At 49.9% G+C, this 279,670-nt stretch overlaps 11 protein-coding genes across 27 annotated transcripts in view; 6 read left to right on the top strand and 5 right to left on the bottom strand.

Moving 5' to 3' along the window:
- EBNA1BP2 (EBNA1 binding protein 2) overlaps positions 1-9,517 on the bottom strand; it is a 9,583-nt gene extending 66 nt beyond the window's left edge. Inside the window, exons 1-9 of the mRNA XM_055342112.1 lie at positions 9,349-9,517; positions 9,183-9,266; positions 8,844-9,013; positions 7,385-7,508; positions 6,238-6,327; positions 4,510-4,585; positions 4,158-4,251; positions 1,451-1,613; positions 1-1,342 (exon numbers count right to left, since the gene is read on the bottom strand). The exon at positions 1-1,342 is cut by the window's left edge and continues 66 nt beyond it. Coding sequence (XP_055198087.1) covers positions 1,292-1,342; positions 1,451-1,613; positions 4,158-4,251; positions 4,510-4,585; positions 6,238-6,327; positions 7,385-7,508; positions 8,844-9,013; positions 9,183-9,266; positions 9,349-9,414 — 918 coding nt within the window. The 5' untranslated portion in view covers positions 9,415-9,517 and the 3' untranslated portion in view covers positions 1-1,291. The remainder of the gene's footprint in view (positions 1,343-1,450; positions 1,614-4,157; positions 4,252-4,509; positions 4,586-6,237; positions 6,328-7,384; positions 7,509-8,843; positions 9,014-9,182; positions 9,267-9,348) is intronic.
- Positions 9,518-9,628: 111 nt separating this feature from the next.
- Positions 9,629-83,486, top strand: CFAP57 (cilia and flagella associated protein 57). The gene is made up of 23 exons (XM_055342111.1): positions 9,629-9,751; positions 9,966-10,140; positions 14,872-15,188; positions 16,527-16,813; positions 18,526-18,733; positions 21,799-21,951; positions 29,573-29,712; positions 30,492-30,657; positions 31,361-31,474; positions 39,569-39,781; positions 41,029-41,202; positions 44,710-44,871; positions 49,280-49,435; positions 50,804-50,897; positions 51,482-51,672; positions 54,813-54,986; positions 55,823-55,981; positions 58,324-58,467; positions 63,542-63,658; positions 65,685-65,819; positions 65,894-66,037; positions 73,167-73,299; positions 83,260-83,486. Exons 2-23 carry the CDS (start codon positions 9,984-9,986, stop codon positions 83,472-83,474), a joined length of 3,753 nt encoding a protein of 1,250 aa, XP_055198086.1. The 5' UTR covers positions 9,629-9,751; positions 9,966-9,983; the 3' UTR covers positions 83,475-83,486.
- A 7,548-nt stretch (positions 83,487-91,034) lies between these two features.
- On the top strand, positions 91,035-94,335 carry TMEM125 (transmembrane protein 125). Of its 3 annotated transcripts, none has more exons than XM_055341499.1 (4): positions 91,091-91,183; positions 91,614-91,728; positions 92,496-92,644; positions 92,868-94,335. In XM_055341499.1, the coding sequence occupies exon 4, from the start codon at positions 93,009-93,011 to the stop codon at positions 93,657-93,659; it is 651 nt and encodes a 216-aa protein (XP_055197474.1). In that variant the 5' UTR covers positions 91,091-91,183; positions 91,614-91,728; positions 92,496-92,644; positions 92,868-93,008; the 3' UTR covers positions 93,660-94,335. The 3 variants fall into 3 exon arrangements, with proteins under 3 accessions (XP_055197473.1, XP_055197474.1, XP_055197475.1); XM_055341500.1 differs by lacking the exon at positions 91,614-91,728 and adding an exon at positions 92,146-92,218 and having other exon boundaries at positions 91,093-91,183; XM_055341498.1 differs by lacking the exon at positions 91,614-91,728 and having other exon boundaries at positions 91,035-91,183.
- A 7,581-nt stretch (positions 94,336-101,916) lies between these two features.
- On the bottom strand, positions 101,917-106,099 carry CUNH1orf210 (chromosome unknown C1orf210 homolog). 5 transcript variants are annotated; one of them, XM_055341876.1, is made up of 5 exons: positions 105,814-106,099; positions 104,470-104,564; positions 103,726-103,794; positions 103,478-103,593; positions 101,917-103,352 (listed from the first exon to the last, which is right to left on the bottom strand). In XM_055341876.1, exons 4-5 carry the CDS (start codon positions 103,494-103,496, stop codon positions 103,045-103,047), a joined length of 327 nt encoding a protein of 108 aa, XP_055197851.1. In that variant the 5' UTR covers positions 103,497-103,593; positions 103,726-103,794; positions 104,470-104,564; positions 105,814-106,099; the 3' UTR covers positions 101,917-103,044. The 5 variants fall into 5 exon arrangements, with proteins under 5 accessions (XP_055197851.1, XP_055197849.1, XP_055197850.1 ...); XM_055341874.1 differs by having other exon boundaries at positions 103,726-103,778; XM_055341875.1 differs by lacking the exon at positions 105,814-106,099 and adding an exon at positions 105,730-105,806 and having other exon boundaries at positions 103,726-103,778.
- Positions 106,100-128,666: 22,567 nt separating this feature from the next.
- On the top strand, positions 128,667-147,421 carry TIE1 (tyrosine kinase with immunoglobulin like and EGF like domains 1). Of its 2 annotated transcripts, XM_055342073.1 has the most exons (23): positions 128,667-128,790; positions 130,734-131,048; positions 131,157-131,267; positions 132,641-132,796; positions 132,941-133,072; positions 133,234-133,374; positions 133,561-133,689; positions 134,373-134,518; positions 134,716-134,860; positions 137,024-137,182; positions 137,321-137,458; positions 137,656-137,952; positions 138,506-138,796; positions 139,086-139,276; positions 141,345-141,555; positions 141,718-141,828; positions 141,982-142,172; positions 143,135-143,248; positions 143,348-143,418; positions 144,465-144,505; positions 144,591-144,687; positions 144,771-144,870; positions 146,948-147,421. In XM_055342073.1, the coding sequence occupies exons 1-23, from the start codon at positions 128,733-128,735 to the stop codon at positions 147,017-147,019; spliced, it is 3,417 nt and encodes a 1,138-aa protein (XP_055198048.1). In that variant the 5' UTR covers positions 128,667-128,732; the 3' UTR covers positions 147,020-147,421. The 2 variants fall into 2 exon arrangements, 1 of the variants encoding a protein (XP_055198048.1); XR_008666691.1 differs by lacking the exons at positions 144,591-144,687; positions 144,771-144,870; positions 146,948-147,421 and having other exon boundaries at positions 143,146-143,248; positions 144,465-144,501.
- Positions 147,422-160,361: 12,940 nt separating this feature from the next.
- Positions 160,362-175,399, top strand: MPL (MPL proto-oncogene, thrombopoietin receptor). Its single transcript, XM_055342019.1, has 12 exons — positions 160,362-160,440; positions 160,588-160,720; positions 161,016-161,194; positions 161,700-161,998; positions 162,391-162,553; positions 162,800-162,926; positions 168,902-169,080; positions 169,235-169,377; positions 171,682-171,841; positions 172,112-172,208; positions 174,265-174,352; positions 174,560-175,399. The coding sequence occupies exons 1-12, from the start codon at positions 160,362-160,364 to the stop codon at positions 174,953-174,955; spliced, it is 2,043 nt and encodes a 680-aa protein (XP_055197994.1). The 3' UTR covers positions 174,956-175,399.
- A 4,630-nt stretch (positions 175,400-180,029) lies between these two features.
- CDC20 (cell division cycle 20) lies at positions 180,030-183,585 on the top strand. Its single transcript, XM_055342081.1, has 11 exons — positions 180,030-180,091; positions 180,167-180,368; positions 180,467-180,615; positions 180,703-180,799; positions 180,966-181,094; positions 181,209-181,405; positions 181,529-181,623; positions 181,768-181,996; positions 182,144-182,269; positions 182,816-182,933; positions 183,331-183,585. The coding sequence occupies exons 2-11, from the start codon at positions 180,188-180,190 to the stop codon at positions 183,507-183,509; spliced, it is 1,500 nt and encodes a 499-aa protein (XP_055198056.1). The 5' UTR covers positions 180,030-180,091; positions 180,167-180,187; the 3' UTR covers positions 183,510-183,585.
- Positions 183,586-183,719: 134 nt separating this feature from the next.
- ELOVL1 (ELOVL fatty acid elongase 1) lies at positions 183,720-188,446 on the bottom strand. Of its 5 annotated transcripts, none has more exons than XM_055342083.1 (8): positions 188,300-188,446; positions 185,841-185,900; positions 185,479-185,669; positions 185,219-185,299; positions 185,012-185,068; positions 184,822-184,927; positions 184,590-184,726; positions 183,720-184,461 (listed from the first exon to the last, which is right to left on the bottom strand). In XM_055342083.1, the coding sequence occupies exons 2-8, from the start codon at positions 185,884-185,886 to the stop codon at positions 184,240-184,242; spliced, it is 840 nt and encodes a 279-aa protein (XP_055198058.1). In that variant the 5' UTR covers positions 185,887-185,900; positions 188,300-188,446; the 3' UTR covers positions 183,720-184,239. The 5 variants fall into 5 exon arrangements, with proteins under 5 accessions (XP_055198058.1, XP_055198059.1, XP_055198060.1 ...); XM_055342084.1 differs by lacking the exon at positions 188,300-188,446 and adding an exon at positions 187,754-188,122; XM_055342085.1 differs by lacking the exon at positions 188,300-188,446 and adding an exon at positions 187,652-187,767.
- A 12,205-nt stretch (positions 188,447-200,651) lies between these two features.
- Positions 200,652-206,109, bottom strand: MED8 (mediator complex subunit 8). The gene is made up of 7 exons (XM_055342153.1): positions 206,080-206,109; positions 204,451-204,569; positions 203,380-203,524; positions 202,719-202,859; positions 202,441-202,522; positions 201,831-202,079; positions 200,652-200,981 (listed from the first exon to the last, which is right to left on the bottom strand). The coding sequence occupies exons 1-7, from the start codon at positions 206,083-206,085 to the stop codon at positions 200,917-200,919; spliced, it is 807 nt and encodes a 268-aa protein (XP_055198128.1). The 5' UTR covers positions 206,086-206,109; the 3' UTR covers positions 200,652-200,916.
- Positions 206,110-206,214: 105 nt separating this feature from the next.
- SZT2 (SZT2 subunit of KICSTOR complex) lies at positions 206,215-257,371 on the top strand. 6 transcript variants are annotated; one of them, XM_055341617.1, is made up of 73 exons: positions 206,249-206,316; positions 206,527-206,686; positions 216,779-216,904; positions 217,207-217,380; positions 217,682-217,852; positions 222,127-222,258; positions 223,007-223,148; positions 223,565-223,671; positions 226,707-226,917; positions 227,115-227,285; positions 227,707-227,941; positions 228,132-228,261; positions 229,022-229,164; positions 229,386-229,538; positions 229,687-229,801; positions 230,017-230,234; positions 230,320-230,535; positions 230,909-230,987; positions 231,231-231,325; positions 231,569-231,737; positions 231,939-232,053; positions 232,155-232,268; positions 232,475-232,645; positions 232,817-232,911; positions 233,149-233,272; positions 233,376-233,540; positions 233,631-233,835; positions 234,120-234,235; positions 234,356-234,602; positions 235,493-235,634; positions 235,800-235,892; positions 236,060-236,138; positions 236,251-236,544; positions 236,721-236,862; positions 237,040-237,147; positions 237,235-237,298; positions 237,522-237,707; positions 238,065-238,232; positions 238,321-238,399; positions 238,534-238,605; positions 238,790-238,991; positions 239,983-240,082; positions 240,975-241,104; positions 242,322-242,474; positions 242,556-242,658; positions 242,752-242,857; positions 242,951-243,062; positions 243,688-243,806; positions 243,917-244,081; positions 244,362-244,446; positions 244,592-244,756; positions 244,849-245,016; positions 245,398-245,543; positions 245,928-246,094; positions 246,218-246,315; positions 246,400-246,532; positions 246,637-246,767; positions 246,871-246,971; positions 247,044-247,220; positions 247,394-247,661; positions 247,765-247,844; positions 247,931-248,056; positions 248,177-248,376; positions 250,313-250,403; positions 250,565-250,645; positions 250,728-250,802; positions 253,210-253,423; positions 253,822-253,975; positions 254,129-254,251; positions 254,361-254,766; positions 254,894-255,010; positions 256,331-256,399; positions 256,533-257,371. In XM_055341617.1, the coding sequence occupies exons 3-73, from the start codon at positions 216,809-216,811 to the stop codon at positions 256,674-256,676; spliced, it is 10,245 nt and encodes a 3,414-aa protein (XP_055197592.1). In that variant the 5' UTR covers positions 206,249-206,316; positions 206,527-206,686; positions 216,779-216,808; the 3' UTR covers positions 256,677-257,371. The 6 variants fall into 6 exon arrangements, with proteins under 6 accessions (XP_055197591.1, XP_055197590.1, XP_055197594.1 ...); XM_055341616.1 differs by lacking the exon at positions 206,527-206,686 and having other exon boundaries at positions 206,215-206,316; positions 247,044-247,205; XM_055341615.1 differs by lacking the exon at positions 206,527-206,686 and having other exon boundaries at positions 206,215-206,316.
- HYI (hydroxypyruvate isomerase (putative)) lies at positions 257,368-259,988 on the bottom strand. Its single transcript, XM_055341621.1, has 8 exons — positions 259,750-259,988; positions 259,541-259,652; positions 258,418-258,532; positions 258,186-258,264; positions 258,045-258,094; positions 257,890-257,959; positions 257,629-257,763; positions 257,368-257,517 (listed from the first exon to the last, which is right to left on the bottom strand). Exons 1-8 carry the CDS (start codon positions 259,946-259,948, stop codon positions 257,444-257,446), a joined length of 834 nt encoding a protein of 277 aa, XP_055197596.1. The 5' UTR covers positions 259,949-259,988; the 3' UTR covers positions 257,368-257,443.
- Between the last annotated feature and the right edge of the window lie 19,682 nt (positions 259,989-279,670).

Here is a 279,670-nt window from a genome sequence, read left to right as displayed (position 1 = left end):
CACGCCCAGGGTCACATAGCGAAGTAGCAGAAACAGGTGTTAAACCCAGCGGTCTGGCCCAGCCAGTGCTCCTGACTTCCATACAGCTCAACATGAAAAACGGGGATCAAAATGCACAGGGAGGGGCTGGAGGAAACCCAAGGAAACAGCATGAAAGGAACAGAATAAAACTCTCAAAAAACCAAAATCATAATTCACATTCTGAGGTGAAAGAATAAGAACTCTTGGGGATAAAATGTAAAATGAAAGCTAAATATTCACTGAATGATTAGAAAAAAAGAATCAAAGAAATCTTTTCCCTAAAGTGGAACTAAAATACAAACCTAGAAGATTATCAGAAGAGGTTCAAAATTTGACTAACAAATTCTAGAATTAGAAAAAAAAAAAAATAGGGAGAAGCTATCAAATAAAATTTGCCAGAACAAAAGATCCAGCATCCTTACAAACACCCTAACCAAAGAAATAAAACAGGCCCACGCCAAGGCAGGTCATCATGGAACTTCAGATCGCTGGGAGAGGAAAAGCTTCCAGAAGAGAGGGAATGGCAGCAACTTTTCAGTGGGGAGGCTATGCCTACAACATTCTCAGGACAACTCCCACCAGCCAAACTAAAGGCAACTGCAGAGATGTGTAGGAGATCCCTTCTAGGAAGATACTAGAAGATGGTACATGGCAAAAGAAGGCATAATCTAAGACAGAAATGGGATCCAGGAAATAGTGAGTTCAATCCAGATGGTCTAGAAGAGGCAGGGTGAGAGCTGTATGACAGACAGGAAACTATAAGGTGGAAAGAATGACATGTGTCTAAGGAAAAATAAGGATATACAAGGAAAACCAGGCACACAGAAAAATATGAGGTGATAATTAACTCAAGGAAAACCCACAGCTGTATCACAAAGGAAATATTATCATAGTACACGTAGCTTGACAGTGATGGGTATTTAAATAATCATAATGATACAATCACTGATTCTTGACTTATCTAGAATCGTGATACAATTACTTAGAAGCATGAGGAAGGTGCAAGTTAAGTCTTCATATATCATAAAAAAAAAAAGACGATTTGGACTCAAAGTCTAAATTATCGTCAATCAATAGCAATCCTACTTAATATATAAAAGTAACTTCTCCATCTTTTAGTCCTGAGTTTTTAACCATGATTGTGTTTCTTTGAAAACTGTTTATTGAAAGAACTTTTTACAAAAAGAAACCAACACAAGAGATCCAACTGTATGCTGAAATCCCAAGTTTGCAATCCTTTTTCTTGGTTCTTTGTATACAAAGATGCTGCTTAGTGTGGTCTGCTCTTCATTTTCTCTCGCATCCGTTTTCCTGGTCTCTTCTACGGAAAAAGAAATAATAGCACATGTGGTCACAAAGCAGCTTGGTCTTCTGCCCCAAGGACAGGAAGATGCGGGTAGGAGTGGGATGGGACCCACGGCTCACTTACATTTGATCCTTTCTTTCCAGCCCTCTTGAGGCCCTTGCCATGAGCTGTCTTGGCCCGGAAGCTGGATACATCATCGTAGCTCTCACGAGTGTTCCACTTGGAGCCTTTCTTCTTTCCACCAAAACCAAACTTCTGGTTTTTATAGCGTCGCTTAGCGCTGGGCCTAAAAAAAGCAGGCTTACAGGTTACCCACAGCACTGCAAATCCTGATGGATCTTATGGCCCATCAGTATCCTTAGTTTCCTGTCTATAAGCAAAAGCTCTTTGCTTAGAGCTAGACGCTACTGCTACCCAGAATCTCGTCCTCAACCCTGCATTCTTAACTCTAAAAACTCCCCAGGCAAGCTCATCCACTTACAGTTTTAACCACTAGTGCAAGAAAACAAAGCAAGAACCAGGAAAGGATCCACATAGATCTTGCGGCTCAATACTTATCTCTAGAAAGCTTCTTCTATTCTAACTAACTCTTGCTAGATCATTCTCAGTCGTTTCTATTCCTTTCGAGGATAGTACAGGCAGTTAACATTCAAATGTAATAAATTTTAAAACTGGTCATTCCGCAGGAATCTCACATTCAGCATATCCAAAATCACATGCCATCTCCCTTTCCCACACTGGTTTCACCTTCCGTATATAAACACCGACTCGAGGTTGGTGGTCCTACCATCTATTCCAGCCTCCCGGGCTAGAAACCTGGGCATCAGCCTTGATTCTTCCTCCTTTCACTCTCTACACCCAACACAATTACTGAGTGCTGCTAATTTATTACTTCTCAAATGTTTCTTTGACCTGTTTTCTCTTCTCTGCCCCCGTTACCACTTTCAGCCTATTATCACTGCTCTCTGGACTTTGCAGTGCCCCTTTATTGAATTCTCTGCCTCCCTCGAGTCCATACTATATACAAGTACCACCGTAATTTTTCAAATACATGACTATGACGTGGTCATTATTTTGAGTGCTTTACTCAATCGATGTCTCTCCCATGGCCTACTGGCTAAAACCCAAGCTTCTTAACAAGGCACACACTGCCTCTGTGACTTGGCCCAGGCCCCCCTCCAGCTACATCTCATCTTTCCTTGCCCCACACTGAACTCCCAGCAGTACCAGATCCTTGCTGTTCCTCATGCACAAATCTGTTCTCATCTCTATGCTTTTGCTCATTTGTGTTCATTTTTGCTGAAACCTGTGTCTCTCCTATTCTCCTGGTTAATTCTTGCTCATCCTTCAGACTAAGCTCAAGTGGGGTTCTCCTCCAGGGAGCCATCCTCACACCCTGATCCCCAGAACGGGTCAGCTATTTCTAAAATGTGCTTCCATGCTACTCTTTACATATCTTTATCATGGCATTAATATATTCTACTGAAATTATCATTTCTCCCAGCCCTGGTGTCTAGGGATACATAAAGGTAAACTAGAAAGAAAGTAATAATATCCGCCATTAGCCCTTTTAAGTCTGCATAATGCTATGCAGGCATACACTTTTCTCATTTTCACAGATGAGGCAACTAATATTTAGAAAGGGCAAGTAACTGCTGGGGATTTACCCCAAAGATACAGATGCAATGAAATGCCGGGACACCTGCACCCTGATGTTTCTAGCAGCAATGTCCACAATAGCCAAACTGTGGAAGGAGCCTCGGTGTCCATCGAAAGATGAATGGATAAAGAAGATGTGGTCTATGTATACAATGGAATATTACTCAGCCATTAGAAACGACAAATACCCACCATTTGCTTCAATGTGGTTGGAACTGGAGGGTATTATGCTGAGTGAAATAAGTCAATTGGAGAAGGACAAACATTATATGGTCTCATTCATTTGGGGAATATAAAAAATAGTGAAAGGGAATAAAGGGGAAAGGAGAGAAAATGAGTGGGAAATATCAGAAAGGGAGACAGAACATGAGAGACTCCTAACTCTGGGAAACGAACTAGGGGTGGTGGAAAGGGAGGTGGGTGGGGGGTGGGGGTGACGGGCACTGAGGGGGGCACTTGATGGGATGAGCACTGGGTGTTATGCTAGATGTTGGCAAACTGAACTCCAAAAAAAAAAAAAAAAAAGGGGCAAGAAACTTGCTCAAAACTACCCAAAATGGTGGACTTTAGACCCTAACCCTAGGTCTATACACTTAACCATTGTGCTGTGAGATGAGGAATCTACTTCTACTAAATATTCACTTAAAATGTGCCAGATGCTTAAATCACCCTACTTTATTTTTTTTAATTTATTTATGATAGTCACAGAGAGAGAGAGAGAGAGAGAGAGAGGCAGAGACATAGGCAGAGGGAGAAGCAGGCTCCATGCACCCAGAGCCCGACGTGGGATTCGATCCCGGGTCTCCAGGATCGCGCCCTGGGCCAAAGGCAGGTGCTAAACCACTGCGCCACCCAGGGATCCCCAAATCACCCTACTTTGTTTTTTTTTTTTTTAAGTAAGCTCTACGTCCAATGTGGGGCTTGAACTCACAGCCTCAAGATCAAGAGTCAAATGTTCTACTGACTGAGCTAGCCAGGCGTTCCCTAGATCACCCTACTTTAATCTTCTAAGACTGATATGGCTAAAAGGATCCATCACATAGGCCTTTAGCCTTGGCTGCAGGTAGCACTGCGCTCTCTCAACCCTGAGGCCACTCCTATGGTCTCCCCAACTTGCCCCTGGACTGCTTGCCCAGTACCCACCACAAAACCAAACCAGAACCCTTCATACCCCTTCTTCATCTGCTGGCTTTTTGCTCCTTCCTTTGTTTTCCGTGCAACGGGTTTCTGATCCCCCTCAAGAAAATCCAGTTTATCAGAAAAGCCTGGGGGTGAAAAGGTACTTTGATCAGCATCAACACATTTTAAGAAAAACTGAAGCTTCAAAAGAAGGTTGTTACTTTAAAAAAAAAAAAAAAGGTGGTTACTTGCTAAATTAATTTTAAGAGGCATATTCTGCTCTCCACACTGTTCCCAAACCTTAGGTCCAATGGTTCCAAATCAATCAAGGCTCTAGAAGCAGGATATGTTAAAATAGCAGCAGCCCCTGCTCCCCTATATCCTTAGAAGGGAGATATACTGACCTTTCTGATATTTCTTAATGGCATTCATCATATGTGTTTTCTCTCGCTGCCTCTTCTGAAGAACCTCTGTTTGCACCTGGGACATGAACATAGGGCTGTCACACCCACTCCAGACCACCATCATTGCAAGTGTCTACATCTGCTTGGTAACACTATGCTAACACCGCGGCCACTGAACATTTACTGTGTGCCAGAACTATGGTAAAGCTCTAAGTGTATTCTTAGTTTATCTTCTCAGCTACCCCATGAAGCAGAAATTCCTAACACTCCCTGAAATTGAAGCACAGAATGCCGAAGTAACTTGCCTGAGTCACACAGCAAGAAAGTGTGCAGCTGAATTCACACCCAGGGGTCTACACTCTTACCTGATTACACAATTCTGCCTACAAAACCATAGCAAGTCACATCTAGATCTACAATCAATTCTCAGGTTCTGTATCTAGCCCCTACTGTTAGTAGGCATGAAAGTATCAACAGAAACAATCTCCCAAAAAAACGAAAAGCAAAACAGTTGTAAGGATAAAAACAGATGCTTCCATTCGAAGGCAGCATTTTCAATCTCAATACTACTGATAGCTTGGACAGGATCACTCTTTATGGAGGGGTGGATGGCCTGTCCTGGGCACTGTAGGATATTTTGCAACCTCCCTGCCCTCTATCCACTAGATCTGAGTAGCTCAGTCCCCATTGAGATGTGACACCAAAATGTCTCCAGGCATTGCTGAATATTCCCTGCTAAGCAAAATTATCCCCAAGTGAGAACCACTGACATGATGTTTCCTCAAATTAGAAGCAGTGAGCTAACAGGCCCAAAGGAAGTTTTTCTTCGCCTTTGATCAATTAGGTTCCGTTACTACCAACCACTTAGGCCCTTGAGTTGACCTCAACCATCAACCACCAGATCAATCCAATAAATGCAGAGCTGCCCTTCTGCAGAGAACAGGATGCTAATCTACTCTTATTCTGCTGAGGACTTGTCAGTGAAATGACTCCAAATGTGGACAGCAGCACAGCACCCCAGATCATGAATGTTTATGTTCAAAAATGTTGACAAAGTCTGAACACTCGTGTTGATCCTCCTTACACTCACTTCTTCCCACTATCCTGACTTTAATTCCTGTCATCGTCTTTCCCAAAGAACCATGAAATAAAGAGGAAAAACCAAGGACACTTTCCCTAGATTTTAAATTAGAACTCAGACATCCACAGCAGTTTAAGCACACAGGTGCCATTTGTCCTCTCACTTGGATGACAATCAATGATAGGTTCCTTCAAAGACTTTACAAACATCTAGGCCAGCAATTCTCCAAAGCAGGATGCCTTTCAGAATCATGTAAAAAGTTTTGCGGGGAAGAGAAGACAATACCCGCAGATTCCCTGACACCCTGAAGCCTAGAAATCTGTTTTGAAAAATTTCCCCAGGTGGTTTTGCTGTAGAGTGGGGTTTGGCCCCACTGATCTGAACCCACCTCTTCACTATACAGATGTGCAAATGAATGACACACTGCAGTTACCAGGCTACCTCCTCCCACCCAGCCCTGCCCCCTTGAGACCCCAGTGTCAAGGAAAGATGGTGTTTACGAATCCAAGCACACATCCCCCCTCTGCAGTGCAATAATCAGCACAAGATGGAACAGACACAGGGCACAGAACCAGATCGGACCCTGGCACCCCGGGCTGACAAATACTCGGCAACATCCTATGCCCACCACACACTTTCCTTCTCACCTTCTTCCCGTATTTCCTAAGTGCTCGCAGTTGCTTCGCCTTTTCAGACTTCTCCATGGCTGCCTGTTTAGCCTGCAGCTTCTGTCGAATCTAAAACACAAAATGTTGTCAGCTTATGTTATTTGAATCTGGGCTGACCACTACTTAGGGCGCACTGGAATGGGAACAGATCTTCCCAGTTCTGCAAACTGGAGCTCAAAGGAAACTTATAAATCGTGTTTTACACATGAGGACAAGAAGCCCAAAGGCTGAGTACTTGGTCCAAGATACCAAGAGTATTAGGGGTAGGACCTGAAAGCCATCTCCCTCCCGGTGTGCTGGCTGTCCTGTTATGCAAATAGGCCTGCTTGCCATTTTACCAGGAGGACAAACTTCTCCCCAACCCTATAACCTTGCTGACTGAGGTCAAACCAGCATGCAGCCTCACTTCCCTTCTCTAACATGCCACATACACGTTAAAAACTCAAGCAGGCATCAGGAACCCAGGCTTCTCCATTAGACACACACACTTTAGTCACACTTGTCAGGGTGAGTGTCCAGAGATGTGCCCCAGCTCATCTCTAAATTAGCTTCCCCGAGTACCACAGAGACAAGAGCTCCCTAAAACCCAGTTTGAGACCTATATTGGAATATAGATCTTGGATTAAATGTTGGCAATTCCCTTCCTCCCATAGTTAAACGAGGACCAAGTTCCACCCAACTTTAAATTATACTGCATCTGCTATTAATTACTCCCTCATCTTAGAGAAGAGAAAACTGAGACCCAGAGAAAAATAATTGTGTACCAGTTGGTTATAGCACCACCCCCGGCAATGGCAGGACAAGAAGTGTATTTTCTCTATACCACATGCCAGGACCACACAACCAGGAAACGCAAAAGGCCATCTTTATCTCAGGAACCACAGTTCTTATAGAATTTCTCCTCTCCTTAAATGTCTAAATTAAGGGGAAAAAAATCATCCTTAAATTTATCAAACTGGTGGTAACTAGCACACGTTTGAGGTAGACGGTTAAGACAATAATTGTCCTCTGAAAACCACTTCCCTAATATTGGGCTTAGTCTTTTTTAAAACATTATTGGAGATAAGCCAGCTGACCACACGAAGTATAAAGCCTCGGCTTTCCAGAGAAAACCTTTGTTTCTTACCTTCTGCATCTGCTGATCAGACTTGGCCATCTCTGCAAAATAGTCAGTGGGCCTCTTGGTAGGAACTTTGAGCTGATGGAGGCGGGGTAATACTGCCAGCACCGCAGCCTGGGCCTGCCGGTAGCTGAGGATGCAGGACAGTGTGATGTAGGACAAGCTGGGAATAAGCTAAGGGAGAGACCTTCTATTCCTTCTCACTTGCCTATCCATCAGGGATAACCTTGGAGTTATCCATGGTCAGAAAAACTCTCAACATCTGACCTCCACCAGCAAGCACACACACACACAAGTGAAAATGTAATAAAACCTCATGAACTTGGTATTTGGAGAAATTTAGTCATGTACACTTTAAAGAAGAAGGGGAGTTCTGCTAAAAATAAATCATTTTAAGAGGATGACCACATTGAAAATAGCCATGAAAATGGGGCACCTAGATGGCTCAGAGATTGAGCATCTGCCTTTAGCTCAGGTCATGATCCTGGGGTCCCACATTGGGTTCCCTGCATGGGGCCTGCTTCTCTCTCTACCGGTGTCTCTGCCTCTCTCTGTGTCTCTTATGAATAAATAAATAAAATCTTAAAAAAAAAAAAAAAGCACCCATGAACTAACAAACTGATACCAATGATACCAATAATGGATTCTTATGCAGTCACTGAGAAAAGTTCATGTAAGAACCTTCCAGAGACAAGTTTTTGTTTAAATATCTGAAAGTCCAAAAAAACCTTTAAAACTGAATACTTCAAAATAAAATTTAAAAATAATCTTTTTTTTATTAAAAAAAATCTTTAAAAAAAAATACACTGGGCTTTCGATTACAACTGGTGGATCAAAGGGCTCTTCCCTCGATTACAACTCTTCCCTCGTTGCAACTAGTGGACCGAGGGGCTCTTCCCTGACTGCAACTGGTGGACCGAGGGGCTCTTCCCTCGTTGCAACTGGTGGACCAAGAGGCTCTTCCCTCAGTTGCAACTGGTGGACCGAGGGGCTCTTCCCTCGATTACAACTGGTGGACCGAGGGGCTCTTCCCTCGCTGCAACTAGTGGACCAAGAGGCTCTTCCCTCGTTGCAACTGGTGGACGGAGGGGCTCCTCCCTCCACCAGGCACAATCTCCTTAGCTCTCCTTTTTTTTTTTTTAATTTTTATTTTATTTTATTTATTTATGATAGGCACACAGTGAGAGAGAGAGAGAGGCAAAGACACAGGCAGAGGGAGAAGCAGGCTCCATGCACCGGGAACCCGACGTGGGATTCGATCCCGGGTCTCCAGGATCGCGCCCTGGGCCAAAGGCAGGCGCTAAACCGCTGCGCCACCCAGGGATCCCCTTAGCTCTCCTGAGTATAAAGAAGCCCTTCCTACCCTCAGGCTGAGGCCAGCTTCCGAGAAGTACAGGCTCACGACCCTCCCCCCCACCACTCCAGTACAGGCACCCGAAACTCCCACCCTTGAAGACAAACCTACAAGCTCATCTCCCGCTTGAAGTCGTCTTCTGGATCAACAGCTTTCTGATCCTTGGTCTGGGGTGTTGACTGAGGTCCACCGACTTCCGGCACGGGACCCAGGGTCACATCGAGCCTTTCAACCCACTCCAGATCCCGCTTGAACTCAGCCAAACACTGCTTCAGGCCACTCTAGGAAATGCAGACACCGAGGCTGCATAAGGACGCGGGAGGGGAACTGGCCCGCCCGGCAGCGCGCAGGCCGAGTCTTCCCGGGGACGAGGCCTCGGCCCGACGAGCCCAACAGCGCCTGGAGAGCATCCCGTGTCCCAGGACCCCCCGACCCGGCGCCCGAGCTCACCACGTCGTTCACAGCCTTCTTCGGCCCCTCTAGCACGACGTTGAGGCCTGGCTTCAGGAGGCCTCGGGAAAACGCATCCTGCAACTGCGGGGCACAATCGGCAGTCGGCACCGGGGAGCGGCGACCGCCGCCCGCGCCCGGCCCCGCGCGCTCGGCCGACACCCACCTCTCGGTCCGTGACCAGAGAATCCTCAGATTCCGAGTCCGAACCCGACAGCGGGGGGGTGTCCATGTCGGAGCGAGGCGGGCGGCCCGAGGTCCGCGCGGCCGGAAACCGGCGCCTCTCGCCGCGGCCCACGTGGGCCCGAGCCGCACCTGCGCCGCCGGCTCGCCGCCGCCGCAGAGACCGGGACTTCCGCTTCCGGCTGCAGAACCACACTTCCGGTTTGCCGTTGCTATAGGAACCGCTCAGGCGTCCGAGACTGCCCGGGAACTGTTGGGGGTTCGGTTCTACCGCTGGATACCCCAGTAGTCTGGTGACCCGGAGGGAAGGAGCGAAAGGGGGCGCCCGTAGCCGGGGGCCGTCCGGAGAAGCGAGCAGCCACGAGGGAGCTGAGGAGAGAGGAGAAGTAGGAGACGCGGCCGCCGCGAGAGGGGCTGAGGACTGCGCTGGGGAGGAGTGGGGGGAAGCGGAGGTGGGCTCCGGGGCGGGGCATCGGGTGTGGGCGGGGCCAGGGGCAGGACGCGATCGGGTGTGGGCGGGGCCGGGGGCGGGGCCGGGGCGGGGCCGGGGCGGGGCGACGCGTACCTCCAGGCTCACCCTCCGCGCTGGACGTTCAGCAGAACCCCGTGCCTGGTACCATGTCGACCGTGGTGGCTCAGTCGCTGCACGTTTTTGGTCTTCGAGCCCACGTGGCCAACAATATCTTCTTCTTCGATGAACAGATCATTATATTTCCTTCAGGAAATTACTGTGTGAAGTACAACATGGATCAGAAGTGGCAAAAACTCATTCCAGGTAAAAACCCTTTCCATCCTGACACGTTAACTGTACGTACCAAATATAACCCCCTATATATAAAATCTCCTAATCCCAACAAGGTTATTGAAAGGAAGATATTTTTCACCAACTTAAATGTGGGTATAGTTTTATGAATGTAGACGGAGTACCTGTCTACCTGCATTGTTTGGCATACAGAGTAATCACACACACATAGTGAAAATCACTGTAAAATAATGTTAATTTAAAAGTAGTTTTTTTCCACTGTGATTTAGTGAAAAAAAATATTTTATTTTTCTAATCTATTTTTTATTGGTGTTCAATTTGCCAACATATAGAATAACACCCAGTGCTCATCCCATCAAGTGCCCCCTTCAGTGCCTGTCATCCAGTCACCCCCACCCCCCACCCACCTCCCTTTCTACCACCCCTAGTTCATTTCCCAGAGTTAGGAGTCTCTCATGTTCTGTCTCCCTTTCTCATATTTCCCACTCATTTGAAAAAAAAATATTTTAGAGTCTCTTTTCATTGTCTTTGTCATCAGCAGGACCACTTTTTGAATTGTCTAAATACAGTTTTTTCCAGAGATCATTAACTTCATTACAGTACCTTTTGAATCCATGTATGATGAAGACCCTGGAGATTTTATCACCAGTCACAAATAACCATCTGTATAGTGTTAACATTTGTTCACACCGATCCTTTTAATGTTATACACAATTTCCACAACTTAATCACTCTTTTTCCAGTCTTTGTTGCATTCAAAATGTTTCATCATGACATATGCATACAAAAGAGCATTCACTAGAAATATGTAATATCTAAAAAACCATAATAAAATGTAGGTCTGTGAACCCACCACACAGGGTAGGAAATAGAACATGGCCAATTCCAGTGTTTCTCCCTGATTTCGTTCTCACACATGCATATTCACACCCCATCCCAGATATTGTAATTACTCCTTTATTCTTTATATAGTTTTACCACACTTATGTGTGGCCTTATATAAGTGATAGTTTTGTCTTTGCTACTTACCAACTTTATATAAATGTAATCATAGTTGTACATATGCCACTTGCCTCTTGTTCAACATCATGCTTTTGAGAGTCATACATCTTAATACATATTAACTGAGTTATTTTATTGCTATATAGTATTCTATCATATGAATCAAACATCTCAAATATATTTATCCATTCTAGTGTGGATGGACATTTGGGAAACAACAGTTTTTTGCTATTACAAAGCATGCCACTATAAAGTTTCTTGCATTGGTATGTGCTCATCCACTTGTGCAGGGCACACCGCCAGGACTAAAATTACTGGGTAATGTGGTAGTGCCAATTTACACTTCTAGGGACTGCATGAGAGTTACCATTCCTTTCCAACCTCTTCAACCCTTAGCATTGTCAAGCTTCTTAATTTTTTGCTAAGCTAATTGTTGAGAAAGAGTATCTCAATGTAGTTTTAGTGTGCATTTTTCCATTACTAGTGAGGATGAATAGGTTTTCACGTTTATAAGCTGTTCCTACTTAGTCTTGTGTGAATGCCTTGTTCCAGTCTTCTATCCATTTTTCTTTTCTTTTTATTTATTTTTTTGTAATTTTATTATTGATTTATGTACACTTTATATATTCTCTATAGAATTCTTTCCAGTTTGGGACTTGTGTTTTCTCCTTCTTTATGGTATCTTGATGAACAGAAATACTTAGTTTTATTGAAGTGAAATTTATCAGCCTTTTCCTTTTTTCCCTAACCCAAGATTATTAATATATTCTCCTTTTATGCTTTATACTTTTGCCTTTGGTGATAGGCTCTGAGTTAGGAAGGTGCTTAGTGTGTGCAAGGAGGTCAGTGTGGCTGGAGTGGAGTGAATGGAAGAGTGGGGAGAGGGAGGCCAGATGGGGCAGTACCAGGGTTTTGTAGGTCAAAGGCTGTGGTAGTCTGATGAAGTGGGAAGCCATGGGGGGCTTCTGAGCAGAGTAACAAGATCTAACTTATGTTTCAACAGGCTCTTTGGCTACTGTATAGAGAATAGATTTAAGGAGGGGCAAGGGAGGAAGTAGGAGACCAGGTAAGAGAAGACGTTGGCTTGGAGTGGGGGTAGTGGCAGGCTGTAGGGATAGTGATAGAAAAGACTGAAGTAGGAGCAGGTTTTGTGGGGAGCATGAGGAGGTTAGTTCTCGGCATAGTAAGATTGGGATGCCCACTAGGTAGGCAATGGAGATCTTAAGTGAGCAGTTTGATTGATTTTGGATCTGGATACAAGGGAGAGAGGTCCAGGCTGGTGATAGAAATTTGAGGGTCATCCACACAGAGATGAAATACAAAGTCATTCAAATGTCAGAGATTCCCTTAGGGAGTGAATGTATTTATAAAACAGAAGAAGCCTAAAGAGTGAACTCTGGAGCACTCCTACGTTTAGTGCTGGGGAACTGAGGAAGAGCCAGCACAAGAGTCTTTGAAGGAGTAACCAAAAAGATTAGAGGAGGTCCACACAAGAGGGAAATATATTTCAAGAAAGAAAGAGTCCATTATCAGTGGAGCAGAACTCGGAAATGAGGAGGACCAATGCTATGCCAGGTACCGCCCTGGCGCGAAAGCACAAAAGGAAGGAGGGAGAAGCTTTCCTTTCCCTCTTGGAGGCAATCTCATTTCTGCTCAGTTTCAACTCCCCAGTGTGACTCTTACCTCAAATCTGTATTTTCAGTCCCAACCTGTCCCCGAGCTTTAGAATCACATAAACTGTCTGCTAGGCCTCTTTGCCTAAATGTCCCGCAGTGTGTAGCTCCCACACAATATATCCAGAATGGAATTTGTGCTTTCCTTTTCGCTCCCTCTCTTCCCTGAAGGCCCTCCCTCGCCAGATTGTGAAATACGTGATAAAACGATGATTACAAAAATAATGTGGTGCTGGTATAAATATCTCAGAAACCCAGGTACCTATATTTGTGTATGTAAGTGAATTTGATATATCATAAAGGGTGGCATTAGGAATCTGTGCTGGGACAACTAGTTAGGTATTTGAGAAATGAGAATCAACTTAAATCTTCGTTTCATACCTTTTACCATCCCGAACCCAAGATGAAGTAAAGACTTTAGGGTTAAAAAAAATGAAGTAGGAAAAAAAAAACTAGCAACCCTAAGAACATGAATAAAAGTAAAATCCTTGGATGAATGGATGGGCTATTTTCAGCAAAAAATCAGTGAACATTATCCTCACCATGACCCCTAACTCCCTCTCTGTGTTCTTTCCCAGCTGTCACCCCTTCTCCTCGTCACCAGATGTCAGTCATAGCACATTTCTCCCTTTCCCTGCCACACCCAGGCCACCAACTGTCTGACTTAAGATTTCTCTAATCTCCCATCCCAGCTGTCATATTGCTTGTCACTACCATCCTGTTTTTGAAATAATCTGCCCCTCCCCCCTCTGGTGTCCCTCCATCCAGAACTGTCTCCCACACAATTGCCAGAGGGTTCTTTCTACAACACACATCCAACCCTTCCAAAAGTTTTTCTGTGACAGTCATTTGTTTTCATGGTAAAATCCAAACTCTCTTGCAAGGCTTCCAGTGACCCCAAACCTGGGTTCTTTGCTGAGGCACACTGACTCTGTGCAGCCCTTCCAGAGAGGTCCTGCTGCTGGCCAGACTTGCTGCAGCTCATTTTGGAGCACAGCACAGAGCCCGTGGCATCACTTGCTAGCACATCCCCCCTGCCTCACTCACCCTCTCTTACCCTGTGCTGAAACCGGGCCAGTTTATTCACAAGACATGGGAAGCATAGAGCCTATGCATAGAGTGATGCATTTAGAGACCCAGGAAAATGAATATAATAATAATAAGTCAAGTTGGCATTATATCCTTCTTTATACCAATGCAGTCATAAAATATAATTTTACTCATTTTTAAAGCATTTTATTAATTTTTACCACTAATGGAAGAAGGGGCCCATGAAAATCATAACATGGGCCTGATTTTATCTCCCCAATAAAGTATTAAAGCTTAATCTCTGCCTCAGCCTCTGCTTTCTAGACCACAGCTTTTATTCTCATGCTTGTTACCTCGTGTTTGCAAGATGACTACTCTGTCACCAGTTATCACCAACATATTCCAGGAGAATTAGGGGTAGCCTGCATCCATCTCTGGTTTTTGAGAAAGCACAAGCTTTACCCTAAGGTCAGTCCAGCAGATGTCTGTGGCTCTCATAACCTGAGTGTCACATAGATGACCTAACTGCGAGAGAGCCTGAGGATGCCAGTAGTTGGCCTCTCGGCCTCAAAAGTAGAGGAGTATTGAGTGCCGGCTGTGCAGAGCATAAAGGCCTCCCTATCCTACCCCTCTAAACCCAGCTTTGGTTTCCCCTGGCTCACATGCGATTCTCCAGCCATACCCCACTGTTTGTGGTTCTCCGCCATCCTGTACCCTTCCTCACATCCACACCTTTGCTCTGCCCACCTGCCCACCCCCACCCCCACCTGCCACCTGCACACCCCCACCCCAATCCACCTTGTCCTCCTAGCATCATTCCCTGACTTCTCCTCCCACCTCAGCCGCAGTGAGGTACCCATTCTCATCATTTTCCAAATACCCCGGACACAGTGGTACCACGGAACTGCCAGGATTGACATTTAACCATTTCTGTGCCTTCCTCTCATGTGTCAAACCTGCCACCACTGTGCCTGGTTCATGTTGAATCATGATGAAAGCATGATCTGCCCTCATTATCCCCCTTTACCTCTGTTCGCAGGCTCAGACAAGAGTCAGGGCATGCTGGCCTTGTCCATCAGTCCCAATCGGCGATACCTTGCTATCTCCGAGATTGTGCAAGAGAAACCCGTCATCACCATTTATGAACTGTCATCCATCCCTTGCCGGAAGCGCAAAGTCCTTAATAATTTTGACTTTCCCGTACAGAGATTTATTAGCATGGCTTTTTCTCCGGACTCCAAATACCTGTTGGCTCAGACATCACCTCCAGAGTCAAACCTTGTTTATTGGCTGTGGGAAAAACAGAAAGTAATGGCTATTGTTAGAACCGACTCTCAGAACAATGCTGTCTACCAGGTACCTCCCAGCATAACAAGTATCGTGCAAGTTATAAAACCTAAGAAGAGCTTTATTGAATGCTTTCCATGTGCCAGGAACAGTGCTGATTTCTTAATGTGCATTTTAAAATTTAGTCTCTCAACAACCATATGTGTTCTGTATAATTATTATCCTACTTTTATAGATGAGAGAACTGAGGCTCCAAGAGATTAAGCCACTCACCCAGGATCACACAGGTAGTGTGAGTGGCAGGGACAGAAGTCCCCGCCTGCAGTGCCTGTCTTCTTTCCTCTGGCCCAGAACTGCTTTCCCAGGTCGGGCCCCGAGATGGATTGAGAACTCACTTCGCCTTGCTGGTCCTGGCCTCTTCCTAGCAGCACTGCTGGGCAGTGGGAAGATTTCAGGAATGTAATGCGAAGTGGTAGGTCTTGAGGAACAGGCCCATGAAATTGCAGTTAAGTGGGGAATGGAACTTTCCATCCTGGGTTGAGAGCAAAATGAAGAGGACCTATGGGAAGGCTGGGTGACTGCTTAGGCAGTGGGTCCCAAAGAGGTTTTATCTTGGTGCAGTCACCCCAGGCTAGGATCTGGCACTCAGCTCTACAAGTTCAAGGACTCAGATGGGCTCATGTTCAAAGATATTAGCCAGTCAGTGTCCCAGGAATGGATTCCCTTATTCTCACCAGAGGCTGGTGAATAACCCAGCAGGTGACAACCAGAACGCTCGTATCATTTATCTGGTTCCCTAGTGATCGAGAACCTGGGAGGTGAAACTAGTAATCAGAGCATACTTGGTGGCCACAGACTCAGATCAAAAGCAGAGAGAACTGGAAGATTATTTCACCTTGGCGAGGTCGGGTCCAGCATCCCTATTCAGAGTAGAGTACATCCTCTCCAATAGATTCAGTAAACACTTACCCGGTGCCTACTATGAATCCAGCCTCAGGAATACAGAAATGAAGAAACTATAGCCTGTCAGTTGCTCACCATCTAGTAGGTTGACTGCCATTACTGTCCATCCCAGTTGATGAGACTGTGTAGCTCTCACTGATGTGGTCCCTTTTCCCCTGGACAGGGCACATAAACCCTCCTTTTGCAGCTGAGCCTTCATTCCATTTTGTCGAGACCTGCTTATCCTCTTTTTGGCCTTTGTAAAATGATTTCTGTAGGTTTCCTAGCTTATGATGCGTGGGTCCTACAAATATAGTGAATCTGTGCTCTTATCAAATATGGTATCAAAATTTATCATGACTTAGTGATGTTTAAAGGATATGCTGAGCTACCTGAAATAAATATTCATTCATAGAATGAGAAGTAATTCCATCAAGATTAGTTTTATCCTTTCATATTTTACAGGTGAGCTTCAATCCCCAGGATAACACTCAGGTTTGTGTCACTGGAAATGGGATGTTTAAGCTGCTCCGTTTTGCCGAGGGAACTCTGAAGCAAACCAATTTTCAGAGGGGAGAACCCCAAAACTATCTAGCCCACACCTGGGTGTCTGAGGACAAGATCATTGTCGGCACTGATACAGGCAGGCTCTTCCTTTTTGAATCTGGAGACCAACGCTGGGAGACAAGTATAATGGTCAAGGAGCCCACCAGCGAGACCAAGAACCTGGAGAAGATCCAGGAATCGGAGAGGTAATGACATCCCTCTGCACTGGTGCTCTTGTGAAAATATGCTCATCATCCCAATAGCATTATACCAGAAACCATATTTTTTTTACAGCCACTCAGAACCCCTTGACCTTAAAATCGACTCTTTTCACCTTCCCTCTGCCTTTCTCATGTTCGTCTATATTTACGCACAAATTTGACACCTATGACCCCAGCCTAGATACATTTCTTTTTATTTATATATGTAATCTCATTTTTTAGGCACTTCAGCTTGACCGGTCTTCAAAACTGCAGATTTTCAAACACACATTTTCTAGTGGCTGCCTAATTTTCAGATTCAATTCAATTACTGGCCACCAAGCTCTTGCAGTGTGCAAGGCACCTTGCTAGATGCTGGGGACATGGGTCCTCAAGGACCTCACAATTTGGAAGGAGCCAGCAGACCCACAAAGAACCACAAAGAAGTGCAGGGAAGTTGTAGGTAAATCTGACAAAAGCCTATGGGGCAAAGTGGGGGCTCAGGTCAAGTTTACCTCTACTATGGTCAATAATAGTCATATCTCACACATATTAAAATGTGCCATCGTATGTCCTAGATACTGCGTTAAGCACTTCATATGTATTCTCATTTGAGTCTTTCCCTATATGGTATATATTATCATCATGCCCATTTTATAGACAGAACAGTGAGGCTCAAATAGGTTAAGTGACTCACCCAAGATCGTAGCCCTGTCTGCCTGGCCTGGAGCCTCAGCCCTCCAGCACATGGCATATGGTAGATCCTTCTTTCTTGGTAACTTCCAGTTCATTTTTCACCGTCCCCCACAGCCATGACCTCTCCATTTCCGCTCATGATTCTATTAGGAGGTTCTTGATGAGTCCCTCTGCCCTCCAGTTTGCTGTGTTCCTAATCCTGAAGCGGGTCCAGTGCTCTAAGAATAAAGCCCAGATTCCTGAACTTGGCCCACATATCCCTGCTGCTTTGACCCATCTTTACATCTGGAGCATTGGCTCCTGCCTCTATCTCCCACACATGTCTCTCAGACTCTTGCTTCTGGGCTTGATCACAGGTAGTTCCTCCTACCCCACTCCTCTGGACACATTCACATACCGACGTACTCATGTTTGTTCATCAGATCAGCTGGGGGCTCTCAGCCTCTGCTCATCTCAGATGGGTATACCTCTTCTGTAACTGTCCTCTGAAACCCTGTTACCACTGACTGGCTGCTCCCATCCCACCCACCTGCTCCCTAACTGTCCTTAGCATTTGTCCCCTAGACTCTAAGCTTCTGAGGGCAGAAACTGTGCCAATCTAACTTCTATTGTTTCACAGAGTTGTTTACACAGTGTAATTCCAATAAATATTTGTTATGTGGGAGGAAGGAGGGAAAGAAGAAAGGGAGGAAGGAAGGAAATGGAACCTTGGATTCAAATCTCAGCCCTCCCACTTACCTGTTGCATATCTCAGAAAACTATCTGAGGCACTTTTTCTTAAACAAAAGGAGGATGACAATGCAAACAACAACCACAGTAATAATAGTGACTGCACAGGGTGGTGAATCTCTCCTTGGAGTTTGTGTACCAGTCCAAGGCCCAAGGGTAGCATTTTGGCTCGGGCTCACAGTGGGCGATTTCTCCCACCCCCAAAGACAGCCAGCCCTTCTTTCTCATCCCTAGCTGGACTCACCTCGTTGGGATTGTCTCCATAAACTTTATATGCTATTTTCTCTTTCCAGCCTGATTGAATTTCCAACCATCAGTTCCCCGGTCCCTTCCTATGAACAGGTCATATTGGCCAGTGGCCACAGCCAGCTGGTCTTACCCCAGGTGTTCGCCATCGCAGCCTATTCAAAGGGATTTGCCTGTTCCGCTGGGCCAGGGAGAGTTTTGCTGTTTGAGAAGATGGAAGAGAAGGATTTTTACCAGGAGAGCAGGGAAATTCGGGTAAGGAGGGGAGGAAGAAGCAGAACTGGGGTCCTCCTGGCACGTGTTCTCCAGCAGCAGAGCACTGTCGGGGAGTTTGCTGGGAGGAGAGAGCTGTTGTGCTGAGTGGAAACGAGGACTTGAGCCATTTGTGCCATGGGGAGTTTTAGGACGGGGTGGCCAGAGTGGGGTTTAAAATTGGGAGGATCTGGATTTGAATTCTGGAAGAGAACTCTGGCAAATTAGATTTTCTCTTTGAGGCTTAGCGCTCCCGTAAAAAATTGTATTATGACATATACTGATATTTAATGTCAAGCATATACTGGCACATAGGAAGCATTCAGCAAATGTTTGTGGAATCAGGGATACAAACTGCTATGAAGAGAGATCGTCTGTGCTTGGGGAAGATCCAGGTGGGCTCTGGGTGTTTGGTGGTTATCTTTAGGGTAGGGCCCTAGAGGAAGGGTAACGATTGACAGGAGGGAACAGGTTAGGAATTGCAGGTGGGAGGAACAGGTAAAGCAGAGGCACCATGGATGAGGAGCAGGTGGTGTATCTGGGAGATACTCTGCTCCCCCCCCGGGGGAGAGGAACTGAAATCACTCGAAAGAGCAAGATGGGAGCTGAGGCCGGTGAAGGATCTCCAATGCCAGCCTGGGGGAGCATGTGTATGATTCAGATGGCCTGTTTTTGAGTGGAGAAGCATTACACTTAGGAAAAGCAATCTGCCTATGGTGTGTAGTGGGGGGGGGGGGGTATTTGGAGGCAATAGATGTGCGGCGGCAACAAACACTGCAAGAGCCAGGCTTGATTCTGCCCTTATTGGCAGAGTGACTCGAGATGCGTTGCTGAATCCAGCACAACCTCTCTTTCTTCACTGAGAAAGTAGCCCATCCCTGGTGGTTATCAAAAGGATGAACCAGACCTGTGTGAATCATGTGTGCTGTGCTTGGTGCTCCACCCGTGACAGCAAGTACTATTGCCATGCTTAGGAATCAGTTAAGCGACTTTGTCACTCAGGCCAAGAAGTGGTGAGGTCTCCTGACGGCAGTGAATGGCAGGGAAGGTGGGAAGGGAAAGAGCTTTGTGGAGATTATGCCTGTAGAACTTGCCCTGAGTAAACATGGACAGCTGGAGATAAGGAGCTCTCAGAGATGATGCCTCAGCTTTGGGACTGGATGCCTGGGGAAAAGATGCCAGGGGTAGGAAAATCGGGGGTAAGAGCAAGGCGAATGGGAACCAAGGGGAATTATTATGAATTTACACTGCCTGCTTTCAAAGCAATTCATTCTTTTGTTTGCTTATTCACTTCGCAAATATACACTGAGGGTTTACCAGGTGCCAGGTTCTATGCTGGGGGCTGGGGATGCGGTAGGGAAGCAGGCACATTAAAAATCCTGTCCAAAGAACACAGTCAACAGGCAAACAAACAAATATTAACTGATTGACCCCCGGGGATCAACGCTGTGAAGAAGAGAAGGCCAGGAAAAGGACAGGGAGTGAGAGGGGTTCTGTTCTAGAGACAGTGGCTCGGGGAGGCCTCCCTGAGGAAGTTGACATTTGGCCAGACACTGGAGTAAAGTGGATCAGCTGGAAATGTGGGTTAGACTTTGGGAGTGAGATCAATACGTACACACAGACACACACACACAGTCCTTAGCTGGTGTCTGGCACAGAGCTGATGCTCTGTTTTTACAATTTTAAGGATTTATCATTGTGATTACATTCACTGCTGTTGCTTTTGTCGAAACCCTCGTATTAGGCAAAATCACTGACAGATAAAACATAGAGACAGAGAAAAAGAGGACTGAGGACAAAATCTCGCGTTTCCTAGTGTAGAGTCTGAGACAGAATGAGGACCCGGCAGAGGCTGAGAAGTGGTGACCATTCACTTCTCATCTAACAAACGGCTGTTGCGTGCCTACCACGGCCCAGGCCCCATGCTGGATGCTGAGATAGCTAAATCAGCCACGGCCACTTCCCCAAGGACCTCACTGTCTCTGAAGAGAAGAGCAAGGCAGTGCTTCCTCTTTGAGCAGTACGCTGCGCTAGGCACTGTGCCAGGCCCTGGGACACTGACAGGGTCCTTGGCCTGTGGCTTCCCCATCCTACTTTACACAGTGTGATGAATGTGGAGCAGAGGGCAGCTCCCTGGCAAGCACATTGGGGCGCTGTGGGGGCCCACCCGGCCCAGGGCAGGGTGAGGCAGGGCGAGGCAGGACGCTTCTCCCTCCCAGAGCCCTCACCGTCCTTGCAGAGCCAGGGGGTTGACAATGGGAAGAAGGAGGAGCAGGTGTACAGGAAGACAGACCTCCAGGCCGAGGGGAGAAACTGAGAGCCTAGTGTCCTGGTCCCTGGGAGGCAGGTACTGCCATCACCACTACAGGATCTAGGAAGGTCAAGAAGGCGAGGATTGAGCAGGAGCCTCTGACTGGTGATAAGGAAATTTCTAAGGTTGGTGAGGACATTTCAATAAGTGATACAGTAGGAGGAATTAAGAACCAAAGGGGTGGAAGAAAGTGGGTGGTATGTGCGGGCCAGCCTTTCAGGAAGTCTGGTTGTCAGCAGACGAAGAGCACTGGGGTGGGGAGGAGGGGATATAACATTATCATGTTGACTTGAGAAGTCCAGGCCCTCCCAGAGATGACAGGCTGGGCTTCTGTATGACCCCTTCTCTTTTCCCTGCCCTGTCACCTCCCCATTTGGAAGAGGGACTGCGACCTTCCCCTCTGCTGGCCCGAAGTGCGCATTGCTGCACTTGATGAGGTGGCTCCCGCACTGGGATTCTGACAGATGGGCAGGAATGGGGTTTAAACCAACACTCATCTTCAGGGGGAACCTCAAACCGAGATGTGGAGAGTGATCATTTTTACACATGCTGCTGTCTCTCGGTCAGCCGCTGATCACTGAAGGGTGACACACAGGGACTCAGGACCCTCCCTTCTCCCCATCCGAGGAGGATCCTTGCAACCATACTGGTCTGGGAGTCTGCAAGCTAAAAGTATCCGCAAGAACTCTGAAAGCCCCGGGACGCACCAACTGACAACATGGGGACATCACTAAGAGCTGCCTTGCCTCTTGGGCAGATTCCTCTGGACCCGCAGAGCAACGAGCCAAGTCAGTCTGACAAACAGGACATCCTCTGCATGTGCTTCAGTCCCTCAGAGGAAATCCTGATTGCCAGCACCAGCAAGAACCAACTCTACAGCATCACCATGTCCCTGACAGAGATCAGCAAGGTAAGTCTTCCCCAGCAACGACTGGCTACCCTGGGGGCCAAGTCTTACTCTAAATTTGCTGAGCATGGCTCATTCAGCCCTTTCATAAGAGCAAATGAAACTCTAATCTTAAGATTTCGCTGTAGAAGCACTCTGCTCTCCTCGGTGGGATGGCGGTTGGCTGCAGCCTCCTTGGGGGACACGCTGCAGTTGTCTGTCAGGTTTAAATGGTACATCTCCTTTAACCCTGCAGTTGCACTTAAGAGACTTCAACCTACCATAGACGTTGCACAAAGACATATGCTCGTGTGCACAAAGACGTATGTAAATCAAGAAGTGTGTTTTTCCTTTTTTGTTCTTAAATAACAAGGAAAGATAGCATGAATACACTGAAGACATTGCAGCAAAAAAAAACAAAAACAAAAAAACCCCACCACTATTAAAAAGAATCACTTTGAACTTCTAAAAGGTTCACTGCATCAAGAAGATATTGCGGTCTTAAAACTGTATGTACCTGATAGCGTGCACTCCAAATATATGAGGCAAAATTTGACAGAACAGCAAGGAAAATAGACCATCTACAATCATAGTAAGAGATGTTAACGTGTCTTTCTCAGTAATGGTGGTTTCTTTTAAATGATAGTTTTTTTAAGTTTAAATTCAGTTAGTCGACATACAGTACATCATTAGTTTCAGATGTAGTTTTCAGTAATTCATCAGTTGCTTGTAACACCCAATGCTCGTCACATCATGAGCTTTCCTTAATGCCCGTCACCCAGTTACCTCATCCCCCACCCACCTCCTCTTCAGCAACCTTCAGTTTGCTTCCCAGAGTTAAGAGTCTCTCATGGTTTGTCTCCCTCTCTAATTTTTTTTATTATAAATTTATTTTTTATTGGTGTTCAATTTGCAAACATATAGAATAACACCCAGTGCTCATCCCATCAAGTGCCCACCTCCTCTCTGATTTTTTTAAGACCCATCTAGTTTCCCCTCTTTCCCTTACGGTCCTCTGCTCTATTTCTTATATTCCACATATGAGTGAAACCATATAATTGTTTTTCTCCAATTGACTTATTTCACTTTGTGTAATACCCTCCAGTTCCATCCATGTTGATGTGAATGCTAGATATTCATCCTTTCTGATGCCTGAATAATATTCCATTGTGTACACAACATCTTCTTCGTCCATCTGTAGAAGGACATCTTGGCTCTTTCCACAGTTTGGCTACTGTGGACATTGCTGCTAGGAAGATTGGGGTGCAGATGCGCCTTCATTTCACTATATCTATATTTTAAAATAAGAATTTTATTGAATATATACTGGTATTTATTCACATGCCATACAATTCACATATTTAAAGTATGCAATTCAGTGGTCTTGAGTGTATTCAGCAAGGTGTGCAACCATTACCACCACAATTTTAGAACATTTTCATTGCTTCTGGTTCTTTTTGTTTGTCCCTGTGGATTTGAATCACTACCTGAAATCACTTCCTTAGGGGATCCCTGAGTGGCTCAGTGGTTGAGGGCCTGCCTTTGGCCCAGGGTGTGATCCTGGAGACCCAGGATTGAGTCCCACATCAGGCTCCCTGCATGGAGCCTGCTTCTCCCTCTGTCTATGTCTCTGCCTCTCTCTGTGTGTCTCTCATGAATAAATAAATAAAATATTTTTTTAAAAAAGAAGTCACTTCCTTAGCCCAATACAATTTGCTTCCTCCTACCATCTTTGTGCTATTATTGGCAAATACATTTCCATGCACCCAACAATGCATAATATACATATTGTTTTATACAGTAGCTTTTTCAGTAAGGTTAAAGAAGAGTGGGGATGAAATATGTGTTTATCTTATTTTTTATAATGACGTGATGCCTTTATTGGTGTTCTTTGTGGGTTTTGGTGAGTTCAAATTGCTCTCTTGGGTCATTTGCTTTCAACTTGATCAATCATTTTGCTCTTGGTGCTTTCAATTTTTTTTGTCTTCAGTTTTTTATATTTTTACCATTATGTATCTGTGGATCTCTTTGTGTTTATCTTTCTTGGAGTTCATTCAGCTTCCTGGATGTGTACAGTATTTTTCAGTACCGTTGGGAAATTTACAGCCATTATTTATTCAAATATTTTTCTGCTCCTTTCTCTCTCTCCTCCCCTCTGGTACTCCCATTGTACATATGTTGGTATGCTTAATGTTGCCCCACATTTATCTGCAGTTCTGTTCATTTTTCTTCTTTCTTTTTTCTTTCTGTTTTTCAAATTGCATAATCCTCTTGTATGTCATTAACTTCTCTAATTCTTTCTTCTGTTAATTCAGATCTACTTTTGAGTCCCTTTAGTGGATTTTTCACTCCTGTTATTGTACTTTTCACCTCCAAAATTTATTTATTTATTTATTTATTTATTTATTTATTTATTTATTTATTTATTTTTGAGAGAGACAGAATGGGAGAGACAGTGTACATGAGCGGAGGTGGGAGGGAAGAAGGGGCAGAGGGAGAGGGAGAGAATCTTAAGCAGGCTCCAGCGTGGAGCCTGACTTGGGGCTTGATCTCACAACTGAGATCATCACCTGAACTAAAACCAAGAGTGAAACGTTTAACTGAGTTGAGTCATCCATGTGCCCCATGAATTTCTATTTTTTTAAGCAATTTTTGTCTCTTTTTGATGTTCCCTATTTGATGGGACATTGTTATCAGAAGTTTCTTTACTTCTCTAATCTGTAATGGCTGCTATGGAGTCTTTGTATGTTAAATCCAATATCTGGTCACTCTCACAAAGAACTTCTGTTACCTGGTGCAGAAAAATGCAAATTAAAACAAGTCTGAGATCTTTCTTTTCTTTTCAGTGACACTTTTCCTTCAATATTTTTTTGTCTTTTTCTGCTTTTGAAATGAGCCTTCAATTACAAAATATCAAACTATACTCCAAAATATCAGCCATTGGCGTATGGAGAAACTCATAAGTAAGGACAATTGAATAGCAGCAGCAGGTGGCAAGAGGTGGGAAGTAATTGAAGCAGAGGTTACAAATGTTCACAGGAAGCTAAAATTATCCAACAGGTTGTGCCCTAATGTTAGCACAGGTTAGACTCGTCACTACCTTGGTGGGCAGCCTCAGTGTGTTTGGGTTCAGATTCTACATAGCAATACAATTTCTTCCAGTTTAGAGTTCTTGGCTTGCACCAATCACAGGGTGGCCGGATGGCACTGGACCAGTCTAGTCTATTAGCTTTTCAAAATGCTGTTGTAGATGTACTGAGACTTCAGGAGCTCTGCACTTCAATGATAGCATGTAACTTTGGTTTCCTGGCTGGATAGCTCAGCTAACATCCAAATGCTATCAGTGAGCTTCAGGGATTGGTACAGCATGTCCTGCCCTTCTACATTCCTCTTGGCAATAATGTAACATTATTGTTTTGCAACTTGCCAGTGTCAGTATTTTAATGACATTCCTTAATCTAAAACTGAGGTTTTCGTTGGGAATATCCTTCCATGTTGCAAGGAAGATCTGGCAACTTTGCTTTGCTCTCTCCTACAAAAAGCACATTGAGTTGGGTGAAGTGGCTGAAGTTGCCTCAGGGTTACACCTCTGGCTCCTCAGACAACAAAGTGACAAGTAAAAGGGCCAACTTTTTTTTTCTTTTTTAGGGCCAACTTTTTCAGTAGGATATTACAGTAGTCAGAGTCCTTGGGTGACAACCCTAGAAACTTCATTAACTGAAAGCACCAATGCTGAACTGGCAGGAGATAGCCAAGGAGTTACATGCCCACAGATGCTCTAACGTGCCAGTCATCTTTAGGGTTGTAATTAGGTAGTCCAAGATGAAAATCTGGCCCCATTCAGTACACTCATCTGGGGTTGTCAGCAGCTTAATGATGTTCTCTTGGTTCAGATCAAGCAGGTTGCTGTTTAGGTAAGATTCGCTGATTTCAGATAATGCTACTATAGCATTAGCCACCACCATTGGGTTTGAATCTGTATGAGATCTCATAGAGAATCCAGATTTCCCTGATCTTCTACCATTTGGGCATTGTGTCATGGAATTTTGCCACACAAACTTGCTGCTGCTGTTTTCCAAACATAGGGATCTTCATCCTTCAAGGACTTGCAGAGAGGTTCACAGGGATATTGAGTAATATTGTCCACCCAGATGTACCCCATGGTTCTGACTGCCAAGGCCCAAATTAGGGGATAGGGATCTTCACAGTCCTTCACGAAGCTGTTGACAGCTTGAAGTAGTTCATCAAATAGAGATACATGAGCTTCTTTAATTCCAGATTGTCTTTGCATATAGTTCACCACACCTGGAAAGAGAAAACTGACACCTTTCCCCACAGTCAGGGCAACAATCACTTTCTTCACAGTCTCCTCCTTCTTTTCTTTCTTTTCCTTATTGAGTGCAGCCTTCAATTCAAAGATTTCTCCTTTTTTTTTAAGATTATTTATTTATTTATTCATGAGAGACACACACACACAGAGAGAGAGGCAGAGACACAGGCAGAGAGAGAAGCAGGCTCCATGCAGGGAGCCTGATGTGGAACTTAATCCCAGGACTCTAGGATTATGCTCTAAACTGCTGAGCCACCCAGGCGTCCCAATTTCTCCTTTTTTATTGATTTAAGTGCTTGGAGTCAGTCATGGTTTGGGATCTTTTTCTAATTATTTAAATTCAATTAGCATATAATGTATTATTAGTTTCAGAGGTAGAGGTCAGTGATTCATCAGTCTTATATAACACCCAGTGCTCATTACAGCACATATACTCTCCTTAATATGCATCACCCAGTTACCCCATCCTCTGACCACCTCCCCTCCAGTAGCCCTCAGTCTGTTTCCTCCGATTAAGAGTCTCTTATGGTTTGTCTCCCTCTCTGATTTCATCTTGTTTTATTTTTCCATCCCTTCCCTTATGATCCTCTGTTTTGTTTCTTAAATTCCACATATGAGTGAGATCATATGACAGTTGTCTTTCTCTGATTGACTTATTTCGCTTTTCGCTTAGCATGGTTTGGGATCTTTAATGTGCTCCAGAGGCAAGGGCAAGGGTGGCCGCAGCAGCCAGAGAGCATGGCTTGAGTGGTGAGGTAATGATTTCCTGCATGTCACAAGAGAGAGGCTTTTTTATAAGAATTATTTTTATCACACTACCAGAAATTAGAAAGTCAGATCCCATGAGAGATTTCTGAGAACAAGGGAAAATGAGAATCCTAATGTGATGATGATGGATGTGTAAACTGGCACAGGTATTCTAGAGAGCAATCTGGTAGTTCCTGGTCAAGTAGAGAATGCATGCATCTTGTTATTCAGTGGTCTGCCCCTGGATTCATACCAGGAACTACATCATGCCAGTCCACCAAAGAACATGCACAAAAGTGTTCACCTTAATGTTCATAGTAATGGAGAGTTAAAGACAACCTGGATGTCCATTCCTGGGAGTGATAGAGAAGTGAAGTAGCTGGATGTATACTACAGAATACCAAATCTAAGTTAGAAGTGATGATTATACATATGACAACACAGATGGTTGAGAGAAAAAGTAAAACTACAGAATGCAATCTGAAGCACAGTGCCCTATATAGAAATATCCAAGGATATAAATGAGACACATTCATTGGTGCCTTTGATAACAAGGGAACAAGAGTGAAAATTAAAGAACAAAGGAATGAACTAAACATAAAATAAAAATTGACTCTACATGAATTGAGTATGACAGTCTACAACTCTGCCCCTGAGATATAAAATAAAGAAAATAAAGATAGAAAATCAAGGAAATATGAGGTAAGTTTGTCAGATGAGCTTTGGGAATGAGAGTCAGAGCAAGAGGGTTTGGAAGACCTGGAAAGAGAATAAATGATATAAAATTGGTATCTCTTAGAGATTTAGAAAGTGAACTTACTGAAAAACATGGTGGAGTTACTGCATCCATTGGAGGTTTATGGTCATGAATTCTAAGTGAAATCGGTAAGCCTGCTTGCCTGATTCTCCATCATTGTACAGCTTCTCAGGCAGAGGTGCAGAAAAAAGACAGAAGAAAGAACTGCTGTTGTTTTTAAGATAAGAGAGCCTTGAGTGTGCTTAAAAGCTGATAGGAATGTACGAGTAGAGACGGGGAGATTGAAGAGATGAAAAAGGATGGAAATAATTGGGCCCATCCCCCGATCTCAGCACAGAGACTTTCCTCCGTGGTAGTAGGGAAGGGTGAGTAGATGCAAATAAGTTGATAAGTGGAAAAGGGCCAGGATTTGAGGGAATCTCCATCCCAGCCTTTGTCTTACTTGTGAATAGACCTAAAATATATGCAACTCGTTGACTTTCTCAGCCATCACTCCTCATTCAGGTGTCCCAGCTCCAATGCCCCTGATTACATGTGGAGCCTACACAACATGTATAACAGGATACATTTTCATTTCAAACCATTCACCCAGCTCTCACTGCTGCTGGTGGCAGAGCAACACCATTTCTCTGAAGAGAAATTTGGTGGTACCTATCAAGGCCTTTAGAATTTAGAATTACCACTTCCCCCAGTATTCCACTTCTAGAAATGTGTCCATTTTGTCAGTCTCAGCCTGTTGATAGTGATTCTATTGGCTGGGAATGCCTGAGGCACTTGCCAAGGCCCATGCTACTTCTAGCAAACCCCCAGACATTTCTCCCACTAGGACCAGTGATATGGCTGGACTGGACCTTTTGCTTCTTATTAGGATTGCAGAAAGCACTTCAGCAAAAAACAACAGGGAACTTTGGGAAGCATAATTTATTACTCAGGCTCTGGAGGGTACACAGCACACGTAGGGTCACAGCGTGAAGTCGTGAGTGGGAGGTTATGGGGTTTTGCCTTTATGAGGCTGTAAGGGTAAGACATCTAGAATTTTTGTAGGTTCACTCTTTGTTGGATAATTTAAAGCCTAAGAGTGGGGGACACCTGGGTGGCTCAGTGGTTGGGCATCTGCCTTCAGCTCGGGGTCGGAGGGGGTGGGTGGGTGATCCCGGAGTCCCGGGTTCAAGTTCCGTATCAGGCTCCCTCCATGGAGCCTCCTTCTCCATCTGCCTATGTGTGTCTCTCATTAATAAACAAAATCTTTTTAAAAAAAAAAAAGCCTAAGAGTGGGATTGAGACCCTAGGAAGGGAGAAGTGGTATCACTCAAGCAGTCAGTATCTAAGTTATCAAGGGCATTCTGAAAAAAGACCTCCAAGGGTAGGGGTGGCCTACTACCTTGGTGGCTTTGCCAGGAGCTGGTAACACCTTTATTAAAGATGGATGTCTTTTGAAATGGATGCCTACACATTCAAAAGCTTAGTCCTGGACACTCACACTGCAGGATCTAAGGAAGTAATCAGAGAGGTACACAGACATACACACAAGGGTATTTAGTCTAGTGTTACTCCTAAATAACAGAAAATGGAATCCACTGAAATGTGCCCACATCTGGTATATGTATAGAATAAAATATTTTATTGCCATCAAGATAATGTTTTAAAATAATAGTGGCATCAGAAAGCATGCATGATGTTCAAGCAGTCTTGCTACAGCCTGATTCCTGTGTACTCGGTCTAACTAATGTTCTTGGGTAGTAGTGAGAGCTGAAGTGCACAGCCTGCCTTCTGCTCACTGTGCCAGAGCTCGCTGTGTGTGATTTCTCCAGGGGGAGCCTGCTCACTTCGAGTATCTGATGTACCCCTTACACTCGGCATCCATCACTGGTCTATCTACGTGCATCCGCAAACCCCTCATTGCCACCTGTTCCCTGGATCGATCCGTTCGCATCTGGAATTATGAATCAAAGTAAGGATGAAAGGCTTTACTACTGTAGTGTGCAAGATTTCAGTTGTTAGATTTGTTCATGTGAATTATTTTAATTAGAGTTTTAAATGTAATTACTTAGAAGCTTTCAGTTGGAAAAGGTTTTTTTAAAAAACCAAGTCAGTCAACTTACCTATTTCTCTGTGCTTGGCCTAGAAAATTGCTTTGTGTTTTATTAAGTGCTTACCACATGTCAGACACCATGCTGGACACTAGGGACATAAAGATAGCACTCCAGTATCTCACCTTTTTATATAACCTCCTATGTTCTTCCAGTTTTCCTATTGCCTCCCTCCCACTAGATGTGCTTTCTGCCGCATGGAACTCTCTGGAAACACTTACTCCATCTCTTTCTCCTTATCACTGCCTCTAGCCGCCCTTAACTCCCTAGTACTTTATCCCCTTGGCATAACCTCCTTAAAAAGCTCCAACCTAGTTTGGCCCACACTGGAATATCTTTGGTCTTTGTGTATAGCTGCTGGGCTGCTGAAAAGAAACCACTATCCTTCTGATTTGGGGAACTCTAACTGGAGCCATTCCTTCAGCATCACTAGACAGCTCATTGATCACTTCCTCAATTTTCCTTACTCACTGCTTGGACACTCTCCTCATATAATCAAAATACAGAAAAAAGAGGAACCAATCATTTTAAGCAATAAAGTATCTCAAATGCTATGATAAAAATATTTGCCAGGTACAGTGGAGGCCTCAAGGGATTTAGCAGGCTAGACTTCTAATTCAGACATCGATCTTCCTCACAGCACATTGGAGCTATTTAAGGAATACCAAGAGGAGGCATATACAATCAGCCTTCATCCATCTGGACACTTCGTTGTAGTAGGGTTTGCTGACAAGCTACGCCTTATGAATCTACTCATTGATGATATACGTTCTTTCAAAGAATATTCTGTTAGAGGATGCAGAGAGGTAAGATGCTAGAAATAAAACCAGAGTTGAAACATCAAGAACTAACACACTTTGGTGAGCTGGGACCAGTCTGCCTTAGAGAACTTCAGTGGCTTTAAAAGAAGAAAACGGAAAAGATCAGTTCTTCTCTCACCAAACTCCTTGAGTGTATGGCTCTATCTCATTTTCCTCATACTCATCAAGATATTTCAGTGATCCCCAAACCTTGTGAGACCCCACCTGTGATTAATCCTCTCCGTGACTGCAGAGGAACAAGAAGCATCAAAGAGGAAATTTATCTTAGACTCAGAGTCCCAGCTGGGAAGGTGAAATTGGAGGTTGAGAGGGGCCAGGGAATATACACATCAACAGGGAGAGACAGTAAGCAGCCAATCACATTTCTCCCTAAGATGACCACAGAAACCAGATAGTTCAGGAATCGCTTCCCCACTCTGAAACTTCTACAGACACAGAATGAGTGCTGTGCTCTACCATCCAAGCAGATTCATGGTCCATGCACGTGGCCGTGACAACATCTTGGCCAGTGAGCTACAGGAATAGCAGAATGTCAGCCAGTGCTTGGTTCTTTCTGTGTCTTCCCCCAATTCCCACTTCTGCACCTGGTTGTAGCCTGAACTCTCTAGGAAAAGGAGCTCTTGACTGTAACCTGCAGACTGCTCATTTCTCTCTTTCATTCTTGCTGTCTTGCTTTGTTTCCTCGTAGTGTTCCTTTAGCAATGGGGGTCACCTATTTGCTGCAGTCAATGGAAATGTGATTCACATTTTTTCCACCACAAGCCTGGAGAACATCTCAAACCTGAAAGGACACACAGGGAAGGTAAGTGAGTAAGCAGTGTCCAGAGAAACGAGGGTCACAGAGTCCAGCACTATACTCACTGAGTGAACAAAAGAGAAACAATTCCTTTCTTCTTGGGAGTTCACTGTCTACTTGGGGAAGGAGACAATAAAACAAAGCACAGACTAATTACTAATCACAGTAAATGCAATGAAAGAAAAACATGGGGTGTCATGAGAGTCGATAATGAAAAAGTTGGCATAATTTAGATTGGGGTGTTCACAAAGGCTGTGTCCTAAAGGAGTAGGGAAGTATTAACCAGACAAAGCTGGCAGAGATCATCATTGGAGATAGGAATCCAAAGACCCTGGGATGAGAGGTTGCATCGCTGTCAGAGGAACTGAAAAGTCTGTGGGGCTGGAACATAGATATCAGGATGAAACCCAGGAGCAAGCTGAGTTTGTTGAGGTTGGCAGGGGTCCACGTGCATGGAACTTTGGAGACCTTTTAAGGACAAAAAAGATAAAGATAGTTTATTCTCCTTGTTCCTTGAAACCACTGAAGACCTTCAGGGCAGAGAATAATATGACCAGATTTTCATTTTAGATTACGTTGGCTGCAGAAAGAAGAATGTATTGAAAGAGACAGGGTGAACATAGTAAAGAGAATATTGTGAATATCTACACTATTTTGGACCACGGTGGAGGTGGGAGATAGGGAGAAGTAGATGGATACAAGAGATATTTATGAATCATGACCAATAGCTTTTAGACCGAGTGGAGGTGAGGCAGCAGGAGAATGGAGGGGCCAAAGGTTGAAAGACTAAGAAGTAGTCAGTGAAAGAATTTGGAGAGAAAAAGCACTTGAAAAAGAAAAGCATTGTAGGCAGGATGGCCTGTTAAAGATGATGGAATGGGAGTATAAAATAGGATAGTGGTTTGGGGTATACATGACTGGAACCAGGGACACATTCCAGAAGTGATGGAAGGGGCTGGAGAGGTGGGCTGCATCAGAGTGTGTGTACCATGCCAAAAATTGGACCTTAGTCTGTAGGCGATGGGAAGCAATTGAAAGGATTTAAGAAAGGAAGTAACCGGATTAGAAAGGTACTTCTCTAGTGGTGCCTGGGTGGCTCTGTTGCCTTTGGCTCAGGTCATGATCCCTGGGTCCTAGGATCAAGCACCACGTCAGGCTCCCTGCTCAGCAGGGAAGCCTACTTCTCCTTCTCTCTCTGCCACTTTCTCACTTACTCTCTCAAATAAATAAATAAAATCTTTTTTAAAAAGAGCGAAAGTGAAAGATGAGTCAGGAAATAAACCATGGCTTAGTAGTACAGATAGAAGGAAGCATGATATTTAGTTCCATTTTGTACATATTATGTCTGATGTACCCAAGATGTATGATACATGAGTGTGGAGATCAGGAAAGAAGTCTAGGCTGAAAATGAAGATTCAGGGGGTTAGGCAGCAGTGGAAATCAGACACATCGATTACATCACCAAGGGCCTGTGTGGAATCTGAGAAGAATCTTGGGCAGGAGGACAGGTGGCCAACATTTAAGGGACTGGATAAGAGAAAGCCTGCAAATGAGGGCAGGCTTTGAACTTGGAATCAAGGAATTGTATCAGAGAAGTTAAGGAACTTATTCCCAAAAGGATAAAGTAGTCAGTGGCTTTAAGGGTCAGAGAGGGGCACCTGGGTGGCTCAGTTGGCTAAGCATCTGACCCTTGGTTTTGGCTCAGGTCACGGTCTCATGGGTCATAAGATCAAGCCCCATGTTGGGCTCTGTGCTCATGGGAGAGTCTGCTTGAGATTCTCTCCCTCTGCTCCCTTTTTTCCCCACTTGCGCACATGCATATGTACACACATGCTCTTTATCTCTCAAAAAAATAATTCAAAAAATTTAAAAATAAAAGTCAGAAGTCCTGTCAAAACTAAAAACTGACGATTGAGTTTAGCAAGTAATAGGTGCATCAGTGCAGGTGCTATGAAAACACTAGCATTATTGAGTTGCTGAGCTTCCTCAGTTTCAACAATGTGACTGGCCTTCAAGTGACTATGGAGATACAGATGAAAACACACCAGGTGATTCTGATGCTCTTTCTAGAAGTATGTGTACCTCCATGGGAGGCCCTCCCTTCACCAGTACAGAAAAGCAACCATCTGTTTCACAACTTTGCAAGTATTTATAACCCTGGTCTCTAACCAGAGATATATGTTAGATTTACATCTGCAATATTTTAAAAAATACAGATGGAGGATACAATAAAGCTATGCCTACAAAGAAATTTATAACCTGAACTATATATATTATAAATATAAAAAAGACAGAATATCAGTGATATAATCATCCATCTCAAGAAATTAGAAAAGTAACAGCAAGTTAAATCCAAAGAAAGTAGGCATGCCTGGGTAGCTCAATGATTGAGCATATGCCTTTGGCTCAGGGGTCCTGGGATTGAGTCCCATATCAGGCTCTCTTGCAGGGGCCTGCTTCTCCCTCTGCCTATGTCTCTGCTTCTCTCTCTGTCTCTCATGAATGAATGAATATTTTTTTTAATTTCAAAGAAAATAAAAGGAAGGAAATAATAAGGATGTGAGCAAAAGTTAACAAAATAGGAAATAAGCACAATAGAAGATGATTAAAGCCAAAACTTGGTGTGTGTGTGTGTGTGTGTGTGTGTGTGTGTTGAAGTAATCTCTACCCTCAATGTGGGGCTTGAACTTACAACACAGAGATCAAGAGTTGCTTGCTCTGCCAACTGAGCCAGCCAGGCACCCCTAAAACTTAGCTTTTTAAAAAACACAAAATAGACAAGCCCCTGACATGACTGATCAAGGAAGGAAAAAAAGAGGAAAGGTAAATAACCAGTACGAGGAATAGAAAGGGAATATTACTACAGCTCCTATATATAATTTAAAAAGATCAAAATAGGATATTATGAACAAATTTACGTAAATTGGATATATAGATGAAACCAACAAATTCCCAGACAAATTGGATCTGTAAAAGAATCTGTAAAGAAAACTCTAGGCCCAGAGCATATCATTGGAGAATTATATCAACTACTTGTAAGGGGAAAAAATGACACTAATCTTGAAGAAACTCTTACAAAGAACAACAACAAAAACGAACAAATACTGCTTCAACGTGGATGGAACTGGAGGGTATTATGCTGAGTGAAATAAGTCAATCGGAGAAGGACAAACATATGTTCTCATTCATTTGGGGAATATAAATAATAGTGAAAGAGAATAGAAGGGAAGGGAGAAGAAATGGGTAGGAAATATCAGAAAGGGAGACAGAACATGGAAGACTCCTAACTCTGGGAAACGAACTAGGGGTGGTGGAAGGGGAAGAGGGCGGGGGGTGGGGGTGACTGAGTGACGGGCACTGAGGGGAGCACTTGACGGGATGAGCACTGGGTGTTATTCTGTATGTTGGCAAATTGAACACCAATAAAAAATAAATTTATTATTAAAAAAAAGAGCAAGTACTTCCCGATATTTTTCTATGAGGCCAGCATAATCATGATACCAAACCTGCCAAAGATATCACAAGAAAGAGAAATGATTACCCATTATTTTTCATGAATATAAAAAAAATCTCAAACAAAATATCATCAAACCAATCCATCAACATATACAAAGAACAATACAGCATGGCCAAGTTGGATTTATTCCAGGAATCAAGGTTGTTTTATAATTTGAAATCAGTTAATATGCTATACCACCTCAACATAAACATATGAATTTTCATCCTTTTTATCTGTGTAAGTGCAGATACAATATAATTGTTAATATTTAATATCCATTCATGATTTTTAAAAACAACAATTTACTAAAAAAAATAATGGAACTTTTCATTTTATTTGTTGAAAATCTTATGCAACATATTTAAGAAAACCTACAGCAAACAGCCTGCTTGATTATGAAATTATGGAAGCCATCTTTCTTTTTTTCACATATACATAAAAATTTTATTTTTTTTATTGGAGTTCAATTTGCCACCATATAGCATAACACCCAGTGCTCATCCCATCAAGTGCCCCCGCTCAGTGCCCATAACCCAGTCACCCCCACCCCCCACCCACCTCCCTTTCCACCAACCCTTGTTCGTTTCCCAGAGTTACAAGTCTCTCATATTCTGCCTCCCTCTCTGATATTTCCCACTCATTTTCTCTCTTTTCCCCTTTATTACCTTTCACTGTTTTTTATATTCACCAAATGAATGAGACCATATAATGTTTGTCCTTCTCCGATTGACTTATTTCACTCAGCATAATACCCTCCAGTTCCATCAACGTCAAAGCAAATGGTGGGTATTTGTCGTTTCTAATGGCTGAGGAATATTCCATCGTATACATAAACCACATCTTCCTTATCCATCATCTTTCGATGGACACCGAGGCTCCTTCCACAGTTTGGCTATTGTGGACATTGCTGCTAGAAACATCAGGGTGCAGGTGTCCCGGCGTTTCATTGCATCTGTATCTTTGGGGTAAATCCCCAACAGTGCAATTGCTGGGTCGTAGGGCAGGTCTATTTTTAACTCTTTGAGGAACCTCCACACAGTTTTCCAGAGTGGCTGTACCAGTTCATATTCCCACCAACAGTGCAGGAGGGTTCCCCTTTCTCCGCATCCTCTCCAACATTTGTGGTTTCCTGTCCTGTTAATTTTCCCCATTCTCACTGGTGTGAGGTGGGATCTCATTGTGATTTTTATTTGTATTTCCCTGATGGCAAGTGATGCGGAACATTTTCTCATGTGCTTCCTGGCCACAAATATGTCTTCTTTGGTGAAATGTCTGTTATGTCTTCAGCCCATTTGATGATTGGATTGTTTGTTTCCTTGCGGTTGAGTTTAATAAGTTCTTTACAGATCTTGGATACCAGCCCTTTATATGATACGTCATTTGCAAATATCTTCTCCCATCTGTAGGTTGTCTTTTAGCTTTGTTGCCTGTATCCTTTGCTGTGCAAAAGCTTCTTATCTTGATGAAGTCCCAATAATTCATTTTTGCTTTTGTTTCTCTTGCCTTCATGGATGTATCTTGCAAGAAATTACTGTGGCCCAGTTCAAAAAGAGTGTTGCCTGTGCTCTCCTCTAGGATTTTGATGGAATCTTGTCTCACATTTAGATCTTTCATCCATTTTGAGTTTATCTTTGTGTATGGTGTAAGAGAATTGTCCGGTTTCATTCTTCTGCATGTGGATGTCCAATTTTCCCAGCACCATTTATGGGAGAGACTGTCTTTTTTTCCAGTGGATAATCTTTCCTGCTTTGTCAAATATTAGTTGACCATAAAGTTCAGGGTCCACTTCTGGGTTCTCTATTCTGTTCCATTGATCTATGTGTCTGTTTTTGTGCCAGTACCACACTGTCTTGATGACCACAGCTTTGCAGTACAACCTGAAATCTGGCATTGTGATGCCCCCAGATATGGTTTTCTTTTTTAATATTTCCCTGACTATTTGGGGTCTTTTCTGATCCCACACAAATCTTAAAATGATTTGTTCCAACTCTCTGAAGAAAGTCCATGGTATTTTCATAGGGATTGCACTGAATGTGTAAGTTGCCCTGGGTAACATTGACATTTTCACAACATTCATTCTTCCAATCCACGAGCACGGAATATTTTTCCACCTCTTTGTGTCTTCCTCAATTTCTTTCATAAACTACAATGTTCTGTGGTTTTTAGGATATAGATCCTTTACCTCTTTGGTTAGGTTTATTCCTAGGTATCTTATGCTTTTGGGTACAATTGTAAATGGGATTGACTCCTTAATTTCTCTTTCTTCAGTCTCATTGTTACTGTATAGAAATGCCACTGACTTCTGGGCATTGATTTTGTATCCTGCCACACTGCCAAATTGCTGTATGAGTTCTATCAATCTTGGGGTGGAGGCTTTTGAGTTTTCTATGTAGAGTATCATGTCATCGGCGAAGAGGAAGAGTTTGACTTCTTCTTTGCCAATTCGAAAGCCTTTAATGTCTTTTTGTTGTCTGATTGCTGAGGCTAGGACTTCCAGTACTATGTTGAATAGCAGTGGTGAGAGTGGACATCCCTGTCTTGTTCCTGATCTTAGGGGAAAGGCTCCCAGTGCCTCCCCATTGAGAATGATATTTGCTGTGGGCTTTTCATAGATGGGTTTTAAGATGCTGAGGAATGTTCCCTCTATCCTTACACTCTCAAGAGTTTTGATCAGGAATGGATGCTGTATTTTGTCAAATGCTTTCTCTGCATCTATTGAGAGGATCATATGGTTCTTGTTTTATCTCTTGCTGATATGATCTATCACATTGATTGGGAAGCATTCTTTCTGAGATACAGAACAAAGCATAATGCCTTCTGTTCGCCTTGTACTGAGTCCTAACCAATGCAATAAGGTAAGAAAAGTCCATGGGGCTCCTATAACAAAATAGCACAGATTGGGTGGCTCATAATCAACAGAAATTTTTCCTCACAGTTTGGAGGGTGGGAAGTTCAAGATCCAGGTGCCAGTATGGGTGGGTGAGGGCCCTCTTCCTTGCTGCAGATTTCTCATATCTTCACAGGGTGGAAGGGGTGACCTAGCTCTCCAGGGCCTCTTTCATAAGGGCACTAATCCCATTCATGAGGGCTCTCCCCTCAATGATCTGATCACTCCCAAAGGCCCCACGCCTCCTAAAGCCATCATCTTCAGGGGTTAGGATTTCAACATATGAACCATGAGGGAAATGGGATGGGAGGTAAGAGACACAAACATTCAGACCATAGCAAAATAAAAGGCATAAAGTTCAAAAATGAATAAATAAATCATCACAGATCACATTATTGACTATGTAGGAAACTCAAAGAATTTTCAGATAAACTATTAAAATGAATGAATCTAGGAAAATTGTTGGAAATAATGTTACTGTATTTTTTCAAGCGTGTTTTTACATAATAGTAACAAACAGAAAATGCCATTTAAGACGTGGAGAGGGAGCAGAGGAGGTGGGTAAGGATGTGCCTGACAGGGTTAGAGTCCTGGAAATCAAAAGAGGTGGCCAGTGGGTCAGGAGGTTGGTTACTTATGAAGAGATTGAGAAAATAGGCAAACACACTGAAGATGATGGGAAGATCTTTCACTACTGGAGAAGGGAATTACAAATATGACAGGGGGGAAAGCTGAGAAAGTTGTTTCTTTGTTTAGTGACCTGGCTGAACTAATTCTGAGAAATCTTTCTTTCCCCTGCTGTGTGCAGCCTTGGTGTCTCTGCTCTTCCCTTTGTTCTTTTTTTTTTTTTCTTAATTTTTTTTTCTCAGTACCTAGGGGCTGCCCCTGGGTTGACCTGAGCCACTTATTAGTCAAGATTGTGCTCAGCCCCCTTAGCCAGTTAGACTTTTACCCTTTACTGTTGGATTTGTGTAGCTGGGAGACTGCTGTCACGGTGCATGGAGTTCACTTTTTTCTTTTTCTCCTGCTCCTCGTTCAGCTGGAGACTAGTAGGTTGGAGCTTCTCTCTCTGATTGTACCCAAGGGAGTGCAGCCTTCATCATGCACACAATCTTCCAGCTGCCAGGAATAAGTGTGTTTTTAGCTCTAAGCCTGGCTTCCTGGGAGATGCCAGTGACCCAGAGGAGATTATTATTCAGTTAGCGTTTGGTCAGATGTAATATTTCAACTCCTTGTGCCATTGAGGCCTCTGCCCTGTGTTAATGGGTCTCTGTGCAGCTTAGGAGATGCTTTCAGGTTTTCCCCATATCCCACTCTGATTGCTCTTGAGCGGGCATGGCTTAGCACATGCACACAGCCCTTCCGACCCCCAGAGTTGTCTCTGTGATTGTGGAAGGGCCCCTCTTGACCGTCTCTCTCCCTTGTTCTATAAAATTCTTATGCTCTGCTATTTTGCTTATATCGTGGACCTGCCAGCCTTCTCTTACTTGCTCTGCACCACTATCTCCATCATTGTAGACAATGCCCAGAGGGTGGATCTCTTCATGCTGTGTTCCAAATAAAGTCAATTCTGTGCTTGCTGAAGGACACGCACCAGCAAAGGACATTCGGCCTCAGTCTAGTGGAACGCATGAGGGGTTCATCCTCCTTTCCCAAATGAGAGGCATGTGTGTGCACATGAGTGCTTTTAACCGGATACGTCTCCATCCTGTAGGTTCGTTCAATTGTGTGGAATGCAGATGACAGCAAACTGATCTCTTGTGGCACAGACAGTGCCGTGTATGAATGGAATCTGTCCTCTGGAAAGAGACAGACCGAATGTGTCCTGAAGTCCTGCAGCTACAACTGTGTCACTGTCTCCCCTGATGCCAAAATTATCTTTGCAGTTGGGTCAGACCAGACCCTCAAGGAGATTGCTGACTCTTCGGTGAGTCTTCCTGGCCCACCGCCCAGCCACTGTACCCATCCGTGGGAGACAGCCTCCATGTGCACAGCAGCAAGTGTGATGGGAAGAGGGCTCAGGAGAAGAGGGCCCCTTCTTCGTGGGATAACATCCGGCCCCCTCATGCCTTTTGAGTCAGCTCAGTCCTTGTTACTCCTGGGATTTCCTGCCCAGGGCCCTACCTGACCAGGTTAAACTGTGGGGCCCCTTTCCACTTCCACTTTGCTGGCTGATGTAAGGTCTCTACCACCTTCCCAGCCCACAAGTCAGCAGCATCCCTAAACTGCGTGCTAACCCCGGGGTAGAAACGCAACCATAGTTCCTGCCATCGCCTCGGCTTGCCACCGTGTTCACTTGAAACCCCCAATCTCTGAAATTTAGGAACTACCCCATTTGGCTCTAAAGACCAAGGACACTTCTCCATACAAATGTGGCTGTGTCCTTCTCCAGGTGCCCAGTGACAGCTGACCTCCATTGGCTCCTCCAGCCTCTCTCTGGTGCTTGTCGCCGTCCTGGTACTGGTGCCTGGGAAAGTGTACAGAAACCATGGCAGCCAACTGGTCTGAGACAGGTTTCCCAGGATTGGAACTCAGCTGAGAGTAGGGGCTCCCTCCACTATGCCCCTGAGTGGCTTAGTCCTAATTCTGTGGTGGCTTTTCCAGTGCTGGACCCGAAGGGAGCTCCATCGGGGCAGGCCCACTGCAGTCCCCACTTCTTGGTATCCCCACTGGCTGGCACAGCCTGCATGACCCATGCAAACACTCAACAACTGTAGGGCCCACATCCCATTCTGAGTTTGAGATGCAAGGTAGCACAGCAGTCAAGAGCAGCGACACTGGGCCCTGACTGCCACTTACAAGGCAGGTTGACTACTTGCTGTCCCTGTGGCTATTTCAACATCTTAAGATAAGGGCGACAGTAACTAGTCAGAGGTGTTCATGAGGACTGAATGAGTTACAACACAAGGAAGCTGTAAAATGGTGCTACTTGAAGGCTTCCTTTTATTAGGGTTGCTCTAACTCCTCGCAGTTTGTCCACTAGTCAGGCAGCCACGATAGACTAATCTGTGCCTTTTCTGTGCTCCACACTATGCCAGGTGCTTTAAGGAATAGAAAAACATCTTTTCAGTACAGAACTTGCCCTTGTGTTGCTCAGAGGAGGGAACGACATGGGGACCCTGAAGGTATGTATGGCTCAGCCCCTCACTCTGAACAGAGCCATCTGTGTTCCAGGTCCTTCGAGAGATATCAGCATTTGACGTCATCTACACGGCCGTCGTCATCTCACATTCCGGGCGCATGATATTTGTGGGCACCTCTGTGGGCACCATCCGTGCCATGAAGTATCCACTACCTTTGCAGAAAGAATTCAACGAGTACCAGGCCCACGCAGGTCCTATCACCAAGGTGAGAAGGGTCGCTCTCCACAGGGATCCAGGCCCAGACCTAGCCCTGCCCTAGATCTATCTGATCCTGCCCTCCATACTCCTTCTTCATCCCTCCAACCCCCTCAGTGGCTTTTCTTTCCTTATTCGTCTCTCCTTCTTAATTCATCCAACCACCCATTCAATGAACATTTATTGGCTACTAATATCCTTTATTTCAACTACTCCCAGGAATATACCCTAGGAGAGATCAGACATACACCTAAACATTCCTGTGTGAGGTTACTCACCATAATATTATGCATAATAATGGACCATTTAAGAGATGCCAGGAGCATCTCACCCAGATCTCCGATCTGCTGAGTGCTGGTTGTGGCACCCAGCTGTCCTCCCCAGAGGAAGTGCACTTGACAGGATGAGCACTGGGTGTTATTCTATATGTTGACAAATTGAACACCAATAAAAAAATAAACTTATTTTAAAAAATAAATAAATAAAAAATAAAAAAAGTCAAAGCCCCAGAGATGAGCCCCTGCCCTTCCCTGGAGGTACAAAAGGCCTCCCCTGGGGAACTACCATGGGTACACATCTGGAAATTGTCCCCCCAACAACATCAAAAGCTAAGATTTTGAATGATGTCCCAAACTCAATACTGGCTTACCTTCAGACAGTATCCTTACTAAAGAAAGGATTTTCCATTATTAACTGGAACATTCCTATGCTGAGCCTGAGTCTCACACTCAAAGCAAATTTATTTATTTTTTTAAAAGATTTTATTTATTTATTCATGAGAGACAGAGAGAGAGAGAGAGAGGCAGAGACACAGACACAGAAAGAGGGAGAAACAGGCTCCACGCAGGGAGCCCAATGCGGGACTTGATCCTGGGTCTCCAGGATCCCTTCACACCCTGGGCCGAAGGGGGCACCAAACTGCTGAGCCACCCGGACTGCCCTCAAAGTAAATTAAAAAAAAAAAAAAATTCCCTCTCTTCTTTTCATAGCGTTTTGTACATAGGGTATTTATTTTTCTGATTATGAAAGCAATGCATAGTTACTTTAGAAATAAAAATCTTCATGAGGCACTGGTGTGGCTCAGGTGGTTGGATGTCTGACTCTTAATTTTGGCTCAGGTCATGGTTTCAGGGTTGTGAGGTGGAGCCCTGCGAGGGGCTCCATGCTACGCGTGGAATCTGCTTAAGATTCTCTCTCCCAGACTCCTAACTCTGGGAAACGAACAAGGGGTGGTGGAAAGGGAGGGGGCGGGGGGTGGGCGTGACTGGGTGACGGGCACTGAGGGGGGCACTTGATAGGATGAACACTGGGTATTATGCTATATGTTGACAAATTGAACTCCAATTAAAAAAAAATATGTAAAAAAAAAAAAAAGATTCTCTCTCCCTCTGCCTCTCCCCACCCACTCTTATATGCTCACACTCTTTCTCTCTAAAACAAAAAAGAAAAAGAAATAAAAATCCTCTTCATAATATCATTAATATTTTGATACATTTTCTCTTTTGTGTAGATTTTGTGTGCATTTTAAATAGAGACCATACTGTATATATTCTTTTGTAGTCTGCTTTTTAAAAGTTAATGCTATTATAAGCATTTTTGTACAATTAAATATTCCTCGAAAACATAATTTTAGTAGCTATACAAATATCCCATCAAGTAATAGACCACAGCTTATTTCTTTTCCTACAACTGGGCATTAAATGATCATATGAGAAGCCCTAACCAGGGCTTCTCTACAGAATTCCATGGGCATCTCTGATTATCCCAAAGGCTAACTTGCTAGACAGAGGAAGAATTCCTGAGTGCAAGAGCAACGCCATTAGTAAGGTTTTCGACACATATTGCTGACTGCGAGAAGGCCTTTTTCATTTTTGATTCTTTCGCCTTTGCTTTTTATTTTGAGATCATTATAGAGTCACAGGAAATTTAAAGAGAGCATAGAGGTCCTGTGTGCCCTCCTCCCAGTTTCCCCCAATAGGTACATCTATCGTAACTGTGCAACGGTAGGTATCACACCAGGAAACTGATGTTGGTGCAAAATGTGTGTGTTTCCATGTCATTTTATCATATATATAGATTCCTGTAGCTAGCATTGCTCTGTGGCCACGAAGGACCCCCTCTTGCTGCCTTGCTGGTGACACCCACCCCCCTCAGCCACCACTGACCCTAGTCCGGAGAAAACACTCATTGGTTCTTTATTTCCATCATTTGTCATTTTGAGAATTTTATATAAATGGGATCATACAGGGGGCACCTGGGTGGCTCAGTGGTTGAACGTCTGCCATTGGCTCAGGGCATGATCCCAGGATCCTGGGATTGAGTCCCACATCGGGCTTCCTGCATGAGCCTGCTTCTCCCTCTGCCTGTGTCTCTGCCTCTCCCACTGTGTCTCCATGAATAAATAAATAAAATCTTTTTAAAACAAAACAACGGGATTGTACAGTGTGTGATCTTTTGACAGTGGCTTTTCTCACCTAGTGCGATACCCCCTTGAGCTCTGAGTTATTTCACATATCAATACTTCATTTTTTCTTACTGCTGAGTAGCTTTCCATGGCATGGATGCACCATAATTTGTTTAACCATCTACCTATTGTAGGATAGCTCATCCCCCCCCCCCTAGTTTTTGGCTATTACAAATAAAACTGGTAGTAGCTCTATTGTATACAGGCTTTTACCAATCATATACAGGCTTTTGTGTGGACCTTCATTTCTCTGGGAATCATTGCTGGATCATAGGATAAGTTTATGTTTAGTCTTTTTTTTAAGATTTTATTTGACAAAGAGAACACAAGCAAGGAGAAAGGCAGGCAGAGGGAGAAGAAGAAGCAGGCTTCCTGCTGAGCAAGGAGCCTGACATGAGACTCCCAGGACCCTAGAATCATGACCTGAGCCAAAGGCAGACGTTTAACCACTGAGCCACTCAGGTGCCTCAATTTATGTTTAGTTCTTAAGGAAACTAAAGTAAACTGCCAAGCTGTTTTCTAGTCCTACCAGCAATGCATGCAAGATCCAATTTCTCCACATCATTGCCAGCATTTGGTATTGTCACTATTTTTTATTTTAGCTGCTCTCTAACATTTGTGCAGTAATATCTCACCATAGTTTTAATATGCATTTCCCCAGTGGCTAATAATGTTGAACATCTTTTCATGTGCTGCTTTGCCATATGTATACCCTCTTTGTCATCTGTATACCCTCCATATGTCTTTACCATCTTCTAGTTGGATTGTTTGGGGTTTTTACTGCTGAGTTCTGAGAGTTCTTTTTATAATCTAGATAATAATTAACTCTCAAGATTCCAAATGCACAGAGAATATAAACACAGTCTTGTTTCCTTTATTCATTAACAGAAGCTTATGAGAGCTCCCTGTCTTATTCTTACCCAGGATCCAGTCTTCCTGCCCCATGAGGCTGCACCCATCGTTGCCTGAACCAGAGACCTTGCACATAGCCAGCTCAGTTCTGGTTATCTGAGGCCTCAAAAAGCCTCCTTGTTGTGCTTTTTTTCTCCTCAGATGTCGCTCACCTTTGATGACCAATTCCTGCTGACCGTTGCTGAGGATGGCTGCCTGTTTACCTGGAAGGTCTTTGATAAGGATGGTCGGGGGATCAAGAGAGAGAGGGAAGTAGGCTTTGCCGAGGAGGTGCTTGTTACTAAAACTGACATGGAAGAGAAGGTAAGAACTAGATCAAAGGAAGGGGGACATGGAAATTCCTTACCAGACTGTCCACACCCCTAGGACCAGCATTCAAGGCCCTATACGCCTGGCTGCACAGTGCCCCACACAGACTCCCGCACTCCCCTGAACATTTCCCACCCACACCACCATGCTGCTCTCCTCTGTGTGGCTGGATCTCTTTCCACCCTCACCCCTGCCCATCATCCTGCCACCTGGTCATCTTCACTTACACTCTGCTCTACTTTTAGCCTGTGAACTAGCTTTCCTCTTCCCACTCTTTGAAGGCAGGAACCATGACATGCAATTCTCTGTGTGACCAGCAGTTTCTAGCCCTTGCTAGACACATGAAAGACAGTCAATAAATATTTACAGAATTGAACTGACAAGCTGAATATGCCAGTTGTATCTGTGAAACTTAACTGCTAGTGGAGCCTTCTTCATTTAAAAAAAGAAAATAAAGTATTTAGAAAACATTCCTGAAACATTCCTTCCTAATAATAAAACAATAAAAGTAATGATAATCAGCATTTTTTTAGATTTTCCCTGAACCAGGTGCTATACTAATTATAAGTATTTTCTTATTTAAATGTCACATCATCTCAGGCAGCCTGTGTGGCTCAGCAGTTTAGCACCACCTTCAGTCCAGGGCGTGATCCCAGAGAGCCGGGTTTGAGTCCCATGTCCGGCTCCCTGCATGGAGCCTGCTTCTCCCTCTGCCTGTGTCTCTGTCTCTCTCTTTCTCTCTCTGTGTCTCTATGAATGAATGAATAAATAAATAAATAAATATTTAAAAAATAAAATAAATGTCACATCATCTCTATGAAAAAGATTCTATTATTCTCCCCATGTTTCCAGAAGTGGCGTTGGAGAAGTTAAGTGACATAACAGGACTAGAGTTTTGTTCTAGATTTAATCTAGAATCCTCTCTCTTAATCATTTCCCCCAAAGGGCCCTCCCTCCTGCGAAAGCATTAAACACTCCAGGAAGATGTGTTGTTTTTTTTTTTAATTTTTTTTATTTATGATAGTCACACAGAGAGAGAGAGGCAGAGACACAGGCAGAGGGAGAAGCAGGCTCCATGCACCGGGAGCCCGACGTGGGATTCGATCCCGGGTCTCCAGGATCGCACCCTGGGCCAAAGGCAGGCGCTAAACCGCTGCGCCACCCAGGGATCCCGGAAGATGTGTTTTGAGAGTTTTGAGGGGACAGCTAGCTCTGCACCGCGCTCCCTAAGGGAGACACCGAAGGGATGGGAAACGCACAAGGCTTACAGAGAATGGCAGAGCTATCCATTCATTGCTGTTCATCCAGAATCTAGAGTGGATTTATTGAATGCCTGCTGTTTGCTAGGTACTAGGGACGCATGTGTGAAAAGACAGCCCTGAGCACTGTGATCAGGAAACTCACAATCAGGTAGAGATGAAGAAAACCATCAGAACAGCATTGCAAAAATGGCCCCAAAGCAGGAGGATGAGACCCAGGCATTTCCAGATATCCCTGCTAGAGTTTCCTGCTAGGAACTTTCTGCAGGAAAGGTGAAATGAGAGGAAAGGATGAGGGAGAGCCTGTGAGAGTCAGGGTCTGACCTCCTGCAGGCAGGCAAGTATATCTCCTCCTCTTCCTTCTTCTCTCTGTTTTCTCCCCCACTTCTCATGGAGGGTAGGGGAAGGGAGCAACTAGGAGACCCCAGGCTGTGCCAAAGGTCTGGCTCCCCACCCAGCCCCCAGCTTGGCCTGTCAGAAGTGCTGCCAAGTTGGAAAGGGCTAGAGTATGTTCTGCTCCCTTCCTGGAGCCACCCCATCTCTGCATCTGTGAGACTGTGCTCTTATTCCCTGTTGGCCTCTCTGCCCTTCCCGGCTCTCTCTCCACCTGTCCTCTAAAAGTCACATTTCCCTGGGGCACCTGGGTGGCTTAGTGGGTTAACATCCAACTCTTGGTTTCGGCTCAGGTCGTGATCTCAGGGTCATGAGACTGAGCCCCGTGATGGGCTCCATGCTCAGCAGGAGTCTCCTTGGATGTTCTCTCCCTCTGCCTCTCCCCACCATTCCTGCACTTGCGTGCGTGCTCTCTCTGTCTTAAATAAATAAATAAATCTTTTTTAAAAATTAAAATAAAAGTCATATTTCTCAGAATTCCCAGTTCTCTTTTTTTCTTTATATTCTATGATTCTCTATGTAACTATCTCTCAGGACATAATTTACCTACTCATTCATCCATCCATCCATCCATCCATCCGACTAGTGGTCACAGAGGGGTCTGTTATGTACTAGATGCTGTACCAAGGTCTAGGATGACAGAAGTGAAAGATATATAGAGGCCTTTAGCTTGTAGCCTGGGAGGAGGTACAGGTAAAATTAAAAAGGGAAATTAAGTGTGTTACAGGTGTTATGACAGAATGATGCTCTGGGGTCACAGGCCAGGTAGTGCCAGAGGAAATGAGCTTTGGATGGATCCTTCAGGAACAGATGGGAAAGGCTATTCCACACCAAGGAATGAGTGTGCAAAAGGATGAGAGAGGTGCTCTGGGGAAGATGCTCCTGGCTAGGTGGGGCTGGAGAAGGGAGGGTGTTTGGAGCTGGAGCTGGAGAGGGATTGTGAGGGCCTTTTACACCATGTTTTAGAATTCAGAATTTGTTCCTAAGGACCTACTGATAGATTTATATTAGGGAATGGCTTGAGGAGATTTGCATCATAGAAAGCTGCCTCTGCAGCCAGGCTGAGAACACACTGAGGAAGGATGATGAGCTGTGCGCCACAAATACAACATGCCCGAAACCAGCACTCCCATCAATAAATCTATTCCGCCAGTCCAAGGCAGACCCTGGAGTGACCTCCTCATCAGATAAAACGTTCATTTAGTGCTATGTTGCTGGTCCTGTCCTAGGTGCCCAGGATAAAGCCATGACACAAGATAGGCCAAGTGCAATCTTCAGGGAGCGCTCTTCCCAGGAGATGGTCTTCATCCATGGCCCTTTACCTTAACCCCATACCTAGTCAGGCACCATGTTCCCTAAAATCTTGCTCTTGAATCTCTCCATTCCACTGTCCTCCCCCTTCCCCATCTGGACTGTGCTGTTCCCACCCCCCAACTAATCCCTCTGCTTTAGTGCTTGATCTAGCCCAAGCTACACACTGCCATCAGAGAGGTCTTTGTGAGACAAAGTCAGCTTAATCAGGTTGGGCAAGGACCTTCAGAGGCCCTGTAGGAGAAAATCCTAATTTCTTATCATGGCTGGCAAGGACTTTGATGGTCTGACCCCGTCTGGGCCTCCTCTCCCTCTGCCTCCCATCCATACCACATCACATGTAGTGTCCTGACCAGACGTCCTTGCTCTCATCCCCAACTTTGCCCATGCCCCCTGTGTTCATCCCTCATCTCAGTACTTCCTGTGTGCCAGGTCCACACTTGTCCACTGGCCAGGAATGCAGAAGTGAGCATAACACATCCCTTATTCTCTAGTTGTCCATGGTTGTAGAGGAGATAGATCAAAAAAGATGAGATAGAGATACGTGAGGAAGCTGGGGGGTGATCATAGATAGGCAAGAATAAAACACCTGTGTTCTCACCCTCTCTGTCATCAGCGTTACCTTTTTCAGGAAATGAAGGGTATGTGTATCACAGTATTTAGAAAACTTTGGCACCAGAGGATACAACAGAATGAAAGAAGAAGTCACTGGACATAGGAACCAGCAAGGCAGGAAGAGTAAGGACTAAGAGGCATTGAGAGGGACACATTGACAGTCCTGGGAAACCACTGGCTTTGGGCACTTTTCACAATTTGTAATGATGTTATTTGGCCTCTTCAGTAGACCATAAGTTCCATGGGGGCAGGAATTATGGTTCCACACGTGTTCTTCAAGTACCTCCTACGTGTTAGGCACGCTTCTGTGTATCAGTATACAAAACCAACAAAGATCTCAGCCTTCCCTGAGTTTAAATTCTAATGGAGGAAGAAGACAAAAGACAATAAACAGAATCATACATAAGTTGCATTAGAAAGTGCCTAGATCCAAGAAAATAGTAAAAAGTAGAGCAGTGTGAGCAGGGTCATGAGTGCTGGGAATGGAAAGGAAGGGTCGCAGGATTAACTGGTGTGGTCCAAGTGGACTTCACTGAGCAGGTGGTATTTGCACATATTTCAGGATGAGAGGGTTGTTAGCGTAATGCCTTGTGCACAGCAGGGCTCACTGAACAGATGTCATGAAGGCAGAGGAAAAAGCTCGTATGTCTCCCCAGTTTTCAGTCCCGGTGTCTCGTGGGGAAAAGATAACAAATTCTAGTGGATACACGTGTGTTTGAGGCTGGGCAGAGCTGCCAAGCTCAGAGAGCTCGAGGCCACCAGTTTAAATATTCTAATTCACCCACACTGTGAATGTTCTTGATTCTGGTGTCCTTCTCCCAAAGGCTCAGATGATGTTGGAACTGAAGACTCGTGTGGAAGAATTGAAAATGGAGAATGAGTATCAGCTTCGATTGAAGGACATGAACTACTCTGAGAAGATTAAGGAGCTAACAGATAAGTTCCTTGAGGAGATGGAGTCCTTGAAAACGAAAAACCAGGTCTGTTTGAGAGACTCAGCCAACAGCCACAAATAATAAGATGTTTCCAGTTTACTCAAGATGGAACTGGCGTACACCATCCCAGCTATGCTCAAACAATGAACCATATGATAATGTGTGGTTTTTAAGGATAGCTGATAGCATCAGAAATGCTTACAGCAAAGTGCCACGTAGAACAGAGCAGAATATAAAACTCTAGTGAATGGGATTCATCAAATAAAATAAATACACATAGATCAGTTCATAAGAAAATAGCTAGCAGTGTGATTACCTCGGAAAGTGGGGATGATGGATAATTTAAAATTTTCCGTATTTTTGCAAATTCTCTACAACAAGAATATATTATCTTTAGGATCAAGGGAAATGTATTTAAAAGCAGAATGCAGGGTGCCTGGGTGGCTCAGTGGTTGAGCATCTGCCTTTGGCTCAGGTCATGATCCCAGGGTCCCGCGATCGAGTCCTGCATGGGGCTCCCCGGAGGAAGCCTGCTTCTCCCTCTGCCCTGTGTCTCTGCCTCTCTCTGTGTGTCTCTCATGAATAAATAAATAAAATCTAAAAACAAACAAACAAAAAAACAGAATGAAAAGGTCACAAGAAAAACAAAGTATAGAAAGAAAAGAGGTACCAGAATATCGATTTCAGGATCATCGGTAGATGAAATAAAATTAGTCTGACTTGTCCTCCTGTAGTTAGATTTGATCCAGGACTCCCCCAGAATAATCCCCTTATTCTCCACAAATCTGTCCTGCCCTTCATCCCAAACCTCCTATTTTTGGCTCAGATGGTATTTGTTCTTTTATATTATCCCATGGGTCAGAGAGTTTGACTCAAAAAAAAAAAAAAAAAAAAGCCCCTGGCTTTTAGTTTTATTATTTCCTTCCTCTAGTCAACAAACATTGCTGTGGGGGCCCTCCATAAGCTAAGCACAGAGTTATTCCCGGGGGCGGCCCCTCTGCCTGCAAAGAGCTTTCCTGCTCGATTAAGGAAAACACTCCTTAGAAGCTGACACATTAGCACATCCAAGAATGTAGTTGACAGCAATGTACAGACAACAGAGAATTCAAATGAATCTTTACTTTCTTCCCCCCCAAAATCCATCTGCTACATGTCCAAAACCGAACTCATCATTGACAAGACCTGTTTAGTAGAAAGGATATAAATAAGGAACGTCTAGAACTCTCAGAGCAGAATATAATGTAAATAAAAAGTGATAGCTTGCTTGTTGCTCATGGAACAATGCTTGGTACAAAGGAAGGGCTTGAGAAATGTTTGTGAGTGAAGGGGGATGGCACTCATAACATGTGTTCCTGCCCTAGGGGTGCTTTCAGCAGACATGTGGGAATGAGAACAGTTCACTCTGTGTTTTAGGTTTTAAGAACAGAAAAAGAAAAGCAGGATGTGTCCCATCGGGAGCACATTGAGGACCTGCTGGACAAACAGAGCCGGGAGCTGCAGGACCTGGGTGAGTCCCCAGGGAGAGACCACACGTCGGGTCGGGGCAGAAGTCTGGGAGTCCCCCGGACCCAACAGAAGTCCCAGGTGACCTGGTTTTGTCTGTAAACAGGCTGCATTTATGCCCTGGATCTCATTGTGGCTTTTTACTCCTGTGCATTTGCTCATTCATTAAACACATATTAAACACCTACTGCATGCCAACAGGAGATATGAGGAAGTGCAGATCTGGAGCCTGCTAGGCTGCCTTGGATCCCAGACTGACCACATCAGGTGCTCTAGGGAGTCACCGGACCTCACCGAGCCTCAGTTTACTCTTCTGTAAAACAGAGGTGCTGATAACTATTTGGCACATTTAGGACATTTTTCTTGGCCGTGAACCCCCAAACATCCCTCCACCCTTTCCTGGAAACCTTCTGCCTAGCCGACAACGTGGGGGAGTTTGGCGGCCACCTGATGGGGTGCGGGCAGGAAGCTGGGCGGGCGTCGTGGAGGCACCTGCCCTGGCTGGTGCTGGAGGTGGGCGGGAGAACACCAAAGGCTCCTGGGCGGCCCTGAGTCCCATGCGAAATAACGGCCCTTGCTTCTCTCCAGAGTGTTGCAACAATCAAAAGTTGCTTCTAGAATATGAGAAGTATCAGGAATTGCAGCTCAAGTCCCAGAGGATGCAGGAGGAGTATGAAAAACAGCTTCGGGATAACGATGAGACCAAGAGCCAGGCCCTGGAGGAGCTGACTGAGTTTTATGAGGCCAAACTGCAGGAAAAAACCACCCTCCTGGAAGAGGTACTCACTGGAAGCTGAACTGTGCCTCCCTTTCATGGTGCATCCTGCAGGCCTGGCCTGGGACCAGCCCACGGAGCTGTGGGAAAGCTGGCTTCACCTCCTTTCCCTTCCAGTCCCTCCTTTCAGCATGTGTCCCTTGGGCCTCGTGTTCTGCTCTTTACCATTTGTTTCCCTCCAGACCAGGAGACCCAGGGGGCTAGGAGGTGCTTGGCTTTAGGGACTGAAATTCTTTGGACAGACTAAGTTCATATCTGCTGTCCTATCCTACTTGGACCTTCGAGCCTCAAGGACTGGAGAGACCTTTCTAGATGCAGCCGGCAGGGCCTAGAGAGGAACAAGGGCCCCGAACAACAGGGAAGGTGGTTGCCTGAAACCCTTTAGCAGCTCCTTGTGTCTTACAAGATGAAATCATTCCTTCACTGATTTTACAAACCCAGGTTGTATCTTACTGGTTTACGAGTTCGAGTGCTGGGTGACCATGAAAAATGGAGACCCGGACCTGGTTTTCGGTTGTGTGGGGGAGGCAGGCACACAGACGGATCCCCGGAGGCGCATGCATGGGGGAACAGGGGGGTGCAGACCTCCCTGATTGCTCAGGGAAGGCTCACAGGAGCTAATGAGACCCAGGAGGAGTCCGAGCCAGAATGAGCAGGAGACATGGAAACGCAGGAGGGAAGGGCATGCAGGCAGAACACAGTCGGAGAATGTTCGGGAAGGTTGGGTTGCCAAAATATCTAGTTTCCCGAGATGAATAGAAAACTGAGAAGAGCCAGATGGCCGCCTTTCCTGCACGAAACGGCAGCAGATGGGGCACCGTAAGCGAGGGCACAGAGTCAGGAAGGGGTGGAATGAGTTTTGAAGGGAATGAGGAAGGAGGTGGCAGAGAAGAGGCCTGGCAGGTGCGTAGCTGAGCACGCAGCTGAGGTTTTAAACCTGAATCCTGGCCGTGTTCATCCTCCGCCCAGTGCTTTTCCTCAGCAGGACGTGGGGGAGGCCGGCACAGAGCGGCTCTCCTGAGCGCTGCCACAGGCAAACCAGGGCGTCTGGGGAGCAGCCACCAGGGCCAGCCCAGACAGGGGCAGAGGACCAGATGCCTGGAAGACAGTGGAGGACTCCAGACATGGCTGGGCCCACCTGGGGTCCAACACCGCAGTCATCTGTGCTGAGGGCAGGGCCTGCGTTTGCAGGCCTCAGAGGTGGGCCCAGGCCCAGGGTGGACCTGAGCACGGGGGTGCCGAGGTAGAGGAGAGACAAAGGTCAGAGCACCCTGGACATTACAGGGTCACCCCTGCCAGTTGTGCCAGGAGGAGGACTGGGCCGCACCCCCACCCTGACCCCCCAAGTCTTCAGGGAGCCGGGAAGGGAGCAGACCTTGGGCCCAGAGGAGCAGGAAGTAGAGAGCAGCAGGCTGGGCTCTGACAGCCCCACAGGGAATGTTCCCACACAGCCTTGCCGGCCTCCCACCCCTGCCCCGGCCCTCTGCTGCCATCCAGCTCCCTCCCATTCAACCTCATGCAGTGGCCAAGTGTCCCACACAACCTCTGGGCCTCTGCTCTGGATGATTCCCCTTCACCTGGCCACAGGTCCTCCCCCTTACAACCCCTCTCCCTGCCCACAGGGCCAAGCAGCCTTCCCCGTGTCCTCAGGGTCCCTGGACCCCTGCCTCATTGGTGGCCTATAGGGTAGCATCCTGCCTTTACTTCCCTTCCCCTGGGGGAGCTTCTCAAGGGCAGGGTCACCCATCAGTGACTTTCAAACCCTGCGGGGTGGGGGGGGGGGGGGGGCGTGTCCTAGATGCTCCAGAAATGTTTGTCAACCTCCAGTCAACTGATCTGAGCTTTGCCTTTCAGGGGGGCTTGGGGGATGGGGGGGCGGGAGAGGAATCTGCCCCAAGAGGAGAGAGGCTGGAGGAAGGCCAGCACCCTCACAGTGATTACCTCCCCATTTCTTCCTTTGAGTCAAAGATTTCAACTCAGAACTTCCCTAGGAGGTTTCCACCTGGCAGGCCTCCTCCAACCTGGCTGGCCTACTTTCCTTTCCAGGGACATCTCCCAGAGCCAGAGCCAGAGCCGTGGCTGGCGGGCAACTCTGGGCTGCAAACAGAGCACACCGTGCCAAGGCTTCTGTCTAGCAAGGGTCTGGTGACACATGGCAGGGAAGAGAGAAGCCTTTCTCGGGAGCCCAGTATTAAAACCATGTTGTCTCTCTGAGCCCCTGACACTCACTCCAGGGATGGGTATATGCAGTTTATGAGAATGCCAGGGTCAGGACAAGGGGGACACAGTGGACTCTGACCGCCTGAGGGCTGTAAACAGAGGAATCACACCCGAGTCAACTCTCAGCCTCCCCCAAGCTGAGTTCATGCCTTTTTTTTTTTAAGATTTTATTTATTTATTCATGAGAGACACACAGAGAGAGGCAGAGACACAGGCAGAGGGAGAAACAGGCTCCACGCAGGGAGCCCAATGTGGGACTCGATCCCGGGACCCCAGGATCAGGCCCTGGGCTGAAGCCACCCAGGGATCCCAGGCTGAGTTCCTTTTTCCTGCGTCCCAGCTCCAGGCTCTGACTCATTCTGTACCAGCTGCTATGCAGATTGTTCTTGGTGAGCAGAGAGATGTGGCCCTGCCATCAAGGAGCTTCCATGCCCACGAGGGAGCCTGTCAAACAGGCAATAGAGTATGATGCAAAGTGTTGGGGGACATTCAGGGCATTGGGTTAAGGAGCAGGAGATCAGAGTTAAAGACTCTCTTTCACTCAGGTAGTGGCCAAGTACCTACTGTGTGCCCCTGCAGGGTGTACTCTGGGACCCTGGGAGTGGGCAGAATAGACCAGGTTTCTACCTTCTAGGAACTTCTGTCTATTGGGAAAGATGACCAAGTAGTTCCACAGATACAAAATTACAACCGTCAGCAGTTCAGTGACAGAAAGACAAAGGAAGCATGGGTGTCAGTGTGAGGAAACCAGAGGTGGAGAGGGTCAGGGGTGTTGGGAAGGTGGTCACTGAGGTGCTGGAGGCCGAAGCTCCATCTGGTAGGGAGAGAAGGGAAGACAGAGGACAGACGGGAGGACAGTGGGAGGTCAGGGGACGCAGGACCCTGGTTCCCATGTGTGCAGTGACCCCCGGCTCCCCGTTTCAGGCCCAGGAGGACATCAGGCAGCAGCTGCGGGAGTTCGAGGAGACCAAGAAGCAGATTGAAAATGATGAGGACCAAGAAATCCAAGATATCAAAACCAAGTACAAGAAAAAGCTGCGGGATGAAAAGGAATCGAACCTGCGACTCAAAGGAGAAACTGGCATCATGAGGAAGAAGGTATGAGGGGCCCAGGCTTCCGCCAGAGCTGAATTGCTGCGAGTAGCTCTGTTCCCCCTGCCCCCCAGGCACCCTGCCCTCCCCTCCTCGGGGCTCTCCCTGCTGCATCCTTTTCACAGCGATGGTGATGTTTGCCAGGACACTGGTGGACACCCCCAGCTCTCATGACTGCGCAAGTAGGATTTAGTCGGTTTTCAGAGTTCAACCTCTGGTAGAGATGGAGATGAGGCTCTTGAGTGGGTGGGAGGCCTGGCGGTGTAGGAAGCTTGGTTTACGAGGTGGATACATATTTGTAGTCACTGGCGGCGGGGTGAACAGAGATTCAGGTCACAGATCCTTGCAGAATTGGGTTTCCCCAACAGCTTTAGCCTCAGAGAAGCCAACTTCAAGGCAAAGTCACGTGTCTTCCCGCTAGAAGTCCCACCGCCTGTCAATCCAGGGAACAGTGTCATCTTCCCTTCTCAGACTTGGGCAGGGTGGCTCATCCATTACAGTATCGGTGACCTTGATAGGGCACAGATCCCCACCTTTCAAGGTCGGTGGAGTCATGGAAAAGTCTGGGTCCACCTGGGGCGCTGGTCTCCAGAGCTTCTTGACCTGGACAGTCCATCCTTGCAGAGGGGACATGGACTGGATCTTACCAGATAGAATGCTACGTCACTCACGTGGCCTGGGAAATGCCTGACCTGTCCCAAATCTCCAAAAAGTCACTCCTAGAAGCCCAGAAATGTTGAGTGCTGGATGTGTTTGCAGCTCACGAGGGTGGGGAGTCAGGGTCACAGGTTGGTGACGGGGAGGCGGAGACTCTGGTGGTCTCTGTAATCTTGTATCCGCAGTTCAGCAGCCTGCAGAAGGAGATCGAAGAGCGAACCAATGACATTGAGAACCTGAAGGGGGAGCAGGTGAAGCTGCAAGGAGTCATTAAGTCCCTGGAGAAGGACATCCTGGGCCTCAAGCGGGAAATCCAGGAAAGAGACGAGACCATTCAAGATAAGGTGAAGGCTCATCATCCTCAGCCACTCCTAGGCGGACCCAGGGGAGGAGGACAAAGCTCAGGAGAGGGTCCCCGGATGCTTGGAACACATTCATTGAACCTGATGGGGGCTGAGTGGTCTGTGAAGTACCTGCTGTGCACTTGGCACTGGGCTGCTAGCGGTAAACACACCACACTCAGTTCTCCCAGCCACCCCAGCAGCCACAAGGGGACCCAGCTGTGGAGCTCAGGAGATGGCATTCCAGGCAGTTTGGGATCTTGCCCAAGGTCATGTCGTCAAGGGGTGACAGACTTGGGGCAAGAGCCTGAGTCATCGGACTATAGGGCCCCTGCTCTGCGGTGCTCCAAGCATCCTCGGGAGACCATGCCCATGGGCCGGGGACAGCTCACCTGCCCCATTGCACACTCCTTGTGGTTGGCCTACAACTGCTAGGCCAGCCACAGGAAGCTGGTGTCCCTTTTCAGGATGCCTTTCTTACAAAATACTTAGAGGACCAACATCACGTTTTGTGTGGCCTATCAAAATTTTGTATCCTCCTTCCAAGCAAATCCAGGCCGTGTGCCCTTTGGCCCATCCCCTCACCATTCCTGGGTCAGGCAGGCAGTGTTCTCCTGAGACTGTGGCCTTCAGCACCGGTTAATTGGGTTCCAGCATAGGCTTTGCCATTTACTGACCACAGGACCTTGCATAACTTCTCTAAGTCTCATTTTCTTGCCTGTGAGGTGGGATCTACTAAAGGGACACGTGATGGTGCCTGCATGAAACTTCTGTATGTGCGTGTTCGTGCTGTGTCTGGCCATTGGTGTAGGGAGGGTCCAAAGCTCTCTTCAGATTCTCGAAGGGCGGTTGACAAGAAAGAGGGTAAGTCATCCTGATCTAAAATTGCAACAGTCTCCTATCCAGCCCAATGGCCTTCCTTCCCACTTCCTGCACTGGCTCCCCGCCACCGGGCTCTGTAATCATGTCATCCTTCCACTTAAAATTCTCCTATAGCTCTCCGTTGCCTGTGGCAAGGGCAACAAAGTTTTTTCCGTAAAGGGCTAATAGTAAATATTTTGTCTGTCACACTACTGAGCTCTGCCCCTATGTTGTAAAACCAGCCGTAGACCACACACAAATGAGGGGGCTTGGCCATGTTCCAACAAGACTTTATTGGAAACAGGTCAGATTTGACCCAAGGGCCAGAGTTGGCCAACTGTAACCTCCTTTAACCCCAGCACGCAGACCCCTGGCCTCCTCCCCCTCCTATTCTTCAGCCCGATTTCTCACTTCCCTGTGAACCACCGCTTTACACACCCACTAGTTGTTCTTGGCACCCGCGGTATATGCTGTGCCTCCCGGGCTGTCCTCCTTTACAACACCTGTAGCAGGGTAGGGCTACACTCGTTGACACATGTGCTTTCCCAGCTAGAACTTTCTCCATTAGGGCAGGGACTGTGTCCTACTTCTATCTGGAATCTCAGAACTTAGCGAAAAGTCTTCCTTCAAGAAATGTTTGATGGACAGATAGATCTACATCCCAGTTACAATCGATGTGTAACAAATTCTCCCAAAACGTAGTGGTGCAGAACAGTAATTGTTTTATTATGCTCTCAGATTCCGTGGGTCTGGCTTTTGGACCAGGACAAGATGGCACGTCTTCGTCCCCATGGCAGGGACCTTGCTGGGCCTCGGGTAGGGGTGACTGAAATAGTGGGGGAGAGGGGCTAGAAGATAGTATCCAAGGTGGCTTCATCATGCTCATGTCCAGCCCCTTGGCCGGGGGCAGGGGTTGGGAGGCTGGGCTCAACTGGGACTGTCCACCAGAGACCAGCGTGCTCCTTAGCCTGAAGGTCTCACCAGAGAGGGCTTCTTGCCGGGCAGATGGCCTCCCTCAGAGCACAAGTCCCAAGAGAACCAGGTGGAAGCTGCTTGGCCTCTTCTGAGCTAGCCTGGGAAGCCCCCCAGCATTACTCAAGCTGCATTCTTTGGGTTACAAGCCAACCATAAGTCCAGCCGGATGCAAGAGAAGGTTAATTAGATCTTAGCTCCTGGTGGAGAAGTGTACGGTCACATTGTAGAAGAGTGTCTGAGATGAGAGATGCTGTCGAGGCCAGCTTTGGAAAATACAGGCATTGACAACCTGTATTTGAGTGAGTGAGTGGATGAACAAGGTCCTGGCACAGAAGCCAAGGAGTCCATGCCGCAGCCCAGTGGGGGAGCCGGCCTCTGTAACCCCACCGGCGGGGACAGCCGACTGTGGCGGCTCAGCCAGCTCTCAGGATTTATGTCCTTTGCCTGCAGGGGATTCCACAGACCATGGCCTCCTGCTAGCTCTCATTTCTCTCTCATCTCGCCCACAGGAGAAGCGCATCTATGATCTGAAAAAGAAAAACCAAGAACTAGAGAAATTCAAGTTTGTGCTTGACTACAAAATAAAGGAGCTAAAGAAGCAAATAGAACCGCGGGAGAATGAGATCAAGGTGATGAAGGAGCAGATTCAGGAGGTGAGAGCCATCTGCGACGAGGCTCTGGCCTCTTGGACCCAGGTCTCCTCCCCACTATTCCTGACTGGCCTGGGGGCAAGGAGAGAAGGCTGTCCTCCCAGGCCCGCCTGCTCCCAAGGTGTGTGGGCCTCCACTCTGCGGAGGAAGCCACAGCAGAGGCCCAGCAGAAGCGCAATGCTTTAAGATTTGGCTTGGGTGGGCCTGGGCCCTGCCCGCAGTTTAGGGCCGGCGTCCTGGGTTCTCCGCGGGAAGCCAGCAGGGGGCAGCGTGTCCTCGGCCACCAGATCTGTGCGCCGGGGAGCGCCACCCCTCCCGTTGCACCTTTTTTTTCTGTCTGGAATGTTGGTGGGGGCGGATGCGGAGCTGCAGTGTTTGGACTTGATTTGAGGAGGAATGGGAAGTCGTGAAGGCTCTTGAGCAGGAGAGAGAGTGACAGCGTTAAGTGTGTGTTCTGGGAAGCAGACAGGCTGGAGGGAGAGAGGAGAGATTAAAAGCAAGATCAACAGGACGAGGGCTCCTGAGAGTCCCAAGGGATACAAGGGTCCCCTTCCGGCCCCTCTGGCCCAGGTACAGTGCATCTCCTTAAGCAGATGGCAGCTGACCATGGGCTCCACGGTGGATGGAAAACCGAATTCCTGGGGCACCTGCGTGGCTCAGTCGGTTAAGCCCCTGGCTCTTCATTTTGGCTCAGGTCAGGATCTCAGGGTTGGGCTCTGTGCTCAGCCAGGAGTCTGCTCAAGGATTCTCTCCTTCTCTCCCTTCCCCCCATTCTTTGTCCGTCTCCCACTCCCCACTTGTGTGCCCCCCACTCTCTCAAATAAATAAATCTTTTATTTTTTTATTTTTTATAATAAATTTATTTTTTATTTGTGTTCAATTTGCCAACATACAGAATAACACCCAGTGCTCATCCCGTCAAGTGTCCCCCTCAGTGCCCGTCACCCAGTCACCCCCACCCCCCGCCCTCCTCCCCTTCCACCACCCCTAGTTCGTTTCCCAGAGTTAGGAGTCTTTATGTTCTGTCTCCCTTTCTGATATTTCCCACACATTTCTTCTCCCTTCCCTTATATTCCCTTTAACTATTAGAAATGACAAATACCCACCATTTGCTTCAATGTGGATGGAACTGGAGGGTATTATGCTGAGTGAAGTAAGTCAATCAGAGAAGGACAAATATTGTATGTTCTCATTCATTTGGGGAATATAAATAAATAAATCTTTTTAAAACACCTGAATTTCTGACTCCCCCCTTCCTCCCGCTTCCTGTTTCTCAGTAAACGGTTCACAACCCAGGCGCTTAAGATGTAAGTGTAGAGCCTTCTGGACTCTCCCCTTCCCCTGACTGCCCTATCCCATCTGATGGACGTCCCAGAGACCTCTCAAATCCAGCCCTCCATCCTCTCCACTGCCTCTGTCATCTGCCATCTGGACTTGACTCCACCTTCCAGCCTGGTCTCCACATACAGGCCGCAGCAAACCCCTATTGGAGTCCCGTCCCACCTGGAATAAAATCCACAGTCCCTACCAGGGCCCTGCACGATTCCGGTGCTACCCCTCAGCAGCCTGGTCCACAGGCCCCCTCCCCGGCGCCAGCCCAAAGGCCTTCCCACGGTTCCACTCCCCACCCGTGTCCGTGTTCGCTGATCGTGCTGAGCAAGGACACAAAAAACGTGTGTCCTAGCATCCACGGCCTCTGTAGAATGGGATACCCAGGAGTTATGGTGGAGAAAAGCCTAGCCTTTCCTCTCTAGGGGACCCAGGGAGGAAGTCGGGTGGTGGGATCAGTCCAGGGCTAGAGCACGGCCAGAGGGAGTGTGTCCCTGTGGCAGTGACTTTCTCCCTGGCCTCTGGGAAAAGGTAGGGTGTCCCCAGCTGACCACAGAGCTGCCTCCTCTGGGCTCCCTGCCATTCGTGAGTGACTTCAGTGACCAGATGTGGCTGTCCAAAAAGGAGCCCCACTCGTTGGGAAGTCAGTGTGCTGCAGGACCCTGAGATCACTGTCCCATTTCCCCTCCTTGTCTGTCAGGGACATTTACACGCAGGTCACTTACTTTCCACCCCAACACACCTGAAGGATTGCTCCCTTCTCCCATTAGTAACTGGACCAGCCATGGCACTGCTTCTCAGCAGGGATAGGCCTGCACCCCAACAGTGATTCAAACAGGGCCCCTCCTACCCCGACCCCCTGATGCCCGGTGCTGCCAGGGCTGATGTCTGGGCCAGATTCCTTCCCAGGGGCCCATTTCCCCCACCCACCGCCAATCTCCTGTGAAGTTCCTTTTCCTCCAAGAAGGGAGCTACAAGCCCGCGGGCTTGTCCGTGGAGCTGAGACCTCCGTGAAGGACAGTCTCGTACTCCCTGGAACCAGGTGCCTCCCTGCACGTTGACTTCTCCAGCTGCTCCTTGAGGAGACAGGACTCCTCCCCAGGGAGACAGTGTCCGGAACCTTGTCATTTTTCTTCACACTTTACTCCTCTAGTGCGGGGTTTCTAAACCTCAGCATTATAACATTTTAGGGTGGGTAATTCTGTGCTATGGGGAGCTGCCCCATGCACTGTAGGATATTGAGCAACATCCCTGGTCTCTCACCCATTAGATGCCGGTGGCAATCCTCCCCTTCCCCCAGATGTGACAACCAAAAATGTCTCCACTTGTTGCCAAATGTCCCCTAAGGGGTAAAATGCCTCTTTCCTGTCCCATCCCTTCCTCCCTAGGCCCCCCATTGAGAGTCACTGACTGTAAGGAGTAACACATGGAAGAGTAGATGGGATTTCCTCACCAGGAAGAGGATGCTTGTTCTTGCATACTGGCTAGTATCCTAGCTGTCCAGCCGGCTATTCAAATTCAGCATATTTCACAATTTTTCTCTGAAATAGGTTATTTTTGTTAGCGTATTTTGACACTTTGCCTGAACGCCTTTCTAACCTCATCTGCCATTTCTGGCTTCAAGACTGCAGGGAAAGAGGTACAGGCAGCTGTAGGCACTCAGACATGACCTTGGAGGAGCGCCTTTCTCTCTTCCAGCCACTGTTCCCTTGGTCTGGGCACCCTCGTGCCACCTCCTGCCTCCAGTGTTGCTCTCTCTGGTAGGACCTCTACACCAGGCCTTAGGTAGCACCTGCTAGGGACTCCCTGAGCTTTCAGGATAAAGGCCAAGCTTCTGATCCATGTAAACATCAGGCCAGGATGGAGGCCAAACTTCTCCCCCTTCGAGCCTCTGCCCCTGGGTCCTGCTGACCCAGTTCAGCCGGCCTCTCCGGCCCCAGTCCCCCTCCCTCACATGCACCCATCCTGCAGCCCCCGGACCACCTGTAGCCCACGGAGATGCACTGGGCAGCCCACGCCTCTGGTCGTCTCTGTGCATGGCCTGTTCTCTCTGCCTGGGGTTCTCCTTCTTGACTTTGTCCTCCAATGCCTATTGGTCTGGCAAAACCTGACTGAGCATCCCTTTCTGGATCTCACTTCTGGATCCTCCATGCATGCAGGAGGCCCTTTCTACCTGGACCTGCCCTCTTATCCCTCTAGACCTGCGGCCTCCTGAAGACAGAAACCACCTGTTCATCAGTTCTGTATCCCCGTGCCTATGATGGCTGGCCCGCGCTCTGCAGGGGACACAATCTTTCTTTAGCTGTGTACATCCCCCCACAAGGTAGCCTCCACGAGGTGGATCAACATAGCTCCAACAGCATTGCGTATTTATCTTTTCACTCCTCTTCCAGAAGGCAGGTTGCTTCAAGCACTCCTCTCCTTCCTCCTTGTGGCTCCCCTTTGCCTTAAACATTTGCCGTGTGCTCCTCTATTCAGAGGAATATCTACTGAGTGCTGCCTTCCTGTCAGACATTGGGTCCAAGGGCTATTCCGTCTCTACAGAATGCTTCCAATGATTATAGCATTCTACAAGCTGCCCCTTCATGTCCAGAACATGGGTGTGGCTCACTAGGGGTCCTGGTATCCCAGAAGATGGTCAGGAGCTTTGAAATCTGCCCAAAGGGCCTGAGATAGACTAGAGGAGCTACTCCATCCAGCCATGAAAAAAACCTAGTGAACTGTCTCATCCCCGCCCCCCTCCAAAAAAAAGTAGCAAATCTCTCTATCAACAGGAATACTAGTGTCCTCCAGATTTGGTGCATCAACCAAACACCATCCCTTTGCTTTTGATAGAAATCAGATCAACTGAGAGCTCACATACGCCTGGTCTCATCCTAATCAGAAGCTCCCATTGTCATTCACAGTGTCTCTGGTTAATACAAATAACAAACCTTTCCGAAGCTCATTGGTGATCTTTTCCTTTTCTTTGAGGATGAGACATTCTCCTCAGTTGTACTTTTGAAGACCTTTTCCACAGAATGATTGAGGTGGAGTTTCCTTAGACTGGGAACACCTACCTGCTGGTCCCTTACAACTTTTTGCTTTGGGATCGACTCTGATGGCCTGTGGCCCCAAAGGGTCATGATCCACTCACATGATTTCACAAAGTAGGCAAGGAAGGTGCTTCTCTGTAGAACCCTGCCTCAGGCTACAGGCTACAGGTTCCAGTACTTGAGAGTAACCAAGTAATAAAGGATTCAAGAAAAGAAGGTAATTAGTGTGGCTGAAGGAACAGGGAAACTAAGGGAAAAATTCAGAGCCTGCTTATAGAAATACATGGTCTGGCTTAATATACCTACCAAAGGGTAGAGGCTTTGGGAATAGCAAGGAGTTAAGAAGAAAGGTTTCAGGGGTGCCTGAGTGGCTCAGTCAGCTGGGTGTCTGACTCTTGATTTCAGCTCCAGTCATGATAGGGTCGTGAGATCAAGCCCCACATCAGAATCCACAGTGTGGAGCCTGCTTGAGATTCTCTTCCTCTCCCTCTGCCCCTCCCCTGCCCACTCTCCTGTGTGTGCACTGGCTCTCTCTCTCTCTCTTTCAAAAAGGAGAAAGAAGAAAGGTTTCATTGCAGAGGACATAGGTAGGAGCTAGAAAAGAAAAGCCCTGGTAGCCAGCGAAACCTTCCCACTGAAAGGCTTCATTCTCAAATATAATTTGCATTCCCTTACTTTCTTATTCTTGACTTTTCCCCCCTTGATCTCTGTAGATGGAAGCAGAACTGGAGCATTTCCATAAGCAGAACACACAGCTGGAGCTGAACATCACGGAATTGTGGCAGAAACTAAGAGCCACCGATCAGGAGATGCACAGAGAGAGACAGAAGGTGCGAGGATTTCAGAGTCTGGTAGATCTTGGATTTAGGATCTGGCACCTGTCTGCAGCGGGCAGCTGGCTTCCAAGAGAAGGCGCCAGCCCATTGCTAAGATACATTCCCATTTTAACTCACTCTCCACTTGCTCACAGCCCTGCCTGGTTTCGTGCCCATGCAAATGTACATGACTGCATCCATCTGAGACTATTAGGACTTGGGGTAAAGTGCTCAAGGGGATGGGAAGCCAGTTCCATAAAGCTGCTTGCAGCATTAGCTTGTTGAGCCTGGGAAGGAATATGCTCAGAGAGGCCATTTGTAGGCAGTGGCAAAAGGTTTTGACTATCAGAAATAAAACAAAACAAAACAAAAACATGCTAAAACAAGGAGAGCCTCAGAAATTGTTTATTCCAGTCTCTTTAGGTAATAAATAAGGTAAGTAAAGCCAGAGAGATTAGAAGTCTTAAAAATGTCACCCAGCACCCATAGCTACGTAGTATACTCAGAGCCAGCACCGAGAACTAGGTCTTCTGGTTCTGGGCCGGCACCTGGCTGCACCCCCACCCCTAGCACAGGGCCCCCCATGTTGGTTGAGTGATTTTTTTTCCATCCCTCACATCGAGCATCGACAATTGTACTAGGTCTTAGGAAAGCTGCAGAGCTACCCACGTGAACTGACACAGACCCTGCCCTTCACAGACTGAACAGCGGTGGCTGCTCACAACAGGCTAGGTGGTTTGTGGTGTGGGCATACCAATCATAATGCAAGATGAGGGGTTATGATATATGAACAGAGGGTTATGGGAGCAAAGAGAAAGGAGGGGCCCTCCAGGTCGGGGGTACAGGAGAATGGGTATCAGAAAGCAGGATAAGAGTGAGTTTCTGGCCCAGGTGTGAAACCGAAACCAGTCGGCCCAATTTGATCAGGTTTTCACTCCCCACTCACAGCAGACCCTCCTGAGGATCAGGAAGGATAAACCCCGGTGAGCTCAGAAGGGGGACAGGAAAGCACTGGCCCAGGGGCCTGCAGGAGAGAAGCTATCCTATCCATCTAGGCTCAGAAAGGAATAGGGTGACCACTCGTGCTTCCTTTCATCTTTCAAGGCCTGTGGTCCTGAAAAGAATCCAGAACTGATGAAGGAAACTTCTGTGTGGCCTTTTTTTTTTTAAATAATAAATTTATTTTTTATTGCTGTTCAATTTGCCAACATACAGAAAAACACCCAGTGCTCATCCCGTCAAGTGCCCCCCTCAGTGCCCGTCACCCAGTCACCCCCACCCCCCGCCCTCCTCCCCTTCCACCACCCCTAGTTCGTTTCCCAGGGTTAGGAGTCTTTATGTTCTGTCTCCCTTTCTGATATTTCCCACACATTTCTTCTCCCTTCCCTTATATTCCCCTTCACTATTATTCATATTCCCCAAATGAGTGAGAACATACACTGTTTGTCCTTCTCCGATTGACTTACTTCACTCAGCATAATACCCTCCAGTTCCACCCACGTTGAAGCAAATGGTGGGTATTTGTCGTTTCTAATGGCTGAGTAATATTCCATTGTATACATAAACCACATCTTCTTTATCCATTCATCTTTCGATGGACACCGAGGCTCCTTCCACAGTTTGGCTATTGTGGACATTGCTGCTAGAAACATCGGGGTGCAGGTGTCCCGGCGTTTCATTGCATCTGTATCTTTGGGGTAAATCCCCAACAGTGCAATTGCTGGGTCGTAGGGCAGGTCTATTTTTAACTCTTTGAGGAACCTCCACACAGTTTTCCAGAGTGGCTGCACCAGTTCACATTCTCTGTGTGGCCTTTTAAAGATGAAGCTCTGCAGGCAGGTGCACAGGGTTTTGGGTACCTGTCTCTGGCTCTCGGCTATGCGCCCAGCCAGATCTCTGTGTCCACTGTGGGCCCCGGCAGCCAACCCCAAGGCCCAGGGGAGGCGTCTCTCATCTTACTGCTGCCATCTGCCTCGGCCTGCACCCCCTACCCCCCTCCCAGAGCCCCTGCCGTGCCAGGAGCAAATGCCTGTGGTTGTAGGAGCGGGACTTGGAGGCACTGGTCAAACGGTTCAAGACAGACCTTCACAACTGTGTGGCGTACATCCAGGAGCCCCGGCTCCTGAAGGAGAAGGTCCGAGCTCTGTTTGAGAAGTACGTGCAGCGGGCAGACATGGTGAGCTCTGCTTCCCTTTCTCACCTTCTCCCCCCCCCCCCCCAGTCCCTCGCTAAGATGCCCTCCGCCCTCAGGTGGAGATCGCAGGGCTGAACACCGACCTGCAGCAGGAGTACGCCCGCCAGCGGGAGCACCTGGAGAGAAACCTGGCCACTCTCAAGAAGAAGGTGGTCAAGGAGAGTGAGCTGCACCGCACTGATTACGTCCGCATCATGCAGGTGCCCACGCCCCTCGCGTGTCCCACTCGTCTGGGGACCCCTGCCTTTCTCTACAGCCCTCTCTGCCTCCCCTCCTCTCGCTTCCCAGAGCTCCACCTGGCAGGGGCCATGACCAAGAGCCTTTCCACGCTTTTCTAGATGTTTCCTTCCCCACCCCTGTCCTGCCAATGCCCATTCATTTCCACCCCGACCCCGACTTCACAGGCACCGTTTCTTCCCCTGCCCCGGCCCATCTCTATCCAAGGCCTCCCCATCTCCTATGCCCCCTCTGGCCCTCCATCCATGTGATGTTAGCTCTCCTGAGTCACGCTCTCCTCTTTTTCCTTGGTTTCCAACTGTGATTTCACCTTACTTTTTTTTTTTAAATTTATTTATGATAGTCATCAAGGGGGGGGGGGGGGCGGGAGCAGAGACACAGGCAGAGGGAGAAGCAGGCTCCATGCAGGGAGCCCGATGTGGGATTCGATCCCGGGTCTCCAGGATCGCGCCCCGAGCCAAAGGCAGGCGCCAAACCGCTGTGCCACCCAGGGATCCCCTCACCTTACTTTGTTTTGCTGTTTTTTATTCTGCTCCGTGAATCACACGATCCCCAATGGCCCAGCTCCCTCCGACCACACCTGGCTCCACCCGCCTCATCTGCCTTTTCTGGTGCCTCAGGTGCCTTCCCTTATCTCTTGGGTCCAGGGCCAACCACACCCACAACCGTGTTGGCCTCACTCGGGTTTGATGAACTGCCCACACCCACCTCCCAGGAGCCTTCACGGGGCTGTTCGGAAGTCCTGACCCCATTACTGCCGCCTCCACTTAGCGCATTATCAGGACTGCGCGTCAGGATCCTTCTGCCAGATTTCTGTTTGAGTATCAGTATCGTCTGAGGCAATTAATGTGATTTAATATCAAAGGGATCATCAGAATCACGTTTATAAGGCACGTACATTTTTATGTTTGTATTTCTTTAATGCCATAATTAAAATACTGGGATGGGAGGGGCTACAGTTGAATTGAAACAAACCAGTTCCCAGCTAGGCCAGTCCCAGTCCCCCCACAGTCAGCAGAGATTCAGGCCCAGACCCAGGCACCGCAGGCCTTGTGCCATCCGCAAGCAGCCCCTGCCCCAGAGCAGCCCATGCCGCCAAACCACGGCCTCCTCCTGGGCCAGGGAAGCACTCAGAAGCCCAGAGAGTGCAGTGCACCCAGCTGGTGGGACCCTTTTGGCACCAGCAGCGGATACACAGAGCCACTGCTAAGGGTCTCAAGGCCCCCGGCACGGAGAGACCCCGGGGTTCTGGAAGGCGGCCCACTGGCCAGTGGGACCAGGGTGACTACAGAGGCAGCTGACAGCTGGTGACATTGCTAGGCCTTTGTCTGTGCCCTGCCACCAGAGCATAGGCCTGTCGGGCCCTCCAGGGGCGGGGTCCCTCTCTCTGTGCCAAGCAGATTTGGTAAAGCTAATGTCAGTCCTAGCAGAAGAAAGAAAAGGAAAGACCACAGGCTACCAGAGGGTGCAGGTCCCAGGACGACACCTCTCAGGTCAGGCACAGGTCTTCTTTTGCTCCCTGGGACCCCAGAGGATATGTGCACCCTTGTCCTGGGCAGGGTGAGATGGTGGAGGGAGCAAAGAGATAGAAGCAGCACTCCTGCCCAGCCCTGCCACTCCCTGATGGCTGGCAGAGGGAGCCATAAACCAGGGGAAGTCCCTGCAAGACTGCTTTCTCCAGCAGCTTTGTAAAGCAGTGTGCTGCGGAGGAGTCTGCGGATCCATAGAGGGGGCCCTGGGAGGCAGGGTTCTAGGTCCCCATCCCCTTGCCTACAGTAGACTCTGTATCAGATTTTGTTTAGAAGAAAGGAAGGGAGGGAGGGAGAGAGGGAGAGAAAGAGAAAGAAAAGAAAGACAGGAAGCAAGAGAAAAGGGAAGAAGAAAAACTTTCAAAGCCATCGTTTTCAACTATAAAAATTGTTTCCTTCTTTGATCTTAAGCTGAAGGAGAGGGCCCAGGCCAGGACCAGGCAAGGTGTCAGGCAGGAGAAACGAAAGTGGGCACTGTCTGTCTAAACCCAGTTTATCCTGCCCCCGCCCCCCTTACTGGGAGACCTTGGGGAAAGTCCTCAGCCTACCCAGGAGCCTCCTTCCCTATCCGTAAAATGGGGAAGGAAGTACCAACCTCAGTAAGTTACTCCAGGGATTAAATAAAATGACTAATGTAAAGCATGAGGTACTGGTCTCTGGTCATTACGAACAGGTGCTCTGAAAATGCTCTCTCCCTTCTGGTCCTCTCACCTAAAGACCTACTCGAGAACCAAGGCAGAAGTCAGTGGGAAAGCCTGGAAGGCCATCCCAGCAAAGACCAGAGCTGCCTGTGGGCTGGGGACATGGGAGGGAGGAATTGCACAACTGCTCCCAGATTCCCCAGCTGGTGGCCTGGGGGCCTGGTGCCTTGCTGTGTCGGTAAGAACCTGCCTCTGCAGGTGCCAAGGTGCTGGCACTTCAGTCCAAAAAGGCCAAGGAAGCCCAGGGCAGAAACACAGAAAATGAGGTCACTGTCTCATTTATTTATTCAGAGAGGAGCGCAGGGCCTCCCCACTCGTTCTCCAGCACGCTTGCAGATACGAAAGAGTTGCTTTGAATACAAACAACCAGGACACACACTTTATTCATTCAGGAGACAATTTTGAGGGCTTCTTAGAAGCCAGGCTCCACGCTAGCCAAGAAAGATTCTGAGATGAATGTGACAGCATGCCTACCCTCAACAGTTCACAGTAGGGAACTTCAACCAGATACAATCACGGCTCAGTACAGTTTGTCCAGTGCTGTGGGCACGTTGCAGAGGCGGGCTTCAGTGAAGGCAAGAGGCATTTGAGTTGGGCCTTTAAGTGGAAGTAGAGGTGATCAGAGAGCAAGTGGAGAAAGAACCTTCCAGGCAGAGAGACCACATGAGAATGGGCAGGGAGGGAAGAGTGAGGCTTCTGGGGTGTCTGGGGACCCTCCTGGGTCCACAGACCTTCCTTTATTGCAGAGCTCCAGAAGGGAAGCAAGGAAAAAAAAGGCCTGCTGGTAAGTAAGGAGTTTAGGGTCACTTGAGGGAGCTTTCCTTGCCACACCAAGAAGCATAAGGTTTATCTTACAAGCAGGTGCCACCCAAGGTAGAAGCAGGTAGGGGTGTTCTCTGTTTTGAGATCACCTCAGTTGGCAGGGCGGAAAGGCTGGTGGGGAAAGGCAGGTGGTGGGAAACCCCGTGAGAAGATGGCTGCCCGTTAGGGGGAGACGAGAAGGCCTTGGAAGGGCCTAAGGCCTTGAAAGGGGCTAAGCTGTGCCCTCAAAGGCAATTCAGAGGGGAAATGATGACATGTCAAGTCAGACGTGAGAGGAAGGTTGAAAGAGGAGCAGAGAGATGCCTCATCTGTGCAGTTAGGCAGGTGGCGGTCCCACCAACTGTGGGGTCCAGAAAGAGGCCACTGATGCAGGGCTTTCAAGGTCAGGGGTAAACAGGCTGCCTGCATTTTCCATGCTGCCAGCCTCTGCCATATTCTTGAAGGTGTCAACACAGGGAAGGCCAGTAGGGGGTGCTAGAGGCATTCTCTTCCTTCTCCCTTCTGGGCAGAAGGCTCTGTCTCCGCCTGGTTCCGGCCTCTCCTCAAAAGGCAGTCCTGGACAGCTCAGTGTTGCCCCTTTGTTTAGAAGGTTTTCTATGGAAGTGGACTTCAGCATCCCTCCAGCCAGCCATACCCCAAGACCTGGCACTTGATGGCCCCCAGGTCAGGTCACATTTTTCCTACAGCAGAGGAGCTGGGTGGGGGGCTGGAGGATTGGAGGGGTTTTTATAGATGGTCCTGACCAAGGAGGGACCAGGAACAGAAGACTCAGCACACGGTCACGTCCACATTTTAAGCTTACACAGCTTCCCAAAGCACATGAGTTGATTTCAGGGTGACCCCTGGACTTCTCAGAACATAGACCACTCCTGAAAACACGCTTGAGGAAGCCAAACTTGTTCTTCTGGGGGCTTCCATGGCCATCCAAATACCATGTGAGATGTTGGAATGGGGTGACGTCAATGAGAGGTGGAACATAGAGTCTGGGAGGCAACAGTCCTAGAGGAACAAGCACTTGGAGCAGACACAACCAGATTCAAATCCTGGCTCTACCTCACCGCACTGCCTTGGCCTCAGTTTTCTCCTGTGGAAATGAATCTAATAACACCTTCTTCTGTCATAAGGTTGTCGTGGAATTAAATGAGTTATTGTATGTAAAATATCTGATGTGATACAGGGATCCAATCAATTCTTGAAGTTATGATTACTCTTGTCATCGTCATCATCATCATCATCAAGCATTGACTGCCTCAAATTGTGTTTGTTCCCCCTTGGTTCCAGGCCTGAAACATTCTTCCCTGTGCCCCACTACCCCAGGAAGCCTTTCTCACACTGGGTGTGCGCCTCTCTTCAGACTCTCATGGCACCTCTAAGCACTGGATCTAAGCTGGACCTCCCATGTCCAACACAGTGACCAGTGCATAGTAGGCTCTTAGGAACTGGTCCTTGGATGATTTTTATGCATGAGTGAGTGAATGGATGGATGAACAAATGAATGAACAGAACCAGGAACCGGGCTGCATTAAGTCATGGGTCTCGATCACACTCTAATAGGGACCATGGCATGTCCTGGAGACCCATTTAGGTGGCAGGCATCATGGAAGTGACCAACGCAGGCGGCGGGGTTAAAAAGTACCAGAAGCCTGAAGTCCCAGTCATGGTAGCAGAATTGTCAAGGGTGGAGGGGTGGGGAGACACCAAGGCAAGGGCTCCACCTAGGGTCATTAGGGTAGTAGAGAGGAGAGATGCTGAGCGCTGGTGATGTATCACAGCAGGAAAGGTAAATTCAGACCCAAAACTGATGGGATTTAGTGACAGGATGGATGGAGATGACCAAGAAGGTCCTCATGATATGGCCAGAGAGGACTGAGCAATGGTACCTTCAGTCTCTAATCTTCATTCTGATTATTGTTATTTGAATTGAATGAGACAAGAGAAGGGAAGTTAAGTGATGCCCGTGAAGAGGAGTGGAGAGAGCCCCGGAGCCAGAGCCAGTTTGCCCAAGTTCCCTGCGGCCCTCCCAAGTCCCCCTTCGCTCTCATCTCCCCCATCGACCTTTACCCCCTTTTTTGTAATTTCCTTGTTAGTAAGAATCTCATCCTTTTCAGCTTGATATCTACTGCATTAGTTATTCATTTGCTATCCATTTCACAAATATTTATTGAGCGCTTCTTACATGCAGGGCAGAGTCCAAGGTCTTAGAACGAAATGCATACATATTTAATTGAGCATGTCATGATTGAAAGTCAGTGTGGAGAGGTTCCGGGGGGAGGAGACGCGGTGAGTTTTGCTGGAGAGCATTTGGAAAGGAAACGTGGGAGATTCATCACTAAGACCTGGGCTGGTTAAAAGAGTAAAAGATCCCATGGAGAAATCTGACTTTATAGAAAAAAAAGGCACAAAGCCCAGCCTGAAAACAAGGGATCAGCAATAATTGGGCATTTCACCCAAGAGGAGAGAATTTTTTTTTTTTTAATGAGGAATACTGAAATTAGGTGATGTACTGAAAATCTGAAGGTATATCTGACCTGCTCAGAGAAAGAGGCTCTGGAGGAAAAGAATATGTTAGTGTCTGCAGTTCATGCACTGCTCCCACCCAGCCCCTATAGGCATGTCCTTGTAACAGAGAAGTGGTTGTTGTGGCTCGTGGACAATAGTGCTTGGGATCACCCTGTTCTCTGGGTTGACTCCATGCTTCCCACTATGGAGAGAGTGTCCCAAGTGGTGGTTGTCCCTAGCACAGGTCTGTTTTATGTAGATTTGGCCTGCATTTGCCTTTTTGGGTACTCTGACCTTCAAAGACTTTGCTAACAATGAAAAGGAAGGCAGAGATTTGAGGTGTGGGAAGGGAAGAGAGAAGCGACTGCATGGTTCCAGGTGCAAAGCCCCCACCATAGGGCCCCCAGCAGACTCTTCATCCTCATTCCTCTGTACCTGCCTCTCACTTTGTGTCTGGTGATACAGAACTGCAGCAAGTCTTCCCCGACACTAGCCATGTCCTACTTCTGTGTCTTTCTCTTGTTCCAGTTGTGTGCGATCCCCATACCCTCTCCTTGGTAACTCCTTGCAGCTTCAGCCCAGGGATCAATCCCTAGGAATCCACCCTGGTCATTCAGTCAGGGCTAAGTGCCTTTCATCTGTGCCCCACTCCTCCATTACAGCAAGGTGGCTGCCATGCTTAATTACACCCAGATCCCCCACTAAATCCTAAACTCTTCAAGAGCAGAGGCCAGGTCTTACTTTCGTTATACCTTAGGATCAGCACAGTGGCTGGCCCATAGTAAGTACTCAAGTAAATATTGGATGAATGGATGGATGGATGGATGGATGGATGGATGGATGGATATTTGTCAAACACAAGAAAAGTGAACTGTCAATGGATATAGCAAATGTTCAGTATTTGTGTTTTCTGTGCTCCTCACTAAACAGTACGCTGAATGCAAAAACCATTTCTTATTTCTATCTATATCCCAGGGCCATAGCAGATACCATATAAATGTAGGTTCAACAAATGAATAGGAAAAATGAATAAAGGATAGTACAGTACTTAAGAGCTCAGAGCTCTGGAGCTGGACTGTCAGAGTCAGAATCCTGACTCTGCCACTTGCTATCTATGTAATTTGGGCAAGTTATATAACCTTTCTATGCCTCAGTTTCCTCTTCTATAAAATTGTAATTATAATAGAATTTCCTAAAAAAAAAAGAATTTCCTCATAGTATATTATGATACTTCAATGCATTTAATTCATATGAAGTGCTTAGAAAAGCATTGTTGTTGATGCTGGAAAGGCTCTAGATGCTTGGGAATGGTACACACTGTCTGTATCTTATATTGCCAGAGTCCACCTGAAGGTAAGTCAGCTGGTACCTCAAGAGACTGATCCTCAAGCTAGGATAAGGGCTCATACCCTGGTAGAGTAATCTGGGTTCAGGCCCAACCCTGTCTGTTCCATACATCCTCAGCCCCAGGCCAGGGCAGGCCCTGTGCCCACTGATCACTCATCCCTCCATGCTTACCCTCTCTTCCTTCTTCTCTACAGGAAAATGTCTCCCTGATCAAGGAGATTAATGAGCTCCGCAGGGAGTTGAAGTTCACTCGCTCCCAAGTCTACGACCTTGAAGCAGCTCTGAAACTGACCAAGAAAATCCGACCACAAGATGTTCCAGAGACAGGTAATGTCACCAGTGGCCAAAGGGGATGAGCATTGGGATCAAGGGACCAATGGGAGCCACAAACAAGTCTTCCTTTGGCTTCCAAGTCTGCTTCTCCCCAGAGTCCTGTATCAGGCCACATCTACCTGATGGCCTTCTGGGAACCTCTTCATGCTGTTCCCCATGCCATCCAAAGGATCTGTGAGACCCTTGCCACATTCAAGCATGTGAGATCAAAATCCTTGAGGTTATCTCTGATTTTAAAATTCAGAATCTTTCCAGTTTTAGAAAGAACTTACTATATACCGCATATTATATAACATCCCTAGAGGAGTCTGAGGCAGGGCCCCGAAATCAAACACATTCGTATTTCTGTAGTGAAACATGAATATTCACACTGAACTTCATAAATTTTAAAATGCTTCACATTTTTAGGGCTTTTGGCACTTTAGAATTGAAGATAAGGGATTGTGGACCAGTGCGATTAAAATAAAGACAAAAAGAAATATTAGAAATATTCAAACAGAAAGAGGAAAGAATGACATTAGAGATATTAAATGAGTTAGTTACTGCAATTATCCTAAATTCCCTCTGAATTTCTGACAGCCAGGGCAAAAAGAGAAACAGAAATAAGATAGTTTACATAGTCCTCATTTATGGGAAGAGGAAAACTTGGAGTTGGTTTTTTTTTCCCCCCCGAGGAAACAAACCTTTCCCTGGCACTATATTTTGTAAAAAAAAAAAAAACTTAACACATGGATCTTTATGAAAAAGGATGTTGAATAACACAGTGGGCAGCCTTTAACTGTATGTCTTCAGACAATTAAAAAACATTCTTCAGGTATCCATTTCTTATTTGGATGGTCAATAAAGACAGAATATAACGTATTTCTATGGAAAATTAAGTCAGTGTGGTTTGAGTATATTGTTTTCTTGGGTTTACATTCGGGAATAGAGCTTAGAAACCTCGATGAATGGAAACCTGCCATGGCTGTGGCCTGAGTCTTTCCAATGTCAGTACTATGGTCACTTAAGAGGTTATCACTGGGCAAAAGTGACTGAAGTATATGCAGGAACTCTGTACTATTTTCATAATTTCTTGAGAGTCTTAAACTATTACAGATTTATACATATAATTGTATTGTCTCATCTGCCCTTTTCGTTAGAGTTGAGGAGAAGTTGAAACAAGAGTAAACTCTCTGCGTAGTACCGGAAGAGGCAATATTCCATCTAAAGAACTGACATAAGAGCCGAGTATGTGTTACAAAGATTGAGATGCTTGACTTATTGGAGATGAAAGTAAAGCATAGATGTGCCTGTGAACAACTGCAAAGCCTCTCTTTAAAAAATATTTCAAATATGCCCAAATATCCTAGCAAATATCATTGAGATCTCCTCAGGATACTGTATGATATAGCCAAGTTCTTCCTATTAATATTATTGAAAATTTCAGACATATACAAAAAATGAGAGAAAAACCTAATGAATTCCTATGAATCCATTCCCTGACTTCAACAAGTATCAGTTCCTGTCACTCTTGCTTCATCAGTATCCACAGTCCCCAGTTCTTTCCTCTCCCATCACCATGGATTATTTTGAAACAAACTTAACATCAGATCATTTGTGTGGTATAGTTTTACTCAAGGAAGGTTTCATTTATAACAGTTGAAGACAAGTATTACCAACTGTCTGCTTTGATCATGAAGAACCTAAGTCTGACTTTTAATTTTGAACAGGGGGCCACCAAGATCCTCAAGTTGTTTAAAATTGACCAATTCAATTGGTTTTTAAGAAGTCTTTATATGGGGGCACCTGGGTGGCTCAGTCAGTTAAGCATCTGACTCTTGATTCCAGCTCAGGTCATGATTTCAGGATCATCAAGCCCTGTGTTGGACTCCATGTTCAGCAGGGAGTCTGCTTGAGATTCTCTCCCTTTGCCCCTTCCTAACCTGAGAAAATAAATAAATATTTTTTTTTAAAAAAGAATTCTTTTTTTTTAATTTTTATTTATTTATGATAGTCACACAGAGGGAGAGAGAGAGAGAGAGAGGCAGAAACATAGGTAAAGGGAGAAGCAGGCTCCATGCACCGGAAGCCCGACGTGAGATTCGATTCCGGGTCTCCAGGATCACGCCCTGGGCCAAAGGCAAGCGCTAAACCACTGTGCCACCCAGGGATCCCTAAAAAAAATAATTCTTTATCTGAACAGCACAGGTTGCCATCCCCAAACCACTGAAATAAATAAATATTTTTAAAAAAAAGAATTCTTATCAGGTTGCCATCCCCAAACCACTGAAAATAAATATTTTTTTTTAAAAAAAATTCTTTATCTGAACAGCACAGGTTGTCATCCCCAAACCACTATTTTAGTTTTAGCAGCATTTAACTTTTCATTCACATAACAATTAACTAACAGGTCTAATAGACACACCTGCATATTTTTCAATTATTAAAACCATATAATTAGAACTTCTAAATAAAGATGGCTAATTAGAAGCCTACTAAAATGGCATAAATAAACCATATGATCGGGATCCCTGGGTGGCGCAGCGGTTTGGCGCCTGCCTTTGGCCCAGGGCGCGATCCTGGAGGCCCGGGATCAAATCCCACGTCGGGCTCCTGGTGCATGGAGCCTGCTTCTCCCTCTGCCTGTGTCTCTGCCTCTCTCTCTCTCTGTGTGACTATCATAAATAAAAAAAATAAAAAATAAAAAATAAAAAAAATAAACCATATGATCAAAGAAAACACGAAAGAGACACAAAATTTTGAAAGCTGGAAAACAGATAAGTGGTAACTGACTCCACAGACTCCTAAGGCAGGAGTGGGGAACCTAGAAGAAACCTAATGTACATTACAGAACCTTCCCAAGTCTCTGGAATTAGCAGAAGAACATATCTCAGGAAGTAGGGGTGAAGGTGGGGCTGAAAACAATGGAAAGACTTTAAGAAGGTGTTAGATTTACCTACTAACCAATACAATGGCTAAAAATAGATGGATCAAGTCCATCATCATGGAATATCCAAAGACCAGAGAACAGGAAAAATCCTTCAAGCTTCTGAAAATAGGGAGAAGTTTCATGCAAAAGACAAAAAAAATCCCAATTGCAGGATACAAAATCAATAGACAAAAATCAGTTACATTTTTATATATTAACAATGAACACTCTAAAAATTAAATTAAGAAAACAATTGCATTTATAATAACATCAAAAAGAAGAAATACTCAGGAATAAATTTACCCAAGCTGGCAAAAGACTTGTACATTGAAAACTATAAAACATTGCTGAAAAAATTAAGATACCAATAAATGGAGAAACATCTTATGTTTAGAAGACAATGCTGTTAAGATGTCAATACTACCCAAAACAATCTACTAATAGTACAATCCCTATGAAAATCTCAATGATTTTTTTGTGGAAATAGAAAGTACATCCTCAAATTCATGTGGAATCTCAAGGTATCTCAGTCAAAACAACGTTGGAAAAGAAGAACAAAATTGGAGGTCTCACACTTCCTGATTTCAAAACTTAATGCAAAGCTATAGTAATTGAAACAGTGTGGTACTGATATAAAGAGAGATATACAGACCAATGGAATAGAGTAGAAAGGCCAGAAATAAATCTGCATATATATGGTCAAATGATTTTCTTCTTTTTTTTTTTTCAAATGATTTTCAACATGGGTGCCAAGACTACTCAATGGGGAAAGGACAATCTTTTCAGTAGATGGTGCTGGGAAAACAGGACACCCATATACAAAAGAATGAAGTTGGACCATGCCTCATATACAAAAATTAACTCAAAATGGATCAAGGACCTAAATGTCAGAGCTAAAACTATAAAACTCATAGAAGAAATATAGGAGAAAAGCTTCATGACATTGGATATGGCAATGATTTCTTAGGTATGGCATCAAAACCACAGGCAACAAAAGGAAAAATAAATAAATTGGACTACATCAAAATTTAAAACCTTCATACATCAAAGAACACTTTAAGCAAGAGTGAAAAAGCAATCCATACAATGGGAGGAAAATATTTGCACATAATATATTTTATAAAGAACTGAGATCCAGAATGAATAAAAACTTCCTGCAACTCAACAGCAACCAAAAAAAAATTTTTTTGATGAGCAAAAGACTTAAATAGACATTTATCCAAAGAAAATACACAAATGTCTAATATGCATATGAAAAAATTCTGAGCAGAAATCATTAGATATATACAATTTTTGTTTGTTTTGAGGGAGAGTGTGCACATATGTGTGCATATGCACACAAGAGGAGGAGAAGGAGCAGAGGGAGAGGGAGGGACAGAGAGAATGCCCAGCGCAGAGTCCAGCACAGAGCTTGGTCTCATGACCCTGAGATCATGACCTGGAGCCAAAATCAAGTCAGATGCTTAAATGACTGAGCCACCGAGGCACCCCAGAAATATGCACACTGAAACGATAGCAAGATGCCTCATGCCCATTATGATGACTATTATCAAACAACAACAACAACAAAAACTACAAGTGTTGGTAAAGATGTAGACAGGGAAAGGAAGAGAAAGAAGGAAGGAAGAAGGAAACAATGGAGTCAGATCAAGATAAAATAAATTGGGAAACTATAAGCTAACTAGAGAGGAAAACCTACCTTACAAAGGGAGATAGGTGAGATAAATATCTGTCTGTCTTAGTTCTGGATGAAGGAAAGAAAAAACAAACAAGAGAAAAGATGTCTCCCTGAGAACTGCTAACTGAAAGCCCATACTCAGGCAGGTTCAAGTCCAGAATTTACACTTAATTTGTGGCTCAAAGAAACCTTGGCTGAAGATTTAGTTTAACTAGTAGTATCTCTGGGTCCCAAGCAGAAACAAATGCAAATTTCCTATTGAAGAATACATTTTAAGAATGTTGTCAAAGAATTCCTATAGATAATATCCTAAGGAACATGAACTTACAATCAAAAATCACTAAATCCAGGAGGAAACCTACTACTATCTACTACTGTTTTGTTACTACTAAATAACAATATTTAATATGTTTAAAGAAATAAAAGAGAAATTTGAAAACAAGGCAAAATAAGAGTCTCCCAAAATTGGCTAAGTATATTTGAAAAAAGAACCCAAAATATTCCTAGAAATGAAAACCATAAATTGCAATTAGATTCAATGGACAGACTGAACGATAGGTTAGATGTATCTGAAAGGAGACTTTGTGAACTAAAAGAACAAAGAAATTACCCAGATTGCAGCCCAGAGGGACAAAGGTATAATAAACGACAAAGAAGATGGAATGGGAAAACCTAACTCATATCTAACTGAAGCTTGAGAAAAAGAGAATGAGGAGAGGCAACATTATGATAAAGAAGAGCTGAAAGTTTTTCAGAATTGATGAAAGATGACAATCATCAGGTCTAGGAAGCCAGGTGGATCTCAAGTAGGATAAATAAAAAGAAATCTATATCGAAACTACAGAAAACCAAAGACAGAGATGTTAAAAGCAGCCAGGGAACAGATAGATTGCACATAGAGGAATAACAAGTCAGCTGATACCTAACTTCCCAAGAGCAACAGTATAAACCATGTAGAAATTCTGAAATAGTGTCTTCCGAGTGCTAAGAGGTAATAACTGTCGCTTAGAGTTATGTAACCAGTGAAACACATGAAAAAATTTTCTTATAAACAAAAACTGGGAGAATTTTTCACCAAGAAAATCTCATTTAAGGAAATTTTAAAGAATATATATCAGGAAGAAAAATTATTCCAGAGGGAAAGTCTTAATGCAAGAAGAAACAATGTGTGAGGAAAAAGCAAATATGTAGAATCTAAACAACTGTATAAGCCAATACAAAAAAAAAAAAAAAAGGCTAAAGTGTGGACTCAAATACCAAGACAGAGTTAAAATACTGAGCATTTAACCAGGGGACTCAGAGCTAAAGCATTCTAAGTCTTGTATTGTTTAGCCAGAAGGTAAAAATATTGATTTACTTTACACTCTTTTAAATTAAATATGCTTGTTAAACTTCTTAGGATAACTATTAAGAAAGAAAGAGTGTATACACCTTCCAGACGAGTAAAGGGGAAAACCCTCTAAATTCTGAAAAGACCAAAAAAGAAAAGGAAAAAGTGACACAAACATAAAATGCAAATAAAACAGTAGAAATTAATGCAAATGTATTAATAATCATATTCTTATTTCCCATCATTTAAAATCAGAACTCAGGCACCCCTGGATGGCTCAGTCGGTCAAGCACCTTCGGCTCTGGTCATGATCTCAGGGTCCTGCTTCTCCCTCTCCCTCTGCAGCTCCCCCAGTTGTGCTCTCTCTCTCTCTCTCTCAAACAAACAAACAAACTCTTTAAAAAATAAAAGAAAATCAGAACTTAATCTCCCAAAAGAAGCTTGTGGGCAGGATGTGGAGAGATTGCCCAGTTCTGGCAGATGGCAGGATCAGAGCAGAGTACGGACCAATAGGACATGGAGGTAGGGGGTGGGCTGGGGCATGGAGGAGAGAACTGACAAGGGAGAGACAACAGCCAAGGGGCCATGAGGAGAGAACTGACATGGCACAGCCATGGAGAAAAGGACAGGATGGTTTACACACCACAGCACATGGTAGAAGGACCATCAAAGGGAGGACCCTATAAGACAGAACCAAACTCTGATGAGCTGGCAGGTCATTATCAAAGGGATGAGAAAAAATTGGAGCAGTGAAGAGAAGAAACAGGAAAAGCCTAGCCCATACCCTCAAGATGATCAGACCAAGGAAGGAGAAAGACGGGGGAAACAAGTGCCAAAGCCCCACACTGGGCCCACTGGCCCATCTTCTGTGTGAACTGGTCTCAGGAAGCAGAGCTGCACCCTTAAGAACATTCATGGACAGTGTCACCCAGGCCAGGGATGTTTCAGGAGACAACTGCTTCTGGAGGTCAGCCACCAGCCAGCAGCTGTGTCAACCCTGAGCTTTCTTATAGTTCTGCAGTATCTGACTTCCCTATCCCTTGCATGTTAGGATACTCTGCATCCAGGACATCCCAGTCCATTGACCTCACCCAGTGATTGCAGAGCTGAGGGGACCTTAAAGCCACAATCTGCATCTAGATGTTTCTAGCACCTGGTGAAGCACCGAGGGGTTGGTATGGCCAGCGGCAGGGCAGAAGATGGAAAATTTTGAGTGCTGGAATATTTCCAGGTTCAGTCTAGTACGGACCTTTAGGACCGTGGCCTCATAAACACAGGTTGGATCTCCCTGGGCAATGAGACAATAATTGAATAAGTGTAAAGGCCAATGGGGAGGGCACTAAGTTTAGTCCAAAGACTATGCTGGTAACCAGGAAAGAGGAAGTAGCTAAGGGAGCAGGTGGAAAAGCAAACAGAAACTGGGCAGAGGCATGTGACACTGGTGGATGGGCTTTTAGGCTTGGGAATGCTGTACCTTCCCAGGGCCAGGCCACAGCTTGACAGAGAGGATGGTTATCAGGGGCAACCAATAGCAGCAGGAGGATGAAGGGTCAAGAGCTAGAGAAAGAAGAAACACTAAAAGATCAAAAGCCTAGAAACTGCCAAAAAGAAGAAGAGTAGAGGAGCATAGGCAAGAAGAGAAGGGTCTAGACTTCCCTTAGGAAGAGTAGGATGTCAGTCAATCTGAATGCTGGTCCCATCTTCAAACCAATTAGAAGCCTAGGGCAAGGCTGGCCACTGGGCATTGCTGACAACTTCCTCCTTGCAATACTCTCTTCCTTGGCTTCCAACATGTGGTCTTTTCTAGAGTTAACTTCTGATATACAGGGAGAGATTGGGAGTGGGTAGGGAAGAGACCCCTCTTCTCCTGAGAGAAGCTTGACTGGGAGTTGAAGACACAGATTGGCAGCCAAGTGGTGGTAATGTCATCTGTGAGGAGTGGAGGAGAGTATGGATTTGGCAATAATTTCTTAAATGGGACACCAAAAGCAGAGGCCACAAAAGAAAAATTGGCTACACAAAAAACTGAAAACTCACGTGCATGAAAGGACACAACCAACAGAGTAAAAGAGCAGCCTGTGGGATGGGAGAAAATATTTGCAAATCATATACGTGATAAGGAGTTAATGTCTAGAATATGTAACAAACTCCTACAGCTCAACAGTAACAACGAAACAACCAGATTTAAAAATGGACAAAGGGCTTGAACAGACATGTCTCCAAAGAAGATACACAAATGACCGACAAGCACATGAAAAGACACTCAACATCACTAATCATCAGGGAAATGAAATCAAAATCACAATGAGATACCACCTCACAGGAATTAGGATGGCTGCTCTCAAATAAACAGAAAATTATGGGTCAGGATCTAGAGAAAATGAGACCTTAGTGCACTGCTGGTGGGAATGGAAAACATTGCAGCCATGCTCTAGGGCAATTTCTCAAAAAACTTGAAAGTAGGATTGCCACATGACCCAGAAACTCCACTTCTGGCCGTATACCCAAAAGAACTGAAAATAGGGTCTCCAAGAGATATTTGTACCCCCATGTTGATAGCAGCGTTATTCACAGTAGCCAAAGGGCAGAAGCAACCCAATGGTTCATCCCCAGATGAATGGATAAACAAAATGTAGTACATCCATGAAATAAAATACAATCCAGCCCTAAAGAGGAAAGATTCTGGCACATGTGGTAACACAGATGAACCCGGGGACACGGTACTAAGTGAAATAAACCAGATGCAAAAAGACAAATACCGTATGATTCTACTTATGTGAAGTTTCTAGAGCAGTCACGTTCTTAGAGACACAAAACAGAATGGTGGCATGAGTGTTCTTGCCAGAGTCCTGGAGATTGCACAACGGTGTAAATGCACTTAACACTACTAAACTCTGTACTTAAAAATGGTAAAAGGATAAATTTTATGTTATATTTGACCTTAATTTTCTTTAAAGAGTTGGGGCGAGCAGTTAGAGTACAGGCTGAAGTTCAGAAACACAGCCAGAGGGGAGGAATGAGAGTTCTCTATGGACAGGAAGTCTGCCTAGGGCTGTAAACCAAGAATTTGAATCTCATATGTTACTTTTTTCAGTGGCACACAACAGGCCAGGTGTGAATGGAGCCACCAGGTGGCTGGGTAACCTCAGGTTCAGGCCATGCATGGCTCATGGGGCAGGAGGGCAAGGCATCTAGAGTATCAAGCCAAGAAAATGGCCAAAGAGACCCCACTGTGGGTATAACTGCACAGAATAGGGAGTGAATCTAAAAGGAACCCACTTGGTAGGTAAAAAAATAGAAGTGTCCAGGAATAAGAGATCCACGTTCAGTCAAAGAACAGATAATTTGAGCAGAAGGCAGTGAGAGAGATGGCAGACGGAGGATGGGCCACTACAGCAGAGATGTAAAGGTGCGGGGTCCTGGCGCCGGGAGGGAGGGGAAGCCACAGAGCGGGTGCCAGCATGGCATGGAAGCCAAAGACATGGGTGTTGAGAGTTTAGCCAGTGGGGCCAGGGAATGGGATGAGCCATGGACCCTGGAGGACACTGGCATTGGGTGGGATGATGGCAGCACCTGAGACAGGAGGATGGAGCTGGAGGAAGGTCCTTAAGGGGCATGAGTGAGTGGCCAGCCCAGGAGGGGTAGAGAGGGGTGTGCCTCCTGGAGCAGGGGTCTGATTCAAGGGAAGACTCGGGGTTTGGACACCAACCTAGGTCAGCAGGAGAGCACCAGCACCACCCTGCTTGGGGAATGGGGAGCAGGGGAATGAGCAGGGCCTGCTGGGGAGGCCTGGGGAAGACAGACTGGGGGGCTCAGGAGACAGGCTTTCTCACTCTGGAGTGTCTCTTCCTTCCTCCATCTCCACCAGATGGTGAAACGGCCTGTCTCTATCCCTAGCGTCTGGGCTTGAGTGTCTATCCCATAGTAGGTGCTCAAGAAATCTGGGGACGATGGGGAAAGGAGGGACAAGCTGGTTTCCAAACAGCTTCACGGCAGCCCAGCAACAGGCCCACAGGAGTCCTGCTCTGTGCCTTCCAGTGCCCAGCGAGGACGTGTGCAGCGCTGCGCCCACCATGAGACTGAATGAGCAAGAGGAAACTGGGAGAATCATCGAAATGCAACGTCTGGAAATCCAACGCCTCAGAGACCAGATCCAAGAGCAGGAGCAGGTCCCGGGCTTCCACCCCCTTGCTGGAATTCGGCTTCCTTCTCTGGTCCGGTCAGAAGTGGATTTTGAGGTGCAGACCAACTGATCCCCCCTGAGGAGCCATCTGCAGGTACCCTGGGAGCCCGGCACCTCTGCGCCCAGGCCAACTCTGTGCTGTCCCTGCGGTCCCCACAGCACTGGCCCTACCAAGCTTTTTCTCCTGCCCAGCGGAACTTGGGACATGGTCAGAATAAAGATGTTTGCCCATCACCATGTCCAACTCTCTGTTTAGCCAGGGAGCCAGAGAGGGGGCTAGGGAAAGAGGGGACCCTGAGGACTGGGGGGTTCCAGCTCATCCAAAGCCACTGCTGCTTGTCCCTGTCCAGGCCCAAGGCCGCCTGTCACCGCGGAGATCACGTTACCCTTGGGCCCTGCTTCCTGCTGCCCCTCTGCTCCCTCGGAGGCCACTGGGATGGGACCATACCCTGTCACAGGGGCCAGCTCATCCACCTCAGACCAGTGTGTACCCAGCATGTCCTGTGCCCTCTAGGACACCAGGCCCAGGGAGCAAGAAAAACACTCAGGCACCCTCTGATCCAACCACAGAGACAACAACCCGTCACTTCATGACGCGGGGCAGGTGGGCCGGAACACAGCCCTCATTCCCAACTAGCCTCTGGGCTTTGCCTCTGAAGAAGAAATGGACTTGAAATGAGGTCAGGGAGGTTAGCGGAGCCAGACCTCCCTGCAGGGTCATGAAGGTGCATTGCAGATCTGTCACCGTCCGGGGGCCTGTGCAAAGCCCCTGAGTCACTGCCCTCTGCTCCCAGGCTCTTGCCGCACTGGCTTCCTTTCAGTTCCTATAAAGGGTCAAGTTCTCCCTGCCTCGGGGTCGTTCCACATACTATTTTCTCTGCCTGGAATGCTCTCATCCCCACAATTTCATCCTTCAGATGGATGTAGCTGAAATGCCACTTCCTCAGGAAGACAGTCCCCAATCCCCCCTCCACCATCTAGACCATGCACGCCATTTGGTTTCCTTCATAACCCTCACTATGACATTTCCATTTGATGGTGTGATGCTGCCTCTCCTCCAAGGCTCTCAGTTCTGTGGGTGCAAGTGCTGTGTCCGTTTTTAAAGTTCCGCTGGGTGTCTGGGTGGAGCATTGGTAGAGGCACCCGACAGTGGAGGCTGGGGGCTGTGGGGAGGACACTGTGGCCAACCACAGGTAAGAGAACAGCTTCTGGGCCCCAGATGGTGGTAGTGGAGGTGCAGAGATGTGAATTCTTCTGACTTCAGCCCCAAGGGAGTTAGCCTAGCACAGGGAGAAGGAGAAAGCCTGGGGAAGAAGGCAGGTGCAGAGCAAACCTGAGCTCTTCGGGGGCCAGAAGGGGATTCACTGTGGCTAGGATGCAGCAACATTCAAATGACAGGGTTTCCAACCTAAAAATGCCTTAGAATCAAGACCTCACATTTCACTTACAAAGATGGGCCTCAGGTTACAGGTGAGGAAATGGAAAGGGTGAAATAGCTGGTACAGGCTCCTCCCGCCGGGGCCAGGATGGCACCCAACTTGGGGCGCCAGCAGCCTCCACATTCCAGGCCCTTTGAGGCTGCCCTGGAGAAGTGCGGAACAGAACCCCAGAACCCCAGGCCAGGTGGTGGAGGGGAGTGCAACGCCAGGAGAATCTAAACCAGAAGTAAGGGAGCTCCCAAGCCAAGCTCACCCAAGCCAGTGGCTAGCTGTGGCCCAGCTGCTGGGAGGGCAGTGGGAGCAAGAGCTCAGGCCGGCGGAGAACCCTGTCCCAGCAGCATCTGGCAGCCGGGGCCAGCGGGAGACAGGGTGTTTTCTCAGCTGCCCAGGGGGGCAGGGGAGTGGCCTCTTGCTGGCAAAAATCTCACCATTTTGTGCAGGTCTCCACCTACCAATAATCAGTGTTGTAGCTGGACTGGCCCTTGGGGTTCTTACTAGGATTCCAAGACACCCTGCAGCAACCACCATCAGGCAACCTCGAAAGAAAGGAAGGTTTATTACTTGGGGACCTGGAAATTACACCTGGGGCTCTCAGCAAGGTGGGGGGGCAGAGGAAGCAAGTTCTGTTTGGGGTACGGCTTTACTGGGGTTGAATGTGGGGGCCTAGGGTTTGTGGGCTCAGGATTTAAAACATAAGAGTGGGATCTAACAGGTGAGGGGGAGGAAGGTGGGGGCAGTGGCTCAACGTTACCAAAATCAACCAAGATCTCTAAAATCGAGAAGCCTCAGTGGCTGGCAGTGGGTTTTTTGAGAAAGTCTTTGAAGTGGATGCCTCCGCAATCAAAGCAGACCTCAGGTACTTGCACCGCAAAGTGGGGCTTAACTCCACCAGTTGACGTCTCCCTTTTCCTCTGTGTTCCTACATCAAGCCGGTGGCTGGCACTGCCTGGGTGGCTGCTGCAGCAGAGACCTCCCTGACTCCTCCCTCCTGACTCCACGGGGAGGTTCCCACCCCACTAGTGAACCTCCCCCTTCACAGGGTCCCTGCAGCCAGTTGATCCCTCATTGATAGTGTGGGCCTGATGGTCACCCACTCCTGCAGGACCCCGTGTCACCCAAGTGGCTAGGCCTTGGCATATGGACTCCACACTTGTGCTTCTGGTTGGGGTCCATTATTAAGCTCTGGGGACTCATGCATTTACGGTGTGACAGCTGGTGCTTTGGGGGATTGCTTTCTCTCTGGGCCCCCGGCCATCCATTGGCTCCCCTGCCCTTCCTCTGGAGTCAGCATCCGCTGTGGCCAGGCAGCGTGAACTGCCCTGCTGAGCCTCCTCTGCCAGCCTGTTCTCCTGCACTGAAGACCCTGCCCCACAGGAGTTCTAGCATTAGCATCTACCTTTCCCCACTGCTTTTTACACAGAGCATGACCAAACAGCTGCTCCCAGGAAGTGCCTGGGGGCCCTGGGAGGCCTGGGTACCACTGCGCTTCCAGGTAGGACTCCCTTGTAATCATTGGATTTGGAGTAGTGAGAGTTTAGAGCAAAGGACGTGAGGCCCAGGAGTGGTGTTCATTCTTCCTGAGCTCTCTTGGGGCAGCTCCCCTAGACCATCGGAGGTCCAAGGCCTGCTTATGCTCTGAGCACACCTGAGATGAGGACTCCCCAGAGCTGGGCTGGGCTGGGGGGCAGATTTACAAGGAAGTAACCCTGCCATGCACCAGGCAGCCGGAAGAACTAACCTTCCCTGATCACCTACGTTGACCAATCACAGACAAGAATTGGTGTGTATTGATCATCCTGTGTGTGTCACATGCTGGGATTTGGCAGGGGTGGAAGGTGTAGGACTCGCCTAGCACTTCCTATGTGTACTGATGTAGTAAATATATTGAAGTTGGGACTACGAGAGTCTAGTTCTGAACAGAATTCTGGATGCCTTTCTTTAGCTACAAGTAATGAAACCCAACTCCAGCCAGTTTAAGCCCAAAGGGGAAGTTTATCACTGGGCCAGGCAAGGGTGTGTGTGTGTGTGTGTGTGTGTGTGTGTGTGTGTGTGTGTGTGTTGGCGGGGGGGTGGGGACGGCGGGTCTCAGGAATCTCAGGACAGAGATACAACCAGGCCTCAAGAAAAACTTGAACCAAGGCCTGGCTGGAGCCACTCCTCTCTCTCTCATCCTCCCTGCAGACCAGTTTCCATTCCCAGTTGGGGGAGCAGAAGATGCCTCAGCATCTTATTAGCACACACCCCAAAGCTGAAATGGAATCTCTAGTCCGACTTTAAAATGACAAAAGAGAAGTACTTTTGGCCTTGCTTGAGTCTGGGGCTCACCTCTATCCACACCCAGGGGATGGGTCACAAAAAGTAATCCTGGTTGCTGGGGTTCATCCCTGCTGTGAAGGTGGTCATTGTGAGCAGGGCAGAGGCTCCAAAACATGTCCCTCTGAGGCAGTTGTCACTCAAGGAGCACGGAGGTTGGGGAGGGGGTGGGTGTGTTGGCTAGAGCTGCAGACCGTAGTCTATGCCTCTTATGCTCCAGGCTGCCCTTCAGGATAGCGGAGACAGCACCTCTTTTGCTCACCACTATGTCTCTAGCACACCGGGTGGGAAGACAAAGAAGGGAAATGGTAACTGTTTGCTGGAGTTAATCAAGATTATAATTATATTATTTAATCTCATACACACAACTATTAATACTAATTCCCCATTTTACAAATGGAGAGGCTGAAACACATAGAGTTTAAGCAGGTTTTCTAAGGTTGCACAGCTGGAGCGGGGGCTTGACACTTCAAGGTCAGTCTAGCTCCAAAACCAGTAGGCTTTCCACCATTTACTCCACAAGCAGTCACCAAGCACCTCTTATATATGCCAAGCCTATTTTAGGAGCTGGAGGGGGACACGGATCAGACTCACATCTCTTCGGTCATGAAGCTTACATTTTAGGGGAGTAGAAAGACAATATTCCAGACAGGTAAGAGAAATACATAGCATACTGCGAGGTGGTAATTACTACCGAGAAACTTAAGAGAATAAAGGAAATAAAATAGGGCCAGGGGCTAGGAGGTAGGAGAAGGTTGTGATTGTAGACAGGGTGGCTGGGAAGGCTTCTCGCTGAGGTGATGTTCAAGCACATACATCCCTGACCTAAGTAAGGTGCAGGAGGGAGTCACGTGGAGAGAAAAGCATGCCAGGCAGAGGGAACAGCCTATGCAAAGGCTGTGTCACAGCAAGAGCAAGTCGGGGAGGGACAACTGGATGAAATCAGAGAGGCCCTAGCCATCCAGGAGGACTTTGCTGTTTCTCTGCAGAAGAAGAGATACCGGAGGCAGCAGAAGTGACATCACGTGCTCTGCATTAGAAGGGGGTCAGCCCAGCGACCAGGGCGATAGTAGCCTGTGGTGGGATTGTGGCAGCAGGGAGACGGGGCCACAGGGCCTCTCTTTGGAGAGTGGGCATCTCAGAACTCTCACAGTCCAACAGCTATCTGATCCACATCCTGCACTCTGCGCCCACTGCCATCTCCTACTCCCAGCTTTCACTACTGCCCATCTGAGCTGCCCCCAGTTTGGGGGACAGAGTTCAAAAGCCCTGCAAGGAGCCTGCCTATCCACTTGGACTGCAGCCTTACTTGACAAGACCCAGACCGAGAACAAAGACTCACTCCATCAATGTTTAAGCTTAGGAATCTTTTAGGCTTGGTTATCACCATCCAAAAAGTTCTGTTTAAACCAAACCCCTCAGGGGAAAGGGAGGGAAAATTTCATGAGTTCCCCTGCCCTAGCTCCATCCAGGACATCTGGACCACAAGTCTGGAAGGGCTGACCCCTCCATGGGACCAGGAGGGTAAATAATTGCTAGAAATCAGCAAGTCAGCAGGAGGAGTTCACAACCTGGAGCCCTGACCCTCCCCGCCCTGCGCCCCAGGGCAGGGGATGCCTTTATAAAGTTTTGCCCAAGTGGCATACCCACATGGTCCTCCCTGAGAGCCAGCCGGCCTCACAGCAGGCAGCTTGCCCTGACTTTTCCTTGAGGGGAGGAGCCATCCGGATCTGCACTATCCCCTGTCAGGGAGCCGTGAGCCGCATGTGGCAATTGCACGTTTGCCACATAGCTAGTCTGAACTGAGAAGCACAAAATAAGAGTGATGTAGCTTAGTAATTGTGTGTCATCCTTCACTAAATGAAAATCATAATCATAAATCATAATCATTCCCTAAAATGAAAAATATTAGGGGGTTAAATAAAAATTTTCATAGATTATTTTCACCTTTTTTTTTCTTTTTTTAACCTTTGTAACAGGGCTACTAGAAGATTTTTATTTTTTGTTTTATCTTTTTAATAAGAATAAGGTCTGACTTTCTTTTTTAAGATTTTATTTATTTATTTATTCATGAGACACAGAAGAGAGGCAGAGACACCGGCAGAGGGAGAAGCAGGCTCCGTGCAGGGAGCCCGACGTGGGACTCAGATCCCGAGACCCCAGGATCACACCCTGGGCCCAAGGCAGATGCTCAACCGCTGGGCCACCCAGGCGTCCCTACTAGATTTATAAATCACATCTGCGGCTCACGTTATACTCTGACAGCACGGCTCCAAGGCTGTGGCTGGCTCCTGCATCATCTCCACAGAGCAAAGCAAAGAGAGGCACAGAAGGGTCAAGCATGAGTATTTCGTGAGCTGGTGCTGGGAAGAAAACTTTGACTTTGTCTTTCTTGTCTATTTGATACACATCAGAAGGAGAGAGGGCAGGGGGCATTACAAGGGACCCAATCCAGGAAATGGGTGACAGCCTGCAACCACCTCCAAGTGGGGGCCCCCCTGCAACCATCCAAAGCTGAACCTAGGCGCTGCCAGGTTCAGCTGTCAGAAGCAGAGCCCTGGCCATGTCCCTGTTAGGCTTCAGAATCTTCCAGGGGCACCTCAGAGGAGCCCAGAGGCCCTGCCACGGCATGCACGTCCCCATGCAACCTGCCAAACTTGTCCTTCCAGCCTTATCTCACGGGCTGCCTGCCCCTATCACTTCACATATTCATTCATTCAACAAATATTTATCATTACTTCCCCCGTGTTAGGCAAAGTGCAAGCTACGAAAGTCACAGTGGTTAGCAAACCGGACTACTGAGACCACCGTGTAGTGGGGGATGACGAGTGAGTAAATAGTGGCAATTACGGCGCACGCTTAAGAGCAGCTGTGGGGGAGGCACGAGGCCGCTTATGAACTCTGTTCCCCTGGACCAGCCTAGAAGTCCAAGAGGGCTTCCTGGAGAAGATGATCTCACAGTTGAAGAATCTCAGTTGGCCAGGCTGAGGCAGGATGGTGGTAAATACCACCGTGCATGGGAACTAGGAGTTCAAAAACCAGCCGGAAGGACAAAGCAGTGGACAGAGCACGGAGAACTGAATGACATGCCACCCGGCTGGAGGGCAGGGGCCAGTGGCAAATGACTGGCGCGTGTGCAGATGCCAGGGGCTATGTGAGCCTGCAAAGGAGTGTGGCATGTATCCTGAAGTGTTTATTCTGCAAGAGTTTTAAGCCAGGAAACTCCTGTTTCACACCTGAAAAGCCTTTGCCCTCTTCTGGGGGACCTGAAGCCCCACCTCTCCCAGCAGGTGCCGCATCCAGGCCAGCCCAAGGTGTCAGGGCTTTAAAGGAGACCCAGCAAGGGGCCTGTCGGAGCTCCAGTCCAAGGATGAGGGTACTGGGCCAGGGTTGGGGGATCAGCTGGTGTTGGGATTTGAGACTGGGATTTGGGGGCTGAATTCAGGAACAAGGATCAAGGTCGTGGTCTAGGGTCTAATTCCAGAATCTGGAGCTGAGGTTTCAGGCCAGATTTGTGGTTGGGATTTGAAGCCGGGGCAGGAATTGGGTTTGGAAATGGGGCTGGGGGGTTGGGGCTGAGATATGGGGTAGGGGTTGCAGTCGGAGCTGGGAAATCTAGTTAGAGTTTGAAAGTGCAGCTGGGGTCGGGGTTAGGTTTAGGCTGGAGCTAAAGCTAAGCTGGGCTTGGAGCGGGGGATGAGTTAGGGTCCAGGCTCTGGAGCAGATAGAGAACATTCCTCCTGCTGCCCGGATCTGGGAATTGTGTTCGAGCCCTAACAGCGGCGGACAGAAGCCCCTCCCTTCCCAGGAATGCCTCCAGCCCAGCAGATGGAGCTGTGCCACGTCAGCCAATCGGCTCAAAGCCCTGCCTTGGAAACACCTGTTGATCCCCCTCCCCCCACGCACACCCCCAGGGCTTACCTGGACCAGGTTAGGCAGGTGAAGCACCTCCCCGGAAACGGAGCTGGAGCGCCCCACCTGCCTGGCCCTGTCTGCTCCGATCGGATCCAGCGCTTCCAGGCTTCTTGTGAGTGCCCCATGGTCCCCTGACCCCCACCGCCCCCACTCTCTCCCGCTGGCTCTGCCCAAGAACCTCCGCCCCACCCGCAGCCTGGCCCCACTGCCCCAGCACACCTGTGCAAGCACTTTCAGACCAGTGAAGTCACAGACCTGGGGAACACTGGGACTGACCCCAGGTCCCCTCCCAAGACCCCGCCCCCACCTCCCTTAGGGGCATCTGCACCTGCTCCTCCCAGCCTGTGTGCTAGGCTGCCCCTGCAGAAGGGGGTGGGGGTGTGAAGAACAGACTCCTCCTGGGGCAGGGTGGGGGTGGTAAACCCTTGTACAGCCACGTTCATCACATTCCTGGATCTACGTATACAGCAGGAGTCCTATCCTGAATTAGGAGAGCATTGTGTTCTTTTATTCGAGGAGGCATTCTTTGGGCATCTATGCAGGTCCTAGAATTCACATTGGAATTTTGAAGCGGAGATGTCAGATGACTCGCTCCCATCCTTCAAGATAAATGTTCTTGTCCTCATTTTTCCAATAAGGAGACTGAGGTTCTAAGAGGTGAACTCATCTGGGGATTCTCTGACCCTCCCCTAGGCCCCTCTTCCAGCTAACCCACACCCGGCATTTATCACATATATGCACCTGCTGCAAGCCAGAGCTCCCTGAGGGCAGGGACCACGGCTGCTTTTTTTTGCCCAGTTGAGTCACGCTGATTGGCCTGTAGAGGAAGGTTAAATGTGAAACGAGTAACCACCGTCAGGTCCTTTGCCCCAGTCCCATGGGTGGTAAGGACAGCAGCTGGGGTTCCCGTACAGAGCCCTCCTCCCTTCGCCCCACTTTAGAGAAATCATGGAGGAGGGTGGCATGGGGGCGTTGGTGAGAGGGAGAGTGGAGAAAGACGGGAGGCAGGAAGACAGGCGTGGGTGGGGGTGATGAGGCAGGAGCCGTGGGGATGGAAGCAGGGACTGTTTACAGGTGGCCTCCCTGGGACCTGCATTCCACGAGGAAGTAAGAAACATGAGAGGAGGAGGAGGAGGTCCAGGCTAAGGTGACAAGCTTGGGTTGGGACCTGTTGCGTCAGAGATGACTTGGGAACAATTGGCTTATGGGTCTGGAGCTTAGGAGGGAGATCTGGGTGTGAGGGAGAGAGGGATTGGGGCACCGACAGCCACAGGTGGGAAATCCTATGAGATGTTGGGGAAGGAGAGAGGTAGGGATTAGATCCCGACCCCCAGAGAAGTAGCTGCAGCTCCCAGAGAGAAGGCTCAGGGTCAGGCTGCTGGTTCCAGAAGGGTTAAGTCGTAAGTCCCCCCTGCTCCCCACAGCCCTCCCCCAGGAGCCAGCGGTGACAGCTGAGGCCATGTGAGTCCGATCCTGAATGAGGCTTTATCTCTGCTCTTGGTCCCATCATCCACTGTGGCACCAGCTCCTTCGGGCCGCCGGGATGGGACAGGCACCTGAGAGAGCCAGAGAGGTCAGGGGCTCCCCTGGCAGGGTGGGGGACGTGTCATGTGGGGGAACCCTCCTGGGGTCACTGGAGAGGCATTCCCAAGTGGCAGTGCTGGGGAGGAGGTGTGGCGGGTGGGGACGGAGTGCGGGGGACACTGGGGCGGATTCCCAGGGATCATCCCCGAGGCTCCCAGGGAGGCTCTCCAGGGCGAGTGGGCTGGGCAGGTAACAGCGTGATCCCCCTGCAGGTGCTGGAGAGTGTGCCCTGGGCTGGGAGAGGACCCAGACCCCTGGCCTCGGGCTGCCAAGCAGCTGGTGGGGGCTCTAGGCCATGACCCGCACCCCGGGCCCCCTGGCTCTGCCCTGCGCCCTGCACCCGGCCCCCTGCCATGTCTGAAGGGGAGGCTCCAGCCCCGCCGGGCCGGGGGCTGCCCCCCGACATGCTGGCCGAGCAAGTGGAGCTCTGGTGGTCCCAGCAGCCGCGCCGCTCGGCGCTCTGCTTCGCGGTGGCCGTGCTCCTGGTGGCGGGCTGCGGGGCGGGCGGTGTGGCCCTGCTGTCCTCCACCAGCAGCCGCTCGGGCGAGTGGCGCCTGGCGGCAGGCACAGTGCTCTGCCTGCTGGCCCTGCTGGTCCTGGTCAAGCAGCTGATGAGCTCGGCCGTGCAGGACATGAACTGCGTCCGCCAGCCCCAGCACGTGGCCCTGCTGCGCAGCGGCGGGGGCGCCGACGCGCTGGTGGTGCTGCTCAGCGGCCTGGTGGTGCTGGTCACCGGCCTGACCCTGGCGGGGCTGGCCGCCGCCCCCGCCCCTGCGCGGCCGCTGGCTGCCATGCTCTCCGTGGGCATCGGCCTGGCGGCCTCGGGCTCGCTCTTGCTGCTGGGCCTGCTGCTGTACCAGGTGGGCGTCAGCAGCCACTGCCCCCCGCTCCCCGCTGCCGCGGCCCCCTCCGCCCGCAGCGACGGCAGCGTCCTCAGCATCTCGGGACAGCTGTCTGCTGGCCAGCGGCACGAGACCACGTCCAGCATCGCCAGCCTCATCTGACCAGGCGCCGGCGAGCTCCCCCTTTCCACAAGCTGCCCAGCACCCACAGGGTGGGTGGGAGTGGGGGCACGCTTGCGGGGACGCGTGCAGGGAGTGCACGTGGGCATGCACGTGTCCCCAGGACTGCCCACCCCCTGTGGGGTTGCGTGACCTGTGCTGAAGAGTCTGCGTGTCCCCACACATCCGTGCCGCAGGAAGGCGTGCTTGGGTCTCCTTGGAACTCGGGGTTTGTGACCATGGAGCGGTCGGAGTCTACCTGTCTGTCATCGGGGTCCCTGAAGATCCTTGGCACCCACTCTCAACAGCCCTCGAATCCAACCCTGCCTTGTAGCACCGATGAGGGGTTTCCCAGGAGTGACTGTTTCCCGCCCCCAGAGACCACACCGGTGACTCTTCACAGACCATGAGAGTGGTCACCTAACTGGTGACCAGGTGGAAAGAACACGGGCTCCGCAATATGACAGGACTGGAATGGGATCCCCCGTCCATGACTCCCCAGCTGGGGGCCCTGGGCAAGGGACTTAACCTCCCAGAGCCTCAGGTTCCAGAGAGTCACAGTCGTGATCATGGTGACCAATGGTGAGGACCACGTGACATCGTGTATAGGAGGGGCAGGCACCTGGCAGGTGTGAAATAAAAGTGGGGGTCACCATCATTGTGACTGTCCCTCACCATCTCACCGAGAGACCTTCCTTCCCCTCCCAGGGCCCCCCCGACCAGCCATCCCTTCCACTGGGAACACTGCCTAACTCGAGCTGGCAGATGTGCCCTGCCCGGTCCCCCCCAGGCCTGTGGCTTCTCTAGGTCCTGTGGAGGGGAGTGGGGGTGAGGGGACGCTCAGCCTCGGGAAGGTGGAGGGTTTCTATTTGGGGGGTGGAGAGGGGCGTGTACACTGAGTCCTTCACGTTTGCTCCTGTGCTGATTCAAGATAAAGCCTTAAGAATTGGGGGTTTATCAGCCGGTTTCTCTGGAGGCTGCAGCTCCCTACCCCACCTCTAGGATCAGACCGTCTTGGCCGGTGCAGTTGCTCCACTGGCTGACCCTCCTCTGCACACCTGCACCCCACCCCCTCAGGCATGGGAGGGTTGTCCGAAAGCCCCCTGGGTGGGAAGAGTCACTTCCTGCTTGGGGTCAGCCCTGGAAGGCATCACCCACCTCCAGCGCAGAACTTCCTGGGTGGCAGTGATCACGATCACCTCCCGCGGGAGGGAGAGCACCAGGAGCCGCCAGGTTTCATCACTCCCTGCTGCTCAGGTGGGGTGGCCCCCCTCCCCCGCCAGGCCCCCAGAGAGGCAGGTGTCCAGGGGCACTGAGCGTAGAGCACCTGTAAGTGCTCTGACAGAAGGAAATTGCTTTCAGGGACCAAGATCTGGGGGCTCCTCCTGGAGAAACCTGGGAGCTGATGGATGGGGGAAGGGTGTTGCCAGCAGGGTGAGTGGAAACAAGAGGCCGTGTCCGGGTGCACCAAGGACAGCAGAGCCTCCCCGGGAACTGTGGCATCTCAGACCCTGCATATTCAACCTGGGATCCCCTCGTCCTCATCCCGACCCAGCTCCTCATCTCACCTGGGGGGTATGGCCTTCGCCCAGCACCTCGCTCCCTCCCCACCTCATGCCCTGAGAACACATCACCACCTGCAGACTCCAGCGCCCTTCCTGGCTATGCGTGATTTGTGCAGCCTCCCCTGGCTGGGGGGGGGGGGGCTCCCTACTTCTACTCTTTTCTTCCTCAGTTCACCTCCCCCCCAACCCCACCACATACATATACTTGAGCTGCAGTGTTAGGGGAGGTGGGGGGGAAGGGGATGCAGGGTGACCCCCCCCCGTTGACCCAGGCACCGGGAGGCTCTTCACCCCTTCTCTTGTCCTTGAAATGTGTGTCCCACTTGCCAGCCCGGCTCCTAGAAGCTGCCCCAAGGATACAGCCTCGAGACAGGGATGTCGCCAGGAGACTATCTGGGTGGCACAGGACACTGAACCCAGTTAAGGCCTCGGTGTAAGATCTGACAGGCAGGTGCTGAGATCTACTCACACCCACTTCCCCGAGAATCACCCAAGAAAAGCCTCATAAGTAAGTTCCCGTGCCCCTTACACCTGCCAGCCCCCAACCTGTCCCCATCTTTGTCTTGGGTCTCTTCCTGCCCCCCAAGGGCCAGGGCCAATTTCAGGTTACACCCGGGAAGCTCCAGGTTGCAACCCAGTGCTGTCCTTACAGGGAAACTTACAGTATCTCCCCAATGACACACCTGCCCCCTAGACTAACAAGGTGCCCATTTCCTACGTCCATACCCCCAACTGTAGACGCCAGTCTGCACTTCCTTCCCTGCGCACCTGTCTCCTTAGTCAGGTGGTCCTGCTGGCAGGACATGGGTGTCGCTTCTCTGCACATCCCTTATTCCCAAGGTGGGCCTGACGCATAGTGGGTGCTTTACTGAGTGGGTGAAGGACTCAGCTTGGTTGGATGGCAGTGTGTATGCCCTACCCAGAACAAGGACAGGTCGGGAACTTAGGCCACTGTCCACTCCTGGCCCTGAATCTTTCTGTCCCTGAATCCTCACTCTTCCAGGGCTCCCAAGAGGGAGCCGCCATTCTCATCAGAGGACCACAGACCGCCTCTCCGTCCGTTCATGTGGGGAGAATTCCTGTTTCTTTTCAGCTGAAACAGGGTTAGACTCTTTCATGAGATTTCCTTTAAAAAAACTAAAGGAAAAAAAATAAAAATAAAAAAACTAAAGGAAGGGAGACGCCTGGGTGGCTCAGTGGTTGAGCATCTGCCTTTGGCTCAGGTTTTGATCCCGGGGTCCTGGGATCGAGTTCCACATTGGGCTCCACGCAGGAAGCCTGCTTCTCTGCCTGCCTCTCTCTGTGTGTCTCTCGTGAATAAATAAATAAAATCTTTAAAAAAAAACCCCAAAAACTAAAGGAAGGGCACCTGGCTGGCTCAGTTGGAGGAGCATGCCACTCTTGATCTTGGGGTCATGAGGTTGAGTCCCTTGTTGGGCCTAGTGATGACTTTTAAAAACCCAAATAAGGAGCAGAAGGTTTATTTGAAGAAAACAAACAAATAAAATGCTACAAAAAAAAAAAAAAAACTAAAGGAAAACAGAAGCACAGGCCTAAAGAAAGGGTGGGGGGCCAGGTTACATCACACCAATGTCCCAATAAGCAGCCACCACAGGCAAGGCCTTCCTTGAGCTCCCCTGGGAAGGACGCCAGGTAAAGACCATGGCCCTACCCCCAGAGGGCCATTCCAAAGGGCAGTGGAGTAGTACCTACACACCCAGTAGGACGTGGGTCTGGGTAGGAGCTGGGTGGATGCACGGGCAGGGCGGAAATGCCGCTACTTCTGCAGTCACTACAGCTGACTTCCCAGGACCTGGTACCCCCAGCTTGTTGGCTCAGAGCATCTCCCTAAATCCCATCTTGGGCCACACTGCAACCAGCCATCCCCTGGCCCCTCCTGTCTTCATCTCCCTTCTGGTTAAGTTTCCATGACCCATCATTTCACCTGCTCCTTGACAGAGTCCTCAGCTCCTTAGCCCCCCGCCCCCTCCCTGTCCTTTGGTCCCAACCAATCCCTTCCCATCTGCCTTCACTGCACCTGCTGCCTCACAGTGACTGGTTATTGGAGAGACCTGCCTTCACTGCACCTGCTGCACAGCCAGGCAGCCTGGGGTCACCATGGGTCCCTCATCACCCACCTCGACTGGTCTGCAATGCTACTCATCGCTTACACTGTTCCTCCCCGGTGGGCTCCTGCTTCCACAGCGGCTCCCAAGTTCTCTCCATGACCTTTCACACCCCAGGGTCACCCCCAGAACACCACCCTCTGCAGGAGGCTTGGCCTCCCTACCACGAGAAAGTGACAGCCCCATGGTGGGAAACCTTCCCCCTTGCTCCTGCCAAATAGCTCTCCCTTCCCTCCCCTTTGTGGAATGGCCCTGTCAGCCTAGCCAAGGAATTTGGACTTTGTCCTCAGGACAATGAGAAACATGGAAAGCTTTTAATTAGGGGAGTACTCTGGCCAGAATAGGATTGGAGACCGAGGCTGGCCATAGTGCAGAGCCAGGAATTGGTCATCAGAGAAAAGAATCAGAAGAAATGTCCAGTCAGTCCCAGAGGTGCCATTTCCGCAGGCCCCTGGGGGATGAGAAGCAGTGGCCAAGCTAGGGAGGTGGAGAAGAAGGAGTATCCCAGAAAGAAGGGAGGGTCCAGAGATGAGAGAACTTGGCTCCTTCAAGGAAACACAGTGGGTTCGTGTGGCCAGAACTGGAACATTCACTGGCAAGAGGCAAGGGGGCAGCCAGGGAGGAGCCCTGGGCCAGTCCTGGGCTCAGAGGCTTCACAGCAGGTGGTCCCGTTTCTTAAGGTGAAGAGGAAGCTGGTGGAGGGTTTTAAGCAGAGGAATGGCCTGGTCAGAATTGTGCTTTAGGACGGTCATTCTGCCTGCAGCCTAGAGAATTAATTAGAAGGGGCAAAACTAGGGACGGGGGAAGGTGTCGGTCGATGAATGCCATCTCCGGCTCGAGGCAATGGTGGCCCCAAGAGGTGGCTGTTGGGATGGAGTAAAACACGACAGATCTGATGGACGTTCAGAGGGTGCGATCAACATGTCCTTGTGACCGAGGAGCTCTTTAAGATGAGAGAAGTGTGATGGGTTGAGAATGTTGAGGGAACAAGAGGCTTAAGACGGGAGGCAGAGAAGACGCTGTTCTTAAAGGCCCTGGCCCTGAGTGGACAGGCAGGGAGGGTGGCCCCAGGGTACACGACGGGGGTCAGGGTTTACGATGCCACGTGGACAGGGGAGAAGCAAGAATGTGGACACGGGTAAGTTGGAGCAGGAATTGAGGGAGGCCCTGACCAACAACTGACCCCAAAATGCAAGGCGGTGTTGGGTACAAAGCAAAGAAGGGGCTGAGGGAGAGAGAGTGGGGTGGTCTGGGCCTAGACAGAGGTCCCTGTGGGCAGCAGGGGAGGTAGAGAGAGGCACTTGCCATATGTGCCCCCAGTGCTCCATCGTCACATTTCAGGTCCTTGGCCATGTCACCTGGACCCTCAGATACTGGAAGAACATGTTCCAGCAACTTCTGGATGGTTCTTACATCCAGCTACATCCCACATGAGACGTCACCCCTTCTAGGGACACTCAGGTTTCTAGAGGGGCTTTCTCAGGTGTAATACATGCTCCCTGGCACTCAGCTTTCTGCACGCAGACGAGGGACTGCCTTCTGGAGTGCAGGACCTGTAGCTCCCTGCACGTAGCTGTGGAAGTCAGCCCCCGGGACTTGATTGGGGCATGCCACTTGTACCCTCACAGCCCGCCCTCCCAAACCTGCAGCTTGCACCCTGAAACGTCTCAGCTCCCGCTCCCTTGGGGGAGGAGAGTGCCAGCCTGGGCAGGCTGGGAGCAAGTCCAGCTACCAAGACCAATGATCGGTACTTTGGGGTGAGATTGTGGTGCAGTTGCTGAGTGAAGTGGGCAAGTTGCAGTTAACTTGTGGGAGCCTCAACTTCTCAGTCTATGAAATGGGGGTGCCCGCCCAGCGGGGCTGTCATAAAAAAGCGCTAGAGCTTCAGTGTCATAATTGTTGATGTTGTTACTGTTACCATGTTCTACAGGATCAGAGATCCTGATTCAAGTCCTTTGCTGTCCTTACGGGATCTTTTTTTTTAAGGATTTTATTTATATTTATTTATTTATTTATTCATTCATTCATTCATTCATTCATGAGAGAGAGAGAGGGAGAGAGAGAGGGAGAGCACACATGTGTGTGCACACATTTAGCCATACAAGGAGGGAGAGGAAAGGGGAGGGGGAAAGAATCTCAAGCAGACTTTGGGCTGAGTGTGGAGCTGGACAGGGGGCTCGATCTCACAATTCCAAGATCATGACCTGAGCTGACATCAAGAGTCGGACGCTTAACTGACTAAGCCACCCAGGTGCCCCCTCACCGGATCTTCTGACCTGAATCCTGGGATGCAGACACATCTAAATCTCCAGCCCAGAGTGAATGAGGAGGAGGGAGGCTTGGCAAGCTTCCCCTTCAAGATGAGCAGAAGCCAGCCTCTGCGCCTGGAAACCGCACATCAGGCATGGACTCCACGGTCACCCACAGCCAGCCCCTCGTCAGTGCACCCAGCCACCCAACCAGATACCGGGGCCACTTCGGTGCCTCCTTCCTACTCCCCACTTCTGGCAGCAGCAAGCCTGCCAATGCTGCCTCCCTCGTGTCTCTGGAATCTCTCTGTTCCCTGCCACACCCTAGGCAAGTCTTATCACCTCTCTCTGGGGCTCTCCCCTCCAACCCATTGGCACAGCATCCAGAGTGACTTTTCTATCACGATTACATCACTCCCTGGCCCAAAAAGTCCACAGACAAGCCCCAGCTGCTCTCATGTTGAAGTGCAAGCTGCCTTGGCACCAAAGCCCTCGCTGATCTGACCCTCCCTCCAGCTTCATCACTGCCCGGGGCACCCCTCGATCCCTGCCTTTCTCTCAACCTCCTTCCTGTATCAGTCCTGCCCTCCCCTTTCTTCTCGGCTTGCTCTTTTCTCAAAGGCTAGCACTGCAGCCAGTGGCCACATGTGGGGTGGCCACCCGGCTCCTGAGGACTCCCTCTTGTCTGGGAATGACCTGAACAAACAGGCAGGCACCGAAGTCACATCCGCACAGCAGGAGCTACCCATTCATAGCTGGGTAGGTACTTGACCCAAATTGGGCTGATGGCATTCTGACATTCTCCCCCCCCTTCCCCCCTGCTGAGTACTTGAAACTTGGAACCAAGAACTCGGGAGTCCCAGGCATGGAGTCTCATGAATGCCCACAAGTGACAGAGCATGAGAGATACTGTTCCTGTCCTCAAGCTGCTGGAGCCCTCTGCTTCCTGCCCTCCTGAGTCCGTTGTCCCTTTAATTCTCTTCCCATTGTTTGCGACCAAAAGAAGCTTAAATTTCTCCCTTCTTTAATCTGCCTCCCTTGGTTGGATTATTTGGGTTTTTTTGGTATCTCGTTATATAACTTCTTTATATATTTTGGATGCTAACCCTTTATTGGATATGTCATTTGCACACCTCTTCTTCCACTCAGTGGGTTGTCTTTTAATTTTACAGAAGATAGGAAAAGACATTTCTCCAAAGAAGACATACAGATGGCCAAGAGACACATGTAAAGATGCTCAATATCAGTCATCATCAGGGAAATGTAAATCAAAAGGTCATGAGCTATCACCTCCCACCTGTCAGAATGGGTAAAGTCAACAACACAAAAGGATACAGAGGATGTGGAGAAAGGGAAACCCTCGTGCACTATTGGTGGGAATGCAACCTGGTGCAGCCTCTGTGGAAAAGTGTGGAGGTTTCTGAAAAATAATTAAAAATAGAGCTAGCGTATGAGCCAGCATTCACACTACTGAGTATTTTTACCCAAAGAATTCAAAAGGATACACGCACCCCTATATTCATTGCAGCATTATTTACAACAGCCAAATTACGGAGTCAGCCCAAGTGTCCACTGATAGATGAGTGGATAAAGAAGGGGTACATATGCATACATACCATATGTATATAATGGAATATCACTCAGCCATAAAAAAGAATGAAATCTTACCATTTGCAATGACAAGGATGGATCTAGAGAGTATAATGCTAAGCAAAATAAGTCAGTCCGAGAAAGATAAGTAAAATATGATTTCACTCATACATGGAATTTAAGAAACAAATGAACAAAGGGGGGAAAAGGGAAACTAAGAAACCTGCTCTTAACTACAGAGAACAAGCTGATGGTTACCAGGGGGGAGGATGCGGGGAAATGGAGGATGGGGATTAAGAGTACACTTGTCATGGGATGGTTCCAGCGGTTGAGTCTCTGCCTTTGGCTCAGGGCGTGACCCCACGGTCCTGGGATCGAGGCCCAGGTCGGGCTCCCTGCATGGAGCCTGCTTCTCTCTCTGCCTGTGTCTCTACCTCTCTGTGTCTCTCATGAATAAATAAAGAACATCTTTTTTAAAAAAAAAAAAGTACACCTGTCATGATGAGCACTGAGTAACGTATGGAATTGTTGAATCACACACACACACACACACACACAGACACACAGAACAGGACAAAACTGCCTCCCTTGCCCCAATCTCCCCAGCAAGGATGAGCCTGTCCTCCTCATCATCATCAGCTCTTGATAAAGTCTCCTACATTCGACTCATTCCCTCACCTTTCATCTACTCACTCCTCAGTCTGCAGTACAAGCTTGACATTTATTTATTTAGCATCTGCCATGGACAAGAATGAGGACACAAAACTAGACACGGCCTGTGGCTTCAGGGAGTTCACAGTCTAGCCGTGGGGACCCGCACAGCAAGGGGGACGTGCAAACTCTAATGCAGATTAAAATCAACGGGGACCAGAGAAAGGCAGAGGAACTCACAGGGTGTTGGGAGTGGGGAGCAAGTCTCCGGAGGAGGGGCTGCGCGAGCAGTGTCTTTTCCAGCGACAAGGGACACTTTTATGCACAAGTCCCAATTCAGGAAAATAAAAATCAGTGACTCCTTTTTACTTTCATTTAAGACAAAAATAGGTTTAATTAGTACCTGTGAAAAATGTAATATAACCATTTCAATCACTCACTTTATTGAAAAAATTTCAACAAGATACTTGGCACACTGGATTTTACCTACTAAAATGTCATCATCTCGGTACGTCTGAAATGTTGGCAGGTAGGCGGGCCATAGGGGGTCTGTTGGCCAGGGATTTCATCACTGTCATAGAGGATTTTTTTAAAAAGATTATTTATTTGAGGGGGGGAGAGAGAGAGAGAGAGAGGGAGACCTTGCACGCGCACACACATATGTGTGAGCAAGCAGGGGATGGGGCAGAGGGAGAGAGAATCCCCGGTGGGGGAACCTGATGTGGGCTCCACCCCAGGACCCTGAGATCATGACCTGAGCCAGCTGCACAACCAACTGAGCTGCCCAAGTGCCCTCTGTCATGGATGATTTGAGAGAACAGAAGGGCAGTGTAAGCCAGGGAGACAGAGTAAGCAAGAAGTGAATGGGAAAACACCTTGCAAGAGAAAAGGAGTAACAAATAACGAGTTTTCTAGGGAGTGAAGTTGAGAAAGGCAACTAAGGGAACCAAGAGGCTGACAGAGGCCCTATTTCTCCAGCCAGGCCCTTGGTAGTTGTCCTGAGAACTGCAGGGAGCCATTGAGGGTGATGGAGCAAGAGAAGGTTTATCACTGTAGTGCTAGCGTCAGGGAAGGGAGGATCGCTCTACCCATGGTTAGCCCTTAAGCCCCAGACACCTCTGGCCCCGAGGCTTGTGGCCTCCACGTGGTATCCTCCACCCTCAAGTTGTCAGGTATGGGGAGGGGAGGGGGTGTCCAAAATCAGGGCTCAGAAGGAAAAGTTGTCCCTATTCCCCTCTGTCTCCAGCCCACCAGCCCCGGGCTGAATGTAATTGTCCTCGATGAAGCCATCATCATCCTCTTCACCCACGTCCGGGAAGGCTGCCTTCCCTATCCTGGGCAGCTGGTGGTGCTGGTAGCTGGTATGATATTTGCGGCAGAGGTAGCATTTGGCAGCAAGCGCTATGAGGAGGGAGAGGACCACAGCGCCCAGCACAACCCCGACCAACACAGGCCATGCCCGGGCCCCGGTGGCCAGTGCAGGGGACACGGCTGATGCTGAGGGCCCCACAGTGGCTGCAGAGAAAGGGACAGCATTAGGGTTGGGGGCCCCAGATGGGTTCCCTGGGGAAACCGAAAGGTCCAGTGGGGACAGGGTCCTCCCTGCAACCGCCTCCTCGGCCTCCTTCCCACTCACTCACTTTGGTTCAGCTCACTCATCGAGAGGCCTGAAGACGCCGGTGAGCCTCAGCTTCTGCCAGAAGAGCTGGGGCTCAAGGAAACCCCTAGATGCCAGGCAGCCCTGGAGCTCAGAGTCCTAGAACATACACATGCACGTGGGTGTCCGGGAGGCCGCAGGAGCACATTAAAGGGCAGACTCACGGCCACGTTAGGGCGCGGAACAATTGACCAGAACCAGTCATGCACAAAAGGGAAATAAGCTGAGTACCTGGAAATTGGCTACTTGTAAGGGAATGCTATAGGATCCAGCTCTGCAAGCTCCTGAAAAACATCAACACTGGAACTTACTAAGCACCATGTGTGATTCAGGCACCAGGCATGTGCTCACGGCACCCTGTGATATGGGGATAAACATTATCCCCTCTCTGTAGATGAGGACCCTGAGGCCCAGAACAGTGAACTAATTCAGCCAAAGCCCCAGGACTTGAACCCAGGTCTCTGATACCAGGGCCCAGACCCAGGCTGCTACACTGCTTGGTGGGCAGAGGCTGGGACGTGGGGCAGAGGCAGTTCTGGCGCCCAGGGGTTAGGCAATAGCAATTGCTTCAAGCTAATGAACCAAAGTAGAGACCACATGTAGAGGACAGCGCCAGTCCCTAGGTGGGCAGGGGACCCGCTCCTCCTCAGTCAGGAGCTCCTGCTTCCCCACCTTGACCCTCAGCTCTTCAGACACATCCCTTGTCCATTGACCTCTGTCTGCCCTCAAGAGGGAGGCAGTTTTCAGGGAGGAGCCAACTGTGGATCATCTGGATCAGGAAATCATCTGGATAAGAACTACTAGGGCTAGGGCGGAGCTAGAGGAGGAGCACCTGAATTAAGGGAGTATCTGGAGGAAGATCATCTAGGCTTGAGAATACCTATGGGGGAGTGCCTGAATCAGAGGAATGTCTGGGGGAGCAACACCTGAATCTGAGGAGTATCTAGAGGAAGAGCACCTAGGTTAGGGAAGTACCTGTCAGAGGAGCAGCTAGGCCTGGAGATTATCTGCAAGTGGAGCACCTGAATCAGAGGAGTACCTGGGAAGAAGCATCCAGGCTAGAAAAGCACCTAGGAGAGAAGCATCTCATTTAGGGGAGTACCTCCCACATACTTTGATACAGATGTCTTAATGAAACCCTCCTCCCTCCCCTCCAACCTGTCACCAAGCCCCATCAGTTCTTCCTGGAACTAAATATCTCTAGAATGGCTCTGACCCTCCTCTGCACCCCACTGCCACTGTCCCCGTCCAAGCTACCTTCATCTTGTACCTCAGCTCCTGCATGACCTCCTAACCCTGTCTTTTCCCACTTTCCATCCATTCCTCAGGGTGATGGGCCTAACGCCCCCATCTGACCCCATCACTCCCCCACTCTTAAAAATTCTTCAGAGCTCCCCAGGCCCTCTGGGCTGCACAGAGATTCCTCAGCATATTCTTCAAGGCCTCACAACCCAGCACATGTCCTCTGACCCACTCGTCCTCTTGTCCACAGTCCCCTCCCCCATGCTCCACACACACACACACATGCACTCACATGCACACAACCCCCCCACCCCCGTCACCCACCCGCTTGTTTGCCACCCACCCCCTCCTCTGTACTTTGAGTTCCCCATCCCTGATGGCCAAATCAGACCACACCTGCCTGTGAGGTTGTCCCAGGACCACCCCCCTTCCATGACCCCTTCCCTGGCCTACCCAGTCAACTGCCCATCAGAATCAGCCAGTGACTAGCTGGGCAGCTGCCTGGGGCCAAGGACCGGGCTGATTAATGTGTCCCCCGGTGCTGGCAGAGAGCCGGGTGCTCAGGGGTTCGCTGCGGGTCAGAGTAGGGGACAGCTGGAGAGTGAAGAGGGGAGCGTTAGAAAGGCGAGCTCCGTCACTCATCACTCACTGGGGGCCTACTCTGGGCCCCACACTAGGCACTGGATCCTCAGAAAATAAGATTTTGATCAATGGAAATGAATTGTATTCATACTGACCTCTCTAAGATTTTACTCCTACTTCGTTCCTTCCTGCCCTCTCCCTGTGAATTCTTCTCAAGGACACACACACCTCCACAGGCTGTCACCCTACCCCCACAGGTCACATCTGTCTCTTCCATCCACAAACACACACCCTCTGATCTACCAGACATACACCCCTGATTTGTGGCTCCTTTCAAAGCTCCCAGGAGCCCTCAGGGATCTGCGGGATCCCCCTCTCAGGCCCCCCAGGGTCTCCCCCTCTGCTCCCCACCTGTAGGAACTGTGCACAGTCCAGGGAGGACGCTTCCGGCTGGAGCGGGCAGGACCTGGACAGGTGGGCGGGCCACTGACTCACCTGGGGACGCCGCCGGCGGGCGGGGCCGAATCCGCAGGTGCGGGCGGAGGGCGGGGCGCCGGCAACGTCTCCAAGTGGGAGGGCTCGGGAGTACACTCCTTCCCGAGCTGTGGCGGGGACCCTCTGGGCGCAGGTCCCACCCCCACCCCCGGGGCGGAGGGTGGGAAGCCAGGGGGGTGGGAGGGGGCGCGGGGGGCGGTGCTGGGATCCGAGAGGGGTGCCGCGGGCCCTAGAAGGGGCGGGCAGGCACCTCAGCAGGCGTCTGCTCGGGCTCCCAGCCCTGATGTGCCAGTGAGTTTCCCGTGACAGGTGCAAAGTCCAGAGAAGGAGGGGGGTGGGGAGCTCCTCCCTGGCAGCAAAGCCGCCTGGCCAAGGACACGCTGAACTGCCTGCAAAAATGTGTGCGAGCCTACGCTGGGGGTGGGGCGGGGTGGGGGGGAGGTCATTGGGGGAACTTACCTGTGCCCTTGAGGTCTGCTGTGTGCCTGAGCCCTGACCTGAATGGAGGCTTCTAGGCTGCGTCTGGTCGCAAGGATCCTGGGGAGCCCACAGAGCTGAGCTCTGAACCTGTCGCCTTACTCCTCAGCTCCAGGCCTGGTGCCTCCTGGCCTTTAAGACCCAGCTCTAGAGTCACCTTCCTGGGGCATTAGGTCCTCCCAGACTAGCCCTCCCCACCCCCCCCACCCCCGCTCCTCACACACACACACCCCACGCCACCCCCCAATCTTCCCACCCCCCAAGCCCCACCTTCTGCAGGAGCTTTTTCACAGGGGCCGGGTTTTGACATCAGGGTTCCCAGCACCTGATGCGGGGCAGGCTCAGTAAATGCTTAAAGGAGGACGTGTTAGGAGCTAAGCCACGAAGCACAAGCCTTCACGGGGAGCCACAGGGCACAGCCAGGGCAAGACCTGCTGCGGGGCTTGGAAGTGGGGCCCACAGAACCAAGGACCTGGAATACCTGGGACTCCTGCAGATGGCCCCCTCCGAACTCTCCTGCCTAGTCTGGCACCCACCTGGCACACTGCTCCAGCCGCACCAGAATATTCTCTATTCCTAGGACCCACCGTGCTCTCCTCTCCCGGGCTCTGAGCCCAGCCCTTCCCTCCAGCCCCTTCTCCCACATGTCCATCTCCCACCTGCTTGATTCCTCCCAGGCCAACTCATCACTCAGGCCCCAGCTCCAGTGACTCTTTTTTTTTATTTTTTAAGATTTTTAAAATTTATTCATGAGAGACACAGAGAGAGAGGCAGAGACACAGGCAGAGGGAGAAGCAGGCTCCATGCAGGGAGCCCGAGGTGAGACTTGATCCGGGGACTTCAGGATCACACCCCCGGCTCAAGACGCCGCTAAACCGCTGAGCCACTGGGGCTGCCCTGGGGTCTTGCTTTGATTTTTGAATCAAGGACATCACAGGATTCAGAAGCTATTCATTGAACACCTACCAGTCCCCACCTGGAACCTACCAGTCCCAGGCCCTGTGCTGGTTCTTTTTTAATTATGGTATTCGTATAACATAATCCAATTCACAAAAAAAAAAAAAATTAGCCGTTTTCAGGGCACAGTCCAGAGGCATGTAGTACATTCCGAACCTTGTGCAAACAGCTCTCTAACCAGTCTAGAACACTCGCATCACACCAGAAGGGTACCCCAACCCATTAAGTAAGTAGTCACTCCTCATTTCCTCATCCCTCCAGCCTCCAGCTACCACTAATCTACTTTCTGTCTCCGTGCATTTGACTGTTCTGGATATTTCGTACAATTCTAATCATATTTGTGCCAGATTTTTAATGAACTATTTCATTTAAACCTCATAACTCTGAGATAGATGTTAATTATCCTTTTAACAGATGAAGAAAATAAGGCCCCAAGAAGGTAATTTGGATGAAGACTCACAGAAGAAAGCAAGTAATGGTCTGCACATCCATCAGTCAGTCATTTATTCAGTGAATATTTATTGAAGGCCACAACCAGCCCATACAGCATGCACTGCAAAACAGCAGAAAGCAGCCTGCTGGATGCCCCCAGCGCGGGGAGAGCAGAGAACAGGCTGGATGTCTGCACCTGCCCCATCAGCCAGGAGCTCTAGTGCAGTGAACGACCTTTACGACCTTCCATGGCAGCCCTGGAAGCCATGTGGTAAGCTCAGTGCTAGCACTGAGGGCAGAGTTCCCACCACCATACAGCTCTCATTCTGGTTGGGAAAGCAGACAATACACAAGCAAAGAAATAAATAAGATTAGCTCAGATAATGATGAGTGCTGTGAAAAGTATAATAGCTTCCTGTGATAAGGAGTTGTAGAGGTGACTGCTACTTTACATCAGATAGTTAAAAAAAAAAAAAAAAGGGACTCACAGAAGAGGAAATGTGTGAGCTGAGACCTGACTCAGAGTAAGATAGCAATCACACCAGTATCTGGGGTAAGAGCATTCCAGAAAGAAGGAACAGCCAGAGAAAAGATCAAGAGGCAGGAGCACAGCTGGTTCATTCAAGCAACAGAGAAGAGGCCAGCTGGAGGGAGCGCAGCCAGTGGGGAGAGTGTGAGGGGCAGTGTGAGGGGCCTATGGGAAGAGCTCATGGGGCCAGGAGGGGGGGGCTATTCTTCCCTCCTTCGGTAAGAAGGGCTGACCTTCTTTCATTCTGTGTGAAGGTTGGACTAGAGGAGACCAGAGTAGAAGCAGGGAGGCCAGCTGGGAGGCTGTTGCTGTCATCCAGGAGAGAGGGAATGTGACACCAGGATAGTCAGGTAGAGATGGAGACAAGTGCTCAGGCTCCAGACATATTCTGAAGGTAAAGCCAACATGATTTTCTGACTGGATGTGGGGGTTTGCAAAAACAAGAAAAGGAACCAAGAATCACCCCCAAAGTTTTGAGCAAGCAGCCAGTAGGATGGAGTTGTCATTGACTGATACGAGAAGACTCTGGAAGGGGCAGAGTTTGCAGGGCGATCAGGACCTCAGTTGTGGATATGTTAGTTGTGAGATGCCTGTGGGACATCCGGGTGTCCCCCTGAGCCTGCATGCAGCAAAGTAAGAGCTAGACATAGACATTTGAGAATCAGCAAAATGTGGATGATTTTTTTAAAAGATTTTATTTATTTATGTGAAAGAGAGAGAGAGAGACAGATAATGAACAGGGGGAGCAGCAGAGGCAGAGGGAGAAGCAGGCTCCCCACTGAGGAGGAAGCCCAACCCGGGACTGGATCCCAGGGATCACACACTGGGATCACAACCTGAGCCGAAGGCAGACACCTGACCAATAGAGCCCCCCAGGCGCCCCAAAAGTGGGCGATTTTTAAAGCCAGTCATCTAGATGGGATTCCCCAAAGGGAAGTGTGGAAAGAGAAGAGGGCTGAGCCTCGGAGCTTGCCAGGCACAGAGGTCAGGGAGGGGAGGAGAAGCAGGAAAGGAGGCTAGGAGTGGCCTGGAAGGAGGCCGACACACCCGGAGAGGTGTCTGGGAGGCCAGAGAAGAAAGCATTTCGGGAGCAGGAGCTTGGGGAGCTCTGGCGATGCTGATAGGTCAGCTAAGCTATGGACTGAGAATTGACTTTGAAATTGGCCACGTGGAGGTCACTGGCATCTCTGGCAAGAGCAGTCTCATGATGTGGTGGGGACAAATGCCCAACGGGGCACGATGTGTGACATATGAGCGATGCACAAGCATGGGAGCAGAGGGCAACTCCATCAAGGAATTTTGCTGTAAAAGGAACAGAGAATGGGGCAGACTCTGGAGAAAGGTGTGGGATCCAGGGAAGATTTCTTTCTTTTTTTTTTTTTTTTTTTTTAAGGCTGGGAGCTTTTAGACCATCTGTGTCTGCTGATAGGAATAATCCAGGAGAGAGAGGAAACTGATGACACAGAGAGAAGGAACAATGGGAGTGAGTTCTTGAGGCCTGAAGGGGTGTGGGGTCAAGTGCACAGGTGGAGGGTTGGCATTGCACAGGAGCAGGAACAGTCCCTCTGACGAAGGTGGAGTGTACAGGTGAAATGATGGGAGCGTCTGGTTTCCCAGAGAAACAGGAAGCCATGTCACCAGCTCATAGTGAGGAGTGGGGGAACGGGTGAAGGTACTGGGATTTGAGAAGAGGGGAATCCCTCACCCCAGGGCTTGAGAGAGAGAGAGCATGGTCTGGCCAAGATTGGGGATTTGCCTGGCAAATCTGAGGAAGCTAGAGAGGGCCAAGGGAGCTGAGCTGTAGGCAAGGGATTGGTTGCCATGCTGGCCCATGCAATCTGGGTGGGGCGAAGAGGAAGTGAGGGCCAAGTGCAGGAGGTGTGACGAGCCCTGGAAAAGTGGTAGGATGGGTGCATTTTAGGAGCCATTGCTGGTTGTGCCAGAGAGAGTAGGTTGAAAAAATAGGATGCGGTCAGGGCACCTGAGTGGCTCAGTTGAGTGTCTTCCTTCGGCTCAGGTCATGATCCAGAGGTCCTGGGATCGAGTCCCACATCGGGCTCCCTGCTCAGCAGGGAGTTTGCTTCTCCCTCTCTCTTTGTGTTCTCTTCCTTGCTCTCTCTGAAATAAAAACAGAATCTTAAAAAAAAAAAAAAAAAAGGATGTGGCCAGCAGATGGTGGCACATGGAAATGGAGGTTACCCAGGGGATGCAGGTCTTGATACAGACACAGCCTAGGATATGAACCAGAGAGTGGTCCTAGATGGGGGTCTGCAGACGGATGATGGTCTTACTATGCCCTGAAGTATGTTAAACTCAACCTGCTAACCAGAGGACTAAAGAAAACATGCCGATAGCTCTCTTAGTAAATGGAAGAGGTAGGATTCGAACCCAGGTCTCCGGACTCTAAGCCCAGCGCCTTTCTGGTTATATCCCAACTAGATTCCTCTTCTGTGTGTAACACTTACCATCAATGGGTTCGATCCCTCAGAATCACTTGTAGTGACAGACAACAGTCGCTTCGAAGATTTTAATGTATCTCCCAAAGGAAATTGAGGGTGCTGCTAGTAGAACAGAGAACGGATGCTGAGCAAGCGAAGAACAGGGTGTTCTGCTCCCATCCTGCACTTGCTCCCTTCTCCATTTGACCCAACCCTTCCCTGGGGCAGTCCCGGGGGTCTTAGCCTTGGGGTGGCTGAGGTTCCCTTGTTAGAAGCTGATGAGAGCAGGACAGTGCTTGTGAACACAGTCACAAATATGTTCACAATTCTGTGTGCAGTAGGTGCTCAATAAAAACGTATCAGGTCACTGAATTGTGGGAATTCCGGGGGCTGACCTGCTCTTTCCAGGTTAAAGACTGGTGTTTGCACTCTGTATGCAGGAAGCTGTGTTCTGTTGTAAATGGGTGGCCCCTTGAATTGGGTAGAGGACCCTTCTTCTAGCAAGGCCCTGGAGGGTGGCTGCCTGCGTCCGGCTCGGTCACCGCCAGCCTCCCAGAGGTGGATGGAGTCAGCACCTCCCGAGGATCACCCTACATTGCTCCTCTTCCATCCAACCCCCACCATCCCTGGAGGCTGGCCTGTCCCCACTCCCGGCCTGCCACGCTGACCTCCCAGACACGCCCCGGCATTCGGAGCACCCCTGAAGGGGCCCCAGTGGGGAGTGGCCTTTGCAGCTCAATGAAACAAATCCTCGGACCTGGTCATCTCCAAGAAGTCACGCTTCACTGACAATGCAAGCTCAAAAGGATACGTCCCAGCAGAGCTCCCCAGGCCCAGACCTGAGACTAGGGAAACACTGGAGATGGAAGCTTCCCGTGTTTTCCTCACTTCCTCAAGGTGGACAAGCCTGTCCAGGGCCACAGGATTCCACGAAGCCCCAAGGGAGAGCTTACCAAGCTTCTTGTAGCCCCAACCACACCACCCTGAAACTCCAGTATAATTACCTCAGATGGTTGCTACATCCATCCAACATCCGGGTTCATGGGATGACTTCTTCCCAAGCTGGCAGCTCCATCCAGCCATGTTGGGTATATAATCAGAGATGGCGGGTACCCAGTGTCATGAGGTAGCGGTCTGGAGCCCCCCCATGATCAGTTATCTCTGGAGTAACTGGGTCCAGGGAAGCAGAGATCAGTAGACCTGGCAGGGGATGACCACACCCTCTCCTGAGGGATGACACAGCCAGGCAAGTGGCTGAGGTGGCAGCCCAGGGGGACAGAGTGACCCCATCATGCTGCGCTCACCCAGCCCTGCCTCCCCAGTCCCCGTGCAGTGGGAACAATCACCTCTCTCACATTCTTGCTTTCTCATGGGGCTCTGGTAAGAAGGGGGAGAGGAGGAAAGTTGGTGTCCACCTGAGTCCCCTGGGGTGTGGAGGCAGCTCCTATGTGGAAGTGTGGCAGGTGCCATGCAAGGCTGAGAGGAGGCGTGTCTCCCACAGGGGCAGGGAGCCCTCCCCTCGTATGGTTGTACCAGCGTCCCTTCCTCTGGGTGGCGGCAGGATGGATCTGGCAAAGCACCAGGGCACCTTCAGGGAAAAAGTGTGGCAAGAAAAGAGTGGGAGCGGTGCCTGGGTGACTCAGTTGGTTGAGTGTCTGCCTTCCGCTCGCTTGGGTCATGATCCCGGGGTCCTTCCAGCTCAGCGAGGAGCCTGCTTGTACCTCTGCCTCTGCCCCTCCCCCTGGCTCATGCTCTCTCTGTCTTTCTCATAAATAAATAAAATCTTTTTTTTTTTAAGATTTTATTTACCTATTAATGAGAGACAGAGAGAGAGAGGCAGAGACACAGGCAGAGGGAGAAGCAGGCTCCATGCAGGGAGCCCTACGTTGGACTCGATCCTGGATCTCCAGGATCAGGCCCCAGGCTGAAGGCGGCACTAAACCACTGAGCCACCGGGGCTGCCCTAAATAATATCTTTAAAAAAGAAAGAAAGAAAAAGAAAAAGAAAAGAATGGGAGTTGGGGCCCCGCCTTCAGCCGTGTCCTTGTCATCCCTGTTTGACCAGCGCGGGATCATGGAAGTTAATGGACTCGTGCTGTCATTACCTCTTACCCTCAAACAATATTTGAAGTGACATTGAACAAGTGGGAAGCGCCCCCTCCGTTCAGCCAGGCTGTGGCCTCTGGTGGCAGCTTTCTCTCCTCAAATGTGCTTTGTCTTCTCAGGAGGCGTGCTATTGTCGGAGGCACAGGGACAATGAGTCATTTGTGTTGTGCGTTATTGGTTCTAAGATTTCAGGGTGACGGAGGTGAAGCAAGGGCCTTCAAAGTCAGACATCCAGAAAAGTCATGCCTGCCCATCTCCGCAAGGCCCCCCACCCACTCAGAACCCAGCACAGCACTGAACTCGTTTTTCCAGAGTTAAACCTCTCATGCTTTCAGAGTACATACGGTGGAGATGGGAAGCCACTTGCGATCCAGTAGGACTGTCTAGCCAGCCTGGTTCACGGTGAGCACATGGTGTGGGGTCAGGGCTGAGCCCCAGCACTTAGCTGACTTTAAAAAGCATCCAATTCCTCCCCCGTAAAATGCGGATAATAATAATGAAATGTACTTCAAGGGCCGAGAACCCAGGAGAAGGCATCAGCACCTTTCCCAGGCACCTGTAAATGTTCGGGAACTGTTAGTCATGGTGATGGAGGATTGCTGCTGTTCTGCGAAAGGCTCCTGCTTCTGTTACTGGGTCATCTTCATTCAGACCAGGGTCCATAAACACCTGTTATGATTTTTTTTTAAGATTTTATTTTTATTTATTCATGAGAGGCACAGAGAGAGAGACAGAGAGAGAGGCAGAGACACAGGCAGAGGGAGAAGCAGGCTCCACGCACCAGGAGCCCGATGTGGGACTCAATCCCGGGTCTCCAGGATCGCGCCCTGGGCCAAAGGCAGGCGCCAAACTGCTGCGCCACCCAGGGATCCCCACCTGTTAGGTTTTAAGTGAGTTCTGAGCTTTGCACTGTTTGAACCCTCCGTGGGGTGTTCATTCTGGCTTCTGGCCTCATAGGGTTTCTTGGGCCAAATGGCCTTTGTCAAGCAGTGTTCGTGAAAAGGACTTCATTCAAAGGCTTGTTGGATTAACTGGGGCTTCCTTTAAATACGGGCTTGTTTTCCGAAGCTTGCTTTTTCCAACAAGGAGAAAGAATACAATGGGTTCCAAGTAATCTGCAGTCCTCATCACAGCTTCTCACAAACACCTGGCACATCTTTTCAGCCCAGGGTGAAAACACACACTCACTCCCTCACTCCAGGAACACAGCCTCAGCCTGGTGTTCCAGAAGCATCTGCTGACAGACTTCCTCTCAAATATACTTATTTCCTGGAAGAAGAACAAAAACTGTTTTTGAATTGACCATATGGCTTTGGTTGCCACTGAGGGTAAGTGAAGGGACTCTTGTTACTTAACGACTCACCTAAGAAAGAATCTTAAAAGAATTACTTTCTTTGTTTTTTTCCCCCCTTTGCTTATGAACACGGAGAGTGATGTACTGGTAAAGTCAATTTTAGGCAAAGATAGGGACTTAGGAATTGGGTGAACATGTTGCTTATTTCGGTCAAAAGAAAACCTCATCAGTTCTGTAGGAAACATTTCACTTGGTTTTTCAAAAAGCAATTGTGACCAAGAGGAGAGAGAGATAAAGCACTTATGGAATATATAAAGACACCAGCATTGGGGGTTGCACATAACAAAGAAATATCTTAAATACTTTTCGGAATTTTCTAGGAGCCAATACACAAGGGCACTTGAGGAGAAGATAGGAATGTAACGGGGAGGGGCATATTGGGACTACCCATCTCCTTTAACATCAGTGGGGAAAACAGAGCTGCATTCAACTCCACATACTGACTTTACACAGCCTGTATATGACAGTGTGACTGAAATCCAAGAAACAAAGATGGAATTCTCACTCTGTTTATTATGAAAAATAATTGCATGGACATGCAGGTAATCCACCCTTCTCTGGCAGGTTTCCTTGGGAGGAATCTCTGTGACTTAGCAGAGGGCTGATCTGACACATTCCTATGGCCTTGATGTCAATTTTGAGGAACAACTTAAAGAGATTCATGTTCCTCATCCTCCATCGACCCAGCCCTAAATTTCTCCAATAGTTTTTTGTGCATAATTTGCCTAACAGTTTCACCCAGATGGGTCTCAATTCCTTTTTTTTTTTTTTAAGATTTTATTTATTTATTCATGAGACACAGAGAGAGAGGCAGAGACATAGGAAGGAGGAGGAGAAGCAGGCTCCATGCCAGGAGCCCGATGTGGGACTCGATCCCGGGACCCCAGGATCACGCCCTGGGCCGAAGGCAGATGTTCAACCACTGAGCCACCCAGGCACCTGGATAGGTCTCAACTCCACCACCATTTCTGTTGGAAGACTGGGAACTTATCTACATAAAAAATTTAAGTCGACTTCGTGGGCATTTTCATGGGAACCTGGAAAATGTTTCCATACATATTTACATGCAATCTAAAACTCTCAGGACAGTTTAAGAAGCCATGTGGAACATCATGGATGACCATGGGAGACCACAGAAGGGGCATAAATCAGTATGTGGTCTGAGTGACCAGTTAGGGGAGGGGAGTCTGGTGGGCCTTGGAGGGTTGGGCTTTCCTATCCCTCTTGACCATGAGGGTCACTTGGACAACAGGGGACCCAACCCATTGGGGTGACCATAGAAAGTGGTCTTTTACTTTCCTAAACTAAAAGTCAAGAAAACAATGCTTTGATCACTCCCTCCAAAGTAGGACTTAAGGGCACCTGGGTGGTTTAGCAGTTGAGCTCCTGCCTGTGGCCCAAGGGGTAATCCGAGGGTCCCAGGATCAAGTCCCACATGGAGCTCCTTGTGTGGAGCCTGCTTCTCCCTCTGCCTGTGTCTCTGCCTTTCTTTCTGTGTCTCTCATGAATAAAAAAAAATAATAAAAATAAAAATAAAAACAAAGTGGTACTTAAGACCACAGCCAGACCTTCATGTTCTTAAGTTGTCTCATGTAGAGTGCTTTTTGCCTTTTTTTCAAGGGAATAAATATGAAGAACTGGATTCCCTTTAGGTCACATGAATTTTCTTTTATTCTCAAATATGGGTCAGAGATCAGAAAAACAGAAAAGGTAGACAGTGACAGCTCTCACTCCCAGCCCCCTGCTCCTAACTACCTTACTCCTCTCACCCAGTTACTTACTTTTATGAATTTCTGGTGTATCTTTCCAGTCCCTTTATGCAGATACAAGCACTAAGAATATACATACGTATTTTCTCCTTTCGTACCCAAAGCCAACATACTGTCCACGCTGTTCTGCATCTTATTTTTTTCACTAATTAGTGTGTCTTGGAGAGTCTTATCTAGATTTAGAGAGTTTCTGCAACAATTTTTGCAGTCACAGAATATTCCATCATATGGCTACCTCAAAATTTATTTGACCAGTCCCATGTTGACTGACACTTGGGTTTTTTTCCAATCTTCTGCTATTCCATATAGTGCTGCAAGGGTTAAGTTCCCGAGAATGTAAGTCAGAGAGCCAATGTATTTGTAGTTTTGACAGATATTCCCAAATTGCCCTCCGTGGGAGCTATACCAACAGGCATTATATGCGAGCACACCTATTTCTCCACAGCCTCATCAAGACTGGGTTTCTGCCAAGTTTATGGATGAAAATGGTACTTAGGAAGAGTTTTACTTTGAATTATTCTTACTACAAGTAAGGGGAGCACGTTTTCATATTTTAAAGGACCATTTGTATCTACTTTCCTATAAACTGTTCATAATAGCGAAATTGTGTGTTAACATATTATTTTTTATAGTCTTTGCCCATTTATATATTGGATTTTATGTGTTTTTATTGATTTTTAATCTGTACTATGAGTTACAAATTTTTTCAAGATTGATTTCAGAACAAGAGAGAGAGAAAGAGTGAGCGTGAACAGAGAGAGGGGCAGAGAAAGAAGGAGACAAGCAGACTCCCCATTGAGCAGAGACCCACCCACCACCAGAGTCTCAGTCCCAGGACCCTGAGATCATGACCTGAGCTGAAACCAAGAATTGGACACAACCAGCTGAGCCACCAGGTGCCTAAGTTACAAATATTTTTGACATTTGTCTCTTATTTTTGCCTGTCAGCTTTTTCTTACTTACAGTAAATTTGATTAACCTTTTCTTTTAAGGTTTATGGATTTTGAGGCTTAGTTAGAAGGGTTACCCAATCCAAAGTTAGGAGGGAATTCACCCACATTTTTTCCTAGTTTTTTTTTTTTTGCGGGGGGTGGGGGACTTGATTTTTAATGTTTAAATCTTAGACTCACTTGGAGTTTTTCTCTTTATTAAAGATTTTATTTATTTGAAAGAGAGAGAAAGAGAGCACTAATGGTGAGAGGGGCTGAGAGAGAGGGAGAAGCAGACTCCCTGCTAAGCAGGAAGACTGATGCAGGGCTCAGTCGCAGGACCCTGGGATCGTGACCTGAGCCAAAGGCAAACACTTAACAACTGAGCCATCCAGGCACCCCTAGAGTTTATCTTGATATATGATGTATAGATCCAATTTCATTTTTTACAGACCACTACCATTTGTAGCAACACGATTTATTATAAAGACCACTTTTCCTACTGATTTGAAATATCACTTTTTATCTATGGTAAGTTCCTGTATGTATTTGGGTCCATTTCTGGATTTTCTCTTCTTTTGATCTATTTTGGGCCAGTTCCATGTTGTTTTAAGTACTGTGACTTTATATTTAATATGTTTTATGTTCTGGCAAATATTGCTGTGAGGTAAACCATCCCAAAAGTTAGTCATTTCAAATAAAATTCTTGTATTATATGTCCCAGTCTCTGTAATTCAGAACTTCAAGAAAGTCTTGGCTGGGTGGTTTTGGCTCATTGGGTTATCAAAAAATAACCAACTGGAAAAATGTTGGAGGGGAAGAGCTGGAGCAGCTGGGGACTGGCCCACCATCTCTTTGTTATCATGTAGCTTCAAGGATTCTTTATGTGGTCTCTCTACATGAGCTAGTTCAGGCTTCCTGAAGCATGGTGGCTTCAGAGAAGTGAGACTATTTACATGGCAGCTCAGCATGACGGTATAGGCGTATAGTGCTTCCAGGAACTAGAAGCTACCTTGGCCTTCTCACCCATGTATCATCACATCCTCTGTATTTGTTTGACTGCAAATGACTCAACTCCTTCCAAAGCCAAGAAGAGGAAACATGACCCTACCTCCCAGTGGGGGCAGATGTCAAGGTCACATGGTAAGAAAAACATGTGGAATGGGAGATACTCTCATGGGCAATTTGGGAAATACAATCTGATAGGGCTGGAATACCCTTCATCAATCTTCTATTTCAGAGTTTTCCTGACTATTCTTACCAGAAGAAGTCTTTCAAGTAACCTTTTTAGAAATCTGATACTGGAGGTGCATTCCCTGATAATGTGTTAACCTTTTATCATTTTCATAAAGTACATTTAGTTCTAATTATGGCCAAGCTCTCACTATCAGATGTGATTCATTTCTGAAAAATATGCTTCTAAAAAATCAAACAATTGGGATGAATGTTGGGTTTGGCAAGGGAGAGGATGGTTCTAAGATAAAAAGCACTGCCCCTGACACATGTAGTAATGGATTAGAGTTGGAGACATCCTATGAACTCATGTTAGTTTAATATAAATACAAATTGTTAAATATAGAAATACTTATGGATGAGTTGATATAAACAAACACATATATTTCTTTGCTCTGTCTACTGGGAGTACCTAGGGGAAATACCCCAAGAGCAATGAACATACCTGGCACCCAACTTCTGGTTTCTAATGCCATTCTCAAATAAAAGAAAGCACAGCTCCTCAGAAATAGCTGATTCTAAGACTAGACAAGGGAACATACAAGATGAACCTGAAGCATCTTATTTGTGCCCAGAAGTAAAGAAGTGCTGAAGCCCAAATACAAACAAACAACAACGAAACCCTACATTGGTGGGGATATGTCAAAGAAACAGAGGAGCCAACTGAAAGATCTCCCAATGGCTGAAGACAGAACAATTCAAGCAATAAAATAAAGTAGCATTGAATTATAACTCAAAGCTTGAAAGAAATACCCATGAGTCCGTAGTGATATAAATAAATGCTTGACTAGATAAATAAGTAGAGGAGAAGAGAGACATATCTCCCTTTCAGAAGAATTCTCAATGATTTATGTAAAGCCTCAAGGAGGAGGAGCATAAATCCCCTCTCCTAAAGTGTGGGCTATGTATAGTGACTTCAGAGGGACAGTGCAGAAAGGCAGAAAAAGAATAGTGACATTACAGTGGGAAAATCACACAAATACCACCTCAGCTAGGTGAATGGGGCAAATATTTACAGTGATAAAATGTTGTTAGTATGTAGCCGTGACATGATGGGATGAGAATAGTACTTTACTTCTATGGTCTTGTTCCCCAGAACCTGTAACCCCAGCCTATTCATGAGAAAAACATTCATAGACAAATTCCTATAGAGGAACATCCTACAAAATACTTAATCAGTACTCCTTAAAATTGTCAAGGACATCAAAAACAGGAAGTCTGAGAAACTGTCACACCAGAAAAACTGTCATGTCAAGAAGAGCCTAAGGAGGCATGGAAACTAAATGTAATGTCATATCATGGATGGGATGCTGGAACAGAAAAAAAGGCAAAGTAAAAAACTAAGGAGATCTAAATAAATTGTGGACTTCAATTAATAATAATGAATGGATATTGGTTCATTACTTATGGTAAATATATCATACTAACATAAGATGTTAATAGTAGGGGAAAGCAGGCGTCGCATATATGGGAACTCTGTACTATCTTCCCCATTTTTCTGTACATCTAAAACCATTCTCTTTTTTTTAAGATTTTATTTATTTATTCATGAGAGACACACAGAGAGAGAGAGGCAGAGACACAGGCAGAGGGAGAAGCAGGCTCCATGCAGGGAGCCCGATGGGGGGACTCGATCCCAGGTCTCCAGGATCAGGCCCTGGGCTGAAGGCAGTGATAAACCACTGAGCCACCCAGGGATCCCTAAAACCATTCTTAAAAATAAAATCTATTTAAAAAAAAAAAAAAAGCACTGCTCCTCCACCTGAAGAGAATGCAAAAATCGTAGGAGCCTACGGGCTGTAGCCATAAGTAGTGCCAGCATTGCCCATCATTCTGAGGCTGGGAAGCCCCACCAGGTACCACCAGCCCCATCCCTGACTTTTTTCACGGGGTCAAGGTGAAAGGTCAGGTAGTCCCTCAATGTAAACCTAGGATGAGGGAAAGAGATATTATCCCCAGAACCACCACCATCCGAAGTACAATCTAAGGAGAGCCCTGGCCGGCCGGCCAGGCTTCATCCCGAAAATAGTGAGCTTCCACCCAGCTTCCTGCCCCCGACCTAACATGGTTTGCTGCTCCCCATCTCCTCATGCTTCCTCCTCTTCCCAGCCCCCCAACCTCCATTCACATAAGAGAATGGAAGATGGGGAATGATCCGTCTTGGAGAAAAACAATCCTGGCCCCAAGTAAGCAAACGGAGCAGGTGTCTCATGGGCTGGAGTCCTCTGAGCACCTTGGGGGTCAAGGGGGACCCTTGTTGGTCATACTTGCCCAAGAAGGCCAACAGCACCAACTAAACCCCCATCATTTTGGAGGAGGTCTGTCCATCCCATCCCATCCCAGGAGAACTTGGGACCACTGTGTAGGAAGACATAATTCCATCTTGAGATGGTTTCAGAGTATTGATGTGTTACGATCAACATGGAGACGGGGTACACTAATCCAAAAGGCCTGTGTGGGAAGTGTCCAGTGCAGAGTCTTCATATGTCTGCTCTCTACAGTGTGTTCTGAACACTAAGGGAAGAGAAGTACATCCTGATACGTGACCCCTCCATATCCCTGGTTGGACTTCTTGTTTCCCGTGGCCCTCACTTCCTTGCCGCTCACACAGCCACACCATCCACTCTGTGATATAACCCTCGGGACAGGGGATCCCTGGGTGGCGCAGCGGTTTGGCGCCTGCCTTTGGCTCAGGGTGTGATCCTGGAGACCCGGGATCGAATCCCATATCGGGTTCCCGGTGCATGGAGCCTGCTTCTCCCTCTGCCTATGCCTCTGCCTCTCTCTCTCTCTGTCACTATCATAAATAAAAATTTAAAAAAAATAAAAAAATAAAAAAAAAATAACCCTCGGGACAAACTCAGACCTCGCCTCTGACTCCAGCCACCTATCCCCCCAATTCTGTCTGCTACCCAACTATACTAGTATGACTCAAAATGTGGCTGGTGGCCCAGCACTCATCTGAGAACTGTTACAAAGAGCCAAGGGCAAAAAGTGAGATGTAAGCATTTGGAAATGTTTCTATCAATCTGACGTTGCTGTGAGACATGGAGACATCTGAGTGTGCTCTGTGTGGACACGTAGAGACCACATCACGTGTTGAATCCACACGGGATGCATCTGGCTGACAGAGAAGCCTAATGGGCATGTGCAGTAGGACCGCACAGGGATCTGTGGGACCTGAGAAGCTGCATGGCTGACTCCCCCACCTCTCCTATCCTCACCCCTGAAGCCGGTATTTCTTGCTGCTCCTATAACCCATTCCTAGAGAAGCAACTCTTCTCCAAGAGAAACTCCTCAAAGCCCAAGCATCCCCCTCCCCTTCCCTCTAGTTTCATTTCTTCCTCAACCCAACGTGGACCCCACAGTGACCCTCCACGAACATTCACACCATTCAGGGCATCAGCCCAAATGGTCTCCACCAGGAGTGACTCCACTTCTGATTCAGGCAGCTGATTGGTGCTGGATTCCTGTGAGGGGACTACGATTATTTGCAGCTGTGTGTCCCTGCCCGCAAGGAGCTTATGATCCAATAAGAGATAATGGCCCGGTAGTGCAAGGAAGTTGAAGCCTCCAGAGACGTACAGGAGGCCATGAGAGTATGGTTGTCACCGAAGTACACACATGGGCATCGTGTGTGTGCGTGTGTGTGCATAGAGGTGGTCAGTGGGGCGGGGCGGGGGGGGGAGGTCAATTATATCTCTCCAGTCAAAATGGAAAAGACAGCTATTTTTTTTAAGATTTTATTTATTCATGAGAGAGAGGCAGAGACACAGGCAGAGGGAGAAGCAGGCTCCATGCAGGGAGCCCAATGTGGGACTCGATCCTGGGATTCCAAGATCACGCCCTGGGCTGAAGGCAGGCGCTAAACTGCTGAACCACCCAGAGATCCAAGAGACAACTTCTGTTATCATTTTTCTCAGACAGTAATCACTAGCACGTGCAGGTAATTGGGGTCGTGCATTTGTTATGGCCAAATCAGACCCTACCGCTCTGTAACTGTTATTCTGGAACCTAGACCCTCCTCCCTCACAAAAGAAACATTATTCCAGAGGAACCTCAGTATGGGTCAGACATCACTACATGTGTCACTAAATCATACGCCGAGCCTCTATCACGAACCTCGAACCTCAAGAAAACGGGCCTTGCCCAAAAGGGTGCATGCATTGGTTCCCATTCTTTGAACAAATGCCCTGAAGCTTCAAGTCTTTGGGTTTCTATCATGAAAGGATCTCTGCTGCCTTTTAGGCGAAACATTCCAAAGCACGATGTCTGTCCTTCTTGCGGTTGCATCCCCAGCATGTGGCACAGTGTCTGGCACCCAGGGGGGACTTGGAACACATGTGCATGCAGGTGGGGGTTCCCGTGAAGCTGTGGGCCTGTCCTCTTGGTTTCATTAACCTGTTCCTAGAGAAGGACTATGCTGTGATCTGAATGTCTGCGTCCTCCCAGAATTCATGTTGAAATCTTCATGTCCAATGTGATGTTAGGAGGTAGGGCTTTGGAGGTGATTGGGTCTTGGGGGCAGAGTCTTCGTGAATGAGATTAACTATTTTTATGAAGAAGGTCTGAGGGGCACCCGGGGGGCTCGTTCAGTTAAGCAGCTGCCTTCAGCTCAGGTCATGATCCAGGGTCCTGGGACTGAGCTCAGCGGGGAGCCTGCTTCTCTTTCTCCCTCTGCTCCACACACCCACCCTTCCTTGTGCTCTCTCTCACTCTCATTCTCAAATAAATTAATTTTTTTAGAAAGGCCTGAGAGAGCTCCCTTTGTGCTTCTGCCCTGTGAGGGCCTGTGGCCTGGAAGAGAGCCCTCACCTCGACAGTGCTGGCACCTGGTCTCCCAACTTCCAGCCTCCTGAATGGTGAGAAATAAAAGTTTGTCATTTGTAAGTCACCCAGTCAGTGGTATTTTGCTACGGCAGCCTGAAAATACCAAGACAAGCTCCTCCTCCAAAAACAGCAGCCCCAAATCTAGATCAGTTATGAAAAATAGTGATTTTCAGTGTCACTTGAAACAGATGACACCGTCGAGCAAACGCAGACCTATTGGCTCCCCAGCCCACCGTGGAGCATGAGGCCGTCCCAGTGAGTCCTGACAGTTCTGAAAACATAAGGCCATTTTTCAGTCGTTATGGGCAAATGACAGTTGATTTCATTACCCATTCCTTTCTGGTCCAAACACGGCTTCTTTCCAGTAACACTCCAATTATGGGTCCCTAAAATTTGGCATTTGGAAACTAACAGTGGCATGGAACTGTTTAAAATCGAAATCTCAAAAAAAATAAAAATAAAAAATTGAAAAAAATAAAATGAAATCGAAATCTCCGCGGAACTAAAATCTCCTCTTCAGTGTTCCACAAGGAAGCCTGGTTGCCCCAAAACTTCTGGCAACTGAGTAGCCCAGGCCGCCTGCATTCGCCCACGTGTCGACAGCTGGAATCCCCACTATTTGCTGGAAGGCGGCTTTCTTCGCAGTGAATCGTCAGCCTTGTATGGAGTTGGTCAGGCTGCTATTCCTGTCCCCGAAAAAAAAAATTCTCTTTGGTTGAGCTCTTTCATTATCAACTTAGTTGGGTTGGGAGGCGGTGTTTCCAAGGACCCACCCTACAATGTGTCGAGCTGCACACTTGCAGCTTTATCTTTTTTAGCCTCTGACTTTCCAGTGACTGAGATTCTCAGATGCGCATGACGGTTTGAGCATTCTTATTGCAACAGCAGACCCATGTACAACCCACTCAAAATGTGTTCGTGCAATGATATTTCATCTGTGACATGCTGTTTGTAAGCCCGGGCCATGTAGATAACTTGCAACAGTGATCCCTTGAGCAGCACATGTACTGGATTTTTTGCAACACAATCTGAGGGCATGTGAAAATACACTTTTATACTTACAGGACGTTGTTGCATAATACACGTCTTTGTAGACCAACGCGGCAGGACCTGCACTGTATTTACTTACAGATGATTACTGGTGGGTGTGCTTCCCAGCTGCAAGCAGGGAGGGCACATGGGCCTCAAGTCTTGGCACGTGCCACAGTGTCACAGGTTCAGACTTCTCTGCTCAGAGCAAACATTTGTGCTCGGATCTGTGTCGCTTTCCAGGAGAACAGATGCTGCTCAAGTGTTCTCTGCGCTTTTGCAAAATGACATCAGGCCCACCAGGTTTTCCCAGAACCAAGGGAGGTGTTCTACAGAAGTGAACTGTGCCTCCAACCCTGCCAGACAAGCTGCCCTGGCATTCCCCAGCTCCTCTCTCGTGCCAGATTCAAAACCCTGGCACCAAAGTAGGCCAAAAACGAAGGCGTCTACTACCTCGCTCCCACACCAGACTCGGAATGGGGTGTCTGTGGGCCTAAGGGACAGGGGAGAGGAATCCTCTCTGTTCCCTTTTCATGCTGCATACACCAGCAGTCCAAGTCTCTTCTGAGACTTTTTGGGGATTTTCAGAAAAGCCCCAAGCCTGAACCAGCACAATCAGTCTTGGAGAGTCCCACTTTGCCAGGACAGTGAATTGGAGACTGCTGGAAAGTCCAACCTTCATCCAGGAATACACTCTGGGAAGATGTCCCAGCCCCAAAGGGAGGGTTTGGGTTCCCAAACAAAGTCACCTAAGCTGGCACCAGATGTCACCCCCACCCCAACCATTCCATTCCATGCCAGAGGGGCCACAAATCTCACCACGAGATCTCTGACAGCTCCAACACTTGTCCCTCTACTCCCTGGAAGGACAGACTCCTGGCAGGCATTCTGCACCTGCAGGTCATGCTCTGTCCTGGGAACTGCCGGTGATGGCACCAGATGAAGCAGTGGTGCCAGGGCAGTGAGAGATGAGGAGGCACAGCAGAGGCAAGAGCCATGGGCCTTTGGAGGCTGTTCCAAGGGGCTGGGGCTGCTCCCATGTTGCTGTCAGCCCTCTAGAGTGAGCACACGCCCAGTGCCAGGGATAGGCATGGGTTTGCAGCCAAAATGACATCGGGGTGCCTGGGTGGCTCAGTCGGTTGAGCATCCAACTCTTGATTTCACCTCAAGTCATGACGTCAGGGTCGTGAGATTGAGCCCCACCACTCAGTGGGGGTCTGCTGGAGATTCTCTCTCTCCTTCTCCCCCCCCCACCCTCCACTCTCTCTCCAAAATAAATAAATCTTAAAAAAATATGACATCGGGCAGCCCAGGTGGCTCAGCAGTTTAGCACTGCCTTCAGCCCAGGCCATGATCCTGAAGACACGGGATCGAGTCCCACGTCAGGCTCCCTGCATGGAGCCTGCTTCTCCCTCTGTCTGTGTCTCTGCCTCTCATCCTCTCTCTCTGTTCTCTCATGAATAAATAAATAAAATCTTTTTTAAAAAAATATGACATCAAGCAGACAATGAGCTGCTGCCTCTGGTAGCAGCTTAAGCTAAGGAGGCTCACTCCCTGCACATTCCTTGGGTCTGCTTAATGGGCGCCCTTGAGGAGCCACTAAGTCAGGAGTTCAAGTCCCGACCTTGCCACAGCCCCAAAGTGCCCTCAAACGCCGCAGGCCTCACTTTTCCCAGCTGTACAATGAGAAAGCCAGGTGAAGGGAAGCAAAATATACCACCCTGAAATAGATCTCCTTGGCATATTGATCCTTTTAAACTGGTTCTTTTTAAGAAACAGTAGGAAAAAAAAAAAAAGAAAAGAAAAGAAACAGTAGACGGTGGGGGGGGGGGAGGGGCGGGGAGGGTGTCCTGAAAACCACATAGAAGTCACCCTTTTGTAAGAGACATTTATAGCGATAAGGAAAATCTCCATCGATAAGCCTGTCTCCCCCTTGTTGTAAGAGGAAGAAGAGAATGACTCAATCTCTAGAGAGCAAAAACTTAAACCTGCACGACCACCTTACCCACATTTACTGTCCTTTTGCTGATGACCTCCCTAACTGACTGCCCCTCGGCCCTCCCCTCCCCGCCTAAGCAGATGCTTAGCTCACCGAGCCACCCAGACACCCCCTTGCCCATTCTTAATCAGGAGTGTGTGTTGAGTTGTATAAGCCCTTTATATATTTTGGATATTAACCACTTATCCAATATATTATCTGCAAATATCTTCTCCTGTTCTGTAGGTTCCCTTTTTATCTCGTTGATGAATTCCTTTATGTGCACATAATGGGGGCAACCTTTGTTTTCAAACATCTCTTCTGCCTTCCTGCAAATGACCCACCTCCCCTTTGTAGTCCAACCTTGTTATATAAGCTTCAGCCACCTGGCTGTTGTTTGGGTCTTATATTTTATAGGGCTCCTATACATATGTGATTAAATTTATTTTTCTCCTGTTAATCTGGCTTATGTCAATTTAATTATTAGACCAGCTAAAGAGCCTAAAAGGGAAGAAGGGAAAATTTTTTCCACCCCTTTAAGAGAGACCCAGGAAAACTGAGTAACTCCCTGAAATGGCCAAAGCCATCACTTTATTTATTTTTAAAGATTTTATTTATTTATTCATGAGTGACACATTGAGAGAGAGGCAGAGACCCATGCAGAGAGCCTGACGCAGGACTTGATCCCGGGTCTCCAGGATCACACTGTGGGCTGAAGGCTGCGCTAAATTGCTGAGCCACCCAGGCTGCCCAAGCCATCACTTTAAATACCATCTTCAGGAGCCCCTGGGTGGCCCAGTCAGTAAAGTGTCTGCCTTCAGCTCCGGTCATGATCTCAGGGTCCTGGGAATGAGCCCTGCATCTCATCGGGCTCCCTGTTCACTGGGAGGGTCTGCTTCTCCCTCACCCCCTGCTTGTGCTCTCTCTCAAATAAATAAAATATTTTAAAAAATAAAAATAAAAATGGGCAGAGGAGCTGAATAGACATTTTTCCAAAGAAAACCTACAGATGGCCAACAGAGACAAGAAAAGATGCTCAACATCACTCATCATCGGGGAAACCCAAGTCAAAACCACAATGAGATCATGTCACATTTATCAGAATGAAAAAGAAGAAGAAAGAAAAGAAAAGAAAAGAAAAGAAAAGAAAGAAAGAAAGAAAGAAAGAAAGTAAGAAAGAAAGAAAGAAAGAAAGAAAAGAAGGAAATAACAAGTGTTGGTGAGGATGTGGAGAAAAAGGAACCCTTGTGCACTGTTGGTGGGGATGAAAACTGGTGCAGCTACCATTGAAAACAGTATGGAGGAAACATATGACCTAGTAGTTGTACTAGTGGGTATTAACCACCACCACCACCCCCAAAAAAAACCCCACTAATTTGAGAAGATATATGCACCCTATTTTTACTGCAGCATTATTTACAACAGCCAAGACGTGGAAGCAAGCTAAGCGTTCATTGATAGGTGAATGGATAAGGAAAGGACGATGTGGCCTATATATACAATGGAATATTAGCCATAGAAAATGAGATCTTGCCATTTGCAACAATATGGATAGACCCAGAGGGCATTGTGCTAAGTGAATTAAGTCAGACAAAAGCAGGTACCAATTGATTTCACTTATAGTGGAAGCTGAAAAACAAAACAAACAAAAAATAGACTCAAATGCAGAGAACAAACTAGTGGTTGCCAGAGGGGACAGGCAAGAGATAAAGGGGATTAGGAGGTTACAAACTTCCAGTTATAAAATTAAAAAATCAAAGAGATGGAAAGTACAGCGTAAGGAATATAGTCAATAATATTATAATAACGTTGTTTATTATAATAACGTTGTTTGGTGACAGTCTACACATATCGTGGTGAGCGCTATATAGAACTGTTGAATCCTTATGCTGCACCTCTGGAACTCACCTAATGCTATATATTAATTATAACTCAATTAAAAAAAAATATTGGCCTGTTGTGCAGTTAAGCTTCTTAGGTAAAAAGGAATCTCTGCGAGAGTAGCTCTCTTCCTGGTACTGGCACCCTTTCCAATATAAATTTAGGCATTTGAAAGGGAGGTAAAGAGCTTTTCCTGAATCTGCTGGGTTTTGAATATTTTTAGCTCAAAATAATCTTCCTGCCAAAGAGGCATATGGTGGGAAGACTTGCTCTGAAGCCCTTCACTCCTATGTCTACAGGAGGCATATGTGTTATTAAGCTTTTTTCTCCTGTTAATTGTCTCATTATCATTTATTAGGCCAAAGAACCTGGAAGGGAAAACTTGTCCACCCCTACATATGCAAGATAGAATCATAGAATCAAAGTCTCTCTCTTTTTTTTGCCGAGTGTGAATTCTTGTGTTTTGTCCACTTGCGAACTGCTCTCTAGGACACCCAAGTAGCTGTGTCCTGGGACACATACGTAAGGAATTGCATTGTGTGTATATGCTGGGGGAGGGGAGACCCCAGAACAATATCCTCCCCCCTTCCTCCTCAATAGGCGGAAGCCACTGGCTTCCTCCCTTTCCTGCCTCCTGCCTGCTGGCAAAACTGAGGACCAAAGGGAGAAGAGGAGATGAGAAAACCCGTCAAATAGTCCCTAGTCTATCCTTACAACTCTCCCCCACCTCAAGTGACCCCATTCCAAAGGCCATCCAGGCCACACCCATCAGCATTGTGGGGCTTGACTGGTAGAAAGTGGGGGCACAAGCAGGGTAAATCCTCCCCACCCCTTCCCTGCTACCCCTCCCACCCAAGCTACCTCATTTCCTCTTCCTCCCCAGTACCAACACTCACTAATCAGTGCAGGCCCAGCAGCCAGACCCAGACTGACCGGAGGCCTAGCTCATCCTGGCTGGCCTGGTCAGCCTCCAGAGTATGGTCTGGCTGGGGCTCCCTTTGCTGCTCCCCATCCTCTTTCTGGCTTCTCATGTTGGTAAGTCTCCCCCAAGCCACTCCCACCCCCGGCCCCAAAGCCCTGATTCTCCCCTAGAAAGCCTTATGATCACTGCCATCACCTATAGGTACACACCCAATCAGCTAGAAAGTAGGCTCAAGGCCTCCAAAACCCAGGCAGGCCCAAGAGTATTCTAGGAGCTGTGCTACAGGGTTATTGGTTGAAAGGCACCCAGCCTCCAGATCTGTGTTACAGATCCTGTGATGCTGACCTCCTACGGCTGTTATGGGGTTTAAATGAAATAATTTATGCAGAGCACCCAGTGCCCAGTTTTTGGGTAAGGGGCAGCTGATTCCCTCAGTCATGGCCAAAGAGGATTAGAATGCAAAGGCTATCTTTGAGTGGTAGGTGGGGACACGGGACATGGGGTGAAGTGCTCCAGAGGAGCACTGAGGAGTAGTCAGCTAGTCTGCTTGGGGGTAGTAGATGACAAGGGAATCCAGAAAGACTTCACTAAGAGCAGTGGTCTTCATTCCAGGCAGCCAGAACAGTAGATGCAAGTCTCAGAGGTGTGGAAGCGCATGGGAGAGAAGGTTCTTGGAGGGAACTCAGCAGGAGAGGCAGAGCTCGAGCAACAGGGGCTCAAGAGCATGCTCTGTACCCTGAGGGGCAGTGGGGAGCTGAGGGAGGTTGCAGACCAGAGAGCCACAAGGTCTTAGATGGTCACTCTGGAGGGTGAGTTGGGGAAGGATGGGATGCTGAGATGGTCCAGGTGAGTAAGGGTGAGGCCTAAAGGGTGGGCTTGGAGATGGAAGGGGCAATGAAGAAGCTTTGAGGAAGTAGAAATCTGCAGAATTTTGTGACTGATTGGCCAGCCAGCAACATCCTTAGAGGTACGGAGTTTAGAGTCAGACAACCTGGCTCTGCCAGTTACTAATTGTATGCCCTTGGGCAAGTTACTTTCCAAGTCTTCGTGTGCTGGCTATAAATTGGAGTAATAACACCCACCACCCAGGAGAGTTGGGATGATAAAATGAGAGAACACGCATCAAGTGCCTGCCGTATAACTGACCTCCAATAAACATTAATTATCACGAAAGAAGGAGCATGAGAGGACTGCAAAGTTTGTGTCTCAGGTGGTTAGTGCCACCTGTTGAGCCAGGGAGCACCAGAGATGCGGGGGCCTGGGGAAAGCTGATAGAAACGCAGGCCCAAGCGGAGAGGCCGTCCCAGGGCTGTTGACTCAGAGGTGACAGTTAAAGCAGAGGGGTGGGGGAGTTGATGAGCTTGCTCCAGGAAGCCTGTAGAATAATTATTTTTGCCCTCCTCTGTAAATGGGAAGACATCAACTTCCTTGGGGGGGGGGGCGGGAAGATCCAACGCAAAAGCAGGTGCTCCGGCATATAGTGGGGGGTCAGCAAATGCTAACTTGATTTCCTCCTGCTAGGCTTTGGAATACTCATCCATAAGCTAAGTGGCATTTAAGCTAACTAATTACTGGCCAGTTAATGGGCAGGAAAAGAAAAGCAGGGCCTCCCCGCCTTTCTGCCCCACAACCACCCTGCTGAGCAGCCACCTCTCTCCCTTCACTCCCAGGAGGGCAAGCCTTGTCTACATTTCTGGAGGGGCAGGGAGGGCTTTCTCCAAGACAGGCCTGTTCTCAGGGGCTGTCCTGGACAGCCGCTCCTGCTCCCCTTCGCAGTGTGCGACAGGTGGGGACTCCAAGCGGTGGAAGGGCCTTGGGCGTTGACAACCGGAGACAGGGAGCGCCCATCATTCCTTCCAGGCCCTGAAGGGAAGCCATCTGGCAGGAGAAGGGGGTGGGGGCGGGGGGGGGGGCAGGAGGCCAGGGGAGGGGCTTTGTTTTTGTTTTTAGGACGGAGAGACTGGGTGGGGGGGCAGGAAGGGAGGGGAGGGAAAGGAGGCCTGGGAGGGCGCGGCGGCCTGGGGACCCGGTGGCACGCAGGTGGCGTCCCCTCCAGGCGCCGCGGTGGACCTGACGCTGCTGGCCGACCTGCGGCTCGTGGAGCCCCAGCGCTTCTTCCTGACCTGCGTGTCCGGGGAGGCCGGGCCGGGCCGGGGTGCCGAGGCCTGGGCGCCGCCGCTGCTGCTGGAGAAGGACGACCGCATCGTGCGCACGCCGCCCGGGCAGCCCCCGCACCTGCTGCGCAACGGCTCGCACAGCGTCACGCTGCAGGGCTTCTCGCAGCCCTCCGACCTCGTGGGCGTCTTCTCGTGCGTGGGCGGAGCGGGCCCGGGGCGCACCCGCGTCCTCTACGTGCACAACAGCCCCGGAGGTGAGTGTGGGGCGCGGCTGGGGCGGGGGCTGGAAGGGATCCGGCCGTGGACCTCTGACCCCCCATCGCCTCCACCCATCTCACCCCGCCCCCACTTTCCACCCGCAGCGCACCTGCTCCCGGACAAGGTCACGCACACGGTGAACAAGGGCGACACGGCCGTGCTTGCGGCGCGTGTGCACAAGGAGAAGCAGACAGATGTGATCTGGAAAAGCAATGGTGAGAGGACCCATGGGCCTGGAGCCTCACCACACAGCCCCCCCCCCCCCCCCCCCCCCGCGCTCGGCAGGGGCGCCCCAGCTTTGGCCGCCTACACAGCCCCCACTCTGATACACCTGCCACCCTCCCTGCACACTCCACGCCAACCTGTAGGGAAGCACCTGCACCCATCTCTTCTCCGGCTGCAGCTGTCCTCCCACTGCACCCAGAGGATCAGCAGCCCTGTGGTTGGCTACCTCCTTCCCTGTTACCCTCAAGTCAGCCCCGTGTTGAACCTTCACCTTTGTCTCCCCCCTGGGAGTTAGCAGGTGCTGTCACATAGCCCCCCTGGCAGGGAGCAGCAGCCCCGTCGGGGAAGAAGAGAACTGGTAACTCAGCCCAGGCCTGCACCGACTTTGGCCCTATTGGATGGACCCTCTGGCCACCCCACAGAAGCGAGCCATTATTCTATGTGGCCCCAAATATTTCTTGCCTCTACCCTCAGACCCACAGCCTTCTGGCTGCCTCTTGCATCCCTGGGCTCTTGAAGGAGGAGGACCCTTCCCTTGGGCCGCAGGGTTTGCCTCCTGAGCACCAGGCCCCCTGAAGTGATGAGGGGTGTGGAGAGTCTAGTAGACCGGAGCTCCCTACAGTCCAGTCCCAGGCAAAGAGGCATAAAGGGGGTAGGACAAGGACAGGGACCCTAGTATTTGGGTCTGCAGGTCTTGGAGGAAGAGGCTTCTGGGAGAAGTCCCCAGGTAGATAACCCCTGAACTATGCTGAGAAGGAGGAATGGGAATTAGCCGCACACAGGAGGAGGAAAGGACATTCCTGGAGGAGGATTGGCTAAGAGCAAAGGCAGGAAGTGCTGAAATACCATGGTGTTTCTAGAAGAGAAACCAGCATTTCCAGAACTCAGGCATGTTAGGAATCAGGCAGGGTGTGGAAAGGTGTAGGGCCAGAGGGCTCAGCGGTGGCCAAACTGGTGAACGCGATGTGCTAAGGCATCTGAGCAGGGATGCTGCGGAGGCTTCTGTTGGGGCAAGTCCTACTGGCTGCTGAGTGGAGGCTGGACAGGGAAAGGGGGGGACAGAGGCAGAGGAGACTGCCTGGAAGGCTGAGGGAGGCTGGGGCCACGGTGGGGGTGGCCAGGAGTGGCGTGGAAAGAACTGTCCTGCTTTAGCAGATGAGGAGAGGCGGGGCAGAGCAGGACCTGGTGACTTCCTGAGTGTTGGTGGGGAGTGGAACAGAGGATGCACCCCAGCATTCTGGCTTGGGGACAGCCCCTGGCTGGTGCCTTGCCCCAGTTCTGGCGACTGTACTGTACAGATTGATGTGACCTGGGCACCAGCTCTCACCTGGTGCTGAGACCCCTGACCCATTTCTGCCCCCAGGATCCTACTTCTATACCCTGGACTGGCATGAGGCCCAGGACGGGCACTTCCTCCTGCAGCTCCCCAACGTGCAGCCACCTTCGAGTGGCATCTACAGTGCCACCTACCTGGAAGCCAGCCCCCTAGGCAGTGCCTTCTTCAGGCTCATCGTGCGGGGTTAGGAGCAGAGGGCGGAGATGGAGGGTGGTATGGGAGGCTGGGAGCCCTGTGGGCACTTGCGGTGGGCCCCCCAGCCTGCCCCCGTGGTCAGCAGCCGTGGTAGGTGGGTGAGGGTCAGCTGCTGAAAGCACGTTCTTCCAGGCTGTGGGGCCGGGCGCTGGGGACCAGATTGTACCAAGGAATGCCCCGGCTGCCTGCACGGAGGTGTCTGCCATGACCAGGATGGCGAATGTGTGTGCCCCCCTGGATTCACTGGTACCCGCTGCGAGCAGGGTAAGGGGGACGGGGAGCTAGGGCCGAGGCGGGAGAGGGTGACTGGCTGGGGGAAGCCTCTTGAACCGAGAGGATGGAGCCTGGTGGGTGGCAAGAATGCCAAGTGGGTCCTGAACCCTGAGGCCCAACAGTGGACCCTACACCCACACACCCGTCTCCAGCCTGCAGGGAGGGCCGTTTTGGGCAGAGCTGCCAGGAGCAGTGCCCAGGCACATCGGGCTGCCGGGGTCTCACCTTCTGCCTCCCAGACCCCTACGGCTGCTCTTGTGGATCTGGCTGGAGAGGAAGCCAGTGCCAGGAAGGTATGGACTGACCTGCCCAGACAGCCGGCCACAAGCTGGACCTGGAGCCTCCACTCTGGTCCTCCACAGGCCCCTGCTCACCTGGCCCACGCCCTCTCTGCCCAGCCCGTCATTACCCGGGCCCCAGCTGTGCCCGCATTGCCCCTGACCTGTGTCCCTCTAACCACAGCCCCTCTCTCTTCCCAGCCTGTGCCCCTGGCCACTTCGGGGCGGATTGCCGCCTCCAGTGCCACTGTCGGAATGGTGGTACTTGCGACCGCTTCAGTGGCTGTGTCTGTCCCTCCGGGTGGCACGGAATGCACTGTGAGAAGTCAGGTATGAGCACAAGGGCCTCTGGGATCTCTCAAGACAAGTCAGCCTTCACCAGACACACCTTCCTGGCTCGAAGTCCTGCACTCGGGGAGCTTGCAGGCCAGGAAGACTTCTCACCGCCCAGACCACACCGCCCATACAGGGAGGGGCAGCAGCCCAGAGAGGGGGATGGAGCCCAGAGGAGGCCCCGGCCCGTCTGAGAGGTTCAGGGAGGGCTATGGGGAAGGGGCAAGGTCTGAGATGGGGTATGAAGGATGACAGTGAGATGACTGGGGAAGGAGCACGTGCAAAGGCCCGGGGGCTGAGGACTCGGTCGGATACCTGGACGGTGGAGTATGGGGAGGCCGGGGGGAGTGGCCGGGAGAGGCGAACCTCGGCAACTTTGAACTCAGGCCAGCAGGTGTGCACTGTGACGGGAAGGAGAGAATTGTGGGAGAGTGGAGGCAGGAGACCCCAGAGCGTGTGTAACGGAGCCCAGAAATGAATGAGATCCGACCCAGTGTTCAGGCTGTGAGGCGGGTGAGGGGCCCGTGCTGGCCTAGAGAGGACCTCGGGATGGGGGCACAGGAGGCAGACCCGGCGGCCCAGCAGAGGCGGGGTAGGCGGAGCTGCAGGACCTCCGCTGGGATTCAGGACACGGGACAAGGGCAGCTGGGGGCTTCAGGACGTGTCCTCTCTCCCCCTAGACCGGATCCCGCAGATCCTGGACTTGGCCTCTGAACTGGAGTTCAACTTAGAGACCATGCCCCGGATCAACTGTGCAGCCGCGGGGAACCCCTTCCCGGTGCGGGGCAGCATGGAGCTCCGGAAGCCCGACGGCACGGTCCTCCTGGTCAGCCCCCACCCCACCCCTCCTGCCCTGCAGCTGCTCCCCCAGACCCCCGAGCCCCGGGGCTTTCCGCAGGCTCAGATGGGGTCAGGCTGACTGTTAAGAAACTGGCGCTGGCCCTCTGTCCCCTCACCAGTCCCCATGTCGGCCACATGGGTGCCCATTGTCTGCTGTCTGTCCCCTTCCCGTGTCTCTCTCAGTCCACCAAGGCCATTGTGGAGCCAGACAGGACCACAGCCGAGTTCGAGGTGCCCCGCTTGACCCTTGGGGACAGCGGGCTCTGGGAGTGCCGCGTGTCCACGTCTGGTGGCCAAGACAGCCGACGTTTCAGGGTCAACGTCAAAGGTCAGTGCCCGTGGAGGATGGTGGGCAGGGTGGGCCCTGGCTGATGCTGCTCAGACTGGGCATTGAAGCAGGAAGGGCCGGAGCACCTCAAGTGACTGCCCAGGACCAGGGCTTGTCACGGACCAGAGCTCAGCGCCGGCCGGGGTCAGGGCAGGAGCGTAGCTCGGGCCTATCTGCAAAGGACATCCCGTGCCCTAGAAACAGGACACCTCTGGCCCTGCCCGGCCTCCTGCCTGGCCGTGCTGGCTCTCTCCACCTCCTCACAAGCCCTGCACACTGTGTTCCTTTAATTCTGCCTCTGGGGTGCTGCTTCCTGCTCCGAGTCACACCCCAGGGCTCCCAGTGCCAGGACTGGGGAGCGCTTGGGGCACCTGAGCTCAGAGGGTGACCTGCCACCCAGAGGAGCCGCATGGGGGTTTCCAGGTGAATAGGGAGGAGGCCACCTGAGCCCAGGATGGTCCCTCTCCCTTCGACAGCACCAGGCGCCCTAGCTCCCTTGCCCTCTGCTCCTGACGGCCGCGTACCCCACACAAGCCCAGACCCCTCTCCTCTTCCTCTGGCTCTTCTCCCCACTTGCTCTCACCCCTCCCACAGCTTCGCAGCTGCCCCACCCGCAGGACTTAGTAGTGTGGCCTGGGCTCTGCCTCCAGCCACCCTGTCTTTTCTCTCCAGGCTTCCACCCAGGCAATTTGGGTTCAGATCCTCACCACGAGTTCCTGCCTCCATGCCTTCAAGCCGCTTAGCACCTCACATCTTCTTTCTCTCCCCGCACAGCAGCAAGGACATAAGCACCCACCAGAGAGGGTTGCTGTGAAGCAAGTCAGATGGTGCATTTAATGCATTTAAGTTGCACTTAAGCACCGAGTGTGGTGACTGACGCAGGGCGCGTGCTCCATATACGTTGACATTTATTGTTAGTATATTTTCTAAAGAATTTTATTTATTTGAGAGAGAGCCAGAGAGAGTGGGGGGGAGGAACAGAGGGAGAGGGACAAGCAGACCCTGCCCCGAGCACAGAGCCCCAAGTGGGGCTCAATCCAGGCCCCGGAGGTCATGACCTGGGCCGAAACCAGGAACCAGGCACCCAACTTCCTGAGGCACCCCGATTGTGACACCTGTTAAAGTGCCCTCTTCCACGGTTTTGGCTGTTCTCTAGCAACTCTCAGATCCGAGCCGCAGCCTCGACCACTGTCCTGAGCTCCAGACCCATTTGGTGGAAACTCTAGAAGTAGGGGTCTGGTTCTGAAGTCAGTGTGGAAGTGTGGGCGCACTTTACATCTGAACACTGCCCGCACAGCTGACCCCCCCAGCATGAGCTCTGGGACCCCAACCCCACCCTCCTCTCCCTCCTTTCTGTCAGACACCATGGCTCCTGCCCACACCCCCGCCTCCTGCACACCCTCTCCACCACCCATTCACCCTTCCATCCACTCTCCTTAGAACCATCAGTCCAATACACGTTTGGGGGGGCAGTTATGGCCCTGATGTAATAATCAGGGAAGAAAAGCTAAGGCTGGAGGGACAACGAGCACAGAGTGAGGAAGCCAGGCAGGAGGACAAGGTAGCCTGGCCAAACACCGGGTGCGCACCCCGCTTGTACCTCCGGCTGGCTGCGTGTCCACAGGCCAGGAAAGCTCTCCGAGCCTCGTCACAAGAGGTGACAGCCCTGTTGGAAAGGTAGCTGTGACCTGGAGAGGTTGTACGCGTGAAGCAGCTGGGATAGAACAGGTGCTTCATCCCTGGCTACCTTTTTTTTTTTTTCCCAACAAAAAAAGTGACAGATGATGGGGGGCGGGCGGGCTGACAGCAGGCTGTGTCCCTGCCTTGGGTTTCTGCCCCCTGCATGTCCCGCACTGCATGGACAGCCAGCCCTCCCCCGAGTCCATCCAGCCGTGTCAGACCGGACCTCACATCCTTGGGGACACGCTCGTGTCCTCGTGGCCAGGTCCCTGCGCTCCGAGCTGCCCAGAGGGCCGGACACCGGCCTGACTGGTCGCCGGCCCTGCCGGTCACCTGTTGAACTTGGTCGCTCCCCAGCCCAGAGGGGCCCGAGGTCCAAACCAAGCCGCTGAGACCCCTTTGCTGGCCAGAGCAGAGTCCTCTGCCTTTTCTGAGGACGGGGCGGGCCGTTTGGGCTCTGCCTGACCTCGGGTCCCCCGGCAGTGCCCCCGGTGCCCCTGACCCCTCCTCGGCTCCTGGCCAAGCACAGCCGCCAGCTCGTGGTCTCGCCGCTGGTCTCCTTCTCCGGGGACGGACCCATCGCCTCCGTCCGCCTGCACTACCGGCCCCAGGACAGCACCATGGCCTGGTCGGCGATTGTGGGTGAGCGGGGCGACGGGGGGAGGGGAGGGCCTGGGGCCCTGCAGGGGTGTGGGTGACAATGCCAGGAAGGGGCACAGTGAAGGGGGGGGTGGCAGCTTCTGGAAGAGGTGGGGGCTGAGTAGTGTGTGCCGCCCCCAGTGGACCCCAGTGAGAATGTGACTTTAATGAACCTGAGGCCGAAGACGGGATACAGCGTCCGAGTGCAGCTGAGCCGGCCGGGGGAGGGAGGGGAGGGGGCCTGGGGGCCTCCCACCCTCATGACCACGGACTGTCCCGGTGAGAGGCGGGAGTCATCCCTCGCGTCCGCCCAGGGGATACCCTCCTGTGCACGCAGGGGTTGCCCTGCCTTGCCCACCCCAGGGGCCCCTGCCTTCCCCACTGGAGGTTGTCCCCCCCCCCACCCCCTGGGGATCGCTGTCCCGGCCAGCCCCAGGGGCCAACTGAACAGTCTGCCTCCCAACCTCCGACCCCAGAGCCCTCGCTGCAGCCGTGGCTGGAGGGCTGGCACGTGGAGGGCCCTGACCGGCTGCGAGTGAGCTGGTCCTTGCCCTTGGTGCCCGGGCCACTGGTGGGCGATGGTTTCCTGCTGCGCCTATGGGATGGGGCACGGGGACAGGAGCGGCGGGAGAACGTGTCGTCCCCCCAGGCCCGCACTGCCCTCCTGACGGGACTTACGCCCGGCACCCAGTACCAGCTGGACGTGCGGCTGTACCACTGCACCCTCCTGGGCCCCGCCTCGCCCCCTGCGCGCGTGCTTCTGCCCCCCAGTGGTGTGTATGCTCGGGAGGGGGCTCCCAGGCTTGGGGTGACGGGAGGACGCGGGACACGCAGGACACGCAGGACACGGGAGGTTACAGGAGGGCAGGTGGACACGGAGAGAATGCAGGACACGTGGGCAATGAGGGGGAAGGAGGGCAGACAGGCGTGAGCACGGGGAGGACGTGGGACAGGCTGATACGGGAGGCCAGTGGGAGGTGGGTCCCCAGGAGCCTCAGGATGGGGAGAGATGGGGAGGCCAGGCCTCATGTGAGATCAGCGTCAGGGGAGGGGGTGGTGCGCAGGAGGACATGGGATTTGGGGGAACACAGGGCACAGGGGCCTGGGAACGCCCTGGCACAGACAGAAAGCAAGGGGAGCAGAAGCTTGGGGTTCGTGAAGGGATCTAGGGAGAGGACTCCAGCCCAGGGGGGAAAGGTGGAGGTTGGTGGGATGGCTCCCATTCCGGGGTCCACAGAGCAGGGGACACAGCTCAAGCAGGTCTGACCCCAGAGCTACATGCCCTGCTCCTGTGTGAGCCCTGCCTTCCCGCCCCCGTCTCCCCAGGGCCCCCAGCCCCCCGCCACCTCCGTGCCCAGGCCCTCTCAGACTCAGAGATCCAGCTGACGTGGCTGCGCCCAGAGGTTCCGGCTGGGCCTATATCCAAGTACATCGTGGAGGTGCAAGTGGCGGGGGGCTCGGGAGACCCGCTGTGGATGGACGTGGACAGGCCAGAGGAGACCAGCACAGTTGTCCGTGGCCTTAACGCCAGCACACGCTACCTCTTCCGTGTGCGGGCCAGTATCCAGGGTCCCGGAGACTGGAGCACCGTGGTGGAGGAGTCCACCCTGGGCAACGGTGAGAGAGCGGGGCCCCGGGGGCTCCAGGTCCTGGGGTCGGCCCCCATGCCCTCTCCTTCCACACCGTCTCCAGCTTTGGAGCTGGGACACCCAAGGCCCCTCCCAACAAGTGACACAAGTCCTGGTACTGGGCACCCTGACCCTTCCCTGCTTCCGTGGCCTTAGTGCTGGGAGTATCATGTCACTGCAGCGAACCATCGGCCTGACAGCCCTGGTCCCACTGGTTCTAGGATCTCTGACCCCTCCATCCCTGACCCAGGTGCCCCCATGATTTCTGTTGCTTGCAGGTCTGCAGAGTGAGGGCCCGGTCCAAGAAGTCCAGGCGGCCGAGGAGGGCCTGGACCGGCAGCTGATCCTGGCCGTAGTGGGCTCTGTGTCTGCCACCTGCCTCACCATCCTGGCTGCCCTGCTAACCCTCGTGTGCATCCGCAGAAGCTGCCTGCACCGCAGACGCACCTTCACCTACCAGTCTGGCTCGGTCAGTCCCTGGACGCGCTGGGGAAGCACGCGTGCACACCCTGTGTCTGACCCCGTGTGTGTGTGTGCACACGTGTGTGTGCGTCTCTCTGTTACAGGAGTAGGACTACACTCAACAATGCTCAAGGGTGCAAAATGTAATTTTCTTTATTTTCCTAGAACTGAATTCAATTCCTAAGTCAATCGATGTTGGCAGTGAGATATTTAATACTCCCAGTTCAAGATAACTCCGTCAGGTCCCTATTCCGCTGTGGTTAATCCAGGACCCTCCCTCTCTTCATTGGGCAGGGGGACACCTGGGCTTCATGCTGGCCTCTGTCCTGGCGGACCCTCCGGGACCTAGGAGCCTCCTGCCCACAGGCCCCTCTTACTGTTGAGTCCCTTGTCCCAGCCTCATCTCTGCAAAGCCCAGGGCCTCCCCAGGGAGAATTAAGAGCTACGAGGTACTTCCTGTACCCTGCGGAGGGCGTGTTCTGTGGCCCCCACACTCTTCATTGCAGCCCTGGTTACCTATCGCTGCGGGGGGGGGGGGGGGGAGAGGGAGCACCGCCTCCACCCTCCCTGGCCTCACCGTAAACTTGTCTGAGCTTTAGGTAGCAGTCTGCACCCTCCAGCCCCCAGGCCCCCACTTGGGTGGGAGCAGGGCAGGCTCCCCTTCCAGGACCAGCCTCACCTCTCCTGCCACCCCCTGCCCATCCTGCCTCCTGTGGGATCTTCCCTGCTGATCTGTCCCTGACGATCCAGACTCTGCCCTTGGTCCTCTACACCTGGGCTCTGGATATTTACAGCCAAGCTTTGGCATTTCAAACAAAAACCAAAACAAAAAAAAAAAAAAACCCTCTTCTCTCTCAAGGGCTGATCCTTGTGATAGAAAGCCTAGTGTCCGAGGCTATTGTCTCTGCCTTGGTAAAAACTGCCTTCAGAGATTCAATTGGCCCCTTTGTTCCAGGCTGCTCCCTCTGAGGTCAGCGCTGAGGTGGGTGCGGGGTGTTGCATACAAATGTTGAGGGCAGGAGGGGGGAAAGCAGCCTTGCACACAGAGACAACCCTAACATCCGTCGTCGGGAGGAACCCTGCCTCCTGTGCCCTCCTGAAGGTGTGTGCGTGCCCGTGGAGGAGTGCACGTGGGAGTGCACGTGTGCGTCCACTGGTGGGCACCCCCTGTGTGTCTGAGTGTGTCCGTGTGCTCGTGCCCCTCTGTGAGCATGTGTGCATGTGCCCACCTGCGTACGGTGCCCCTAGCTGTTCGTGCCTTGTGTGAATCCAGGTGGCCCGTGCCCTTGGCCCTCACCTGTTGGGCTGAGCTTCAGCTCACTTAGGGACCCCCCACCTACCCAGGTCTGCATTAACCTTCTTCCAGTTGTCATGCCGGCAGTGCCCTGGGTCCTGTCCAGCTGCTTCCTTTTCGTGCCCTAGGCCTGCCCAGGAGGCCCCACTCTGACATGGTTGGGGGAAGTGGACGTGCCTGTTTGTGGTGGTCTTTCCATCTTCAGCTCCCAGGTGGTTTTAGAGCTATTGATGGATGCCCCGTGGGTAGACTATAGTCATCTCTGCTTCCGTGGAGAAAACCCCTCCAACTGACTCCCGGCAGCTCAGGCTTAGTGCTCCATGCATGTATCCTAGCCCACCGCCCAGGGCTGGAAGCCTGAGTACTTCTGGTGCCAGAAAAGCCCGGCTGTGAGATCAGCACAGGAATGGGAGCTTGCCACTTCCCATCACAGCTCATTCCAATTCTTTCCCATTTTAAATGTTAGAGATATCATCTTTCCATCGACTCGTGGCTCTGAGTAGCTTTACCCACTCCTTGATCTTCCAGAACCCCACGCACCTGATCCCCGGCTGTGGCCTTGCAACTCTCTTCTTGGACATTTGTCCACCTAGCAGCCCCTTGATGGCTTCATCTCCTATGATTCTGTGTCAGCATGTGTCCTCTGTCTGCATGTCTCATCCTGGCCGACCACCAGAGTGTCCTCTCTGGGGGTCTCTGTCCATCTGTCTCTTCCCTGTGCCTCTTGCTGGGCCCATGTCCGCTGCATGGACCGTCTGCCCACTTGTCCCATCCTCCGCAGGGTGAGGAAACTATCCTGCAGTTCAGCTCAGGCACCTTGACACTAACCCGGCGGCCGAAACCACAGCCCGAGCCCCTGAGTTATCCTGTGCTGGAGTGGGAAGACATCACTTTTGAGGACCTCATCGGGGAGGGGAACTTTGGCCAGGTTATCCGGGCCATGATCAAGAAGGACGGGCTCAAGATGAATGCAGCCATCAAGATGCTGAAAGGTCCCCTGGGAGTGACCCCTGACCCCAGGCCCACCCCTCTCCTTTGTCCCACACCTGCCAGGCCTTCCCTGGCTCCCTCCAGCAATTGGCCCCCAGCCCTCACTAGCATGCCTTTTCTCTAGAATTACTTCTGGCGAAAGTGATACTGGATTCTTTCCACAGAGTACGCCTCTGAAAATGACCATCGTGACTTTGCGGGAGAACTGGAAGTTCTGTGCAAATTGGGGCATCACCCCAATATCATCAACCTCTTGGGGGCTTGTGAGAACCGAGGTGAGGCCCCAGCTCCTCACCTGCCCTGTCCTCCCAAGCCCCATCCCCTCCTCGCTGCAGTGGTTTGAGGCTCCCTGTCTCCTACAGTTGGGGGCCTGCCTCCAGCGGCTGCTGGTGTGAGCCCCCACCCCGTACCTGGTCCTTCCCTCCCAGGTTACCTGTATATCGCTATTGAATACGCCCCCTACGGGAACCTGCTAGACTTTCTGCGGAAGAGCCGGGTCTTGGAGACGGACCCAGCTTTCGCCCGAGAGCATGGCACTGCCTCCACCCTCAGCTCCCGGCAGCTGCTGCGTTTTGCCAGCGATGCCGCCAACGGCATGCAGTACCTGAGTGAGAAGCAGGTGTGTGTGTGAGCGTGCGCGGGCAGGTGTGCCACGGGGACGACTGCGGGAGGTAGAGTCAGCCTGCGGTCTTGGACGTGGGGAGTAGGAAGACAGGAAGAGGACAAGACCCTGAGCTGCTGGCCCCAGGCGAGTGCATCTGTGGGGAGGTGTTGTGTTGTAAGCACCCCAGGGACACCTTGGTTGGGGTGTTGAATTGACAGTTAGAGATGCCAGCCTAGAACTCAGGAGAAAGGCCTAGTCCAGAGACCACAATCTGGGAGTCATCACCCCACAAAGGGTGGAGGAGTCCCATGGCAAGGGAGTGGACCCCATGAGGGGTGGGAGGGAGAGATCCACCAGGACAGGGTGGAGGGTGGGGTGGGGAGTGGAGGCCTGAACCCAAGTCTGAGGACACTCTGCCTGAACGGAAGGAAGGAAAGGACAGTAGCAGGAGGGGAGCGTGACACGAGGGAAGACATTTTAAAGTTAGTGAAGTTTTGAGTGTGTTTGAGGCAGAGGAGTAGAGGCCAGTGCGGAGGGAGGGGTTGATGGAGAGAGGTCCCTGAGGAAGGTGGAGGGTCTTGTGGGGAGGATTTGAGACTCAGGGAAAGGTCACTTTGGGCAAGAGGAAGGTCTTCTCCACTTTCATCCAGGAGGGGAGAAGGAAGGGAGGAGGGAGCTGGTGAAGAGGGGAGGGTGCAGTGTGGTCACCAGAGACAAGCTCACTCTTGCCCCAGGAAGAGAGGTGCACCCTGAGCCTGGCCATGGCCAGATCATGGGAAGGAAGGGATAGCCAGCAGCGTGACTCTGCTGAGGCAGGAGGCGCCGACCGCACCCTGCTAACTGGGAAGAAGGCTGAGGGGCTGTCCTAGAGACGGAGGGTGCCCGCAGAGACCAGCTGTGAGGCCCGACCCGTCACTGGCCCAGGAGTCCCGGGCTTGCTCATCCCTAGTCTTTCCTGACTCTGACCATGCCTGCAGTTCATCCACAGAGACCTGGCTGCCCGGAATGTGCTGGTCGGAGAGAACCTGGCCTCCAAGATTGCTGACTTCGGCCTTTCTCGGGGGGAGGAGGTTTATGTGAAGAAGACGATGGTAAGTCTCAGTCCCCCCTCTCAGGTTCCAGTGCCACTCCAGAGCCCCCGACACAGGCCCCTCCTCCTCACCTGTCCCCTCAAACCCACTCTCTCCCAGGGGCGTCTCCCCGTGCGCTGGATGGCCATTGAGTCTCTGAATTACAGCGTCTATACCACCAAGAGTGATGTGTGAGTGTGGGGCTCAGAAGGGGCAGGAGGGATGGGTCCCCTCAAGATGCATATAGACATAACCTAGACACATCTTAGACACGTCTCAGGTAGTATAAGCACGATTTGGGTATACCCAGGTCTCAGGTATACCTTGGCGATGCCCAGCATCTTAGTGGGAAGGGGGTTGGGTGCTAGCTGGAAGGAGGCATTGTCTTGGAAGGTGTTCCGGTGGTAGGACTGGGGTAGGGAAGTTCAGGGCTGTGTTCATCTGATGCTGGGAGATACACTGGAGAGGTTCGGGAATGACCACCCATGGAATGTTCTCACCTTCATCTCTGAAGGGCAGGGTCATCCCCACCTGAGAACCTAAGCAGAGCATGGCCCCAAAACCCTTTCTTTATGCTCCTCACCCCCAGATGACCATTTTGGCTGCCCTTCTGCTCCTCTTTCCAGGGAACTGGCTCTGGCCATCAGCCCCTGCCCCTTTGGCCTGGCCTGCCTTGCTCACTGTCCACCACAGGGACTGCCCCTCTGACCACCACTCAGCTACTTCCTGCTTCTGCCCCCAAACCCTCTAGATTTCCTGCCCTACTAGAAGTCCCACCCTGGTCTCCCCTGCATGGAGGTTGCTATAATATAAGAGGCAGTGAAGAACAAGGGCTCTGGAGTCGAATTGTCAGGGTTGGATTTCAGGTCTACCACTTACTAGCAGGGTGACCTTGGGCAAGCTATCTAATCCGTCAGGACCTCCGTGTCTCCATCTGTGGAATGGGCGTAACAATAGCACCTGTATCACAAGGCTGGTGTGAGGGTTAAATGCATGAACGTGTATGTTAGATCAGTGTGTGGCCCACGGTGTGTGATTAAAATGTTAGCTGTGATGATGTTGAGCCTGGGGGCGGCTGTGAAGGAGTTCCCGTGGAGCAGACAGCAGCTGGCCAAGGAGGACACTTGCAGAGTAGCCCCACGCAGGGGCAGGGCGGGGCTGCCCCCTGGGGTTCACAGACGCTAGACTGCTGGCCCCTCGGCCTAGAAGGTAACTAAGTACATCCTTCTCATTTCAGTTGGTCCTTTGGGGTCCTCCTCTGGGAGATCGTGAGCCTTGGTGAGTTCCAGAGCCTCAGACCCCAGCCCTCTCCTTACCCCCCACCCCATTCCCTGGGCTCAGAAAGCTCTGTCCCCTCCTGCAGGGGGCACACCTTACTGTGGCATGACCTGTGCTGAGCTCTATGAGAAGCTGCCTCAGGGCTACCGCATGGAACAGCCTCGAAACTGTGATGATGAAGTGTGAGTCTCCTCAGCCTAGAGCCCCGTAACCCTGTCACCCCAGTCGGCCCTTACCCCTCCTCTCAGCAATGTCCCCTCTGCAGGTACGAGCTGATGCGTCAGTGCTGGCGGGACCGTCCGTACGAGCGACCCCCCTTTGCCCAGATTGCGCTGCAGCTGGGCCGGATGCTGGAAGCCAGGAAGGTGAGGAGACTGGGGGTGAATGGAGACTAGGGCTCACCAGGCTTCAGGGATTCCCCTCTCACAGGAACCAGAGAACAGCAGTTTCCATGTCCTTGTCCCCACTGCTAGCTGCCGGGATGGCTGGGCCTCAGGATGCCACCCTCCTTTCCAGCTCTCCATGGGTTGGACACTAGGTCCTCCTAACTCTTCCAAGGCCTCGGCAGCAACTCCCTTCCCCAGGTCCCAGTCCTAGACTGCTTTCCTGTCTTCCTCTGCTGGCACCATCAGCCGGCTCTCATCACCGGGCCACCTCTCCTCACCGGGCACAGAGCCAGAGTAACAATGCATGAATGGTCAACTAACGGAATGGATGGATGCGTGAATGAATGAATAGAATTAGTGGTTGGATGATATAATAAACATACAAGTAAACACACAAATAACCAAATCTAATAATCATGTGAATAAATGAATTATCAGGTAAATATAAGTGAAGAAATATATCAAAATGAGCAAATGCAAAAAGAGTTCTTCATATGAATTAATGACTAAGTAGCTGTAGGAATCAACAAGCTGTCTTAAGGAATGAAGGAATGATCGGTGTGGGGGGGCCTGGCTGGCCCAGTCAGTGGAGCACATGACTCTTTATCTCCGAGTGGTGAGTTTGAGCCCCATATTGGGTGTAGAGATTATTTAAAATCTTTTTTTTATGATTTTATTTATTTATTCATGAGAGACACACAGAGAGAGGCAGAGACACAGGCAGAGGGAGAAGCAGGCTCCCTGCCGGGACCCCGATGTGGGACTTGATCCCGGGTCTCCAGGATCAGGCCCTGGGCTGAAGGTGGCTCTAAACCACTGAACCACCCGGGCTGCCCAGATTATTTAAAATCTTTAAACAAACACACAAACAAGAATGAATAAATGATCAAATAGCCACATAAATGGGTAAATGATTAAAAAATAGCTTTATGAATAGATGAATAAATGAATGAATTCATGAGTAAACAATTCATTTGATGGGTCCATAAAAACAGAGATGAGTGGATAAAGAAGATATGGTATATACAGTTGACTTCTGAACAATGGATAGGTTGGAGGCACCAATCCCCAGGTAGTCGAAAACCTGCATATAACTCATGCCTGCCCCAAAACTTAATTACTAATAGCCTACTATTGACAGGAAGTCTTACAGCTAACATAAACAGTGAACTAACACATATTTCGTATATGTATTATATACTGTATTCTTAGACTAAAATAAGCTAGAGAAAAGAAAATGTTAGTAAGAAAGTTATAAGGAGGAGCAAATACATTTACCGTACTGTATGGCATTTATTGAAAAAAAAAATCTGGTGTAAGCAGACCCATTCAGTTCAAATCCATATTGTTCAGGGTCAGTTGTATGTATGATGGAATATTACTCAGCCATCAAAAAGAATGAAATCTTGCCATTCACAGCAACATGGATGGATCGAGAGAGTACTGTGCTAAGGAGGTGAAATATGCCAGAGAAAGACAAATACCATACGATCTCAATTATATGTGGAATTAAACAACAACAACAACAAAAACAAATGAACAAACAAAAAACAGAAACTCATAAAACCAGAGAACAAACTAGTGGTTGCTAAGACCCACCGATTTTGGACAAAATCGGTGAAGATTAAGAGGTACAAGAGGTAGAAACTTCCAGTTACACAATGAATAAGTCCCAGGAATGAAAGCACAGCCTAAGGAATATGGTCACTGATACTGTAATAACTTTGTGTAGTGGCAGATGGTGAGTGTCAAGTCGCTGTGTTGCACGCCTGAAACTAATATAATATTTTATGTCAACTACACTTTTAATGAAAAATTTTTAAAAGCAATTTAAAAAAAAACCGTCTTGTTGAACAATGTGTAAGGGGCTCTCAGCTGAACCCCCAACTGTTGTCCGTCCGTTCTGGCTCTGGAGGGCCACCCTCGCCCATGGGGCCATGTTGCTTGAGTCTAAATCAAGGTCTCTTCAAGTGGCCCTACCGCATGGAAGCCAGGGGGCCCCAGGCTAGAGTCGCCTGCATCCCCAGCCCACACTAAAGCTTTCTCTGCTTCCCAGGCCTACGTGAACATGTCGCTGTTTGAGAACTTCACTTACGCAGGCATTGACGCCACAGCTGAGGAGGCCTGAGCTGCTGTCAAGCCAGAACCGGGCTCTGCTGGCCAGAGCAAACTCCGCTCTCCGACCTGTGACTTCTGATCCTTGCAGCCTCTGATCTGAGCTGCCTCAAGGAATTTTTTTTAACTTAAGAAAAGAGGGGATTCAGGGGTGGGGTGGGCTTAGGGGACGCAGGTCCTCATCCTTTAGAGTTGCTCCCATGCCTTCTGCAGCTACTCTTATAGTGACTCCTCCCATCTCTCCTTCTCGTTCAGCCACTCCACATATATCTCCTCTTCTGCAACTGCCCTCACTCAGCCCTTCCTTCAGCTCCTACACCCAAGCCAGCACCCACACCACTAACATTCTCCATTCGGCTACTCCCCCACATCTGGCTTTATAATCAGAAAAAAATAAATGCTCTGAGAAGCTCCATCCAATGTCTTTCTTTTACTTGCTGGCCAATCCCAAGGAAAAGTTAAACCAAAGAGAAACTCGGACTTTCCAAGAAAAGAAACATGGTCCCTAGTTAGACAACCATAGGCCCAAAACCTGTACTGGGGGTTGTCTCTCCGTGCTGGGGAATGTTCTGGAAGACTCATTTTACACAGACATCACCACCCACATCTCTGTCCTATGAGAAGTCCAGTTTCCCCTGGTCTCCTGGTCTCCTCCCTGTCTCCAGCCCCCATCAGCAGCAGGCCTCCCGATGTCTCTGTGTAACTGCTCGTCCAAACAGTCCGAGCCAGGATCAGCTCCACCTCAGCTCAGACTGACACCTCAGTACCAGACAGATGCTGGCTTTTCTTGAGCTCCCACCTCTGCTTATGTCTCTTGGTGGCCTTCCCTGGCTTGGTAGCCACCTTACTGGTCCACCTATAGGCCCCAGAGGAGGAAGGTAGAGGTCACTTCCAATTTGAGCCAGCCACGGCAGGATTCCTTCACCTTCCACAGGGTCTTATTGTGTGCTGGGAGGTGCTTGTGCCCTGAAAGCTAGGCCCATGTCACAATCTCAGGTTGTGTGGCCTTCAGGTTTGCCCATCCTTTGGATTTGCCACTGCTGTCCTCAGATTTCTCTTCCCCCAGTCCTTAAGAAACAAGATTTGTCTTGCTTCACATGTGTTTTCAGTGAATCAGATGAAATCAAAGAAAGCATAACACAGTATGGCATTGTAATAACATGGATTCTAGAATCACATGGATCCATGTGCAGGTTCCTGCTATATCACTTACTGTCTGTGTGACCTTAAGCAAGTCACTTAACCTCTCTGAGCTTCAGTTTTCTCCTCTACAAAATGGGTTTAGTAATAGCTACCTCATTGTTGGTAGCACTAAATGAGATCACACCAGCATGGACCGCATTGGGCCTGGTACATAGTACATGCTTAGTAAGTGTCAGTTGATATAATATACAATACAAATGTAAGGAGTTTGGAAGAGGCGGTGGTCATTATCAGAACCTGTATTCCAAAAAGACTTGAGTGGTTGGAGTGGGGGGCTGAATTTAAGAAGAAGTGCACTGGAGTAATTGGGAGGCTATGCAGGACGGGGAGGTAGGATTCGCTAGAATGAAATTTCAGATCTACTGCAGGGATATTTCAAGGTCCAGAATACAAAGTTGTCCTGGGGGGTCAGGGAACACTTGGGTGGCTCAGTTGGTTAAGCATCCGACTCTTGATTTCCGTTCAGGTCATGATCTCAGGATCGTGAGATCAAGCCCTACATCAGGCTCCAGGCTCAGTGAGGAATCTGCTTGGGAATCATCTCCCTCTGCCCCTCCCCCTGCTTATGCTCTCTCTCTCTCTCTCTCTCTTTTTTAAAAAAGATTTATTTATTTATTCATTAGAGACACACACAGAGAGAGGCAGAGACACAGGCAGAGGGAGAAGCAGGCTCCATGCAGGGAGCCCAATGTTGGGCATGAAGCACTTAAAATAAATTTTTCAAAAAGTCCTTGATGGAGACGAATATATAAACAAAAGTGCCCCTGTGCGGTGACAGGTATGTAACAAACAATGAAATATGGCTGTATAAATACAGCATACTGTGGGAGAGGGAGGGGACCTGGGAAACAGACAGAAAGTAGAGTCAGGAAGACTTCCAGAGAAAGTGACATTTTAATTTAGCTGCGAAGAAAAAGGAGCTTGCCAGAGGATAGGATCCTGGCAGAGGAAAATAGCACCTGTGATGCGGTATGTTCAGGAGCTGCAAAGAGTTCTGTGTGCCTGGAGCAAAAGGAGAACTCAGCTCTGTGCAGGGAGTGAGTCCAGAGAGATAACGGTCCAGTCCATGCTGGGCCGTCAAGGCAGCATTATGGAGATGGGACTTTATCCTAAGGGCAGAGAGTAGCTTTGGGGGAGCTGAATGCATCTTTTAACAGATCACTCTGGCTACTGTGTGAAGAATGGATCGTAGAGGAGCAAGAGTGAAGGGGAAGAGTATGCCCATAAATGTAGACTCACTTTGATGAAATGAACACATTCCTAGAAAGGAAAGAACTACTTAAATGGACTAAACCCCAAAATAGGCCATCTGAAGAGACTGATAACAAGTGAAGAGATTTAAGTTAGTAATTTTAAAACTACTCACAAAGACTCATGTCCAGATGGCTTCACTGGTGAATTCAACTGTACATTCCAGGGAAAATAAATATATTAATTCTTCACAAACTCTCCTAAAAAAATGGGAGAAAATAGTTCTCAATTCAATCTGTGAAGCCAGTATCATTACCCTGAAACTTAGAGCATAGACATCATAAGAAAACCTCAGTTTGATAGATTTTATGAATGAGGACATGAAATTTCTCAAGAAAATACAGTTGACTCTTGAACAGTGTGGGTTTGAATTGTATGGGGTCCACTCATATGCAGATTTTTAAAAATAATTAACAGTACTCTAAATGTATTTTTTCTTCCTTATGGTTTCCTTACTAACATTTCCTTTTCTCTAGCCTACTTCGCTGTAATAATACTGTGTATAATACACATGTTAATCAACTGCTATCAGTAAAACTTCTGGTCAAAAATAAGTGATTAATAGTTAAGTTTTTGGTGAGCCAAAATATATACGCAGATTTGGTGCCCTAACCCCTACATTGTTTAAGGGTCAACTGTACTAGCAAACAGAATCCAGCAACATGTAAAAAGATTATATACCAACACCAAGTGGGATTTAGCCCAGGAATGCAAGGTTGGTTTAACATTTAAAAACCTATTAATGTAATATATCAATAGAATAAAAAAATACAACCTACATGATCATCTCAATGCAGAAAAAGCACTTGACAAAATCCAACACCCTTTCATGATTTAAAACAAAGAAGCTAGGTATCAAAGGAAACTTCATCAACCTGGTATAGAGCATTTACAAAACCCCACAGCTAACATCCGATTTAATAGGATAAACCTGAATGCTTTCCCTCTAAGATCAGCAACACAACAAGGATATCTGAACAACAAGGATATCTCTCCCTACTTCTATTCAATATTGTCCTGGAAGTTCAAGCCAGGGCACCTGAGCAAGAAAAAGAAATAAACAACATGCAGGCTGGAAAGGAAGGAGTAAAACTATTTCTACTTGTAGATAACATGATTGTGTATATCAGAAATCCTAAGGAATCCACTAAAAAACTATAGGAGCTAATAAATGAGTTCAGCAAGGTTGTAAGACACAAGATCAGCAGACAAAACACGGTTTTCTTCTACACGCTTGCAATGGATAATCCAAAAATGAAAAGAAGAAAACAATTCCACTTACAATAGCATTTTAAAAAGTAAAATACAGGGACGCCTAAGCAGCTCGGAGTCTGCTTGTCCCTCTTGCTCTGCTCCTCCCCCCACCCAAGTAAATAAATAAGTCTAAAAAACAAACAAAAAAATACCATTTATTAAAAAAGCAGTGGGTAAAATGCTTAAGAATACATTTTTAAAAAGATTTTATTTATTTATTCATGAGAGACATACATAGAGAGAGAGGCAGAGACACAGGCAGAGGGAGAGGCAGGCTCCATGCAGGGAGCCCGACGTGGGGCTTGATCCTGGTTCTCCAGGATCACACCCTGGGCTGAAGGCAGCGCTAAACTGCTGAGCCACCCGGGCTACCCTAGGAATAAATTTAACAAAGAGTGCAAAACTCGTACTCCAAAGACTATAAGACTTCATTGAAAAAAATTAAAGCAGGATTAAATAAATTGACAAGCTTCTCATGTTCATGATTTGGAAAACTTCATATTATTAAGATGATAATACTTCCCAAATTGATCCACAGACTCAATTAAATCCGAATCTTGGCCAACTTCTTAGTAGAAATTGACAAGACAGTTCTAAAAGCCACATAGAGAATATTCCTCAGCCATTAGAAAGGACAAATACCTACCTTTGCTTCAACGTGGATGGAACTGGAGGGGATTATGCTGAGTGAAATAGTCAATCAGGAAAGGACAAACATTATGTGGTCTCATTCATTTGGGGAATATAAAAATTAGTGAAAGGGAATAAAGAGAAAGGAGAGAGAGTGAGTGAAAATATCAGTGAGGGTGACAAAACATGAGAGACACCTAACTCTGGGAAATGAACAAGGGGGAGTGGAAAGGGAGGTGGGCGGGAGCTTGGGGTGACTGGGTGATGGGCACTGAGGGAGGCATTTGGCAGGATGAGCACTGGGTGTTATGCTAAATGTTGGCAAATGAACTCCAATAAAAATAATTAAAATAAAATAAAATAAAATCCATATAGAATTGCAAGGGACCCAAAATAAACAAAATCATCTTGAAAAAGAATAGCAGTTCCAAGACTCACACTTTCAAATTTCAAAATTAACTACAAAGCAACAAATACCAAACAAATTAGAATAGAATAGAATAGAATAGAATAGAATAGAATAGAATAGAATAGAATAGAATAGAATAAAAAAAAAGAATAGAATAGAATAGAATGGAATAGAATTCAAGAGTCCAGAAATAAACTCATGTGTCTAAGGTCAACTGATTTTTAACAAAGACATCAGGACCATTTGATGGAGAAAGAATGGTTTTCAGCAAATGGTGCTGGGTCAACTGAGTAGCCACGCACAAAAGAATGAAGTTGGACCTCTTGCCAAACACTATACACAGAATTAACTCAATATGGATCAAAGGCCTAAATGTAAGACACTATAACTCTTAAGAGAAAACATAATAGTAAATCTTCATGACCTCAGATTTGGTAATGGACTCTTGGGACAACAAAAGTACAAGTGGCAAAATAAAAAAACTGATAAATTAGACATCATCAGAAGAGAAAATTTATACATCCAAGGACACTAACAAGAAAGAGAAAAGACGGGATCCCTGGGTGGCTCAGCGGTTTAGCACCTGCCTTCGGCCCAGGGCATGATCCTGGAGTCCCAGGATGGAGCCCCACATCAGGCTCCCTGCATGGAGCCTGCTTCTCCCTCTGCCTGTGTCTCTGCCTCTCTCTGTGTGTCTCTCATGAATAAATAAATAAAATCTTTAAAAAAAGAGAGAGAAAAGACAACCTACAGAATGTGGAAAATGTTTGCAAATCATGTATCTGATCAGAGACTTTTATCTAGAATATATTAAGACTACAACTCAAAAAAAAGAAAACTTAATAATAAAAACAATCAAATAAATAAATAAAATAAATAAAAAATAAACACAATCCAATTTTTAAACAAGCAAAAGATTCGAATAGCTCGTTCTCTAGAGAAGACCTACAGATAGCCAATAAGCTCATGAAAAGATGTTTGATACGATCAGTCATCAGGGAAATGCCAATGAAAACCACAAAGAGATACAAATTCACACCTACAGGATTGGCTATAATCAACAAATCAGATAATAGCAAGTGTTGACAAGGAGAAATCAGAACCCTCATACACCGCAGGCAGGAATGTGAAATTGTGTAACCTGTTTGGAAAACAGTCTGGCAGTTCCTTAATGAAATGTAAGTTTCCATAAGTGTTCCCGTAAGACCCAACAGTTCCACTCCTAGGTATCTATCCAAGAGAAATAAAAAAATATGTCCACGCAAAAATTTGTACACAGATGTTTATAGAAATGCTATCCATAGTGCCAAAATGTGGAAAGAACTCAAATGTCCATCTGAAAAAAAAAAATCAAATGTCCATAGACTGATGAAAGGATAAATAAAATGTGGTCTGTCCATCCACACAACAGAGTATTATTCAGCCATTAAAAGAGAATAAAAGAGAATAAAGTATTGATCCGTGATACAACATGCATGGACCTTGATGCCATGCTAAGCCAAAGAAGCTAATCACAAAAGACCACCTCTTGGGATTCCTAGGTGGCTCAGTGGTTTAGCACCTACCTTTGGCCCAGGGCATGATCCTGGAATCCTGAGATCGAGTCCCACATCGGGCTCCCTGCAGGGAGCCTGCTTCTCCCTCTGCCTGTGTCTCTGCCTCTCTCTCTCTCTCTCTCTCTCTCTTTCCCTCAAATAAATAAATAAAGTCTTTTAAAAAGCAAACAAAAAAACCCAAAAAAACAAAAGACCACCTATTGCTTTTGCTTGTATTTCATTTATATGAAATGTCCAGAAGAGACAAGTCTATAGAGATAGAAAGTAGATGGCGCGCCTGTAGAAGGAAACTGTGTTTTGTGTGTCAATCTTGTGTCCTGCAGCCTTGCTGAGCTCATTTATTAGTTCTCAGTGGTTGCTTAGGGCTGGGAGGAAGGTGGGGGGACAGGAGGGCAAGAGCTACAAGTTTCAGATTTCTTTATGGGGCAATAAAAAAAGATCTAAACTCAACTGTGATTGCACCTATCTGTGAATACTAAATTCACAACTTCAGTGGGTGGCTTGTTTGGCATGGGAATTGTACCTTTATTGAACATAAAAGTGTTCAGAGAAAGAATGCCTGAACGCAGCGAGGTCAATGACTGTTCTGGGGGTGCAGGCGGGATGCGGTGAGCCAGAGGAACTCTGCGGGTGGAGGAATGGGTGAGGGCTGACCATGGCAGTGGAAGGCAAGGGAAGAGTCTAGATCACCACCAGCTCTGTGCAGGGGGCTGGGGTGATGGCGTTAGCAGTCACTGAAAGTACAGCAGCTGATTGTTGCATGGAACTTACTTGCCAGGCCCTGTTCCAGGCACTTTCTACGTATGAATCCCTTTGATCTTCAACAGCCCTCTTAGGGCTTATTAGGGATTATTATTGTCATCCCCATCTGACAAGAGGGAAAACCAGCTTAGAGAGAGTGAGAAACTTCCAGGAAATCTGACAGCTAGTAAATGGCAGAGCTGGGATCCAAACCTAGCTATGCTGACTTCAGGGTCCTTCTCGAAGCCCCAATGCTATGCTGCTTCTCAGGCACAGTGGAGAGGGGCCAGATTGGGGTATAATACAACTCCCAGGTTTTTAAAAAGGGTTCTCTTTATTTATTTGACAGAGAGAGTACAAGTGAGCACGAGCAGGGGAGGGGGGCAGAGGGAGAAGGAGAAGCAGACTCCCCACTGAGCAGGGAGCCCGACTCAAGGCTTGATCCTAGGACCCCAAGAGATATGTCCTGAGCCGAAGGCAGACACTTAAGTGACCGAGCCTCCCAGGGGCCCCAACTTCCAGATGCAGCTTAAACGCACTGGTCACGTACTGGCCAGGTCTTGGGCTAAGGGCAGGCCCCCAGGGCACCCTCCAGAAGATGCTCACATTTGCATTGTGGCCTCATAGCAGTCAGAGCCCGCTACAGACGATGCAGCAAAGCAGCACCCAGTCTCAGCCTGTCTAGCTACAGTTCTCGCCACTTCTCTCTAGGGCTATGGTCTCTAGGCCCCCAGGACGGCCTGGATTGGGCAGGGGGTACAGAGCAAGAGACCAGCCCAGACCCTTGCCAGAGAAATGGTGGCAAAGGCACAGCTCTCCAAGCCCCAGGAAGGCAGCCAGCTGGGGAAGAGATGACTGGGGAAGGCGACCACATTATCCAGAGGGGCCTCCCTGCAGCCTGTCCAGGCCACAAAAACGGAACTCCGGGCCCGTCAGCCCTGAGTCATTCCCTGTTGGCCCCCCAAGGAACCGGTGATTTCCTGCCTGGCCCTCAGCCGGCCCAGGCTCCTCCCATGGTCTATGCATCCTCTTATCTCACCCCAGGCCCTCTTCCAAGGCAGGGCAGGCCAACCAGTTGCTGACCGTCTGGGCTGGTCCTCCTGCTTCCTCTGCAGGAAATATGGATTCAGGAGTCAAGGAGAACCCAGCAGCTAAGAGAGCAGCTCAGGGGCCAGGCTGTGTCGCGGAGGAGGGAGAGCAGAAGGGCTCACCGGATGGGGTCCCATGCAGCTCCCTCGCTGGGGGTCACTGCTGGACCAGGACTGGGGCTCCTTTTCCCATTGACTTGACCTACGCCTCTCTTGATGCCTGCTTTGAACTCAGCCTCCTCCCGTGGGAGAGACTCACAGCAGGCCCTGTGCCAGGCACATACCTGTAAATAAGTGAGCAAGGACAGATGAAACGGTGACAGATGTCTATGTAGAGGTTCAAAGAACAGGCTTTGGGATCAAACACACCTGAATTCAAGTCTCAGCTGGGCCCCTTTCTGGTGATTTTGGACAACTCAATTATCCATCTCAGCCTGCATTTTTGCTTCCCTCAAGTGAGGACAGGGCACCTTGAGAGAGTCACTGGTGTGAAGAAATGAGACCGTGCGTTATCATCATGGACAAATAGCCAGTGTCCCTTGATGGTACAGCAGGACAGGACAGCCTAGGACAGGGCTCCTAGGACAGGGCTCCGGGAGGAGGCAGCAGGCCTGCTCCCACCCAGTTTGTACCAAGGAGGAGTGACTTAGGATGACAGCTCCCCTCTGGCAGAGTTCTCATCTCCTCAAGCTCAGGCCGAGGCTAGCATAGCTGTTTACATATAAAAGCACCCCAAAGAGGCACAAAATTTGGGGGTGGGCACTGAGAGGAAGGAAAGATTGGGTGTTTGCAACCCAGATGCCCTCAGGGCAGCCCTTTGGGACCACCATTTCCATTTATATCCAGTTAGAACAGCCCAGTCCCCCCTATTCCACATCCTCGGGAAGTCCACACCCTTCTCTGTTGCTGCCTGACTCTCCCAGGGTGCACACCCTCAGGATCACCTCTCAACCTGAATTCTCTGGCTGCCGTTCTCTCTTGACTCCGCCAAGTATCATCACTTTTCTCCCTTTGTTCCTAAAACACCACGAATTAAGGCTGCGTGTAAAGGACACTTTCAGTGAATGCATCGGGGGTGTTCTGGGGCTGAGCATGCACAGAGCAGGGAGTAAACCTGAGTCTGGGTATTCGGTGGGCACATCACTGTGTTGCGACTTTCCTCCTACAGTCCTACTGGAAGTTCTCACTGGTGAGGTTTTCTTCTCCTCCAGCTGCTGTCTTTCACTTTACTACCCCTCTTCCTTTTTCTCTAGAGTTAGCACAATAGAGCCCAAAATTCCCACCAATTTCTTATTCTGCAAATTTAACTCTCTGCCCCCTTCTTACCGAGGCCATGCCCAAAGGCTCACCAAGTTGTTCATAATCACAAAAGAGCTAGAGGTTTCTGGAAGGAACGTAACACTGACTTTCTATTTTTAAATTAGCCTCTCTCCCCTGTTACATATAGTTGGGGGATAAGAAAAGTTGGGGTCAGATCTTGAATCACAAAGAAAGTTCCAACAGGTTGAGAAGCTGGAGGGTTCTGTGCCTGGGGAAGCAAGGGACCAAAGCCCTGTGGCAGAAAGGGGATTGGGTTTGGGAATAGCGAGGGGAGTGTCCTGGGGGGAAGAGATCCCAGGAAGGGGAAGATGATAGGCATAAAGGCCTTTTGTTCCAGCATCCAGAGAGGAGTCTTGGTCCAAAGGATCACATGGAGCCACAAAAGGATTTTAAGCAGGGAAAGAATAAAAGCAAATGTGAGCTTCAGAAAAAGCGCCGAGCGAGGACATTGGACCATTTGTCAACTCTCAGCAAACTTAAAACATTGACAAAGGCTTGGGGAAATACGGTGCTCTGACACACTGCTGGAGCAATTGAACAAGTGGGACGTTTGGAGAGGAATTTGGCAAGGCTGGGGAAGTAAGTGATAGGGAGATGGAGGATCCGGGGCCTAGAGTTACCTATTCCAGGCTGTCCGACTGGGTGGAGATCTGGGGAAAATGGGGAGACAGGCACAGGCTCACGAGAGCCACTTCTCCTCCTGACTCACTGTTCAGTGACATCATGTTAGCAGCTTAAAATTGGCCGTGGTGGAGTATTTGCACCCCAAAAGCTGCAAATGCTACAAAACAGGGCTCCCTCTTGCCCCCAGAGATAGTTTAACAGTACCCTTACTCCCTGAGCCAGGTTTCATCCAGCATCCCCTTACATTCCCCGAGCAATAGCTGCAGAGAGATCAAATACAGGCTTTTCCAAGCCAGGGCTTTGGCCTTATATCCTGAGAAAAGCCTAGGCCTGCTGACCTAGGCTGGACCTCAAGGAGCCTACTGGACTCTTTAGCCAAAGAATGGGCATACCTGAGAGGCCTCCTTTCCCCTAAGTCTCTTCTAGTTCCCCTTGATATTCTAAAGAAGCAAAGGCCTGGGGAAGGCACCTCTTCCCAGGCTTGGATGCAAGAGCAGACGGAGAATGAAGATTCATGGATAACTTTCAGGTTCCAGGCTTAGATGCCCAGGAACCTAGGGTGCGATGCAGAACATAGGAAGAGAAAAATCCGCAAGGGTGTGTGGGAGTTAGTGATCTGGGGACTTGGCGAAGTGCCTCTGGAACAACAGAGACCTCCACTCAAGGAAATGCAAATTGGAAGTTCAAGAGAGTGGTACCATCTTGGGAGTTACTGGTCTACGGATGGAACTGAAGCCATGAGATCACTTGGGGAATATGAAGGGCAAAGCAAGGACACCTGGGAAGCGAGAAAGAAAGAAACTGGGAGGGAATGTTCCAGGAGGCAGGAGGAAACCAAGAGAATGTGATACATTGTAGAAGCCAAGGAAGGAGGAGAAATATCAAATGTTGCAGAAAGGTTGACCTTGATAAAGATTGAGATGAGAGACACAATGAGGTTACTGTGGCTGGTTGAGAGTGAAGACAGTGGTAGGAGGTCAGATTTAAAGAAGTAGGGGCCACCCCACGCAAGACCTTGTATCCCCAGGCAGGGCCTCCTGTGCCCTGGGAAGTATTTGGATGTTATTCTAAGTGCAGTAGGAAATCATTAGCGGGTTTTAAGCAGAGGAGGAAAGAAGTCTGATTTGCATTTTAAAACAGCTCGCTCTGGGGACACCTGGGTGGCTCAGTACTTAAGCATCAACCTTTGGCTCAGGGCGTGATTTGGGGGAGGGGGGGGTCCTGTGATGGAGCCTCGCATCAGGTTCCCCCTGGAGGAGCCTGCTTCTCCCTCTGCCTGTGTCTCTGCCCCTCTCTCTGGGTCTCTCATGGATAAATAAATAAAATCCTAAAAACAACAACAACAACAACCCAGCTCATTCTGTCCTGTGGAGGCATGGAGGAGAGATGCCCCCCCCCCACGTTCCCCACCCTCACCCCTTATCCCCTACCCCCACCCCAAGAGTGCAGGCAGGTAGGAAGATACTGCATTAGCCCAGACTTGATCTAGATGGTGGGACGTGGAAAAAAGTGTTTAGATTCGGGGTACATTTTGAAAGAATATCGAATAGGACTTCCTAGTGAATTGAATGTAGAAAGATAGGAATCAAGGAGTACTGAGGTTTCAGGTTTGATCAAGTGAGTAGACGGTGGTGCCATTTACAGAGTGGGTAAGACTAGAGGAAAAAGAAACAAAATCACAGGCTTCGGGGTCGGAACAAGAATCAAGTCTCATTTTGGCCATCTTAAGTATAAGACGCCCATTAGACATGCAAGTGGAGATGCCAAGTAGGCAGTTGGGGATTTAAATCTGGAGCCCAGGGGAAGCCACAGCTGGAGATAATAATTTTGAAGTCATCAGCGTATACATAGCGTCAAAGCATTGGGAGTGTGTGAACATTAAAGATGCACTAGACCCGGAGTTTGGGAGGCCCTGGATTGGGAATTGGGGGAGGCCTCCGAAGTGATCCCCATTGGCCAGAGGAAGCTGGTCCTTGTAACCTGAGAGCTGGACAGGAATCAGGACAAGCCTGGCCTCGGGAATGTCTGCAGAGAAATGGTTTCGGAGAAACTAAGACCTCACAGGAGGGCAGGAGGATTCCCACTTACTCCCTCCTCCGAGCCCCCAGTCTCTCTGTAAGCAGCATTCATTCAGGAGGAGGAGAGCAAGGTTGCCGTTGAGGCCGCTTAGCCTGTAGAGCCAGCAAAGGTAGCACCAGCTGAGGCCAGAGGGGCTAAATGGGGGAGTTCATGTGGCATGTGCTCCCCTCTATCCCTGCAGGAGTCAAAGCTCCTGACCCGGGGCACAAAGCCACCTGTAGTTCCAGCACTCCCAGGAGGCGGCCTGGGCCTCAGACAAGGGATCACCCCCACTCGATTGCTACTAATGTGAAGAAGATGAGCACAGCTGAGCCCCTGAGACCAGTCTTCGCAGACTTACACGTGTGTTCGAATCATCTGGGCGTTTGGTCAAGGGCAGATTCTGTTTTAGTAGGTCTGGGGTGGGGCCCACGATTCTGCATTCCTAACACACGCCCGGGGAAGGCTGCTGCTGCCCATCCACTGTCCACACTTTGAGTGAGCAAAGGACCAGAGGCAGCTCCGGAGGCTACCCACCGGGATGGTGCACATCCGGTTCCGGGGAGAACGTGTTTGTGCACCAAGTTATCAAACGCATTAAACTAGAAGTAGCACCATCTTGTCATGGTTGTGAGGCCCTCGTTTCTCGAAGGACTACACCTTCCAGCGGCTAAGGCGTCGCTGGTGAGCACTTGGGTTCTGAAGCTAGACCTCCTGCGCTTTACCTGTCAGTAGGTCTGTGATCTTGGGCAAATCTTTCAACTTCTCTGCATCTCAGTTTCCTCGTCTCCATAATGGAAATACGACTAGTGTGAGGATGAGCTGAGGCAATAAAGTCCTGGACACAGAGCAGCATAGTAAATGCTCAGTAAATGTTGCTCTTCTTGTGGATACTACACTCTTCTGGAATAGTTGACAGAGACGCACCCAGAGACTCCGTCTCCTTCTGGGACATGGTCAGAAATGTAACCCCCATCTCCCTCCGGCACTCAAAGGCCTATATCTTCTCTTTCGAATTCCTCCTACGCTCCTGCCCACTCCCACTCCCCCTCCCCTGGCCCCTGGCCCCATTGTGGTCTGGACGGGCCCCACAGGGGCAGGGACAGGGACAGGACGTGGGGCTGTATCTGACAGGAACCTGAGGGGCTGGCCTGGGAGGGGATTGGGGCCCGGCTTCCTGAGGGGAGGATGGGCTGAGGCAGGCATACAGTGCCGGAGAAGATGCCCTCCTGGGCCCTCTTGGTGGTCACCTCCTGCCTCCTCCTGGCCCCCCAAAACCTGGCACAAGTCACCAGCCAAGGTGAGGTGTATGGAGGGTGGAGATCACCTATACCCAGGAAGAGGGAGCCCTGGGAGGGGTGCAAGGTTGGAGGTGCCCACCAGTCCCTTATTCTTGCCCATAAACATGCCTGAGAGGACCAGAGCCCAACTCCCAGCTGTTCCTCAGGTGCCTCCTTGCTGGCCTCGGATTCAGAGCCTCTGAACTGTTTCTCTCGAACATTTGAGGACCTCACTTGCTTCTGGGATGAGGAAGAGGCAGCGCCCAATGGAACATACCAGCTGCTGTATGCTTACCCAGAGTACGTGCTGGGCTGTGCCACAGGCCCCTGGATCCACCCTGCATTTACCCCGGCTCCTGTAGCTCCCCCGCCTCTGGCCCTATCAGAGGACCACATGCCCTCAGTAGCCACTGAACAGATGTGCTTTGGCTAGCCCCAGCCCCAGCCCCCCATGCCCCCCAACCCCACCTGTCCCAGGCACTGAGTAGAAAAGTGGCAGTAATGGAAATAGAAGTTGGGCTTGGGCCCAGACCTGGGTCGCTGGAGCCTGTCAAGGCGGCCATGGAGGCAGAGCAGACTCCTCCTACGCCCACAGGGAGAAGCCCCGCGCCTGCCCTCTGAGCTCCCAGAGCGTGCTCCCCTTTGGAACCCGATACGTGTGTCAGTTTCCAGCCCAGGAGGAAGTTCGCCTCTTCTTCCCCCTGCACCTGTGGGTGAAGAACGTGTTTCTGAACCAGACTTTGACCCAGCGGGTACTCTATGTGGACAGTGTGGGTAAGGGCCACCCTCCTGTCACCCTGGCCCCTCTCTCTGCTGCCCTCAGTCCAGCTCCTAGGATCAGCCTGGTTTGTGCCCTTTGAGGGCAATGCGGATGCCCTTCATTAGCAGACCGCCAGAGCTCCTTCGGGACCCCCGTATCATTCTTGGCAATCTGAGCTGGACTTCATTTCATAACAGAGACAACCTGTGCCCCATCCCCCATCATTAACGCGTTCGTTTCCTCATTCAACGGTTACAGAACACCTACTGTGCTAGGTGACAAGGACACAGAGATGAGGGCACTGAGGCTAACAAACCTGCAGTGGGGTCACTGTTCTGATGAAGAAAGGAGAACAGGCCAAGGAACCTCCTTGCCCTGGCCTCCAAGAGAGCAATGGCCTGTGATCTAGAATCCACGGGCTGTCCCAGCCAGCTTCCAGCTCCCCTCCCTACAGTCCATGGGTTGAACTATCAACTGTGGCACTCAGAGAGTTCTCACGTACCCTGTCTTGCCCCTCAGGCCTGCCAGCTCCCCCAGATATCATTAAGGCTTCGGGCGGGAGCCAGCCAGGGGAACTTCAGATCAGCTGGGAGGCCCCAGTTCCCGAAATCAGTGATTTCCTGAGGCATGAACTTCGCTATGGCCCCAAGGATCCCAGGAGTTCCATTGGTCCCACAGTCATGCAGCTGCTGCCCAAAGAAACCTGCTGTCTAGTTCTGCAGAGACTGAACCCAGACCCAGCTCTGCACCAGCCTCCATGTGCTCAGCCCATGATGCCCCAACAGGACGGACCAGAGCAGACCTTCCCAACTAGAGAAGTATCCTAGCCTTCTTCTACCCCACCTTCTACATCCTTCCCCAGATTTTGCCCCAAGAAAGGGAAGGCCATACTTTGGGGATTCCAGACTGGGCTGGTGCTTGGGGAGTTAGTATGGGCTTGGGAGCCATATCGATTTAGGAATCTCCCACATTGGGTTGTTCACACCAACAGAATTGAGTGTTTCAGGCCTTTGAGTTAATGGTGATTTCCCTAGAAAGCTCTGAACACCACCTGAAACCCACTCACCTGGCCCCTAGTCTGTGTGCATATCTATCCAGTGAGGAAATGGGCATCTCTCCACAGGTATGCTGTGGGGCTTCAAATATAAGAGATGGAGGCTGTCTCAGTTGAGGCAGACCTAGATTCTGAGGCTGGGATTCTTCTCCCAAGGCTTCATCTCTAACAGTGAGGAGCGGAAGTTGTCTCATCTCGGGGCTCCAGCCGGGTAAATCCTACTGGCTCCAGCTGCGCAGCCAACCTGATGGGGTCTCCCTCCATGGCTCCTGGGGATCCTGGTCCCTCCCTGCAACCGTGGACCTGCCTGGAGATGCAGGTGAGTCAACACAAGAGTGGGAAGATGGGGAGGCGATAGAAAAGATCTCTAGGAGGTGTGGATTGGATATGGAAGCTCTAGGAACTGTGGTGCTTCCTGATGACTTCAAAGTTGCCACTGGACAGAGTGAACTATATTCGGGGAAAGAACAAAGAAGGGGGGTAAATATTCCCAGTTATGTGGCTAAAGATGATCTGGAGAGTGGGAATGTGTTGGCCCTAATGGGACTTCCTTCTGTTAACTCAGTGGAAATCGGACTGCAGTGCTTTACCTTGAACCTGAAGAATGTTACCTGTCAGTGGCAGCAACGGGACCACGCTAGCTCCCGAGGCTTCTTCTATCACAGCAGGGCACGGTGCTGCCCCGGACACAGGTGAGAGCTGAACTGCTGATTGGGATGTCATGGGAGAGAGGCACGATCACGCAGAAGGGGAGAGATTGCTCTTGGTCCTCTTCACTCCCCTCCCTTGTCCCCAGACCAACTGGCCTCCATGCTCTCATCCTCCAATAGGTATTTTACCTTCTCAGCCTCTCTCCATCCCCATTGGCCTGGGTTTAGCCCAGATTTAATCATAGCACCTGAACCACTGCAACAACCTACATTCTCATTCACCTGCAGTTTATCCCTCATGCTGCTGACAGAGTGACCTTTGTTAAACTTTGAATGGCCTTCCCATACTCAAATGCATACTGAACCCCTCCACCAGCAAATCCAATTAAGATTTCACCTTCAAGAATTACCACCAAGCACCTCACTGATCTGTCACTCCCCCCACACCCAATCTAAAACCAAGTTTGTGTTTTTCAGATTTTTATTTAAATTCTAGATAGTTAACCTATAGTGTACTATTGGGTTCAGAAGTAGAATTTAGTGATTCGTCACTTACAACACCCAGTGTTCATCACAATACCCTCCTTGATGTTCATCACCCATCTAGCTCATCCCCTGCCAACCTCCCTCCATCAACCCTTAGTTTGTACTCTCTCATTAAGAGATTCATATGGTTTGTTTCCCTCTCTTTTTCTTCCCATATGTTCATCTGTTTTATTTCTTAAATTCCACATGAGTGAAATCATATGGTATTTGTCTTTCTCTGACTTACTTATTTCACTTAGCATAATACACTCTAGCTCCATCTATGTCATTGCCAATGGCAAGATTTTGTTCTTTCTGATGGCTGATATATATATATATATATATATATATATATATATATATATATATATCCCACATCTTCTTTATCCATTCATCAGTCAATGGACATTTGAGTTCTTTCCATAGTTTTGCTACTATTGATAATGCGGCTATGAACATCGGGTACATGTACCCCTTCGAATCTGTATTTTTGTATCCTTTGGGTAAATACCTAGTAGTGCAATTGCTGGGTCATAGGGTGGTTCTATTTTTAGCTTTTCAAGGAACCTCCATACTGTTTTCTAGAGTGGCTGCACCAGTTTGCATTCCTGCCAACAGCGTGAGGGTTCCCCTCTCCCCCGAATCCTCACCAACACCTGTTGTTTCTTGTGTTGATAATTTTAGTCATTCTGACAGGTGTGAGATGGTAGCTCATTGTGGTGTTTTTTTTTTTCTCATTGTGGTTTTGATTTGTATTTCCCTGATGATGAGTGATTTTGAGCATCTTTTCATGTGCCTGTAAGCCATCTGTATGTCTTCTTTGGGAAAATGTTTATGTCTTCTGTCCATTTCTTAACTGGCCTATTTGCTCTTTGGGTGTTGAATTTGTTAAGTTCTTTATAGATTTTGGATTCTAACCCTTTATCAGATATGTCATTTGCAAATATCTTCTCCCATTTTGGAGGCTGCCTTTTATTTATTTTTTAAGACTTTATTTATTTATTCATGAGACACAGAGAGAGAGGCAGAGACATAGGCAGATGGAGAAGCAGGCTCCCTGTGGGGGGCCGGATGTGGAACTCATCCCAGGATCCCAGGATTCCTTCTGAGGTGAAGGCAGATGCTCAACCACTGAGTCACCCAGCACCCCGCCAATTAGGCTCCCTTTTAGTTTTGTTGATTGTTTCCATCACTGCGCAGAAGCTTTTCATCTTGATAAGTCCCAATAGTTCATTTTTGTTTTTCTTTCCCTGCCTACAGCCACATGTCTAGTAAGAAGTTGCTACAGCCAAAAGGTCAAAGAGGTTGCTGCCTGTGTCCTCCTCTAGGATTTTGATGGAGTACTGTCTGTCATCCATTTTGAATTTATTTTTGTGTGTGGTGTAAGAAAGTTAAAACCAAATCTTGTTGGCTTTACCTACTAAATATCTCCAGAATCTGTCCACTTTTGTTCATCATTGCCATTCCCCTAGTAGGAGCCATCGTGATGTCTCACTTGGGCTACTGAGAAGACTTATTAACTGATCACCTCTTGAATCCTCCAAATCATTCTCCACATAGGAGCCAGAGTTATCTTTTAAAGTGTAAAAATGAACACAACAGTCTCTGCTTAAAAATCTTCAACAACTTCCCACTGATCTTGGAATTTAAAAAAAGAAGAAGAAGAACCCTATTGTGGCCTCATAGAGTACTTAAAACACTCAGCCCCTACGAATGCCTTCAGCTTCCTCTTACACCATGCTGCCTTTTCCTCTCTACAACTCTTTATTTCTTCTACCTGCCACATTGTCTCCCACCTCCAGGTCTTTATACATGCTGTCTACCCAGCCCTCCTGTCTTAACTTCTACTTATCCTTCATATCTCAACTCAAATGTCACCTCCTCAGGGAACTGGCTCCTGGTCTTCTTCATCAGGTCCAAGAGCACCTGATTGTACCACATACCTCTCCTTCCTAAGTACTTATCATAGTTACAATTTTACATTTATACTGTATGTGATTATTTAACCGATAATATCATTCTGTCTCAGGACTCCAGTTGAAAAAGGATGATCTTTTTTTTATTTTTTATTTTTAAGATTTCACTCATTTATTTGAGAGAGAAAGAGAATGAGCGAGAGAGAGAGAGCACAGGTGGGGTGAAGGGCAGAGGGAGCAGCAGGCTCCCCGCTGAGCACGGAGCCCAAAGTGGGGCTCGATCCCAGGACTCCAGGATCATGACCTGAGCCAAAGGCAGACGTTTAACCGACTGAGCCACCCAGGCACCCTGAGAAAAGCTGATCTTGACTATACATGATCCCTAAGGGCAGAGTCAATGTCTGCTTTTACTCATTAATGTATTCTCACCTACCACAGTGCCTGGAACTTAGCAGTTACTCAGCAAAAATTGCTAAATTAATAAATCATGAAGAAACCGCCATTAACAGTTTTAATGTATTCTTGCAGTTTTTCTATGTACTTACACATATCTATACATAACATTTAATTTTCAGTATAAATTGGATCACATTATATATATATGGTTTGCCAACTTACTTTTTTTCCTTAAAAATGTGTCTTGGAGCCCATTGCAAAAAGATGTAACTGATTCTTTTTAATAACTGCACAGATTTCCACAGTCTAGAGGTGTCATGAATGGATTAAAGGGAAGCAAAACTGACATCACCATTTTTTTTACCCAAACCTGCTCCTCTTCCTTTTGTCCTCCATCAACTCAGTTTCCTGGGCCTGAAACATGAAAGTCACCCTGGACTTCTGCTTTTTCCCCACCCTCCAGGTCCAATCAGAAACAGTCTTGTCATCTCTACCTCTTCAGTATCCCTTGAATCCATCTCTTTTCCTCCACCCTCCTTGCCACCACCCTGTTTCTGGTCCTCATCACTTCATACGTGGAGACCATAAAAGTGTCCTATTGGATTTCCCTGCTTCTAGTCTGTCCTCACACATTCTTTCCTATAAAGTGTGGTGACAGTGACCTTCCCAAAGTACAATGCTAATTTTGACAAGTTTCTGTTTAATCCTTAAATTGCTACATATTACTACATTACTACAATCCATAATTACTCCAAGACTAAGTTCAAGCTCCTTAAAAAAGTCATAAGGGGTCAGCCCCGGTGGCTTAGTGGTTTAGTGACACCTTCAGCCCGGGGCGTGATCCTGGAGGCCCGGGATCAAGTCCCATGTCAGGTTCCCTGCATGATGAAGCCTGCTTCTCCCTCTGCCTCTCTCTCTCTCCCTCTCTCTCTAATAAATAAATAAATAAAATCTTAAAAAAAAAAGTCATAAGGCCATCCATGACCTTAGTCTGCCCTCTGCCACTTACCACTCACCACTAGGCCCTCTAAGCTAAGACCATTCTGTACCACTTAGAATTTCCCCCAAAGCACCGTATCTCTTATCTGTGCACAAGCATGTGCCTGGGATGCCTGTTTATCCCCTTTGCCTATCCTATTTATAGTCTAAAACTCAGTCCAAGCACTACCTTGTCCAAGAAGTATTCTCTGACCCTCCGACCCTCCCCATCTGGGTTAGATTGTCCTCCTTGATGGGACGCCTGGGTGCCTCAGTGGTTGAGCATCTGCCTTTGGCTCAGGGCGTGATCCCAGCATCCTGGGACTGAGTCCTGCATCAGGCTTCCTCTGAGGAATCTGCTTCTCCCTCTGCCTATGTCTCTGCCTCTCTCTATGTCTCTCATGAATGAATAAAGTCTTTTTTTTTAAAAAAGTGTTTTTTTTCCTCCTTGATACCCCTCAAACCAGGCTGTACACACCATAGAAAAATACCATCTGTCTGTTTTTCTACCATTCCCACTGGAATGAGAGCTCCTTGATTATTCCTCTATATATTCATAGGGCCTAGCACAGTGCCTGGCACATGGATCAACTATCTGTTGAATAAATAAGTAAATACATAAATTCATTAGTAAATAATTTTAGTAATAGCTAGCCATTTAGGAATTATAATCAGGAAGGAGACATGATTCATTTGTTCAATAAATAATTATTGAGGGTGGCTATGTGCCACACTGTAGAGTGCCAAATAAAACAGAAAAGTTTCCATATTGTTGGGGCTTCCATTGTAGTTGGCGGGAGAGGAAGGGAGGGCTGAAAAAGAAGAGACCACGGAACAGGTTATATGACAGAGACTAAGTGAGAGTATGGGGGATGGGTACTAATTTAGATTGTGTGGTCAGAGAAAGCCTCACCAAGGAGCAGACAGGGAGTGGAGGCCTAAATGGCAAAAAAAGAATGAGTCACATGGAGATCTGGAGTCAGAGCAATCCAGGGCAAGGTGAAGTGCAAACGCGGTGTACGGGGCACATCTGTAGAACAGCAAGGCAGCCCATGTAGATGAAGGGTGGCACACTGGCGTTAAGAATCATAGGAGATGGGGACGCCTGGGTGGCTCAGCACTTGAGTGTCTGCCTTCGGCTCAGTGGGTGATCCCAGGTCCCGGAATCGAGTCCCACATCGGGCTTCCTGCATGGAGCCTGCTTCTCCCTCTGCCTGTGTCTCTGCCTCTCTCTCTCTGTCTCTCATGAATAAATAAAATCTTAAAAAAAAATTATAGGAGATGAACTAGATGTTATACTATATGTTTGCCATTTGAATTAAATTTTTTTTAAAAAGAAGCATTATAGGAGATATGAATGGCCAGGCAGGAAGGAACTAAATCATATGGAGTCCTCTGGGCCCTGGCATGGAGTTTGGCTTTCATTCAAGGGGGAACAGGGAGCCACCGAAGGATTTCAAGCAGAAGAGTGATGTAATATGACTTTCCTTTTAAAAAGGTATGTTTCTCTGTGAAATGATGAAGAAGTAAAGGTAGAAGGAGAGCCTCCAGTTAGACGTTTGCCTTAATCCAGGCCAGAGATCGAGGTGGTTCATTGAATGTGGTAGTGGGAAGGGTTCAAACAAATGGACAGGTTGGTGATATCTTCTGGACATCCTCAAATCAACGTTTTGGAAGCAAATTCAGGTGGCTCTGTGGAGAACAAACTCCACAAGGGAGTGGTGAAAACGAAGGCAGAAGAGCCAGTTGGGAGGCTATTGTAATCATCTAATAGCAGAACATAGAGAGGTGACTAACAGGCCTACTGTACGAGATGAAAAACATGATCTTTCCACCAGAAAGATGAAGGCTCTTTGAAACAATCCTGTGAAGTAAGGATTATTAACCCATTTTACAGATGAGGAAATGGGAGCAGAGATAAATCATTTACCAGAGTAGTACACCAATAAGCCAAGACCTGAACTCTAGGGCCCAGGCTATTTTCATGAATCATTTAGCTCTTTCCTTAAGGGGAAGAGGCTGGACACCAAAGTCAACTTCCGAAAACAAAAACATCATGGCAGGAAGACAGAAAGCTTTGGAAGCTCATCCAGGGGAAGATTTAGATTATAATCCCTACAGGCCATATCCCGTGGGATGGGATTTATCAGGATTAGTATGGAGGTAGGTCTGGTTCAATGACTCCATGGGGATGATTCTTAGGGATCCCATTTGGGAGAAGTGTGAAGAGGAGAAAAATCCAGGATTACAGCCCTCCCAGTTCTCCCGCTGCCACTTCAAGTCACGAAACGACAGCATTATTCACATCCTTGTGGAGGTGACCACAGCCCAGGGTGCTGTTCACAGCTACCTGGGCTCCCCTTTCTGGATCCACCAGGCTGGTAAGAACTTGCTTCCCTTCTCCTCCCACACACTTTCTGCCCCTACCGTCCCTGACCCCATGCCCCAGGATCACCACTTCTGACCCATGGCCCTGGTGGCATGATATCTCATGCACAAAAGGGCTTAGGCCAGTCCCTGCTGGCATCCCCGTAGTGCTCATCCCCACTCCAAACTTGCAATGGAGGGAGGTCTCCAGTGGGCAGCTGGAATTGGAATGGCAACACCCATCATCCTGGGGAGCCCAAGAGACCTGCTATCAGCTCCGATACACAGGAGAAGGCCATCAAGATTGGAAGGTATGACCAAGGAAAAAATGCCCACAGATCTCACTATACAGGGTATTCCTGAGTTTCACTGAATCTGTTATCAAGAGTGAGGGCATCCATGTACCTGTGTCTGGGTTTGTATATCTATGTTTATCTGATTCAGCTGGTATCCTAACCTGTCCTTGGCATTTGACACTGCTGACTACTCCCATTTAAAGTTTTCTGCTCCCTTTGCCTTTGGGATATCAGTCTCCTGATTCTCAACTACTTCTCTGGCTGAACCTCCTCACTCTTTCCTGGCTCCTCCTTTTCCACCCTTCCTGAATATGTTATGCTTCCTATAGCCCCATTCTAGACTCTTTTCTAGATAAATATATATGCTCACCCTATGTAACTGCTTATAGTTTTAATGACTATGCATTAACCATCACAAACTTACCATTCCAACGCCCGTATGGAAAGGAACTTCTATGCCCTAAGTAAATCACCTGAACTTTGGAAGTCTCATTTTTGTCATTGGTGAAATGGAGATACAACTACCTATCTTCCAGAGTTATTAGTAAAAATTAAATGTATAAATATCTAGCATACTGCCTGGCAGATAGAAGGTACTCAATATAACTTAGTTAAATATTACTTTCTCGGGATCCCTGGGTGGCGCATCGGTTTAGCGCCTGCCTTTGGCCCAGGGCGTGATCCTGGAGACCCGGGATCGAATCCCACGTCGGGCTCCCGGTGCATGGAGCCAGCTTCTCCCTCTGCCTATGTCTCTGCCTCTCTCCCTCTCTCTCTCTGTGACTATCATAAATAAATAAAAATTTTAAAAATATTACTTTCTCTACTTTTATTCTCACTAACCGCATGTATTACAACTTCTTACCAGACAGCTCTGCACAAAAGGCCCCTGGGGCATTGCAATCCAGTATATCCAAAACTAAACTCCTGCTCCTCCCCAAGTTTATTTTACCTTTTTTTAAAAAAATATTTTATTTATTTATTCATGAGAGACACAGAGAGACACACAGGCACAGGGAGAAACAGGCTCCACGGAGGAAGCCCAACGTGGGACTCGATCCCAGGTCCCCAGGATCACACCCCAGGCCAAAGGCGGTGCTAAACCGCTGAGCCACCTGGGCTGCTCTATTTTACCTTTTTATAGGGGTATAAGTTACACTCCGTAAAATACATAGATCTTAAATATACGATTGATCAATTGGTACGTGTATACACCCATTTAACCATTGCCCAGATCAAGATATAGGTTATTTCTAGCACCCCAGAAGCTCCTCCTGCCCCTTTCTGCCACACACATACCCCAACGTCACCACTAGTCTCACTGTATCATTGATAAGTTTTGACTGTTGTTGAACTTAATAAAATGGAACCATATAGGATGTCTTCCTCAAACTTACTTGTTCCCTGACAGTGGCACTACCACTTACCCTGGAATCACCCTTGGCTCTTCCTTCTTTTCTGTTGTCCCTTCCCTCCATTTATTAACACGGAAGTTGAGGTTATTGTACTAACAGTCCTCAGATCCCTACTACCGCTGTCCTAGCTCATCTTTGAGCACCCAGCCTCCCCATCCACCCGCTTAGCGGGTTCCTGAACTACTCTGTAACCCCAAGCAAGCAACTCAGGCAGCATGACATGCCTCTTCATGCTCCCATTCTCCCTTACTTACATCACCATTATTGCACTAATTACTCGTAATTATTTACGGGTTTGCATGTCTTCCTCATTAGGCTTGTGAGAAACCATGTTTCATTTATCCTCTGTCCCGATGCCTAGCACAGGGCTTGACATCCCCCGCAGTTATGTTTGCTCGTCTCCCTGCTTGTCCACACGACGCTTGTTCCCTCTGCTTGGAATCTGTCCCTGTATCCTGAGCACCTGGCATCCGCCGCTGGATGCATGTTACTTGTATGTGATGCATGTGAACAGTCTATGTGGCCCTGAGCATCTAAATGTGCCCGGGGTTTCCCGTCGCCTGACCCGGATCCTGGGGAGCACTTCTGGCGGGATGCCCGCGGGACCTGGTCAGTGCTGGGTGCACTTGTGTCAGGAGGAGTAGTTAGTTCTCGGTGCAGGTGAGGTCGGTGTGTCGGGCGCGTTCCTCTCGGGGCTCGGGAGGGCGAGGTGGCTCCGTCTCGCAAGTTTCCGCCGGGATGCATGTATTTTGCCTGGGCGGCCCTTTGGGGGGGCGGGGATCCCCGGAGATTCAGGGCGGTAGGACTTTGGCCCAAAGATGCCAGGCTGCCGAGGCCCCGCCGCCCGAGCCTGCCCATCGCCTCGCTCCCCCCCTCCCACCCCCCACGCCCCACCCCCGCGCAGGTGCTGGAGCCGCCTCTCGGGGCCCAGGGAGATACCCTGGAGCTGCGCCCGCGCTCCCGCTACCGCTTACAGCTGCGCGCCAGGCTCCACGGCCCCACCTACCAAGGCCCCTGGAGCGCCTGGTCAGACCCGGTGAGGGTGGACACCACCTCCGAGACCGGTGAGGGCCGCGCGGGGCGCCGGGCGCTCTGCGGCTGCGCGAGGGGCGGGGCCTGGGACTGGGGGCGGGACCTGCGGGCCTGGGCTGGGCTGGGGCGGGGTCTGAGGGGCCGGGGTCGGGGGCCTGTGATGCCGGGGGCGGGGTCTGAGGGGCCGGGGGCGGGGCCTGAGGGACTGGGGCGGGGTCTGATGGGCCGGGGGCGGGGCCTGAGGGGCCGGGGGCGGGGCTCCGGCCCAGGGCCGCAGAGATCTGACTGGTTTTGTCCCTTAGCCTGGATCACCTTGGTGACCGCTCTGCTCGTGGTGCTGGGCGTCAGCGCCCTCCTGGGCCTGCTGCTGCTGAGGTGGCAGTTCCCTGCGCTCTACAGGTACCGCCCCGGTCACTCAGGGGACGGGGGTGGGAGGCCTCTAAACGAGCATCGCAGGGTTACACTCTGCCAAGGACCAAGGACCGAGGACCACATGTCCACACCTGTGGCTTCAGCCACTTCGTGCACGCCTCCCCTGGGAGTCGCACGCCTCCTTACACTCTAACGTGCCGCTATACCGGACACCTCCAGCAACCCCACCTCCTGACTCCCCATCTCAGTAACAGGGCTGCTGCCCACCCATCACGCAAACCCGAACACTAGGCACCTCCCTCCCCTTTATCCAGTCTGGCCTGGTCTGGTCATCCCACCTCCTAAACCTCGCTCAAACAGTGGTCCTCTTTTTCCAGCCCTACAGACACTGTCAGGCTACTGAAACAGACCCTCTTCTCCCTCCAATCTAGCCTCCCACAGCCACCCAAATAATCTCAAATCCACATGAACTTGTCACTCCCCTCCTTAAGCCTCATTACTTGCTCCCTAGGATAGAATCCAGGCTCTGGAATGACAAGCAAGGCTCTGTAAAATCTGGCCCTTGCCAGCCTTTCCACCTCCTCCCACCCTGTGCATCAGCCTTGCCAAACTGTTGGTGATTTCCTCCATAAGTCAAGTGGTTTTGCTTCTCACTGCCAGGGACATCCTCCCTGGATGACTAATACCCCTTTATCTTTAAATAACTTTCTCCACCAGCTCCTAGAAACCTTTCCTAAACCTTCCCCTATTGGCTAATCTCTTTGTGTCCCAGTACAAACATCTGTCACAGTACCAGTAGCATTTTACAGTGTTTATTTCTTTATATATCTTCTCTATACCTTACTTGGTCATCTTTAGATCCTCAGCCCAGTGCCTGCCAAATAGCACACCCTTAAATAAATGTTGCTAATGACTTGCTTATGTGGGAAGACAAAAGCTGAAGAGAAATGTCATGGGAAGTTATAAACAGAAGGATAGAAAAGCAAAATATAACAAACAAATATGATGATGATGGAATCCACACCACCTCAGTCCTTCTGCTGGTAACATCTCTTGGTTCTTGAAGACTCATCTCAGAAGGCAGCTCCTTCAGGCAGCCTCTCTCGGTGACCCTAGACTAGGTCAGATGTCCCTCCTCTATGCTCTCATCTCTCCTTGAATGTGTCTTTCTTTGAATTTTTAATTCACTCATCTGTATGAGCAGACCGGATTGTCGCCTCTGTGCAGGTAGTCAGATCCAACAAAACAGTTGGGAGGTGCTGCTGAATCAGGCAAACTCAGCTTCCTGTCCCCAACTTGCCAGATAAATCACCCCTCCCCTGGAAAGTGTGAGTGAGGTCGCAAAAGAAGCCTGAAATGTTATTCAGCGAAAGTCTTTCCAATGTGGAAATATGAGCCTAAAGAAATGCAGGTTCCCCAATTTACCTTAATTTATCCTCTTCCCAGAGAGACCACCTACCCCAGTAACTTAGTAATAAGCACCCGCCCTGGTTCTCTTCATTCACCCATTCAACTAATTTCTTGAGCACCTACTATAAGCCAGACAAGTGTGCTATCTATCCCCTAGAGATATAGGACTCAGCAAACAAACTCTGTGTTCTCATGGAGTTTACGTGCTCGTGGAGTGAGACAGACAAACACAAACATGTATGATAATCTAATGTGTATACAATAAGCATACGAGTCAATAAGTGCTGAAAAAGAAAAATAAAGCAGAGCAGGAAATAGTGACAGGGAAGGGAGGTGGTACTGTTTTAGACATGGCAGTCAGGGAAGGCTTCTCCCTCAGGATGGCAGTTGAGCAAAGACCTAAATGACATGGGATGACAAATCAAGAGGAGCAGAGTGCTCCTTTGCAAGTGCAAAGGCCCTGAAGCAGGGCTATTTTTTGCACGTTCCCACCACTGACCCCCCCTTCCCCTCCCTTTCACCAGCGCCCCTCTATCTTATCTCACTTACTGCCTTGACTCTTGCTTCCCAAGCCTTACTCCCTGACTTTGGCCTCACTCACCCCCAGCTCAGTGGTCTCCCCTTCCCTCTCCATTCACCCCTGTGACTCAGTCTCCTCTTCCTTCTCCCCAAGGAGCCTGAAGCACGCCCTGTGGCCCTCACTTCCAGACCTGCACCGGGTCCTAGGCCAGTACCTTAGGGATGCTGCAGCGCTGAGTCCGGTGAGTGTGTTCCCTTTGCTACTCCCCACTCCCAGCCCTGCCTAGAGTTGGATCCTTGCCCCACTGCCCACTTTTCCAAGGCCCTTGCCCCACCAGCATACCATCCCTGGGCCCTGCCCCCAGCTAACGCTCCTTCCTGCACAGTCCAGGTCTTGCTCCCACCACACCTGCTCTAATCCAGACTCCTTTCCCCCCCATCTCTCCCAGCCCAAGGCTGCAGTCTCAGATGCCTTTGAGGAAGTAGAACCCAGCCCCCTTGAAATTCTACCCAAGTCCTCAGAGAAGACTCCAGTGGCCCTGTGTTCCTCCCAGGCCCAGATGGACTACCGAGGCTTGCCCCCTTCTTGCCTGGGGACCATGCCTCTGTGTGTGTGCCCACGCATGGCGGAGTCGGGGTCCTACTGCACCACTCACATCGCCAACCATTCCTACTTACCTCTAAGCTGCTGGCAGGCCCCTCTCTCCCCATACCCTGGACAGATCCAAACCCACCAGACTTCTTTTTTCAACCTCCCTACCCACCCCAACCCCACAACACAAACATCTCAGACCTCACGTCCATCCCCCTCTGTCTGTCCTCATAGTTGGGCTCCCCGACACTGACAACGTTTGGTACTGCTGCTGACATAAAGCCGGGTTCATGTATTTGACTAAGCTCCTCTAACTCGCCTGTTTTCTCTCTCCTCCCTAATGCTCGACTCCTTGAGAAGACATCTCCACATCCCCACTTCCCATTTGCTCTTCAGACCATTTCGGTTAGTTCTCCTGCTTTGCTAAGGAAACTACTCAGGCCCAGTTCACTGTAAACCCTGTAATTGCCATGTCTGGTAGGGTCTTGTCAATCCTCAATTTATTTGGTCTCTCTGGGCATGTCATGGTGACAGCTCATTTCTCCTTTAAATTCTCTCCTACCTTGGCTTCCATAATATCACCATCTCTCCTGGCTCTGAGTATATGAGTAGTTAAAAGCACAAACTCTTGAGTCAGAGCTGTGTTCAATTCCTCTCTTACCTACTTGCTAGCTGTGTAACCTTGGGCATGTAATTTAAAACCTTTGAGCCTTGATTTTCTCATCTATAACACAGAGATAATGACAGAGCCCCGCAGAGTTGTGAAGAGGACAATGAGCTGATCTAAGTAGAGCACAGTGCCTAGGACATAGTATGTTTATATCTGAACTATTGTAATTATTCCTTCCTGTTCTCTTATCCTGGCATCTCTCCCACCCCTTAATTATCATAGCTCCTCAAGAGTCCATTGCCTTTCCTGTAAGCTGGACATTCCAAAGTTCTTATCTCCAGCCTTGACTTCTACTACCATACCTGTGATGCTTTCTGCAAGGAATTGTTTATGTGTCTGCCTCCTACTACTAGATGTGAGCTCCTTGAGGGCCACAGCACCGTGATTTATTTGTCTCTTTCCCCCCAACACCTAGAGCAGTGCTTGGTGCAGGAGAGCAGGCCTTCCATAAATGTTTCTTTCTTTCTTTTTTTTTTTTTTGCCATAAATGTTTCTTAAATGAAGGAAATCTTTCTGGACAGTGCCACCTTGACCCCATGCTAAGCTCCCTCATTCTCTAAGCCATTCATTCGCAGCAGTAAATGTGCTTAGGCCAGGGGCACCTGGGTGGCTCAGTCAGTTAAATGTCTGCCTCTGGCTCAGGTCATGATCTCAGGGTCCTGGGATCAGGCTCCCTGCTCAGCGGGCAGTCTGCTTCTCCTTCTCCCTCTGCTCCTCACTCCCCCATCCATCCCCCCCCCTTGTTCTCTCTCTCAGATAAATAAATAAAATCTTTATTAAAAATGTGCTTAGTCCATTCTGGTTATGGATTCTCCTGATTCATTCAAACTTGAAAATAAATGGTATTTTTTTTTACAGGCTACTAAACATACCCACTATATTAATCAGGGTCTTGGCAGAAATAGATGGCACACTCAAACTGAGCATCTTGATGAGAGTCTAATAAAGGGTGTATTTATAAAAATGAGGCAGGACTTAGGAAAACCGTCAAGGAATAGTGCCGTACCCCAGGGCTAACAACAGCTGGGAACTGTACCACCTGTAGGGGGCAAGGGGCAAGGGGGGAGTGTGGTTACTAGATCTGGAGAGAGCCACTCTAAGAGAGGGCTGCCTGACTGGAGTGTGACCTTTGGTAGAGAGCCAACCTGTGACGCCATGGCAGAGAGAGAGCCAGGGGAATAAACAGCTCCGGCTCACTCTCCCTCCACCCATTGTTCTCCCCTGTATTAGTTTGCTAAAACTGCCGTAACAGACTACCACAAAGTTGGTGGCTTCAAGAACAGAAATGTATTGTCTCACAGTTCTGGAGGTTAGAAGTTCAAGGCATCATTAGGGTTGGCTCTTTCTGAGAGCTGTGAGGAAGAGTCTGTTCATGACTCTCCCCTAGCTTCTAGGGGTTCCCTGGCAAACGTGGTATTCCTTGGCTTGTAGAAGCATCACCCCCATCTCTGCCTTTATCTTCACATGGTGACATTCTCCTTGTGTGTATCTGTGTCCATGCTTCCCCATTTCATAAGGACACCAGTCTCCCTGGATTGAATGACCAAAATGACCTCACCCAAATGACCTCATCTTCACTAATTATATCTGCAATGATCTTATTTCCAAATAAGGTTCCACTCTGGGGTATTGGGGCTTAGTAATTCAACATATGAACTCAGAGGGAGTGGGGTGGACAAAGCTTAATCCATAGTATCCTCCAATTAGTAGAACCCAAACGGGAACCAAAGCCCAAGGGAATCCATTGATATAGGCCATATAAATCACCCTCACAAGGCACAGGGCATGGTAGAGACGGATATAAGAATATGTCTGAATGGGACAAATGGATGACATCCAGTATACTCATTTTCCTTCCCCTAGCCATGGTCAAGGCTCCAACTCTGGTCCTAGGGACTCAAGACTAGGATTGAGATCCACAGCACTGAACTTCTCACCTTTACACTCACACTTAGCCATCATATTCTGACCACTTTTACTTCCTAAGTCCATCTCCTCCATCTCCACTGAGCTATTGCTACAGCCTGCTAACTAATATCTCTGCCTCTAGTATCTCTCCTTAAACCCAACCTGTCTGCTGATTGATCTTCCTATCCATCCCACTCCATACCCCTAAATCTTTAGCTTCACTCTTCAGAACCTGATCTCTTCCTCGTCTAGTGTTTTCCTACCTTACGATTAAAAATGTTAACATAACACCAAGCACATGGTAAACACTCGATGTTTATTGAGCTATTTTTATTATCATCCCAACCGGGCTGTTCCACCACTTGGATGTCACCTGTATTTTATTCCTTTCATGCCCTTTGCTTTCCTAGACTTGAGTTCTAGTGGGAGTCCTCCCATCTAACCAGCTCTTTGGCCCTAATTATCCTTCTCTAAAGCCTTGTTCTCCATCCCCTCCACATGAGAAGCAGTGATCTTTCTTTCCTAACTGGAAAGCTCCCTGTGTTTTCTATCCCATTTCTTCCTGAGTAAGGTAACCCAAGCACCTTGCTCTCTCAGCCGGCCCTTGCCTGGCTTCTTCCATTTCCCTTGGCTCTTTTGCCTCCACCTTCAGACATGTATAGGCTCTTGGTACTGGTTCCCTCAAGCTCTCATGCACTGTCCCTGTCTCAATCCCAAATTTCTCACGCAAGTATCCCATGCTTGCTGCCTCTACAGGTTCCCCATCCCCAGCCTTCTTTCTCCAGCCCTTTCCTTGAGCACACACTCTTCTGATCCAGCTCTCTCCAAGGTTGCTGATGATTTATTATCAATGGCCAGACCTGACCTTTTCTGTCATCATTCTTCTTAACCATTTTGCATATCTTAGAATGCCTCCCTCTTTACGGTCCATGTCAGTATAATTTCCACTGACTTCTTTCATTCCTTTATTTTAAAATGTATGAAATCCCTGAGGTTTTCCCCCTATCCTTCTTTTTCTCTATAGTTACCCTTACTCCAGAGGTTTGCTGGCCACGTCTTGCATTTAGATATGTTTTGTTTGGCTCCTCTCTATGCAGAAACTTACTGATTCCACAATGTCTAGCAGATAAAATCCCAATTCCTTAGCTTCACATTGAATTCCAAGCTTCACCAGCTTGACTCTAGGCAACTTCTTCTACATTCTCTGAGGTTCAGGGTCTCCCTGTCTCCAGCCGCAAGTCATCCATGTAATTGGAAATTTAAAAAAAAAAAACATGAATACTTCAAAATCAAAATTAATAACAATATTAAGTTTGGGTTAAGAGCCCCATATTTTTCTCTGTCATCATGAGTGATCTAAGGTAATTATTAGAAACATGATTTTTCCAGCCTCTCTCTGGGACAGTAAACAGCATATGATTAGGAGTGAAGGTGTTAGCCAGATAGTTTGGCTCCGCTATTTATTTTTGGCTGTGTGCCTTTGGGCATGTTTCTAACCTTTTTTTGACCCAGTTTCTTTTTCCATAAAAAGGGAATAGAGTATCTGCCTTATGGGATCAAGGATTAAAGTCAATAATGTATGTAAACTTTTAAAACACGGTAGTTAGTGGATGGCCAATAAATGGTACCCATTATTATCTTTATTACTGCTGCTTCACCTCTAAGCATATTCACACAATTCATTCAGGTCCTTATGAGAGCACTGGATTGAATGGGAGTCAGACCTGGCTTCCCACCAACTGTGTGGCTCAGGCAATCCCTTCCCCTGGGCCTTGGCTTTCTCATCTGTAAAATATGGGTATGTTGCCAGGATGGGGAGGATGCACCGTGCTCAGATTAGACTAGTGCATCTTCAAAATTCTTGCCACCTCTAAAGCCCCATGGAGGTGAGCCACAATGGCTCTCAGAAGGCAGTCCCAATCTTATTATCTCCAGAAAGGCAGGTCTGGGTCCTGATCTTTCTTCTTAACCTTAAGGAATTCATGCCTTTCCCACCCTCATTTCCCCCCATTTGCAAAACAACAAAACAATTTTTTAAAAAAATTTTATTTATTTATTGGCCACAGAGAGAGGACAAGCAGGGGAGAGGTAGAAGGGGAGGGAGAGGCAGATTCCCCACTGAGCAGGGAGCCCGATGGGGGGGGGGCTCCATCCCAGGACCCTGGGGTCATGACCTGAGCCCAAGGCAGCCGCTCAACCCCACCGACTGAGCCACCCGGGCGCCCCACAAAACCACGTTTCACGCGTGCTGCTCCTTCCTAGCAGCGCTCCCGCAGGCACCAAGCTAACAAGCTAATAGCTCTGGCTTCTTTCCGCTCCTAAGCTGCCCAACCACTTCCCCGCCCCTGCCCACCTGCCGCCTCTCCCTCCTCTGAACGGCTCGGGGCTGTAGGGCCCTCCACCGAGTTCCCGCACTTCCGTAGCATCAATACCACCCACGGGCCGGCCTCTAGTGCGAAGGGCGGACGCGGGGAAGGAATGAATGGAAGCGGCTCGGGAGGGCGCAGGCCCGCCCCCGCCCCGCCCCCAGGCCCCCAGGCCCCGCCCCTCTCGCCTTCAGACTCGGGGCCGCCGGGGACCAGCCTTAACCCTCTCGCCCTTCGAATCACGCTCCGCGGCTGGATTCTCGTGAGATCTGCGGCTCGCACCGGAAGCCCCGCCCCCCGTGCCGTCAAAGGCCAATGGGCGAAGGCGACGGTTGCGACGGTTGGGTTTTGAAGGAGCCAATGAGTGCTCGGAGCGGAGAGTTTAAGAAGCGCAGGCCGGCGCGGTGGAGGCCGGTCGGCGATTGGAGCCCGCTGGGAGCTGCAGGTGGGAGGCCGTCGGGGGGCGCGGCGGGGCGCGGCCGGGGTGGCCCGGGCTGAGCGCTGTCGCGTCTTCCCCCAGGACTCGGCGGGCACCGCGTCCATGGCGCAGTTCGTGTTCGAGAGCGACCTGCACTCGCTGCTGCAGCTGGACGCGCCCATCCCCAATGCGCCCCCCGCGCGCTGGCAGCGCAAGGCCAGGGAGGCCGCGGGCCCGGCGCCCTCGCCCATGCGGGCGGCCAACCGGTCCCACAGCGCCGGCAGGACCCCCGGCCGGACTCCGGGTCAGTGGGGTGCTGCGGGCCGCGGGGGAGGGAGGCGGGCCGGCCGACAGCGCCCCAGGAGCCTGCTCCCACTCTCGGCCTCCCTCTCCCCGCGCCAGGCAAGTCCAGCTCCAAGGCTCAGACCACTCCCAGCAAACCCGGCGGGGACCGCTACATCCCCCATCGCAGTGCTTCCCAGATGGAGGTGGCCAGTTTCCTCCTGAGCAAGGAAAACCAGCCTGAAGAGAGCCACACGCCCACCAAGAAGGTACGTGATCCAGAGGGGCTTGGAGCCCAACACCAGCCCATGCACCCTGGACCATGCATCCTGCCTCATGCCCACCCTGTGTGCCAGGAACATCAGAAAGCCTGGGCTCTGAACCTGAACGGTTTTGACGTGGAGGAAGCCAAGATCCTGCGGCTCAGTGGGAAACCACAGAACGCCCCAGAGGGTAAGACCTGAAGTTTTTGGTTCCGGGAGGGAGGTGTCAGCACGACCCTTAGTCTGCTCCTCCCACCTAAGACTGTGGCGAGGGCAGGTGTTGATCTGACCTTCCAGGCTAGGGGCCGTGGGAGGAGCCCGTTTTCCCACTGTGTGGGCCCGCTGGGTTGCCACAGGTTACCAGAACAGACTGAAAGTGCTGTACAGCCAGAAGGCCACGCCTGGCTCCACCCGGAAGACCTGCCGTTACATTCCCTCCCTGCCAGACCGAATCCTGGATGCCCCTGAAATCCGGAATGACTACTGTGAGTGCAGCCTTCCCCTTGCCCATTCATTGGATGGAGGGAGAGAGCCTGGGCACCGGGCACCAGGCACGTGGGGAAGCTCATGCTCCCCATCCCCCTTCCCTGCTCTGGCAGACCTGAACCTTGTGGACTGGAGCTCTGGGAATGTGCTGGCTGTGGCATTGGACAACAGTGTGTACTTGTGGAGTGCTAGCTCCGGTGACATCTTGCAGCTGCTGCAGATGGAGCAGCCTGGGGAGTACATATCTTCTGTGGCCTGGATTAAGGAGGGCAACTACCTGGCTGTGGGCACCAGCAGTGCTGAGGTGCAGGTGAGACCCGTCCCTGTGCCGCAGGCCTGTGGTGCACAGACCCAGGGGGCTTGTCCGGCAGGAGCGGGGTGGGGCACCAGTGGCAAGTCACAGTGTGTGATCCTAGCAGCCTTCTCTCTCCAGCTGTGGGACGTGCAGCAGCAGAAGCGGCTTCGAAACATGACTGGTCATTCTGCCCGAGTGAGCTCCCTGTGCTGGAACAGCTATATCTTGTCCAGGTGTGTGGTTTTAGCTGGTCTGTTGCAAAACCTGTCTGATTTTTGCCAGCTCTCCCCAGAGATGCACCTGTGAACTGAAGCAACTCAGTCCTGCTGGCAGTGTGTGGCACTGCCGCTGACCCTCGTTCCGTTCCCTTCCCTCAGTGGCTCACGTTCTGGCCACATCCATCACCATGATGTTCGGGTCGCAGAACACCATGTGGCCACACTGAGTGGCCACAGCCAGGAGGTGTGTGGACTGCGCTGGGCCCCAGATGGACGACATTTGGCCAGCGGTGGCAACGATAACTTGGTCAATGTGTGGCCTAGTGCTCCTGGAGAGGGTGGCTGGGTCCCCCTGCAGACATTCACCCAGCACCAAGGGGCAGTCAAGGTGAGAGTGGGGCTGGGTTGGGTCCTCTGCAGACCCTCACCCGGAACCTGGGAGACGGGATGGTAGTTTTGGACAGAATTACCCTGTGACCCCAGTAGCTCCTTGTCTAGCCCCTGTACCTGCTGATTCCACCTTTATCCTACCTAGGCTGTAGCTTGGTGTCCGTGGCAGTCCAATGTCCTGGCAACTGGAGGGGGCACCAGTGACCGACACATTCGCATCTGGAATGTCTGCTCTGGGGCCTGCCTGAGTGCCGTGGATGCTCAATCCCAGGTAGTCTTTACCTAGCCTCTCCCTTCCAGAAGCAGTCTTACTCTGTTTAGTCTTCCTTGGGCAACTGTCCCCGCTAGTGGCTTCGCCGATTCTATACCCTGATGATTTCCAGAATTGTAACTTCACTCTCGCTCAAGAGGTCAGGACCGTACTGATGTGTGCGGCTTAACTCCAACCTCAGTCCTATAGGTGGCAATGCCCTAATATGTCCTAAATTAAGTTTGTCACTTCTTGTCTCTCTGAAATGTGTTCCTCTTATATTGTTTGAGAGGGATAGAACCTACTCAGGAATCTGCAAGACTTCCTAGAATCTTTCATCGTCTCTTCATCTAGTCGCCGAAACATAGCATTTTTACCTCAGGATCATTCACATGTTTCCCCTCCACTCGAGGTCACTCTTCTTCCCAGTGGAGGCCCATTTCAAGAACTGTGGTGGTTCGGGTCCGAGTCTGGCACCTGGCGGGGCCCCTGATATTCCAGTGGACTTAGGTCTCATTTGGATAGTGTTGCTCTATGTTGTGCCCTCACCTCAACCCCTCTCCACAGGTGTGCTCCATCCTCTGGTCTCCCCACTACAAGGAGCTCATCTCTGGCCATGGCTTCGCCCAGAACCAGTTGGTTATTTGGAAATACCCAACCATGGCCAAGGTGGCTGAGCTTAAAGGTAGGTGCTAAGCGACAAGCCAGACACAGAAGGCTACATGTTGCATGTGGCTGATCACATGAAATGTCCAAAGAATGCAAAGAAAGAAAACAGATTGATGGTTGCTGGGGCTGGGGGGTGGGGGTGGGGTGCGGCGAGAAGGTGAGAAGGTGAGGAGAGACTTTCTTTAGGGAGTGATGAAAACATTGTGCAATTAGTGTCGTGATGGGGTTGCACAACTTTGTGAATATACTAAAAACCAACCAATTGTGTACTCTAAAGGGAAGAATTCTGTGGTATGTGAATGGTCTCAGAGGTGTTCTAAAAAACAAAAGGAATGTGGCCCTCCACACTGGCGGCTGGAGGTGTGTCTATACTCCCATGCACTGCTCTCATTTGTTCCCTCCTCGTGCCTCAGGTCACACTGCCCGGGTCCTCAGCCTGACCATGAGCCCAGACGGGGCCACTGTGGCCTCAGCAGCCGCAGATGAGACCCTGCGGCTATGGCGCTGCTTTGAGTTGGATCCTGCACGGCGGCGGGAGCGGGAGAAGGCCAGCGCGGCCAAGAGCAGCCTCATCCACCAAGGCATCCGTTGAGGACCAACTCATTACCCCAGTTTTTTGTTTTTGTTTCTTTTTTATTTTTCTAATAAAGTCATGTCTCCCTCTCTTCTCCTCGCATGAGCTCTGTCCAAGCAGCCTTCCCCAGAGCTCATGTCCACTGTCCTCAGAGAGCCAGAACCATCCCTCCTGTTTGCAGACAGGGCTGGCACCTCTTCATTCACACATGTACACACGCAGCCTGGGTGGTTTCCTCTGTCACTTTTAATGAAGACCTAAGTGAGTGAGCAGCCTCCACAGGCTGTAGTCCCAGGCCCCCCACCCACTCTGACCTTTGGTCAAGAAGCTTCTGCTTCAGTGTGGGCTAGAGAAGGAGGGGTCATGGGTCCAGAGTGACAGATTATTGCTGACCTCTTCAGTGTGAGGAAAAAGGCCATAAGACCCTGGTGGGGGCCAGTCCTGAGTGTTCCCCTCCCAAGTTTAAGGCCTGGAGGGGAAGATGAGTGTCCAGCCCTTGAGCCCCCGGCTCTGGAGTGGCAGAGGGCGGTGCGGCCGTGTCCTCGGAGCTGGCCGGGAGAAGCGGGTGAGCGACGGAAGCCATGGTCCCTGTGTGCCAGCTGTGGGGAGGGGAGGGCCTGTCCCCTGCTCAGTCCTGACCACACAGGGCCCTGGTCACAGGTCACCGGTGTAGGCGGGGAGGACGTCAGATGCTGCCCAAGGTGCAGTCCTGAGGCACTTAGGTGGGCACCTAGCTAGGCCACGTTTCTCAGTTGGCCTTGACTTTGGCGGTACCTGGAGCTCCGTTTTGCTGAAGTACACGGGGCAGCCGCTTGCCTTTGGTATAGGAGTGATACCAGAAGTTGGAGAAGAGGACAAAGAAGATGGTGCCGTACATCCAGATGAGGTGGATGATGACTGGGTACTGGTAGTCACAGCTAGGCATGAAGTAGTACTGGGAGATGTGCAGCGACACCAGCACGAACTGGATCTAGAAGGGAGAAGGCCAGGGTCAGATGAACAGCCGCGGAGTAGGGAAAGGCTGAATGCGGAGGCCTGGGGTCAAAGGGGAGGCAGGATGAATAAAGGGGGGCGGGTGGCTCCGGCTGGGCCCCTCACCAGCTGGATGGCTGTCATGTGCTTTTTCCACCACAGGTAGGGCTGAGCCACAGGGCCCAGGGCGGACAACCCGTAGTACAGGTACATGACGACATGCACCGAGGAGTTGATCATGGCATGGAAAGAGCCCATTCCTCCTGTCGGGACAAGGAGCGGGGTCAGGAGAGGTGAGCGGCTGGTCCTCAGTGCCTGCCCCTCTCCCCGCCCCCGCACCGTGGCCTTCACCACTCACCCGGAGCAATCTTTACTCCCCACCACCAGCTCCAGGGAAGCACGGAGTGGTGGAAGACATGGAGGAAGGTCACCTGTCCATCTTTTTTCCGGAGAATAAAGATCACCTAAGAAGAGTGGGGAAATGGGTTTCAGAGCCAGGGCCGCCGCTTTCTCCCCACCAGGTCCTCGTATCTCCTATAACCACTCACTGTGTCCATCAGCTCGATGAACTTGGAGAAGAGGAAGAGCCAGGCCACTCGAACCATCTGCAAGAGGTCAGACAGCCTTAGGACCCCCACACTACTCCAGAAACGTCTCAGAACTGGCCCATGAGCCCAGGTCACACCCAAACTGCTATCCCCAGGGTGCTTATAACCTAGCACCAGTACCCCCCCACCCCCACCCCGCGCGCTTACCCTTAGTGCCTCCGGGCTGTTGGAATAGTCTACAGGATCGCAGCGCCAGGTGTAGGTACTCAACCAGCCAGACATCAAGAACTAGGAAGGGGTGTGGATTAGACCACCAGAGTTCCACCCCGCCCAGTCCCTCTGGCTATCCAGCTAAAGCAATGGATCTGAGCCTCTCTGGAAAGGAGATGTCATGCTCTGACCTGACCTCAAAGCCTGCCCCTCATCCTGCCAGCAGAAATTAAAACCTGGGCATCCCAGGGGCCCACCTCATAGACAATGTAGAGGGAGAGCGCCACCAGTGAGAAGTTGTAGACAATCATGAAGCCCCGGAGCTGGAAGGGCTTCCGATTGGCCATGATGCGCGGCCCAAGTGAGAGAACGAAGTACACGTAGGTCAGGAGGATGGAGGTCATTAGCAGGGGGGACCCCATCAGAGGGTAGCCCTGGAGCCGAGGATCTGTGAATAAGGGTCCAGGAGTCAGGAGGAGTCACGGGATCCGAAGGGGCCCCACCAGGTGGACAGGGGTGGGGTCGGGTCACGGAGGGTCAGGGAGTCCCTAGGGACTCTCCACTAAGAGACAGCCCCATATCCAGGGATCCTGGGGCAGGAGGGAGGACAGCAGCTTACCTGCATGCTTCATCATCTCCTGGTACAAGTTCACGATCACCTCCATCCTGGCTACGGACTCTGGGGAGGTGAGGGCGGTGGGTGTCAGGGCTGGGTGCCTCCATCCCACCCCTGACCCCCCGACAGGACACAGACCAGACCAGACAACTCCTGATACCTCCGTGCAGAAAGGCCAGAAGAGTGAGGGAAGGAATTGCTGGGGGACAGGGGTAGGAGGCAGCTTCCCGCCCCTCTGCCACCGCCCCTCTGCCACCGAGATTCTTCCCACCGACCTCACTCCCCCTCTCCCTCCACAGGAGCTCTCCGTTGCCGCGCTCTCCGGAGAAGCTCACCTTTCCTCTCCAGAGTGACTGCCTCTGCCTTGCCCGCCAGTCTCCCACTTCTCCAGCTCTGGGTCTTTTTTCTCCCCGGGGGATCCTCCCAATCCACTTTCGGGATGCTCAGCTCCCGGGACCATCCCCCCCCATACTCCCTCCTCTCCTCGGCCCTCCTGGGCCCTCACCTCCCGTGACTCTGTCTCCGCTCTCCGCTCCCTGTTCCCCTCCTCTCCGGCACTCCCCTCCAGCCCTTCCTCTCCGGAGCCTGGCCCTTTGAGACTCCTGCCCCGGCGGCTCCACCTGTCTGACTAGATCTGGGAGCGCCCCGCCCTCCACCCGCCCCCGCTGCACTGCGCATGGGGTGGAGGGTGGGTCCAGGCCACAGGTCAGGGCCTGGAGGAGCAGGACCCACCAGGATTGGGAAAGCCAAGAGGAAAGCATGGGACTCACCACCCACCCACCCACCCCGGATGGCCAGATGAGCTAAGGCTCTAGCTTAGTTTTGAGCCAGAAACCTCCAGCCCAGCCCTAGCCTTGGCCCAAAGAGAGCTGTTGAAAACCCATACCCAGCATCCTCTCCTGATCTAGCCATAAATTCTCGGTTTGCCCTGCTTCGGAATGGGTACGGTCACCCTTCTCTCCCTGGGAGGGGCAGGGAAGCCAGTGGCATGTGAGGAGGTGGGTGAGTGGAGGAGGTCTCAGGAATCTTCCCCTCCCTTAGGGAGGGTCCTAATGAACTAGGCCCTCTCCCCCTCAGAACCCGAAGGAATGTCGGGGGAGGGCACACTGGGACACAAAAGCCTGGGCCCAGACCCAGGGGGGCCAGGGATGCCGAGGCTGTCCCAGAGGGACAAGGCCCTCCCCTCACGGCCAGGGCAGGAGATGCTCTGCGAGCTGCCTGCACCCAGGTGTGCCCGGTTCCCTCTATCAAGAGAACAAGCCGTGCAGGCGCTTAGTGAAGAATGTCCGCTTCACCTCCTGACACATCCACCCAGGCCATCGGCGTGCCCCTCGCACACTCAGCTGGGCACACATCTCACAGGTGTTCCCCCCGCCTCCGGGTGGACTCCCAACCACACCCCGCCACGGTCGGTCCCCGAGCCCTCCCTCCCACACAGCTCTCCCCACCACCACCGACAGGCTGACCCGTGGTGAGCAGGAGCACACAGGGGTTCACGGACACGCGGAGCCCACACACTGTCCTCTGACACACCACCCAAACAAGCCTCCGTGGACTCTGACACGCACAGTTTCTGATGCTCAGACCCACTCCTGACTCCACTCACGCAGGCAACACGCCCCAAACACTCACACGGCCTCCTTCGCTGGTCCTGCGTTACCATGTGCAAGTGTTCATGCTCACACCCTCGGGCCTACACGCAGATTTACTCACACGTACGTCAGTCACAGATCGGTGTGGTCACAGACATAAGCTCAAACACCGCACTTAGAGGTGAGGGAACATAAAATCACCCACACCACATTGAGACACACCTGCCTTTGGTCATGCACGCAGATCTCTCCCACGGATGACAATCCCCATTCATTCATTCACCGTCCGATCTCGCGGGTCGCCTCTTCCGTGGCGGGGCCTACCTGGCACAGGCCTGTGCTCGCACACGCACACACAGTTCCTCCCTGACCCGCGAGCCTGCCAGCTGGTTATCTCTCCCGCTCTCTAAACCACCTCCTCCAGTTCGCCCTCCACAGACACTCATGCACCCTGGAGGTCAGGAGCGGCTCGAGGCTCTGGAAATGACCTGTCCCCAAGCTTGAGGAGCGCCGGGTGTGTCCCAGGAGGGGAACCAGGCGGGTGCTCCCTTGAAGACGGATGGAAGGGGAAAAGGAGACAGGCAGGGGCCGGGGGAGGGGAAAGAGGAGGAGAAGAGCCCGAGCGAGGAGAGGGAGGGGGAGAGGGAGGGTAGGAGGCGCAGAGGGAGGGTGGGGAGGTGGTGAGAGAAGGCCTAGGTTTGAGCAAATAGGGGCCGGGAGCAGAGGGAGGCGGCCGGCCAGGCCCGCCCCGGAGAGCTGGGACCTCCCACCCACGGTCCCAGGAACCGCCTCGCCCACGGGCAGGGCAGGGCAGGGCGGGCAGGGCGCCCGGGCACGTGGACGGCCCGCGCGTGGAAGGGCCGCACTCACCAGCGGGGGGCCGGGCGGGCAGCAGCGGCGGGCTCGGAGGGAGCAGGGCCACACAGAAGTCCCCAGGGCCGGCCTGCCTGCCACTTCCTCATCTGCTGGGCCGACTTTCTGTCACCAGAGGGGGACGGGGCGGGCCGGGCGGGGGGCGCCTGCTGATTGGCCCCGACTCGGCTCGGCCCGAGGGGCGGGCGCAGGGGCGGGCCGCCAGATTCCGGGGCAGGAAGCACGCCCAGCGCGGGCTCCCCACCCCTTCCCTCGGCATCCCGCGGCCCGCCCCCCGCCCGCCCGAGGTGCACCTTGCTCGCGCCGGGCGCTCCGGGGACAGTCCACCAACGCGCCCCACGCGCCCTGATGGGCCCTGCCCTCCGGGGCGCCCCCTCCAGGGGGTGGGGGCGGAGGCAGCACGTGTGTGCCGGGGCAGGGCTGGGGGAGCAGCTGCTGGCCGGGAAGCCTTCCCTGCTGAGCCCTAGCATTAGGAACTGCTAGGAGGGCTCCGCAGTGGGAGAGTCCGAGTGGCCCGAGGCAGGAACAGTGAGTCACTGGCTAAACTGGCCTTGAAGGCAGTGAAAGGAAAAAAAGGCAAGTGGAGCCAACTGTGGCTGAATGCGGGAGGGAGGGCTTGAAGGCCAAGCCGGGCAGTTCGGTTTTATTCTGGAAGCATAGGAGAAACAGCGAAGGTTTCCGAGGAGGCTACACAGTCAGGCGTGTGTCATCAAATATTTATTGACCACCTACCGTGTGCAAGAGTGTGGTAAGTGCTAGTGACACATCGGTGAGCGAGGCAGATGCTGTCCCGGCATGGGGTTTACCACCCAGCTGAGTCACTTCACTCTGGCAGCCAGGGTGATGAGGTTATTGAGGCAGGCCAGGTGAGAGCTAACAGCCTGACCTACGGAGGTTTGGAGACTGATGGGATGAGAGTAGCGGAACCAGAGACGTCCCCAACACAGGTGGACTCGTTCTCTCTACATATACTTAGCTGTCTACCCGGCTTCCTGCGCTCTCCCCTCTCAGCTCCACACACTCACCCACGAGACTGAACTGGGGTGAGGACCCCGTTTTAGCGGAATGAAATCTCTATCTCCAGGAGCTCCTGGGGTGGTGCTGTGCATATAAGTGACCCAATAACTGCTTGTCAGACTGGATGGTGTAAATGTGGACAGGAAGGGAATTCAGAAGAGACAGTGGTTTGGGAAAAACATGTTCATAAATGGTGGGCTGGAGCCATGTGGGAGTTCAATCTTAGAGGTAAGAGGCCAGAGCCAAGGTAGAACTATGATCCAGCCCATCAGTAGCTACCCTTGAAAGGGCGGAAGAATTCAAAGGCTCAAATTTCATGGCGTTTTATAACACTAAGGCTTCCCTGATCTCGCCTTGAGCCTGCGTTATTCTCCTGGGCCACATCCTGTTGCCCAAGGATGTCTGCATCTTTCACACACCCCCACCCCTCTAAGCCTTGTCCCCTGGCTCAATACAAGGTACAGCTCTCCCAGGTAGTAAATCACCTCCCTCCGCTCCCGCAATCCTACAGCAAAGAAATAATCTGCAACCTCCTCCACTCTAAGTTCCACTCAGTCCTGTTAGTGGTCTCCGTATCTCTTGCACCGGGCCCACTGTCTGGTTCATTTGATCCTTTGTAATATTTGTGGAGTGAATATTAGAATAAGTGAGACTGTGAGAAAGCCAAGAGAGGTCGTGGGACCCAGAGTCAGGTGGGGAAGACAGAATTCGGAAGGCTTTTTACTCCCCCCGGGAGTGGCAGTCTCCCTTGAGTCAATATTTGTTGAAAGCCTAATGGGGTCCAAGTATACTTTGGTGGCTTTGGGGTCACCCCTGCCTCCAGAGGCCTGAGTTTTAAGTTTTCTACTGAGGACCTGCATGACCTTCTGCAAGTCGCTGAATCTCTATAAAACAGGAACAGTGCCTCCCTCATTGTCAAGAGTGGAGGAGCTAGCCCGCATACAGCGCCTTAGCACTGCTTCTGTGCTCGACACTTCACAGACACGGTGGGAAGCAGCCCGTACGTCAAGAACCTACCACTCCTGATAACCAATGTACCAGTCTTGTGTGTGGATTCATGAGCATCGGTTTAACAAATATTTCCTAAGTGCTTACTGTGTACGCACAGTGCCCCAAGAGTACTGCCAAGAGGTTCTGGATTCAGCATCCATCTAGAGACAAGTCAGACACGAACGAAGCAGACTACTGGAGATGATGTGTGTGCAGTCCCACAGGTCAAGTACAGTAGAGGCAGACTTCAACTACCCATTTATTCACCTGGGACATGGTGGTCAATGTTGACTACATGAATGAACAGGCGCCAAGACTCCCTTCGCTCAGTTCCAAGCCTAGTCCCGGGAGACACTGTCTTCCAACATCTGATAGATGTCACATGGCCCCAAGTCCTACAAATGGCATCTCCAGAGCCCTCGGTTTCCTGCAAAACACTTGCAGTCTAGAGGAGAAGACAGACGTCTAGATGACCAATCATAGTAGCAGGTGGCGAGTGTTCCCACAGAGATAAACAGAGGGTTATGAAAGCGCTGAGGAGGAGCACCTTACCCCAGGGTGGGGGTGAGTTCTTGATGGCTTTGTAGAAAGGACACCTAAGGTGAACATTGAAGGGCACTTTCTAGAAAGCAGGGAAACACAGGGGCAGAGGCAGGCACATGTGTGAAGGCACAGAAGCAAGAGATGTGGTGGGTTTGGGGAGCTCTAGGTAGTTCAGTGCAGCTCCAGCTCAGAGGGCAGAGAGGTCAGGGCAGGAGACACAGGCAGGAATCAGTTTATACAGAGCCTTACATGCCACGGTAAAAAGTTTGGATTCTGTTCTGTTTATGTTTTCAGCCATGGCTGCATGCAATCACCTGGGGAGCTTTTAAAATATCGATGTCTGGCTCTCACCTTCAGATTGACTCTAATGGCTGTTTTTAACGGGAAGAGGCTTGAACATGTTTATGGGCTGTGCGGAAGGAGACAATGGGATCCAGCTTACAGAGGGAGGGATTGGCCTCTGGCTAAGGAGACCTCACAGACTGACTTGTATGGGAAAGGGTAAATCAGTCAGGTGACTGGGAGAGGAGCTCATTTGGGGCCTGCAGAGAAGCTGGGTGGAAGGGACAGGTTGATCAACTAGAGAGACTGAAGGGGTCCAGGAACTCAGTCCTGATAAGCTGGAGAGTGGGGGTTAAGGGAAGAATGCCCAGTCCAACAGCTAAAATTCCCCCCTCCTTCATGGAACCTTCCTGACCGGCTGGAAGGGAGGTGACTCTCCTTTAGGGTCCTACCCTGTCTGACGCCCAACTCGTTCACTACTCTCTCAGGGGCCCTGCTCTATCCTCATTCCCCGGAAGATAAATCACTGATGTACTTTCTGCAAGGGTTTGGTCTGAAAACCACCATCCACGTGAAGGCCAACAACTCCATTCCCATGATGATCGGAGGCTTGACATGTTTCAGCAGAAACATTTAAAGGAAATGGGATCAAAGAAGCGGGCATGGCAATGAGGAACAAGTGGAAAAAGGCAGGCCTGTGTGTGCATGAGCAGGTGGGCAAATGGGGAGCAGTGGAGGGGCTGCGGCATGGGAGACGTGGGGAATTGGCTACAAATGACAGGAACTGAGGGTCTAGGCTAGCGGACACCAGAGTGGCAGGTAGAGATGGAAGCAGTCTCCAGGGGCTGTGTCAGGCTTCTCCCTTCCCCATCCTGTAAAGGACAAAGGGCACTTTCTACCCAGTCATCACACAGGAGTTGGGGGGAGGGCTGAGTCTGTGAGGACAGGGGAGTGAAGAGAGGATGAAGGGTCAGTTAATCACTCTGCATATCCCTGGGCCTTTGCCAGCTAGAGGGTGTCCTCCGCCTGAGGCTGAGACCTTTGCTGAAGGAACCCGAGCTGGAAAGATACCAGAGGGCAGGAGGGAGAGACTGTGTGCAAACACCCATCATGTCTGTCCCTGGGCAGCTAATGCCTACACGCTGTGGGCAGCAGTCAGTGTTCACTGAACAGAACTAAAGAAACTCCAGTACGGGGAGAGGGCTCTGAGAGGCCCTGCAGAAAAAGCTGTGGAGAGAGAAAAGGGAAGATTTTAGGTTCGGGACAAACCAGGAGAGGTCATCAAGATGAGGGAAAGAGAGCCGGATCTGGAGGGTGTGTTGAGAAGGGCCAAAGGGGAAAAAGAGAAAGTGTAGCTTATTGTTCAATACTTTCTCTGGCAAGAAAGGGGCCAGCTGCTTTCCACACACTCCTCAGGTTCGGTTCTATACGGTTAACTACTATTAGCACTGCTTCGTGGACGTAAAGAGTGGAATCAGAAACGGTGATGGAGGGACACCTGGGTGGCTCAGTGGTTGAGTGTCTGCCTTCAGCTCAGGTTGTGATCCTGGGGTCCTGGGATTGAATTCTACATCGGGCTGCCGGCAGGGAGCCTGCTTCTCCCTCTGCCTGTGTCTCTGTCTCTGTCTGTCATGAATAAATAAAGTCTTTTTTAAAAAAAGGTGATGGAATTCTCTCAAGGTCACGTGGCAAGTAAGGCAGCAGGAACAGTGTTCCAGGCTGAGGAAAGAGTGTGGACAAAGGGATGGAAGGAGACAAGCACAGCACAGGTGTAGGGAACTGGTACATCTGATTCTGCTTGGCCAAAGGGTACGCGGAATAAGAGGCCTTCATGTGCAAGAAGGTGAAAACGTAGGCTGGCCCCAAATCCTGAAGTAGTCTGAATGAAAGAATGAGGAGTTTTGTTTGTATTGGGGTGTCCCTAAGAATTTTTAAGAAAGAGGTTGGTATGACCCCCATTATCTCTTACAAAGACAAACCTGGGGACAGTATGATGTATAACCAGCAGCAAAGGAGAGGAAGGGGATCCAGCTGGGAGGTGTGACCCACGGAAGGCCTGCCCTAGAGCAATGGGAGTGAGCAGGAAGGCAGGACGGAGCAGAGAGGATACAGGATTGACAGGAAGCTGGTCATGCTGGATAACTCAGGTGGGAGCGGAGTGGAGGAAACTAATGCCTTTGGGGACATCTGGAGTTTGAAGTAAGATGGCACATTCCACAGGCAATCTTAAACACGGTTCTGTAGGCTTAAAGAATGGACTTGAGGAAAAAGAGGACTTGAGGGCTTGAGGAAGAAAAAAAAAAAGTCCGAGGATTCCCTGAAATCCCACAAAGTGGGCTGTGGGGGCTCAGACACTTTCCCACCCCTTGCCTTCATTTCCTTTAGGAACTCCTGTCCTCACCCCGCTAGCCTGATAACCACGGTGGTCTCCCCATTTCCCTCAGTCCAGGCTCCTAGTGACACAGAATCCAAGCAAGAACAATAGGAGTTCGTACACGAGATGAGCCCTGCTGCCGCAGAGTGGAGAAATACAGAGTCGGGGGCCTTGGCCATTGAAGCCCTGGAGCCCACCTGCAGCCAGTTACCCTTCAACCCATCCCCATAACCCAAACACACCGGGGTCCCCCTTTCTTTGTGTTTGGCTAGGGCTAGTTTAACTGTACTGTGCTGTAACCAAAGCAGTCCAACACACCATCATGCAATAACCATGAAATTGCTCAGGAGAGAGTAAGGGAAGAGAACAGTAGTTAGTATTTGAGGGCTGACTCTTGACCTCAAGGACCTTTCATGTCATTCCAAGAAGCTTGGACTTTACCCTGTAGAAAATTACGAGCCACTTAAAGGCTTAACTTTCATTTTAAGTATGTTCAGTGGAGGACTGAACATGTTCAGTTGAGGACTGGGCTATCGCCCCATTTCACAGAGGTGGAAACTGAGGTTCTTGGAAGTGAGACAACTCTTCTAAGGTCACACAATGAATGTGTCCAGATCAGATATAATTTAAGAATGGTGGAACGTACAGGGAAGGAGATGGCAAAGGTAGGTAACCCTGGAAGGATGAGTTATTCACTAGATCAACGAGGCGGGGGGCTCGGAGCAGGATAAAGAGGGCAGAGCCTGTGCAATCAGTGGAGGTGTGAGATGGCACCGGACTCCCAGGTCCTGGCTCCAGGTGAGAGGGCTCACAGCTTAAGGGCAAGAATAGGGGAGCTGCCGTGACACAACGAGGCCTACGGGGCAGGTGGGGAGTGTGAAGAAGTAAGCACGAGCTCTGGTCTGCCACACCTGGGGAATTACAACAGCAGCCCACAGACACCTGAGCGCAGGCCTAGAAAGCGTGGACAAATGAGAAGGGAACTCATCACAAGTGTACACAGAAAGAGACCTCTGCATGGTGTAGGGCCCCCTTTAGGGACAGGATGGAGGCCGACTATGGAACTGAGTCTTTACCTGGTTGGGACAGGAGATTCGGTTTAGGAGGGAGGATAAAGAATATTTTGGGTGAGGGAGCCTGTCGTTTGGTCTCAAAGCAAAATGACACAAGAGACCAAACTGGGCTTTAATGGAAGAGGGTGGGTGTCAACTAAATGGGAGAAAGAAAATGTACAAAACTAGATGCAAAAATGACTTCTCACGCCAGATAAACCAGTGTAAAAATGCTCTGCACTCGGTGCTGAGGTGATACCATGGGGGCTGAGATGCACGCAAAGGATCTCAGGAGGCTGCTGAGCATGACATCCCCGTAGACGAGGTGCAGAGGGAGGAAGAAGTTCTGTCCTCATAAAGGGACTGATCGATCATTGGTTTTAGCAACAATTGCTGACGGCAGTTCTAGACACTACCTGAGGACATGAACGTTTATTGAACATCTATCGTTAAGCACTATTCTGAGCACTTCCTACATATTAACCTAAACATCACAGCAACCCTACAATACAGCCACTAATATCATCATCCGCAGGAATAAGGAAACTGAGGAACAGAGGTAAACTAATTAGCCCAAGCCACACAGCTAGTAAGTGGCGCAGCTAGGATTTGAACCTAGGCAGTCTGAACCTGCTCTTTTAACCTAAACGCTACACGGTACTATCTCTCCAACATCAACTAAACCACACCACTACTGGTAATAGCAGCAGCTAGCACTTAGAGTGTTTATGCCTCGCTGAGTGCTATACAGTGTGCCAGACACACACATTTCATGCCAAAGATCACACTGCTCTCATGTAGATGGACTGTGATTCAAGCCCTGACAGCTCAGAGTGCTTGAACTTGGAGGACAATAAAGAGCATAAAAGAGGAAGTAAGTGGCCTTATTTTGAGTGGCACCAAGTTGTGCCCACACTGGGGTGTCAGCAAGCTTCACAGAGTGGCTCATGGGCTCAACTTTTAAAGATGACTGGGTATCGGCAGACAGAATGATGGGGCGAAATGTTCCTTGCAGAGGGAACCATGGGACTAAAGGAACAGAGACCAGAAACAGTTTGTGACTTTCAGGAAACTTTAAGCAGCTTCTATGGCTTGGGAATAAAGTGGGTGGCAGGACAACAGAGAAACTAAGTCAGGAGAAGTCAGGGGGCCAGATCACATAGAATCTTTTACTTGCCTTCCCAGGAAATTTGAGCTGTTTTTCACTTTTTCAATAAAGTACATGTAATGGCAAAAAAGACAGAAAGAAGTATTCCCCAGGGAATCTGGTGGCTTACTCTGAACCCCTTTGGACTAGTAGGAATTCCTTGAACTCTATTTTCTCTTAAGAATGCATATGTGATCATTTTATGTTCTCTAAATTACCCTCAAGAAAATGAGTGTTCTAGGGTGATTTGATCCTAGGACTTTCAGTATGTGTGGCACACTGCCCCACCACCCTGCCAGGTACTTGGACTCCCGTTTGAGAAACATGGGGAGGGAACTAACTACCAGAGGATTTTAATCAAGGGAGCAATGTGATCCGATCAGTTTAGAAAGACCTGGCAGCCATATCAAAGATGCGTTGGAGTGGGAGAGAGGGAGTCTGAACACCACTCTTAGGGAAAGAGGCCTAGGGCTTAAACTGCAGGGCAGGATGGAGAGATATTAGAAAGTCACATAGACAAGATTTGGTACCTGACTAGGTAACAGGGGCTGGGACCCAGAGAGGGAAGGATTTAGGGTGGCTTCCATAGACCTAGCTCAGGGCACACCCAAGAAACTGGGGAAAAAAAAAAAAAAAAGACAGGCTTAGAGGGAAGGATGACTGGACTTGAACGTTCAGAATCTGAGGTACCTATGGATCCTAGGGGCAGAGAGCTCTGAGCTGAAAATAAAAGTGGCGGTCACAGAGACAGCAGGCAGAGGGAGAGGCCAAGAGCTACAGAACAGGAATGGTCAGAGATGTAGAGGCCAAGTGGGGAGAAAGAGATGAGGAGGAAGCGGTGAGCACTATCAAATGCCATGGAGATCAAGTCAGATGAGCACTTAAAAAATTCTGGATTTAGCCAGTAGGTCAACAGTGATGTTTGAGGGGGTGCCTGGGTGGTTCAGTGAGTTAAACGTCTGCCTTCGGCTCAGGTCATGACGCTGGGGTCCTGGGCTCCTTGCCCGGCGGGAGTCTGCTTCTTCCTCTCCCTCTGCCCCTCCCCACTCCCCCTGCTTGTGCTATCTCCAATAAATACAAAAGTTCTTAAACAAACTAGTGATGTTTGACAGAGTAGTTCCAGAGAATGGTAAAAGGAATGGCAGGTGTGAAAGAAGAGGCAATGTTGTGTGGCCCCTGTATTTCAGGAGTGTGGCTGTCAGTGAGCAGGGATGTGGGGTCAAGGAGTACCATGGAAGAGACACTAAAAGGACACTAAGCAGGGCCATGAAAATGGAAGCAGCCCAGAGAAAGTAGTAGAAAGAACAGAGGTGGTATACAAGCAGGGGTGTGGGCAAGAGAAGACCACAGACGGGAAATCTGGGTGAGAACCAGAGAAGGCAGTGGAGTGGCAGAGGGCAAGCAGGGAGCAGAGCAGCCCAGGCCTCTGATCGTTCAGTAGGACAGGTTATCATCCCATGGAAAATGTCATTTCCTGCTTTCATTGCAAGTCTCTCTGGTCACAGATCTTGCCCACGGGATAGAGGGATGCCAGAGAGCTGGAAGGTAACTTCTGACATACATACTACATGCATCTCTGGGGTAACTTACCACATCTTTGATGAGTTTTCACTACAGAACTAGTGCAAGCTAGAAAACAACTGTAGTGAAGTACTCTGGCGGGATATAGGTAGGTTAACTTGCAGGTGACGGAGAGGGAACTTCAGTAATAGTTTGTACAGGTTTGAGGGCTGATCTAAGAAAATTCTGGCCTATTTTATATAACATAGTCACACAATGAGGGAAACAAGCAAAATGCATGGGAATAAATAGGCTTGTGAATCACTGCCAGAGACTTTAAAACTAGGAAGGATCCCTGGGATTAGCCAGTTGACAAGACGGAGACCCAGGGAAGTCAGGTGCCTTGTCCACAATGCACTTGGGGAAGTGGCCACGTAAACTCATCCAGAGACCATAACAGAGATCCAGATCTGCCTGTGACCCTAAGAGGCACAAGAACAAGGGAGAAGTTAAAGGGAAGAAGAGAAGAAAAGAGGGAGATTGTTCTGTGGGACACACACGTTGAAGTGATGGGGTGCCACGGCCTTGTCAGATGGGCTGGAGAGTTTGCCTTCTGCTTCAACTAGAAAGCCCCGTCCGCAGAGCAGCAAATGCTTTCCAAGTGTTATTCCTGTGTGTTTGAGGCCGTCAGGCCAGAGCCACATCAGAGCCTCCACAGGTTGGCATGAATAACTCTCAGGACTAAACCAAAAACAGACCACAGCCCCTGGCCCTATTCCTGGCCCACCACTAAACTTCAATAAGCTATCCCCCCACATCTGGAAGATGGAAGAAAACGTACAGCTCTTAGTAATTTCTCTGGACAGTAATCAGGAGTTGACCCAGGGTGGGCGTTTGGAAGGATTCAGCCTCCGTCCCGCCTGGTGCTGGGATCAGCTCACACGGCTCCTGTGTCCATGGGGCACAGAGAATACATTGTCCGTAAGGAGGATTATTCTGTACAAGAAGCTCAGACAAAGGGAGAGGTTGTTCCCAGCTGCCTGGGGGAGGTGAGCAATGGGTGGGAAATAGGACCAGCCTTGCACTAGGGCATTCCTGCAGAGTGCAGCTTCCTCCCTGACAGCAGGACAGGACGTGGGCAATCCACCCCTCCAGCTCAGTTCTCAGGCCAGAGCCCATCGTGGAGCTGGAAGGAGCACTCAGCTACAGCCCATCTATTTTGGCCATTTCACAAAAGTACAAGGTTATGTAAGGCTAGCTAGGTAGGTGGGGCAGCAGTAGACCTCAGAAGGGATAGAGAATGGGGTGACTGGGGCAGTGAGTAAAAGGGAGCTTCAATGACGGAATTCCAGCCACAGGCCAGAGCTGGAGATGCCGTCCTAGGCAATGGCTGTCATGCTGATATGGATTAAGTAAGCCTCTGCCGTCAGCGGGATGAAGACCATACTAAGTAAGAGCTCATGGTTTCGCAGCGCTTCTTTCTCCACCCTAGACATAATCCCAGGAGACAATGGCCTCATCTCATTCTCCAGGGGCCCCAAGAGTAGGAGAAAGCACAGTCCCCAAGCAAAACAGAGGAGTCGGAAACAGAGGAATACCATCAAAAGGGAGCGACAACGTTTACAAATTTTAAATCTGAACAAGTAAGACCACCACGTCCTCTTCTTCAAAGGGAGCTCCATATATACTCGCTCCCGGGAAAATGAGTGTGTGAGGGGAGGGAGATGCTTTCCGTTGAGGCATTTACTGGGTTGTCTGAGTCCCAAAACTGGCAATGCTACATAGGTGTATGCACTCCAGAGTGGGTGCACCCACTCCAGTGCAGGTGGGGGGTTGGAAATGAGAACATGTGTTTCCAGAATAAAGAATATAGATGTGAGCGCCTCCAGAGTAAAGAATGGGGCCCAAGAGGTGGGTGAGGTCCTGCACATGCTCCTGTTGGGGCAGGACGGCTTTTCCACTCTGGAAGGACAAGGAACCCGTTTCAAATATTATGGTGGCAATGAAGGTGGTATGAGCCTGGGACAACAAAGAAACTTGGGGTTGGTGCCTCTCAAGAGGAGAGAATCTTCTGGGGGAATTAAGGACCTAGCACAAAGATGCTTCAGGGGTTTTAGAGCAGCACAGCTTGAACCCTACCCAGTATGACGTTTAGCTCTGACACTTCCAGCAGAGACGGAAAAGATAAGAACAGAAGGAACACCTGAGTGGGCTGACAGAGCAATAGAGCAGTACTGAAGTGGAGGAAAGGTCTGGCATGGCCTCAGAGCTGATAACAGGACTCCTCGCGTGGCGGTGTGCTAGGACCAGTGAACTCTATGGATACCGTTTCTTGTCTTGATGGAGCAGGAGTGGATCTGACATATCGCGGACCACTTTTCCAGTGCTTTGCTGCCACAGCCTGGCACAATTCTGACCGGCACCAAACAAAAGCCAAAGGATTGGTGTGTGACGGAAGAGAACAGAAAAAGGCAGCTGGAAGGTATGGGCAGGCTCTCTGCATACCTCTTGGGATTTTTAGATCAAAGCTAATCAAAGCTAAGAAGACATTTTATGGGGAACAAATTGGAACCGCCTTGCAGCAACTCTGAAAGTCTCTGACACAAGGCCTCTGACCCCTAGAGAGCTCCCTCGTAAATCACTGTCGGCTAACATGGACCCCGTGGCCATCAATTTAAAGAACTTCATTCAGAGAGACCCTTTGGTCTTCTCTGGACTCAAACCCTGCCCCTGCCTGCAAAGGAGCACCAAGAAAGGGGGCTTAGGTTGCAGACCCAACTCACTCTGCTCTTCAGCTTTATGTAAAGCATGCGGAGGTCCTGAGGGCTGTCCCCACCCACCAGCAATCTGGCTCTCCTTTGAGCCACAGTTTTAGTGGACTGGAGGAAAGCCATCCTGGCCCGAGTCCAGGAACCATGAGCTATTATGAGAGCAATGAAACCCAGAAGACGGTGTGAAGCGTGATTCCCCTCTCCCTCTAAAATAAGAAAAATGAGTCCAGGGGAGAAGGGGCTTCACGTGCTAACAAAGCCCCTTTCTCACACAGTCCTACCTGGTAGAGCCACTTCCTGGGAAGCCCACACCTACTCTACTGGACCTTCAGCATCTTCTTGCATGTGTATAAGATAGGGTGAAGGAGAGGGGAGGGCAGGCCCACGCTTCACCAGAGCTGTGGGTGGATCCTCTGACCCAGCCCAGAAGCCCCGTTGCCGGCAGCTTGGAGAGATGGCCCTGATGGAACCTGGGTAGGGGGGCCTGTGGAGCCGGCATGCCTCTAAGGACATACACAGGCTGTGACAGTTGCTGGCACCATAAAATACGGATAGGCTTTCAAACAGAACAGAGTGGTCCATGATCTTGTGTCCGTCAGCTCACTGCTGACACGAAGGAGTGTCAGATCCCACTGGGTTCTGGATCCAGGACTGAGGAGGGCAGTGGGAGAAGTGGCTGTAGAAACTATCATTTATTGAATGCCCATTATTTCATAGGCTGTACTGTTTTACATTCATTTTCTCATTTCAGTCCTCACAACAACCCTATGAGGTAGGTATCATCACCATTTACAAAAACAGGCTCAGAAAAATCAGGTCACTTGCCCAAGGTCACTCAGCTAGTCTGTGGTGCAGCTGGAACCTGTCTGGCGCTGAAAGCCCATGTTCTCTTTATTGTACCCGTCTAGTCCAGCTTTGGGCAAAGTTGCCGGCCACACTCACCGCTGGTAGGGATGCATTGAAGCGGACTTGATGTTGGTTTTTATTCCACTTGGCATTTTCCCTAAAAGGAACATGAAGAAAGACACCTGAAGCACGGTAAGACTTTCATGATAAATCAGAGAGGTGGTCTCCCAGGCTCCCTTCTGCCACCCTTTCGCTCTATCAGCTCAGAACCTCTCTGTGGCCTCTGACCCCGGGTAGCAAAGATTAGAGGTGTGGGTCCTGACCAGCCCTCTCCTGGAAGGTATCTGGAAAAAAAGGACTGATAGTAGGAGGGGTCAGAACACACCCCAGCAGTCTCGTGCTCAGCTACTTCTGGAAAAGACAGCTAGACCCCATTTACTGTCACAGGCGAAAGACTGTTCTCTCTTACTGTAACTGCTCCGTTTCCTGGAGGGCTTTGGAAAAAAACAAAAAAACAAAACAAAACAAAACAAAAAAAAAAACACAAAACACCTCTTCTAGCCACGCACATCTGAACTCCTCCAGACTGTTCTCATAACTATTAACAGTAGATCAGAGAGATTGAATACAAAGAAAAGAGTACGTGTAGCTTGCTTGTCTTTCAATCCCAGCATCCCTACTGAATGGTCTTAACTGAGGCCCACCCACTGGTCTAAGACCCTGACAGCACAGTGTCCAGAGTAAACGGGAAAAGAAGGTAGTTGACACAGAGCTCTAAGATGGGGCTGGGAGGTGCAGTTCCTGCTGCTCAAAGTTCTTCCTTTCGCTGGTACCTGCTACAGAGTCTCAAAAGAGTTTTTTTACTCTTAAAAATTGATTTCTGGGTCAGAATCCAAGGAGGATAGGAGAAAATCTCCAACTCTGGGATACTGGGGGCCCAGACAATCCAGCTTATCCCTATTTCCATGCTTCGAGTCTGCTACCATGTCATCCTCCGCCACCTTACCTGTTTGACCTGCCTGGGCCATCTGCACCCCACTGAGCAGTGGCTGCTGTTGGCTCGGAGCTCCTGCCATCTGTACTTGCTGTAATCCTGAGGCTCCAGCAAGGATCGGCCCAGCTCCTGGCTGGCCGGGCTGGCCAGGACCACTACTACCAGAAGGCCTCCAATTAGACAGCCCCTTCCCAAAGGCCACAGCTGCTACTAAGGCATTGGTGTCTGCGGGGTTAAAGGTCTGCTTGTTTGGCCGGAGACCTGAAGAAAAAGGGGAAGTGAGGAGCTTGTGACACGCCTCTGACCCTGGACTAAACCTGGCAGCAGGAAGACCAGCCCCAGGAGCCCCGGGCTTCAGCAACATCCACACTCACCAGCAGCTCAGAGAAAGAGACCCCAAGAGACCCCCACAACTATCTCAGAATTATCCCTTCTCATTTTGCCCCTTTCCTCTGCCTGCTTCAGGGCTGGCCCTCAGTATAAACGGCAAACAGAATGGACACATCCCTCTCCTAAGCAGTTGTCTTCTATCCTCACTTCACCACCACCCGAACCACCAGTCCTAGTCCAGTCATCTTCTCCTCCTTTCCCTCCTCCATTTTTGCTACCAATCCTTCCATACCTCCACTCTCAGATTCCCGTTCCTCTTTGCTGATTTTCTCCAGAAGGTTCGAGCACATTTTATTCAAGCTCTGGATCTGCTTCTGTAACACACATACATTTGTGCAGAGATCAGAGCAGACAGGAAATGCTTGTGATGAGGGCTGTTCCTTGTGCTCTTCCAGGGGCAACTTTTATATAACCAACTGTGCACCCCTACCAGACACCAACAGTACTGCCCAGCTTCTCATGAAGGACCCCAGGGGAGGGGGGAGCAGCAGGGCAGTGACTTGGTCCAACCTGAGCTGCGTCGGCACCGATGCGAGCGGCATCTGTTGTGAGCTGCTTCTCTTGCTCTTCGACCTCAGGGTCAGGCTTGGTTCTCAGGTGGTCAGGGACCACCTCGTGGCTGAAAACAGGCACTCGTCCTTCGGTCTGCCGCTGTAACACACAGATGTTACTGATCCTCCCATGCAATCCAAGACAATTCAATCTGGCTTGCTACACAGCTCCTTCCACTGGCAAATGGTACATTTTTGGGGAAAACACAGCCTGACACTTAGAGTATCTGGCTTCCTAGGACACTGTTGCTCTTACTCCCTGCTTCATTTCCATCTGCTCATACCTCTATTTCTACCAGACCTAGAGGCAAGTTTCTCTTTGCTACATTTTAATAAAATATCAAAACAGACAAAAATCACAAAAGAACACACTTTTTCCTCAAGATAGGTATTGGAGGAGAAAGGTCTTTGCCTTGGGCATAGAGGCCTCAGGTTTACTTGGCACTACTTGGAAGTAGCTCCCCAATTCCAGAAGGAAAAAAAGGCCTCAATAAAGCAGCCCTTGCTTTCTATTACCACACTACACATTCAAAACTTCTAAAATAACCAAGCAACAATTGTGCCCTAAGCCCTCATCTAAGAATTTAATTTCCCATGTTATGCCCTTCTCCTCTTCTTACCATGAGATCTTCATCACGGTCTGGGGACAGCACCAGGGGGATGATGACCTGGTTGCGGAACAGTGGTGTCTTTTCATGCTTCAAGACCTTGTTCAAAGTGTTCAACTGTCCAGAGAGCAAGGCGAAGCTGTCCAGGACAGACGGCCTGGTAGTGGTAAGAAGGTGTCACAATGTTCTCAGTAAAGTAGCCTCAAAGGGGTCTTTCAGACTAGGAATACCCAGGCTCACTCGAAAAAGACTCAGAGCACTACAGCTGGACTGGGCAGGAACCAGACTGGATCCCAGGGATTGTGGGGTTATGAAAAAGGGACACGCTTTTAGTTTCTAACACAGATGGAGAAATAAGGCAGCTCATTATTTGAATGGGGTAAAAGACCAGTGGCAAAGTAAGAACCATGGCTATGCTTATCATTAAAAATTTATAAACTGGGCAAAAAGAGCTCTTTCAGGCCTGAAAACAGGATCCACACTTCCAGAGTAGGTTGGAGCTAAAAGACTCAGCAATATCTATCGTAAGACATCCGAGATGAACGCTGTACTCTTACTGTAGTGGGAGGACCCACTGACGGAGTACCTCCTCCCAGAGAAGTCAAAGGGTGACAATCAAAAGCTAGAAAAAACTTGGGTTGGAAAACTGGGCATTTCTCTATTTCCATGCCACAGTGGCCCTAAGACAAACTTCACTTGTTAAATGTTGGGAAACATAGCTCTTTTCAAATTAAAAGATGTTTGCAGGACAGCACGGGTAGCTTGGTGGTTTAGCACCACCTTCAGCCCAGGGCGTAATCCTGGAGACCCGAGATCGAGTCCCAAGTCTGGCTCCCTGCAGGGAGCCTGCTTCTCCCTCTGCCTGTGTCTCTGCCTCTCTCTCTCTTCTGTGCCTCTCATGAATAAATAAATGAAATCTAAAAACAAAAAAACAAAAAAAACAAACTTGGAAATTTAAAAGAAAAAAAAATGTTTGCAAAGTGATAAATTGTGACGTCCCGGAGATGTCCTATCAATCAGGAGGCCTGCCCCCTCAACCCCCACCCCATGGAGCCCTCCTCAGCTTGCCCTGGCAACCCTTACCAGGTCAGCCGGTCATACTCGTTCTCCAACTTGTATATGAAACTCCCCAGTGAGTTCTTCAGATCAGCCACTTGACTCAGCAGTGCATCTAATGATGCCTCCAGCTGCTTCTCCTCCCTCTGCACCAATAGGAACAGGTTGGTTACCCAGATAGGTGTGGCTACGTCGCATACAGGGAAGGCTGAAAAGCCGGGATGACAGTATGCAAAACTAGTCAAGTAACCCAGGATCTCACTGGTGCAGGAAAGCCAGGCTGTTCTCTATCTTTGGTATTTGGGTTACAGACAGCATCAATTCCTAGACCTTTCAGTCCATTTGCCTGACCTCAATTCCTCCTTTCCCTCATTGTCTGCTAATTCATGTCTGGCTTTCCTCTGTATTAGACACTCTCTCAGGGAAGCCCGCATGGCTCAGCGGTTTAGTGCTGCCTTTGGCCCAGGGGCCGTGATCCTGGGGCCTCAGGATTGAGTCCCACGTCGGGCTCCCTGCATGGAGCCTGCTTCTCCCTCTACCTGTGTCTCTCCCTCTCTCTCTGTGTCTCTCATGAATAAATAAATAAAATTTAAAAAAAATAGAAACACTCTGTCACTGAGGCATTTTTTTTTCAGAAATAATCCCTGGGCTTTATTAACTTTTGTGTGCCTCTGCAGTATTTTGTCTTTCTCTTGTCCTAGAACTTGCCTTGTGAGCCTGGAAGTTCTTGCCAGTCACATAATCTCCGGAAAACATACCCATGCTTGTGGAAACGAAGGAAACTAAGGTTTCCCTGAAACTTGTACCCCCACGGCCCCTCCCCCACTCCTCATCTGCCGTCAGCATTTGAAGTTTTCAAGCTTCTTCTTGCTGGATTAGTCGGCATTCGCTTTATCTCTGTGCCCGTATTCCTGCGTCCCTTCCACAAGCTCACTCAGCCTGAAGACATTTACTGACAGCCAACCAGGTGCAAGAAAGTAAGCGGCAAGTGAAAAACAAAGACAAAACGCACATGCTCCTAGGCGCCAGAGACACAATTTTAAAATGCTGGGGTGTCTGCAGTTTCCTCCCGTCTGTGGTCTCCGGTTTTACTCCATTTCTTCATCCTCAACAACTAACAGGCTCAGGCTGGGAGAAATGATGCAGAGCTGTCTTGCAAACTCACCAAGGGGCATGACGAGGGCCTGGATCCGGGGCTCCACTCACAGAGCCTCAGATTTTAAGTAGCTCCGCTCTGGGCCTCCCTCCCCTTCCCTAATCCCTCGGTCCCTCGGGCTCCTCTGCAATTCCATCCAGATCCCTCATGTCTACATCCAACAGCTTGGGCAGGGGCCGGAGCCAACTTGCATTTTCTTGAGCTGCCTTCCTTGCATTGCATGTCAACCGTCCCAGTTACCGTAGCCTGATCCCTCCGTGCACGCCAGCTAGTCCACGCAGCCTCCTTCCCCACGACAAGGCCCCAACCTCCCATCTCTTGCCAGGTGGGCCCCACCCCCACCGCTCCAGTCGTCCGCGCCCCCGCGGGCCCTTACCCGTCAGCTACGCGCTCTGCCCCCTCCCGTCGGCCCCGACTCCTCACTCTCTCCTCGGCCAGCCCATTCTCAGTCCTGTCACCTGAAGCTAGCTGGCGGTTAACAGCCCCAAGCCCGCTCTCACCTGCATGGCGGCGGCGGCCACGGCGGCGACTTCCCCTTCCGGTTTCCTAGTCGGCGATCCACTCTGAGAGGCCTCGTCCCCCAATCAGAAAACTCAGGGAGAGCGCGGCCCGCCCACTCACTTCCGGTTCCGGCGGGGCTCCGGGAGCCGGGTCAGGGGTCAAGAGTGGAGCATCTTCTCTGGCCCGGGCCGGCGCGGGAGGGCTGTGTGATGGCCTCGGAGCGCCCGGAGCCGGAGGTGAGGGGCGGGAGGGCGCAACGCAGGGCGCTGGACCCCGGGCCCCGAGGGGGAGGCCTCCTCCCGGTTTGGGGGCGGCCGGGCCGCGTAGCCTGCGCAGGGACCCGCCCGGCCCCAAAGGCCCGACTACTGAGCCTCCTCCCCGCAGTGTCGTCGTGGGGGCGGCTAGAGCAGAAACCCGTCGCTTTGTTTTGTTTATTGAAATTTCAGACACGTCCCCGGCTCCAGGGCTCTCGGATTCTTCGGTCTTTAATATTGATGTTAACAAAACCTGAGGTTTGATTTTTCTGCCGCAGTTTCCGTGGGCAACATGGCACTAGTGCGTTGATGGTTTTTGCATTTCTGCAGGCATTGGAATACCGTGAACAGCGTGAGTTAACTTAGCTGTAGCGCTTATGCACTTGGGGAGCAGCTTTGGTTTCGTGGGGGGGTGGGGGAAGAAAAGTAAAAACATTTGGCTCAGAGTGAAGTTTCGCCCCAGTATTGGCGTCGCCATTTAGCTGTCTGTGCAACTTTGGGCAAGTCTTGACTATCCCGATCCTGTTTCCTTCTTCATTAAGATACCTGTCTTACGGTGTGTTGTGAGGACCTTCTGCATTAAAGCAGAAAATGCATATGAACACCCATTAGGTGCTAATGAAAGGAACCTGTACGTACATGATGTTACTCAAACTTGTGCCAGGGAGGTGGCAATATCCGTTTCTCATTTGCAGATAAGGAAACCCAAAAGTGAAGGTTAAGTACCTTACCCAAGTGCTGCTGAGCTGGGGAGTAGCAGAGTTTTGAAATTAGAAGATCTGAGCATAAAATCAGATTTGGAAAGAACATCATTAAAAGAAGTGCCCAGTATTCTAAGAGAATATGTGAGTAGGTGGGAAGGGTGAAGGATGTGTATAGTGACATAAATAGTAGTTATTACTTAGTGAATGCTTACTGCATGCCAGGCACCATTCTCGACACTTTGCAAATATCAATTAGTGCTCTCATCCCTAGATGCTTTTTATCATCTCCATCTTTCATTTGGGGGAAGTTGAAGCACAGAGCTCACCAAAGCAACATAGTAACACAGCTAGTAAGTAGTAGAGCTAGGAATCCCAAACGGGGCCTGGCTCCAGGTCTTATGTTCTTAAACTTCATGATTATAGTATAATAACATAACCACAGGATGGTAAATCTCCAGTTTGTTGGGATTTGGTGTGATGAGACCCGAGATTAAGTAAGAAATGTTGCCCTATTTTAAAGAATCAGATAGGGACACCTGGGTGGCTCAGTCAATTGAGCTCTTGGTTTCAGCTTAGGTCATGATCTCCTAAGATCATGGAGAGACCCGAGTCACATGTTGGGCTCTGGGCTCAGTGGGGAAATCTGCTTGAGAGTCTCCTTCTTCCCCTTCCTTCCTCAAATAAAAAAAATAGATCTTTAGAAAAAAACAAAAGAATCAGACATATTCAGGGATAGCGGAATAGCCTATGCATCGTAAATATCAATATAGAGAAAGCCTGAAAGAATTTGGAATACATCTCTTTAAGGATTAAGATGAAAGGAAATGGGGGGATGTTCTAGGAAAATACAGTATACCTTTTAGGCAGGTAGTCTAAAACAGCACTGTCCTCCCCCCCCCATTCTTGCTCCCCCACCTCATATAAATAAATAAATAAATAAATAAATAAATAAATAAATAAATAAATAAATAAAACAGCACTGTCCAGTAGAAATCTAATGCAAATCACATACGTAAATTTTCTAGTAACCCCATTTAAAATGGTAAAAAGAAACAAATGAAACCAGTTTTAGTAATGTATTTTGTTTAACTCTACATTTACAAAATATTACCGTTTCAACATGCGATATTTAAAATTATGAGATATTTATCATTCTTTTTTGTACTAGATTTTAAAAATCCAGCATGTCTTTTATACTTAATAGCACTTCTCATTTTGGACTATTGAACTAGCAACATTCCAGGTTCTCAGTAGCCCCGTTTGGTAATGGCTTCCATATTGATCGGTGCAGATCTGTAGTAACTTGGAGTCAAGACAAAGTTGGAGTCTCATTCAGCCAAAAATTAAGCATGTGTTAAGTTCTTGATCTGAATTTCTGAAAATTTTAACTCAGAAGGTAAGGGGAGTGAAGAGTTCTGCCCCTGGTCAGAAAAGTGACTGACTTTTAGAGGTTGTTAAAATCCCAAGAGAAAAAAATTGGGCATAGTCAGAAATCATTCATTCATCAAATACCTAAAATATTTTATGAGTGCTACTATGGACTCAGAATCATGCTAAGTGTCAGGGTGGGTGCGGAGCAGTGTAAGACAGACATGTCCCCTATTTTAATGGAGTAAACAAACACTGGATTATAATGAGGACTGCAAAGGAAAACTACAGAGTGAATTAATGTTTGAAAGGGATTCTTAACTGACTCTGTTAGGAAGTGTGAGAAGGGAGGGCTGGGTTGAGTATGCCTTCTCAGAGAAATGACATTTCAGCCTGAAAACTGAGTAGAGGTTGGCCATGAGCAGAGGCAGAGGCAATTGTGAAAATCCTGAGAGAGAAGGAGCTTAGAGCCTTCAGAGAACAGAGGAAGCAGTGGCTGGTGTGAGTGCAGTGTGGCAGTGGGAATAGCTAACATTTCTGGAGTGTTTACCAAGTATTGCCTAATCCTTGTAAAACCTCCATGAAATAGGCACTGTTCTTTTCCCAATGTCACAGATGAGGAAACTAAGGCACAGAGAGTTTAAGTAACTTCAGCAAGGCCTTGTACTAGCAAGTGGCAGCAGAACCAGTGTTTAAAAGATCCCAGGTGTGCTGATGCAGTGGGAGATTGGGGAGAGATGAGCAGATTCAGGTTGAGCCCATGCTAGAGGTTCAGGACTTTGGCATAAGCACAGTACGGAGTCTTCAGACAATTCAAGGGGGAAAAATGTCTAAATTGTTTCATGGGATTCTATGAACAGAAAACAGCACAAGGGTTAGAAAAGGTTTCAAAGATGATACTTTAACCACAAAGGGACAGGTGCAAAGAGCAAACAAAACCCAATAAATTGAGAAGGGTGATGTTTCTTTCATGCTGATAAACATGGTATGCAGCACAGTGCCTAATTATTATTCATCTTGTTATACATACATGGTATGTAGGTCTCAATAAATGTTCCAAAGAATGATAGGCTTCTACCATTATTCAGATTCTTATTGAATTGCAACAACATCTTTATGAAGTAGATATTCTTACCTACATGTTATCAATGAAGAAACTGAGGCCTAGAAAAATTAAGTAACTTGTCCGAGCTCACACAGATAGCAAGTAGTAGAACCAGATTTGAATTGAAGTCTATGACTCCAGAACCACGCTTTCTCTGCCAGACTACTCCAAGAGGAATGTGCTTCGGACTCGGGTATTAAATATCAGGGAATCAGGGTGAATGGGTGACGGGCACGGAGGGGGACACTTGACGGGATGAGCACTGGGTGTTATTCTGTATGTTGGTAAATTGAACACCAATAAAAATTAATTTATAAAAAAAAAATATCAGGGAATCAAAGCTCCATGGGAGTCTGGATGCAGGGAGAACACAGCTAATTCAGGGATTGTCAGATGTTAAAGTAGAGGAATCCCTCCAGGAGCTTGTTAAATTTCGGTTCTGGAGTCCTATCAATTCAAATTCAGTTGGTTTGGGTGGTGCCCAGGAATCTGCATTTTAATAAGCACCTGAGGCCATTCTGATGCACCTGGTCCTTGGATCACACCTCAAAAACTACTCTTCTATCTGCTTAAATTATTAAGTTTTCTGGATCTGATCAATTACATCTTGCATCTTCGAGATGGTGATTTGAACACCTAGCTGTTGACTTTGAAGGGGTCATAGATGAGGCAGAATGTTGCAAGAAAGCTCAAATTGAGGAGATGTCCCTGGTTTTAAGAGGGTGGATTCTGTAAGAACTGGTTGATGAACTAGGTGGGTTTCAGCTTGGCCTTGGACAGTCAGTCCATCATTCAAAACAACTTTCAAGACAAGGTGGAGAAATGGAAGAGTACTGTAGTGGAAATAGGCGGCCTAATAACCACTAATCTAAATGTCTAATAGCACAGCACCCATCTGTGTCCCACCTGGTTTGTCCCCCCTTTTCCTCCTTACCTAGCAAACCCTGCTCAACGTTCAGGGCCACTTTCTCCCAAGACCCTAGTCTAGGTTAGGTTACTTTATTATATGCTGCCACAGAACTGCATTCTCCTTTGGTGCACTTACTCAGTTTGTAATAATATAGTAATTAGAGAAATTATTTGATTAAATTTTTTTCTCCATTATGGGGTAAATTTTTTGAGAGCAGAGAATGCCAGTTTTTGCTTTCCAAGGTATCCTTAGGATCCAGCCCAGTGCTATCATGTAGCTGGCTCTCCATAAATTTGTTGACCAATGAATGAGTACATACTCTCCTTGTCTCTGTCCTCTTTGGACTGCGATGAGGAATTGATGGCATCCTGATCGAATTAGCAGGGAAATTAAGCTGGAAAGAGATTTGCTAGAAGGCAAAACAGCACTCCGAGCTTCACAATAGAAAAACAGACTGAATTTATCCAATGTAACAAGACTAATTGAATAATTGTATGTGTCCCAAAAAGCCAGCTGCATGAGGACAGAATGGAGGATGTGTCCTAACAGCAACATAAGTGAAAAAGTCATGAAGTTTCCCTGCACCGACAGTACAGTCAATCTTCCAAATAGAACTTAGGAGACTGAATCTGTGACTGCACCTGGATATTGTATTCCATTCTGGCCCCCACATTTTAAGTTGAAAAAGAGACCAACCAAATCTCATAGGCATATGATCTAAGATATAAAATAATGAGGAAACTAAAAACCATGCCATTTGAGATACACCTAAAGAACTTGGGATTGGACGCCTGGGTGGCTCAGCTGTTGAGCGCCTGCCTTTGGCCCAGGATATAATCCTGGAGTCCCAAGATCAAGTCCCACATCGGGCTCCCTGCATGGAGCCTGCTTCTTCCTCTGCCTGTGTCTCTGCCTCTCTCTCTGTCTCTCATGAATAAATAAATAAAATATTTTTTTTAAAAAAAGAGCTTGGGAGATGTTTACAGTGGAGAAGTAGACTCCAGACTCCCCTCAGATGTTTGCTAGATTCTCCTTTGGCAGAGGGGTCAGACTTTCCCTGTGGGGCCTGAGGAAGTAAAACCAAAAGTGGGTTAGATGTTTTAAAGAGAACAGATCTCAAGGTTGGGTGAAGATTATATCAAGAACATATTTTGGCGCAGATAACTGGGGAAGAGCAAAACTGGTGAATGGCTGTCCGGACTCCTTCCAGACTTAAAAGAGAACCTGATGGTTGAATTACTTGTTATTACTTGTTACACTAATATGCTGTTGGAGAAGGTGATCATATTTATAGAGGAGGAAACTAAAGCTCAAGCCCAGTGGCTCCACTATAGAAACACACTGTCTTTCAAAACAAATCTGTTGAACCCACACCAGCACTCCCTCCCCAGATTCCAAGAATAGTAGAAAAAGAGAGAATATTAGAAAAGCACATTTTAGTGAAAATCTGGTAAAAACTTATACGGAAGCAAAGGAAAAATCCACACAATAAAATAGGCTAGTTTTTTTCTGTAAAGTACATGAGGAAGGAACACTTGAATAACAAAGAGCAGATGTTGACAAAAATGAAAAATTTGGAATCACTGGTAAGAAATTCAGAACAGAGCTTGAAACAGAGAAGAGAATAAGCTTATGAGAGCAATTTCCCTTATTTATATATTTCATTCAACAAATATTTGAATACCTAGTGTGTATTGGCACTGTGCTAGTTGCTAAGGATACAGCAAAGAACAATATATAGACACAGCTTCTACCTCCCTGGAGCTTCTAGACTTGTAGGTGAAACAAACATTACAAAATACAGAAATTCTTCATTATAAACTGTAGTAGGGGCTATGAAGAAGAATTGTAGATTGTTTTGTGAATGCTTGACATGAGGTACCTGATTTAATTTAGGGGGTCATAGAAAGATTCATTCATTAAACCCAGAATTGCCAAGATTTTAGTCCTAGAAGATGGAGTGACCCAAGTGTTCCCAGTTGTTCCCACAGTGCTGATTTAACCCGGCTCAGTTTGGGCCCAAACTCCCTTTGTTGTTTCCTTGCATAGCTGAAACAGGCTGGCATTTGGAAAACAAAGTCTTTACTAAGTGCCAAAGAGGAAAATAGTAACCAAGATTAGTGTTAAAATAATCTCACCTGGGATCCCTGGGTGGCGCAGCAGTTTGGCGCCTGCCTTTGGCCCAGGGCGCGATCCTGGAGACCCGGGTTCAAATCCCACGTTGGGCTCCCAGTGCATGGAGCCTCCTTCTCCCTCTGCCTATGTCTCTGCCTCTCTCTCTCTCTGTGTGACTATCATAAAAAAAAAAAAAAGGTTATCTCACCTTGAGTTGTACTGATTATTAGTTTTAATTTTTTTTTTAAGTAGGCTCCACACCCAGTGTGGAGCCCAGTATGGAACTAGAACTCATGACCCTGAGATCAAGACCTGAGTTGAGATCAACCCGGTTGAATGCTTAACCAACTGGGCCACCCAGGCACCCCCTGATTATTAGTTGTAAACATCACTTTGCTTTGCTTAGAACAATATGGTGAATTCACTTATTCGGCAAAATCATATAGAGCATCTGATGTCCTGGGTACTGCTTAGGCTCGAAGAATAAAATGATGAACAGGATGCTGAATACGAGTATCCTTCTTATTCTCATAATATTCCAAGCCCCAGGGGTGCATGAGTGGCCCAGACCATTAAATGTCTGCCTTCGACTCAGGTCATAATCCCAGGGTCCTGGGTTCTAGCCCCATGTCTGGCTCCCTGCTCAGTGGGAAGACTGCTTCTCCTCCCTTTGCTCCTCCCTCCTGCTCTTTCTCTCTCTCTCTCTCTCTCTCTCTCTCTCTCTCTCTCTCTCTCATAAATAAATTCTCAAACAAACAAAAAAACCTTGGCAGGGGCCCAGCATCAGCAATTAGATAAGAGTGGGCATCCATCTCACACCCACACCACTTGTCCTGAGGGAGAGCTTGACTGGCTCATGAGAGCATCCCACCCTGAGACCAAGGGCCAGGCAGAGGGCAAGTAACTGCTGCAGTTTCCTTCTTTGCAAAGTAGATCCCTGTTCTGTTTTTAGCATCTTGGCGATAAGGATATGCAATCTGATGGGACCTTTTGAGGGAATGGTGGTTAGAAGTGATGGTAAATACCTATATCTGATTTTTCTAGCTAACTCGGAAATCATTCCACAACTAACTGGTTTCCAGTGCTATCTTAGCCATCCCGACACCTTTCTGTTACTTTCTAATTAATCACCAGTTTTTGTCTTATTCTAAAAATTCCTTAAAATGGTAGCTAAGCTCACTTGTCTTGAAGGCCAGTTCAACTGTCTTTACCTGTGTGTGTGTATGTGTGTGTATAAAACCAGACTTTCTCAATGAAAGTCAGTGCTGGCTTTACATTCTGGCACAACTGGTGTCTCATGGGGGACCAGTCTCAAAAAGTTCCCGGAATGGCTGCTTTGAGTAGCTCTGGTCTAGGCCACTGTCATTTCCCCTGGTTGTTAGGGGATCTTTCTGAATCACATGGTAGCCAAAGGGAATTTTTTTTTTTTTTTACACAGATAAAATGTTACTGCTCTGCTGAAAAAAAGTTCAGTAGCTTGTCCTAACACTTGGGATAAAATCCAAAATCCTGCCCAGTACCTACCTGAGCCCAGTGTAGGGAAAGAAGTGTAATAATAGAGAGTAGAGTGATTTTAGGTTATCTTAGAGACCTAACACAAAATAATACTGAGTCATATCATATCAATGTTTCAAGTATCTTATCTTTCTGATGATGCCAGAGCATCCTTTCTGCCTCCTAGAGATCTGTCATTTTCTTTCTTTCTTTCTTTCTTTCTTTCTTTCTTTCTTTCTTTCTTTCTTTCTTTCTTTCTTGATTTTATTTGTTTGAGAGAGAATGAGTGGGTGGGGGAGAGAGCAGAGGGAGAGGAAGAAGCAGACTCCCCACTGAGTCCAGAGCCCAATGTAGGTCTCAATCCCAGGATCCCAAGATCATGACCTGAGCCCAAGGCAGAGGTTCAACCAACTGAGCCACCCAGGTGCCCCAAATCTTTTCTGCTCATCTTTTTTTTTTTTAAAGATTATATTTATTTATTTATTCATGAGAGACACACAGAGAGAGACAGACATAGGCAGAGGGAGAAGCAGGCTCCCTGCAGGGAGCCCAATGTGGAACTCAATCCCAGGACCCTGGGGGTCACGACCTGAGCCAGAAGGCAGATGCTCAACCACTGGGCCACCCAGGTGCCTCTTTTCTGCTCTTAATTAAGTCCCCAGTTCTATCCATTTGTCACTCTCAGTCATTGGGCTCTGTGGCTTATGAGGCTTGGGTTTGACTTCTGATCCTCTACCTACTAATTATGTTAAATTTTTTCAATATTTTGGACCTCGGAATTTTTCTGTTCAGTGTTTTATGTGCAGACTGAATGAATGTACTTGTGTGAAGAGCCTTGTATTGTGCCTGGTAATAACCTCTAATAGTTGATTTTTATAATATTCTTTATAAGTGTCAGGCATTGTGCAGAACACTTCATATGCCTGATTTCACTTTACCTACTTAACAACACTAGATCAAGATTAGGATTATATATAAAAAAAAAAGATTAGGACTATATCCATTTATAGGACACACACACACCCCTTGTGCTCACTCATTCTCCAATAAATAAAATCTTTATTTTTTAAAAAAAGATTTATTTATTTATTCATGAGAGAGAGAGAGAGCAGCAGAGACATAGGCAGAGGGAGAAGCAGGCTCCATGCAGGGAGCCCAGTGTGGAACTTGATCCCAGATCCTGGGATCATGCCCTGAGCCAAAGGCAGACACTCAACTGCTGAGCCTCCCAGGTGTCCCTAAATAAAATCTTTTAAAAAAAAAGTTTTTTTTTTTTTAAGAATTATATCCATTTTACAGATGAGAGCACTGAGGCTTAGGAAAGTTAAGAATGCTTTCCCTGACCTCACAGGTTACTAAGAGGCTGAGTTGGGATTCATGCCAGGCTATCTGAGTCTGAAGTTCTTGTATTTAGTCTGTCCAGGGCACTGTTGGATATATTACAGGTGTTCAAAGAATGTTAACCTTCTTGCCTTCTGCTCTCACATCCCAGGGTCTGTTTCTGCATCTTTTGCCACATGCCTCCTGTCCTGGAGAAGAAAGACTTTCTTCACATCTCTGTTCTCCATGCTCCTCTTTGCTCCCAGGCACCCTTCCTTAGTGCTTTTCCAGGGCTTTTTCAGTTTCTCTTCCACATTTCCCCCATTTAGGGGAGAAAACTTTCCTTTCAATACTACATTTCTTAATAGGTGGTCATTGGCCTCTGTTCATTTCTCTTCTACCCCTCTCCAGTGCTTGCAGCCTGGCATTTCCCCATCACCCTTCAGGGACCCTGGAGGAGCAGTTTGCAATTTGCCTAAAATGGGAGGAGAATAATCTTTTCATTGGAGGCTAGAGTAAGGGAATAAAGGAATTTCAGATAACCTTGTTCAGGAAGAAACATTGAGGGAGTTCAGACCAATGGACCCAGGTTTTCTGCATGAAACACTAGGTGAGTTTATCTGTTGGGATCCCAGGAGTTGAGAGATCAGGAAACGTTCTAGGGGAATAGGAGAGGTTGCTCACCGGGGAGAAGTAAAAGGATTGCTAAAGGCCTGCTGGAGGTGGCACTCCTGGCAAGATGACAAGTTTCTTTGTGTCAAAGTGCAGCTGGCATGGTATATGTGTGGATAAAAGAGAATGTCAAATCCATCCTGAGTCAAGACTTGGCAAGGCTTGTGAGTGGAAGGACAAGGATGCGGATAAGGGAACTGATGCTTGTCAGGACACTGTTGAGTCAACTGCCTGTGAGGCAGTGGTGGGAAGGATCTAGAGTGCTGACCGCAATGAAGTGTGGAGGGTGGGAAAAGTGGGTTGTGATCCACAGAAGTTGAATCTGGAGGCATTCAGCAGGCTTGCTAGTCACCCAGCGAAGAGTCCTTTAGTGGCCATTGTTGTCAAGGCTTCTTTGGAGGAAGCATTGGCATTATTGATTGTCTGCTGTTGTAAGCAATTTGCCGTGCATAGGGACACAAGACTAGAACAAGACACAGTTCCTGCCCTCAACAAGTTCGTAGCTTATAGGAGAAATACCTAATGTGAAAAGGTCACTTCATCAACATAGAAGTCCGCATAAGGGGAATGGAAGCAGAGAATCAAGTCCTTGGGAGCACTTTGCACTGAGGTGGGAGTTAACTTTTTGCCTCTGCTGCCTTGTCTCTCACTTAGGTATTATGAACTCCTTAGACAAGTTATTTCCGTGTTGATCTACGAATGCTAGGAACTTAGTGAATTTTTACATTTTTTTTTTTAATGTCTCTTTGTGTCCAGGTAGAAGAAGCTGGGCAGGTGTTCCTGTTGATGAAAAAGGATTATCGAATCTCCCGAAATGTCCGCCTGGCCTGGTTCCTCAATCACCTGCATCAAACTGTGCAGGCCACACCCCAGGAGATGCTGGTGAGGCCCAGAAACATACAGGATACGCTAGGCTGGCCCAGAAGGATCTGATTTTTTTAAGAGGGTCCTAGAAACGGGAGGGGAGATTTATCCTGGAGGGGTCTGATTCTAGAATGGGCAAGTGACTTTGCCCGCAAGATGGTTTCACAGGGGAAATGTTTAATTTTCCATACAGGAAGAATATATGGTTGGGCTGTGGGAGCTGGAGCCAGTGGTTTGCCATTGGATATAGAAGTTCAGGTCCTGGAAATAAAGGGGTGACTCTTCCCTGACACTTTTCTGGTCTCTATCCTAATTGTCAGCTCCAGTCTGAGCAGGAGTTGGAAGTCCTCAGTGTCCTGCCCCCTGGGTGGCAGCCAGATGAACCAGTGGTCCCAAGGCCATTTCTCCTTGTACCTTCCACCCGGGTCACCTTCCTGGCTTGGCAGTATCGATTTGTCATTGAACTCGACCTTAGCCCGTCCACTGGCATTGTGGTAAGGGATTGAGGGGAGACAGTGGGAGGGAAGGAGGGAGAAGAGGGTGAGGGAGAGAGGGAGAGGCATGAGAGAAGTGGAAAGTGATCCCAGCCTACCATTGGAGGAAGGAAACAGGCTTGTACATGGTGAGTGTTTAAAGAGATACCCTTCCATCTGTGGCACTGTATTGTGTGTTGTGGGGGTGTGTGACCAACTTTCAGATAAGAGTTCCACTGAACTATGAAAGCTGCTTGCTCCTGCCCTCTGCTCAGGGCTGCTTTGGTCACACTTGAGAGATCTTTCTCTGCATTGCCCTCAGGATGATTCCACAGGAGAGATATTGTTCGATGAAGTTTTCCATGCCCTCTCCCGCTGCCTGGGCGGGCTGCTTCGACCCTTCCGCGTGCCCGGATCGTGCATCGACTTCCAGCCCGAGATCTACATAACTATCCAGGCCTACTCCTCAATCATTGGCCTGCAGGCCCACCAGGTATTGCTTCCTTTCCTGAAGTCTATACCCTCAGACCTCATTTCTGAGAGTCCACTGATCAAGCCCTTGTCTCATCTCTGCGGTCTATGCCCAGAGTCCCTAGCTCTGCTGGCTTCTTGAACCTATTTACTAGTCATCTCTGAGTCTCTCTTCTCTCAAGAAGAATCTGTTCCTCTGTTCTTCAAGAGCCTTCTCATGAACTTTAGGTCATTTGGCCTTGATTGGACAAATGCCTCTCTCATTCCTGTAAGTCTGTGGTTCCGGCCCCTGAATGTCTGTTTTATGCCACCACCACTCTCCTAATTTGATTAGAAGGTTTGCTTGTATTCTGACTCATGGCCCTACCTCTGGGAGATGATCTTTTAGAAGAATTTTATGATTTTGAAATATAACAAATACTCAGAAATATAATTTCTTCCAAGGACAGAGGAGGGTCATTTTCTCTGAGGGCCTTGTGAACTGCTGAGTGTTATGCTGACCATACAGATAATTACAGGGCTTATCCACCACCCAAGCAGGCTATCACGAGACACTCCTTTTGGACAATGGCCAAGTCTGTTACTGGGATATCTGTTTTGGGCTTAGATAAGCAGTGGCCCAATTTCCCCTCATCTGCTTTTAACCTTTTAACCACCCTCAACTCATTGGTAGGGGCTTACCCGGAAACAATCTTTAATGGCCATGTTGTCACCTTAGCTGTCAAACAGGCTGTGAGAAAGGGATGTGAGGAACAACACCTGAAGGTCTGTAATCTACAAGGCAATTGGTGCAGGTCTGGATCCCAGCCCTCTGTTGTGTTTTAAGTGCTCTCCTAGCACAGCTGTTAGGACTGTTGGTTGTAGGCTACATCCCCAGAGAGAAGCCTGGCTTCGCAGGCACTAACAGCCAAGATAGGGAAGACATGGGTGATAGGTAATCACTCAACACTTGGTTCATCTTGGCAGATGCTTTCTGAAACCTGATCTGTGCAAGGCCTGGGCTATGTCCCAGAGTCACAGATGAATCAGACACTGTCCCTGTCCTGATGGGAGGAGTTGAGAGTTTAGTGGGGGAGACAGATATTGAAGGAGGTAGTTTCAGTTGAATGTGATAAGGACACTGATAAGTAATGACTCGGGTGCCGTGAAGCACCAAGAGGGAGCACCCAGCCAAGCCTGGGGCTGCAACAGGAAAGACTTTTGCACAAAGAGGCATTTGAAGTGAGTCTTGAAGGAAGGATTGAGGTTAACCCTTCAAAGAAGATGGACTTTCCAGACAGATGGGAAATGGACTTTCCAGACAGAGAGGCCCAGAAGCAAAGCCACAGAGCTCTGGAACTGTGCTTCCTAATCACAGGTGTCCTAGTGAACTACATGTAATTCTGTTTGACAAAGTAACGTTTGAATATGGGGATGGGGACTGGTAGTAAAGAGGAGACAGATAAATGGAGGGGCAACTGACTGGCTTAGTTGGCAGAACATGTGACTCGATCTTGGGGCTGTGAGTTTGAGCTCCACATTGGGTGTAAAGATTACTTAGAAATAAGATCTTTTTTTTTTTAAGACTTTGTTTATTCATGAGAGACAGAGAGAGGCAGAGACACAGGCAGAGGAAGCCTGACGTGGGACTCGATCCCAGGACTCAGGGATCACAACCTGAGCCAAGACACTCAACCACTGAGCCACCCAGGCGCCCTAAAAATAAGATTTTTAAAAATTAGGCAGAGAGAACCAAGCAAGATTACACTTATATGGTATGCTTCTATATTATTCGAACAGTATAGCCTTTTGGAAAGTAATTTGCTAGTATGTAGTAAGGATAACAATAATGATCACTGTGATTGGAACTTTCTGGGAATGTTTTCTGATTAAATAATCTAAAAGAAAAAAATTTTTTTAATAAAAAAAGAGAGGGCAGCGGTTTAGCGCCTGCCTTCAGCCCAGAGCCTGATCCTGGAGACCCGGGATCAAGTCCCACATCGGGCTCCCTCTCTGCCTCTCTCTCTCTCTCTCTCTCTCTCTCTCTCTCTCTCTCTCTCTGTGTGTGTGTGTCTCTCATGAATAAATAAATAAAAATCTTTAAAAAAATAAAAATAAAAAAATAGAGAGAGATAAGTGGAGGTAGAATAAGAGAGGCCTTAAATGTCATGGCTAAGAACTTACCCTTTGTTCTATAGAGGAGTTTAGTGTAGTGATGACAAGTGCTAGACGTGGATTCACACACCCCTGTATTTGCTTGCTGGCTGCATCCCCTTGTAAAAGTTACTTAACCACTCTGTACATCTTTGTCTTTTCCCCAAAATAAGGGTATTAACAGTACCAATATCATATGGTGATCGAGTTCATATATATCACTTAGAACAGTGCCTGCCATGTAGAAAACATGCAAACGTTAGCTATTAGAACTGTTCACTATTATTAAAACTATTAAAAATGGGAGGTTTTTCAATGGATGGTAACAGGATCAGATTTGTGCTTTGGAAAGATAGATTGGAGGACGGATCCTGTTGGGGAGAGCAGGCAAGAAGATGAATGCAGCCCCAGAGAAGAGGTGGGCCCTGAACCAGGGCAGCCCCTGTGGAGAAGGAGCAGGCTTACTCAGATTACCTCACCCCCAGGGGCCTCAGCCCTGGGCTAGCTTCTTCCCTATCTCTAAAGCTCCCCAAGATGTATCCTGCTTTTCCTTAAAACAAAACAAAAGTTAAAAAAAAAAAAAAGATCACGTGTATAGCGTATGTCCATTCAAAGAAATTTGAAAAATACATAAAATACAAAGAAAAACAAAACTCACCCAGAATGAACCACTATGAACATTTTATGGAATTTCCTTCTTGTCTTTGAGTACTTGTTTATCCTCCTTCACTACCACCCCACCGTCCAAAGAGAGGAGAAACATCAGGCGAATTCCAGACGTGTAGTTTGACGACCTTTTTCAGTGTATAATCTGGGCATTTTTCCTTGTCAGTAAGTTTTCTTTGAAAATATGATTTTTAATTGCTGCCCAGCTTAATATTTTATCGCATTTTATCATTACATATTTAGCCAGACTCCACTGTTGGGCTCTTGGGTTGATCCACTTTTCACTCCTATAAATGGTACAGCTGTGAACAGCTTTCCCACTTTAGAGCCCCAGTTCCTACTATTGCTCTGATTCTGGTTTTCTTCTTAGAGTCCCCCTCTCCCCTCTTCTGGCTGGGACCACCCCCTTCCCAGTCCCAAGTAGGGAGTGAAGATGTAGTTATTGCCCGGGAGGGCAGGGGCAGGAGAACAGCAGGCATATGAGAAGGTAGTAGGAGTCTGAGAGAGAGAAGAGATCACAGGGGCCACCAGGCCCGTGTGAAACTTCTAGGGATGGGCACACTTATTTATGTTGAAAGGAGGAGGAAAGGAATCCCATGGAGAGAGAATGAAGGTATTAGACAAGAGATCCAAGATGAGTTGGAGAGATTAGCTTTGGGGGGAAGAAAAAGCAAGGAATCTTTTCTTCAGAGCCTTGAAAGAAAACCAAAAACCCAGATAATGTAAACACGGAGCAAACATTGTGGGTATTTTCTATGGGTTGGAGAGTAGTACACTGTTGGGGTGAAAGTAAGCCAGGAGTTCCTATTGACTGGTTTCCTTTCTCTGTGAAGAGACAAGTGAGGGGCAGCCCTGGTGGCTCAGTGGTTTAACACCATCTTCAGCCCAGAGTGTGATCCTGGAGACCCAAGATCGAGTCCCACATTGAGGAGCCTGCATGGAGCCTGCATGGAGCCTGCTTCTCCCTCTGCCTGTGTCTCTGCCTCTCTCTCTCTCTCTCTCTCTCATGAATAAATAAATAAAATCTTTTTAAAAAAAGAGAGACAAGTAGGAGTTACCTGCTGAGGTTAGAACGCTCAACTGAGAAGATGATTTTGAACCTAAGAGAAAACCTACCTGTGCAGTATTTAGAAATCAACAAGAATAAGAGTATGAGTCAGAATGAGAAAGGCTTTGCCAGGCTGAGGTGGGGCAGTCTGGTGACCTGAGATGGAAAATCTTATGGCACCCCCATGTGGGAGCTTGGGGAAACCCAGTGTGCAGGACTGTAAGCAGAGGGAGGTTGTGAACCCAGTTTAAGGTCATTAATAGCCTGATACCCTGATGGAGGAGATGATCTGATAAGAGAAGAACTGGCTGTGGATTTAGCCAACTTTAGATCCTGGGTGAGAAGTCAGGATCGCATAGAGGGAGCTGTGGAGAATAAATAGGCCAGATGGGGGCTTGCCAGTGTCCCCCCAACCTTCATAATCTTGGTCTTTCCGTTGTGCTTTTCAGGTGCTGGTGCAGGGCTGCCTTTTGGACCCTTCTCAGCGAGAGGCATTCCTGCAGCAGGTATACGAACAGCTCTGTCTGTTTGAGGATAAGGTGGCCACCATGCTGCAGCAGCAGTATGACCCCCAGAGTCAGGTATGTGGGAGAGAAAGCAGGTGGAGGCCATTTAAAGAAACTATTAAGAGACAGAAGGGAGAGAAGAGGGATAAGCCCCAATATGGAGGGAAGAGAGGGCAGAAAAAGGGGCTAAGAGCCAGAGTGAGCCAAGGATAGAATTGCTGGTGAGTGCACACAACAGGTTCCTTCCCTGCTAGAGGAGGGAAAGGGTCAGCTACGTTCCCCAAGACATGCACTCTTGCCAGGGGAAAATGTGAAAGCTGTTTGCCTGTGCCTAGATGTCCTTCACTGGATCTGAGAAGGTGATTGTGGGTGGCTTTGTTCTCTAGGACTTTGTACAGTCAGGGATAAAGCTGCTTGGACTCAATTGAATGCACTTGCTCTTTCCTTTGGGTATCCTGGAAGTAGCCCACATATCTGAAGTCCTACATGTCTGAAGACTTAATTTGACTGATGTATAAAATATTTTCTAATAGCAATGGGAAACTACAGGAAAGGGGTCTTATTGACAAAAGGTGGGGAAGCCTGCTCCCCTGTAATCCGGTGCACCATGCATTGTCAGGCTGCCTGTCCATCTACGGGTCAGCATCTGAGCACACCTGGGCGAGCAAGCATAGTCAGGACTCAGCTGCACAGCAGGGCGTTGGGGTCTTCACAGGGTAGGCCTGTCTGGCCCAGGCAGTGCGGGGCTGTAGATTCCAGAGTTGCTGTGGAAGGGACAGTCGTGCCATCTGTTGAATTCGGTCTCCTCTGTGATTTGGGCCAGGCAGAGGACCAGTCCCCTGACTCAGGGGAGCCCCCGGGCCGGAAGGTGGGAGTCTCCATGGTGACAGCTGACTTGGGGCTGGTCAGTATGATTCGTCAGGGCATCTTGGCACTGCAGTTGCTCCCTTCAAACTCTAGCGCAGGTCAGTATAAGGAATGATGGTGAGGTTGGGGAAATAGGAGGGTATAGGAAGGGGGCATTATCAGTACAGATTGAGGTTCCCGGGTACCAGTGGGTCCCAGGGAAGAGGATCTGTCTCCTTGTTTGAGGAAGGTCAATGTGCACAAGTGTGTCTCTCAAGTACCCTCAGCTCTAACAGCCATCTGGGACCCTAGTGGGAAGGAGTAGAGCTCTAAGGACATCACTTAGGACACCAGGATCCAGCACTCAGGAGGGAGAAGCAGGATGGACAGGAAGAAGAAAGGGTGTTTGCGGATCATAAAACATACTGGTTGGTGGGCACTAAGGCCTTACCTTATGGGCCCCATCAGTTGAATGCCCCCCTGTGACTTTGATCTGGTCAGTGTCCCCAGGTCTGTCCAATGTTTCCTGCTCCAGGTATCATTGTGATCACAGATGGGGTGACCAGTGTCCCTGATGTTGCCGTCTGTGAGACGTTGCTGAACCAGCTTCGCAGTGGCACCGTGGCTTGTTCCTTTGTGCAGGTGAGGACTTTCTAGGAAGGAGGAGAGGGAAGTATGGTATATCACAAAGTTGGACATGGCTGGTTACTTTCTTTTTGGGGGGGGCGGCGGGGACTGGTTACTTTCTTACAGGTGATGATTTCCTACAGAAAGCCAATAACATAGTTACATATGTGTTAATGGGGGGAATAGTTGTCTAGAACAGGGTAGGCGGCAGTGGTGGGAGAGGACTCTCATCTTCATCCTTAGGGTATGGGGAGACAGCATGTTGTAATAATAAGAGTGCTGAATTTGAAATCTCATGGTCATTTCCAGCCTCATCTCCCCCATTAGGTTAGTTATCACTGTTTTGATTGCAAATATTGGAAAACCCAACTCAAACTAGCTTGAGCAAAGGAAGGAATAGGATAATGCAGCCAATTTGGATTGATGGAATAGGAAGGGTAGGAAGCAAAGCACTCTGGGAAACAAGGCTGGAGGGTAGGCATTGACCAGAACATGAAAAGCTGGTTCTGATATGTTAAGAACTTCAGGATAATTCTGTGGGTGATGCAGGTAAGCACAAGGAAAGTCACTAGTTGCGTTTATGTTTTATAAAGGTCACTCTTGCTGCTGCATGAAGGCAGAAGCAGAGGCAGGGGGATTATTAAATGGAGTGCTCAAGGTGAGAGAGGAATAGGGCTGGGGAATAATGGTTAAGAGACCAGGGGATAGAATTGAGAAAATGGAGAGGTAGGGTCAACATGACTTATGATTAGCAGAGTATGAGGGGTGAGCAAGAGAGGTCAAGGGTGTCTCCAAGTTTGTGACCTCAGTGGTAACTGGATAGCTGACTGGCAGAGCAAATAGGAAAAGAAGCAACTAAGGTGGAGTGAGGACAAGATGATGAGCCCTGGTTTGTGCATGTTGCATTTGAGGTGTCTGCGGGTCAACAGGATAGCAGTTGAAAGCATCACCTTTGGAGTTAGGCATGCTTGGCCCGAATCCTGGCTCCACTTATGAGCTGTGGGACACTGGGCACATCGTTTGATTCTTGGTCAGATTCATTTGTAAATGAAGATTATAACAGTGCCTACCTCGTTGGGTGAGACAATTGCATTTAAAGTGCTCAGCAGAGTGCATAATTATGTCATAGACAGCTGCTATTCATAGCAGCTAGCAGTTGGATATGCAGATCTGATACTCAGGAGACAGCACGAGTTGAGAGAGTTAGGATTTGTCAGCCTACAGATGGTAATTGGGCAGAGAGGAGGGCCCCTGAAGAGCCTTGGGGAATACCAGTGTTTAAAGGTCTTTCATAAGAAGGGGGCCCAGCAAAGAATGAAGGGAAGTAATCAGACAAGAACCAGAGGATTCTGATAGCAGGGATTCGTCCAAGTTTGGGGAAGAAAGGAGCGGTTAACTGTGAGATGCAGCAGAGAGATCAGGTAAAATGAAGAATGAGACATACCCTTTGAATTTGATGATTAAGGGGTCATGAGGATTTTTTCCAGGCCATTTCAGCAAAGAGATGGCAAGGGAAGGGATTGCAGTGGGTGGAAGAGTGGATGGAAGAGAAGGAAGCAGAGACAAGTGGACATGAGGACTGGGCTTGTTTCAATTGAGTGGGGAGCAGGAGAGAAGGGAAGCCAGACGGAAGTGCAGGGTGGAAGAGGCAGGTGCTTTGTTCTGCTGGTTTGTTTTCCAAGCTAGAGACTTTAAGCATGTTGCTAAGGATCCAGGAGGAAGCGGAGTTTGAAAATAGGGAAAGAAAAAGGAAGCCTGATGGAGTAAAGTGTTTCCGTGGACGAGAGAACACTGGCTCAAAGAAGTAGATCAAGGAACTCTGCTACTCTTTGCTAGAGAGTAGCACTTCTTCCTTTGAAAGGAGGATAAAGCGATGATAGGGATAAATTCGTTTAGGGGCCTCGGGTCCCTCTCTGAAGGAAAAGGTGAGGGTGAGTACTGTGAGGAGGGGCAGCCAGAGTGGGGGAGAAGTGTTGAGGACAGCCCCAAAGGACTTGCTGGGTTGGGTGTCACATGTGTACCTCTCCCCATTTGGGATCCAGTAGAGAAGTGGTGATCCTCGTTGGGGTTTGGAGATCGAAGCAGAGTGAGGTCAAGAGGGCCAGGAATAGACTTAGAGAGCAGAGGTTCAAGAGCTTGCAGTCTTAATGAGGTCAAAGAGCAGCAGGAGAAGGAGAATGGAAAGAATCCAGAGGGATACAATGGTGTGTAATCAGTAGGATGTGGCAATTGAAATTGCAAAAATGAAGTGGTTCCAAACAAAGCCAAGGGCCAGCATGTAGGCAACAGGTGGCAGTGGAATACAGAGAGTTCCTGGAGATGAGGATTCAGGAACTGAGAGATCAAGGAATTGAAACAACTCAAGTTTTTCTGTGAAGGACCAGCTAGTAAATATTTTAAGCTTTGTTGGCCTATATACAGTTGGCACAACTATTCAGCTCTGCTCTTGTGGCATCAGAGCACTCACAGACAAGATGAATGGGCATGGCTGTGTTCCAATAAAATTTTATTTACAAAAACAAATGATGTGCTAGATTTGGCCCAAAGGTTGTGTGTAGTTTGCCACATAACTTTTGGCAAACTGATCTACGGGCTTAGTATTCAAATTATGGTCCATGGACCAGCAGCATTGGCATCACCAGGGAGCTTGTTAGAAATGGAAAATCTTGGGCCCACCTCACACATAATGCATCTTAACAAAATCTCCAGGCGTTTTATATATATCCTAAAGTTTGAGAAGCACTTTGTTAGAGACATTGAAGTCTCTCCAATAGTAACAAAAAGCAGTTCTCAAAATCTTTAGTGAGTGATGCAGTCTAGTGTTTGATGTTCTAAAGAAGGGTGTAGCGACATGGCATGGGCTTCAGAGAGGGGCCCAGGGAAGGACAGCTGCAGAGCAGCAGTCTGTCCCGGGAGAACATTGACCCACTTGCAGCTCTGTGGTCTCCGGGGGTGGGAGCAGCCACCAGCCTAGTCTCTTCCACTCTTTTTGTACTTCCTTCTTGGCTGCCTCTTTTGGAGCTAGGCCTCTAATTGTTCATTTTCTCTAGGTGGGAGGAGTTTACTCTTATGACTGCAGTTTTGGCCACGTGCCCAACGTGGAATTGATGAAGTTCATTGCAATGGCCACATTTGGCTCTTACCTGTCCACGTGTCCTGAGCCGGAACCAGGCAGCCCGGGTCTGACTGTCTATCACCGGGCATTTCTCCTCTACTCCTTTCTGCGCAGTGGGGAAGCCCTGAACCCCGAGTATTACTGCGGTGAGGGGCAGACTGGGGCAAGGGGCGGGGGGCAGGGTGCATAGCACAGACCCGGAGGTAATGCCCTGGGGGCCCTGAGCATGGGCCTGGGGCCAACTGTTCTGGCTCGGCTCTCTCCCCCCAGGGATGGCCGCATAGTCCCTCCCTGTGGCTCTCTGATAGCCACCCACCCCTCTCCCACCCTGCTGGTCTTCTAGGCTCCCAGCACCGCCTGTTTAATGAGCACCTGGTGTCCGCAAGCAGCAACCCTGCCCTGGCTCTGCGCCGGAAAAAGCACACTGAGAAGGAGGTGCCCGCTGACTTGGTCAGCACTGTGTCCGTACGGCTTCGAGAGGGATACAGTGTCCGAGAGGTCACGCTGGCCAAAGGTAAAAGGGTCTCTAGGCCCTGCCTTGTCACGCAAGTCTCAGACCTGCCAGACGGAGCGGCAGGCACCTAGGGATCACACAGGAGATTATGCTTGTCATTGGAGACAAGTGGGTTATGATCTGCCTTCAGGACTTAGTTCTCTTAGGATTTAGCTTCCCGGTTCCCTCTCCTTTGCCAGAGGTGAGTCAAATGAGGGTGGTGTGGTGTCCTGAATTTGGCTCTGTTCTTGCATCACTCCTGCAAACTCCCATTTGTAGTTTGGCAGTTGGCAGGCTCTAGGCCTGAAATCTCTGGAACCATGCTTGGAACCTTTAGTTAAGCTAGAGTTCCAGGAGGTGGGTGGGGGTTTCGGGTAGAACTTGGTCCCCGGCTGGAGTCCTGCATCTTCTTCCCCTAACTGGCCTCCCACTTCCCCCATAGGAGGGTCTCAGCTGGAGGTAAAGCTCGTGCTGTTATGGAAACACAACATGCGCATTGAATATGTGGCTGTGGCACCCTGGCCCCTGGAGCCTGAGGGCCCTCGAGGAACAAGGGTGGAAGTGACAATGGAAGGTGGCTATGACATTCTGCATGATGTGTCCTGCGCACTAAGGCAACCCATTCGCTCACTGTATCGTACCCACGTTATCCGACGGTTCTGGAACACACTGCAGAGGTGAATGAGGTCACCACTCAGTGAGTGATGCCCCGTTTGTTGTGTGGAGGGACAGAGGTGTGGAACTGGGAGCTGGTGAGAGTCCCCCTGAGCACCAGGCTTGTGTCCAGGGTCACCCGTCCTCCTGAAGCTCCCTTCCTCTATGCCCACCGGAGTCAGGTGTGGCTCAGGGTTGGCCCTTATTCTGCAGCATTAACCAGACGGACCAGATGCTAGCCCACCTTCAGTCCTTCTCTTCAGTCCCAGAACATTTCACGCTTCCTGATAGCACCAAGAGTGGAGTGCCACTCTTCTATATCCCTCCTGGCTCCACCACCCCGGTAAGTGGCTCTGATGCTCATTATCCCCATTAATGCCATGCCCACCCAGACTTGGATTGGCACAGCTTCTAGAGCCCAGAGCCACCTTCTTTTTCTTTCCCTCTCAAGTCTGAGGCACTTAAACCAGAATCCTAAGCTTTAGCCTTGAGAGCATTCTCCTCCCTCCTTCCAAGTTCCTGGCAGAGAAAGATCTATAGAGAGAGGCTGTCCTCAGCAGACCGCGGGGGTCCGAGGTAAAGACTTGGAGAACATCTAGATGCCCGTGAGCCCCTTCTCCACATGGTGTATTCTGGCCTCCCCTGGCATCTTCACCCATTTCTCACCAGCACCAACTACCGTGGACTGTGTATTTTGCAAAGACCGTAGCTTCCTTTGTGCTAGTAATTTCACACTCGGCCACAGACGTCGGCCTCATGCTGCCAGGTGGGGGCTTATGCTGGCATGAAGCCGCCTCACCCTGAATTCCTGCCATCACTCAACCGCTTTCCTCTTCAGTCAGTGATGGAGATGTGGCAAGCCGCATCCTTGGTCTGAATTTAGCTCTAAAGGGCTACACAATCTGTCTCTGGGCTCATCCCAATCTGACCTTCATCCTAGAGGCCTCTGTGTTTTGCTTCTCTCCCAGGCTGGGCTCTGAGTTCCTTTAGCCATAAACCATTGCCCTCTCTGAGCCCTGGACCCCATAGTCCTGTTTGCTGTGTGGCTCTTGTGCCATGTTTTTCTGTGAATGCTCCTATAGGGCGGTCCTTCCTGTCCCCAGGTGCTCTCCCTTCAGCACAGTGGGTCCGACTCATCCCACGCCCAGTTTGCAGCCTACTGGAAGCCAGTGCTGTCCATGGATGCCAACTCATGGCAGCGCTGGCTGCACATGCATCGCCTGGTGCTAATCCTGGAGCACGACACGTGGGTACCCTCTGCAGGCCGAGTGGACAAGGAGTGATGGGGAAGGGGAGCAACTGATGAACTCTTACCCACCTTCAGCCAAGGATAAACTATAACCCTTCCCTAGCCTTCTGGGTTACCCACCCCCACCTCCTCAGACAGGACCTGGAAGAGACAGGGAGCAGTCTGTTCTTTGCCCCCAAGCCTACAAGATCTGACCTAGGCATGCACCCGTCTTGCAGACCGATCCCCAAGCACTTGCACACCCCCGGCAGTAATGGGCGCTACAGCACCGTGCAATGCAGGATCTCACACTCCTCGCTGACCTCTCTGCTTCGGGACTGGAGCAGCTTCGTGCTGGTTGAGGGCTACTCATATGTGAAGCTGCTCTCCAGGTGGGCAAAGTCATGTCCCCTCGCTCCCCCCCCACCCCCGTCACCACACCCCATGCCTCTTCCTCTAGCCCCAGACCTCACCACTCCCTCTCCTCAACCCGCTGACTCGCAGTCTAGAGTCTGCTCACTGACCCCCATTTCTCCCTAGTGCCCCAGACCAGCCACCCTCTTCCTTCTACATGGTCCGCATCATTTCCAAGGCCCCGTGCATGGTCCTTCGCCTGGGTTTTCCCATCGGCACACCAGCCCAGGCCCGACACAAGGTGAGCTGAGCCCTGACTGCCTCCCAGACCCAGGAGCCCTGGAGGGTAGACTCAGTCTTTCTCCTCAACTCATACAGGGCCAGGGCCAGTAGAGATGGGAGACCCCAGACCAAGAAAGGCTTAGAGTAGAGGGCTCTCCCACTTTGTCTGGGGGCCCCTTCTCCCAGACCTATAGGAGACAGGGTTAAGAGGATCTGATCACTTTTCTCCTCCAGATTGTGTCTGGCTTACGGGAAGAGATCCTTCGGCTGCGTTTCCCTCACCGGGTACAAAGCAAGGAGCCAACACCCAAGGTCAAACGAAAAGGGCTGGGGGGCATTGGTGGGGGCAGCTCTCCCTCCAAGTCCCCCCCCATGCTGGGCCCGCAGCAGGCCCTATCTGACCGGCCCTGCCTTGTGGTCCTGCATAAGCCCCTCGACAAGCTACTCATCAGGTTGGTGTAGAGGCTGGACCGTATAGGAGGGCTGGGACTCAGCTGGGTCTTGAGTGGAGGTCGAGGTGTGGCCTCTGTTGCCCAGGTATGAGAAGCTACCCTTGGACTACCGGGCGCCCTTCTTACTGACACTGGAGCCACCGGGGCCACTGCCGTTGGTGTCCGGCCGCTCAGCCTCTTCCAGCCTAGCATCTCTGTCCCGCTACCTCTACCATCAGCGCTGGCTCTGGAGCGTCCCATCAGGCCTGGCCCCCGCACTGCCACTCAGTGCCATTGCACAGCTTCTGTCCATCCTCACTGAGTACGTCACCTCAGCATGACCGGGCAGCTCGGGATGAGGAGAGAGCAAGTGTAGATTCTGGGTTGAACCACAGACAGAAAGTGAAGTGAGACCCTGCCCTCTCTCAGCCCCTATGCTATCGCCGTTACACACAATATTTAGCTCAGAGCCCCTGCCCTGCCCTGCCTTCACTCCCACACCCCACAGTCGGCCTGTGCAACTAGAATTTGTTGTTCTCAAGGCACCCATGATCTGAGGAGGGCTACCAGCAGACAGGTCTGCCTGGGTGGCTGCCAGAAGTGGCCACATACGGGGATGGGGGGCAGTAGGATAGACTCTGAGTGTCTTTCCCCGGTCTTATCCTCTCCCCACCCCCACCTTTATGGGGCTTTAGAGTCCGACTCTCTGAAGGCTTCCACTTCGCCTGCAGTGGGGAAGGAATCATCAACATGGTCCTGGAGCTTCCAATTCAGGTATGTGCCATCCCTCATGACACTTCCCCACTAGGGTCCATCATCAGAGGGACACTTGCCTCCGAGCTGTGTCAGGACTGCTATAAACTTGGCCTCATGGGGACCCTGTGACCAGAGGACCTGAAGACTGAGGCCCATCCCAGGACAATGTGACAGGGGCTAGGGTTCTGGGGGCTAGAGCTGGGCCAGGCTAGATCTCTGACTTGGCCGAGGTTTGCCCACCATCTCCCGTTTTGCCCTCAGAGTGAGCCCCTGGGGCAGGCTGCAGGTGAAGAGAGGCACACATGCGTTGTGCAGTACATCCTCTTCCCCCCACACTCTACGTCCACCAAGGACAGGTGAGACCCAGACTCTCTCTGGGAGCTGCCTATCTCCATATTCCCACTTCTCCTACTGCCCCTGGAGTTCTGTCTCTGGGCTGTTAGAGAGTCGGGGTAGGGGTGCTTCGTCAGGCAGATGCCTGTCCGGAAAGTCACATGGGAATTATGTTTGTCCTGTGCCCCCTCCATGGGCTGACCCCCTGCCATTGGTTGTGGATCAGACTCTCCTCCCTGCCAGGCTCAGGCCTCCTCCTCCTGTAGCTTCTCAACAGATGATGACAATGATGTGGAGGTGGAGGCCCTGGAAGGAGACTCAGAGCTCAACCTGGTCACCGAGGTGTGGGTGGAGCCTCAGTATGGGCGGGTGGGACCCGGCCCCGAGAGCTGGAAGCACCTCCAGGACCTGACCTACTCTGAGATCCCTCGAGCTGTGAGTGGCCTCGAAGTACCCCCACGCCTTAGCGGGTGAGGTGCCGTCCCCTCTAGAGTACCACAACCCGCGGCCTTCCTGACCCCTCTGAGTCTCTGTGGTCTGCCTGTCTGTGACCGTGTGGGCTTCCTTGAGAGCTGGACCCCAGAATACTGTGGCCTAGGACAGGCTGACCCCTGACCTCTGCTGTTTGTGCCCCAGCTCCACCCTCGGGATGCAGCCTGCATAGGCTCCATGCTGAGCTTCGAATACCTGATACAGCTGTGCCAGAGCAAGGAATGGAGTCCTCTGCCCCCAGAGCCAAGGGTCTCTGATGGTCAGTGGGGAAGGGACCCCTGGGGTGGACCATGGCATAGGGGGTGGGCGGCAGCCCTAGTTGGGGCATCTGGGTCTCATCATGGGTCTTATCTTCCTCAGGATTGGAACAGGGAGGAGATACCTGTGTCCACGAGATCCCTTTCCATTTTGACTTAATGGGACTGTTGCCTCAGTGTCAACAGCTCCAGATGTTCTTCCTTCTGCTTTCCAGAGGTGGGTGAACTTCGTACTTACTGACCCACACCTAGAGGGCCAGCGGGCATGGGAATGATAGAGAGCAGATGAGTCTGCAAACAAGCAGATGAGTGCTGGGGCAGGAGGAGGCTTGGAGGCCACCTGAGGGCTGCCGTGGTCAGGGCTGAGCCAGGGTGCTAGGCCACAGGAGGCTCTTGGTGCTGAGTGGAGTGTGTGTCGGGCAGAGCCAGAGGGCGTCCCTCTCGCCGAGGGGCCCTGTCCCGCCAACGACATGGTGCTGTGCCTGCTGCACAGCTGCCTGGGGCAGGAGCTGAGTGACCGGGAGATCTCGCTGACCACGGCTGAGCAAGCCACCTTCTTGAGTGAGGTGCTACGACGGACCTGCCACGGTCCAGGTGAGCTCTCACCTCTTTCCTAAAGAGCACACTCTGGCCCAGCCCCCTTTGCCCCACCCCATGAGGGGTGGGGGAGTTCTGTCTTTGGGTTTGGGCCTCCCTGTCTCTTCACCTCAGTGCCCTGCCTCTGCTAGCCTTGCCCTCATCCACCCACCTCTACCCCTATTGTAGGTCCAGAGGAGCCACCGGCAGGGGGCCACGGGATCCTAAATGATCAAGCAGTCAGCAGCACCCAAGCCACTGGAGACTCAGCACTTCCTCCCCTGGTCAGCACTGACTTGTCTCCTTGAGCCGGTTTTCCCACTGACCTCCTTCTGTTAGCACGTATTCATGCCCCAATTTTGTATCGCCGAGGATACTAAGCGCCTCCTGCCAGCGACAGGATACTATCACTCCCCTTTGTCCTGGATCTCACAAGCTGTACCGAGGGCAGCACTCCAGGGTAGAGGAAGGGAGCAGGGGTTGGGTGGTCCCTTGCAGATCACTCTGTTTCTCTCTTACAGGCTGGAGGCCCTCCTGAGACTCTCAGTCCTCTCATCTCTGCCCAGCCCCCACAGTGGCGCTGCTATGCAAGGCTTGTGACTCCCCAGCATGTGTTTCTGACTTTCCTTCCAGCTACTTTCCCAGGTACCACCTGCTTACCTTCATCACCAGCCCCAGATACAAACCCCTGGGCACCCTCACTGGCCCACCAGGCAGCTCTGACTTCTATCTCTCTTCTCTTCTTCAGACGTCCAACATCTGGCTGCCTATGGCCTGGAGGGACCCTCTCAAGAGGAGACAAAGCTGAAGTTCGGGGATTGGAGTGGGGCCGCCAGCCCGAAAGATCTGGGAGGACCTGGGATGAGGGCTCCAAAGGCCCAGGTCCCCATGCTCAGTGTTACGCCAGCCGGCGGTAAGGCTGCTCCCTCTTTGGTCAGTTAATCAGGAGCAGGAATGGGAGCAAAGAGAAAGCTTGGAGACCATGTGACATCTCTTCCCACAGACACCGCCCAGGACCCAGGGGACCTAAGCCCACCTTTCCGTCGGGACTTACAGGCTTATGCTGGGCGTCAGGCTCCACAGACAGAGGGTGCCGATGGCCCCCGGACCCGGTGTCCTGTTTACATCTATAGCTGTGCCCTAGAAGCGCTGAGGGAGCAAATGGTTGGCCTGCAGCCCCCTCAGGCACCCCGAGACCTCATCTTTCGGTGAGTAACCTCGGTGTTGACCTCGGTCCTCCCCCAGCCACGGCCCCCAGCCAAGGCTCATGAACAGACTCATGGGTATGGACAGGCTGATGATCAAGGCAAGGACTCAGTCCATGTCCTGCCTACTCCTGGCTTAGCTTCCTTCAGCAAATCAGTTGAACTTGCTGGGCCATGAATATATTGAGTAGAGATATATGGACAGTCCATGGGAGCGTGGGTGGATGGGGAGTCTGAGATGTCCTTTAGGAGAGTTGGCCAAGCTTGCGCCTCCCTCCTATTGCTAGGACTCCGTTCCTCGACCAGCCCTCCCCATCCTCAGTCTGGATGGAGCCCAGGTACAAGGAGGCAGCCAACCATTGTGCCTTGCTGCAGGAGCACGCACAGCGATGCTATGTCCGTGGTGAGCAGGAGGCCATGCGAGAGAGCATCAGGGAGGAGCGAGGCTTCTCGGGATTATGGGCATGGGCACTGGAGAGGCCATGCCAGAGCTCAACTGTCATGGCCCCTTCCACTTTCTCAGGGCTCTTCCGGAGTTTGCAGCAAGCACAGAGCGTCAGCTCACAGGACTTGCTGATAGCAGTCGATGCCTGTGAAGAGCTGCTGCAAGAAGTAGACATCACCCCTTTCCTGCTTGCACTGTGTGGCCACACTCGGAGTCTGCCCCAGGCACCCCCAAGCCCTGGGCCTCTCAGCCCTGGGCCCTTCAGCAGCAGCATCGAGGAGGCCCCTGAGCCTCGAGAACGAGCCATCCTGGCTTCCGAGTCCAGGTTAGGATTGGCCTTGAGTGGTGTGTGAGGCTGCACAAAGTCCCTGGAAAGAGAGCTTCTGAGCCAGGGTGAGGGCTGTGCAAGGTGGTGCCCACACACCACGGAGGCAGTTGCTTTGTCGCCAGCTTCTTGCTGCTTCCCAGACTTCTTTCTCCCACCTATAGTCTCTGTCTTCTGTTCTGGCCTGGAGTGTTGAGCTGGGTGAGAGGTATGTAGAGTTGCCAGCTGCCATCAGTGAAAGTAGGAAGCTTGTTCTGAGGACATTTGTGCAATAGTAGTAACCCCTAGAACCACTTGTGCATTTCCCGAGAGCATGTCCCTCACTGCTGAGTCCCTGGCTCACCTAAGAGGTCCAGCAGGACCCTGATGGAGGGAGGGAGAAAGGCAAGTGAGCAGACATCTGTGTGTCTGGCCCCGCAGTGTATTAGCCTCGAGGAAGCAGAAGAAGCGGAGGGAGGAGTGTGCTGACGATGCCCAGGCCCCGAACTCCAGCCCTTTTCCCCATCTAGAGCTCTAGACGCACCCCCCACCTTTCATGCCCTAAAATCCATGCATTTTCTTCTCACCAAAACTAACTTCTCTATCTGTGTTCTCCCATGGGTGAATGAGATCACCCTCCACCCAGCAGCCCAAGTCAGAAAACTGGGAGTCCTCCTTACTCATTGCTTCATGTCACAGAAATGTCTGGTCGTTAAGAAACGTGGGGGTTCGAGCCAAAATGGGTGGGTCGGTTCCCCTTGCCCCTCGCACCACCCGTGCCGTTGTGCCAGGCACCCTTGCTAGAGCCAAAGATGGGTGTGTGCCACTCCCAGTAGGGAAGCAGGCTCCTCCAGGACTTGGCGGTCCTTAATGCCTCGACGACACCCCTCACCCCCATCCTGCCTTCTCAGCATAGAGACCGAGGACCTCAGCGAGCCTGAGTCTCAGAGCAGCCGTGTCCCTGGCAACCCAGACCCTAGCCTGGAGATCTCCCTGACAGACGTTTGCCAGCTCAGAGGAGAGGCCCATGATGCCCTTCATAGCCTCATCCAGGTGGGACGCTTGCTGAGGGCAGAGGAGGGTAGAAGCCTGCCTGTGCAGGGTGCCTCTTGCTGAGGGCAGAGGAGGGGTGGGGGTGGGGGGGCTGTGTAGGCGTCTACTCTAGGGTAGGGGGCAGTGTCCTGCCAAGGGCCGGCTGACATAATAACTCCCAAACAGGAGAAGTTCCTGGAGATCAGTGGTCTCCACTTCCGCACGGTGCCCTCCAATCCGCACTACTTCTTCTATTGCCCTCCATCCAGCCGGCGAGAGGCGAGTGGCTTCTTCCCTTCCTCCCTTCCTCCCTTCCTCCCTTGTACCCCCTGAGCCATAGCCTCACTGAGCCCCCTGAGTCTAGATCCTCTTGACTCTTGGCTCCCTGAGGCCTGGATGTGACTCTTGTCCTGCCTCAGATAAAGCTCTCTCTTTCTTTTGCTCAGGATGAGGGCCCCCGGGACATAGTAGACAGAAAAGTCAGTGATCTGGAGTTTTCAGAGCCTGAACTCTTAGGAGAAGAAGGTGTGTGGGCAAGTGGGTAGAGGTGGGAAGGCTGCTTCAGGCCAGAGAAGCTGCTTCGGGGCCCTCCACCGCCAGCCTCTCCCAGCCACCACATGACATGCTCCTTGTCTAGGAGACACGTCAGCCTGCTGCGTGGTCACTGAGAGTGACCCAGAGCTGGAAGTAGAGTACCGAGAGAGCCGTGAGGCAGACCTGGGGCCCGCGGGGCTCGACTCCGCCTCACTGTCAGATGCAGACACTGTGAACCCTGATGAAGACTCCTTCAGTATACTGGGGGGCGACTCACCGACGGGGCCTGAGAGCCTGGTGCGTGACCTGCCGCCTCTCTTCCTACACCTCACGTGCTCTGTGCGGCTGCATGGGCAGCACAGCTCAGTACCCGTGTGCAGCCTGCCCACCTGCCTGGGTGAGTCCAGGGTACCCAAGGGAGGGCCCCAGGTGCCAGGACAGCCTGCCTGCCTGCCAGGGGTGGGGGTGGGGGGAGGGGGAGAGCCCATGGCTGTAACTCATGAGCGCTGAGGACTTGAAGTCTGTGCCTGTCCCTGGGCTCCGGCAGCCCTCTTGACTTTTCCCCTCTCCCAGGCCAGGTGCTTTCCAGTCTGGAGGGCCCCCCCCTTGGAGGCCGAGTGCCCCTGAGGGACCTCAGTGTTACCCTGGACGTCTTCGTGTTGACCTTGCCTCTGGAAGTGGAGCTTCCCCCGACCTCGGACCCTCAGCACCACAGGTGTGGCAGCAAGTTTGGTGGGGGGATCTAGGGCCTTGATGGGGGTAGGGGCCCATTAAAGAATCTAGAGACACTTGGGGACTCAGGACCCCTTGAGGATTCCAAGAAAGGAGTTCTGAAGAGGCCCTAGGAAGAGAGTAGCTGCTGCTCTTTGACCTTTGCTCCCACCCTATTCAGATCCACCTCTGAAAGCAGTGCTTCATTCCCACGATCTCCAGGGCAGCCATCATCTTTAAGGTCGGATGATGGCCTAGGACCTCCACTGCCACCCCCAGAAGAAGATAGGTACTTTCCTTTCTGTCTCTCAGGGTTCCTTGCTCCCTGTCAGTTTTGTTTTTTGGAAACCAACATCTAAACTTTTCTTCCACTTAGGCACCCTGGACTGTCCAATTTGGCCACACCCCACAGACTGGCTATTGAGACCACCATGAGTGAGGTGAGGGCCTTCCCTCCTCCAACCTAAGTGGCGACCCCTCAACACTGTAACTGATACCCTTTCCATCATGTGAGTAAGGTTAAGGGGCTCCTTTATTCTGAGATCAAAGTAAGGCCGCCCTCAATCTGTGAGGCAAAGTGTCTTTTGGTCTGCAAGTGAGGGGATGCCCCAACTGGCAAGGAAGGTGCCCTTCACCACTTGCCGGATTATTCTCTGACTGTAGATCCGCTGGTTGCTGGAGGATGAGATGGTGGGAGCCCTCCGAAGAGGGGGCATCCCCCAGGGCCCTACTCTGCACCGTGCAGCTGCCCACATCCATAGCTCTCCTGGACGCTCTACCTGCCTTCGCCAAACCCTACCACTGAGTTTTGTGTTTGGACCAGAACGTTCCCTTACACAATTCAAGGAGGTATGCTGCCCTCAGAAACCCCCCTGGTCATCCTGGAGCCCGTTCTTCCCTGGACTTCAGATAACATAGAAGTCCTGGTTTGATTCCATAGCATTACGCTCTGGACGGCCGCCTCACCACATTGTCCCTCACCCCGTGCCTGGTAGCCCAACTCAGTGGGAAGAGACCCTGCTCCCCTCCTTGCCACTATGTCTGTTAAATTTTAGGCAAGCCACTGAACCTTTGCACACCTCAGTAATGGGGGTGCCAGAGTCTGCTTCACCAGGTAGTTTTGAGGGTCTGATGAGGAAGTGTGGGGTGCCACATACAGGGAGGGCTGCTCTTGCCTAAACTGTGACCTTGGCTCCTGCTCCCCAGGAGTTCCGCCGCCTTCACCTCCCTGGCCATGTTCTTCTTGAGGATCCCGAAAGTGGCTTCTTCTTTGTAGCAGTTGGCCAACAGCCAGGTGGGTCCCAAAGGGAGCCCCCTTCGACTGCCTGGGCTTGGCACAGCCATGAGGACAGGGCTGAAGGCATCGAAGGGGAGGTGAGCCTTTCCCGGGATGCCTTGGGAATGGAGGGGGTGGAGGTAGGTGTGTGGAGCCCATATTCACTTCTAACTTTCTGCCCCTCAGGCCCTGACAGCCAGCCCCCAAGCCCCTGGCTCCCCAGAGGGTTCTGAGGGCACCCCCCTCCTCAGCCTGCCACAGGGAGGTAAGAGAGGACTCAGGTAAAAAGTCTGGGGGCTAGGACCAGGGACTTGTAGGTCCCTGGCCCTGCTTCCATCTTCAGAGGGCGGTCCTAAGCCAGATCAATAGAGGTTCCAGGCCTTTCCCTTCTCTTCCCAGGGAGCCAGCCTGGGCCCAGCCGGGGGCTGAGCCTTATGTCCAGTCAGGGCAGTGTGGACTCTGACCACCTAGGTAAGCTGGGACAATGGGGGAGGCCTCTAGGCTGATGGGAGGCAGACTCAGGGCTGTGCGGCAGGACCAGGCAGGGGGCCTCAGAATGGACTGACGTGAAGGGGCCAGGTCCAGCAAACCTGATGATGCTCACAGGATCAGATGAGCCAAAGGATGGGACTGAACTTAAGCACGTTTGACACAGGTTACGATGGTGGCAGCAGTGGCTCAGACAGTGAGGGTCCCAATGAGACCCTGGGGGAGAAGGCTCCCTTCACGTTGCGGACCTCGCCTGGGCCAGCACCTCCCCAGCCTTCACTCTCAGGCCTCCCTGGGCCCTGCCTGCCTGACTTCTGGCTCATCGTTCGGGTACTGCAGGACCGCGTAGAAGTATATGCTCATGCACGGTAAGTAGCGCCCTGCACCTGACTCTGATGTCTGCTGCTTTTCCCTGGTCCCACAACACTCCTCTCCAGGGTTGTTCAAAAGTAAGACTTGGGACTAGGCTTTGGGCAGGGGTCTGACTGCATTCTGGGGCTGGGTGGTCCTGACTACTTCCCGCAGCCTGCAGCAAAGCAGGTCACTCTCTGCTTTCCTAGTGGAATTAAAAGCTGGTAGGATTTTGGATCCTGGCCAGGCATTAAGAGCTGCTGCAGTTCAGAGCAGCTTCAGAGGTTGGCATGGGAATAACAGGTGATACTTAACAAGTGCTTACTGTGTGGCAGACACTGTGCTGAGTGCTCCACCTGGATCAGCTCCTTTCATCTATGCAGCAGTGCTAGACAGTATTACTCTCCTTATGGCAGGGGGAGGATACTCAAGCACAGGTAAGTTCAGTACTTGCCCAAGGTCACAGGAAAGGGCAGAGCCAGGATTCCCAGCAGAGCCTCTTTATTTTATTTTATTTTTAAATGTTTTATTTATTTATTCATAAGAGACACAGAGAGGCAGAGACACAGGCAGAGGGAGAAGCAGGCTCCATGCAGGGAGCCCCACGTGGGCCTCGATCCTGGGTCTCCAGGATCATAGCCTGGGTCAAAGTCAGCACTAAACCACTGAGCCACCCAGGCTGCCCAGCAGAGCCTCTTTAAATATGACTCCCATCTTGGGATGGGGTGGGTTTGAGAAGGGAAGACCACCGTTCTGCTCAAGATCTGAGAATGGACAGCAGATGAGCTACGTGAAGGAAGCTTCAGCATGCTGCCCATGAGGAAGCTGATAAAGCAAGCATGGGATCTGTGTTTCTATAATTGCTACGGAGAGTTCTGCTTTTCCCATTTCCCACCATGTTTGCTTCCCTTTGGCCAATCCTACTCCCTTTTCATGGTTTCTCTTGGCCCTGGCTCTCAAGACCCCACCAACAACAACAACTGTGTCTGATCCATCCCTCCCCTATAGGAGCCTGATTCGGGAGGATGGGGGTCCAGGCACTGAGTGCCGTCACCTGCAGCAGCTCCTGGTGAGACAAGTTGGGGAGATCTGCAGGGAGGTCAACCAGGTAAGGGATAGCTAGGGACAGAGCTTTCTTTTTTAAAGATTTTATTTATTCATGAGAGACATAGAGAAAAAGGCAGAGACACAGGCAGAGGGAAAAGCAGGCTTCTTGCAGTGGGACTTGATCCCAGGACCCCAGGATCACGACAAGAGCCAAAGGCAGATGCTCAACCACTGAGCCACCCAGGTGTCCCTGGGGACAGGGCTTTCTGGCATGGGACACTGCTCAGATGAGGCAGGAGTTTCCAGGACTTGACCTTCAGAGGCTCTTAATCTGCCTTGGACATTTCCTACTGAGATACTGTTACTCCCTGGGCTCTACAAGCTGGGGAATGCTCCCTCCCCTCGCCCAGTAAGGCAGGTTACTCTCCCAGACCCTGACTAGAGCTAGCTGTTCCATCTTGTGGCGCCGTGCTAGCATTAGGGATATAATGGTGAACAAGACAGGGAAACCCTGACTCTCTGGGAGGTTATGTCGCATGGGGGAGATAGACATTGAACAACTAAATTACACAAATTATTTCCATTACAATTGTGAAGAATCATACAAAGGAAAAGTAGAGACTGCTTGCTGCAAGAGCAAATGACGGGGTCTGATCTGCAGTGTCAGGGGGAAAGTTGAATTTTTAAACTGAGGCCTGAAGGCTGGGTAACAGATTCTGGCAAAGAGGAGGGACGAGTGTTCATAACCTGGGGTTCAGAGCCCTGAGCCCAGTGACTGTGGGACACATCTCTGATTCCCCAGTGATTACTGATACTCTCTTGATCGCTGACCCCGCCCCCTCCCCAAGATAATGGGCATCCTCTCTGGCCTCTGATCACCCCTGACCACTGCCACCAATGTATGAGGAATTGAGGAATGTTTCAGTTCCCTGATACTTGGCTCCTCCTCCCAGCGGCTGCTTCTGCAGGACCTCCATGACAGTCACGTATGTAACTCTCTTCTGGTGGCCGAGAGCGAAGAAGATCTGTGGCGCAGCGAGACCCCCTTCCACTCCCGTCAGCGGGCACCGCTGCCTACCGATGGTGAGACCCCACCCAGAAGCCTCCCTCATGGGCTGCTGCTGCCCTTCCAGTAGGAGGATTTGCCTTCCAATCGGCTGTCCCTCCTGACGGGCAGGCACAGGATCCCTTTGGGCTTCCTGAGACTTCTGGTCATGGTTAGGAAGCCTGACAATCTACTCAAGATGCTAATGAAGTCTTGACACTCCTGCTCTCTTCTGTTACGCCTGATGACCCCTCACCCCAGCTCAGGGGGGAAAGCCAAATGATGATGTCATTCCTTTGCAATTCTCCCATCCGGTTTAAAAGTAAAATCAGACTACTTCTGTATTTAATATTCTCACCAAGTCTGTAGGTGAATGTTCCTAACAGTTCCGGACACTGCGTCTCTCAGCACATCCTGAGACGTGCTCTATATCAAAGCACCATTCCCCTAATTAGCAGGCTTCCCAGGGTTTTGATGGTGTCTTCCGCACATGGAGCATGTGCTAGGACAACCACACACCTTTGCTTCAAATGCCTTCTGGCAGCGTGCGATGGGAGACTGGTCGGAGCCCTGAGATGGCCCTTCCTCATTAGAGTCTGTCCACGTGTTTTTGCTGGACAACCAGCATTCTGTTCCAAACTGCAGCCCCCTGTGCGCTCTAAACGCTGCTCACATCCAGCAGTGGCTTCTCTGGGAAACCAGGTGGCCCCCTCTGCCATCAGGAGGCTCATCAACCTGGCAACCTGGAAAGGGTCAGACAGGGTGCTGGACTGTGTCCCTGGGCTCTTGCTTTCTGCCCTACTACCCTGTGGGTTCTTTGGGGTAGCTGTCCTCCGGCGCACAGTGTTTTCCATGACTCTGCAGGTGTGTATCAGCACTCCTATCCTCAGTTCTAACTCCTATTCTCCTGTCCTATTGCCACTCCCTGTGAGTACATAGCTGGGGGTGTGTGTTATGTATTATGACACAGGCAACGTCTCGACATTATCTTAAGGATTTTCTCATGTCTACCTTACCTGCCACCTCTTCTTAGCTCCTTCTCCACATCTCCCTGAGAGCCTTCGTGCTGTGACCTGGCTTCCTAAGAGCACGGTTCTGCCGCCTTACCCAGAATGGCCATCCTTCCCCTGCAGAGTAACAGACCGGGCCAAGGAGTCCTGAGGAGTGAGGACAAGTAGACCAGTTTCATAAGTGAGAAGTAGCGAGGGCAGAAGGCTGTGTCCCGCTTCTAACCCCCTGTCTCCCTTCTCCCCAGATTACGCTGCTGATGAGAGCTGTGCACCCCGAGGGTACCTAGCAGCCACAATGCAGTTTGTCCCTGGCCATTTCTCCTGTGACGTTGTGTGGGGAACCGTGATTCGCGTCCATTCACGCCTGAAAATGGGTCCCAGCATGGGAGTCTCTCGGGGTGTGTGACAGGCAAGAGAAGGCAGGTAGAGTGGGAGGGAATCTGGAGAAGGGGGCGTCCTGAGCCCCTGTCCCTCCACAGCCATCCAGGCCCTGCGCTCCGTGCTCAATGCCTTCTCTGTGGTGAACCGGAAGAACATGTTTGTCTATCAGGAACGAGCTACGAAGGCTGTGTACTACCTGCGGTATGTGGGTGGGCCCTGGGAAGAGGGGGTAAAGCAGGGGTCAAGGATAGGGGCAGAGGACGTATGTCCAAAGACTGTGCCACTCTCTCCCAGGCTCCTGGAGACGTCGTGCAGCGAGCGATCATGGGAGGGTGACACGCTGCCCCCCTCCCTGGCTCTGTCACGAAGCCAGGAGCCCATCTACTCTGAGGAAACATCGGCACGTATCACCCCCTCCCCACCCCCCAAGGCCTCTGTGCTCCCCTCATACTTTGCCCCCTGGAGCCGGGCCCTGACCCACGTTTCTCTGCAGGGTCCTCGTTCTCCCCTGGACATGGCTTCTAGCCGCAGTTCAGATGCTGCTCGTCCTGTGGGCCAAGTGGACAGGCATATCCAGCTGCTGGTGCACGGCGTAGGACAGGCAGGTAAGCACCACGAGGAAGGGGCAGGGGAGTAACCAGAGGAGGTTCCAGAATCCTCCTGAGACTTCTGGCACCTGCCCGCTCTAGCTCATGCTGTGCTCCTTGTTTCCCCTCAAGCAGGAACCAGGCAGAACAGACCCCCGTGATGTTTAGAGGGTAGGCGCTGCAGCTCATTGAAATGCAGCTTGGAGAGAGGACCCATTAAAGCCGACACTAGCTGTCTAGCCTGGCTGACTGGGAGGATGGTGGCTCCAGTGGGTGGAAACCGAGGGCAGGTTTGGGGTGAAGGTGCTGGGTTCAGATTGGGAGATGGTGAGCGCGAGGGACCCAGTAGGCAACTGGATGTTGCAACTCATACTTATGGCTGATTTAATGTGTACTTGGCCTTGGGCTCAGACCATTACGTATGAGGTAGATGTTGGTATTATTCCCATCATATGGATGAGGACACTGAGGCTTTGACAGGTGACACTCCCCTGTCCACAGTTACATAGTGAACTAGAACTTGGCAGAGCTAGAACATGGTGCCAGCTGCCTCCAGTGTGTGGGGGACTGTTCAGGTGTGGGGGTCAAGGGCTGGTCTGGGGGTTGCTGGATCCTCTGCCAGTGACTCTGTGGCTGCGTCAAGGTCCTGAGATTACAGATGAGCTAGTACGGGTCCTGCGTCGGCGCCTGGACGAGGCCACACTGGACGTCATCACTGTCATGCTTGTTCGGAACTGCAAGCTGACACCCGCTGATGTGGAGGTCAGCTCTCTCCCAACCTCAGCCTCCCTCCAAGGCTCGGGTGCGGGGACAGTGTCTGCTTCACCCTCTCCATATAGCTCTGACCCCCCCTTCCTTCACACTCCTTACAGTTCATCCAGCCCCCCGGAAGCCTCCCCTCAGAAGTGCTGCACCTGGCCCTCCCTGTCTCCTGCAGGCCCTGGCTTCCTGCCCTGGCCTGGTACCTGCGCCAGAACCTGCTCATCTTCCTGCACTCTCCCAAGTACACGGACAGCAACAGCCGGAACCACTTCCAGGTGAGGTTTCAATCCCTCTCACACTGCGTGCCCCGATGCCCCCACACCCCCCTCACTTGTGTGACCGTTCTCTGCGGGTGCCACAGGTGGTGTCCCCCTGCCTAAGGACCTGTATACACACACCCATGCCTCCCTCCACCTCCTACACCTTTATTGCCTGCTTGCGTCTTCTTGTGCTCCTAGGAATACCTGTCTGCCACTCCCCACAGTGGACACCAACCCCTGATGGTTTCTGTCTACCCCACTGGGGCTTAGTGCTCTGTGGTGCTTCTCTCCCCAGCACCCGCTCCCACCGCAAGGTGGCCTCCCTGACTTGGACATCTACTTGTATAACAAGCCTGGTGGGCAGGGCACCGGTGGCAAAGGTATGCTGCAGGGCGCCAGCCTGGGCCCCTGCCGACTGTGGGAGAGCCTTTTCCTGCCTTATGGCCAACAGGGCCTTTCCCAGCCTTGCAGCTCAGGGCCATCTAGAAGTCTCAGACCTGGGTCTTCCTGTGGATTTCTACCCAGGGGTCGCCTGCATCACTCTAGCCTTCGTGGATGAAGGGGGCAGCCCCATCTCACTGGCATCATGGCCCCCTTCCTCTCCGGGGCCCCTTGACCCACTGCAGGAGGAGGAATTTGAGCAACTGACCCAGGTCACTCGCTGCCCATTCGTGTCGGACAGTTCTTCAGGTGGGGCAGCCTGGTCAGTGGAGGGGGTATTCAGTTAACACTCTGGGTGGGAGCCAGAGACACCCTCATGTTACACCCATTCTTTGTTCCAGCTCAGAATGGGGCCCCATGGCTCCGACTGGATGTGTGGGAGAAGGGCAACATCAGTATCGTGCAGCTGGAGGAGAAGCTCCGAGGAGCAGCCCGCCAAGCCCTGGCTGATGCCATCATGGAGCTGCGGCTGCTGCCAGCCTCACTGTGCACAGAGGACACATCTCCAGGTACATGGTCTCCGGAGAACATCCCAGGCCCAGGCAAGACAGCGTCTCTGGTGAGGTTGCCAAGGATGGGGGTTCGGGAAGGCATTGCAAAGGCTCTCTCCAAAGTACACACTCACAGTTATCCTTTTATTCTCTGCGTCAGCAAAGCCACACGCCAGCAGAAGTACATACATGCAGCTGGTCACCCACTTCAAGAGAGAGGTTCCTCCTCAGGAAGCTCCTTCATACATACACGTAGCTGTCAGTTGTGTACGCTGCCATTCACTGATAGGCGGGATAAGGAGCAAAGTGGCAAGTCACTCTCACCTGTCTCGGGGCTAGGCTGTCTGACACATGGACTGATGGTTAGTGACGGGAGTCTGTAATGTCTGACGTCCACAGGAAGTCTCAGGAGCGGGTCGTTGGAAACCAAGAGCCCTGCGGGCCGAGCTAGCACCTTTCCTCCTGGGCCTGGCCCTGGCCCTGGCTCTGGCGAGCCTGTGACTCCCCCCAGCAAAGCTGGCCGACGTAGCTTCTGGGATATGCTGGTAACAAGGGGATGGGAAGAGGTGGTGGACTTGGCGTCTACCTTCTTGCCTGCCTCCTGGCTCCCCTCCATTCCCCTGCAGACCTTGCCCCAGATGGCCTGTCCCTTGGGGGGTTGCCGAGTGTGGCAGGTTCTCTCGGATGAAGAGAGCCCAGCTTAGCAAAAGCCTTCACTTCCCTTTCTCTCGTGGGGCCCTCACAGCCACCCACAGAAGTAGGGCTCTTACCAGTGCAGGTGCTGGGGCTCGGAAAAGCCAAGTGGCCTGCCCAAGGCTGCGGCCGGCACCTCTGAGCCCCTAGGCTCTCCTTACCATTCCACAATGCCCCCATCTTCCACGCCATCACCCTTCCCAACAGCACTTCCTCATTCACTGCCTTGCCCCTAGAGTAAAACAGAATGTGGGGACTTGGGTTCTCCCAAAACAACTGATGACATTGTCCTGGACCGGCCAGAAGACACACGGGGCCGGAGGCGTCACAAAACAGAAAGTGTTCGGACTCCAGGTGGAACTGAGCGGGCACCAGGCCCAGATTCTGGAGCCCAGAGACAAAGGTGTGTTGTGTGGTGGTGCGTCAGGGTGGAGGAGGATGTGAAGTCACAGGTGGGTTTGGGGTTTCTGTGAACACACACGTGTCACACGTGGAGGCGAGGGTCTTACACCTGCTGTGTCTTCAGACGCCGGACCACACAGCTAGAAGAGGGTGAGGTGGGGACATTGCAGCCGGTGTTTGCTCGTGTGACTCAGCGCTGGATGGAGTTTATGGTTCAGATCGGTGAGGCCCCCCTCCCGCGCACTCACCCCCGTGGCCTGGTCCCCGTCCTATGGCCCCAGCCTGACTTCTCTGCCCTGGCTCCAGGTTGTGCCTCAGTGTCCAGGAGCTCCACCCACATGGTGTCCCGATTCCTCCTCCCATCTGTCCTCTCTGAATTTACTACTCTGGTCACCTCAATGGCCGGAGACACCAACGTCCGCATCTTTGAGCAGCATTTGTGAGTTTGGGGGTCTCATGGAGCCTGAGCTAGGACGGGCAGGGGCTAGGCCTGGGCAGTGGTGGCCAGGGAATGGGGCCACACATAGATGGTCTGCTTTCTAGGAGTTCAGAACCAGAGATTTTCAGTCCTTGCTCCCTTGGACAACTGGGCCCGACTCCACGCCCGGCAGCCGAGCGGCATCTGCTGCTTCTGGGCAGGAACTTCTTGCAGTGGAGGAGACCGACCCAGCAGGGTGAGGGCATGGCCTAGAGGGGGTGAGTTCCGAGTCCCACGGGGGCAGGGTGGGCTCGAGGGACTCTGCCTCCAGACCCCTATCGAGCTGCTCTCCCCTGTAGCTGCCAAAGCCGTGCAGCGCTTTGAGCCAGGGGGTGACGGGAGCTCCGGGCGAAGCGCTCCCCGGCAGAGGTTCTTGCTGCTGGAGGTCGTGGACAAGAAGGTATACATGGGGCCAGGGGCTGGGTGGGCGAGGCGGTTCAGTGACCTCGCTGACCCCGACCCCGACTCCCAGCTGCAGCTGCTGACCTACAACTGGGCTCCGGACCTGGGAGCAGCCCTAGGCCGAGCGCTCGTCCGCCTCGTACAGTGGCAGAACTCGCGCGCCCACCTCACCTTCTGCCTCCTCAGCCAGAAGCTCGGGCTCTTCCATCATTACGGCCAGTTGGACTTCCCGGTGCGGGATGAAAAGGTGCCCGTGCCTTGGGCGCCCCCTCTAGTTCTGGTTCTGCAGGGATCAGTTCTGGGAAGTGCCAGTGTGGCAGCAGGGGAGAGGGGACGGGCTGTGGGCAGAGGAGTGGGGGGATGTGAGAAAGGCTCTGGAGGCAACGGCCATGAACCCATCGTGGCACTCCGTCCACTCAGGAGCCAAACCCATTCCTCCTGCCAACCATGGAAGCGGAGACCCTCATCCGGAGTGCAAGCCCACCGCTGAGCCGCGAGCAGGGCCGGCTGAGTGCATCCTCTCGGGGTGGGGGCCCCCTTCCCCTGGACACGTTCCCCTTCGATGAGGCCTTGAGGGATATCACAGCTGCCCGCCCCAGCTCCTCACTCGGTCCTGTGCCCAGACCCCCTGATCCTGTCACCTACCACGGCCAGCAGTTCCTGGAGATCAAGATGGCAGAGCGCAGGGGTGAGGTCCTGGGCTGGGCAGGGGCATCTATGGAGTGTGAGAGAGAGGCTGGGGTGGGGTGTGCCAGCTCCTGGGGGCCATGACTAATGCCTGCAACCCCCAGAGCTGGAGCGCCAGATGAAGATGGAGAACCTGTTTGTGACCTGGCAGCAGCGTTCCGCCCCAGCCAGCATGCCTATCAGTGTGAGTGTCCCAAGCCCGTGTCCTGTGTGAGCACCCGTGACCCTTTCCTGGCTACCCTCCCAGTCCTCACCGCCTCATCTCCCCAGGCCGCAGAGCTGGAGACCCTAAAGCAGTCATCCCGCCTGGTGCATTACTGCGCAACGGCCCTGCTCTTCGACCCAGCTGCCTGGCTGCATGGGCCCCCAGAGACCTCCGGACCCCTGGAGGGCCAGGTGAGGCTCTAGACTCCCGGGTTTCTCCCGTGGGACCTCCCTTTACCATGTGCCTTCCATTCCTCCACCCTGTGATGTGGGTGCCAGCGGCTGGAGCCTTCCTGATCTCCACCCCCACAGCGGCGCCATCGCCCCGAGGCAGGGGCTGGGAGCCGGGAGGCCCCTGCAAGCTGTGAATCCTCAGATGCGCCTCCACCAGGTGCCCGTGAGGAGCCTTGGCTGAAGGAACTGAGCCTGGCTTTCCTGCAGCAGTACGTGCAGTATCTGCAGAGCATGGGCTTTGTGCTGGTGCCGCTGCGGCCTCCCTCACCTGCCCGCAGGTGAGCCCCCTCTGTCCCCTCCCAACCCCCAGTCCTTCACTGTAGACGAGGCCCCACACACCCTCTCTCCTTTGCCTTGGGCCACATTTAAACAACGTGGGCCTCATGCCTGTCCATCTCACCAGGCCAAATGCATACACGAGGGTCTGGAGAGCCTTCTTGTGGGTTCAGGCACACCCTCTGAATCTCAGAGGATGACCTACACATTTGTACGCATAGCCGTTACATCCTCACAGGCTCATGCCCACAGATGTCTTGTATGCCGACGTGCTGGCGTGCATTCATGCACTAGAAGCTCCCAGGCCTCTGGATCTGGGGCTTAGTGATGCCTGGCCCAGTCGCTACACGGGCCTCTCTTGGGTATTTCACATGGCTCGTGGCCCAGGAGGCCCTGTCCTCATGAGTTGTCTCTCTCACCAGCGACCCCTGTGCCAGGCCTACCTGTATCACCATCCTCCTGCCCATTCTTGGGCAGTAGTGACAGGTCTGAGTCTAGGGAAGTAAGTAGCTTCTCTGTCACCACCTTTCAGGTTCCTGGAGCACAGTGACACATCCACAACCACCTTTCCTGCCTTTGTCAAATCTCACCTGTTTCTGTGGCCCCTGCTTTGTGCTCCTTACAACCTCTGGGCCTCCAGATTCTGTTCCCAGCCCCTTCCCAGTGGCTGTGGGAACGTACCTGTTCATGTTGCACACAGTTAACCTTTGTGTGTAAGTTGTACTTCCTTACTCAGGACACCACTTGGCCCAGAAAGTCAATTCCAACTCCTTAGTGAACCAGCTCTCCAGCTCCCAGGCCTCCCTCCTTCCCCCAGGCATTAGGAAGAGAGGACAGGCCTGCTCCTCTGGGACCCCACTCCTCTCATTCTGGGCAACAGGACCTGAGCAGGAGCTCTGCTTGCTGCCTTGACAGGTCTCCCTAAAGCAGCATCTCTGAGAGACTTTAGTTTCCATACTTTCCATTCAGTTTGAAGCTCTTCCCAAAACTCTGGGTTCCTTTTTAAAACCAAAGATTCTGGGGGCACCTGGGTAGCTCAGTTTGTTCAGTGTCCAACTCTTGATCTCAGCTCAGGTCTTGATCTCAGGGTCATGAATTCAAGCCCCACGTTGGGCTCCATGCTGGATGCGGATCCTACTTTAAAAAGTAAAATAAAACAATTTTACAAAAAAAACACTGGGATGAAAAACATATTTCTAGAACCAAATTTTTAGTCAAGCCTTCCTTTCTCACCATTCGTGAAGCATCACCAGTCATTGCTGAAGTCTTATTCCAATTTCTTTGAGGACTTAACATTTCTTTTCCCCTGAGGCTTTGACACACCCCACCCCAGCCTGCCAGCGAGAGCTCTGGCGGTTTAGAGCTCTGGGGTAATGAGCACCTCCTATTGGCCCTTGCTGTTTTCCTTGCTCATGTTTCCTTCCCTGCTTCTCTTCTCCATCTGCCTGAGGTGAGTAGGCCCATGGGACCCTGACACTGCCATTCCTCAGTCAAAAGAGAACCTCTTTTCCTGCTCAGAGAAAAGTAGGTAACAAGGGCATTGAGCATGTCCTTGAATTTTTTCTTCTGAAATCTTAGACATGCATCAGCCTCTTCTTCCTCCCATCACACAGCCCCCAGTATGGGGACATCTCCATCCCATCACCGTGTCTCCCCGTAGTCTCAGCAGCCTCTTATCCCCTAACCTGCAGGGAGAAGGGCCTGCTCTCCACCTCTCCACGAAGCACTCAGGAGAGAGCCCCGCTGCCCCCACGGTCTATACCTAGACTCTAGTCCCAGCCACTTACCTAACACAGTACCCCGAGTAGGTCCTTCCCTTCTCTGGCCCCATTTCCACTTCTGCAAGACGCCTTGCCCATGAAATCAATTGTGGGTCTGCTGGCTGTACCGCCTCACCCGCTGGCCTGCTTCATCCTCTTCCCTCTTCTTTTTCTGCAGCACCAGCCGGCTGAGGGCCATGGCTATCCTTGGAACGGAGGGTCGTGGCTCCTTTTCCTGTCCTAAAACCAAGAGTGATGGGAGCCCCAAGGTAGTGTATCATTGCGTACCTTCCCTGATAGTGCAATCAGTGATGCCTCAGACCCAAGTGTCTCTGAGCCAGAATCATCAACCCAAGGACTGCCCTACTGGTTCGAGGCTGGTGAACCCCCAAACTTTGCCCCTGAACCCTAATATTTATCCTTTCTTTAGAGCACTGGCTCTCCGGTCACCACCTACCACCTGCAGCGGGCACTACCCGGGGGCATCATCCTCATGGAGCTGGCTTTTCAGGTGAGCATGAGGAACAGTGAGTGGGGAGAGGTAGATCCACCGGTCTGTTGCCCTCCTGACCTCATCTTCACTCTCTCTCCAGGGCTGTTACTTCTGTGTCAAACAGTTTGCCCTAGAATGTTCCCGAATCCCCATGGGGCAAGCTGTCAACTCTCAGGTATGTGGTGGGGACAGAGAAAATGAGGGGATCTCAGGCATAGGGCTTCCCCAGTGTGCTGTGGCCAGTAAGAGGAAAGCACGGGTGGTCTGGGCTGGGGTGATCTGTTGCTATGGGCTGGATAGGTCAGTGGTCATTCTGGTGCCATGACTAGTCATCTACCCATCAGCCTCACTCTCTCAGTGGGCCAGAGCTGTATTCAACCTCAGCACTGGAGGCTGGTCTGGTCCTTTGGTCATTATGGCACTGACAGGAGCCCGGCAGCGTGTTCGATCCATACCCATAGCAGGTCAGTGAGGACTTTTGAACATGGTGGGTAATCTGTGCTGCAGGAAGTCCTGGCCTTAGAGCTGAAGACAGCCAGGCTTTGTCAGCATCGCCACAAACACTTAGAATGAGGACCAGAGTCGCCAGCCACCCAGCACACCCCTGACACTTAGTGGTTATTTACGTCCCTGTCTGTCGGCCTCGGGGCAGGGCCTCTGTACTCACAAGAGCCCAGCACCCAGGAGTGCTCAGAATGAGTCAGGACCGAGTGAGGTCAGGAACATAAAGCCCTTGGTACTTGAGTTCCTTCAGCTCCTTCAGTCACCAGGCAGGTCACATGGGGGCCTGTGCCTTCTTTTTGCCTCTCACTTAGCTCTCGAAATGAGGGTCTGACTGGGCCTGGTCTGCCTGGGCCTCCTCATATCTGGAGAGCTCACATCCAGCCCGTGGATGGTTGCCTTTGACTTGAGTGTGGATACCTAGTCCAGTCCTCACGGGATAAGGTGACCCAGAAAGGCATGGTGACTCTACGTGCAGAAACCTACCTGGGCCAGAGTGCTCCAAAGGGAGCTCTGGACGGGCAGGTATGCTTTCACACTTTACTCTTGTGCTGGCGGGAAGGACCTACTGCGAGACTCTCGAGCCTCTTGAAGTCCTTGTGGTTTCCTGCCCCTGATTTCCATCCAGCTTGGCTCTCTCTGACCCTACTTGGATTTCTAAATTCAGTACCATTGCTATTGTTATTTAAGCGCGGAGTGTGTATACTCAGCGGAGAGGAAAGTTTTCCTCCTGCTGTACACATAAGGAGACCGTGTACAGAGGTAAAGTGCATGCTCTGGGCACATGCCCATCGATGGCGGGACTGGGGCTGTGGGCCAGGAACCCTCAGGTGACACGTCTTCATGCATCTTCCCTGACAGCGAAGTCAGCCATGTCTCTGAGCCTGAATTAGCCCTCCCCCCCACCCCCCACTGGCCCCCATCTTCCTCTCTTCCTCTTCCCCTCCTCCGTGAGCATCCCGAGCCCCTTACCCAGGCGCCGCTCTAGCACTTCTAATAATCATAATCCATGGGCGGTTCAGCTTATCCCATGTTCTCTAGTTTATGAAGACCTCTGCTTTATCTGTGTGTGGTTGAGGGAGGTGAAGCCGAGATGTGACTCAGCCAGGACCACACAGCTACCCTGACCCCTGGGCTGTCCCATCTCCCAGAGCCAGCTCTGTCCTTTCCTCGGAACTCCTGTGCACCGTGCTTCCGAGGGCACAGGCGTGTAGATTCTGCTAGCCCGGCAGCACAGATCCAGCTGCTAACACGTTCTCAGTGACGGTGACGTCCACCAGGAGAAGCACCAGCTCCATCTCTGTCTTCCTTTCTTCCTCCGTCTGTGGTTCATGCATTCATTCACAGATCAGTTAGAGGAGGCCTGCCCTGGCCTCGCCTTGGCAGGATGTCCCAGAAGACGCTTTACAACCACGTAGGAGCTAGATTTGGGAACAGAGAGCAACATTCGAGGCAGAGAGAACAAGCAGGTACAAAAATGTGAAGAGAACAGACCATGTACTGGGAAGAGCAGGTAGTTCGGTGGGAAGGTCAGGCTGGAGAGATGAGAGGAGCCAGGAAAGACTTCCTACTAGTACATCACCTGCCTGGCCACCTTTGTAAAACCACAGTGCCTCACAAGGTTTCCCATACCACCGTCTTCTAACATGCTACGTACTCATCTCTGCGGCCTGGCACTGGTTGTCCTACTGCCCACCGCTAGGATGTAAGCTCTCAAGGGCAGGGTTTGCTCACTTCCCAGTGTATCCCCAGCGCCTCGAACAGTACCTGGTGGGCACTAAATGAGTATTTTTTGCATCAGTGAATCTGGGCCAGACTGCAGCGGAATCTGGGATCCAGTGAAAAGGCCCTTCTATCAAAATAGTCATCGTTGCAACGTAAACCGAATCATAGTATTGGGTGAAGAAGGGAATATACCGAGGAGGGCTTCCTGTAGAAGTCATCCCGGCAGAGGGGCTCCCCTGGGCCCACAGCAACAGAGGCAATCTTGAATTTTGCTTCCCATGGAAGAGGGAGAGCGGGGGGAGTGTGCTGGGCAGCCTGCCACATCCTGACCCGGTCCCCTGCTGCCCACTCCCCAGCTGTCCATGCTGTTCACTGAGGAATGTGACAAGGTGCGTGACCTGATGCACGTGCACTCGTTCAGCTACGACTTCCACCTGCGCCTCGTGCACCAGCACGTGCTGGGCGCCCACCTGGTGCTGCGGCACGGCTACCACCTGACCACATTCCTGCGGCACTTCCTGGCCCACCACCCTGACGGGCCCCACTTTGGCCGCAATCACATTTATCAAGGTTGGTGCCCAAGGGCAAGCCGGTGAACCAGAAATGGGACAGACCCCAAGGGATCTCCAAACCAGGGCCAATGGGACCACTTCCTAGGCCAGACCCTGCCCCTCCTGTCCCATACTGTTACTCACCTATGTCACTTGGACCGTGTTCCCCTGTCTCTGGGTTGTCTTCAGTTTAGGTTCTTCATACTGTTTCATATCAAAGTTTAGATCATTTGCCATGTGTACCCTGTCCTCTGTCCTGAGCCACTTTGGGCCCATCCTGATGTCCTCCAGGACCTAGGAACCCCCAGAAAAGTAGAGCCAGTCCACCTGTTGGAGCCTTAGGGGCTTCTGTCCCCCATCCCAGGATTATTAGTCTGTCTGTCCTAGCCTCAGCATTTCCGACAACTTGCCCCTCAGGAACACTGGAGCTTTCCACACCACTCATTGCTGCCCACCAGCTGTACAACTATGTAGCTGACCATGCCAGCTCCTACCACATGAAGCCATTGAGGATGGCCCGGCCAGGAGGCCCAGAACATAACGAATATGCCCTGGTATCAGCGTGGCACAGGTGAAGCGGCAGGGGAGCATCAGCACCTGCTCGGGTGGAGCCCAGGTCAAGGCTGTCTAGGCAGTAGGGAGACTGGCATTTTCAGGAGCCAGAGGCCTGGGGTTGCCCTCACTAGAACCTCAGGGTTGGCATCTCCCCATCCCCATTGTGCAGCTCTGGCTCCTACCTGGACTCCGAGGGACTTCGTCACCAGGATGACTTTGATGTGTCTCTGCTGGTGTGTCATTGTGCCGCGCCCTTTGAAGAGCAAGGAGAAGCCGAGCGGCACATCCTGCGGTCAGCAGATCCCCCACCTCCCATGCGCTCGTTGCCCAGCATCCCCTGTGCCCTTGTTCTGTGTGTCCCCTGCCCTGGTCAGCACATTCCCACCTTCTCCCTGCCCCAGGCTGCAGTTCTTCGTGGTGCTCACCAGCCAACGGGAGCTCTTCCCCAGACTCACGGCTGACGTGCGACGGTTCCGGAAGCCACCCACACTGCCCCCTGAGCCAGAAGCTCCTGGGAGCTCAGCTGCTAGTCCTGGGGAGGCCTCCGGGCTTGGCCTGGCCTCTGGACCGGCTCTGCTGTTCCCCCCACTGGCTGCAGAGGTGGGCGTGGCACGGGCACGGCTGGCCCAGCTGGTCCGGCTGGCTGGTGGGCACTGCCGGCGGGACACCCTCTGGAAGCGCCTCTTCTTGCTGGAGCCTCCGGGGCCTGACCGGCTACGGCTAGGGGGGCGCCTGGCCCTGGCTGAGCTGGAGGAGCTCCTGGAGGCAGTCCATGCCAAATCCATTGGGGACATTGACCCCCAGCTGGTAAGCAGCTGTGGGTTCTAGAAGGGGCTGGTTTGGATTCTAGGGATCCTAGCAGCAGCCAGGGTAGAGGGTGCGGAGGTCTCAGGTGGCTCTGGGACAGCAGATCCAGCCCCTGACCTTCCCCTAGGACTGCTTCCTGTCTATGACGGTCTCCTGGTACCAGAGCCTGATCAAGGTTCTCCTAAGCCGCTTTCCTCAGAGCTGTCGCCATTTCCAGAGCCCAGACTTGGGAACTCAATACCTGGTAAGTCTCTGAGCCACCTCTGAAAGGGTAGACAACAGGTGTCCCCCAAAAGGAACCCCAGCCCCTCTAAACAAGGACTGCTTTGGCGGGAGGCCTAGATAGAACAGGATCCAGGTACTCCTCTTCACGCACTGAGCACTGACCCTCGACACCAGATCTGTGAGAACGACCTAGATCTCTGACCTTAAAAACTCAGACACAAGCCTTTGGCTAGAGATCCTGAGGGCCAAGCTCTGGGAAGCTCATCAGTGGTTGGTCTTAGGGCCCAGAAGCCCCTAGGCTTTGGGGCTTTAGAGCCTTGTTACCCCAAGTGTGGTGTTTATACCAGCAGCAACGGCGAGCACTTGGGAGCTTGCCAAGATGCAGATTCTCAGGCCCCAGCCCCAATCTGCTGCCTCAGCACGTGCCTTCTAGCCCATTCCCCAGGTGCACATGAGAGGCTGAGATCAATGCCTGGGCCAGGTGGAGAGGGAGGGGCTCCAGTGGCCAGAGCCTGGGGATTAAGAGACTCGAAGAGGTGGACCTGATGAGAACAGTGGTTGTGGGGAGATGTTCGGAAGACGACTTCAAAAAAAGTAGGAGCTGGTCCGTGGGGTGGGGTCCCGCGACACCTGCTCGTGAGTAGACTAGTTTCAGGGTGCAAAGGGGCATCCTGGGATGCTGAGGTGAGCTGGTGAGGCTGCGGCTGTGCAGGGCAGTATGAGCAGATGGGGGTGCTCCTGTGGGTGGTGGGCATGCTGAAGCAGGGGCGGCTTTGAGAGAAGGGTGACAAGTTGAATCGGAGGCCCATGGGGCCCTCCTGGGACCACATTCTAGAAGGTATATGCACGCTGGGGACCTGGGCCCAGGAGAGAGAGACCTGGGTAGCATCTACCAGAACAGGTGGTCACTGAAGCCTGGGAGCAGAATCACCTGGAAGAGATCAGAGCCAAGCAAAGGGACAGTCGCAGGGGGTCAGAGACAAGACCCCCAACAGGAGGCAAGGGGTTGTGCCAAGGGTAGAGAGCTCTCTGTCACTGATGGGCTTTGGTGTGCCAGCTTTGTGCAGGGCCTCTCGGACCAGCTGTGAAGCCTTCCAGTCAGGCGCCTCCCCCTCCCTCTGCTGAGGTTGGTCGGGCTGACGGGGAGCCAGCCAGGATGTGGACTGAGGTTCAGTTTAGAGGCAGGGGCCCGGGCCAGTGGCATGCAGACGGGCTCAGGTGTGGCAATGGAAGCAGGCCTTCCTCACACCGGTCGCGCTTCCAGCATGGCCTCAAGGAAGGAAGGTGGAGGCTGCCTCAGGTGACCTCACTCCCCATGTCACTTTGTGTTTCACTGCAGGTTGTATTGAATCAGAAGTTCACGGACTGTTTCGTGCTGGTGTTTCTGGATTCCCACTTGGGAAAGACGGTGAGGACAGCAGGGAGGGGCTTTCTGTCTGCCTCATGGGAGGTTCCTCCAGAACCTGCTGAGGCTGGGAGCCCTGCTTCCTGTGCCTACCCTCCCTCCTCTCACCACCGCACCCCTGCCATGTTCCCCACAGTCTCTGACAGTGGTTTTCCGAGAGCCCTTCCCCGTACAGCCCCAGGACAGCGAGAGCCCTCCAGCCCAGCTGGTCTCCACCTACCACCACCTGGAGTCCGTCATCAACACAGCTTGCTTCACCCTCTGGACCCGCCTCCTCTGAGGGCCAGACCAGTGAATGTCTGTTCCTCAAGCCATGGGAGTCTGTAAGATGGCCCACTTGAAGCAGGACTGACCAGCCCTTCCAGGCCCGGACACTGAAGGACAGACACCCAAAGCTTTGTGACTAGATCTCCGGGGTCTGCAGCCCCAGCCCCTCAGTGGGAGCTGCCCTCCTGAGCACTTGCCACTGCTGGCCGGCCTGGGGCTCCAGAGGGTCAGGTCAGCTCCCTGAGGTGCCCATCTCCTCTCAGGCCCCTGGACCCTTCCAGAAAGGGACTCCACCTTCCTGCTCACCTGGTGAAGTCCCAGGATTTCACACCAGGTGGCGAGCACTCACCCCTGAGAGCCCCTCTGCCTGAATGCTGCCTCCAAGTCTTGGATTGCTGTCAGCCCCCCTGCCCCCATTGTGAGCCCCCTGGTCTTCATTTCCCACTGGAACATCATTGCGGGACGTTGCTGTTGAGATACGACACCTTGGTTCCAACCCCAGCGCTGCCTCTGAAGCCCTGTGACCACAGGCAAGTCCCTTTGCTCTCGGACCTCTGGTTTCTGGTGTGTAAATGAGAAGGTGGGCTCAAACCCCCCCACGTGCACTGCAGCACTGGTGCCAGAGACTGGGGTACCTGAGCCAGAGCCTGCAGGGTTAGACACCGCGCCCCCCGCCCACCCAATAACACACCTGTGGAGAGACGTTCAGCAGCAGCTCTTTAATTCGAGAGATTGAGGATGCTGGGTGCACTGTCCCACAAGTGCGCTTGGGACAGGACCTCACTGGGCAGCCTGTGGGCGGCCCCGCCTCTCCCAGTAGGAACGAAGCCAGTTCAAGCCCTCTGCTGTGTCTCCTGAGGAGAGGGGGAGGCGGTGGCATTCACCCCAGGAGAAGAGTAGTAGAGCAGCTGTCCCTCCAGAGCTCCCTCCCCAGGGCCAGGCCCGGAGCCCCAGCACCCCCTCACCTAGAGGCCGGTACTCGCAGCCCACATAGCCCTTGTAGCCTTCATCCTCCAGCAGTTGGAATAGATAGGGGAAGTTCAGCTCTCCAGGGCTGTCAGGCTCCCCTCGGCCCGGGACCTGTGCCACCTGCACGTGCCCTGGAGACAGACAGATGTGGCAGGGGTGGGGCCCAGGCTCCAGCTGAGGCCCGACAGACATTTGGGGGGGGGGGGGAGGACAGGAGTAGCACAGCAGACCAGAAGGAGATCAGAGACCCCTCTCACCCACAAGGGGCAGGAACTCCCGGATGTTTCCTGTCAGGTTCCCATCCATGATCTGCCAGTGGAACAAGTCCTGGGTAGAGAATACTGGATCACACCCTGCGGCCCGACGCGGAGCACACAGGCCTCCTGAGCAGCACTCCCTTTGTTCCACTTACCATCTGCAGCTGGAGGTTGGGTCTTCCGACCTTCTGTAAGATGGCTGCCGCTGGGAGAGAGCCCGGGGAGGGGGCTGTGAGCCCCAGGGGGAACCCAAGAATCAAAGGGGCCTGGAGGGGGCACGGGGCTGCAAGTCCTACCCTGCTGGGGCGTGTCCAGGAAGTACTGGGGGTCCGTGATGCGGGTGTTGATGGGCTCCAGCAGTCCCACGAGGTTCTCCTAGCACCACGGTGGACCCGTGAGCAGAGCTCCGCTGTCAGCCAGCCACTGAAGCTCCTCACCATTCCCTCTGAGCTGGGCCAGCGCCCCCCTCCCTCTGCACACACAGGCGTTCACGTGCATATGTGTGTGGCTCTATGGCCTTGGCCTCACCTGAGCCAAAACCCCAGCAGCATGCCTCAGGTTCTCCTGAAACACGGTCTCCATTTCACTCCTGACTGCTGCTCGGTCAGCCCCCTGGGGTACTCGGCCAGCCATCAGGTGAATCCTGGGGGAAGATGGCACTGGAGGGGGCTGGGGAGTCCATCCTGAAAACAGGGCCCTTGCTCCTTGGCTCCCTGGGTGCGCCCCTTCCAGCTGCCCTCCCACCCCTACCCACCCGCAACCCACTAGCTGGTCACTTGGCCGCCATGCTCAGTGGCCTGACCCCCCTGTGTCAGCCTGAGGCCAAACCCTTTTCCAGACACCTTTGAGGGTCACACCATTCTCCTGCGTCAGAGACCCCTCACTGAGCCCTCCCTGTCCTCTCCACCTCTCCTTCCCAGTCGCCCTCTTCTTGGGCTATAAACGTGTGTTGACCTCACTTGCTAACAAGTACTTTGACCCGTTCCCTTAAATATTCCGTGCTGCCTGTCTCTACTTCCGGCATCTGTTCCTTCCATCCTTCCCATCTGCTTTCTGCCCCCACCACTCACCAGTGAGGACACCCCCCCCCCCCCCGTTGCCAGTTCCAGCTCAGCCCATTTCAGCGGGATTTGACATTTATTTGATCAGCCCCGCGCCTCCTGCTGCCATCACCTCATCTCTCCTGGTCACACCCAAGTCCAAAAGGCAATGTCTGAGCCTCGGGAACTCTGCTGAGCACGCCGGCCACTGCATCCTTGCCCCAGTGCCTCTCACCTGTTCATTCCTTTGAGACCCAGTTTAACATCACTACTGCTCCCCGACAGGTGCCTGCTGGCTCCCACAGCTACCATAAACTGACCCTTACTCAAGTGGACCACTCGGTGGTTGGCTTTGCTCTCTCCCTAGCGGGGCAGCTCCGGGCATGGGGTCCCAGCGTGAAAGCGGAGCAAATTGAGGACACGGGCCAATAAGACACAAAAGGTGATTTACAAAGGCTGGGGGCTGGGGGCTGGAGGAGTGAAGGGCCCGGGCACTGACTCCGGACCCTCTGCAACCTGGGTGCTCGTCTCCCAGACCCCAACCAACCGCGGGGCAGGGTGTTGGAGGAGGCCGGGCGAGAGGGGGAGGAGGAGGGAGGAGGGGAGGGTACCTGGGGCAGCCCAGGGCCCGGGCGTACAGCACTGCCTGCTCCAGCCCCTCGCGGAAGGCCGCCTGCCTCCCCGGGACGGCCCCCAGCCCCATCTCCCCTTTCTCTCGGTCCCCTGCGGAGAGAGAACGGGCCTCAGCCCCGGCCCGCCGCCCCGGCCTCACCACCACCACCGCCCCCGCCCCCGCCCCAGCCCCAGCCCCGCGGCGCACCGGGGGGCGTGTTGATGAGCACCAGCCGCAGCCCCGCTTCCCGCGCGGCGCGAGCCACTGCCTCGGGCGGCTCCGCGTACGGCCAGGCCACCTCGGCCGCCTCGAAGCCCGAGCTGCCGGCCGCCCGCAGCCGCGCGGGGAGCCCGGGGAGCTCAGGGAACAGCCACGACACGTTGGCCGAGAAACGGAGCGGAGCCATGGCCGGCGGGGGCCCTGCAGCGGGGCAGAGTCCGGGCAGCTCGGGGAGCGGAAGTAGGCGGGGCGGGCGGGGAGCGCGGATCCCGGGAGGGGAGGGTGCAGCGGGGCGGCGGGAGCGCGGACCCGGGGGGTGCAGCGGGCGGGCGGGAGCGCGGATCCCGGGAGGGGAGGGTGCAGCGGGGCGGGCGGGGAGCGCGGATCCCGGGAGGGGAGGGTGCAGCGGGGCGGGCGGGGAGCGCGGATCCCGGGAGGGGAGGGTGCAGCGGGGCGGGCGGGGAGCGCGGATCCCGGGAGGGGAGGGTGCAGCGGGGCGGGCGGGGAGCGCGGATCCCCGAGAGGGCGCTGCGGACCGGGCGGGGGCGGGTAGCGCGGATCCCGGGAGGGGAGGGTGCAGCGGGGCGGGCGGGGAGCGCGGATCCCGGGAGGGGAGGGTGCAGCGGGGCGGGCGGGGAGCGCGGATCCCCGAGAGGGCGCTGCGGACCGGGCGGGGGCGGGGAGCGCGGATCCCGGGCGGAGGCAGGCTGGACAGGGTTGCGCGGATCCCGGGGAAAAGTGCATCTGGGGAGCCCGACCCGAGGTAGGGCGCCAAGAGCCAGGCTTTTTTGGTTAGAAAAGTGTGGGGTAAAGACTGCGGCTAGTCCAGAAATGTGACATTCTTCGAGGCTGGAGCAGGGGAAACGAGGGGAGAGGCGCCAGGGCCAAGCGAGAGGAGAGCCCCCGCCCCCGCCCGCTCCGACCGCGGGAGGGCAGACGTGGCCCGGGGCCCCCTGGGCGGAGAGCCGGGAGGGAAGGGCCCGCGCCAGCTGACCAGCCCCTAGAGACCCAGTTGAGGAACGTGAGCTTTAACACTTAGTATTTTCCCCTCACTGTAAAAATAGTATCTGTTCATTTTGCGACGTTTGAAAGCTAAGAGACGAAATCAAGAACGTTTAACTCACTACAGTCATCGCACCACTAACCGTTAGCTTTCCCTTACAGATTAAAAAATAAACATAAGCAGGTCTGTTTTCTTAGAATTCTTATCACACTGTACATGTAGCTGTATGGTTTGCTCTTTCATGTGATGCTCTCTTGTGAGCATTTCCCTGTGTTCTTCAGTACCCTTCAAAGTCCCATACCCAGGCAGCCTAGGATTCATCCTACTGCTCACCGTTGGTCTCTAGGGCTTTTCAAAATTCGTGTGTGCGCGCTGTGAAAACACTTTAATGCACCTCTTTGGCTTCACCTCTGAATTTTTTCCCTAGGTTCCTTGGAGATGTCCTTTAGGGTATTTGCCAGCCCGAAGTCCTTTATGCGGAAAACTGCCCCCCCCACACACACACACACACCCTCTCTGCGCCCAGCGGCTAGGAGCAGGCTGTTCCCTCTTCCCTCAGCTGATTGGGCCGCAGGAGGACATCTGATCCTAGGGCAGCCCACCCATTACTTTGCCTGGTTTGGAAAGATGATCTGGCCAATCAGATTCTCTTTCTCACAGTTCAACCAAGGAAGTGCTGAGAAAGTCAGCTAAGAGGTGGTCTTGCCAGATGGCTGTGGCTGTGGGAGCGAAGTAAGCCAGAGTCAAATGGTAGAGGAAGGCTGGCGCAGACCCGGGGGTAACCAGGTACCAGGGGTAAGGGTGGCACGTTGGAGAAACCTCTGTGAAACCCACAGCTGCCTGGGTCTGCACTTCCCAAGCTGGGATGTCTAGACCTTCCTGGATTTCTGTGTCTGTAGCCTCTTAATGATGTTTCTTGAGAGAATTGGAGTGAGTGTATTTCATCCTCGGTAACCCGAATGACTGGGCCGATTCCTAAGGCCGAAATCACATAACAAATAGGAACACATTTAAGGTCTTGATGCTCTGCAAAATTGCTTTTCAAAAATCCACCAACACATGAGTGGAAGTCACGTTGGTCTGTTTTCTGCACTAGCTTTGACAGAAGGAAGTTCCAAGTGCAACGTTAGGAGCACCCAGCCTCTATTGTCTGTTCTGTAACTGCTTGGCCCTCTCCCCCAAGGCAGGCTCCCTCAGACCTCTGGGGTCCCCGCCCCGCACCATTGTTCATCCAGTGGTTAGCACGTTCCATTTCTTCAGCTCTAAGAACAGACTGCCACCAGCTATTACCGATCACCTGACTTCTCGCCCATTTGTAGCTCCTGTTCTACTTGGAACTTTGACTTGTCCTGAAACGTGTTACTTGGGTATAGTCCAGTCAGGACGTGACCTCAGTAAGTTTAACATTCTAATCCATCCCAACTTCAGCATGTTAATAGTCCAATGTTGACCATGCAGAATAACACCTAAGGAAAATAACTCTTTATCACTTCACTGTAAATCTCTGAGAGTGTAAATTCTACGTAAGACTTTAAAAGCACCACTACGTGCTGGGGTCCACCCCTTTGTGTGTATACCCTTTAGGACAGCAGAGATGATGTGTACACATAAATTAGGAGGTGCATGACTCACTTTCCCCCCTAATTCTCTTCAACACCTTCACATAATATATCAAAATAAATCCCAAAGGAGTACAATGCCCATGAAAATTATTTCCTTTTTTTTTTCAAGATTTTAAGTGATCTCTATACCCACTGTGGGGCTCAGACTCACCACCCCAAGATCAAGAGTCACATGCTCCACCAACGGAGCCAGCCAGGTGCCCCGAAAATAATTTTCTTTATTCACTGTTTGATTTCCTACTATATACTACTTTGCAACATAGTCCTTATACTAAATTATTATTGCAAATCTTGATTCTTTGCATTTAACTTTTAACCAAAGAATTTGACATAACAATGAGTTAAGATAACAATAATTTATAAATAGTTACATGGATGATGGCTAAGACTTGACTGCAGAGTTTATTTTTTTTTAAAGATTTTATTTATTTATTCATAGAAATGCAGAGCGAGAGAGAGAGGGAGAGACACAGGCAGAGGGAGAAGCAGGCTCCATGCAGAGAGCCCGACATGGGACTTGATCCAGGGTCTCCAGGATCACGCCCTGGGCTGCAGGCGGCGCTAAACCGCTGAGCCACCGGGGCTGCCCGACTGCAGAGTTTAGAGTCTTATTTGATCACTGGATTGCACTTACCAGTGTGGTAAAAATATATATATATATATATATATATATATATATATATATATATATATATTATATATATATACACACACACACACGCACACACATACATCTCATGTGAAATGCAAATCAAAACCTCAGTGAAATTCATTTTATACCTTCCAGACTGGCAAAAAATTTTAAGTCAGACATTATCTAATAGTGGATTTGATTTGAAACAGCTAGAACATTTATTCACTGCCAGGAGAAGTGTGTGAATCCCTACAATCACTTTGGAAAACAATCTTGCAGTATCTCTTAAGGCTGAACACCCATATACGTTTGATCCTGCAGTTCCTTTCCCAGGTATATCCCTTCAGAAAGTCTGCACAGGTGTACCAGGAGTCCAGGGATGTTCATAGCAGCACTGTTTATGTAGCAAAAATGGGAATCTAACCCCAACTACTACGTATGGAGATGAGTGGCAGGCTAGTCATCCAGTGTTGTATAGAAAAGTGAAGAGAAAGCTGGTGCCTCAAATAATAGAATTGAGTTTGCTCTTGTATTCAAGTGATACATGAAGAGCTTAGTGAAGTTTGGGTCAAACTGGAAACATTAGTGTGAACACATCAACTGGATAAATCTCAGAAACATAATCTTGAGTGAAAGAAGCAAATCACAGAGAAACACATAGAGTGTGGCCCCATTTATATAAAGTCCAAAGCAGGGAAAACCAGACAATATCTTGTGTAAGGATGGGAGCATCTGTAGTAGGACTGTGAAGAGCAAGTGAATAATGATGGCAAAATTCAGAATGGTGGTGAGCTCCAGATGGGGAGGGAAAAGAGGGGCGTTGGAGGCTTCAAAAGTAGTGGCCATCCCCTTTCTCTTACACTGGCCGAGATGCTCACGTATGCGTGCATCTCCATTTTATCACTACCCTTTATATCTCGCATATATTTTAGAAATACCATTTTATATCTTTTGTATTTAATAAAAATGAGTCTTTAAAACCTTGTAAGCATTATCGGCACCTGTTAGCCCACTTTGCATTAACGTCCTTCTAGTAGTGTCATCATAACTGCAAGGATTTCTCTACAGAAAAAAAAAAGGATTTCTCTACAGACAGCCTATTTGTAACAGACTCATAATCACCACGTTTTGGATTTGGGGTGTCGCTGTGCCGTGTAGGGGTCTTTTCTTGTATTACCTGCCTAGAAGCTATGATAGGCAGCCTGTCGACTGGTCCCCCAGTGATGTCCACCTCCTGGTCTTCACACCCTCTCCCCTCAAATGCAGGCTGGATCTGGCAACTTCCTTCTAACAAATAGAATAGAACCTCAGAAATTAGGTAACAAAAAGGCTGTGGCTTCTGTCTTAGGTGCCCCTCTCTCACTCTTTTACTCACTTGCTCTGAGGAAAACCAACTGCCATATTGTGAGCTGCCTTATGGAAAGACACACGTCAAGGGACTGATGTCTCTGGCTAACAGCCAGCAAGGACCTGAGGCCTGCCAACAGTCATGTGAGTGAACTTAGAAGCAGATCTGCTGCCATTAAGCCTCAAGACTGTACCTCGAACATCTTAATTGCAGCCTTATCAGGTTAGAATCAGAGACACCAGCTAAGCCACCCCTGAATTCCTGACCTACAGAAACTCTTTGATAGTAAATGTTTGTTGTTTTAAGCCACAAAGTTCTGAGGTAATTTTTTGGCAGCAGTAGGTTACTAATAAAGGATCTCTTTCTTCTTCTGGGATAAGCTCCCTGGTTTGAGAAAGCAATGTCACTTCTACCACTCCTTCACCTTAAGGTGTAAATGGGTGCTGCCATTTTCTCATAAGATTCTCTCGTCCAAGTCCCAGTAATTGGTCAATGAGTGGGCGCCTGACCCAAGCTGGATCAACCATATAACCTGTTACAGACATTGTAGGTCACCTACCCAACGTCTGTTCCCTCTCTTTTCCTTCCTAACAGAACCATAGCTCATGGGGACAGTCAGCCAGAGAGAATAAAGCACTGGCCCTCTTACTTCATCTTTGCTCCTTCTAAAAACCAGATGTCCTAGAACTAACTTGCTTTTGTCATCCTGAGATCCAGCATGGTGCGCCTTTCGGGAAACACTTGGTTTTCTTGGTAAAATGTAAATGCTTCCATTTAAAGACCTGAATCCTGGGCACTGGGGCTATGTATTGATGTCATTTTCTGAATTTATATAATTTCATATAGCCTGTAGCAGAGTCTTTATCTTTCAAAGTCATGAGTTTATACTGATGTTTTCCATTTCACCCAAACTTCATTAAACTCTTTCCTACCCTTGTTCTAATAGAAGAGTATCATCTTTTCTACCTAACTTTCTTTTTTCAGCCACTGGTCTTTATACCACTTCTCTACAGCAGTGCTCAAATCGGATTCGATATATCATGTTTTATATTTTGACACCCAGCCATGTGTTCAGTTACAGGTGCCTGGATGTAAGAATATCAACATTCAAGTGTTACTCTATTTTTTTTTTTTTGAGCCATTGAAGCTGCATTGCTAAGACTTCAGAAGTGATCTTCCCTGCTTTACTCAGTATGCCAGCAATAGTCCATATCACATGGATTCATTTTGAACTGTTATCAGAAAGGAAGCTAAGTCTTCGGTAAAGTTTTCTTTCATAGTCTTCTCTTGTGTCCAAGCACGTCCTAGAGAAATATCCATGGTGCATCTACATTACGACTCTCCCACTAAAATTTCAGCAGAAATTTAAACAGAATCATCTTAAAAAAAAAACACACAATCATCTTGCACACACAGTATATTGAATAACATCATTATACCAAACAGCATGGAATCATTTTATGAAATTTGTTTGCATGAATGATCATATAATATTCTTGGAAGAGTATTATCATATTTGCTGTTTCATGTTATACGCCCTTGTCTTGCAAAGGAGATTCCTATAACTGGCCCTTCCATTTTTATTCTGTTACTGGTGGTTGGATCACATCCAGACACTCTTCTTGTGCCCTTCCTTCCCTTACAGATGCGTGCTATTAGTAACACACAAAGCCCTTGGCAGTCTTACCTAATGGAGTGTTAATGAACTACACACCCATCCATATGCAAACTTTAAACTTGGTTAAATACAGCCAGTGTATGTGTGACTCAAAGGGTACAGGTGTGAATATTCAAAATACTGTTTTTTATGTTTGCAATTTTGAAAAATCTCGGTAACCCTGACTACAAAATCCTATCCTTCCCTTGTTTAATTTTTACGCATCTGAATTCCACTCGTGGTGTTATGTATATACTTTTAGCAGCTTGTTTATTTTATAATATCTATCAGACATATGTAGGAAATATATTTTTAGGAAAATATATCAGTCTCCCTTACTGTTCTCTTCCCCTTTCTTAGGCCATTCTTTTAACTGCATTTTATTCCAAAATATGTAGTTTTTTAAGATTTTATTTATTTATTCATGAGAGACACAGAAAGAGAGAGAGAGGCAGAGACACAGACAGAGGGAGAAGCAGGCTCCACGCAGGGAACCCGATGTGGGACTCAATCCCGAACTCCAGGATCATGCCCTGAGCCAAAGGCAGACGCTCCACCACTGAGCCACCCAGGCATCCCCCCAAAATTTTATTATTAAATAATCTCTACCCCCACCATGGGGCTCAAACGCACAACCCCTAGATCTAGTCGTATTTTCAGACTGAACTAGTGAGGTGACCCAAAATACGAAGATTTTTATCGTCCCCCTATTAATGGATAAGGATTGCCTCCAAATCATCACTATTACAAACAATAAGCATCTTTGTGTATGTTTTGTGTGTGTACAAATACGAGTATTTCTCCAGCATCTATCCCATAAGTGGACTTGCTAGGTTGTAGGGCATGCACCCTGAAAGCTCTAATCCACAGCCAAATTGCTCTTTAAAGGACTTTATCAATTTGCATTCTTTCTATCAGTCTGTCGGAGTACCTGTTTCCCTACATCTTCATCAACACTGAATCCTAACATTTTTAAGATTCTTGCCAACCTGAAGGGGTTAAAAATCAAGTCCTTGAGGTACACCTGGGTGGCTCGATTGGTTAGTTGAGCAGCTACCTTAGGCTTGGGTCGTGATCCATGATCCCCATGGTCCTGGGATAGAGCCCTTGGTCTGGGCGATCCCTGCTCATCAGGGAGCCTGCTTCTCCCCACCCCCCCTCACCCCACTATGCATGCTCTCTCAAATAAATAAATGAATAAAATCTGATAAATAAATAAATATCAAGTCCTTGATTATTACTGAGATTGGACATCATTCCAGAGGTTTATGTGCCATTACTCTTCCCGCTTCTGTGACTTGCTGAGCAGTAGCCTTTGTCCGCTTCTCCTTGGGATTCTTAGTGTTCTAAAGAGTCAGTGTATAGGTACTCTTTATAGAAATCGCAGGCATTACGTCTTTGGCTGTTTTGCTTATCTTTCCCTTTCTTTAAAGCAACATTTGCTGTTCTGAGTGCCTTTCCGTGGAGCTTCCTGTTGCTATGTGGAAAGGAGGGCTGCCCTCAATCGTCCAGGGGAAACCCCCAGGTCGGTGGAAAGGGGGTACTAAAGTGCTCAGCTCAGGCCCTCCTCCCTGATCTTGGTGAGAAACCACTGCTAAGGGATGCCTGGGTGGCTCAGCCATTGAGCGCCTGCCTTCAGCCCATTGCATGATCCTGGAGACCCGGGATCGAGTCCCACATCGGGCTCCCTGCATGGAGCCTGCTTCTCTCTCTGCCTGTGTCTCTGCCTCTCTGTGTGTCTCTCATGAATAAATAAATAAATCTAAAAAAAAAAAAGGTAAGCAAGCACTACTTGGTGCTCTGTAGGGGTCACCAGGGTCATAGGACCGGGACTCCCAGGCTGACCCCCGGGTGGGCTACCAGCAAACCTGCCTGCCCCGCAGACCCAAGCCATATTGCCCAGTATCACTGGTGGCTGTCATAAAAGTAATATTTGTATCTCCATCTGTCACACTCCTGTGTCTATCTCTTGATAGGTTCTTGTATCAGTCAGAGTCCAAACAGAAAACAGATGGCACATTCAAATTAGGATAATTTGGGAGATTTTTAAAAAGGCAGTCTTTATGAAGGTGTGGGCAGGGCGTGGGGGGATACGGGGCTGGCACAGCAGCCCAGGCCGTCGCAGCAAGCCCGCCACCCTGCCCGGGCCCAGAAAGATCAAGGGGATGGGGCCTTGCGGGGGAGGCTTATGTGAAGACAGCCGCCCTCCACCCACAGCTGAAGGACCCCAGAGCCTGAAGTGGCCTGCAGGGAGCACGTCCAAGCACCAGACGCCCGGACCTCACTCTCCTCCCTCCTTCCCATCTCTGGCTAAACCAGATAAACCAAAGCAAAGAGACACAGAGGACAAAGGGACCCGGATGATGAGACCAGGCTAGGTCCGCCTACTTGGGCAGAGATTGGGAAGGAATCAAGCTCTGGAGGGACAAATATGGTGCATCCGGCACAGCTCACGTCTTTCCTCCCTTGGGATACACTGTTATCCTTCATCTGAGTGAAGAACTCGTGTCCCAATCCACAGGACGCACCAAGTCTCACTGGCTACTGTTTCACCACATGGTGATCCTAATCCAGCATAATCCCCCCTGAAGGCTCAAAGCATTAGCACCACTGATATTCTTTGGATAAGGAATCAGAGGAAAGCTGGGGGAAGCGAGCCAGCAGGATCCTGAAGCAGCCTCTCAAATTCCTGCTCCCGGGCGTCTGCACGCGTTCCCTCCCAAATTCAATCAGACACTCATTGATACCACTCTAAAGAGAGTTTGCAGATGTAATTATGGTCCCAAACCGTTAGGAAAGGGAGATTGCCCTGGGTGATCCTGGCCTAATCAGGTGAGCTCTTGAAAGGGTGAGGGCTCTTCCCGGAGAAGGGATCTACGGGAGGTCTCAAGGCTACAGTCGCAGGGAACTGAATTCGGCCACAATCACGTGCTCCTGAAAGAGGCCCCTGAGCTCCAGATGAGAACGCAGCTCAACACCCACAGGAGCTTTCTGAACTGAGGCCGCAGCCATGTCCACCATGCCCGGACTTCTGACCTCCAGCCTGTAAGCTAACGAATGGGTGTTGTTTTCAGCTGTTATATTCGTGATAACATGTCAAGAAGCAATGGAAACTGGGCAGGCCGGTGGCTCAGCAGTTTAGCACCGCCTGCAGCCCAGGGCGTGATCCTGGAGACCCTGGATCGAGTCCCACGTCAGGCTCTCTGTATGATGCCTGCTTCTCCCTCTGCCTGTGTCTCTGCCTCTCTCTCTGCATCTCTATGAATAAATAAATAAAATCTTAAAAAAAAAAAAGAAGCAATGGAAACCAAACAGGGGATGAGCAGTAAAGTCACCTAAGTGGAGCGGTTACAGTCCTCATCACCATAGCTGGTGACAGCGCCTAGGTCATACCCCAGCAGTGTGCTTCCAACACTTGATCCAAGTTCCCTCTGCCCTCTTCTAGCACCGCAGCCGGATGAGTTTCCCGACCTGGTGGAATGATTCATACCCTCCCTCTGGAGGAGCTGAGTCATTGACCATCTTGGGTTGTCCATCTTCCACTGACCAAAACTTTGTAGCAGGAGAAGAAGAGATGTACCCTACACAAAGTCCTCCTCGCCCCCACGGGGGCCACACAGTTTCTCCCTGGTGACCAGAAACAGTTACCCCAGCCAGAGAACCCCTGTCCTGGCTACGGAGGGACATGGGGAGCCTAAAACTATCACGATAAATTTCAGCCTCGAGATCATTAGCACCGTGACTGTGCTTCCTGGTGGGAGTATTGCTACTGAGCACACTAGAACCTTCGGGTGCACTGGGCCTACGGTTCTGGGGATGGAAAGCAGAAAGGTCTTCTCTGAAGCATACATCCTGGCTCTGGGGGAGATGGCTCGTATACTGACGTCTGGTTTATAGCATAGGCTCTTTTTTTTTTTAAGTGTATTTGCTTATTTATTCTTTAGTAATCTCTATACCCACCGTGGAGCTCAAACTCATGGCCCTGAGATCAAGAGTCGCATGCTCTTCCAACTGAGCCAGTCAGGCGCCCTCAAGCCTGTGCTCCTTGGAAGCTGTTTGGTTCCTGCTGGCGCATAACTGAGGCTTTAGTAACCCACTTCGTCATTGTCTCCAGCACCTCGACCCCAGGCAGCAAGCCGCATGGTGATACCAATGATTCTCATGGGCACGCACCAATTGCCACACTCCTTGTGCTGTGAGACGTGTCCCTCATTGGAGATGACGTGTCTGATACCCCAGTCAGGGATACGGCGTTCTGTAAGTCTGCACATGATGCTGGCAGAGGCATTTCAGGCGGAGAAGACAAAAGAAACCAGGCTCCGTCTTAATTTTTTTTTTTGCTTTTTATTATTATTTTTTATATATAAATTTATTTTTATTGGTGTTCAATTTGCCAACATATAGAATAACACCCAGTGATCATCCCGTCAAGTGCCCCCCTCAGTGCCCGTCACCCAGTCACCCCCACCCCTGCCCACCTCCCCTAGTTCGTTTCCCAGAGTTAGGAGTCTCTCATGTTCTGTCTCCCTTTCTGATATTTCCCACTCATTTTTTCTCATTTCCCCTTTATTCCCTTTCACTATTTTTTATATTCCCCAAATGAATGAGGCCATATAATGTTTGTCCTTCTCTGACTGACTTATTTCACTCAGGATAATCTTTAACCCATAAGAGCAAAGCTCTGCTCCCTCTAGGATGGAGCTGTGCCAGGTGACCTCCCTCCGACCCCAGCGTGTGAAATTCAAGAGGTGGCAATTTGCCTCTCACTCTAGGAGGCCCCAGACCACTGAGGCCTCGGAAATTGCACCTACGTGGCAGGGCCCCCTGCCAAAGGCATACATATATCTTGCATGGAGAGTGCTCGGCACAGCCCACTAGCCACATCACTTAGCCGAGCTGCCATCAGTGGAGTGAACCGGGGCAACATGTGTCTCTGCTTCTCTTTCTGTGGTTCTCGTAAATAAATAAATAATCTTTTTTAAAAAAAGAAGAGAAACTCTGAGGGTTTTTTTTTTATGTGCCCCTCTCCTTTTTTAAATTTTTATTTATTTATTTATGAGAGAGAGAGAGAGAGTCAGAGGCAGAGGGAGAAGCAGGCCCCACACAGGGAGCCCGACATGGGATTTGATCCCGGGTCTCCAGGATCACACCCCAGGCCGAAGGCAGATGCTCAACCGCTGAGCCACCCAGGGATCCCCTATGTGCCCCTCTTCAAAGGCAAATGTGTCCTCCTCCCTGAACCCAGAGGGGACCACTATCCCAAATTGGTGTTGATCATTTCATTGCATTTCTTCATAGTTTTATTACATTTATATATTCATATGTACTATTATATATATAATATACTATATGCTGTTTGGTTCGGCCTGTGTTGTTACCCTGCGACAGGTAAAAGTGTATTGTGTGTTCTCTTTTGCGATTGGCTTCCCAACCCCGACACTACTGTTTGCGGCTCATTCTGGCTACCGTGTGTCCAGTTCATTCTTGCTGCTAGGTCCTGTTGCATGCAGCGGTCTCACATCGCGTGGACATTATCGCAGTTTATTTGTTTGCCAGTTGATGGATATTTGCGTTTCCAGTTTTCCATAATTATGAATAAAGCAGCTATAAACATTTGTGTATAGATTTCAGTGCAAACATAAGGTCTCATTTTTCTCGGAAAAATGCCTAGGCGTGTGATTGCTGAATGACATCTTAAGTGTATGCTTCACCCCGCCACGCCGCCTCCCGGAGTGGCTGCTGCACCGTGTAACAGGCCCTGCGTGGCCTGGTCAGCTCTCACCCCCTGGCACCGACCCAATGGCCAATAACCGTGTGGGGGTGCCACACAGCCCTTCCCTAAGATCTACTGCTGTAGAGCATCTTTTCATTGGCTTATTTCCTACCCAAATATCTTTTTGAGTGAAGTGTCTGTTACAAAAGTTGGCCTATTTTTAAACTGAGCTATTTTTTTATTACCGAGTTTTGAGAGAGTGGTGTGGTTTTTTTTTTAAATGTATTTTAGATACATATCCTTTGTCAGATACATTTTTGGCAAATATTTCTTCCCAGTCTGCAACTTGTCTTTCTGTTCTTCAGTGGGGCCTTCCCTCCACAGAGCAGAAATGTTTACTTTTGACGAAGTCTAATTTATTTTCTTTTTTTTTTTTGATTTATTTTCTTAATTAAAGCTCTTCTTTACCTTCTTTAAATGAATCATGCTTTTGGCATCACATGCTAAAAAGGACACAGTAATTTTCTTTTATGTTTTCTCCAAGAGGTTTTACAGCTGTAGGTTTTACATTTAGCCTCTGAACCATTTCGAGTTAATTTTTTTAAAAAAGATTTTTATTTATTCATTCATGAGAGACAGAGAGAGAGAGAGGCAGAGACACAGGCAGAGGGAGAAGCAGGCTCCGTGCAGGGAGCCCGACGTGGGACTCAATCCCAGGACTCCAGGATCATGCCCTGGGCCAAAGGCAGGCGCTAAACCGCTGAGCCACCCAGGGATCCCCTCGAGTTAATTTTTGTATAAAGTGTGAGGTGTGTGTCAAAGTTCTGCATATGGATATTCAATTGTTCCAGCAGCTGTTTATTGAAAATACCATCCTTTCTCCATATTTGCGTTTGTATCTTTATAGAAAAACAAATTGACCACGTATATGTGGTCCATTTCTGGTCTCTATTCTCTCCCACTTTACTTCCACTTTCTAATTTATTCTATTCTATAGAATTTCTATTTTGTTTCTTTTCAAACCTGCCTAATCCTTCCTGATGATCTGTTGGGCCTTTGTCAAACTTCTGATGTCTTTTGTGTTTCTCGAAGCCCCTGGGTGGCTCAGTTGGTTGAGTGTCCCACTCTTGATTTCTGCTCAGGTCATGATCTCAGGGTGGTGGGATCCAGCCCCGAGTTAAGTTCCACACTCAGCACAGAGTCTGCTTGTCCTTCTCTCTCTGTCCCTCCCCACCCCACACTCGCTCAAGCTCACTTGTCTCCTCTCAATCAATAAAAATAAAAAAGGGCTGGCTCCTGGCTGACCCAACGGAGCACATGTCTCTTGATGTTGGGGTCGTGCATTTGAGCCCCATGTTGGGTGTTGAGATTAAGTAAATATAAAATCTGAAAGAAATAAAGAAATAAAGAAATGTGTATGAACTCTAGTTCTTTGGAAATGTATCTGTGGGAAGTGAGGCCTCAGTGAGAACGTGTTCCTCCATGGAGAAATCTTCCATGTTTGCTTCTGCCAACTAGTTGGAGGTACCACAAACCTAGACTCACTTCTAAGTTTTAGACTTGAGAGTTTTTTTGACACACCGTTATGAGGCATCACTTCCAAGTGAGGACAGCCCCTGGTTTGTAGACAGGGCATCCTCATGGTCTTTTCCTGTTGGTAACATTTTTCAGTTCAATCATATCCCTGTTGGCCTGTGGAGAATCCCAGCCTCAGGTGGAGGATTCTGGTCCAAACTCCTTACCAGGCACCCCAGAAGTGGTATCCTTTAAATCAACTTTATTTTATTTTATTTTATAAGATTACATTCATTCGTTCATGAGAGACAGAGAGAGAGAGAGAGAGGCAGAGACACAGGCAGAGGGAGAAGCAGGCTCCATGCAGGGAGCCCGATGCGGGGACACTATCCCGGGACTCCAGGGTCACGCCCTGAGCCCAAGGCAGATAGATGCTCAACCACTGAGCCACCCAGGCATCCCTAAATCAACTTTTAAGACATTTCCACTCTATCTCCTCTTGCTCATTGGGGCAGGACATTTAGTAGTCATGGATAAAAAAATATATATAGAAGGGGTCTTGGAAACCTATTTTTAAGTGGAATATCCCCCAAATTAAAAAAAAATGTACTAATATTCACTCCTTTAATGGCTCTGGGATTTTTACTCCTGTGTATTGCTTTATGAATAAATCAAATATATTTCAAAAAATCTGTATTACTGAAGTTTTTTCTTTTTTTTAAGATTTTATTTATTTATTCATGATAGACATAGAAAGGGGTGGGGGTGAGAGACATAGGCAGAGGGAGAAGCAGGCTCCATGCCGGGAGCCTGACATGGGACTCGATCCCCAGTCTCCAGGATCACACCCTGGGCCAAAGGCAGGTACTGAACCACTGAGCCACCCAGAGATCCCCTGAAGTTTTTTCTAATAACCCAATTTTATTTCTTGATCAGGGAAGAGGGAGCTAGGTCTTCTGATATACAGACAAAGCAAACACAGGTCAACATCATTTCGTCCTAAAGAAAATTATAAATATGAAAGAAGGAAGGATTCGTAACATTGGATTCTCAAAACCAAAAGTCATACTAGAACAGAATTTAATATCAGTTTAAAGACCAAGTCGGGATCCCTGGGTGGCGCAGCAGTTTAGCGCCTGCCTTTGGCCCAGGGCGCGATCCTGGAGACCCAGGATCGAATCCCATGTCGGGCTCCCGGTGCATGGAGCCTGCTTCTCCCTCTGCCTGTGTCTCTGCCTCTCTCTCTCTGTGTGTGACTGTCATAAATAAATAAAAATTTAAAAAAAATAAAGACCAAGTCAATTTTCTATCAGGCAAATTCATTCTAATGGATAGAAAACAGAGTATGTCGCAAAATAATTTACAGTGTGTTTTTCATAAATTTTAACATAGTGGAGGAGTGAGTACACTGCTCAGCCCCATTCACATATAGGCAGACAGACATTAGAGAACATCAGTTCACAGCATACATTTATATTTTCAATCATGTTAAATTGTTACTTGGGAAGCACAATCTTAAGGAAAAAATTTCTGAAGCCCTGTAAACACTGTTTTTTATTTCATTGCCCTCAGTCAAGCTAAAACATCAAAGAAGACCTCAGATACAAAGCTCTATGTTCCAGATATGAATCCCCACTTAGAAGAAAAGATATTGGGGGGGGGTTAAACATGCTTTCTAAGGATCTATATTTGAGACTCCTGGATGGCTCAGTGGTTGAGCCTTTGGTTCAGGTTGTGATCCCAGGTCCTGGGATCGAGTACCACATCGGGCTCCCGACAGGGAGCCTGCTTCTCACTCTGCCTGTGTCTCTGCCTCTCTCTCTCTAGGTCTCTCATAAATAAAATCCTAAAAAAAAAAATCTGTTTTTATTTTACTCAGTGACTACAATTCATGACTGAAGTGGGGGGACCCCCTCTTGGTTCTTCTATTAAGGTAAAATATATGTACAGTAAAATGCTCAAATTTTAATGGATTTTGACAAGAATATACATTCAAGTATCATTACAATCAAAATAGTAAACATGTCCATTACACAGGAAAGTTCCCCCGGCCCTGATCCAGTCACCCCTCCCACATACCCCCACCCAGGTGAAGCCACTACTCTCACATCTGTTGTCATAGCCATTTGTGGGGATCATATATCCAAGAACTCTTCTGTAAGGAGACAAATAGTAGCGTGCCTGGCTGGCCTCAATTGGTGGAACATGTGACTCTTGATCTTGGGGTTGTGAGTTTGAGCCCCACGTTGGGTGCAGAGATTACTTAAAAATGAAAGATCTTTAAAAAGAGACCGATAGGAGACATTTCAGGCTCTGCAGCCTACTGGTCATTACTACTTTTCTTCCTCCTCCTCCTTTGCAATCTTCTAAACATGTAAAAACCACTCTTAGCTCAAGGTCACACAGAGAAACTGGTATGAGGCCCAATTTGATCAATGGGCTGTCTAGAGACATCTGGGTGGCTCAGTGGTTGAGCATCTGCCTTTGGTTCAGGGTGTGATCCCGGGGTCCTGGGATCGAGTCCCACGTCGGGCTCCCTGCATGGAGCCTGCTTCTCCCTCTGCCTGTGTCTCTGCCTCTCTCTGTGTGTCTCATGAATAAAAAAATAAAATCTTTTTTAAAAGGGGGTGGCTATCTAGAACCCTAAACAAACAAACAAACAAATAAATAAAATAATTAAATAAAAACCTGTATGTACTCTTTTGGTCTGGCTTCTTTCACTTAACATACTTTTTAGATCCAAACATGTATTACGTGTATCAGTCATTTGTCTTTTTTACAGATTTGAAGTTTGTTGATTTTTTTCTGTTTTGTCTGCTTCTCTTTCATTTGTTGTGACTATTATTTCCTTTCTCCTTTATTATTTGAGTTTAATTTGCTCTTCTTTTTCCAGCATTTTAAAGCAGAGACTTAGATAATTGATTTTTAGATGATCTTGTTTTATAACATTAGTATTTAAAGATAAATTTACTTCTAAGTGCTGCTTTAGCTGCATTCCCCAAATTTTGATATGGTATAATTTAATCATCACCCACTTCCAGATTATATATTAATATCCCTGTGATTTCTTATTAACATAGAGGTTAAAAGTGTGTCCTCTAATATCTAAATGGGTATTTTCTGGTTTTTAAATTTATTTTTGTTTGTTTTTAACTTCCTTCCACGGTGATCAGGGAACATACTCTGTATGGTTAAGTCCTTTGAAATTCACTGAGACTTGTCTTATTGCCTAGAAAATAGTCTACTTTGGGGGCACTGGGTGGCTCAGTTGGTTAAGCACCTGGCCTTGGCTCGGGTCACAACCCAGGGGTCCGGGGATCAAGCCCCACATCAGGCTCCTTGCTCAGTGAGGCATCTGCTTCTGTCTCTCTATCTCTCTGTCCCTCCGCCTGCTTGTTCTCTCTCTCCATCTCTCTCTCTCTCTCAAATAAATAAATAAAATCTTTAAAAAAAAAAAGAAAGAAAGAAAATAGTCTACTTTGGTAAATGCTCCTCCTCATTTTTTTTTTTTTTTTGGTAAATGTTCCTCCTGCACTTGAAGAGATCTATCCTGAAGTTTTGAAATCAGTGTTCTATTTATAAAAACTTATAAATGTCAATTAGGTCAAATTGGTTGAAAATGTTAGTTCAAATATTCTGTATCCTTATGATCTTTAGTGCACCTTCTTTCCCAATTGCCAAGAAGAGATAACAATTTGAAAAATGTATACATACCTGTATCAGTCGGCTTGGGCTGCCATAACAAAATACCACAACTGGGTAGCTTAAACAACAGACATTTATTTCACATAGTTCTGGAAGCTGGGAAGTCCAGCATCAAAGTGCTAGCAGACTCAGTTCAGAGTGCAAGCCCTCCTCCAAGCTTGCAGACAACCAAGCTTGTCACTGTATTGTCACATCCCAGACAGAGGAAGAGCTCTGATCTCTTCCTCTTCTTATAAGGACACTAATTTCATCATGAGGGTCCCACTCTCATGACCTCATCTAAACCTAGTTACCTACCAAAGGCCTTTCCTCCCAAAACCATCACTTTGTGGATTAAGGCTTCCCCATATAAATTCACAGGTGGAGGAACACAAACATTCAACCCATAACAGCAGCTAATAATAGCCTAAAATACATAAAGCAAAATTGACAACTATCAAGACAACTAGTCAAATCCATGGTCATTGACGATTTCACCCTCTTTCTTGAAAGGTTGACCCTTTTATCACTAAGAAATGATAGCTTTGGGGGTCCCTGGGTGGCTCAGCGGTTTGGCGCCTGCCTTTGGCCCAGGGTGCGATCCTGGAGTCCCAGGATTGAGTCCCGCGTCGGGCTCCCTGCATGAAGCCTGCTTCTCCCTCTGCCTGTGTCTCTGCCTCTCTCTGTCTCTCTGTCTATCATGAATAAATAAATAAAATCTTTAAAAAAAAAAAAAGAAATGATAGCTTTATCTCCAATAATATTCCTTGTCTTAAAGTCTGCTTTTTCCGTTTTTTCCCCTCGTCTAGACTTTATTTTTTTTATTATTTAAATTTTACTTAGTTAACATACAATGCAATATTAGTTTCTGGAGTAGAATTCACTGGTTCATTACTTATGTGCCAAAAAAAGTCTACCTTTTCTAATATTAAACAGTGATAAATGATTTCTTTTTTTTTTTTAATAAATGATTTCTTACACTTCCAGCCAAGATAGAGTAGCAGAGACCAGATTATCCTCTCACTGGAAACAAACAAAAACAGACAAAATATATGGGACAGAAATTTTCAAGACAGTGAACATCAAGGAAAAAAGACGTGATCCCTAAGAGATGGGAAACAGATCATTTAAATTCTACGATTGTCAGGACGTCTGGGTGGTTTAGTTGGTTGAGTATCTGACTCTTGGTTTCAATCTCAGGGTCTTGGGATCAAGCCCAGCATCAGGGTCTGTGCTTGGCATGGAGTCTGCTTTGGGACTCTTCTCTCCCTCTCCTTCCCACACTGTCCCTCATCCCATTTGCACTCTCTCTCACTCTCTTTCAAATTAATAAATAATAAAATATTTTTAAAAAAATAAAAATAAATCCTATGACTGTCCAAACCTGATGCCTTGGGAGAGTTTCTAGGTCAAGGCATAAATAGGGGGAACTTGGGCAGAATCTAGAGATGCCATGATTTGAGAAGATGGAACTGAGAATCTGGAGACGAGGTAGCTAGAGTTCACAGAATAGAATATGAGAGTGGGAAGAGCTGCACGGAGAGAAACCCTGAAGATTTACAGAGGATCCCACTCCAGTATTCAAGAGTCCTAGTCAGTGCATGTATGTGAGGACACATCCTGAAGCTAGAGAAAGAATCATCCAAAAGGATTAGAGGGAATAGTGCCTGGCACCCACACAAGTCCACACTAGAAAACTCTAAATTCACCAGATATTAGGCACAGTACTCAGGCATTTTGTAGAATGGCCCCCAGGAGTGGAAAATAATTAGTCTTAGACGGAGCACTGCTACAGACTCACCTAACACCTGAAAGGATCAAACTGTTTGAAAGTAATTTAGTTGCATCCAGAGCAAAGCTCAAGAAAGATTAAGAGAAATGGGAATCAAATCCTGCTCTGAAAAAAAAATTCTAGGGACACCGGGGCGGCTCAACAGTTTAACATGTGCCTTAGGCTCAGGGCATGATCCCGGAGTCCTGGGATCGAGTCCCGCATCGGGCTCCCTGCAGGGAGCCTGCTTCTCCCTCTGCCTGTGTCTCTGCCTGTCTCTGTGTGTCTCTCATGAATAAATAAATACAACCTTTAAAAAAATTCTAGTCTGTCAACCACTAATCTACTTTGTCTCCATAGAATTGTTTATTCCGGACATTTTGTATAAATGAAATATTTTATCTGTGGTCTTTCAGGTCCAGCTCCATAATGTTTTCAAGATTCATTCATGTCATGCAGCATGTATCAGTACTTCATTTCTTTTTATTGTTGAGTAATATTCCATTGTAGGGATGTATCAATTTTACTTATCCATTCATCAGTGGATGGACACTGAGTTGTTTCTAGTCTTTGGCTATAATGAATGATGTCACTATGAACATCTGTGTATAAGTTTTTGTGTAAACATGTGTTTTCATTTTTCTTGAGCGTCCACCTAGCAGTTTAAGTGTTGGGGGTCATATGGTAACTCTGTGTTTAAACATTTGATGAACCAACTGCTAGATTGTTTTCCAAAGTGACCCATTTTAAATTTCGCTGGCAACATACAAGTGTTCCAATTTCCAACATCCTCACAAATACTTGTTGTTACATGTCTTTTTTATTATAGCCTTCCCAGTGACTGTGAAATGGTATCTCATTGTGCGTTTGATTTGCATTTCCCTGGTGGTGAATGATGCTGAGATCTTTTCATGTGCTTATTGGCCACTTGTATATCTTCTTTGGATTCTATTGGCTTTTCA

This window comes from Nyctereutes procyonoides, unplaced genomic scaffold (assembly GCF_905146905.1).
Source record: "Nyctereutes procyonoides isolate TBG_1078 unplaced genomic scaffold, NYPRO_anot_genome, whole genome shotgun sequence".
Lineage (NCBI taxonomy): Eukaryota > Metazoa > Chordata > Mammalia > Carnivora > Canidae > Nyctereutes > Nyctereutes procyonoides.
Note: the sequence above shows the minus strand (reverse complement) of the source record. Positions and strands in the feature narration are given on the sequence as shown.

Bases quoted from the DNA above. Each gene is read 5' to 3' on its own strand.
- SZT2 (XM_055341615.1), top strand. From the start codon at position 206,290: ATGGCCTCGGAGCGCCCGGAGCCGGAG. The intron at 235,635-235,799 runs GTGGGACGCTTG...ACTCCCAAACAG, and splicing joins CCCTTCATAGCCTCATCCAG to GAGAAGTTCCTGGAGATCAG. The intron at 250,404-250,564 runs GTAGTGTATCAT...TCCTTTCTTTAG, and splicing joins AGAGTGATGGGAGCCCCAAG to AGCACTGGCTCTCCGGTCAC.
- CFAP57 (XM_055342111.1), top strand. From the start codon at position 9,984: ATGTCGACCGTGGTGGCTCAGTCGCTGCACGTTTTTGGTCTTCGAGCC. The intron at 16,814-18,525 runs GTAATGACATCC...TTCTCTTTCCAG, and splicing joins AAGATCCAGGAATCGGAGAG to CCTGATTGAATTTCCAACCA. The intron at 29,713-30,491 runs GTAAGGATGAAA...TCTTCCTCACAG, and splicing joins ATCTGGAATTATGAATCAAA to CACATTGGAGCTATTTAAGG.
- MED8 (XM_055342153.1), bottom strand. The intron at 202,523-202,718 runs GTTGGACCAAGT...TGTGTGTTACAG, and splicing joins TCGGTGCCGACGCAGCTCAG to AAGCAGATCCAGAGCTTGAA. The intron at 202,080-202,440 runs GTATGGAAGGAT...CTTTTTCTTCAG, and splicing joins ACGGGAATCTGAGAGTGGAG to GTCTCCGGCCAAACAAGCAG.
- TIE1 (XM_055342073.1), top strand. From the start codon at position 128,733: ATGGTCTGGCTGGGGCTCCCTTTGCTGCTCCCCATCCTCTTTCTGGCT. The intron at 128,791-130,733 runs GTAAGTCTCCCC...CGTCCCCTCCAG, and splicing joins CTTTCTGGCTTCTCATGTTG to GCGCCGCGGTGGACCTGACG. The intron at 134,861-137,023 runs GTCAGTGCCCGT...GTCCCCCGGCAG, and splicing joins TTTCAGGGTCAACGTCAAAG to TGCCCCCGGTGCCCCTGACC.
- HYI (XM_055341621.1), bottom strand. From the start codon at position 259,948: ATGGCTCCGCTCCGTTTCTCGGCCAACGTGTCGTGGCTGTTCCCTGAG. The intron at 258,265-258,417 runs GTGAGGCCAAGG...CCGTGGTGCTAG, and splicing joins CTGCTGGGGTTTTGGCTCAG to GAGAACCTCGTGGGACTGCT. The intron at 258,095-258,185 runs GTAGGACTTGCA...GCTCTCTCCCAG, and splicing joins CCTGGACACGCCCCAGCAGG to CGGCAGCCATCTTACAGAAG.
- MPL (XM_055342019.1), top strand. From the start codon at position 160,362: ATGCCCTCCTGGGCCCTCTTGGTGGTCACCTCCTGCCTCCTCCTGGCC. The intron at 160,721-161,015 runs GTACGTGCTGGG...CTACGCCCACAG, and splicing joins CTGCTGTATGCTTACCCAGA to GGAGAAGCCCCGCGCCTGCC. The intron at 162,554-162,799 runs GTGAGTCAACAC...CTGTTAACTCAG, and splicing joins GGACCTGCCTGGAGATGCAG to TGGAAATCGGACTGCAGTGC.
- TMEM125 (XM_055341498.1), top strand. From the start codon at position 93,009: ATGTCTGAAGGGGAGGCTCCAGCCCCGCCGGGCCGGGGGCTGCCCCCC.
- CDC20 (XM_055342081.1), top strand. From the start codon at position 180,188: ATGGCGCAGTTCGTGTTCGAGAGCGACCTGCACTCGCTGCTGCAGCTG. The intron at 181,095-181,208 runs GTGAGTGCAGCC...CTGCTCTGGCAG, and splicing joins TGAAATCCGGAATGACTACT to ACCTGAACCTTGTGGACTGG. The intron at 182,934-183,330 runs GTAGGTGCTAAG...CTCGTGCCTCAG, and splicing joins CAAGGTGGCTGAGCTTAAAG to GTCACACTGCCCGGGTCCTC.
- ELOVL1 (XM_055342083.1), bottom strand. From the start codon at position 185,886: ATGGAGGTGATCGTGAACTTGTACCAGGAGATGATGAAGCATGCAG. The intron at 185,300-185,478 runs GTGGGCCCCTGG...ACCCCTTCCTAG, and splicing joins CCCTCTACATTGTCTATGAG to TTCTTGATGTCTGGCTGGTT. The intron at 184,462-184,589 runs GTGAGGGGCCCA...TCTCCCTTCTAG, and splicing joins ACATGACAGCCATCCAGCTG to ATCCAGTTCGTGCTGGTGTC.